We start from the raw sequence: 285,496 nt of genomic DNA, 5'->3' as shown, positions 1-285,496 counted from the left end.
TGTGTACTCCTGCAAGCCAATATTTTAACCAACTCCCCAGAATCTGCTGAGAATTGTAGAGAAATAATCTGCTTTTTTGCCTGATGAGTATTTTATCCTGTGACATTCTTATGATCAGCACATTAATATGATGACCAGTCCATTTCGTCTGATGTAGACAAACCACATTACAGACATGTCTAAAACCTCTTCCTCTTCCCTGTACAATTGCCTTGATACTCAATTACCCTTTAGTATTCGATTTATAGCTTGTCTGCCTTAACCCCTGATGTGATATGATCTTGAACATTTTTAACACAGAATATTTACAAAGCGTGACCGTTGGATTAAAAAAAATGAGTACAAGGATACTGTACTACTGTACTGTAGCCTGTTTGTCTAATTGTTGAATGAATCAGTTACCAATAATTAAAGTATTTTTTCTACTGCACCGAGTGTGATAATCCCACTCTTCACAAACATCGCTCCCATTTGATCTGCATGTTCAGAGAAAGCCATATCTCAACAGTAATTCAGTCTGCATTTTACCTGTGATGAAAATCAGGCCAAGTAGTGGGATTATGTTCTGGATCTTGTTCTGAAGGAGCAGTGTCTGATTAAGCCATCTGAACCTCATGCTGCTGTGTCTCTGAAACGTCTAAGCATAATTTACAACTGAATCTAGTCCCACCTCCCAGTTCCCATAGAGATCCATTCAAATGCAAAGTTTTTTAGTATCGCTTGTAGGACAACCTGAAAATAAGATGTCCAGACTCTGATGATGTTGATGGGTCACAGGACAAGCAACCAAATAGAGAACATGACTCTTTTATTTGACATTGTGTTAATTTGTCTCAAATATTGAAATGGGGCACTATATATAAAAGGTTTTTGCACAGGGACCTTTTCCTTTTTTAATTATTTGAAACTTTAAAAAAATAAAAATAAAAAGTGATCTTGCTTTAAAATGTTAAGAAATATGTGATGTTTGTACCATTTAGAGGTCAGGTTTGCTTTTGTTCACTTAGATATTAATTGTAAAAGGCTTTTTGACCAGGGGTGTTAGCACACCACTGTAAGTAACCCTTTGTTTATTCCCACCTATAAAAGTCAGGATTTTCAGCCTGGGGCAGGGCATATAAAAAGCAATGAGAAAAATTTGCCCAACAGGGAAGTTCTGTGGTATCTGGGAACCTGACTGGAAAGTGATCAGGCTTTTGTCTTGACTTAAATAGAAGTGGGGTTGCACTGCCAATGTCTAAGAAATACAGTATGGATTATGAAACAAAGTGATGGATGGTAATAAATGGTTGGCATTTATATAACGCCTTTATCCAAAGCGCTGTACAATTGATGCTTCTCATTCACCCATTCATACACACACTCACACACCAACGGCAATTGGCTGTCGTGCAAGGCACCGCCCAGCTCGTCAGGAGCATTTGGGGGTTGGGTGTCTTGCTGAGGGACACCTCGACACAGCGTAGGTGGGGGATCGAACCGGCAACCCTCTGACTGCAAGACGACTGCTCTTACTGCCTGAGCCATGTCGCCCCCATAATAATTGGTAATAGGTAATAATAGGAACTCATAACTGAGTGATTGCTAGCGATAACCTGGTGTGCTTGGGCCTTGGGAAACACAGTGTGAGCATCCTCCAATTGTCACAGCATCCCTGATCATCAGTGTCAAACAAAAATTTTCTTTTGCTAAAAGTAAAATTGTTGCAATGTTACGATTATGTTTTAGAAAATATGCCATTTTGAATATATGCCATTCTTAAGTATTCATATACCAAGGCACCAGCATATTTGATATCTTTATTGATCCAAAACCAATTTCAGTGAATAATGGTTATTTGGAAAGCTTTTATCTCAATATGCATTGCAATATGCACAGGTGGAGATACTGATGTGCACACCTTGCTGAATTTAATTAACAAAAAAAAACCAATCATACATGTAGTTCATGCAGTACAGGCATGTAGGCAATAAGCATTCTGTTATGACCAGTTTCTGTACAAAGTCTGTATGGCTTAAATAAAACTCATGAAACTAGTTAAGTTTGTGAAAATTAGAACATGTGTTCTCTCCTGATATTCAACATTTTTAAAAACTGTACAAATCATCAATATGCCACCAAAAATGTTTGTACTGAAAATGATCAAATGCAGCTCTGCTCACATTTAACACTAGAAGGGTGCTATGTTTAATGAGTGGTAGCTCATCTAAGCTCCGATCACAGCATACAGTCATCTGCAATGGCAGGGTTGAGAATGTGGCATAGACGTTTTTTGTATGCAAACACAGGAGTGAGAAATCTTGCATAGTATGCCTTCAAAGAGACACAAGGGCAGTATTTTGCCAAAACTCAACTGGATAATATCTCAAATATACACATGATCACATTTACATCAACAGAGTTAATAATAATATATTATTTACATGACACTTTTATCCAAAGCAACTTACAGTTGATAAGCAGGGGCCAATCCCCCCTGAAGCAATGCGGGGTAAGGTTATGTTCCACTGAAAAGGCATCTTTGGTCAACCAGATCATTACAGAGGCACATACTTGAATTATCATGAGGAATGGACTTGAAAAGATAAATTCTGAGAAAATGTTTCTAGAAATGTCACATTTTTCATGAAGAAAAATTATGAAATTGCAGGATCTAACAATGAGATTTCTGATGCCCCTCTTATAACAAGAAAACAATTAGCTCAAAACACTCTCTTGGATATGGACTAAAGGTTTTCCAAGTTTTATGACAGGATGACTATGCATTGAGAAAAATGGTTCTGTGGAGTCCTGTAATATTATTCAGAATCAGGTTTTGAGAACACTGACTCCAAGGATAGAAATAGTAAATAATTATACTAATTTCACCATACACATGGCATAATCATTCAAAATGTGGTATTATCCTGAAAGTTGAATAGTTTTTTCAGAGGAACAGAACTTGGGGACTTGCTCAATGGCCAAATAAATGCACAGATCTTATCATGGGTTATCATGGTCATAAGGTTGCTGGTTCAGTCCCAAGTTATGTACCTTAGTCACGAGGCCACAGGCTAGTTCATCTGCATGTGGCCTAGTGATACCATACTGGCATCCAGCAATGTACAGTAGTAAAGCCAGGAAGCTAACCACAACTCACTACAAAAGAGAACTGAATACGTGCTGACAGGAGGTGAAGTCAAGTGCACGTGTACCGAGATCACAGCATTGAACTTCACTACCAAACAGCACCATGGCAAAATATATTTTGCTTCTGCATCAACTCCAGGTCTTTGAAATAAGAGAAACAGGGCTCTACACAAGGTCATGAAGCCGAAAGGAGGGGGTATCAGTGGAAGAATTCATGGTCAGGAACTCAGTCCAGTTGCTGAGAAAACCATGAGAGTAGGTCCCGGTATCGATAATAAGGCCCCAGTGTCTTCGCCCCTGATTATGACGTAGGGCTAGTCGCACCTCACGCTCTGTCACATTGTAGCTGACATTGAAGAGCTGTACTATGAGCAGGTACAGCAACCCTCCTGTCACAATGCTGCAGTACCAGGAACAGGTGAAACACAATGCCCTGCTGTAAACACAAACACACACAATGTCACAACTCAACACAGTATCGAGTTTTCTCTGTGTTGTGCTGGATGGTAAATGGTTAGCATTTATATACCGTAGCACCTTTATCCAAAGCGCTGTACAACACACTCACACACCAACGGCGATTGGCTGCCATGCAAGGTGCCAACCAGCTCGTCAGGAGCATTTGGGGGTTAGGTGTCCTGCTCAGGGACACTTCGACACAGCCCGGGCAGGGGATCGAACCGGCAACCCTCCGACTGCCAGACGACTGCTCTTACTGCCTGAGCCATGTCGCCCCTTAGGGCTACCCCTTAGGACTACCAAGCACAGAATATCTGTGCTTGGTAGACCCCAATAGGCTACCAGTACTGATCAGAGTCCAAGACTATGTGACTGTGTCTGTGTTGTGTGTAGCCTTAGGTTACCTGTACTGGGTATAGACCCCAGGGCAGTAGAATAGGGAAAACAGCACGTTCTGCTTGGGACACACACTGTGCAGAACCAGGCTTATCCCTTGCACTGATGTTAACAGGAAGAGGAGGAGCGTCAGCAGGAAGCAGCGGTGATTGGCCCGTCCCACGCAGCTGTTTATCCTGGTCCACATTATAGTGACAGACAAACGACAAATGTACTAAGATCCTGGGTTGATCTCTCTCTCTCTCTCTCTCTCTCTCTCATAATCTTAGTGCGTCTGTGAAAATCACAGATCATTCTTCTTATCATTCTTGAGTGGTAGGGGTATTATCCTTTTCCCTTCATGCAGCATCATGCAGCGGTAAATGCCCTGTTTCAAAATCACATTTATTTCCTTTATTATTTTTGAACTCTGATTTTTTAATTAATAAATTAGGACATCAAATTGTATTCACAGGCCTAATTGATCACTACAAAATTGCTCCATCAATGTAAGTGCAGGCAACATTGTGCTTTCCCACTGAAGTGCCTTTAGCTGCAATCTCTTTTCACTGCAGTTGGAGGGGTACATTTCATAAAGACTGCCATCAGGCATTCTGCAAGCATCTGAAAGACGACATTGACAAAAAGTCACTGCTGCATGATGGCACAAGGACAATCCCACTGAATCAGACTATCCATTTATCTATCATTAGCATTAGCAATCAATGAAATGAACCATCCAGCTGCCCCATCACGGTTTTGCCTCTCTGTTTTTTGTGGGAACAGATGACATAGACCATTTCAGACAGACAACGGTGTTTAATGAAACCCACCAGACACAGTGGTGGTCCAGGCGGCGGACACAGAAACCACAGATTCGGCAGTGCCCGGCCCGAGGAGGCTGCAGAATCCTGCAGGTGCTGCACCATTGACTCTTCGCCCTCCCACTCTGCATCATACACAACTGCTCCGCTGGATTCACACCATTGCGGGGGGAGCAGGCAAGCTCAGGAGGATCGCCATGATTGGTCACAGTGTTTTTAGTGTCGGCTGGGCGGGGCCGCAAATACCCTGGGTCCCTCTTGGTCAGGGTGAGAAAGAACAAGGTCAACACCACCCCCATTGTCACAGTGCAGAGCTGCAGAAGGCCCACATCACCCCGTGGCACCACCTCTGTGAGGAAGAGGTAGTACATGTAGCCCAGGGAGAAAAGGGCGAGGCTTAGGAAGAAGAGGGTTTGGCTCTTTCTCCGGTGTGTGGCATAGTAGTACCACAGCACCAGCACTGGCAGCCCAATCATCACCAACACACCCAGGAGCAAGTGCAATGCTGCCAGGTGCAGGAAAACAGGAAGCAGCACCAGTGGCGGAATGACAGACAGGTCCACCCGCCTTGCCCCACGGGGCCAGGGCACCCGCAGTCTGTCCCGCACTACTGCAGCCACCTGCGAGAGGGTGCTCTCCTTTTGGGCCTCCCCCTTGAACCACCTGAGAGAGACAGAAGTGGTGAGAAGAAGAGAAAATGAGAGAGAATGTGAGAAAGAATGGAGGGAAGAGGAAAAAGCGAGAGTGTATTAAGGAGAGCAAGACAGAAAGACGATTGTGACAACCTCTAACATCTCCTTAAACCTATATATGTTATATTATATTATCGCCATTTGGCAGACGCTCTTATCCAGAGCGACATACAGTTGATTAGATTAAGCAGGAGACAGTCCTCCCCTGGAGCAATGCAGGGTTAAGGGCCTTGCTCAAGGGCCCCAACGGCTGTGCGGATATTATTGTGGCTACACCCGGATTAGAACCACCGACCTTGCGTGTCCCAGTCATTTACCTTAACCACTATGCTACAGGCCGCCCTGCAGGTAAGTCCCCCACTGTTCCTCACCTATCACAGGCCTCATCCAGGTGCTCACAGTCACAAAAGCAAGCTGCCATATGGGTCCGTTCTCCTTCATGGCTCACAAACTCACAGCAGCATAGAGACTCTTCTGGCTCTGTTGGCCGTCTTGCTTTCTTTGTCATAATGGCTGGGCTTTCAGCCTATTGTACACTGACAAGCCTGCAGAGAGAAATTGTAGAGGAATTCAAAGACCCTTAACCCTGGCCCTACTGCTATCCCTGTTGCTTTGACACATTGGAATCTGGTCTAAATGACCGAGCCAATTTATTTAGGGAGAACAGAGAAACCCCCAGTTTTTATTGTGCCATGCTAACTAGGTCAGATGTCCTCAGTGTTCCTTTTTTTATTTTTAGTTAACCTAATTCCTGTCCAATGCCTTTTATGCATGTCCTTCATTGGAAAGATATCCGAGTGCACAGCATGAAACGTGCTGCATAAAATTATTATTAGTTGTAGCCACAGCAAGGTGTACACAATAATATTAACACCAGCATAAACAGATGATAATAATAATTGGGTACTGGTGTGCATGTAAAATTTGCCAGTGTTCGCCATGCACTGACTACTGATCTTCTGATGTAGAAACAAAACAAAAAAATTCCCCACAACATAAATAACATTTAACATATTGCTGAGCCTGTTGCAAATGGTAGGCTACTGTGTTTGTGTCACAACTGACATTTGTTACCAAAATAGCCAGTGACTACAATAACAACGAATTAAAACTACTACTTATAAAATGCATTCATATATCTCCTTGTACACTGCTGAAAAGCTCTTAGCAAATTATTTCATTTTGAAAGAGACATTGCAAGGCACTGTAGATGTGAAAGATAGGAAAAGACAAGTTCATGCCTCACCTTGTTTTACTACAGCTTACTCTGTGTAGACTTTGTAGCAGAGGCAGCTTTGACCTGAAGGCTACCTGTGCCAAGAGGAAACCATCATTTTACACAAATGCAATTCCTTTTTACCATCGGGGCGACATGGCTCAGGCAGTAAGAGCAGTCGTCTGGCAGTCGGACGATTGCCGGTTCGATCCCCTGCCTGAGCTGTGTCGAAGTGTCCCTGAGCAAGACACCTAACCCCCCAAATGCTCCTGACGAGCTGGTTGGCGCCTTGCATGGGAGCCAATCGCCGTCGGTGTCTGAGTGTGTGTATGAATGGGTGAATGAGAAGCATCAATTGCACAGCTCTTTGGATAAAGGCGCTATATAAATGCCTGCCATTTACCCTTTACCATTGAGACTACTTCAGTTTTGCAGGTTGTACTGTAGGTGCGGAAGATAACAAAAGACAAGCAGCCTGCATGCCTTCCCTCCTTCAGTAAAATGTGCCTTTCAGGAGCAACAACCCACCCTTCTAAGACCTAGGCTACATTTGCAATTTGCCTTGACACTATTCATGGTCTGATTCTAGCAGTGGCCCAGTAGTCTCATGATTAGTCTTAAATACTGAATACATCTATTATTTGTAATTGCTTAAACAGACACAGATTAAGTTTAGTCCTGGGCTAAACTGAGGCTTGTACGGAGAAATTCAATTTAGTCTAGGAGTATGCTTAATCCATATCTGTGAATCTGGCCCTTAATGTTTGAATATATGAGATAAGTAATTTTAATCTTTAAATCATTAATAGCCCTGGAGCATTTCCGCTCAGAATAACAGACAGGGTCAGATGACGGTTGAAAAAAGAAGTTGGCACGAACTAGACTACCAGTAAGGGTAAAATATTCAGGAGGTGGTGAATGAGCTTTTCCAGACCTCGCAATATGTTTGTTTATTTGAACAAGATACGATACGTTTTCATTTCCTATTTGCCTTTACACTAAGAATTCAATTCTCTTTCAATGCACTCTTTTTAAAGTTCATAATTTAACATTAAAATTAACTCGATAAACTATTAATTATTAAGTATCTTGCACCGTATCTATAGACTACGTTGAAAAACAGAACCGAAACAAACTGAATTAACAAGAAGTTTTTTTTTTTTTCATGTGACCGGTAATATCATGCGGAAGCTGTGAATGACTTACCAACTCGCAGAGAAGATCCAGGATCAGTTGGGGTGAAAGCTGCGTGCATGGGGAATTTAACGTTGCTTAGGACAATCGACAGTTTTAAGGTGTATTCTGGTGTAATCTAAGAACAGATATTTCCTTTTATTTTATGTTAGCCGTACTGGACACGCATCAAGGCGTTTCGCCATTATTCAACATAGAAACAGCGTGGACGACACTACACTTTTCTGTTTCTGTTGATGGGAGGTGCCACGAATGCGTCTAACGTGCGGGTTCACGAAGATCTTTCAGACGCGTTCAGCTTTGTGTTTGGAAAGCTATCTGTTATGTCATATGAGGTACACAGGGGGCGCACACGGACCGTCAGAAAGATTAGTGTCATATAGGCTACTGAAAGCACAGTATTTTGGTGTCTAAAAATATATTTTATAATAGTATATTGCTATTGTCCTATGTGTGGTGTTTCTGAGGTATAAGATCATAAGGTCAAATGCCCTGATTTGCTCATTATAATGTTGCTGTTAGTATACCAATAGGGGGTGTAGAGAAATTGATCCATGCTTTTGTTACATGTAGGCTAGATTACTATAATGCCCTGCTATCTTGCTGCCACGATACCTCACTAAAGAATCTCCAGTTTATATAGAATGTAGCATCTGCATCTTGACTGGAGCTAAGAAGTCATACCCCAGCTTTGCTCCATTGGCTACTGATTAAGTATAGGACAGATTTTAAGGTTTTGCTCCTGACTTTAAAAGCTCTGAATTAACTTGCACCAGTGTACATACATAACTAAGCTGCTTTTAACATATAAGCCCACACAGTCATTCTATTCTCAATATGCAGGCTACTTGGTTGTCCCAAGAATATCTGAAAACTTGATGAGTGGTAGAGCTTTGTCCTACAGTACAACCTTCAAAAATGTATATTTAAATTTTATGATAGGGTGGGAGAATATACCATTGACTATTGTGGGGTGGCATCCTTCCTTACTGTCACCTGTCAATATGCTGTGACCCCATTTTCCCTGGGCTGCCTCTTGATAAGTGGGTTCAGTTGTCACCCTCTCATGACTGCTTGGGTTCTCAATTCCTGTCCAAGTAGCTATGCCATAGATGACTCCTTTTGTAATCCCCAGTTGTATCCCGGTTTCTTCATTGCACTCCCCTAACAACATTTCTTAATTTTCCCTCTTCGTACTGCTGCCGAAACCTGAGAATGCTGTCATCTGGACCCCCCCCCCCCACCACTGCTGTCCAGCTTTCCAACCGTCTTCGCCTGCACCTGCCCCTCCCTTCCTGTTGCTCCCCACCATCGCTGCCTGGCCCCACCCACCATCTGAGCGGCCATCTCAGGACTGCCACTTAGCTGTGGCTAATTTCATTAATGTGATCTGATTGGCCGTGTTGGCCATTAAAACCTAAGCCAGCCAGAGGAAGATGGGCTCCCCCCCCCCAAGTCTGTTTCCTCTGAAGGTTTCTTCCTCTCAGTCACCAGGAAGCTTTTCCTTGCCACTATTGCCCTAGGCTTGCTCTTGTCACAGTTGCACTTTTAGGCCAGGTGTTGTGGCAATTATTTGTGAAATATGAGAAACAAATACATTTTGATTTGATATGTCTATATTATTCAAAATGGGTGTTAATTATGACAGCATCTTCACAATTTGGTACACAGTCCAACCAATTTACCCATGGTTCTCCATGCAGGTTGAGTCTGAGATGCTATGTGTGAATGCCTCGGGCCTCCAGTATACTACTTACACCTTTCCATTCTTTATAAAATCTCTTCCCGGTTGTCAGAAAGATGGACATATAAAAGATGCAAACTGCTTTATCTCCACCTCCACACTAGCCATTGCACACTGAATGCAACAGCTGAAAGCTGTGTTTTTTACTTCTCCTGTAGATTGTGTTTAACTGCTTTGCATGCCACTTGTGTCAACCTTGTGTCAACCATCTTACTCCAACTGCCTACCCGTCATGGCTCCTTTCTATATTTATATCTGTTTACCTTAGTGAGGAAACAGAGGGTTGAGTTATGTAGGTAACCTTGGTCCTGTGAATGAGGTCAACATGCCAGACGATATTGCTATTTGGCAACACGCCATGGGGTGCAGTTGGCAAAAGAGCATAGTGGTATTGTACGACTGTGTATGCAACAAAAATTATGCAACAGAGTTATATGATGTTGATGACTTCATACCAAGGGTGAGTTGTGATAAATGCAACACATTTACAAAATGTGATACAGCTTTATTTCTCTTTATATTTCCAAGTGAAAATCCACTCCAAAAACAACTCGACCACAGAGGGACGTGTAGGCCAGAAAAGGCAACATAGATAATAATTTATCTGTTATGTTCAAACATATGGGAAAACTATATACTTTTGTTTCAATACATTTACTCTCATGTTTAAATCTTTTCTGAAAAGGTGGGAAAAGCCAAATAACTGTCAATTCAGAAGAGACATGACAATTTTAAAGTTTGGTAACAGGTACAAAACAAATATATAAACACTTAAACATATGATTTAGCACTATACAGGCAATAATAAAAATGTGTAAAACATATGGAATGGTTGCAAATTTGTCAGGAAGAGGGCGCAAGTACATGTGGTCCCTACGGACAGTGAGGAAGATCGTGAGGGTGGCCATAAATAACTGAAGGATCACAGTTTATGAATTGCGGCAGGTTTCTTCTTGGCATCACCTAGTCTCAAAAAGAACCATAAAATGGCGCCTCCATACCAACAAACTCCTTGGAAGGGTGGCACGAAGGCAGTACTTAATGAGCACAGCAAACCAAACCAAGAATCTGGAATTTGCCAAACATTGGAATTATGACTACAAGAGAGTGCTATGGTCATATGTAACCTAAATTGAGTGTTTTGGCCATACACACCATCCACATGAGAAATGCATACAAGGAGAAGCACTGCATACACACTGTCAAATATGGAGGTGGGTCATTGATGTTTGGGAGATGTTTTTCTGCTTGTGGTCCAGGGGCACTATTTCAGATCAATGGCACAATATACATGAAAATCCAAAAAAGAAATCAACATCCGTGTTCTGCATTGGCCATATCAGTTTGCAGACTTAAATCCTATCAAAAACCTATTGTGGGGGTCCATAAACACAAACTCATCCATCCATCCATCCATTATCTTAACCCGCTTATCCTGAACAGGGTCGCAGGGGGGCTGGAGCCTATCCCAGCATACATTGGGCGAAAGGCAGGAATAAACCCTGGACAGGTCGCCAGTCCCTCGCAGGGCACACACACCATTCACTCACACACTCATACACTCATGCCTATGGGCAATTTAGACTCCTTAACCTTAACACAAATTATATCAAATAATCTTTGCCAGGGGTACCTGTTGTGGAACCTGTTTTTTGGGGAAATACATTATTTTATTTGAAAAATGTACGGCATGTGTTGATTTCAATTTACCATGAATAAAGCACACTACTTTACACATGTTGGAAAGGAATGCTTATATCAGTAACTATTATTTTTTAGTTTACGGTATTTTTTGATGCACATTTATCAAGGGTGCTAATAATTCTGGAGCCCACTGCTTATACATTCAATGACCACTTTATTAGGTAGACAAGATTGTTAACGCAAATATTTAAGCAGCCAATTATGTGGCAGCAACTGCTGATCAAAGCAAAGATTAAAATAATGAAAAGTAAATCCTTTTAAATATCTAAAAAACTATAAAGAGCGGTAAACAGTCAAATCGATTAACAACTAAATCAAATCAATATTGCAGAACTTGCTACAGTTCAGACTGTCACCATTAATTTGAAGCTATTTATGTCCATATTACATTGGGCAATCCATGTAGGAATTACATCCCACAAAGCTCCATTTTATGGGACCAAATGAAATTGGACACCCGTGAAGCCACTTTAAAACATTATTATGCCCTGAAGTGGGGTAACTATGTATGAACATACAGAGCCAAATCAAGATATATATGCTGTTTACAGCTTACTTACAATTACGGCAAAAAAGGTTGTTGTAAACAAATAATTTTCAAAAATGTAGAGGGAGAAATTTCATGTTTTCATTCTGCCACCGTGAGTGTGAAAGTTTATGAATGAAAGAAGGGTTCCAGGTTTTGGTATAGGTCTGGAATATTGTATATTCATGGAGTGCTGGATGGATATACAAAGAGGAAATTAAAGAGATGAAAGACAACTGGCCTGGTTTGCAGTCTGTGAGAGAGAGAGAGAGAGTATGGGAGAGAGAGAGAACGAGACAGAGAGCAAGAGTGTATGTTTGGTGATGTGAACTCTATTATCATGGGTATTTTCCTCCCCTGGTGTATGGGGGGGGGGGGGGTCGTGTGCCATGTAGGAGTGACACGCGCTGGAAATGTGATCGGGGGTTGGATTTAGTGTGCTTCCCCTCCCCCGCTTTCTCCAGTGCTTCCCAGATCGAGGACTGCCATGGGCCCCCTCTCTCTCTCTCAATCTGCACAGAGCCTCACTCACCTGCTGCTCGCCACAGTCATAGGTAAGAATGCTTTCTCACCTGCATGGCATGTGCATTGCTTAACTCTGAGGCAGAGTGCTGCAGAGTTGAATGAATCTGCTGCCAACTGGTGGGAAATACAGCCAAAAGAAGTGTTCTCAACTTAACAACACGTTATACTATATTCACACCACCGAATGTATTGAATAGTCATTATTTATGTTTCTCTCTGTCTCTCTGGCCCCTCTGGTCTGCTCTCCGTGTTTCCCTCACTTTCACATATCATCTTTCACTCCCGCATGGATCTGCAACAGTTGTCATTTTTCATTTTGTTTCTGTCAAAGCGCTTGCTACATTTAGACGCAGCAAATAATAATACAGACTTGCCATGCGGCAATGGCGAAAATATTCCATTGGAATATTTGTATCTTTACATCCATTCTCATCTATGCAGACCACACAGCGAATGCAGTGAGTATGTGTGTGTCTGCGTGCATCGGTATGTGTGTGTGTGTGTGTGTGTGTGTGTGTGTGTGTGTTTTCTCTCTGTGTGAAATGTTCTTTGTTATGGGACAAATGCAGTTAGACTTAACATTACTCATACCAGTATGAATAATTCCTCCTCTCATGAACAGTTTGTAAAGCTCTTCTATGTGTCAGAAGCACATTGATACTTTAATCCATGTGACTTTTGTATCTCTAATTTTAGACTGGGGATTTAGTGTCACTGCTCTGAAAGTCTGCCCGTCACTTATTTTTAGTTAACAGCCTTGTGAGTGTGTATGTGTGTATGTGTGTGAGTGTGTGTGTGTGTGTGTGTGTGTGTGCGTATGCTTGCATGTGTGTACATATGTATAATGCTAACTGCTCACATTAGGGGATTGAATATAGCAGATTACATTTGCTTGACATAGTGATCCCCAGTTACATTGTATTAAATAAATCCCATGTAGATATTGTGCTACTTCAGTTAATCCTGTCTCAAAGTTATGAAATGAGAAATTAAATCATAATCTTAACAGTAGAATTATACAAAATGTGCTTATTTCAAGAAGATTTAAGTTCTAATGCTTCATAAATAAAAGCAATGGTCTGAAAGTGTCACTGCATACAGCATTTGATCATTATTTATAGTTGGGAATTCTTCATGACTGTCATTGTTTGTTATTTATGACCTATGTGTAAGTATTGATCTGTGTGTATTTCTGAATTGTGTAATAATTATATCGTTTTTTGTTTATTAATTAGTTCTGATAAGTTTTTTCTTGTAACCACTGATTACTTAGTATTGGTGTGTATACCTTCTGCTTGTAATTACTGATATTTTCTTTATTTGTTATTAATTAATTTTGTAATAATTAATTGCACAATATTTTTTATGAATTATGTATATGGATTAAATATTAGGGATCAAAATAAAAAAAGGATAGTTTACTGCGAGTTCTGTACGTGGAGTGAATGTTCAAAGTGCTGTATTGACTTTTATGCTTTGTGATGGATCTCTGCTGAGAATGGAAGCCACTCTTTCCTTCTTGTGTCTCTCCCTGTATCCCCTGTTCCTTCACTCTTCTTTGGTTGACTTCATTAATGATAGTGACAGAATCTCTTTTTTTCTGCAGCAGGAGGACTGCTCTCTCTCTGTCTGGTCTGTGATGGAGCCACGGTGCAAAGTGTCGTTACTCCTGTTCAGGCGACCTCTGACCCCCTGACTGCTGGCCCCATGACAGATGGGCCCGAGATAGCACTGTCCACTCCAGAGCAAAGCAGCAATGACTCAACCCCGGCAGTCTCTGAGGAGGAGGTGGAGGAGGAGGCGACGGGTCCGATGGTGGAACAGCACCCTCCAAAGGAGAAGGCAGTGGAAGGGGAAGATGTGAAGTTCTCCTGCCTGCTGAAAGACGCTGATCCCGAGGGGGTGGTGATACACTGGATCCACCAGAGGTCTGAGAGTGTGCACACTGTGCTGGAAGGGAACCAGACGTCTGAGGACAGGTTTGCTGACCGGGCCTTCCTTTGCGGGGACTTAGGGCATGGAGACTTCTCCATGATGCTGCGCAACGTCTCTGTTGAGGACCGCGGGGTCTATCTGTGCGTCCTCACCGTCTCTGATGGCTCTACTCTGCAGGGTTCTGGCACCAAGCTTAGCATTCGTGAGGACCTGGGTGAGTGTTTGATGAGTTCATTTCCTTGTGAGGGTGACCAATCCAAGCTCCATGAGGTCTGCATCCGCTGTCCCACTGAACATAGAATAACACACACAAACAACACACATATATGGGGCAGTTCACATATCTGCACATAAGCTTTTACTCAGATTTGCATTATCGTGAGCTGACAATTAGAAGGTTATATCTACACTCTGTTAGCATTTTATTAGGTAATTATTGAAGACTTGTTAAGTCTTCTGCTGTAGCCTATCCAATAAAGAGGTTTTAGGCATTGTATGTTGATAGATGGTCTTCTACATACCACTATGGTAATGCATGGTTATTTGCGTTACTGTCACCTTCCTGTCAGCTTCGACCAGTCTGGCCCTTCTCCATTGACCTCTGTCTCTCATCAACAAGGCGTTTCTGTCCACAGAACTGCCGCTCATTGGATGTTTTTTGTTTTTCTGAGGAAACCAGTCTGTCTAGCACCAACAGTCATGCCATGGTCAAAATCAATGAGATCACATTTTTTTCCTATACTGACGGTTGATGTGAACAAACTGAAGCTCCTGACCCGTATCTGCGTGATTTTATGCATTTCACTGCCGCCACGATTGCCTGATTAGATAATCACATTAATAAGTAGGTATGCAGGTGTTCCAAATAAAGTGATGAGTGTATGTCTTGAGTAGTTTTGAGATATTGCACTTCAAAGATTCCAAAATATTTAGTGTCCGATAAACAACATATTTATAACACTAACTGATTTTTGTCATAAATGTCAGTTTGAATCTTATCATTCTCAGCTCAGGATATGCAAAAACACCAGCACAACTACCATAACTCAACCACGAAGGGACAGCCATTTATCTTGATCAATCACCACACCCAATTGTGAATGCCTGCCTTTGTGCCCATCAAGTTCCATGAATATTTCTAGCTACTTTGCTGCTTCAACTTAAGGGAACATACACATTCTAGTGAGCTTACAGGTTACATAGGTGACCTGTAAGCTCACTATGAATGCTCCTGCCTATGGCAAAATTGACCAACCCAATCTTGTAAAGAATATAGATGAGACTGAAGCTTGGGATGGAAAATGCTGCTCTGGGCTGACTCCCTCTCTCTCCTCAGGTTTGCAAGTGATGGAGGAGTCTGTGGGAACTATAATAGGCGTGACAGTGGCAGCAGTGGGTGTGGCCATCGGGCTTGTTGCCCTCCTTCTGACACAGTTTCGAGATAAGCTAAACTGTCTGCAGAAGTGATGGCAGTGAGGTCCTGATCAGGTGAGATTTCACTTAGGAGCCTGAAAGAAGTTTTGAGGGGGGGGGGGGGGGGGGGGTGAGGAGTGGGTCATGGTAATGTCAAGGGTCATCTGAAAGTCAGGGGTTAGAGTTTCCTTTCCCAGCAGGGTCTCACAGTCACTTTAGTTCCAATATAAGTTACTGTTCTGAGTGTGTGATTTGGCATGTACCCATGCAGTCGTCTGTCCCTTATCCCCCCACCCCACCCCTTCATATCTGGTGACAGTCTCCAGAACCCACCCCAGAATAAGATAGACAGGAGCAGGTGACCCGTGGGTGAGTGTGCTTGTGTGAATGTGACACCACAGAAAGAAGTATGACATCATGTGATCAATGCTTAATGTCCCTGCTACACTCCTGAAGGGTTAACAACTGTGAGTTTGACCGATGATGAAATTATTCTAATTCAAGAGACAATCAAATAATAATTTTTAAAAAAACAGGGAAATTAAAAACCATGTCAAGAACTCGGACAAACTCAGAAGTGGCTCAGTCAAGCTGTCGGTAGTACAATACAGTACAAGCCATGCCCTAAGACTGATAAATTCCCAATCTGAGTCTTATATGTATTGCTAGCCAACTGGGCCCAGGAGTATGATGTAGGAGACAATTATCTTCAGCCTACCAGAGGTAAGTTTAAGTCTGTGGGCTGCCCTCTGCATTAGATCACAATATTCCAGTCATCCAAGGACCTCTAGTTGTCATTGAGTGAGTTAAATTCCTCTTCCCCAGCTGGTGATCTCCTATAGTACTCTGTTGCATGTGGTGTGGAAGATAAAGAGGGAGCTGTGGGCAGGTGCATCAAAGAAGCTCTTTAACCTTTTTAATTGGCGCCCCAGAAATGGCAATGCCAATTCATATTTCTCATGCACATGCGCATATTAAAGAAGAGGTGGGGTTTCATCGTGCTTAGAACAGTTCTTAGAAGCTAGGAGCGTTTGTTGAATTCTTTGTGGCACACTCCCTTCATATGAAAAAAAGAAGATAAATTAATGATAAGAATACAAAAATGTTCTTGTATGAGGCCCATTGTGAGTATTTTTCATTTACAATGAATTACTGGAATCAACCAAATTACAAGAATTTGAGTTAATGTGAGTATTTCTTGATGTATTCTACAGCAAATGGTTTGCTTGACTGATGGATCATATGTACTGTGCTTTTGTTTGGTGTGTTTGTACAGGTTGGAGAACACACCTGCATGACGGAACTCAGCCAGTGACTCACCCCGTTTAACTGGAGGGGCTCGGTAGTGGCTCTGTTGTCTGAAACTCACACTGTAGGCATAGTCATGATGCAAAGTGGACTGGGTCAGATTGACACCTCTTCCAGTGCATAGTAAAACAAAAGGAACCGAAGATTCCCATTAACATAATGATCAATGTATGGACTGATATGATTACTGTTGACCTCTGGCTGTTTCTGGGTCCCAGTTCTGGATCCCTGCTTATTCCTTCCCCAATTTGATTACGACTGCCCACAACATTTTTCACATCCCTCTGAGGGACCAACTCCACACCCTGCTCTCCTGTCCCACCCATGAACACCCCCACCCGCTGTACCCATGCATACAGTATGAAGCATAAAGTCTAGGCGAGAGGATCATTGGCAAGACAAGCTTTGTGATCAATAGTGTTGTGAATATAATCTGCATGTACGGTTTTACCAATGTTGTGAATACTTGTTTTTAATTCTATGAATGCTCTATGTGTTCAACTCTGATTGGCCCAGATGCAGAGAGATCTGTTCCTAAAGAAAAATAAAACTGAAATAACATTGAAGCCTTCTGGGAATTATTGGAACGAAAAGGGAGGGGGGGGTTACAGAAGAGAGAATAAACTGATAATATGCAGCATCACCCAATACAATCTCAACACCATATAACCTGCTTTGAATCACGCCAAGTTATATTTTAGTGTGATCCTCAGTTACAAGTAATTTAAATAGCAATTAAATTAGCATGTGGCTGGATAAACACATCTTGCTATGTTTTAAAAGGACAATACACAGAAGACAACAACAGAAAAGGAGGCTGATAAGTCAATGAGAAAAGTCTCAGTAAACCAGTGCACACAAACTTTTGAAATTTTTATCAATGATACATTGCAGTATGTTGTGTAATTCTGGATAAGGCAGGAAGTGATGCGTGTATACACCTGCCGATATTCAGTCATGTCATGTGCGGTTTACACCAGTAAAATGATGTAGTTTCACTCATTTCATTAGCTACATAAACTCAGGAGCACTTTGGAATAGTGTGCAAGAGTGACCTCTTGGTTTTATTCTCTGGATTTCAAACACATCACAGGTTGGTACGAAACAGAGGACAAACATGATAATAAAGCAGAAAAACAATTCAAAATACAGCAGAACACATTCAAAATACAGTTATGCCTCATCTGTCTGGAATAAATATAGAATGGCTCTGTCCCATGATTCTAACTGCTGTCCCAGGTGTTTTTAAAGAAGGTTGAGAACCAACTTCTTGGGGTCTACAGCACAGGTTCTGGGAGGATCAATGTAGGGGGCTTTTTCCACTGTGCACTAGTCTTTCCCTTCATCCTCCGCTTTGGGAGATTGAGCAGGCACAAGTCCCCCCCCCCTCCAAAACTCAGCAAAACATACAGGAAGGGAGAGAGCCAGGGTCATACAAGTACCTCAATAATCACCATACACATCACAACAACAAACAAGAGTAGGAATGTGGTTCTGTGGTTCTGAAATACTGCAGAACACGGAAAGACAAATGAAGAGTTGGAGTGGAGAGGGAGGAGGGGGGAGGACTGCAACACCGCACTATACTACAGTAGGGCCAGAGGTCAAAGGTTAGGGCTTAGTCCTCCAGGCTACGGAAAGCATTCTGCATGTCCTCCAGGAGCTGGGAGTAGTCTGCTTTGATCTTGGCCTCTCCTTCCTTCACAGGGTCCTGAAACGGCAAGAGCTGTGTGAGTCCTGCACAGTACAACAATGGTCATCGAAACACAGATATTCTATTCAAAGCTCAGTGCAGGTTAAGGCACAGCACAAGCATACAGAAAGCCAGCACAAGCATACAGAAAGCGGCGCTGTACCTTGAACTTCATGGAGCTGATTTTGTAGAGGATCTCTCCCATGTGCTCGCGGATCATGGCCCAGGTGATCTTGTTGTCGCTCTGCGCCGTGGTCTCCACCGCGTGCCGTGCCATGTCATAGAAGCTGATCATGTTGGACAGGATGCCCACCGTCTTGTAAAAAGGACAGAACCTGGAGAAGGAGTGAGTGCCAATGGGATCAAAGTTCACCACTGCTCTGCTCCCCAGACTCGGAAGATGTGCTATAGACCGGTCACTGCCAGTAAGACAGGTGCGTAACAGTATACACAGCTCTGAGTATTAACCGAATATGCATTGAATACCAAAAAAAAGTTTCTCAACTGAATGGAGGTTTAAACAAGTTTTATAGGAGGTGCAGCTGCTGTGCTCACCTGTCATAAGGAGTGTAACCATTCTGCTGCAGGAAGTCATCCTTGATCAACTTGGCAACTTCCAAGGTGATCTTGTCCGTCTCAGCAAGTGACGCCTTTAACCGAAACGACAGAGAATGGGAGGGCATGTGAAATGCTAGGCTAGCTATTTTTGTGACAGAACAATGGAATAAAGACAACTCATCACACAAACTGTCCCAGCCTTAAACAGCAATGCCAGTTCCAGCCTCACCTTGCCGACAAGCTGCACGATCTCAGCCAGGTCTTCCTCCTCCTGTAGGATCTCCTTGGCTTTGGTGCGCAGAGGCACAAATTCGGGGAAGTGCTTGTCGTAGTACTCGTCCAGCGCACGCGTGTACTTGCTGTAGCTGATCAGCCAGTTAACCGAGGGGAAGTGCTTCCGCTGAGCCAGCTTCTTATCTAGACCCCAAAATACCTTAGAGAAGGGAATCGGCAGAGCTCAAATATCTACGCAATCTACACTTTGGTTGTTTACAAGCAACTCTGCAGAAAAATAAGAAATGTGTGTGTAATACCTGCACAATTCCGAGAGTGGCTGATGTCACAGGGTCTGAGAAGTCACCACCAGGGGGCGATACACTGAGTAGACAGAGACAGATGATATTGTACCCTGGTCTGACGAGGCTCTACTGTACAGATGAACTGGGTTATTTCAAAGATTACAATCAATTACAATTTCAATTAAAAATAAATAAATTAAATTAAATCAGTCCGACTAGGACAGTAAACTCTAGAAGAGTAAACTGGACATATAAAACAGAACCTCTATGCATAAAAGCGTGCAGCTTCAAGTGACTAGCGATTTATGCATTCACTTTTTGTATCCTCCACGGATTCATTCCCGCCCCACCTCTTGCTTTACTTAAAGTAACACAATGACTTGGAGCTCAGCTGGAAATCTTCTCTCTCTCCTGATGCCAAGCAATTTTCCTGAAAAGTTGAAAAGGTGAGGAAGAGAAGCGGGTGCCACCTGCTGGTGGAGCAGAGTACTCACGCCCCCACAATGCTGACGCTGCCCTCTCTCTCTGGGTTCCCCAGGCACTTGACTCGGCCTGCACGCTCATAGAAAGAAGCCAGGCGGGCGCCCAGGTAAGCAGGATACCCACTGTCTATGGACACAAACAAAACACAAAATGGAAGTCACTGCCCGATGGAATGACCAGAATGGTGTTGCTGCGCACTGCACTGAGTTAGTTAGAGCAAATAGTTGTAGGGGTGTATGGTCCTTTGTACACTAGATTGGAAGTATAATACACTCTTCAGCTTAGGTAAACTGGAAATACAACCAAACCTTTGTTTTTTTTACTCCCAAGTGAAACAAATATGTTTGTAACCGCCATGTGGAAATAAGATAGAAAATCTGAAGCAAGCTTTATGCAGATTTTTATGCAGTATTTGCCTTTCATTCAAATGTAATCTTCTACATTGCTCTGCTACTTCTGATGTTGTAAAGGTAGGTGTTGTAAAACACCGTTTTTCACATTTCCATTTCTTCTCACATAAGCACAATGCCAATTAGACATTTATAAGCTGTCTGTAGCACTGAGGAAAGGAGTCCCGGCTGCAGGCCAGGAATTTGTTTTACAGAGGCACCGGGACATGCTGTAATGGTTAAGTATATTCACCAGCTGGCATCTCCGCTAATCTTCCAGAGATCTCCCTGAGTGCCTCCGCCCATCGTGAGGTGGAGTCTGCCATCATGCTAACATTGTAGCCCATGTCCCTGAAGTACTCAGACAGGGTGATCCCTGCAGGAACACACACACATTAATGATAGCATGTAATATTATGTTTGGACGTATGGAATCCCATACTTTTGGCACAACTGAGCAAACACTACATTCATTCCCACAATAACTACCAGAACTATCACTAAGCAAATGAGTCCTTAACAAGCATTGCAAAAGCAAGTGACATGCTTTCACCTGTGTAATCTTTGACTAGCTGCTTGTATATTTACATTGTTATGTCAAGATGCGATTCCTGGGTAGTGAATGGATACCACCCTGCGGTTGGCTTAATGTGAATGCATACAGGCACGAGACTGGTTTCATTTAATTTTAAAAGGACCTGAGACTGTCTTCATCTAAATGCATACTTGCCTGTGATTGGCTTCATCTGAATGTATACTGCTCTGCAATTGGTTGTGTACTACACCTGTGTAGATGGAGGCCTCTCGGGCAGCCACAGGCATGTTTGAGGTGTTGGCCACCAGAGCTGTTCTCTTCATGATGCTCTCCACCTTGCCATCAACCTCCATCGTCAGCTGTGGGGTGATAACACCATCAATGTTGTCAACCGACCCATAACATCCAAACTGTCAATCATCCCAATTTATAATATCTAACTTATAATATCCATACTACCAATAACATTATGCCAAAAGATACATTCGGTTAACTGCCACAGAAAAACAGACAAACCACAAGTGATAGTCTTGCATGTTCATCTTAATTAATTTTAAATGGAACCTTAAAATACACGTACAGTGCTTTAAATAAAAGGTCCTGTAAATTCTTAATTTTGGTCCCATCACTGCTAACTTTGGGACAGAGTGAATACAGTGGGGGAATATTACTGACCTCAGGGAAATCTCGCAGGACTTCAGACATCTCATTCCCACGCTCTCCACAGCCTACATAGATGATGACATCACTGTTGGAGTATTTGGAAAGGGACTGCGAGATCACGGTCTTACCACATCCGAAAGCCCCTGGGATGGCAGTGGTGCCGCCCTGCACACACCTGTGTAGACAAACCATATATTCTAGAATCACACATGCATTTTATATGCCCAACTACAAACACAAACTAACGTTGACTTACAAAGCAAAAGCCAGTGGTACCCTTTTCAGGAGGGAGGACTAAGGTACAGTTTGAAAAGGTGTGTTTTTAGTCTGCGTCGAAATAGAGGGAGGGATTCTGATGTCCTGACATGGGTAGGCAAGTCTTTCCACCACTGAGGAACCAGAACGGAAAACAGGCGTGAACGTGCAGCTCGAGCCCCAGGTGCTCGTAGTGGGGGAACCATAAGGCGACCAGAGCTGGCAGACCGGAGTGGTCTAGCTGGGGAGTAGGGAGCGATTAAGGATTGTATGTAAGGTGGGCAGTCCCCTTAGCAGCCCGGAATGCCAACACTAGGGCCTTGAAGCGGATGCGTGGAGGCCAATGAGGAGTGGGGTGACATGAGCCAACCCAACATATTTGATCAGCCAATCATGTGGCAACATCTAAATGCATAAAAGCATGTAGACATGGTCAAGATGTTCAGCTGTTTTTCAGACCAAATGTCAGAATGGGAAAGAAATGGGATCAAAGTGACTTTGACCGCGGAATGATTGTTAGTACCAGACAGGATGGATTTAGAATATGCTAATTTCCTACACAACAGTCTCTAGAGTTTGCAGAGAATGGTGGGAAAAACAAAAAACATCTGTGGGCAGAAATGCTTTGTTAATGAGAGAGGTCAGAGGAGAAGGGCCAGACTGGTTGAAGCTGACAGTAATGCAAATAACCATGCATTACAACAGTGGTATGCAAAAGAGCATCTCTGAACACCCAATGCGGCAAACCTCTAAGTAGATTGGCTAATAATAAAAATAAGTCTACTAAATACCTAATAAAAGTGCTCACTGAGTGTACATAGATATGTGCAATAGCAGAATTATGACATTTGAGAAGTCAAGTAATTGAGTAACAATTCCACTTCTAGGACACATTACTAAATGTGAAATTGGAAGTGGAAGTGAAATTTTAAATATGATGATTAGGAAGACCAGCAAACAAGGAAAAACCATCTTAAGGCTGAAATGTCTGCAAAAAAGTATTCATACCATCTTGGAAAGGCAATAAACGCCATCCTTCTGAGTCAGAGTCTCGGGCACCATCGGGGTACCCCGGGTTTGCGAAATGACGAAAAACATGTGACAGCTAAACAAAGTGACAGACCTGAACATTGTGTTTTTTTATTGCCGTCATCCATTATTTTATGCACGAGCATGGTTTTGACGGAGTGATGCTAATTACGTTGTCCTTTTATCTGGGCCACGTTCAGCCCCGACAAAACGTAGCAAAATGTTTATTTAAACAGAAAGGTAGCGCGCTGAACATCCTGTTGCAAACCGTGGGCGGACTGAGAAGGTGTTCTCTGGCATAGGCGTACATGATTACTGATTCGGGCTACACCCCCGGCACACCCACCAAATGGGAGTAAACATACCCGAAAACCTGTTGTAAAACGTTGGGAGTAAACATATCGTTCAACACAGAAACCATAACAAAATGTAGTAAAATGTTTTCAGATTGAATATGCCCCTGAGTTCCGGCCTTGTGTCTGAGATGGGATGTCACAATAGTAAACATTTCCATTTGAGATAGTCTCCACCTTCTCCCCAAAAAGCTACCTTTTAATTTTAGAAAGAAGGAGAAAGGGAGGATAGGAACAGGAACAGAACGGGACTGGAAGGCATAGGGGGACAGAAAAAAAGTGAGACAAATCAATACTCACGGAAAAAGTGCATCCAGCACTCTCTGACCAGTCAGCAGGGGGTGATTGGCTGGAAGCTTCTCAGTGACTGGCCTCACTTGTCGCACTGGCCACACTTGGACCATGGTAAATTTCTCCTTCACCCCCTCAAATTCCAGCTCCAGCACTACATCCTGACAGCCACATGTCACATATCAGTGCGCGCACGCACACACATATTTATAATTTAAGTCCTATCATATGTTGTTGATTGGCCCAGGCATTTTATCTGTATAATGAAAATTATAGATTTATTTAAGTTTGTGACAACCTTTACAATCTAGGTACAGCGCATTGATCTAAAGCAAGAAAATACACAAGTAAATCCATTGCAGCTTGTACACCCTCGCTTTTCAGGTCAGGTATCCGGTAACTGAAAATATAAACTAATTAAACTGAAACATTATGCGTGAACAATCCCTTTAAGTAAACCCGGCTGGCAATTCATTCCGGATTTTACCGTGAGGATTCCAGCAACTCATAATGGTGGAAATAATTTCTAGAAACAACCATATCTCAAAGCAACTTCCGTTGAGCATAACTGAAAAGATTACAGAATGTACACTATACAGTTGGGGGGTGCTCACCGAAATGTCATAGCTCCCGGGTGGAGCCACATAGGTCACGGTTCCCCTGTTTCGTGGTGGCAGCATGAGCTTGTGTTTTATGAGAGAATTCTCATTAACCATGCCATAGATATCTCCCCCAGTAATGTGACTGCCAACCTAGAACAGAGGGCAAAAGGTTAAAAATGGTCTCAACCTAATATCATGTATTGTATCATTAATACTGGGCTGTGTGAATCTTGAATGTGTTCTTCACCCGCAGATTCTTGCAGGGGGAGAAATCCCACTTAAGGTCCCGGTTAAGGGCCCCGATGTTGACACCGCGTGGGATGTAGATGCTTTGTGTGAGATCGTTGATGTCCTTCAGTGGGCGCTGGATCCCATCAAAGATGGATCCCATGATGCCAGGCCCGAGCTCAACGGAGAGCGGCTTCCCTGTGCGCAGGACAGGATCCCCCACCGACACACCCGCTGCGAGGCACTCAGGAAAACACTCACATGGACAAGATGGAAGAACCTTACTTTGCGTGATCGGGGGACAGAGATGGGGGTTGAGCCAAGTAGTGGCAGGCTGCTACAGGTATTTCGGTATGAAGTCCGGCAGCAGGCAGATTATACGTTAGGTATGCAGCTGTATGCAGGTATGCAGGCTGGCAGGGGTTTAAGTGTGTACTGGCATATACAGAATTACAGGCAGGATACAGGTCTCCTCATACACTTGAATGGTGGCCATGTCCCCCTCCAGACGGATGATCTCTCCCACCAGCTCACAGTGCCCGACACGCACCAGCTCATACATAGCAGACCCAGCCATGCTGGATGCTGTCACCACTGGGAAAACAGACAAACATGGAAGATTGGGACACAGCGACTGAGGCAGGTCAGGGAATTCCACAGTGCAATGTGAAAGGCAATGGTCTGGAACGACTCCTCCCTCTTTTGCCATGTGAGCACATAGCTAAATAAACTGGCAACACTCTGCTAACAGTCAGCTGTTCTCTCCTTGACTGGAAAAACATGAATAATTACTTACTCCTAAATGTGTAAATTAACAAGCAGCAGACACAGGCTGAAAAGTTCTGCTTTTTAAAAATTCAGTTCCTCTTTCCTACCATGATTCATTATGTTGGAATTTTTGTTTCAGAGCTCTTCATATTTCAGTTAGTGTTTCTAACTTTCTGCTTGCTAGCATGGGTACTGACCAGGTCCAGAAACACCATGCACGTATCCAAACAGGCTCTCCCGTTCCTCATCACGAATTAGTGGTAGCTTGGACGGATCCATCCTGTATGTCTGCAGACACACAGAGAAAAGGTCATCTCAGAGAAGGTCGTCTGACTGCGCTCTGCATCTCCTACTCGCTCTCACACATACACGCACACGCACACACACACACACAAACAAACAAACAAACAAAACAGACACACGCACGCACGCTCGCTCGCTCACTAACTCACACACCTTTGATCTGAGCTGAAAAACGCAGCGCCTCTGAAAAGCGCATGCAGTATCAGAGGGCTGACGTCACATGATCGGTCTGATGTGCATCTTCAGCATGATCGTCACAGGTTACAATGTCCATGAACGGTTACTTAAAATAATGCTTATTATTTACTGCTACTCGTTATTGTTACTGCTTATTTACTGCTTATCTACAAATCGACCTCATTTGAGTACAACGTCCTGTTTTCAGGCTGCTAACATTAGCTATTTATTTAAAGAGAACAAATCCAAGAAGGATTTTGGTCACGCGCACCACAATGCAAAATGTAGCCCTTGCCAGTTTCGATTCATCCGGACCAGGCCTTTATTATAACCACATCCAATATTAATTGTGTACTCGGATTATTAAAATGATGACTTAATCAAAATATAAAACCAACGGAGTAACCATTGCTAGCAGTGGTTTAGTGGCCAAGACACTTCAGATGGCGCCCGCAGGTTAATCTTCAGCTGAAACGCAAGGCAGTTCAAAAAGCGTTTAAAGGTATGGTTATGTGTGCCAACAGTTCCAGTGTTAACTAACGTTTGCTAACGTTAAAAGAAAGACAGCGTTAGTGATGTAGATCGCTGTACTTTGACTATACTAATGTTACAGTCATTCAGACTTGAAATAGACAAGCGTTATTGACGACGATATTCAGCGTAGTCATTCTTGTGAAGCCATTCGACGCTAAATTCAATAATGTGATATATTCACAAATGCAAATAGCGCTAATTGCCAGGTTTACTGTAAATAAACGAATCATTACCTTTTCAATGAATGACGGAGAAATCGTTCAACTTCCTCAGCAAGCTAACGCCGAGACAGTACTGCAACCCGACAGCAAAATAGTCAGCTGATCTTGCTCATGCGCAGCAGGAATTTGTTTGGGTGAAAGATGACACCATTTTAGTTCCAAGCAAATGAAGGTATTGGGTTGGAAGAGCCAATATGTCGACTGATTTCAAATAAACTATGACACTAGCTTTCATTAAATGTATTTGACGTGGTGTTAAACTCCGGACCAGGTGCAGTCGAAATCTTCTTAAATGACGGTTAGGACTACTGACTGAATCAAGTCCCTCTTTGGTTCGAGATTTTACAATCAGACATTACCTAGCTTGGTTTTTCCAAGACCTCGTCATACAACCGCCATATTGGAGGGAACTGTAAAGTCAAAACATTGGCAATCTACTTCAAGAGTGTTCGTTAATTCAAGGTAAAGACAAAATTATTGATCGAAGGTCATATTTCACTTTATGATGTGGTTGAATAAAAAGTAGATTAAACTAAATAAAAAACGAAAACTGTTCGGGGGGGGGGGGGGGGTGTCGGGGGAAATGTCCTCCACAGTCAGGTTCACAGCACATGCGCATTAGACTATATAGTTGTACATGCGCACTGTTAATCAGTATTTCACAGTTTTGTAATGCTGTATATGGAAATGATGATTCGATCAAATTATACTTTTCTGTTGCAAATCGTTTGTTTATTTAATCAATCAGCAAAATACAAAATAAACCGAGGTGGATTAGCTTTATTTGCTCTTCCTCAAATGAAGACATTTTGTGGTGTGAAGGCCAGCCAAAAACTGAAGCAACATGTCCATGATTTCGATGGTTCGAGGTCACATGACTTAACAATTTTAATCGTGAAATAATAGCTATATAGAAGCTCAAAATATCAAGTATTTTGCAAGTAATTTGTCAGTTATCATAATTTTCATGTACAATTTCATGCCGGTTATTAGACGAAGGAAACACGTTTCGTGTTGGATAAATGATCCCATATAAGCCAAAGTTCACGGTCTTTTTTATTTTATTTTATTTTGAAACCAGAACATTAATCATTTAGGTAACTGTATACACAGCCATTCAATAACAATGTAAAAACGTTTCGCCGTTGTACAGGCTTTTTTCCCAGAGTAAAAGACAACGTTTTACTCGAAGCATGAGGTAGTGAGAGGTCAGAGTTGACGTCTCTTTCAGATCCGTGACGGAGTGCAGTGGTTGGTCCATGTGGAGTGTACAGGGGGAGGCAGTCTGCTCAACTCAATCCGAATTCCCCCGCAGCGGGCCGTAAACTACTCCGAACTTCACTCACACATCATCCGGGGAACAGCTTCTACTCAATATGAAAGGGTGAGCAGTGCCGTCGAGACACACATTTGTACTGAAGTATTGTTAAAGTTTTTAGTCCTTTCCCTAAAACTGTAGCCACTGGCTAGCTAATTAGCTAGCTACTTCTTTGAGGGGGCGGGGAGGTGATACCAGTGCAGCCCCTAGTCTAGCAAATCAGACTGGTGCTAGCGACCTAGCTAGCTATCTGGCTAACTACTAGCTATGTGCTTTGCTGTTGGAGAAAATAATTTGCTAACGACAGCACTTGCTAGCATGTTTTGCTGCCAATAGCAGTGTGTTTTCATGTCATCTGCAAGCAACTACGTGTCACTTGAAAGAAATGGCGTTGGCTAGTTTAGCTAACAGCGTTAGATAACTAATCAGCCAGAGCTTGCGTGTACGCTAGGAGCTACCTCTGTTCTGTTTTCCTTCACCTCCGACCACGTTTCCATAGTCGAATGGTTTAAGTTAGCGGTAGCATGTTAGCGTTAGCCAACTCGGACGAGGCAATACATGCTTTGTTAATCAAACGTTTGCTACTTCAATATATCAGACGGTATGTCGGAAATCTCGATTTTTTATTATAATTTACGGGTTGGTATTCAGATTCATTTTTGACTAACATTATTGTTAACACCCGTTTATTGTTAGAATACCGGCCTTTCTGTTTGGCTAGCTAACTAGTACCGAACGTAGCCTGTCGTTACAGTTGGCTACATTTAAGACTCGATGTGCTTTCGAACATTCACGTACGTTGCTACTTTCGTTTTGTGTGTCTAAGTTCTTTAGTATTTTATATTTTCGTCGGTCATGAACTTGAGACTTGAACAAAACATGGCTTGGTGGTAACTTATAAGTTGACCCGTTTTGGCTCAAGGAACTCAATTATCAAGCTTAACCTTATTGTGGTTAGTTCGACTAGCTAACGTTAACTTGTACGTGGCATTGTTGAAATATTGGTACCTTGTCGCTGAAGATATGGTCAGGCAGCTATGCTTAACAGGAACAAACGGGGGGACTTTATAGTGAGTGTGTGGGCGAGTCAAGTTACCTGATAACGGTACTGAAATAGACATTTTTCTCACCATAATGATCACTGTCGGGTGTTGTGTGGTGAACTCAAATCTAACTTTGCTGTACATTATATGTCTTGACGTCCGTAAGGCTGTTTAATTTGTCGTATGTTTCTACTCATAATTTTACCGCATCTACTGTTCTTACAATTGGCTCAATGTAATGTTACAATATGGAAACTAATCACGTGAGCCCATTTTTGGTAGGAATTTTGGCTGCTGGCTGCTGAATACCAGCTGGCAGTTTTTTTCGAACCCCCGAACGCGCTCCTTAGAGAACAGAAGACTGTGTGAACGTTGTCCTTAAGGCTGCAAATAACTCATACCCCTTGCCTGTGCTCGGACTATGGGTTTAAAACGTTTTGCTGTAAACTGCCGAGCAAACATAATCATAGAAATCATCGGATTCCACAAATTAAGATTTCACATGGTGTGGAGCTATAACCTTGAAAACATAAAATGGAAGAAACAATCGGTGCGGCTCAAATTACCGTGCTTTTAAAATAAGTGCCATCTTAGATACTGTTGCTGTTGTTCAGTTGGACTTACCCTGTTCTGATTAGGAGTGCTGATCTTACACTAGCACATTGTAGGATGTAAATTATTGCTGCCCTGTGTGTATGAGGCCCTGTGGCCGTATGGTTGCCAGCAGGCTTGACAGTCACTGGGTGTGGTGTCACTTTTACCTGAGAGTTTGAGGTCAGAAATGAAGGGCATTTATGACTTAAGGACAATCGAACATTCAAGGTAATTTGCTGAAGGAATGCTGTAGCTGTGTTGCTATGTTTGCATCGTCATGTTGTCAAGGTACAAGGAGGCAAGCCAATCCAAAGAGGAGTGTGGGAGATGGAGAAACTGATCTACTGTGAAGCTTCTTGGTGGTAGTATTATCTGTAAAACAAGCGATACTAAAACTCTTTGCATTTGGCTTCTTTGCAATGTCATCAAGGGTCCAAGGTATCAAATGAGCTTCAAATCACCTTGCTGCTGCCAGATATGTAGTAGATATGATACTAATTGTTAATTATTACAGGAACATTTTTCAGATGGTGGTTTTAGGCTCATTTGATACCTTGGACCCTTGCTGACTTAAAGCCATTTAGCCAACAAATTTGTTCTATACTGTAGCAGCATAATTTACAGCTGAATCTAGTCCCACCCCACAATTCCTGTAGAGATTCATTCAAATGCAAAGAGTTTTAGTATCACTTGTAGGACAACCTTACAATAAAATATCCAGGCGGTGGCTATGTATAAACACTGCTGTTATTTCTACGTTGTTGAAACCGAAATGTATAAAAATTGCCTTCATTAAAATCTAACAACAGGTGACCACAGGTGATTTATTTTATTACAAATTTCAAATTGTGGACTACAGAGGCAAATAAATAAATGATGGCTCCCTGTGCCAAGCATTATGAAGGGTGCTATATATATAATTTGATTCAAAAACTAAATGTAAAGGAATGTGGAATTTCACAGAAGATGGAATAAATCTCTCCCCAAAACCCAACATGAACAAGACTGTTTAGAGCTATGTGGGGTCCCTGATTCCATTATGTGGGAAAATAATCTAGTTAACGCTAACATGCTACCGCTAACTGAATTAATTTGTGTCTTTTCCTCCTCCACCTTTCTTTGCTTTACAGTAATTGATTTAGTGTACATTTAGAGAGAGAGAGAGCCCATTGGAGTAATGGTGAAGGCTGTGTCACAAATACATTATATTTGCTGACAAATTCCAGTGTCCACATGCACAGTCTGTAAACATTTGATGTGCCATCTTGAGACACTTATCCTCCTACTAAATAAAAACTTCTCTCAAACAACATTTCTGGGTTTCTGAAGTGAGAACTCCAACGGATGTACAGAACATGTTAATCTATGACGACTCCATTTTCAGTTTCAGTACTATTTCCTAACACATGTGAAACTTTACATTTTACCTCAGTTGTTAACTGTGAGTTGTGTTAACTGTCAATTGAGCCATATGCGCTCTGATTCAATGTGGAATAACAACCTGTCGCTGATTCAAGAAGGTCCGATAAGCTAGATTTCACGTGGACTTCCTGCGTTTAGCTTGAATTCAGGGGACAGATTTGGTCTGGAATTGTAGCATCGTGAATGTTGTCGAAATTGGCAGGGTGCCCCCTGACAGTCGAGATACACAGCCCTTTTCCAGCTGTTGTGTACTTGGTGGAGGCCCTGTTGCCCTATAAATACCCACCACCCTTCTTGATGCTGGCTTAAAAGGGGGTGGCTGGCTAAGCAGGGATTCGAATACAGAAGCTTCTATAACGAGCACGGATCCCTGGTTATTGACCCGGGGACTTTCAACTGTTGTTCACTCATGAGTATTTTTTTTTTTTTTTTTTTTTTTTTACACCAGTCCTATTAGAGAGTATTGGTATGCTGTACAGAGATTGTGACTTTTTACTTTTGCAGTGGAGTGAAATATTGTTGTGCGATTTGTGCGTACATGTTGCACAGTGTTTATGGAAAGCTAGGCATATATGTCTGATTAAAGAGTTTGGTTTTGTTCCAGTAGCCGGATTGAGCTGGGGGACGTCACGCCTCACAACATTAAGCAGCTGCAGCGGCTGAACCAGGTGATCTTCCCGGTCAGCTACAACCACAAGTTCTACAAGGATGTCCTGGAAGTCGGCGAGCTGGCCAAACTAGGTGAGGGAAGAGATTTTTAAACCCCCCCCCATGACTGCTCAGAGGCTGTGTTCACAAAAGCTTTTGGCGTAAGCAATGCAATTTCTAGGAATCTGCCAGAAGCCTTACAAAAACACCTTTGTGACCCTGTAAATAGGGAGCCAGCCACAGATTTTGAATGTTATTATCAAACTTTTCCTGTTTTCTTTGTGAGGCATAGACACTGAAACAAGTGGTTTCCCAATGAGAAATTAAAATATTACCAATATACTTCTACTAGTATAAAATACTGCTAATGAATACTTTGTGTGGAAATTCTGTTTTCTAAAGAATGACCACAGCAAACTCAAAGCCAGGAATAGCTCATCACTGGAAAGGATATATATCATTTGAAAGCCTAAATAGACAAATATAATGGTCCTGATGACCGCTGGTATGATCATCAGTGAATTTAAAAGTTTTGTATTCATACAATGAAAGTAATGCGTTTGAAAATAGGTAATATTCATATGAGGATTTTAAATAAATAAAGGCGTCTTTAAATTGGTGTTTGCGCCACCAGTTTCAAAGTTCCAAACAAGCTCTCTATGGCAGTCTCCTTTGGTTTACTGCCTCATGCAAATTGTGACATCTGTATTGCAGCGTACTTCAATGACATCGCAGTGGGAGCAGTATGCTGTCGAGTAGACCACTCCCAGAATCAGAAACGGCTTTACATCATGACCCTTGGCTGCCTGGCTCCCTACCGTAGACTTGGTATAGGTATGTTGGAGTATGTGTGGCATGATTTGGCTGGTTTGCATTTAGTGGAAGGATCTCTGCTTTTGAAAAGAGTAGTAAGGAACCTCTTGGCCAGTCAAGCATACTAGGCACTGTTCCTCCTAATTAACGAAACAAATAAATACGCCGGGGGTTTCCTGGACTGATGCAATCTCTACCAGTGGCAGTCGGTGAGCTGAAAATTGGTGAGGATTTCCTTTGAACTGATCATTGATTTCAACCTGTTTTCATTAAGTTCTTTTGATTAACAAGTGTGCCAATCGTCATACGAATTAATTGCCGAGTAACACGCACCTTATTCACATCATGTTTAGGGAAATTCAATTTATCTGTTAATAATCTCTTTTAAGCACTATAAGTAATGTACACTAAGATCACCACTCTTGTCTACTGTGTTTGCTTTGAGCATAACCAGCAAGTGTGAGTGCAGAGTAGCAAGAGGTCCACATGTATTCGCAAATAATGTTGATAAAATTTACATAATTTTGCAATACAAATAAAAATAAATGTATTTGGCCTAGGTTACTTGTGAGACTGCCTAATTTGGGTATTGAGTATTTTTCGAAATAGTTTTTTATGATTTATTCTCTCTGACACGATATGATGAACCTGTGTATTACTTGGCAAATAATTAGTGTGATCGTCAGCATGCTTGTTAATCAAGGAAAATGAATTAAAACAGGTTGAGATCAATGATCAGTTCAAAGGAATGTTTTGTGCTTCCCCAATGTTCAGCTCACACACCACCGCTGTTGTATACGTTTTGTTTTTACACAGGGACAAAGATGCTGAACCATGTGTTGAACATCTGCGAAAAAGATGGCACCTTTGACAACATTTATCTGTAAGAGATCTGCTTGTTAATGGTGTTAGTGTTAATGAGAGAATTTCATTAAAGTGCAGGCCTTGGAACAGCCTGCCTACACGCCTCTGCACCTCACACCATGTCTCTTCTCCCTCTGTCCATAGCCACGTGCAGATCAGTAACGAGTCCGCTATCGATTTCTACCAGAAGTTTGGTTTTGAAATTATGGAGACGAAAAAGAACTACTACAAGAGGATAGAGCCAGCTGACGCCCACGTGCTTCAGAAGAACCTGCGTAGTCTATGTTTGCCCCCCAGCGGAGAGCTGCAAAAGGCCAACTAGGGGACATGCCAGGCCCTGACCTCCAGACACGGCACTGTCACGCCCCGCCCAAAATGGAGCTATGACGGACACCAGAGGTTTAATCCTGATGGTTTTGATGAGTTTACCTCCTTTAAGGGACGTGCGAAATAAAAATAATGCTGCATTTTTGTTGGAAAAAAAAATGTTTTCCTGTTACGGTTTCTTTACTTTTTTTTTTTCTTTTTTCATTTAGAGATGTGAAAATAAAGAAATGTGTGGCTTGCTACAGCAGGCAGGTCACAGCATGCTGAAAGGCTTATTTCTCTGAAAGGATTACAAACGGTCATTAAGGTTAGAGGGTATCTTTGATTATTAATGATATAATAATAATAAATGATGTCTGTTGACCTTAGTATTACGCTCTGAATTGCCATGGCAATATTCAGAGCTCCGTCCCTCACAGCCAAGGAGCTGAGTGGCAGACGGCCAATAGGAAGAGAATTGCACTGAATTTTGGAGACTTTTCTTCTTCTTGTTCTTCTTTATATTAGCATAAAGCAACGTGTGGGAGTAATGCTGGATGTTAAGATTTGTTGCCGATTTCAGCGTCACTGGTCAGGTCTAGGGCTGGTTCAGTGCCCTTTAGGGCTGGGAGGTTAAACGGTTTGTGTTGGAGGAGGCAATCAAAGTGGCCTGGAATGGATGTGGTGTGAGTTTGACGGCTTCCTTATATCAATACGCCACACAATGTTTTCATGTTGAGGTTAATTTTTTGTCTTTTCGGGGTTTGTCCAAATGCTGCAGTTATTAATGCAATTGGTAAATTAGGAGCAAGGTGGAAGGACTGAGTGATATGACGGGGCAGAGAGAATGGCAAACTATGAACAAAGGAGGTATGTGTGTGGCGCAGAGACAGAGTGAAAGCAAAACAAATGGTTTTAAATTATTTTTTAAAATGGTGACAATGATAAAAATGTAATGTCAATTTCCCCCCCTTACAGAAACAGAACTGTGAACAACTTCAAAGGTTAAAACAAATGTAACGTGGGTCACAGCTTACATTAGGCAATTTTTGAGTGACCCATTTATCTGTTGTTGAAATGTGCCATTTTTCATTTGAAGCCATTTTGAGACTGTGACACCTATCCTTGGTTTGTTTTGTTTGGCAGAAAGGTTAGGGCAGATTAGTTTGAGAAAGGGAGGGTCTGTGTGCATGCTGGATTTGCTTAGATACTTGTCAGAGATCATCAAAGGTCATACACTTCAAGTATACCACATCAGAAACCCTGGCCCTCTGTGTCAGGATGTCCCGCTTGCCCCATTGTAATAAAATCATGTTTTTGCTTGCTTGGAGGACTTTGATCTGTTCTGGAGCTCTGTTTTGACCTTTTAACTTTAAATAAAGACTCTATTTGCATTTGAGCTGTTGTTTTCTGAATGAAAATGTTTTTTTGATTTATTGTTTCTTTGTGTTGTAAAGTGGCTGGTCTGGACCGGATTAGAGGTCCATTTAAGTAAATTAGAGGAAAGTAATGGGAATCCTGCTCCAGGTGACAGCTTGGTTGCATTACCAACATGAAATGAGTTATGGTGGCATGAACTTTTGTATTTTAATGGAAATAAATAGTGGGCTATATGGTAAAAATGGTGGGTAAATGAGCAATAGAAGTGATTTGATAATACAAGTATGTTTGCTCTCTTGCGGAATGGGGATGCTGTAATAGGCTTTGGGAGGTACGTAATCCATAAATATCTGGAAATTGGCCATTCCATGCCAACTCCAGGAGGTTGCACCACAACACCTCTTGTATTTTTCTCTGTTTCTCTGTTTTTTCTCACATTGTGGCATGAAATGTGATATTTTGAGGTCCATAACTTTGTGAAGAAAAGCCATAAATCTTTGTGAATTTGTATGCAGGGATATTTTTGTATGAATTGGAAAACATGAATCTAATTTTATTTGGAGATAATTGGCCCTAAAAATGTTCTTTTTCTCACCAGGGACCACATTTGGGGGGGTCTATCTCCAAAAGTAGTTTTAGTGTCATTTAGAGTCATCTGAGAGCATTTTGTGTAAAGATAAACACGTTACTAAGAGCTGAGATATGACCCATGGACTATTGAAGTTAGGATGGTAGTTGGTAGTGTTGTATAAACAAGGATCTAAGGATCTAACTGCAACATATCTGAAGTAGAGGGCTGAGTGAAATTTCTGACATTGCTTTCTGTGCCAAAAATGGGGCATATCTCAGCTAATGTTATTAGTATCATGTTTATCTATATTTCTACTATATAGAAAGTGCTCCCAGATGACTCATTTATAAATAAAATGACACTGAAGATATGTTTACTTTTGGAGACACGAGGCCTCATAATTTGTCCCCAGTAAAAAAAAAAGTGCATTTCTAAGGCCAAATATCTCCTGAACGAAAGTAGATGCATGTTCTCTGAGGCATTTTAGGGCTTTTCCTTACTCAGTTATGGAACTCTAAGAATCACATCTTACCCAACACATTTTAAATGGCTCTACCAGGAAAACAAAAATGGAGTGCGCAGTTCAAGTTTTCAGGAATTTTATATCATAATTGTCTACCAACACACAGAAAAAGAAAAATCCAAGTGGTGCTGTGGTGCAGCCTCCTGAAATTGGCATGGAATGGGCCAAATATTTAGGCTTGTAATTGGGGTTTGGCAAGGTCATTTGAACCCTGTCTTTGTCATCCATTTGTTAGGGTAAATGAGTCATTTGAGTGTTCAATGGTAAGCTACAGTATGGAGGACCACAATATATACTGCACCTCTTGGCCTTTCCTCTGTATATGCTATGCCTTGGGAACAAGCAGATACACTCATTAGGCTCAGTAAGAGGTACACATGCTTGTTCACACAAATACAGTGGCTTCAGAAAGTATTCAGACCCCTTCACTTGTTGTACACTTCATTGTGTTGTAGATTTAATAAAAATAGCCAAAACTAAAGTAAGTATTCAGACCCGTTGCTGTGGAACTCCAAATTGTGGTCAGGTGCATCATGTTTGCTTTAATTATCCTTGAGATGTGTCTAGAACTTGGGATTCCATCTGTGGCAAATTGAATTGGTTGGACATAGTTTAGATATATACACATGTGTGTGTCTAAGGTCCCACAATTCACACTGCTTGTCAGGACAAAAAAAACCAAGCCATGAAGTCCAAGGAACTCTTGACTCAGGAAAAGGGTATAAAACAATTTCTAAACCTTTCAGTGATCCCAGGAGCACAGTGGCCTCAATAATTGTGAAATGGAAGACATTTGGAACCACCAGGACTCTTCCTAGAGTAGGCTGTCTGGCCAAAGTGAGTAACCAGGCAAGATGGGAGAACTTACCAGAAGGACGACCATCTAAGCAGTACTCCATCAATCAGGCCTTTATAGTAGAGTGGCTAGACTGAAGCCACTCTTGTGTAAAACGCATAAGATAGCCCACTTACAGTTTGCCAAACGGCATTTAAAGGATCGAGAGCATGAGGAAAAAGATTATCTGGTCTGATAAGACAAAAATTTTACTCTTTGGGCAGAACTCCAAGCACTGCCTCGCAAACACCAGGCACTGCCCATAAGCAGCAGAGACAGGGAAACTGGTCGGAATTGACAGGATAAATGCAGCCACATACAGAGAGGTGATTGAAGAAAACCTACTCCAAACAGCACACAACCTCAGACGATGGTGAACCTATCAGCATGACAATGACCCGAAGCATACAGCCAAGACAATGCTGGAGTGGCCCAACCAAATCCCATTGAACCTCTTTGGAAAGACCTGAAGATGGCAGCTTTGCACCCAATCTGAAGGAGCTTCAGAGGATCTGCCAGGAAGGATGGGATAAACTGGGTGGGATAAAATCCAGGTGTGCAAAGCTTATAGAGACTTACCCAAGAAGTCTCAAAGTTGCTGCCAAAGGGGCTTTTTCAAAGTACTAAATTAAGGGTCTGAATACTAACAGTATGTAAATGAAATGAGATTTCAGTTTTTGATTTGCAAATATTTCTAAAAACATATTTTCATTGTCATTATGGGTTATTGAGTGTAATTTTTTATCCATTTAATATTAAATCCACTACACAACAAAGTGGTGAAAAAGAGGTCAATGTTTTCTGAAGCCACTGTTGCTTTCTCCCCCACACTGGGTTCCACCCCCGTCAGTTATGAGGCTACAGTGGGCACATGATCACCAAAAATGGAATGAATCCATTGATCCACATTTGGCCCATAAATACCAAATGAGCATCATTTGAATACCACAGCATGCTCAAACATCATTGCTGCTTCTCTTTGGCCACAGCATTCAAATGGATATTTCCAGCAGGATACCAAACCATGTCATAAAGCATGCTTCCAGCATCTTGTTGAATCCATGCCTTGAAGAATTCAGGCTGTTCCGGAGGCAAAAGTGGGTCCTAACCAGTACTAGATTGATGTAGCAATAAAGTGGGCACTGAGTGTATATGATAACCACTTCAATATCCCAACCAATGTGGTTGTTAAAGGAGTAACATGGTGGTTAGTCACACTTTGTAGGTTTTTACATGCAATTTGCACAAGGGGCCATCGAAGAAACATGATAAAAGTATTATATGTCCTTTCTTTAATTTTGGAGAAGTAAGCATTTTAAAGATGTTCTCTGAGAATGTTCTCCTCGTATGCGTCAAACGAGGACAACTCCCCTTATCCCTCCCCAAACTCGTGACCCGTTTGCTCCGCTGACCTCCAGGAAAGTCAATTAAAATATTTGACTAACATTAGGTTCACTTAAATTAGAGTGCCTTTTAATTAAGGACTATTAGACTATTTCTGGTTATATTCATTTAGCTAGCTAGCGAGTTTGCTTTAATAAGGTGACGTTATTGATAACGTTAGCTAGCTATTTTGCTTTCATAAGGACGTTATAGTTGTGCTTTTATCTTAACTTGGCTAGCTAGCTAGCAAACATTATCATTGAATAAGTCTGCGTCTTTACCTTAGCTATCGACAGTTGATATACTAAGTTAGCTAGCTTGTGAAATTGACAAGATTATGCACATTTGTTTTTGGGTTTTTTTGCCTTAAGACAACTGTCAAGTGTCACATTCAACTACCATGTTACTCCTATAAAGATCTTGGTGTGACTAGACTCAGACTATTCCTTTCAGATCCACATTAATAACTGAAGAATGACCTTTTCCAGTTTTTGACTGTTTATGAAGCAAAAAAACAAAAAAACCAATCAAACTGCTTTACTATCCAGCTGAACTAATTTAACATTAAAGTGTAACTGGTACAGGATGTGGCTGCTTTAATTCAAATTGGTTGGTTTTTGAGCAAAAACCGCTTGTTTCAGGTCCTGCTACAGCATCTCTATTCGATTCAATTAGACTTTGACTAGGACACTCCAAAGCCATTTCCAAATCTGTGAGAGCCACTATCTTCAAATGGAACACTTGTGGAAATGTTGTGGTGAATACTTCCCAGCAGTGCTCTGCCTGCCATATTTTATCTACAGAACTACATGCCACTTTAGCATCAGCTAAGGCCAGTGTTCATGACACCAAAATAAGAGACCGGGTAAAAATGGGACTCGTGGAATAGTTGCAAGGTGGGAAAACCAATGCTAATCAAGAAAAACATCTCATTATAAATTTGAATTTGAACCTGGATGTTCCCCCAAGCCCTTTGCAATAATGTTCAAAAATGGAAGTTTTTGGATGACACGGATCCTGTGTCTGGCGCCAAGCAAAGACAGCATTTCACAGTAAACGCATCATACATCATACCACATGGTGGTCCTCATACGATGGTGTGGGGATGCTTTGCTGCCTTGGGACGGGGACGACTTCTGCTCTGTACCAGAAAATTCTAAAAGAGAATGTCCGGCCATCTATCCATGAGCTGAATCTGAAGTATAACTGAGTTACGCAGCCAGACAATAATCCAAAACACAAAGGCAAGTCCACATCTGAACAGCTAAACAGGAACAAAATTAAAGTTGGGGGAGCCCAGTCAAAGTCCTGACATGAACCCAATAGAGATGATGTGACCTGAAATGAGCAGTTCATGCTGGAATACTCACCAATTTTTATTAATTATTTATTAATTAATGCAGAGTAGGTTAAAGTCCCTTCACTGTAATGTGAAAGACTTATACTCCAGGACTGTTGCATTTGTACTCATCTTGATACTGTAGTTCCTGACCTTATTACTTATGGACTGGTCCTATTTACCATGTGTACTACACTTCATGTTCATGGCTGTTCAACTGTTACTATGCAAATTGTACCTAATCTGACCTGTTCTGTAGTTTGTTCTAATGACCTTGGTATGATGGGTACATGACTGGGACCTGGAAGGTTGGTGGTTCAAGCCCCGGTGTAGTCAAGACACGCTGTTGGGCCCTTAACCTCACATTGCTCCAAGGGCGATTGTCCTCTGCTTTGTCTAATCAACTGTAAGTCACTTTAGATATACGTGTCATCTAAATACATTGCATGTACATTCACATTACCTTTAAAGGCCAGGACATTTTGGAAATGTGATGAAGAACAAACAACCTATACGTATTCAAGGTACATGAACCAATCTTATCCATTCTCAACAAACTGCTGCATTGATGTTTTGGATGGTTCATTTGAAGCTGACTGACTGTTTTACATGTGGGATTAAAACTTTGTTCTGCTCAACTGACAAACTCGGCTCGAGCCACATGACTGGTTAAACCCAATTTCATACAGTTTAACATGTCACTTCGTTAGCACCAGTCAGACAGGAACATCCTGGGCACGGTTCCCACTTTTACCATAGAATATTCCCAATAGTTTGCCATTGCAAGACACGCAAGTGGGATAAACAAGTACACCCCTATTATACCTTGCAATTTGTAGCATATTAGACTAAACCATCTGATCACAGTTCATGTTAACCCACAGAGCAATCAATCAGATGAGGTGACCATTTTAGCTTCAGACACACTGAAGGCACATTTTGAAAATACACAACTGATTCTTAGAAATGGGATTCAGAATCACACAAATTACAATGTGGCACTTTCAAGTCTTACTCATTTTTTCCATTTACTATTCACTCACAACAATATATAATTTGAGTGTGGACTCTATGAGCCATTAAATAAAATCCATTTGTTACAGAAAAATTAATTTCAGTTAATATGAGACTAATTGTGTTTATAAGACTGAATATTGATTACTCTGAAGCAATACTGAAATGGAGAGATTTCGTACATGGAGGCCTCAAAACAGAAAAAGCCGAACGCAGAAAGAGAAACAGAAGTCTAAAAAAATATAGCTTTGCTACTTCTCTGCGCTTTTTATGTTTTTGTTACTTGTTTTTGGTTCTACCCACAGCCCAATACAATGGAATTGACTAACCAATTAAAATACAGAGACAGCATTTACATAGTCCAGCCCACAGGGCTTGGTCTGTCATAATGGTAAAAGCAGACTCCCCCCTAATGAGACGAGCCAGTCTGAATGGACAGAGAATGGGACGAGTCAGACTCCCGCCGGGTGGAGAATGAGGAAGGTCAGTATCGGTGGGCAGGCTGGGGGGGGTCACTCCTGGTGAGGGGACAGTATGGGCTGCCTGCAGATGGGGCAGGTGTTGTTTTCGGAGAGCCAGCGGTCGATGCAGTGGATGTGGAACTCGTGAGTGCAGGGCAGACGCCGCAGCTTGTTGCCCTGGGCGTACTCGTTGATGCAGACGCTGCAGGCGCGGCCCAGCTCGCCCTCCAGGCTGGCCTGGCCGTAGGTGCGCGTGGACAGATTGTCGATCTGCTCTTTGGTCAGGCCCCGCTGGTGCTCCTCGTCCTCGTCATCGTTTAAGAGGAAGAAGTGAGCGAGGCGGAGGATGGGCAGGGTGCCGTTCTCCACCAGGTTGTTGGTGTCCCTGCTGGCGGCCCGTCCCTCGTTCGGGAGCCCCCCGGCCCGCTCGTCGTCCCCCGCCGGCTGCTGCTCGGTGCCCGCCGCCCGTCGTTCGGCCGGCTCCTGCGCCGGCGCCTCCTCGTTGCCGTGGGCGGCGTGCGCCTGCGCGTCGGGGCCCGTCTCCGGGCCGGGAGCGGTGGCCTGGGCGTCCGCCTCCGTCTCCATGAGCGAGCTGAGCTCCCCGAAGCCCGTCATGATCTGCCGCAGGATGGAGCGCAGGGCGGTGGAGCTGGGCTCGCCCAGGCCGGTCTCGGAGATGCGGCGCAGCGGGATGCGGATGGTGCTGACGTAGGTGCGGATGCCGGCGCGCTCCGAGCGCGAGATGGTGCGGCGGAAGCCGCCGCTGTCGCTCTCGAAGGTGACCGTGTTCTCGGCCGTGCGCACCCGGGACCGCGTGCGGCTGGCGATGCTGTCGCGGTCCCGGTTCTCCCCCGGCCGGATCCGCCGCACCTGCAGGTCCAGCATGATGGTAGGGTGTCGCCGCACGCCTCCGCCCGCGCCGGCCCCCTGCGTCTCCGCCTCCTCTCCGGCAGCCTCGGGGGCCCCCGGGGGAGGAGGGGGCGCTGTGTCCGGGGCAGGCCCCGCTGGAGGCTGGGCGGGAGTCTCTGGGTCGGGCCCTGGTGGTGGAGCAGGAGGAGGAGGAGGAGGAGGGGTGGAGCTGCCATGAGCTGCCCCAGACGGAGGCAGCATGGGGGTACTGGAGCCTGGCTCGCTAAAAGTATCTCCTACATCCATGAGACCCTCAGGCTCACTGGGAGCTGGAGTCAGGGCAGCACTGAGCCCAATGGCCTGGACTGCGCTGACCTCTGTGGGTTCGGGGGTGTTGAGGGTGTTGGGGTGGGCAGAGCTGGGCTCAGCGGGTTGGGGGGTATCAGGAGGCCTATGCAGTGGTGAACGACTGCGGCGAGACGCCGACCCCCTCCCCCCCCTGCAGCCCCGGCGGCCGCGCGCTCGAGTCCTGCTGCCCCGCTGCTCCCAGGCCGGCGCCCCCTGGTGGCCGGCGTCGACCCCAGTGCGAGGGCACTCTGCTCCCACAGGACCCCGCTCGTGTTCAGCCCCCTGGGCCTGACTCGGCCTCCCTGCCATCGTGGGCGTCTGGTGCGAGGCAGGATCGGCGCTCCTCCGCACGCCCGCCACCCTGCCGGCGGGGGTTTCGGGCGGGGCTGTGCCGCTCCGTGTGCGCCGCACCGGCAGCCTCCTCCCCTGCGGCGGGTGGGTGTCCGGTGGGGGGTCCAGCAGGGCGGGGTCGGCGGGGTCGCTGGGCTCGGGCTGCTCGTGGTTGATGTTGATCTCCAGGCTGAAGCGGAACTCGCCGCTGTTGGGGTTGGTGCGGCTGACGGCACGCCAGGTCTGGTTGCCGCTCTGGCCACTGCGCGTGGCGTTGCCCGTGCGCCGGAAAGTGTTCAGCCACTCCAGGAGGGAATCTCCGTTAGAGGCTTCGCTGCCCGTCTCCGCCCCGCCTGCAACACAGAGCCTCCGATAACTCTGATACCTCCACACACACACCAGCCCTATCCACTCCATCAGTGCAGGAACAGAGCACAATACCGTCCAGCACAATTATGCAGGACAAGCTCCATCCACAAGCTCCAATTCCACTACGAGGTAAAGCTCCTCCTCCCTCACACAGCCCTCCTCTATCATATGTTGAGGAGCGACATGGCTCAGGCAGTAAGAGCATCGTCTGGCAGTCGGAGGGTTGCCGGTTCGATCCCCTGCCCGGGCTGTGTCGAAGTGTCCCTGAGCAAGACACCTAACCCCACTCACCGTCGGTGTGTGAGTGTGTGTATGAATGGGTGAATGAGAAGCATCAATTGTACAGCGCTTTGGATAAAGGCGCTATATAAATGCCAACCATTTACCATTTACCATATGTCCCAGGCCGACCGATACTCCTCTATACCCTCACATACAAGTACTAGGCTGATTCTTCATCCCAAAACACACACCTGCTCTACCATCCCATAAATAACCCCCCTCACCTCTGCCACCATTGTCTTCACGTGGCTCGCTGCTCTCCGGGCGGGGCTCAAGGTCGGGCTGAGCCAACAGCCGCTCCTTCGCTCCATCCAGACGCTGACGCAACTCTTCTGCAGTGACTTCGCCTGAAACGGAGCAGAGTGTGCTTCAGTGTTCATGTTTAAAACCGAGCAGAGGAAGAAGGGACGTATGTAGGACGGTGTAACACAAAACACGCATCCTCACCAGGTGTTCCCAGCAGGTTGCTGTCCCTCATGAGACGGTACTCCTCCTCGTTCAGCCCATTTATGAAGTGATAGTAGGCCTCCTCCCTCTGCAGCCGCTCCTGCTGCTGCACATGCTCATCTCTCCCACCGGGAGTGTCCATCACCACGGAAACCGTTTTTGCTGCCCACATCACACATAAAGGGGACAAGGATTCACATACACCATTTCCACTCCACCCCCACCTGTCCTCCCCCTTCTTTTACACAAGCTTCAATGCCAACTGGGGCTTCAGAGCCCTTCAAACAGCTGAGCAGAACTCTCATACAGCGACTTGTCTGTTGACTTAACCAAGTGGACTCTGAGATATGAGTGTAACCTACTAATAATTTGAGTTTGAATGCACTGGTACTGAAACTAAGATAGGTGATTTAAAGAGAACAGCTTTACAACAGACTATGTTAATAGATGTAGTAAACTTTTAACTGACTTTGTTATGGGTTGGCTAAAACATTAATTACAAGTGAAAGACACTCTTAGTTGCGACCATGAAAAAATGACAACACGATTCGAAGTAAATATATTTTGCTCTAGTCAGCTGGCCAATTATGGCGATTTTACAATGTGTTCGATTAGCCTATCGCGATTCACAGGTGACAATTTTGTAAACTACATGTCTGTATTTACAAGGGCACAGCTAAAAAAGCAAACGAGCAAAAAAAACAAAAAGCTACACTTTACAACTGCATTACTGTAACGTTATGCGCCAGCGAGCCAACAAGCTAGTTAACGTTACTTACCATGTGTTGACAAAAGGAAACGCCAAATAGCCAGGCTACAGAATAAGTGCTCTCCCAATCGCAATTCCTGTGTTTATTGACACACGAAATATTCACACATTTAAGACCCACTGTGGGACATGACAAAACGATTGGGCCCATATGTTGTTAATGGCGGACAGAATGATGAAGACCGCTTAATTGCTGAACAAACGTGCGACATACTCTTAAATAAATTAAGAACGTCCCTGACGTTATTATGTATCTATTCCTCAAACGAAAAGCGCAATTCCGCTTCGTTATGTTTAAAGCTACCTTACTGCTGAACTGGTTGGCAAGCTACACAGGGGAAATGTTTCCATCTTTTCGACACATCGCTTGTGATTTGACAGTGAACTAGCCAGGTTGCTTAAACGGATCGAACTGTTTCTACGGCCTAAACGCGGACTATTTAGGGTGTATTGGTGTTTTAACAAAGAATTCTTAATAAGTTTGATACCTGACAGAGCAGCTGGGGTATAGGTACGGATGGTTTCGCTCTCTTTCCCCTTGTTGTCTGGTTTCAGTGTAAAATGGAAATATTCGTGCTGCTTCCAATAAGGTCCGGCTTACCACGAGTTACATGAGACATAGTTCCACATGACGCGTGTATTACATCTACGGAATAACAGGAGTACAGCTGGCCATTTTGTTGTGACGTCACTATCATGTCCCAGCCCAGACTGTACAAAAAAAGGTCCTAACAATTAAACAGGCGATAGTTCATATATTCAAATCAGAATACGCGTTCAGGTTGTTCATACATTTGCATGTCAAATTCTCACAAACGAATTAACCTTATGCTGCAATGTTATCCAGGATAGTTGCTTGTCTCGGGCAATTGCCTCTTCTTTCACCCTTCTTTCACACTCAAATTTTCTGTCTCATTGTAATTTCTCATACAATTTGAATTATCATCAACATTTTACCACTGTATTTTAGTTAAAATAGGATGGCCTCTTCTTTTATTTAAACTTTCACCTTTTTCTTTGTACTTGGAAGGGTTTTTGTTTGAAACTAATATGTTCAATAGTCAATCCATTTTTATCAGTCCTGAAATAAAGAACTGATTGTGCTTAAATGATGAGTTTGTTGCCCTTAGCTTGTCTGATAGGCAAATGTTACGAAAATTTAGCTGAATTAAGATGACTATTTTTTATCAGAAGTCTAACTAAACATTTATTTTAAAGAGCAAATATTGGATTAATGGTAAATATAGATATTACACTACAGTACCTTTATGGCAGGTTTATTCCACTAGTGGTCAAGGGCCAAATGCTGCCTGCTGTAGATGTATTGTTAGTCCCCTTACATACAAACAAACATGAACATATGATTACAACACCTTTAACAAATATGGTATCAAAGATTCTTCATATGTGAGTGTGACTAAAAAGCCAAAGCAGATTTCAAGACTGCCTATTTTTCATACACATACATGTCTACAATAGGGCAGCAGTGTTAGTATAATGGTTGCTGGTTGGATTTCCAGATGTGTAAATGGATTGCATGTACAAATATAATCTGTAAATTGCTCTGTGAGAGCTTCTGCTGCCGAAATGTAAATGTACAAAGGAGGAAATGTTTGGCTTACCTGCATTTGATTTTTTATTGATTAACCCTAAATCATGCATTAACAAATGAAACTGTTTTCCCTTACATTCAACACAAAAAAAATATTCCTTTGCACAGACATTAGATGAAATATGGAAGTTCAGGACTGAACAGAACTGGAACTGCCCTCCTTTTGTGAAACAAATATGTAACGTTCAGGAACAGGGTTTTGAAGGATAAAAGCATAGCTTGTTCAAGGAGCAATGGGTGCAAACACATTACTGTTCACTGAAGGCACCAAGATTGCTCTGAACTTCTTTCTACTGATTAGCAGCTGGGGAAACTATGCTCTATCTTAAAGTGTTAGCTGTTGAATTGACCAGCGATTCTTATTGCCATGAGCCACATGCAGTACTGGCACAGATTATGGAAACCTGTATTTGCAAATAGAGTTTGATGATTAATGCAATATTTTGCAAGATCTCTTTTTGGCATACTAAATGTGTAATAAATGAATAATTAAGATGTGTATTTTCAGGTAAGAATCATTACACCTTCCTATATGTATTCCTATATGTATTCATTCATACATAATCCAGTTCCAGCTCTAAAATCCCTAGTCTACTGTTGGAAATTTTATAATCCTCTTGAAAATTGTTTTCTTTGTCCATTATTAGTCTACAAAGAATTAGAATATTATATGAATCCAAAGAAATTAAATAATTTAATTTAAATTAATGATGGTCACATGATGTTATTACCACTCATGGTCAAGAAGATACATTATACAAATGAAACTAGGTCTAAAAACAAACAGAAGGGCACAGAAAAGTTTTAAAAGTACTGTATGTCAACAAAAACGTATTTGTACAAGACTTCTAGGAATGCTCTGCTCGGCTGAGAAGGCATAACAAATAAGACAATGGAAGATGGCAGATATAAAAGTGTTTAATTCAGTTCTGAGGGCTACTTTTCTGCCTGGGATAGTTGAAGATAAGAGTCCTAATAACAAAAAATACTGTATACAAAGGCATGTGACAGAAACGAACAGGTTGCAGTAATAAGGAAAATCATTTTTCTATAGGTTAATCAGTAAGATTTGATTTAGTGATCTTTTCTTGCATCGACCAAAACCAGCCTTGCCATCTGGACACAGAGATGGGACCCCTGTTGGCCAAAGGTGGTGTACGCAAATACCGTCGTCCGGCTGTCTCTGGACTCTTAATCCAGGGGAAAGTCCTGTCACTCAGGTTCTATTGGGAATACGATTGGATGAGACAACTGTATCTGTTTATCAAATCTTTATTCAGGATTGTTCATTGGAGGAGCTGAGCTGTCAGGCGCCGAATCCCGCCCTATAGCGGATTGTAGCTATGTCAAGCGGCCGGGGGCAGCCCTAATGACAACCCGAACCGGAGACTCCTGCTGAAATCTCCTAAAGGGACTCTATTGGTGAGAATTCGATGTTTCTTTTCTGTGGATATAAAGTGTGCAAATATATTATATTTTCTAAATGTAACCTCCTCTCATTTTCTGATACGGTGCATTAAACAACCAAAAACGCTTTGGAAATCAAGTTATGGGATAGCGGTCCCCAAGCCTATAATTAGCCAACTTGTCCGATTAAATTTTTATTTGGAGATGTAGTGAGAATTTCGACGGTTTCGGTGTTGTTGTTAATTGAACACCAGAATAAACGTTTACAGTCGACCGATTTGTGTAGCTATTCGTGTAGTCCAGCGTTACTTTTTATCATGGTTTTTACGGTTGGATTGACTTCGATTTCTCTAATCTCTACAGAAGGCTAGGTTAATGAATGGCATGTTACCGAGAATATACATTTTTAATGCATATTTATTAACTCTCATAAAATAGCCAAAACTTCCGATGTGATGCAAAATCTAATTGCTTATACCCATGTTCTCAATATAAAAAATAGGTTACAATTTATTTAGCAATTTGAGGTTTTAAAATCACGTGGCACTTCTTAAAATCAGTGTTTGTTTATCTGTTCGTCCCGTGTAGCTTTGCTCTGAACCGCTTTGCTTTTGTGAATGAACGACCCGACTAAAGTAGTGAACATTAAGCTCCTCTATGTCATCGGCCCATCAATTGTAAATTTATAATGATGTCTATTTTTAGAGTTCCCTTGGTCTCGCGACAAAGCCAGTGCGGGCTCTCCATTTTTTACCCGCTTTTAACTTTTAACACGGTTTCAGTGTGATTGTTAAAACTGGACCGTGCTGAATTGCCTCAGGAAGTAGGCTCCACCACAGCTTACTATCGTGATGTCATTTTCCAGTAAGTGTAGTGGATGCATCACTGTAGCATTCTGCTTTCTCGAATGCAACCTGTCTCCTGTAGGGGCTGTTTAGTGCAAACGGAATGTATGACATCAGATTACATATTTCGCAAGAAATCAATGTCAAATTTGTAGTAATATCAGAACAAATATTTTGCTTTTTCAGAAATTTTTTTTTTCTCAAACAAATTTCCTCCTTAGTGCACAATGAACTTTTTAAATTTATTTATTTTTTAACTCGAATCAGGAATAGGTGTTGAACTGCTAATCTGAAAAATGTTAGTGTTACATAGATGTGAAACATGAGTTTGCACAACGGATTATGGACTCTTGCCCTTTCAGTAGGCCAAGTAGATTTTGAAATTGGGCCTCACATTATTTTCACCAATTTAAAGTTTTTATTTTCTTTTTCTATTCAGGTTCTGCCTGAGCAGTGTTACTAATCAGCAATGTTACCCTGCTAATAAATCAGTTTGTGAGTGGTATTCAGTCGGGCCTCTTGGCTCACATTGGACGTAGCTGTGTGGTCAAAGTAAAGAGTAATACTAGTTACAAATTCACTGAGATGACACTGATAGTAATATCCAATAAAAAGAAAATGCCCAATGTGTTACAAGCGAAAAAGTTAGTTTTGGTAGACTCTGCAAAATGAGTGTGCTAACTTATTCACCAGCTAAAATTGTACCTATAGGGGTACAATGGCTTCTCATTGGGGCAGTATCCTGAAATCTACATCCATTGTACCCCTTACCCTGTTATATTTGCAGGAAATGTGCCTTAGAGGCTGAAAACTACCATACCCCTTTTTCTGACAATGCATATACTCAGGCGAGCTGCACTATATAGATGTGGGGCTGATTGTAGTGCACTTGATGCCGATGCTCCTAGAGGCTCTTCCTCTGTTTTCAAAATGAATCCCGCCTTAAGATTTGTATTACAGTAAATGGGTTTTTAGTCCATTTTCACATTTCATTTTCACAAAAGCCAGCAACCTGAGTTTCTCTTGGAATGTTTGTCCAGTTTGGTGAAATGGAGTTGTGTCATGTAGTAAAAATTGCTCTCTGCTGTGTCAGGCACAGATAATATTCTGAGTGAAGCTCGCTCTGGCCCCCTCTGTTTTGTTTTGTGAGGACCCGAACAGTGGGTGTCTGAGAGAAGGTTAGGGGGTCAGTGGTTTGGGGGAGGGGAGACTACCAAATAGTTGCCATTGTTACTCCAAACCTCATTATTCCCCAGCCACTCTCTATAGTGACAGCAATAATAGTGACAGTAATTACCAACAACCCTTTTAATTCAACACAACACCGAATTGCACATTTGAACTTCTGGAAATATATTAAATATCATCCATGGAAATATCCTCCATACTATCATCTTAAGGTGTTGCTTGATTTAAACAATATGACCACCTGGCAGCCATTGATGTACAGTACAGTGCACAAGTCAGAGTTCACCCATTTCAATGAAAACAGTCATTAAGTACAAAGTAATTAATTTTTTTAGTGTCAGAAAATAATGCAGCAAATATACTGCATATAAATATGTACAATATCAAATATTTCAGTATTTTGTGAGTCCACCCTTTGCCTTTATTACAGCTCCCATTCTTTTCAGGAGACTTGATTTAATATATTTCAAAGAAATCTGCAGGGATATTTTTCCATGCTTCTTGTAAATTTGTTGTTGTAATTGTCCTCCAAAGTTGGTTGTGATAACACCAGCAGTGCGGCTGTCTTAGCAGTGTGCTTGGTGTCATTATCTTGCTGGAAAATTCATTTGTATTTGTAATCTGAGTCTTTCATTGCTTGGGCTGCATGCATACACCTTACTTATGAAAATCGACCATTTTGACTCATCATTCCATAAATGCTTACTCCACTTCTCAGGTGTCCAGTTTTGGTGCACTATTGCATTTTTTCTTCTCGTTATTTTATTTTCTTTGTCTCTGTATCTTGCAATAATGTTTTGAACACTAGCTTTGAAAACGAGATGTTTTTTATCTTATTTTTCTATAACCTTCACCACCTTTATGCCATTGAATCTATCTAATATCTGATCAGAAATATCTTGTCATTGACACCTTTGGTTTGTTGGGAGGACAAAGCTGTAACTTGCTTGTTGATTAGAAGAATGGAAGACTTAAAGTGGTAGTAGGATGCCCAGAAGAAAGAGTGGACAAATACTGCTAGATTTGATATTGAATGTAGTGATGGATGCTTTTCTGTGATTTTATGTTAAATATGTATGTCCTGCATTATTGTCTGACATTGCAAAAATGCACTGAATGGCTGATTTGCCTTGAAATTTAAAAAATGAATGCCTGGTCTTTTGCAAAACACTGTAGTTTCTCGTTCCCTTTGTAGTATACATGGTTGATTAACCATATAGCTGTATTTTTTCATTTGAGTTTGGGAGGGCTACATTACCCATAATGCTTTGTAAACCTGATAGTAAGGCATGGAAAAAAAGCTGTGGGAAGAGGAAGGTGGAGATTTGGAAGATTACAGGAAACACCGGAGTAAAGTGACTGTGAGTGGGAAAGGAAACAGAAAGTCAAATACCCATCTATCTTTGGCTCAGGGTTGGGAGTGGGAGAGGAAACAGGAAGTGGAAGCTCAATGATCTACTCTGGCTGCAGTGGGGATCGAAAAAGGAAGGAATATGAGTCCTTTTTTGCAATATGTCTTTAAAAGTGTTCAAGTGAGAGTGTTCTTCTTATGGCTTATGGTTACAGCATGTTGTTCTTTGATGAGTTACAGTCCATTATTTCTTATATTTGTAGAAGGAAGAATTTGCAATGCTAGGCACTCTGACATTACATGACATTACATGACAAAGTATTGAAGTGATGTTCACAGTGAAGTTGAGCTCGTCATCAGATGTGACAGCAAGCTTCTTGGTGGATCTGAAAGGGACTTGATTGGAAGGTTTATGGTCTTGGAAAGAGCTTAACCATGAGCCAGAGCTTATTTGTAAGTACTTTGAGTTTACACAGCAGGTATTGTGTGCAACAGAGCCAGACGTCATCATGCCGCTTGTTAAGAGGAACATCGAGCCGCGTCACCTCTGCAGAGGGCCACTGCCAGAGGGGATTGGCAGTGAGCTGGACTGTGTCACCAACAACAACCTCTCAGCCATCATCCGCCAGCTCAGCAGTTTGAGTAAGCAGCACCTTCCCCAACCCTTCACCCCGTCTGGCACACTACTGCCTTTAATAAGATATGAGAGAATATTAGTAATACAGACAGGGTACAGCATCAAAACTGTGAATATAAAGTGACTTTGTCAAATGTGCCTGTCAATTCATTACTTTCTTGTATCATTCCATTGATACTCAGATTGTCTCTCAGACAGTCACCGAATATAAAAGTAATAATAATATAAACATGCATTGGAAAAATGGGAAAATAAGCTCCAGACTCCCAGTAGTGGGATATTAAAGAAAGCAAGAAAAATAGCATGAATACATAAATACCTAAGTGAAATGAATTAATAAAGTCTCCCAAGACACCAGATACACAGAAAAGGTCTCTCCCTCCTCTAGGCAAACATGCTGAGGACATCTTCGGAGAACTTTTCAATGAGGCCAACACCTTTCACTTGCGGGCCAACTCGTTGCAGGACCGTATTGACAGGCTGGCTGTCAAGGTCACCCAGCTGGACTCTACAGTAGAGGAGGGTGAGTCGGGTTGAGAGCTAGAACAGATGATGATGAAAATGAAACAAACATGACTAATTAATTTATTTGTGTCAAAGATTTGTGTACTATAATTCTCTCTATTATACAGTTTCATTGCAGGACATAAACATGCGAAAAGCATTTAAAAGCGCTACTGTTCAAGACCAGCAGGTTGTATCCAAGGGCTCCATACCTAACCCAGTACAGGAGATCTACAACGTCAGTGACAAACCACCACCCCTAAACATCCTCTCACCCTACAGGTGCATTCTTTCTCCATAGTCACCTTCCAGTTAGGCTACCTTTGCTCTTATCTGTATTTGGGTTTAGGCACAGAGTGTCTCTTATCAGCTACTACACAACTTCCTTCTTCTGTACTAAACGTACTCTCTCAGTGTCCAGCAGTTTCTGATGCTACAGTCTATCCAAGGACAGAACATTCATGGCTGCTGATACTCTTCTTGGCTATGCACCATGAATATTCATACAGTGCACCAAATTGGAAAGTTGCTGATTTGACACTAAAGGGGACTTCACATTCAATAATATGGAGCTGACCATCTGATTGCCAGACGGAATGGCAAAGGATTTTGGTTTCAGAAGGTACCTGTGACTTACCTTTTCTCTGGATTTGCTTTGCTGTTCTCACAGGGATGACCACAGGGAAGGGATGGAGTTTTACACTGACCCTTCATACTTCTTCCAACTGTGGAAGGAAAAAATGTTGCAGGATACTGAGGACAAGAGGAAGGAGAAGAGGAGACAGAAGGTATGAGGGCCTGGGCTTTTCTTCCTCCTTTCACTCTTTTACTTCTTCCCTTTTCTTCCTCTCTAGCATGGGAGACATTTACAATTTCTACTCACTGCATAGGAACTCTATAATAAAACACAGCTGCTCAACTGAGGAGTCTGCTAAACTGAGGCGTCTGCATGTTCTTTCTGCTAAACTCAGTCTGTGTGTTCTTTCAGCTAAACTCAGTCTGTGTGTTCTTTCTGCTAAACTCAGTCTGTGTGTTCTTTCTGCTAAACTCAGTCTGTGTGTTCTTTCAGCTAAACTCAGTCTGTGTGTTATTTCTGCTAAACTCAGTCTGCGTGTTCTTTCTGCTAAACTCAGTCTGCGTGTTCTTTCTGCTAAACTCAGTCTGCGTGTTCTTTCTGCTAAACTCAGTCTGTGTGCTCTTTCTGCTAAACTTAGTCTGTGTTCTTTCTGCTAAACTCAGTCTGCGTGTTCTTTCTGCTAAACTCAGTCTGTGTGTTCTTTCTGCTAAACTCAGTCTGTGTGTTCTTTCTGCTAAACTCAGTCTGTGTGTTCTTTCAGCTAAACTCAGTCTGTGTGCTCTTTCTGCTAAACTCAGTCTGTGTGCTCTTTCTGCTAAACTCAGTCTGTGTTCTTTCTGCTAAACTCAGTCTGTGTTCTTTCTGCTAAACTCAGTCTGCATGTTCTTTCTGCTAAACTCAGTCTGCATGTTCTTTCTGCTAAACTCAGTCTGCGTGTTCTTTCTGCGAAACTCAAGTCTGTGTTCTTTCTGCTAAACTCAGTCTGTGTTCTTTCTGCTAAACTCAGTCTGCGTGTTCTTTCAGCTAAACTCAGTCTGCGTGTTCTTTCTGCTAAACTCAGTCTGCGTGTTCTTTCTGCTAAACTCAGTCTGTGTTCTTTCTCTCTCAGGAGCAGAGGCGGAGCACGGACGGCACACTCCAGCGCGAGGTGAGGAAAGTGAGGAAGGCTCGGAACCGTCGGCAGGAGTGGAACATGATGGCGTTTGACAAGGAGCTGCGCCCAGATAATCGGCACGCTCATACCCTCCACCGGGGGATGTCATCTGAGGGGTCCCTGTCTCCAGAAAACAGGTCTTTACAAATGCCACAACCTGTATCCCAGCAAGCATACACACACAAAATACCAGTAGCCCTTCAGAGTGATGCACAGCTGCCTCCTGCACCATCCTAGGGTGGGATGGTTTCAGTCGTCCATGATAACATCATCTCATCTGCACTAGTGACCCCTGGGAGTTGACCCATGAAGGGTCCTCCTCTGAGTCATGTCTGTGCAGGCTGACTTGCGAACTGCGGTGTACTATGAACATATTGCACACATTTATAATATACAGTGTACATGCACTTGGGAATACAGGACAGTCCTCAACGTGTGACCACCCATTAGCAGGTGTTTCTATTTGAGACCTAGAAATGAAATATATTTTCCTGCAAGCTAATAAATGATGAATTATTGAAGTACAAAATGTACAGTAATGATGATTATAGGAGCAATTTGCTCAGTTTAGAAGTAACTTTAAAAGTGTCTCACATCAGGAGTTCATTTATTTCCATGGCCTTAAGCTGCTGAGAGAAATGTGACCTCACTGTACAAATGTATGAAAATATAATTTCTCTCCATTTATCTTTCTGTTCATTTTTCTGTATTTCTGTCCTCTATCCCTGTCCATCTGCTGTGTCTCTACAGATCGCATGGGGTGGACAAGCCAAACTATTCCCAAACACTCCCACGCAATCCCCACGCACGTTCAGCCTCTCACTCTTACATGCCGGCGGATGGTCACTCCAGGGTCCAGGAGCATGAGTACCACAGCATTGCCATTGGACACAGGGGACGCACGTCTAGCCGTCACAATCAGCCTCTGCCCTTGCCCCCTTCAGCCGAGGGAATGAATGGCATCATGCCACTCCCTCCAGCAGACTATAGGTACTACAGGACTGAATTACAGTTGGCTCCAGAATTATTGGCACCCTTAACACAAATGGAGGTTAAAAAGGCTGCCTATAATAGACAACATAGATAATGATCTATATTTTATGTTCAAATACTCAGGAAAGCTACACTGAGTCAGCAATTTATTAGATATACCTGTACACCAAATATACCTGTAATACAAATATTTAACCAGCCAAGCATGTGGCAGCAACTAAATGCATAAAAGCCTGCAGACGTGGTCAAGAAGTTCAGCTGTTGTTACATTACATTAATGGCATTTGGCAGACGCTCTTATCCAGAGCGACGTACAACAAAGTGCATACCCATAACCAGGGATAAGTGCGCTGAAAGACCCTAGAGGGAAGTACAATTTCAACTGCTATCTGCACAACAAAGATAAGGACCAGGGCCTATTTGTTTTTTTTGTTTTTTTTGTTCAGATGAAATTTCAGAATGGGGAAGAAATGTGATCGAAGTGACTTTGACCATGGAATGATTGTTGGTTCCAGACAGGGTGGTTTGAGTATCTCCTATGTCAATAACTATTATTGTTTCGTTTTCAGAACTTTTTGTGCATATTTATCATAGGGTGCCAATAATTCTGGAGTCTCACAAACCAGCTCAGAAATGTGAGATGCGTAGTGTCAGTGAAAATGTATCTGGGCAGAGTGTGTAATTCAGTTCTTCCCTCCTGATTCTTTAGTGTGTCAGCAGCTCAGATGATGGAGTGCTCCGGTCGCTCCAAGCCGCTGCCACCTCCCCCTGCCCCAATCATTCCATCTGCGCAGACCGCCTTTGCCACACCCCTGGGAGGCCCTACTCCAGCCACACCCTACACAGAGCCAATGGCTATGGGCGGTGACTGCCCCCTCCCTCCCCCACCACCTCCTGAATTTCTGGGAGGTCCAGCTCCCCCAGGACCCCCACCGCTCCCCCCTGCCCCCTCTGCTCGGCCCAATGAGGACAAGAGGCAGGAGGCCCAGCCTGTGAGTGACGCGCGCAGCGACCTGCTCTCTGCCATCCGCATGGGTAAGTGTGCGCCAGTAACAATCCAGTTCATTCAAAGCCACACTATACACAATAATGCTCATTTGGGGAATTGTGATAAGTTTATTCTTAAGACACATTTTAAACTCTTGGTTCATAAAGGGTAAAAATCCTTGTCAACAGAGCTACAGAAGTGAACTAATAAACACAAAATACTTATTTACTTTATGTTTATGACAACAGTGTGTGTTGGTATTTATAAACATATTTGTTTTCTATCCTTAAAAGTAAATATGAATTAGTAATAAGAAGGCACTTCTTTATAGCCTTTTTTTTATTAACATCTTACCTTGTCTGCAGGTAACTACCTTTATTTTAACTTCCTTTATAATTTATTTTGGATCCTGATATGAAGATACAAGAGCATGCAAGTTTGTTTCTAAGGTGTGTTTACATGTTCCTTTCAGGGATTCAGCTAAAGAAAGTTCAGGAACAGCAGGAGCTGCAGGCAAAACGGGAGCCCATGGGGAACGATGTGGCCACCATCCTGTCTCGCCGAATTGCAGTCGAGTATAGCGATTCTGGTGATGACTCTGAACTGGATTACAATGACTGGTCTGACTGAATCTTCTCTATAATAGATGGATGGTATAAGACACCTTCCCCCATTACGCACATACTGGCCCCAGTAACTCCCAGATACACCTTTCCTTCACAATGTGACCTGCACATTATTTCACATTTTTTCAGTTAGACAGTAGTGAATTGTGAACACTGTGACCAGTAGGGAGAAAGGGGCTTAACTTGAACCACGACTGTAAATATTTTGCTGTACAACTGGAAAATGTGTAAAATCACCCTGGTTAAATGCATCCAACACAAAAAGAAATGTCATGTTCATGTTGAAGATAGGAAATTAGATGTAAACACAGTATGAATATAATGTTGACGACTGGCAGAAGTAAATGTTGAAGAAAGGGACAGCAATACTAACTACGAGGCAGTAGTATTAATGATACGAGTAGAGGGAAATAATTTGAATAGTTTTTAGCTGGCTGTCATGTCAGCCATTATGCCTTTTTTGATTGGCTGTGGGACCTTAGTGGAGATCAGGGTTAGGATTCAGGCTGCTGCTCTGTCAGAATAAGGATCAGGGGGTCAGTTACCTTGACGTTGTTGATAAGGGATGTTGGTCTGGGTGAACACTGAATAAACCAAGACTACCCTTTCACATTAGTGTGGTTATACAAAGACAATGGTCATACTTATACCCAATGAGATAAATTGTTCATTTATTCATGCTTAGTTTTGTTTTATTTTACGTTTATGTTACTGTATGGTGTAGTGGTAACTGGGCTTGAATTCCCAGGTGGGGTAGTGTTGTTGCCCCTTTGAATAAAGTAGCCTGAATGACTTCAGTGAATATCCAATTGTATGAATGGATTTGTAACACCTGCCCTGGATAAAGAAATAAAGCATACTAACACACCCAGTCACAGACTTGTTGTTGTGGAATAGCTGATGTAGAGATCTACAGCCAATACTGAAATTCCACTTGAAATGGTGTAAGCAGAACAGAATAGAACTGTATTTAACTATGCACTGAAGTCCACAAATGTATATACTACTGTGGAAAACCGTAACATTAAGACTACACAATGTAAAGGGATACTTGAGTAGTTATGAAATTCACGATGAACTGTGCATTAATCTTAACAACAGCATTTCTACTGCATTGCTCATTCCTATTCTAAACCTTCCATCTCATTGCTTCTCACAGCTTGGGATTATTGCAGATAGCAGTTCCTGACATAGGCTCTAGATTAACCCTAGAGACTGTGACATACTTGTCAGTGCTCTGATATAGGTCAGTGCTTGTCATCCCCATTATTATTTCCCCGTTTGGCTTCAGATGTCCCCATTCCATTAACATTGTCACGCAGTCAATGGAAATTGCCCCAAGGGGTGTGCATCTCTTGCTGGTCAGTAAAATCTTCTAAAAACGTTCATATAATGCAAATCAATAAAATCATCCTGTAATATAACTGCACATATTTATTGCAGACTACAGCGTGTAAAAATAAAATAGTTTTTATGATTTTTTTCAAGATACAAAATAAATTCTGATGGAAGGCTATACAGCTGCCATGGCAGAATGGCAGGGACAATGGAACAAGGCTAAATGTGGCAAATGGCTACATCAACTACAGTGCTCTGTCAGAGCAAAGCGCGTTAAGGAGAGAAATGGGAAAGAGCAGGTATTGTTTGCTAGGACTGTGGTTCTCAACCTCAGTCCTGGGGACCCCCTGTGTATGCTGGTTTTCATTCCAACCGCAACTGCAATCCAATAATTTTACCAAGCAGTTAAAAGTACCATGTTTGCATTGTGTTTATTTCACTATATTGTAAATAACTACATAAGAGGTAACAAAATTGCTGAACTGATCAAATTAAAGACAATTAATATACTGCAGGTCAGAGTACGTGTGGGGCTTTTCTTTAAAAGAGCATGTATGCTCAGTCAGCTTAGCCTCTATAAATAAAGGTTAATAATAAAATGGTGAAAGTGTGCACACATGGCCACTAAAACTACCCATTTGATGGATAATGAATTCAAAGACAAAACAAATAACAAAAGAATCTGAAATTGTCAAATTTCAGGGAGAAGAATTTATGAAAGAACTTTATCATGTGTTCAACAACCAAATTAGGTTGGTAAATGTCGGCGTTCATAAAACAATTGATGCTTCTTATTCACCCATTCACCCATCCACAGACCATCAGTGATTGGCTGCTATGCAAGGCACCAACCAGCTCGTCATGAGCTATTGGGGGTTAGGTGTCCTGCTCAGGGACACTTGGACACACCCAAGAGGGATCAAACTGGCAACCCTCCGACTGCCAGACAACTGCTCTTACCTCCTGCACCCTATTTATTTCCCTTGTTACCTCTTTTTTATGGCATGTTTAAAGATAGCATAATAAACATAATGTGAACATGAAACTTTCATTATTTAACAGGATATTTGTGGGCGGTGGAAGGATAGGAGATATTATGGATACCTTGGGTGAAGGGGAAGGTTTAAGAGCCGTTGACAGGGTTGTGATACAGTTCCTACCTTAGAGTATGTAATACTCCAGAAGGAACCAATGGAGTTTCACTCATTCATGCATGCTCATTTGTGTCCTTGGTCACATGCACAAGGAAGAAAAGAGTAGAGTATATAATATCTAGAGACCTATGAATTTGTGAGGAAATACAGCATTCCAGTGGATATAAGAGAATTTGCGATTGTCATTGAGGCCTTTTGAGATTATTACAAGGATACAGCATAGACGCTCTGATTTGAATTTAAATCTAACGATAAATGGAGTAAATATTGTGGATTATAGTGTGCCAACAAATTATTTAGGAAAATGTGTCAATTGGGCAAAATTCCTCAAGCAAAACAAAAATGGAACACTGGATTTGGAAATATTAAATGGTAAATGGTAAATCTGGCATTTATATAGCGCCTTTAGCCAAATCCCTGTACAATTGATGCTTCTCATTCACCCATTCATACACACACTCACACACCGACGGCGATTGGCTGCCATGCAAGGCGCCGACCTGCTCGTCAGGAGCATTTGGGGGTTAGGTGTCTTGCTCAGGGACACTTCGACACAGCCCGGGCGGGGGATCGAACCGGCAACCCTCCGATAATTCCCATATATTAATATACAGTTCAATGGTTCCGACTCGGAGAATAGGGTCTGGACTAATCTGCTCCGCACTCCATCACAGTAGGTGGCGGTAATGCAGCATTAGTACAATTCACCAATAAACACCATTGAAGAAGACGGAAGGCTAGAATTTCGGTCAGGCAACATTATGGAGTACCTTATAAAGCAGTGTTGGGTCCTTGCCGTTCTCTTTTTCCGGACCCGTCATCCGCTAAACAGGGGAAGGTAAGATTATTTCACGGTTTTCTGCCTAAAAAGGCATGAAAAGTTTCCTTAAGCACATTTGAATGGAATACTTTATAGTGATTCTCACATATAACAGTAGATCACTGAACCACGACGGTATAAGGATCACAGATGACTGATAAATAATAACGTGTTCGTAGCGTGGTGTTCATGTGCTGGGCCCTCGTGCTTTCGGTAACGATAATAAGCCGATGACCCACGGCATTAACGTTAGTTGACGAAATATCCGAAATAAAGCTAAGGCACAAGACGCATGTAAATATTGAGTCTTCAGAAAAATTTAACGCTCATTAAAGCAGAGCTTTATTGCGCCCATCTATACTGACGTAGCGAATATAAAGGTTACTCTCCACACTACAAATATAACCCAGTGGTAGCGATCAGTGGGTCTTGATAGTATGAATACCTAGTAGTTGTCATTCGGTTGTTTCTACATTCCAGACCGGGCAAGGATGTGTTGCTGGTGCTTTCATATTAGCCTGCCAGTTGCTCGTTTTGTATGTTAACCAGCGTACCTTTGCTCTTGAAGAAGCCGACATCATGACTAACACCAGAGGCAAGAGGAGGGGGACGCGATACATGTTCGCCCGACCCTTCCGTAAGCATGGTGAGTACAGAGCGTTTTCATTCTCCAGCAGGCATGTAAAATGACAGTGGGCACAGGTCTGTAGCCCAGTACTAAGACCGCTGATTCTACTTCTCAATGTCTTTATTGAAGAACGTGATTAGTTCATTAGTTTCATCGGGTGTTGTGCTGGGCTAAAGCAAAAACCTGCACCGCTTCGGCCCTTTTAGGATAAGATTAACGAATGATAACGAACCAAACATAACCCGGTCACATAGCCTCGAGAGCTGTGTGTTCAGGTATTTGTTTCCACCAATTACCATGGCTCAATGAGCTAATTTACTGTATTCAACACTATTTATCTCGTAAATTACATCACTGTAAAACGCCTCCTAAAGAGACTCGATTCACCCTGTCATTCATGTGCTTGTCAAGAAATGCAGGCAAAATATCAGAGCGTAAATGTTAGCGCTAATTACGGCTTATTGATGCCAGAAGTTGGCAGAAAACCAGAAAAGGATGAGGAATTGTTTACAGTATAGCACTGTGAATATAAGGACTTGCATGCATAGCCATTTCTGACCTAATGTTGCCTGTGGGTAGGAAAATAATCCCTCAAAACATGAAACCTGAACCACCAACCTTCCGGGTCTCAGTCTAGCCACTGTAGCCTTAGGCCACAGGTGTCAAACTTCAGTCCAGGAGGGCCGTAGTGTCTGCTGGTTTTTGGGGTGTTCTGGGTTCATTCAAGTCGTTGATTGGTTAAAGTATCCACACGCCTTGTTCTCAAGGCCTTAATTGGCCTTAATTGAAACTGATTGAAAGGAAACCACTAAAACCCGCAGACACTGATATATATATATATATATATATATATATATATATATATATATATATATATATATATATATAGTGATAGAGATAGATATATATAGATATATATATATAGAGATATAGGTTTATTGCAGCAACTGCCTGTCCTTTCTTTTGTAGTCTTTGAATGACCCATGTCTGCCCTATCATTCCTCGTCTACTGTTTTGGTAACAGATTAGTTGACATGTGAAATGCTTTTTATTTTCAGGCCCTATCCCTCTGTCCACGTACATGCGCATCTTCAAGAAAGGAGACATTGTTGACATAAAGGTAAGGAAGTGATTATTGTTTTTGTGTTCCAATGTAGAGGAGTGCTGAGTGAAATTGTCTTGTAAAAGTATTGAGCTGGTGTCAGTGGTTCTTCAGCTCCTGCTTACAACAAGTTAAATCTGATTGCGTTGGAGAGGTACTGAAAGTCTTGATTGATAATTCTGCATTTCTGTTTGTCTCTTTCTCCATCCAGGGAACCGGAACCATCCAGAAAGGAATGCCTCACAAGTGCTACCATGGCAAGACTGGCCGTGTGTACAATGTCACGCAGCACGCTGTGGGTATCATTGTAAACAAGCAGGTCAAGTAAGTGAAAATCCAGCATTCTGAGGACTTGCTGGGGAACTTGAGCGGACATGGGAGAGTAGTAGGGAAGATGGGGTCGGTGGTGTTTGAAATGACTGCCTGCCTGGTGGTACTGGATCACCTGCTGCTCTATTCATAGAAGCTCCTGGCCTTGGTTATAGCAGTTAAGGATGGAACAAATTTCCTCTGAAGCGTAAGGACTTACTGGAATAGATTAATAAATGCTTTTTATCACAAGTTTATTCTTAAAACGGGAAATAATGTATTTATTGATTGATTTTAAGTAATTGTATTTTTATGGAAGGTTTCCAGCTGTGGTCAACTCTGGCATTGTGAGGATTTGATTAGACAAAGGAGTACATCGCTACTCTTAAGAAATGTGGCAGAATGTTTAGCGGTATGGCAGTGAAGAGGATCACCTCGGATGTTGCTGTTTTAATGGGACCCAGCTCCCTCTGAAAACTGCAAAGGAATGCAGGTTTTTGTTGTCACCAGTTACAGTAAATAGCCTGAATAGTTGTATAAGTAATGAGAGCTGAAGTATAAAATACGTTCACCCCACAGCAGCTGAAGTGGATCAGTTGTGTTTCTGCAAGAGAGATTCCAAAGTCACTGTAGATTGGTTGGTTTTGTATTTTTATTTTCTCTGACCATATGAATTTATGTCTCATGCACAAGCTTTACTCTGCTGTGCATAAGATTTGTGTTTTATCGTAAAGTGCTGTTTTAGTGAATATGCAGGCCGGTTGAACACGTGCCCTCTCTCTGCAGAGGCAAGATCCTGGCCAAGAGAATCAATGTGCGCATTGAGCACATCAAGCACTCTAAGAGCCGGGACAGTTTCCTGCAGCGTGTGCAGGAGAACGAGAAGCAGAAACTGGAGGCCAAGGTGTCCGGCATCTGGACGGAGCTGAAACGACAGGTAGGCCACACAAAGCACTCCGCTGTGCCTGCGATCAAGCCTTTACATTTCCGCTTGTAATCGAATGTCTTCAGCCGTTCCACTTAAATTAAGTTAATTTGTGAAATGAACTGAAATTGAATTAATGAATTGGAGAAAAGTTCTATTGAATTAAATTTATTTTTCTGATTTTAATTCACAACCCTGAGCTACAATTTAATGATCCAGTATATTTTCTTCAACATACAAACGGGCAGTGGCCCCATTACATCGAATATAGATGTAATTGGAACATTGCTACTGGTTTCTGGTTCATTGCTCACTGTCATGTCATGTACTGTTGGTAAATATAGATTTTTTGATGTGGTTATTCTTGATTGTCTTCAATTTGCTTTTTCAGCCGGCAGCCCCACGGTCTGCACACTTTGTCAGCACCAAGAACAACGAGCCCCAGCTCCTGGAGCCCATCCCCTATGAGTTCATGGCATAGTGCTAAAATAATAAACACGTTTTACACACAGTCCATGGTCTCTGTCTCTTATTCCCATAAGTGCCCTATGTGGGGTTTGAAACTTTGACTCAGTAGTTTTGGACAGCATTTAGTTTGAGTCACTACGTTTTGTTCTTGCGCAGCAACATACATTTGGTCACTAGGTGGCAGTGTGCACTTTAACTTTGTTTTCTGCTCCACATCCACTGCATTATACAAGAATGTACTCGGGCTCAGGCATGCTCACCAATACTAATGACTTGTGTTTCATCAATTTGGCTTGCTTACATGATGTATCTGCACATTTTGTACTCAAGCTGATGTCCATTACCAAAAAAACTGGCAGTTCTTTACTTTGTTGGTCACGAGACACCTTCATGAATCGTGTGTATCCATTCTGTGAAGAGAGAACCAACTCCGACTATTTTGGTGCCTCGCTTTGGTCTTCCTCTTAATGCTTGATTTTCGTGAAGTTTTTGCATTTCTGTATTCTCATTCCAATCATCATTTGTGCTTGTACTTGAGGTATGCATTTGAATATTCAGGCCATGATGTGCTTCATGTGACTTGGGAATGCAGATGCATATTCTCTTCGTTCCTAAATCCTGCATATTTCTCCATATTTCCTGTATATTCATAATTCACAATGCTGTTGCAGCTTCTTTGAGACTCTTTCTGGGCTGTTCATGACAAATAGATACTCTTTACTGATTGCCATTGTGGTTTTCTTTAGTATCTGAAAATTATCACCATACTACCTTGCTTAAAAAATAATTAATTTGATTTCTAGACTCTTGAAGCGGCGGCACGGATGGTGCAGTGGGTAGCACTGCCGCCTCACAGCAAGGAGGTCCTGGGTTCGAATCCCCGTCGGCCGGGGCCTCTCTGTGCGGAGTTTGCATGTTCTCCCCGTGTCTGCGTGGGTTTCCGCCGGGTACTCCGGTTTCCTCCCACAGTCCAAAGACATGCAGGTTAGGCTGATTGGAGAGTCTAAATTGCCCATAGGTATGAGTGTGTGAGTGAATGGTGTGTGTGCCCTGCGATGGACTGGCGACCTGTCCAGGGTGTATTCCTGCCTTTCGCCCAATGTATGCTGGGATAGGCTCCAGCCCCCCTGCGACCCTGTTCAGGATAAGCGGGTTAAGATAATGGCTGGATGGATGGATGGACTCTTGAAGCAAAATTTGGGGTTTTCAATGCAAATATGTCTCAGGTAGTAAGCGCAACCAACAATGCACCCACACTATCATATGGTAAATGGTTGGCATTTATATTGCGCCTTTATCCAAAGTGCTGTACAATTGATGCTTCTCATTCACCCATTCATGCTCTCCAACAGCGACCATGCACGGCACTGCCATGCAAGGCACTGACCAGCTCATCAGGAGCATTTGGAGGTTAGGTGTCTTGCTCAGGGATACTTCGACACACTCAGGGCGGGATCGAACTGGCGACTCTCCAACTGCAACGACTGTTGCACCTGTCATATGACCTGCCTCCATAAATCATTATCTGGCAGGCCAACTTTCAGATAAAAGATTTTACACTATGAAAGGATGACTTATGCTAAAGAGTACATCGGTTTCATATGCATACTAGTGACCAGTGTGGCTGATCTCAGAAAAATGCTGTTTTGATTGGTTTTCAGTTATTTTCCTTTATCGACATCGTAATACTCGTAATACGTTATACTCTACCATCAGATATAGGCAGCGTTCCTCAAATAGGTCATTTACCAAGTAATTGAGTTTATTTATTTACACTGCAAAACTGCACATTTTATCAACATTGTTTTTGGATAGCCTACATGCATGTAGCCCTCTCCACACACATTCGGAGAATGTTCTTGGAAAGAAGTGCACAAATTTTAAACAATCTTGAAGCTCAGCAACTGCTGCTGGCCCATAACTATTGGGTCGCAGTAAGAAAATGAAACTCATCAGCCTTAAGCTGTAGACTGCAAAAATAGTAATGTAAGTAAACCTTTTCTACCCCTGACTGCAAAAATAATAAAACAACTACATACAATTTCATGATAAAGCCAAACATAGAAATACATAACCCTGTCCCCTGATCCTAAAATACATAGAACATCAATAAAATTATTTTCATATAGAGTACTGGAGCAAGTTTGGAATAAATAAAAAGCAATCATGGATTTAAATAGCTACTTATATGAGGTGCCATTCTGCTGGATTTATGATTCCTCCATTTCCAGTCGTTTTTTTCATAATCCATATTATGCCTTCATTTACAGTGTCTGTTCATATGGTGTGGTGCAAAGAGCACCAATGGCATCTCTCACTCCCGAATTTTGATTGCTACCTGCCTCTGCTATCAGCACCACGTACAGTACCCGCAAGGCAAGGGGGAAACATGGAATTACAGAACAATTGTTCAATAATGACCTGCCAACTGCCAGCAATAATTGTTCTCAGCTGCTGCTCATTGTATCCCAATCAACTCCCTATAACGGGTGTACAACTACAGTCCTGGAGGGCTTGTCTGCATTCTGGTTTTTGTTCTAAACAATTTGTTTAAGTGATGGAGAATTGAACGCTCAAGGAAATTAAGTAGTTATATGTTTTAGCTTTCAGAGATGCTTGACTTACGTGGCCACTGGGACAGTGGAAGGTTGTAGTGCGGTTGGTGTGGGATCTCCCAGTTCCCCTACCCCAGCCAAAATGGCACAAGCTGCTGGCAAACTGGCAAATCTTGTACTGGCACTGGCCCATTCCCACCTTAATCTAAGCCAGAAGAACACCCTTGCCCTAATCATGGACCAGTTCCATTGGCCGGGGGACCAAGGAGATGTCAAATGATTCTGCGTCTCTGGTGTGGTCTGCCAGCGGATGTCACTGGCAAGGCCTGTCCCTGGGCTTCTAATTTCTCTAATCTCATTCCCTATCATAGAAACACCATGCAAACCAATCAGGATGGACATATTCTGGTACCCAGAAGCTGTCGCCTGTGGCCTGCCCCCTCCAAAGCTTATCGCCCAGGAACACCTACTACTGGTGAATTGGGTAGGCCTTCCAAAAGTTATCCTAACTGACCAGGGTACCCCTTTTGCCGCTAGTATCATGAACGGTATGGATCACCTGCTGCACATTAAGCACCACTGCACTTCTATTTACCATTCCAGGTGGATGGGCTAGTCAAACCATTGAACCAACCCCTAAAATGGATTCTGAAGAAGGTGATCACAGCCTATGTCTGCTTCCACATATGCTTTTTATCATTTGGGAGATTTGTCACACATCCACTAGCTTTAGGCTCCTCTGAGTTTCTGAATGACTGGTCTGTGAGATGTGGGAAGAGCAAACACTGCTGCACCACAGTGTCATTGAACACGTCGCTGCCATGCAGGAGAGAATAGATACCACCATACCCCTAGTGAGGGAACATATGGAGGATGTGCAGCTGTCCCTGCAGTGCGTAACCTGCCCATTCGACGGTTGCAGCCAGGTGAGCGGGTTTCTTGTGCTTGCGTCTAATTCTCAGAATATTTTTTTCCCTACCTGGCAGGGGCCCTATACCATCCAGGAATGCATTGGACCCATGAGCTATTGTCTCAGGCTGCCCAGAGTGAGGATGGAAAGCAGAGCAGGTGTGCTGTGTCAACCTGCTGACGAAGTGGGTAGAGAGGACCAAGGTTGCCCTGGCCGCCCTCCACTGCCAACAGCAGGAACAATGTGTGTAACATGTGGCCTTATCAGGTGCCTGTGGTGCAGCAAGTTTCCATCATTGAGAAGATTAATTTGTTGGGAGTCATCAAGGAAGCCTGCTGCCCATTCTCCAGCCCCATCATTATGGTCTTAAAGCCTGAGGGATCTATGACTTTAAGCAAATTCGGTTGTGGACTTCAATGCTAACTCTATGATGCATGCCAACAGACCAATAGAACGTTTGGGTAAGTCGTTCTACGGTAAGGTTTTTTGAATACCTTTGTGGCTTTCCTAATTTTCAGTATGTATGTACAGGTCCTTTCCAAAAACACCTTGTAGACCTTTAAAACTGACTGCAAATTGAATATGTACAATCATGAACAGTAGATAATACCAGTGAAGGCTTTGAAATTGGTGGCTTTTAAATTGGTGACCCACAGGTTCAATTTGCTAACTACTCTTGTGCTGGCTTACTAATTCTACTGTGTCTCCTTATTGATGCCTCATTGCCTGTTTCACAGAATGGCCATGCTAGCATAGCTAACTGGGCAGATACAACTTAATTTTGCTGGCTTATCCCCTGCCTAAGACAGCTCTGGTATACTAGAAAGTTACATTCTGCCAGATCAAGTAGAGGTGGGGGGTGGTTGCCTTTCCTCCAAAAGGAAGGAAAACCAAATTAAGTAGACAATGCCCCTCATATGCTCACTACCACCTTCTTGTGACACAGCAGAGGTAGGATTGACATGGGGTGCAGGTTCATGCTGGCTCTCAGTCACTGGAGGCCCATTCTGGTCCTTCATCTGAAGTTGAGTCTGAATGGACAGACTGAAGAGTCCCTGTGGCCTCATGCTTTGTAACTCTGAATGCACTGCCTGGTAATTGCTATTATGTTCTGCCATGTTCGTTTGCTGCCATTCGTCTTGTGCGGACTGGGAGCAGCTTTTGTTATCAGAAGTTATATAAAAACATATTAAGGTGCAACCCCGGGCTAAAACAATAGTTAGGTAACAACAGCATAGAACCTAATAGGGTCCATTCTTGTTCGTTTCAGTTTAAATTCAAGTAAACCATTTTGAGATGCCTCATTCTATACAGAGAAAACAATACACTATGCTAACCTAGGAGTCTGAGAATATGGATATTTCTCACGAGAAGGAGAGGAACCAACTATCTGTACATTGGCTTTTCAATGTGATGTACATTTCAACTTCTTAAGAAATTAACCAATTAATTCAATTATTCTTGATACAGTGAGTTTGTGACGATGTGGAATGCAGAGGGGCGCAGCCGCTGTGCAGTGGGGTGTGGGGGGTCGGGGTGGGGGGGTGACGTGTGCTTCACGGCTCCAGGCAGACAGAGAGGGGGGAGTGGGTGTGTATAAATTACTTAGCTTGGCAGAGTAGGGGCCAGTCCAGTCGTTCACTGTACAATAAGGCTTAAGCCTCCCTCATATGGAAGGTCAGTAATCCGTAGGCAGCTGTTGCATCCCCCCCACAGGGGAGTCAGGTACCATTGGGACAAGGGTCAGTGGAATGCGGGGCAGACGTGTTTTTTAGATGGTGGGTGGCTGTGTGTGCATTATTAAATTACTGCAGGTGGAGCCCCAAATGCAGACCTCTGTTACATGACGCCAGAGGATTACAACCTTTAATGACAGAAATCCACAACAAGCCCCCATTGTCATGATAATGCCTTTGCAAAAGTTAACTATGCACAAATGAATAAGACTCAGCAGCAGAAAGGAAGCTCTGATCAATTAAATAAACCAACGGGAGATGAAGACGGACCCTGATTGCCATGTTATCGCTATGAAGAATTACAACCACGAACAATCCAAGAAAATAAAAGTGGAATTATGGCTTGCTCAAAGGGAAGTGAAGTTAATATAATGTTGAGCAATGTATGTTTAAAGCCATTCACTGTATCTAAATGTTACATACTGACAGAACAGATGTTCCTTACTAGTTACCTGCTTGTATCCTGAATTATTCTATGATTCACTAAGGAATGTGCATGGAAGTTAAAGGCTGGGACCTGACAGAGAAGGGACCGTGTAACAAGTTGTTGTTTAAACATTCATAGATATCTCAGTAGTTGAACATTTGTAATGCTTTACACTACAATAGTCTTTGGTCTGAGTTATTTCAGATTAATGTGAATGAATGAAAGCATGCAGTTTACAGAGACAGATGAACACAAACCATTTGGGCTGTTGACTCTTTAATTTGTGTGGGCATAAAAAAACCAAACAGACCCAGGGTCTGGGGACTCGCAGGTAATGCAGTTTCACACATTCATCTGCCATTCATTGAACCGTTGAATGATATACCTACAGTGCATCCGGAAAGTGTTCACAGCGCTTCACTTTTTCCACATTTTGTTATGTTACAGCCTTATTCCAAAATTGATTAAATTCATTTTTTTCCTCCAAATTCTACACACAATACCCCATAATGACAACGTGAAAAAGGTTTTTTTGAGATTATAATAAAAAACAAACAAAAATAAAAAACTAAGAAATCACATGTACATAAGTATTCACAGCCTTTGCCATGAAGCTCAAAATTGAGCTCAGGTGCATCCTGTTTCCACTGATCAACCTTGAGATGTTTCTACAGCTTCATTGGAGTCCACCTGTGGTGAATTCAGTTGATTGGACATGATTTGGAAAGGCACACACCTGTCTATATAAGGTCCCACAGTTGACAGTGCATGTCGGAGCACAAACCAAGCATGAAGTCAAAGGAATTGTCTGTAGACCTCCGAGACAGGATTGTCTTGAGGCACAAATCTGGGGAAGGGTACAGAAAAAATGATGCTGCTTTGAAGGTCCCAATGAGCACAGTGGCCTCCATCATCTGTAAATGGAAGAAGTTCGGAACCACCAGGACTCTTCCTAGAGCTGGCCGCCCGTCTAAACTGAGCAATCGGGGGAGAAGGGCCTTAGTCAGGGAGGTGACCAAGAACCCGATAGTCACTCTGTCAGAGCTCCAGCGTTCCTCTGTGGAAAGAGGAGAACCTTCCAGAAGGACAACCATCTCTGCAGCAATCCACCAATCCGGCCTGTATGGTAGAGTGGCCAGACGGAAGCCACTGCTTAGTAAAAGGCACATGGCAGCCGGCCTGGAGTTTGCCAAAAGGCACCTGAAGGACTCTCAGACCATGAGAAACAAAATTCTCTGGTCTGATGAGACAAAGATTGAACTCTTTGGCGTGAATGCCAGGCGTCATGTTTGGAGGAAACCAGGCACCGCTCATCACCTGGCCAATACCATCCCTACAGTGAAGCATGGTGGTGGCAGCATCATGCTGTGGGGATGTTTTTCAGCGGCAGGAACTGGGAGACTAGTCAGGATTGAGGGAAAGATGAATGCAGCAATGTACAGAGACATCCTGGATGAAAACCTGCTCCAGAGCGCTCTTGACCTCAGAGTGGGGCAACGGTTCATCTTTCAGCAGGACAACGACCCTAAGCACACAGCCAAGATATCAAAGGAGTGGCTTCAGGACAACTCTATGAATGTCCTTGAGTGGCCCAGCCAGAGCCCAGACTTGAATCCGATTGAACATCTCTAGAGAGATCTGAAAATGGCTGTGCACCGACGCTCCTCATCCAACCTGATGGAGCTTGAGAGGTGCTGCAAAGAGGAATGGGCGAAACTGCCCAAAGATAGGTGTGCCAAGCTTGTGGCATCATATTCAAAAAGACTTGAGGCTGTAATTGCTGCATCAACAAAGTATTGAGCAAAGGCTGTGAATACTTATGTACATGTGATTTCTTAGTTTTTTATTTTGAATAAATTTGCAAAAATATCAAAAAACCTTATTTCATGTTGTCATTATGGGGTGTTGTGTGTAGAATTTTGAGGAAAAAAATGAATTTATTCCATTTTGGAATAAGGCTGTAACATAACAAAATGTGGGAAAAGTGAAGCGTTGTGAATACTTTCCGGATGCACCGTATATGCCACTAGCTTTTAATTATTCTTTCATAATTTCATAAAAACCTATTGGGGAATTCATACCCTTTAGTGAGCACATTTTAAAACATGGATATATAGTATAGCAATTTGAATAGGCAAGTCACAACTGTAGGCCAGTCCCAACAGTGAAAGTTCTCCATGGTGCGGTCATATCATGTGCATCCATGTAAAATGTGCAGAAGTCAGTAGGATGCTTCTTAAGCTAGCTATGCCACAGCACATGTGCTGTGTAGGTGATGCAGGCAGGGACAAGTGGGCAATGAGGTGGGAGATCCCCATGGAGACTGAAGCCCTCCCTCCTAGGATGATGCTACAACCACTAAAGTGACAACCTGCTAGCCTAACAGCCACAGTCTGAAACCCAGTGCAGCATTAATGGGATGAGCAGACCCCCCCCCCCCCCCCCCCCCCCTACATTTTCCAGGCTTTAGGGGCACAGTAAAACTATCCCTTAATGAGGTAAGAAAATTTAAAATGGAATTCCAGCAAATTTACATGAGTATTTCTCCAAGTCTTCAGACTGATCTCTCTCGTTGAATGCCTTTGATTGAGCAAATCTTACTCCCAGAATGCTCTGGGCTCAGCATGGTCTATTCACACTGTTTGTTTCAGTGGTTTAAGTTCTGGGGTTCACATATTTGTGGAGCCATGGAAAGATCATTAAACACTGTTTTACCACTATGTTTAATCCCCCCCTCAGAAAGGGAGAGAAAAGAAAAAGAAAAAAGGGGTGCGAGATTAAGTGGAGACTTGACGAATCTAAACTGACAGGTCATTTTCCCACCGTTGCTAAGGAGTATCAGGAATCTGATCCCGAACCTCCTAGCTCAAGAGCCAGCAGTCAGACTCTCCCTTTCCCGTGTCAGCCATCGACTCCTGAGTTGTCCTCCCAGAACCATCTGCCTGGATTACCCAGCAGGATATGGTCTTATAGAGAGCATCCCATTCTTCTCATGGCTGCTGAGGTTTACATTAAGGTTGAACTCGGGTGCACTTACAATTAAAAATAGAGTAAGCTTTATCCATCTTAAAGCACCCCCCCCCCCCCTCCCCCCCCCACCCCAAATTACTGCCTCTGTTAAAAAGCCTTGTACAGAAGCATTTAAAAGGAATGTTTTGCTCTGGCATGAAAGTGGATCTCATCGAATGCACTGTCTGTCGCTGTTTTTTTCAAACGCAACAATAAGTGGTGCCCTGAAAAAGCCCATTGGTACGTGCCAAGTGTGATTGTCTGCTTTAATAAGCATCAAAAGGGCAACTTTCTGTGTTACCATACAGGTGAACTCATTCCTGGGAAAATGAGCGTTTTCTCAGCCGCTGTGGAGAAGTAGCGTCCCCCTTTTCCCTGCCCTAACGAGATTAGTCGTGGCTTGCTCCCTCGCTTTCACAGCTCTGTCTACTTCCCATCTCTTTACTCTGATGCTAATGTGATTAGCCCAGTGCCTGTGGTCCAGGGAGGGGCCAAGCCCCCCCGCTCGGCCTGTACCTCTCTCTTCAGTCTGAGGCACAGTCCCTGGCACCTTTGTCACACAGGGGGGGTTGGGGGGGGGGGCAGGGGGGTAGGGGGGTATAGCACCAAAACTGAAAGAAAATGACTCCTCTGACAGATCTGAGTCCAGAATGAGTCCACTGTGGGCAGCACAGGGTTCTTTTTTAATTTATTTACTCTCTGAACCTTCTGAAGCTCTGAGACCTCCCTTGCTATGTCAGACATACTGTTCATTCAGTTGCACTGGCCAGCAGAATAGCATTAAGGGCACCAGTGAGCGTCCTCTTCACAGGCTGCTGTTAGCACGTGAGTCTCCCTGTCATTAGCATGCATGAAAGACAGATGAGCCATGATGTCCTAATTATCAATGAACCTTTGAGCCATCAAACAAACCATTTGATTCTATGCTCTCAGTCTTGTATTATACTTTAAGTAGTCAGGCAGGGCGTGTTGCAGGTGGATGGAAATCAGCTAGCAAATAGCTTGCAAACCATTTATTGTCAATACACTAATTACCGTGTCTGATCAGCAACTTTCAATCTTTCATCATCATCATCATCATCATCATCACTTTTGATCATCCTGTGATTATAATATCTATGTCCAGAAACCTAGTAATTACAACAATTTCCAGTTAAAAATCCGCTTTACCACGAAGTGAACTGCTTAGCACTATCATGGTAACATGGCTGAACACACAATATTTCTTAATAATGTACTATGAAAGAGGATGGATGACATGGCTGATTGTTGAAATCCTAATTTCTTGACTTGATGTCTTGGACATATGTTCACAGGACAAGATAAAGTGTGGTAATCCCTTAGTTTTGTTTGAGAATTACTGAAGAAACCAAGGGGGCCAACTCAGGTGATCTTAGCAGGCGATGGAATAGCTTGGAATAGGGTCCAGAGCCAGACTCCAAAATGGAATCAAAAGACTACTTTCAATTATCTTTGAAACTTTGACATTTCTCATGGTATTGTCCCCTTCACACTGTGAATTCCATTCTGCCTGTATAGAGCTTCTGTTTTCCAGCAAGTAATTGTCATAATAATGCAGCTATGACTTATAAACCTCTTCCAGTGGGGAATACAACTGTTCTACAATGGTGCTCAGGTAGCCGTGTCATTTCGGCCGATAAGCATTTATCACTATCAGTAATAGAACATAGTAGGAGGCTTATCTGTATCGCATCTATGTATTCACTGAAATGGAATTCTCTTGAATAACAATACGGTGAATAGAGGTGCTTTATTATTTTGCAACAGACTTGTGAACCAGCTTGTACTAAATGTAGTCATTACTCTGTACACAGACTGCGCTGCATTAATCCACCCTGGAGTTGCAGATCCATCCTCTTCCCTGGCTGTGTGTGTGTGTCTCCGCAGAGAGAATGTTGGGTCAGTTCCAAAATAATTATCGAAAAATAATTTAGAAGTGTTTTCTTTTTTCCTCGCTCACGCAGTCTGTGTGGTATGTTCCCCGGGTGTCTGCGCGCAGATCACTGCAGCGCATGCAGCCAGTTGGGTCCGTTCCCTGTTCCCTTTCTCACAGCCTCCTGCACTGCGCTGCCACGTTCACGTGAGCTCACATTCCCGTCCAGCCGAGACCACTGCGGCAGGGAGGATTACGGCCCCTAATTGAGATTTTGTTGCATCTCAGCGTGTGCTGTCTTTGTGGAAGACAACAGCTGCCTCGCTGGGTCCCCAATAGAGTTTCCCAAAGTACGTTTACACTTCAGCCAGTAAACACCTGTTTGTCCGACGAGGCTGGGGGTGGAGCCGTGGTCCTGTGAGTGCATGCGATGGGCCAGGGGGGGTCCTACGCAGAGGTGGCTATACTGCAAGATAGGGGCTAGGGGCCAGGCACCATGTAATTGGACCTGACACTGATTGTATTAATATGGTCTAATGAGTGGCTAAATGCGCCTGACTGTGTCCTATGAGGATCCTCATCATGTAAGAATGCTGATAAGGGTAGGGGTGTATGTGGGGAGAGAGAATGATGGAAGGATAGACCCAAAATCCCAACTCAAGCTGGACAACTGCTCTCTGCCATACATAAAATAAAAAATACATGTTTATGTGACAGCATTATCACCTCTTCTCCTGGCTGTGATTTGAATTGGTCATGGTGGGCAAGGTTCTTTTGACCTCTGACATGTTATGAATAGAGAATGGACTTACACTGACATGGTCAGTCTCAGTCACAAATGCTACACAGCAGGGAGGACAAGACCAGCTCAGGAGACTCAATCTAAACACAACTATCGCTGCTTACATGCCACCTCTCCAACCTCTGCACTAATACCTGCTATGAGCATTGCAGCGACCACTGGACCCCCCAATGCTATGTTCACATCTTTGACCACTGCCATGACCCCTAAACAGAACCATCTTCAAATGTGTGTGTGTGTGTGTGTGTGTGTACAAGTGTAAAAAAAGTTTACATTGAAAAAGAAAAGTATAAAGAAAAGGTATTCAACTAATTCCATGTAAAATCAGATCAAATTTAGTATGACATCCAGGTGCATGGTTAACTGACTTGACCGAACAATGATAACAAATAAAATTGTGTTTTCCGGATAATTCCTTTCTAACATGTTGACATATCAATTCAATGAAGTCTGCTGAATATTATGATCTATGGTCATCTAACTTCTCTCAGCTGTAATCACTCCTAGTTGATATCATTGAAATATTAGAATGAGTCATATTAACTTTGAAAAGACAATACAGATTGCCTAATTAGGAGTCATTACAATGTTCACGCTAAAGCCTGGGGTCAGTCAAAATTTGTCCTCAAATTTGACTTATTAAGTGCAAGTGTTCGCTGTTTTCCTTCACAAACATCCAGTAGTCACCAAAATTAGCTCACCAAGCTGTATTTACAAAGAACCACAAAAGCTTTCACATTCACTCCTAAAAGTTAAAGGACAATTGTTGATTGAATTCAGGTCAAATGTTCTACACATTTAGATTTCATTGATGACTGTAAATCTGTAAGGTGTTCTTTATTCAGAAATTAAATTGTCACTTCAACCCTTGTGCTTCATATTATGTAAATAAATGACCCACCATTGCCAGACCCCCTGTGATCATGCATCTTCATTGAATTCCAACCTGAAATTAATATATTTCAAGTAGAAACAACCTGTAACCTTTCCTACAGTCGAGAGAGACTTATTTTTTTCCACAAATCATAATTGTTTTATTTTTGCTGTCATGGGTGTGTGGTGCATTACTTGTGATTTCATAACTTCAGAGTTAAAAAGACTTTTAGATATTTGTGCCATGATGGTTTTCTGCTTTTATAAAAATATAAAAAAGGCAATGTTTGGTAACCTAAGGAAAAGTAATCAAATTGCATTGTAAATTGTAAATTCACTGCTGTTAGGGTCGTTTTTGTCCCTGGGGTCAACAAAATTGATACATTGTCCCGAAATGTGACAAATTAAGGTAAATAGCTTTTACAGAAAGTGTTGTCTGACCAAGGGTAGTTTTAATTGGTCCTACTTTGCAATTACTGTTTGCAGATCCCCCAGGTAAACTAGTACCTGTAAAGGTTCTGACTGTCTCGTATATGCAAGATCTGTTTGGGCTGAAAGAAGAATGAAAGTGGATTTTAGAAGCCTCTTGAGTGTGTGGTAGGCTCAAGGAAATGTGTTAGAATAGGATTGTGCAGAGTGCATTTTTTAAAATGTGTTATTGAACTTTGGTTAACCCCATCTGATTCTGTCTGTTTTGCGATTGTTTGGAGCTTTGAGTCAGTTACTTTGCTTAAAACTGATGTCTGGGTTTTTAATTAATGTCTGGCTTCTGGGGTTTCAGTTATGTTTTTTATTGGCCGACACTACAGATACAGAGCCAGCAGGCAAGTTCACAGGTGAAAGTTCGAGAATTTGGAGATGGGAGAATCAGTTGTATTTTCTACAGAACCAGTGGGCGAGTTTGCAGCTGATGCTGGTTTTTAATGTTTCCTGAATGGGAAGGGTTTGCGAGACTGTACAGCAAGTGCACAGCTGACTGTCTACCATTTTTCTTTCAGTTTGTACATTTTATTTTTATGTAAAGTAAAAAGTTTTCTTAATTTAACCAACTGTATTTTGTATTGCGATTGTATGTAGCTATATGGGGGCTCAGCTATTGTTATCACCATACTAAAGCATAGCAGCATACCAGCTTATTTCACCATCTACATTTCTGGCTCAGGTCCCTCGATTTGAGTCGTGAATGAAGTGCAGTTTGGATGTGGCTGTCTCAGTTCGTTATCTGGACAATAATTCAATTTAATACCAGTTCAAATGCCTTATTTCCTCTGCAATATGAATGGATTGGATAGGCAAGTCTATAAGCGCTGTAAGAGGGCCTGAATATGGCTGCCAAGGAATGCAAATGAAAATGGCTTTGTATATGAGAGACTCTTTACTGAATATTTAGCACATGCCTCATTTTGCCTCTTGGTGGCAGTGTTGAGTCATATTTTCCATAGATGTGGTTGTTGAATGCACTTAAGTCTGGGGTTTCTTAGTTACTGCTGTCAGTGATGAAAACTGATGGAACTTTAACTTATCTTTAAAAAAGGGGCACTCTGACCCTGGACAGGTTGTTGGAATGACACTGATCCATACATGTTTCTTCAATGTAAGCTGCTCATTCATATTTCCTCTACTTCATATTTCACATTTTCTATCCTCAGTTTCATATTCACTGTTCTCTAATCTGCAGGCTTTATTTGCTGTTTGCTGTACTGCAAGCTGCTTGGTATTGACAGTTGCTCCAGATAAAAGTTCTCAATGGATATAACATAATGTAATGTAATTGTGCTGGTCCTCAGTAGGGTCTCTGTTATAAATTAATCACAGTTCAAGATAATGACAGCAAAAAAAAAGTAAAGAAACTAGAATGGGCTGGTACTGAAAGAGACTTGTGCCTTTGGAGACTTGTGCAGTGCACACTGCCATGTGGCAATGATCTAAGAGTAAGTTGTGTGCTTGGGAAAGGGAAGGTTGTGTTGAATCCCTGCTACTGAGAGATCTTGCTGGAAAGTCCTTTATTTGTGAGAGGACACTGTGACATAGTTAATGTGGGGGCATTATAGCTGAATCCCCTCTGAATAACAAATTCAGACTGTGTAGCCAATTCTGGCATTGAGCCAACACCCTAATGCCCTTAATTCAAATCAGCTTCATTAGCAAGAGACACAAAATATTCAATTTCCAAAACATACAATGGGCAACGCCTCTACCAATAATGGAAATTAACACATAGAAGTCATTCATAATATTGATTGATACTATAAATAACACTGTTAAGGGTCGTTTATTCACTAAGAAGGGCTCCACTTCTTCCCCAAACACATACACACAATGCAAAAAAAAAAGAAAAAAAAGAAAAGAAAAAAAAGAAAAGAAAAAAGAAAAGAAAAATATTTTCTGTCAAGTTTTCGAATACTACAAAGCTCAGCGAGGCCAAACGATCAAACAAGGGGGACGGCATCGGCGCCCAAGTTTAACGTCAGTTCTCTCGCGTTGGCTTTCCTTCCAACGAATTCTTCCCCTACGAGTTAAACCAAACCTAACGTAGAGCGGGGGTGCATATGATGGCTAAAACATAACTGCACATACTGCCATAGAGAGGTAATATATTAATTTATCCTGTACCCCTCTAAATAATATGAACAGAATAATGATCGGCACGATAAACACTACGAACAATTAAGTCTATTTCTGTTATATAATTAGTGTTGCAATACCCCCACACGGCTTGAGGTAGTACTTTCGCGACATGATATACCGGAACACGTGCTTTAACATGGAGCCCGACAGTAGTGATTGTCACACTTTGGGTGTACAAAATACTTTTGTAATTCCACTATCTTTGTTTACGATGGGTGAAAGGAAGCAGAATACTAACAAAATCTACATTTGCTCGTTCCCTGAATGTGGGGCATCGTACAATAAACTATGGAAACTCGATGCGCATCTTTGCAAACATACGGGACTGGTAAGTTCCATTTCGTAATTTTAGTCCATGTCCTAATAATATCATGTACTTTGATGTAGCTCGTAACTTCACTGACTAACTTTACCCCTGACACAGTAGGCTACAGTAACAGTTAATAACAGGACAGATATTTTTTGGTTCATAGGTAGTTGGTTGGCTTGGTAAGGTTAGCTTGCTATCGTTCCGTTTTTTCAATTTGTTAAGTTACCCCGTTTCGTTCCGTTTTTGATATTTGTAATTATTCTCTTCCCCTGCAGAAGCCGTTCCAATGTGAGCGCGACGGTTGCGACAAGAGTTTCTGCACCAAATACCACCTGGCAAGACACGAATTGAGCCACAGCGGCGAGAAGCCGTATCTGTGAGTACGACACAAGGGGCAAATCTGAAGCATCTCAGAAACGACACCTGCGTGAAGTGCTGACAATTCTTCTCCTGTTCTTCCAATATTCCAGATGTACAGCAGAAGGATGTTTAGAGGCCTTTACTACAAACTCCAACATGAAGAAGCACTTTGCTCGCAAACATCAAAACCAGGAAAAACTGTACACTGTGAGTCATGGGCCTGTGGTATTCCTGATTGTTTCCACTAGAATATCAATGTACTTATTTCATGGATTAATTGCTGCTTGGAATTAACTTCCCCATTTGCTTGGTTCTTATTTGGCCTGGTCTTGTTCAGTAATTGGTGTGTTGTAAATATTCATGCATTTTATTACTGGATCCTCAGTGTGAACACGAGGGCTGTGGAAAAGTGTTCAAGAAGAATAACCTGCTCCGATCTCATGAATATGAACACACGAACCAACTTCCATTCAAGTGAGTATCCATACCAGCACCTATAGTATGTTTCTGTACGCAAGCTGTCTGTATAGCCTTCCTGTTGGGAGTGAGGGATCACAGCACTGATTAAGTGGATCACATTTAACATGCAAGCTTTTGTGAATAAATTAATGTTGTCAAATGACGAAATTATGGTTATGGAAACCCAGGCTGTAGCCTAGTGGCTAAGGTACATGACTGGCACCCCGGAGGTTGGTGGTTCAAGCCCCGGTGTTGCCATGATAAGATCTGCACAGCTGGTGGGCCCTTGAGCAAGGCCCTTAACTGCACATTGCTCCTGGGGGCTATTGTCCCCTGCTTGGTCTAATCAGCTGTAAGTTGCTTTGTATAAATGCGTCGGCTATATATTTTATTATTTATGTTCTCTGAAATCTTGTGAAACAGAATAATGTATGTGATGTAATGTAAATGTAAGCTGATTTTCAGGGCAACTAGGTAACTATCAGACTAGACATGTTTAAATGCAATGTTTGAGGAAAATTATTCCTGAAATGTGGACTTTTTGCAGCCATTTCCTTTAGCTTCCCACACATGTACACATTTGTTTCTCTGATCAGGTGTCCCTTTGAAGGCTGTGAACGAAGCTTCTCTGTTGCCAGTAAACTGAAGCGCCATGAAAAAGTGCACGAAGGTCAGTGTAAACTGTTTTTGCAGCACTGTTCATCTGTATAATTTGACCCAGTCTTTGGTAAATACAACAAGTTAGTGTTTAAGTTGGTCTTGTTTTCTGCTGGCTGTAATTTTCTGTGAAAGGTCTTTACATAATTCCAGTCGTACTGTTGTACAGTTATCAAACCCCAAAAGAAAAATGATCTGGAGAAGTCTGGGACGGAGTTCCTTTGGCTGAGGTGTTTGACTCTCTTCTGCAGGTTATCCCTGTAAAGAGGAGGGCTGCTCCTTCCTTGGAAAAACCTGGACAGAATATCAGAAGCACAGAAGGGAGTTGCACAGAGGTACCCTTCACCCCCACCTTGAATGTGCAGTTTAAATCAGTGATCAGTTGTCTGTTTCAAGTCTTTACTTTAAATATTTTAATTGTATTTTTCTACAGAAACCTGAACCTTTATTTTAAAATAAAATGCTCTAGATGGTTTCAATGGCTTTAATTCAGAGGTGGGAAGTGCTGTATCGGTTTCTGGTTTTCACGCCAATTTCTGGCCTTAATTACATTCAGTTACACCATCAGACGCTTTAGCTACATTTCTTGATGAGCATGAATGGCAGCCAAAGACGTGTCATGTTGTGTCATTTAGCCAGGGCAATTTAGGGAAATGTATACCTTTGATTTAAATGACTTCATGTTACACAGTCAAGTGTAACTTGTGAATCATATGCCTAGGCTGATCTACGACTGTGAAGAGAAGCCGCTTCACTGAGAGGCATCGGTTAGCATGTGCAAAGTCATATTGTCAACTATTTTATTGAAATTATTATTTTTTGTCTCATGTGATTCCAGTTCATTTAACTCAGTAATTGCTTTGTGTGTATGAAATCCCTGGTTCTTAGAATGTGATCTCTCTCTCTAGTCAAGCTGCAGTGTGATCACTGTAGCAAAACGTTCCGGGACTCCTGGTTCCTGAAGCAGCACCAGAGGGTGCACGAGGGGGAGCGGCGGGTGTTCAAGTGTCCGAGAGAGGGGTGTCGGCGCACTTACACCACGCCCTTCAACCTGCAGAACCACATCATTTCTTTTCACGAAGAGCAGAGGACCTTCACCTGCCCGCATGCCAGCTGTGGCAAGGCCTTCGCCATGAAGGTGAGCACACGTTGCCACTGACCATGCCCCTCCCATTCCTTTTCTCAGTCGTGCTGTATTTGATAATGTGGTATTTCAAACTGAATGGGACCCTGATTGTGTATAGTCTGTCAATTATGTGCTGAATTTGAACACTTTCCATCCATTAGAAGGCCATTTTGTGTTAAGACCATGACCGCAGGTTGTTTCAACATTAAGTTTTTCCTTCTACCTTATGTCAACAGCAAAGCTTACAGAGGCACAGTGTGGTCCATGACCCAGAGAGAAAGAAGATGCAGGTAAAGTATGACTTCACTACAAGAGGTCTGATATAACTGTGTTGAGGCACTTCTATAACTGCATTGTTTACTTATGCCAATTACTAACCATGAATCACTATCCTTTATGCATAAGTATTCCATACTGGTTATCAAGATGTTTATAGTTCTGGTAGCACCAGTCTTAGTAGTAGTCTGTTGTAAGACCAGCTCCAATAATGTACCCTCATTGAAGTTCATAAGCACTACATGAATAATAATGTTTAGTTATACTGATCTGCCGTTTCGCCTCTACAGAAGAAGGCGCGCCCCAGACGCAGCCTGGCCTCCCGTCTCAGCGGCTACCGGCCCAAGAAGGCCAGCTCGTCCGAGTCCAACGGCCTGGCTGCCCTGCTGAAGGACGCGACCCTGTCCGAGACCACGAGCACAGCCTCTCACTAACCGCCCTACAACTGCTCTGTGTGCCCTGGGCACGGCACCTGTTTTTGTTCTGTTAAAGTACTCAGGAAGTTGAGCTTTCAGTTCTGTACAAAACACTTTATTGAATAAACATCACTGCTGCAGTGGACTGCTATCTGTGCCGTCAGGGGCGGGTTTGGCATCTGCCACAGCACTGGATGGGGATTGGATTGGTTCTTTTGACGGCGCCCCCTGTTGGTGCATCTCCTTCTTGGAGGGGCCACGGAGAATACACATGGCAGCTTTCCCGTCCTGGATTAATCTTGGTTCGGAGACAAAGCCCACAGTGGTCGGAATGCGCTGTATAATCTCTTTCAATTCAGAGTCCTATGGAAAATGCATACTTATGTTGAACCTTGCAGTGGTATCTATTTTCACCTTTTTAAAAAAACATTTCTGCTACTTTTCACCTGGTATCCCTTGCTTTACAGTGCATAAAGATTTGATGTCTTTATCTTCAAGAAAGCAGGAAGGGTCTGTTTAAATACAAATTTCACACTGCTTTATGTTATGGGAATATTTTAGATGACAACTTTTAAGTGCAGCTGCATTTCAGCTAGTGTCACAAACTAGACTTCAGCACATTTTACAACCCATTACTCTCCGATTGGTTTTTATTGCTGTAAAATCAGTTTACAAACTATTTTGCTTAAAGTGATGCCAGAATAGTTCAGTTACAAAGGGGCTTTGCAAAATATTTCTTCAGTTTTCTTGGCTTTATTTAAAAGGCACTGGTGCTGGTGCTATTCATCTCTGAAGAGGTACACCAATTCCCAAATAAGTATCACTGATTTTATGAAATGGCATGTGGGATATCATTGTGTTATTCATATAAACCAAAAGGATTTGCATTAGCTTTTCGAGGGGTTACGGTTTGCAGCAGTGTTTAACAATTTGTTTCTTTAATTCCTACACACTCCCAGGACAGTTTAATTAGTATTAAATAATAGTTGCAACAAAGCGCATGTTCCATCCCAGTACTTTCATTTGTGTTGGTATGGGCAGCCTGTAGTGTAGTGGTTAAGGTGAATGACTGGGACACGCAAGGTCGGTGGTCCCGGTTTAGCCACAATAAGATCCGCACAGCCGTTGGGCCCTTAACCCAGAATTGCTCCAGGGGAGGATTGTCTCCTGCTTAGTCTAATCAACTGTACGTCGCTCTGGATAAGAGCGTCTGCCAAATGCCAATAATGTAATGTAATTTAATGTAGAGGGGACCTCAGGGTTGTGTGTCCAGACGGGCAGTTCTCACCAGTGGCTGTGTGTTGTTGACGTCTTTGCGTTTCTTCAGTGTAACCCTCACATGGCACTTCTTACTCAGCCAGCTCTGTATCTGCCGCAGCTTGGTATCCAAATCATGAGACGCAATCGCAGTTTTCAGGGTAACCTCTTTCACCCGTGCAGGACCTACCGAGGACAACATGGAACTGAGGTTTGGCTGTACGCATTACATAGTAATCTTGTGTGCATGTACAGTGTACACGCCCTCTTTACATGGCAGACACACCCACTCTCTTCCTTTTTTTATGGTGAGCCTTCCTCACCATAAAACAAACCCTCTTCTTACCCCCAGAAAATGGCCAACCATCCATACTGCACACACACTACACATACCTGCTTGGTTCTTCTGTTTCTCTCTCAGTTTGAGCTGCACCTCCTGGATCTGCTTCCCTGTCATCAGCTGGTAGACTGGGGGGTCCTTCTTCTCATCCAGGATGACAAGTTTCAAGCCTTGCTGGTCCATAAGTTGCAGAGCAGCTACACGGTGCATGGTGCCCAGGTCTGCTCCATCATGTCCTATCACCTGCAGAATACGGTGGTCTATCATCCTTCCCACACTGCCAATAGTGCTGTGTGTGTGGGCAGAGTACTGCTTCTTCCTGGGTGCATCTTCTCCATCTGCTGTAGTGGACAGAGCTGCTGTCATGCTGCAAGGAGCAGCTCTTTGGGTCGAGAACAGGGCAGGTGGTCTCCAGGGGCCGAGGCGGAAATGACACCTTCCTGTCACTACCTGGCTCATTGCCCACCTCAGGCATGTTGTTGACATACTGCTGTAAACATCAGAGACGGGTGTTATCACGAGACTACAAACTACAAATGTGTGACAATTACGCATAGAACCCCCATGTTTTAACTGGTCGAGTTTCAAAACGAATCCCATACAGAACTCAATCGTCTCAGCTTTGTTATATAACGATTATCGTTTTGTACATAGCGAATATTGTATCCAGTGCAAAACTGAGTCAGCCAATATGCGTAAAATGGAATAAATTATTAGATGTAGGCTACGGTAATTGGGTTTTCTCAAAGAGATGCAGCATCGTACGCGAAACAATTCGTGTTTTCAGTATTCACGGTAAACGTTAGCTCACCAATGTTTAGTCAGGAAACCTTAAGCAGACAAAACGTGCTGTCACTCGCTTCAAATAAAAGCAGAGAGCCTGATATTAATATATTTGAAAAATACAACAAAAGCAGTAGACTAATGCAAACTACGAAAATGCAATAAAGAAACTAATGATATAGAGCCCATGCACATTAACATCGTTAGTTGCTAACATAACCTCCAGCTACTGACACTTCTGATACTCCAAACGGGTCCTTTCTCGGTTGTACAAACGGCGCACAATGATGACATACATGCCTCATGCCTTTGGAACTCCATATTTGTGGTTTCTCGGCCACGATAGTCTTCAACACAGGACAGCTCCCAGATTCACGCTGGCACACAAAAAAATACGGTATCTACTCACCTATGATAAAAAAAGAGAATGAACGTAATATAAGTGAACCGAAGATAGATTCAGCTGAATATTATTGCCGTATTTGTACATCTGTCATAAAAGAGGCTAAGGTTTTGCACACAACAATCACTGAATTTCCATCTGTCGACAACATGACGTGAATCGTTATTGTCGCTGTTAATATTTATTTCGGTGTCACAATATACAATGTACTCTCAGAAATAAAGGTACAAAAATTGGGCACATAAAAGTCTACCCCTAGCCAGCAATATAGCATTAATTTATACCTTTTTCCCCCAAAACAACTATACTTGCAGGGTACATTTCGGAAATATTATATTTGAAGAACAAAAATGTACCTTCATCCTCACTTTTTTTTTATTTCTGAGTGGATAGGCCTGTATTGGATAAAGCGCATATTTAATGAGTGCATTCAAGTTCAACAGCTGGTAAAAAGAACAACTATTTCTGTTATTTTAAACACGTCAATTATTACATTTAAATATCTTATTCACAGCATTTCTAACAGAAAATTTGCAGATTAACAAAGTACAAATGAATGCAGAACTAATTATTTCCATTTAGAGGCTGGTGTGCGCACGCTGAACTCTGCTTCCGTGCGCTCATCTGTACTTAATGCGAGTTGACACTGTTTGACCCTACAACACCTCGGCTTGCCTGGCTTTGTTTTCCTTTTTTGTTTACATACTTTATATTTTATCAATCCAGTATATTACATAAATGCTTACACTCACTATTACCATCTTATCGGTTCTACTTAAACTACTTTTGCTGCATTACACAAGTCATAAGAGATCCGTTGTGGAATTGTAGGCTAAAACAGGTTCAAAAGGGAAACAAGGGGTTTGTACTGAAAGAGGTCTTTTATCTGTTTAGTGTATTTTGCAGGAGCTTAGTGAAGGGGAAAAAAGCTGACTGAGAGACAAAAGTGGATTTCTTTAGCCATCAGAGAAGAACAGTTTGAAAAGAGTAGGCGGGAATGTTGTTTTTTATTTGTTTGTATGCTTGCTTTGGATGATTGCCAGTAGAACTGAACTGATATTGCTCAAAGCAACTGACATTACATATATTCTATGAGACCTTTTCTAACAGTTTTGCTGGAAAACAAAACCTGAGAGATATATTTTAGTATTTTATGGCCTTGAAGGCATGATGTGGCCCCCCAGTCCAAACCCAGTTCCTTTAGAAACAGTAAATCTAGAGATTTTACAGTCAGATGAACAGCAATAGATTAATTTGTTTAACGCTCCTGGGTACAAAAGGGGTCTAATCTTCACTTTCTTCAATGGCTTTAACCCTAGTGTCAGGGTGGGGAGGGACGCCTTGGAGACGAAGTACGCTCAGACGTACTGTCACCTGCCCTGGCACAGGTGCATCAGCCCCCCTCAATAGCACCCATGCTTTGTGCTCCCCCTTCACAATGTCAGCCTCTTCTCAGGGTCCCAGCTACAGGAAGTGCAGAAAAGAGAAGGGTCAAGGGTCATGGGGGAAGGCGGGTTTCATGTGAAGGTCATATCGGGTTTGAGGTTGAGCTTAAATCAACAGAGAGCAAGCGTATGCGGCTGCTATAGTGCACATAGAATAGGAAGGCAAAGAAAAGGGGCTTAATTTGCGTCAAAGTAAAGACAGAAGAAACAGAAACATAAAGGGACCAATGACACAAGGAGGATGACGTGTCTCTGTCAGTCACATATCGGGCAGTGCAGTTTGGATTTGATGAAATATAGCCTTTCAAAAATAATTATTCCTGAAACAATGTAGGATGTTTCAAAGGTAAAAGTGTTGTTAATGTGTTGTTTAAATGACATTTAGCCAGCAACTGTGGGTTATTTATATATGATATGATATTTGATGTGGCAGAATAATGTTGATGTTTTCCTTCATTGTCATAACCAGAATGATGACTGTTCACTCAAGACTATTCTGTTTCTTAGTCATTCCTTATGTAAATTAAATTGTCTGTTTTGAGCTTTCTTAACATTTTACATTTCATGCTAAGAGAAATAATGAGACCCTGTCGCGTGGGTCGGTTTCATAATATTGTCATTTAGGACAGCCAAACGACTTAATGATGAAGCCATGCCATTCAGCGCTAGCAGCCTCGGTCAGAATGCGCAGGGTTGAGGGGCATGAACTGCGAATGTGTAAGAACCCCATTTAAACAACTTTCTTTAAAAGGAAATCTGAACAAAAAGTGCATCGTTTGCGAGCAGCAGGTGGATGATTGTATATGGTTGACTGACTCGGAAGAAAGATGCGCTCCCAGAAAGAGCATTCACGACAGAGATCGCGAGCTTCCTCATTTCCTAATTAGCCCACGGAAGCCGCTTCCTCGTGCTGGCACCCCGCACAGCAACCCCATCCCAACAAAAAGGTAACTTACCACACGACAGCTATTCTCTTTCCTCTCAAAAGAGACTGTGAAACACGCCGTTTCTTTCTGAGACAATGTTTCTTTCTTTCTCTCCTTTTTCTTTCATTCATTCATTCTTTATTTTTTTCGTAATTTTGATTTCTTTATCCCGTACTGTGTGTGGCTGATTTTCCCAAGGGCGCATCTTAACATACGCTCTTTCTCGTACGTGCAGGCGTTTCATTAAATCTCTCTCTCTCTCTCTCTCTCTCTCTCTCTCTCTCTCTCTCTCTCTCTCTCTCTCTCTCTCTCTCTCTCTCTCTCTCTCTCAAACATTGCTTATATCACAGTAATATTTAATAGGCAACATCTCTACTATACTGTAGGCTTACCATAGCAAGTGCCTTTCTCAAGATTGAGTGATTGCATATTCATTAAGGCATAGTCATTATTTGTGAATTACTTGAACTCAAAATATTACCTATAGTTTGACAGGTCCTCTCCACCATCTTTATCAGAATTGTTTAATAATAATAATAATTGCATGGTCCATAAAGCAACCTATTTAAGACTGAATTAGGGTATGAATTAGGCAGGTTTCTTACCATGATTTACCTGGACATTTACCTGGATTTGCATTGCAACATGGGTCAGAGTTTATCTTGTGCATAACGAACACTAGTATGTAATGTGTGTATATAAAATGCTGAAGTGAATGCTGAAATTAATATGTTTTTGTTGATAATTATGTCTGAGGCAAGAAATAAATATGTTTCTAATACACATAAGCCTTAGTAAGATCACATATTAATGTCATTAAAGTTGCTTTCTGTATAATTACATTAGATACTTACTATAATATAATTATAGAACAAAATATATGCATATATAACTAAATCACTCCTGTGGAACATCAAAGGAATGTAACCACATTAACAATTCCCCGCAAGAATTGTTTTCTTCTGGGGAAATTAACGGAAGAATTCGCCAAATAAAATTGCTGATATTTTGGCTGATAATTTAATGAAGCAATACATGACAATGGACATAGAAAAATATCTCATAATAAATATAATTTGAAATCCAAAATGTTATGGCATAGTATTTGTTTTTCATCATTTTTCATTGAAACATATGGGAAAACAATATACTTTATTTCAATACATTTACTCTCATATTTCTTTATTAAGTAATCTTTATAATCTGAAATCCACTGGTGTCAAAATGATTGGCAATTATTGTAAATAAAATCAAAGTTAAATTGGCAGTAACATTGTACTTAATTTAGTTAATCTCAGTCTAGAAGAACTATATTGTGTCACTCAATCACTTCCAAAAAAAGCATCATCCATCAGCATGGGAAAAGCCAAATTCATTTCAGAATAAACGGAGGGCAATTGACCTTCACAAGTCAGGGAATGGGTGAAAGAAATACATAAATGGTTAAACATACCACTTAACACTCTAAGGGCAATAATAATAATAATAATAATAATAATAATAATAATAATAATAATAATAATAATAAAACAGAATGGTTGCTAACTTGCCAGGAAGAGAACACAAATGCACATTGTCCCCACAAATTGTGAAGAAGATGGTAAGGGAGGCCATGAAAAAACCACAGAGATAGAAAATGACTGAGATTGGTTGCATTTTGGGGTCACCAAGTCTCAAAAAGAACCATAAATCACTGCATCTATACCAGCAAACCATTTGAAAGGGTGGCAAGAAAAAAGCCCTAACAATAATAATAAAAAAAAAAGTATCTGGAGTTTGCCAGATGTCATGGAATTATGGCGAGAAGAGAGTGCTATGGTCAGATGAACAAAATTGTGTTTGGCCAAACACACCATTGATATATTTGGCGGCAAAAGCGGAATGCATACAAGGACAAGCACCTCATAACTTCTGTCAAATACGGAGTTGATGTTTTGATCCAGGGGTATTATTTAAGATCAGTGTCATAATTAATTCAACAAAGTACCAGGATCTGGTTGTTTCTGTTAGGCAGCAGAGACTTGGTGAATTTTTAAAACTTACATTCAAATTTTTTTAAACATATATTAAAATCCACACAGAATTTGTTAAGTGAAAACAACATCCATGTTCGGCAATTAAGGATGGATTAAGGATATCAATGATCTTGAAAAGTTCTGCATGGAGGAATGGACAAAAATCCTAATGTGTTCTCTAACCTTACAAGACGTTATAGGAAAAAACTCATGGCTGTTATCTTTCCCAGTGGTAGTTGCACTAAGTATTAAATCAGGGATGCCAATAACTGTGAAACCTATTTTTTATTAGAAAAATATAAGACTTTGGTTGATGTCAATAGCAGTATTATTTATTTATGATTTATTTCAGTATTCAGTATGTTTTGTGCATATTTATCAAGGGTGCCAATAATTCTGGACCTGACTGCATATATAACAATAGACAAATAAAGAATAGACAGGGAAATGAATTATATGAAAATAAATAAATCATCTGAACAGAATGAAAATGAGAAGCAACAAAATGATTGCGATCCAAATGGATAATAGATGTTTCATGTATATTTGCAGTATAAAATAGTCATAACAAGGATGACAAGAAATAACAAAACAACTACAGAATAAAAAAGTATCATTGAAGTTCAATTAACAAAATGTTATGTGACTTTCATTTGAAATGTAATATAAAATGCGTACTCTTAATAATCAAGAACCCCACCCCCACACCACAAGAACACCTCGACCATCCTTTGCCATTGCCTCCTTAATACATGAACGCCCACCCAAAGAGGCTGACTTTGCCCCAACCACCCTAAAACACTTGAGAAATCTGCAGTGCGTGGGACACAAACCCCAAAAGTTTCTCTCTCAGCCTTGCACTCTGCTACTCTATAAAGCCAATCTCTTACTTGAACATGTTTATAACTGTTTTTAATCCGAATGGAATCAGGGCTAATGCTTCATTAGCAAGTATTTTTACATAATGATCCTTGTGCTTCGGCCGTTCAGTTTTTTATTAAGGTAATTATGGGGCTCTCGAGAGATGGGGTTTGGAAGGTATAATTACCCCACTGCATGCTGGGAAATAGTTTCAGGTGGCTTTCAGCAGGTGGCCCATGAGGTTAGTGGCAGGCGCAGGGCACACTGAGGCGGGTGATTACTGGATGAATTTCACTTTAATAAATGTTGAGCTACATTTGGAAATGCAGATAGCGGGGCTTTCTTTCTAATGGTGCCGCGCTAAAACCACTTGAGTGAGGGAATGATCTGAAAGAGGATTTAATTAACACATATGAGAGGGAGGGTGGGAGAGAGAGAGAGAGAGATACTGTAGAAGGGGAGGGGAGGGAAGGAAAGAGGAAAAGAGGGAGTCAGGAAGGGGAGGTAGAGAAAGAAAGAGTGAGGGACACATGAAAGTGATGGAGGGGAGAGAAAGCAGATGAAAAAAGAGAGGGATGGGGAAGAAGAAAGAGAAAGAGTGCTATCAGTAAGCTGGTGGACAGTTTGCCCATGCAGCTGTTTTACAGTGATTAAAAACTACTGCACTCTCACACAAACCCACGCACATTATCACACATTATTCCCTCTCTCGCACGGATTCATTGAATTTTCTTTGTGCTAGTTAAGCAATGTTCTAGACCTCCACACACAACCTGCCACACACAGCACTGCTCTGAAATCCCCCACACCAAATCACACACACACACACACCCACACACACGCATGCACACACACACACACACCCACACACTCACGCACACACACGCACGCACACACACACAGACACATGCATGCACACCTACACACCCACACACACACACACACACACATGCACACCTACACACTCACACACACACACACACACACACATGCACACCTACACACTCACACACTCACACACACACACACACACAGACACATGCATGCACACCTACACACCCACACACACACACACACACACACACATGCACACCTACACACTCACACACACACACACACACACATGTACACCTACACACTCACACACACACACACATGCACACCTACACACACACACTCACACAGGCACGCACACACTCACACCTACACACACTCACTCACCCTCACACGCACACGCACACACACACACACACGCACACGCACACACACACACACACACACACACACACACACACACACACACAGCACTTTTCTGAACACCCCTTAAGAGCTCTCAGAGCCACATGCCACAAGACTCACAGGTCTTATTTACATATCTTGTTATTGTTGTCATTAAGTGACAGAAATAAGCAAAGTCGATTGCATTCTGATGTGTTCTCTATAGTCTTTCAATCTGTCTTCTCTCGCCTGCTGGCATTGTGTTCCTCTACACTAAAACAATCCTGCCATGAGTAGGGCCCTTCTAGCTTCGCACAGGCATGTTTACTTCAACTCCCTGGGAGCTAAAAGCCTAGAAACGGGACGGTAATTGCCCAATTAGGCCCCTTGCCACGCGGGACGCAGCGCACCACGAGCCTCCACGCGCTCCCAGCCTGGATAATTGTGCTGAAAGCAAATGAACGGACGGCAGACAAACAAGCTACTAGAAAATAATTACTTGGAGTGTTTCTTTTCAGTACCTGTACAGCAGATTTCATTATAGTCAATAGCCTCTAAAGCTGCTAGAAACGCTGGTAGTTGTCATTTTCATAGAGACTTGATAATGACATTAATTTGTCTTAATGGCCAGTTCTATTGTTATAAATAGTAGAATGAGCTGAAATTGTCTTGCCTGGGCAGGCGGAGAGGGCTCCACCGTGCTCCCGGCAGACATGAGGAGATAATTTGGTGTGCTTGTCAAATTTCCAATAATTTGTTATATGGAACATGAGTAATGCCAGTACCATTAATGTTCATTTTCCTGTAAATTCATTACTGCCCCTTTTCCCTTTTATGTTTTAATGTCTCTGCCATTTTTCTGTGCTTCAAGTGGTTATACAAGGGCTGGCTGAAAACACACACTCGTACATATGCGCTCTCTCTCTCTCTCTCTCTCTCTCTCTCTCTCTCTCTCTCTCTCTCTCTCTCTCTCTCTCTCTCTCTCTCTCTCTCTCTCTGTATCTCTGTCTGTTTCTCTCTCTTTCTGCCTCTCTGACACACACACACACACAAACATGCGGAAACACATACTCTCTGTCTCTCTCTCTCTCTCTCTCTCTCTCGCTCTGTCTGTCTGTCTGTCTGTCTGTCCTATACATGTACCTGATTATATTATACATATTCATATACAGTCAGTAGTCACTTTATTTGATACACCTTTCTAGCACTGGGCTGGACTACAGAACAGCCTGAATTAGTTGTGGCATGGATTCAACAAGGTGCTGGGAATATTCCTTTGAGATTCGGGTCCACGTTGACATGATAGCATCACACAGTTGCTGCAGATTTGTTAGCTGCACATTCCTGCAACTAACCTCCCATTCCTCCATGTCCTCCATGAGTGCTGAAGACTGTAGAGGCCATTGGAGACTGAACTCATTGCCATGTTTGTGGAACCATCCTGAGATAATGTGTGTTTTGTAACATGGCGCATTATCCTGCTGGAAGTACTTATCCGAAGGTACTGTAGATAGACTGTGGAGATGAAGGGATGCATAAGGTAAGCAACAAAGTAGGCTGTGGCATTTAAACAATGCTCAATTTGCATTAAGTTGCTAACATTCCCCACACCAGCCTGAGCTGTTGTCAAAAAGCAGGATGGATCCATGGTTGTTTATGCCAAATTGTCGAGGCAAAGTTTTTTCCGACTTCAACATTTGGTGAGCCAATGCCCACTGTAGCCTCAGTTTCCTATTCTTAGCTGACACGATTAGAACCCGATGTGGTCTTCTGCTGCTGTAACCCATCGCCTCCAACACATTTGATGCTAGAAAGATAAGATAAAATACACCCAGTGACGACTTCAGTAAGGAACTTATTAGACTTATTTTTAGACTTATTTGTCTTCCTACTGCTGTAGCCCATCCACTTCAAGGTTCAAGATTTTGATGTGCTGTGTGTTCACAGTTGCTCTTCTGTATACCATTGTTGTAATGCATGTTTATTTGAGTTACCGTCACCTTCCAGTCAGCTTGAACCAGTCTGGCCCCTCTCCTCTGACCTCTTCCCTCTTTCATCAACAAGGTGTTTTTGCCCACAGAACTGCCACTCACTGGATGATTTTAGTTTTTCGCACAATTCTCTGTAAAATCTACCGACTGTTGTGTATGTTGTGTGTGTAAGTCCCATGAGATCAGCAGCAGAAATACTCAAACTACCCCATCTGTCACTAACAATAATGCCATGGTTAAAGTCACTTCTATCACATTTCTTCCCCATTCTGATGTTTGGTCTGAACAATAACTGAACCTCTTGACCATGTTAGCATGTTTTTATGCACTGACTTCAACCCATATGATTGGCTGATTAGCTATTTGCATTAATGAGCTACAGGAGTACCTAAAAAAGTGATCACTGAATATATAATTATGTGTTTCCATTCACACTGATTGTAGTGAAATATGTGAAATCACTGACATGATCTACCAAACATGATCTACCAAATGAACAAGTTGCAGAGCTTGGACAAGTTTTCTGCCGCAATATGGAGCATAGTGAACAAAACAAGATTTGCAGAGGTGTATCTACTGATGATAATCACTTTTTCAGAAATTTCTATTTGTTTTTTACCAAGCGTTTCATAGTAACTTTATATTTTTGGTATGGTATATATGGCTTCTATAGCTATGGTTCATCACAAAATACACATTTCTCAATACTTTAGAAGACAGCGGCACAATAATGTTTTAACTCAAACATTTTCACTGTTCTTAAAACATTAACCTGAGGATTGTAGACTTCAAACGTAAGATTTGTTTAGGAATAATGCATTTCTCTGTGTGAAATCTTAGTTCAAAGCATCTGTTTTTGCGTGTTTGCATACCCCCCACCCATTCACAACTCATCAAGCTTTCTCCTGGAAGTTCACCATATCTCACCATTCACCACCTTCACAATAGTAGACTTCCCCGCCCCCAGAATCCTGTTTCCACCCATGAGCTGTGTGTTATTATTACTTTTCCCTTAGAGTACTTTGTTTCTGCACTAACCTGACCTGTTTGGACAAACATGCTGTTTAAAAGAAACAGATTTTATGTTGATGTTGAAAGGATGATTAGTACTCGCACTGTGGGAGGACTGAGTCAGTGCAGTTGTGTAACTGAATATTATACGCAAATAAAATGGACCTGCCAGTGTGATGCAGAACCAGACACTAAAATAGCTTTTAAAAGGCCTCATCTAACCTTTCAATGTGACTCTTATTTGCTAAAAGAAAAGAAAAAACACAGGCTAGTAAAACTTAATTGCATTCGTGCTAGTCTATGAGGAAAGGAACATTTGAACTTATAGGGCTCCAGCCAAAGTTTCCTTCTTGTCTGAGTTTGCATCAGTATAATGACTGACACAAGCTTGGAGAGGCTTCAAATTATAACATATTATATTATTCTATAGAATATGCTGGGTCTGATAATGACAGTTGATTCCATTCCAAATTCTGATATCGTAGGAGTTTCTGCTTTGACCAATTATTTTCCCTCCACTACAAATTCAGAACATTCAAAACGATTTTTGAAGCTCTTCTGTCTGCCATGAACATTTTGAAGAGGGCACACCTGCCTTGTGAGTGGATTTGCTGTTTTAATGGTGTGGTGTAACAGATATGTAAGTATTGTGATTAATTTCAATTTCACATTTGCTATTAACTTTTCATTTTGTGATTCACCTGCTTTAAACAGTCATAAAGTACTGAATAAACTGTAGGTGTCCAGAGTGGCTTACAATTCCATCCAGATACATACAATAAATAAGTTAAGCAATGTATCATGTCCTCACAAATAATACATCTGAATTAAGACAATAATTATTAAAAATAACAAACAACTTTTTGATTTTGATTTTTTATTCTATTATCATCTTGCGAAGGTTTTAATGTGACATGGGTTGCATTTATCATCAGGGTTCCATTTTCTAAAAGGCACATGAAAACTAGCATCATAATGGCGTTGCCAGCCAGCTTTTAAGTTTTGGTGTATTTGGTGTATTTGGTGTAACAATATAGCTACTGAAGAGACTTTATATACAATGCCATGAAAAAGTATTTGCCCTCTTCCTGATTTCCTCTGTTATTGTATATTTGTCATATTATACATGGAAAACACTTGGAACAGTTGTGAATCTTCTTAGGAATAGCTAACCTGCCAAAACCTTTCCAAGGGCACAGAGGCATCTCATATCACAATCTCATGTCACAAAATATCCCCAAAGAGCATCCAAAGAACTGCAGGCCTCTCTAGGCTCAGCTATGGCCAGGATCATGACTCCACAATTGGAAAGAAAATGGGATTCATGGGAAAGTAGCTAGGTGGAAACCACCGTTAACTAATCAAGAGAAACATCTTACATTTGTAAGAAAGCACCTGGATGATTTCCAAGCCTTTCTACTTTGAGGCTTTATAACTCCAGAGATGAGCATCACAGAAACTTAAATGAAGCAAGACACTTGTACCATTTACAATACCAACTTCATTTAGTTTATTTTCGTAATTTAGATAGACATAAAGTGCTAGAAATGCTTAAGTAAAATGCATCACAAACAGGTAGGAGGTAAACCTATATGTTTTTAAACCTTTACAAATACAACTATAAACCCCTTGCCCACAAGTGTGCACAATCTGAGGATGGTAGATAGAACTACCAAAGATCTATGAAGCAAAATGTAAGCAGTGTAACCTTGCTTTGTGTCTCCAAATCTATCCAAATGGATAAATTGTGCATTGCGTTAATTCATAAATTAAACACATTTTACAGTGAAAGGTGAAAAGAAAATATTCTAAAATGGTGAAAACTACTCACATAAGACTGGGCTGCATGCTCAGTCCTTCACAGTGTCTGTCTCCTCTGAAGGTCATGCCACTTTGTGAAGCAGATGCAGTCTGCCACTTTAAAAAAGTCTGCAAAAAACTTTGATGGTTCCTCTCATCGTGTGGTTGCAGGAGCACTGAATGTCTGAGTCAAGCAGTCACATGATGCAGGCATCGTGAAACTAGCCACCTTTTGCGAAGGAGCTAACAAATGCAAGCCTGGCCGAGACCACAGGCACAGAAACTGTTATTTGCATTGCTGAAATAACTATCAGTATCTTAAGAGATTAAAATGAAAGAATGGTGCTCCTGAGTGATCCATTTACATTTTCCATTTTAGTCTTTTAGCAGATGCTTTTAATCCAAAGTGACTTACAAGTGCATACGTTCCTCAATAAGTGAAAAGCATCAAATTGATAAATAGGAAAACACTCATTGAGAGCAGTTATAACCAAAAGTTATATTCAGTCTGCATTGAAATATGGGGAGGGATTCTGCTGTTCTGACAGTGACAGGCAGATCCACCATTGAAGAACCAGAACAGAGAACAAACATGTATGTGTAGCCTGACCACCTGGTGCTCGTAATGAGGGGACCACAAGGTGATCAGATTTGGCAGCCCGGAGTGATCTTGCTTGGGTGTAGGGAGAAATGTACAGTTTAGATGTACAGTGGGGTGGTTCCCTTAGCAGCCTGGAATGCCAACACTAGCGCCTTGAAACTGATGCGTGCGGCAATAGACATTGAGTGGGCGATGAAAAGTGGGGTGATAGTAAGGGGCTTGAAAGCACAAGCTGGGAGATCAGCCAGGAGGGAAATCCAGCTAGAATATGACAAGCGCCTGGACTAGGAGCTGGCTGGCTTTCTCCATCAGTAGATGGCAGGTTCTGGCAATGGATGATATGTGTGGGGCTAGGCTGAGATGGTCATTAAGGGTCACCCCAAGATTCTTGGCTGTGCGGAAGGAGGATACTACAAAGTCCTTGACAGTCAGCAGAGGTTGAATGTCTGAGAGGACAGCAGGGATGTAGAGAAGCTCTGTTTTGCTAAGGTTAACGCAGAGATGTCAGCCAAGCAGGCAGAGAACTGCAAGGTGACCTGAGTATCAGGAGGGAAGGAAAGAAAGAGTTGGGTGGTATTGGCATAAGACTGATAAGAAAAGCATCAGTCTTATGGCAAAGAAATAAAATAAATCATATATGAGCATACACCCTGAAAAGACACTTATTTTCCAGAATCAACTTTGCATGACGCATTGGCGCAGTAAACTTGCGAGGTGCATTGTGTACTGGGTGTGGGTACTGAATCTTGCCATTTTCCAAAGTCAAGCGAGGGGTGCAGCCAGTACGCCTGGGTTGAGCAGGTCGGTGGCAAAAAGGTGTCTGACTAGAAACTACACCAAAATGGCAATGAGCTGCTCACTCTTGACTGACACACACTGAGCAGCAGCTCTCCTCCCACTTCGGCGTGCTGCGAGTCCTGAAATTACCAGAGGCATCTGGATCATCTGGAAAATGTGAAATCAACAGCAAATCAAAGCACAACATGGCAGACACTGGCCAGAAAATATGACCCTTTGTGTCAAAATCTAGATTTTTCCAATAAATTACTATTAAAGCATGCAACTTTCTCTTTTTAAAATGAGAAATTTTCAAATAAAAGCCTATAATAAAAGCATATATCATTAAAACAGTGAAATCATATTTTTTGATATAAAATTTATCATATTAAAAACAAAACTAGTTGAATGCATGATGAAAAGTAATAATAAAGAAGGGTCCTGGAAGCAGCGATACGAGGTGGCAAGGGACAAGCACGCCTGGTGATGTCATCCTGTGGTGCTAGAGATGCTAGAGGGGGTTCCAGAGTGTTTATATGCCGGCCTTTAAATTGCATATTTAGATTTTCAAAAAGCATTAAAGAACCACATGATAAACTCATTATCAAAATGAGGAAGGTAGGAATTACAGGAGTGGGTTCAGACCTGGTTACGGGATAGAACACAAAGGGTAGTAGTAGAAGGGACCTTATCTGAGCAGGGTATTGTGGGAAGTGGAGTCCCACAGGGTTCGGTGATCGGGCCACTATGGTAAATGGTTGGCATTTATATAGCGCCTTTATCCAAAGCGCTGTACAATTGATGCTTTTCATTCACCCATTCATACACACACTCACGGCGATTGGCCGCCATGCAAGGCGCTGACCAGCTCGTCAGGAGCATTTGGGGGTTAGCTGTCTTGCTCAGGGACACTTCGACACAGCCCGGGCAGGGGATCGAACCGGCAACCCTCCGACTGCCAGACGACTGCTCTTACTGCCTGAGCCATGTCGCCCCCCTACTCTTCCTCATTTACATAAATGACCTTGACAGAGGCATTGAAAGTATTTTACTTAAATTTGCAGATGATACAAAACTAGGAGGTTTAGCTAACAGTTGGGAATCTACTTAAGTAATCCAGGAAGATTGAAATAGAATCCAGAAGTGGGTGGAAACATGGAAACCCGGCAAATTAAATTCAATATGTAAGTTCTACATGTGGGAAATAAAAATATAAGGCAGGATTACTTTATGGGTGGTTCAAAATTGGAAAGTGCTCAAGTTGAAAAAGACTTGGGGGTAATAGTTGATTAAAGCCTTTCAGGTTCTAGTCATTGTGCTGTAGCAGTAAAAGCCAACAGGATGCTAGGATCCATAGTGAACAGTATTGAGTATAAATCCAAGGAAGTTATACTCACCTTATAGAATACCCTTGTTAGACCACACTTGAGTACAGTGTGCATTCCTAGGGGCTGCATTATAGGGAAAATAGGGTTCAGAGAAGGGCAACCAGATTGATTCCATGTATAAAAGATAAGAGTTATGAGGATAGACTTAAGATGCTTAATCTCTTTAAGTTTAGTAAAAGGAGACCTGGGGGGATTTGATTGAGGCTTTTAAATTAATTAAAGGAATTAGCAAAGTGGACTACAGGCGATTCTTCAGGATGAGTTTGGTTAGCAGAACAAGAGGGCATAAATGGAAATTGGCAAAGATTAAATTCCGCACAGATATTAGGAAGTATTTTTTCACACAGAGAGTGGTCACTGTGTGGAAAAGCTTGCCAAGACATGGAGTGGAGGCAAAACACTGGGGGTTTTCATGACACGATAAGGTGCTAGAAACTATTTAGCTTTTAGGCAAACTAAGCAGTAAGTACACTCAGTGGTAGGAGAAGGTGAGTATTGCGGGGCTGAATGGCCTATTATCGCCATTATCTTATGTTATGTTATTCATCCATTAAACAAGTGACCATTTTCTAGTGTAGCGCCCCTTAATGGCATATTATGCCAAAGTTTGGCCTCAGAATTGGACAGAATTGGAGAGATGTGGTTACACTGCCTTTAGCATTCAGTCTTCACAGAATCGAACAAAGCAAGTTTGGTTGACTCATTGCTCAGCATGCTCATAATAGATTAGAAAATTACAGAATAAAATGAAAACAGTAAAACCAAAATTAAATTGCAAGCAGGGTTGAAGTAGGCCAAGCAGTACAGCAGGGCAGGGTTGGAAACTTGGCAACCTGATCAGATCATGTCATCCGTGTGGCTGTAAGCACTGATAGCAAGTTTTATGTCAAATGACCAAAGATTGGGTGTAATATCCTGTTTAGGTTGTTTGCCTTTGATTTGGCTGTAATAGATGAATGTTTTAGAAAAAACTGTTTTTTTTTAGGGTTGGTCTGAACATGATCTGTGCCAAGTTTGGTAAAGACTGGACAAAATTTATTGCCAGAGACACATTTTTGCTTATTGCAGTGCCTCCTGGACATCAAAAGTTAGATCACGTGTCCACAGACTTTTGGCCATGTAGTGTATCAACCAAGTTTAGTGTCAACACATCAAAGCTTTGCTGAAATATGACCGGAAATATGATCTGATTTGCAGCCGATTTTTGATGGACTGCAACTGACGAATGCTTGAGAAAATCAAAAATCAATCTGATAACCTTTGTGAAGCTTTGGGATCTCCCGAGGTATCACCTGACACAAGAATCACTTTTGTTAAGGGAAACCCATCAACACTTTTGAAAGAGGTCTCTAATTAAAAATTCCAGCATAATTCCAGCCCTTAAATCCAACATCTAGATAGGATGGTTTGGGTTCACCACTGGTTCAAGGCAAGATAAAGTTATTTCTACTCCAAAGTGTCTCCTTATTCTCTTCCATTTCTTAAGAGTGTTGACAAGAATATAATTATTTTACTATTAGATAATGCATTTAGCTTACTACTAAAGGGAAATCTGAAAGTAAAGCATGTTTACATCCCATACCTTGAGAAGCCCAATAAAAGTAAGCATATTAAAGTAAGAATTGCTAGGCCACCCTCTTTCAATGGGAAACAGAAGTTTTTGAAGCTTAAGACTTGCGCACTTATTTTTCTGCATGGAAAATGTGGAAAAATGTGATTTTTAGGAAACTCTGGTCTCCTCCTCCATTTGTCAGTGGCAGTTGATTGCATGCACATGTTTTATATAGTATTCAGATTAATGTTATGTAAAATAATGATAATGGATTTATATATATATAATTTTTTAAGAAAAAGTGAACTGAATGATTGGCTCAGTTGTTAACATATCTCCACTACTGGTTCACAGGTAATTTGTCAGAAAGAGAGGGTCAATGGATGAATTTTCCCTGGCTCCCAGTGTTAGATGCTAATTACAAATTATATATATTCAGGAGTTTTCTGAAAGAACTGTGTGGCAGAACTGTTCTCACCAATGCACGTCAAAGCTGGCTATCACACTCAGCCACTAGGCAACAGGACAAGGAGTATGGGTAGGAGCGTGTGAATGCAAAATATGTGTGCATGTGTGTATGTGTGTGTCTAAAAATACAGCCTGGAATAGAACAAAATACAATAGTCAGAATCTTATCAGTTAAACAACCACAGATCAACCAATTATAGAATGTTTGGGTACTGTGGTTAATTCTTTAACCAGTCACAGAAAGGCAGGACATTGTCATGTGATTTTTTAACCAATCACAAAGCTGTTTGGAGGCTGAAGACAAGTCCTCACAGACAATCACAACGGCTGTAGAATGTGTGACTTTTATTGGTGGAAAATGAAAGGATGAGATGAAAGCATCAAAGTGCGATGAAGAGAAAGGGGCATATATAGGGAGGGGCAGAGGAGTGCAGTACAAGCCTCCATCCATCAGAGCTACAGAGAAGGCGCATTCCTGCAGTCTGTGCTGGAGGACACACTATGTGAAGGCCACAATGGAGGGGCTGACTGGGAGGAGCGGTCATGAATAAACAACCTAACTGATGAGCCTGGACCTTTCTCCTGCTGCCAGTCTCCATCACACCCTTCTTTCTCTCTCCAGCTTTCTTCTCCCAATCAGACAAAGGGGGGGGCTGAAGTGGGACGGCCACCATTGGGGAGGGAGGGGGGAAGCAGGTGATGGCTCTCAGAGTGCACCCCTCTCGCAACCCTTCTCGCAGCCCACTCTTTCTCTGGCTGAGCAGCGTGAAGAGGTAGGAGAGGCGAGGGACGCCCCCTCACGCCCCCGGGAAGTGCACCTGCCAGAGGGGGCGGGGGGCGGGAGAGTGGAGGGGGGGGCGACAACCGTGAACTCTGACCCTGTGATGTTTTCCCAACCGATTCTCTCATCACGGGACCTAAGACAGGTAACACACACAACCCATTCACACACGGCTATGATGAATAAAAAGAGTTAAGTAACGCTCCAGCTCCAAGCATTCATGTGTATTAAATGGGTACTCAGCTCAAGTCTTAAGAGTTCTTCATCTCTAACTTCCAGTGGGTTTGAAGCTTGAACTGCACTGGTGCGTTGGTGTAGGTTGGAATGGTTTCAGGGGTTTGTGTGTAATGGGACAGAGGCTCTCACGGTAGATGATGTTTGGCCCTGACTATAATGAGCTTGCAGCTCTGATTGTAATGGGTTCGAGGCTCTAGCTGCTTGAGCACGGACGTCGGGTCCGTGGTTTTGGTTTGGCAGTGGCGATATGGGAGAGAAAGGCCAGGGGACAGACTCTCATTAATAAAAGTCATCTACTCCGACAGGCTGTCATGACGACCACAGCAGCTCTTGTTGAGTTTGACAAACTGGGTACAAATGGGTATTATTCAGAGAGAGGGGTTCCGTTTGGGTTCTGTCGGGCCTTGGTGCTGCGTGAGGGTCGGTGTCAGCGGACCCCCGACCCAGCCCAGCTGAAAGCCAGTGTTTGGGTTTCTATGGCAATGGGCGAATAGCCGCCCCTCCTGCTAGCGTCTCGCCGCGTGTCGCCTCATGAATAGAACGCATCTGCAGAAAATGGGGGACCCCCCTAAATGGGCAGTGACCCATCTCCAACACCCACAAAAACACTAACACATTTTATACTCCAGAACTGGGGAACCGGGTCTTTTCTCATCATTTACGTCATAATGCAGAGACAAAGAGCAGAGGAAAGCGGGCCTCTGCTGTCAGATACGGCAGAAATGGGAGAGAGAGAGAGATATAGAGGGAGAGAAAGAGAGAGAGAGAGAGATGTGCCCCCCCCCCCCCACTCCCCGGTCAGTGTAGTGGGGGAGAAGTCAGATGCCAAAGTGAAAGAGAGAAAAATCTAACAAAAAACTTTAACAAAAGCTGCCCCCAAAAGACAAAGCCATCCACAGAAATTTGGGATGAAAAGAAGATATTGGGTTATGAAAATATTCAGAAACCTTCTTGCTCATGCAAATGCCCTCACCAGCTTTCTCATTTATCACCCTCGACCTGTCACCCTCAATGTGACGACGTTCTATGCACTTCCCCCGCAAAACTCTCTTATAACAGTTTTACAGTGTTAGAGAAGTGTCACACCTATAAGAACACTGAGGACGCTGAGTGTCCCAGACAGCCCTCCGGAACCCAGGGAACCACCCAACTGTGACATGCATTGCAAAGCTGCCTGATCGCCCTTGACAACCATGATGGGTTAACCAATCATTTCAAACTAAAATTCACAACAGCATACAATTATGGTATCGTTGATTACAAGTTTAAATATGTCAAATTTTGGATGAACTTTTTATGGAAAATGCAAAACAAAGAAATCTAAAACAGATGCACCAAATACAGAACCCTCTCTCCTATATATGAATAATTGCTTTTGTATTCATACATTTTTTAGTGTTAAGTGTATGGGGGGATAGTTTTTTTTGAGGATCATACCTTCTTTCATCTACATTAGTAAGCTATGTGATTTCTTGATTTTAAAAGAGAAATAAATCAGTCACTCCTCATTAAGTTTTACTGGAATGAAACAGGCCTGTGAATGGTGCATTTCCCATGCCATAGCCTGTCTGCAGCTGCAAAGCTAAAGCGCATTTAATTGAAATATATACATTTTGTCTTGTCTTTTTGGCAGTTAAAACTAGAATTTACTTTCATTTCTGTTCTTGAGCACAAAATGTTCTAAGAATTACAACCCACCACACTCACACAAGCACTATGAAAGCAGTGATTTCCAGCTGTGCAGCGCTGGAGACATCTGTAAATTATGCTAAGGCCCATAGCACAGAATAAAATATCCATTCTAAATGCAGAACAGTACTCATTCAAAATTGCTCCCACATACATATAAACCAAGGTATCATTGGCTATATCTTATTGGCAAAATACTAAAAGCGCAAGTTCAGAACAAGCATGTCTAGGGTAAGAGGGTAAGAATTTGGTAAAGAAGGATTCAATGATAGGCATGGAAGGATACTAATTGAGATGTTATTCAAAGTGGTTATTTAAGTGCGTACTGGATCAGAAGAGGTCCAGGAAAATGTAAATAAAGGGACAGTGGAAGGAATAGAGGGGGGACAGTTACCTATGGTAAGAAAGAGGGCGAGAGGGCATATGTGTGTGCCTATGCTTGAAAGAGTGTAGGAAAGAGAGATCACATAGTTTGTCTGTTGTATGTACATTACCACAAGCTTTTTTAAGAATCTCTTGTGACTTTTGTAAGGACAGAAATGAGAATGGGGTAAAATGTGATTCACACTCTTTGACTTTTTGTGCAGTTGGAGAGTGTCTGGGTGTGAATGAGGATCTTCCACAGAAAGGGGGACAAAAGTGCACCTTAACTGAGGTCACCATCACTGACACTTTGAACAGCCTGTCAATGGGGATACTGAAGTGGTCACATTCTAAGCATTCTGTCACATTTGTGTACAAACCCTTGAAAGACTTTGGTGACCTGGCTGAAGTCCTTTATTGGGGCTCAAATGGCAAGACTCACCCATTGTGTCCAAGGGAGTTCATTAAATTCATTGGTTTGACCTGTGATTTTAAAGCCTTAAAGTCCACTGAATTGGCAAAAGTGAGTCACCCATACAAAATGTGACACATTACACAGCCTCTCGGCCTCTTCAGACCATGAAGCTTGGGGAAATCAAGTGCTTTCAAAACCTTTTCTTTGCTTTTCTTTGAAAACAGAGAAAAAAGGGCAAGATTTTGAACATATCAGTTCCATAACAAATGCATTCATAGCCTACTCTTAATAAGAAAAGCACAAACATACAATTGGTGCAGAGGACATCTAAAAGAAGTACAGAATGTGTAGTGATACGTATGTTTCCTGTCCAGTGCCATTTAGGCTACTGCAATCTAGTCTAAAGAAGCGTATACTGGACTTTCTAAGCTTTTTTGGATACATCTGGGGTCACATCAGTGAATCCATTTGAGCCGGATCACATCCATTCCTGCATATTCCAAAATGCAATTGAACGCATCACTCTTAACTCGGATTGGTGGGTCCATCTCAGTTCATGTCAGTTGGTCCATCAATGCTCATTTCAACAGATCATTTTGAACTCAGATAAACTGATCAATCTGAGATCACATCAGGGCATCTATGAAAAGTCCAAGCAGAAAATCCGGACATTCATTCCATGGCAGTATCCAGGTGGTTGTGCTTCAGTATTCCTCTGCATCTGTACTGTAAGTTAACCAATATAACCTGCAATTAATAACTCATCCCATTTAGAAAGGTCGCAGGTCACTATTACACTGGGGAATAGTGGAGACTAATACCAGTATTATCCAGATGCAGAAACTGGATGCACACACACAAGCACACACAAACACATGCACACAGACACACAGACGCAGACACACGCACGCACACACACTTACACTTTACGCATTAGCGATGCATGTATGCGGATTGGTGTGGCTCATCCCAAGATTATCATGACCCGTGACCCTTTCCGTGGCTGCCTGGGCTATGGTGGGACAATGCCACTCCGTGGCTCTGAGTGCCCCTCTCTCTGGCCGCGGCAGCAGAGACGTTTTGAAGAGGATGGGTGGTCTCTCCGCACAGCCTCCTCCGCGCTCCTCAAACAGCCCGCTGATGGAGAAAGTCCTGAAACACAGACAGTAAGAAGACATAGAGAACGCCGCCACCGCAGAGACACAAACTGGGTAGTTCTGCTACCCCCCTGGGGTGTCACACGAAGTGGGGGAGGCGGGCACAAAGTGCACAGAGAGACAATTCTTGTTGATGCATCTTTGCAATGACTGATCTTTAAAAAGGAGGAATTTCTTATCCACCAGCAGCATGAGTCTTGGGAAGAGTTTACACTGCTGGGATTAACTCAGGCAAACAAAAGAACACAAAATAATGTCTGCACGTGACTGTGCCTGTGGGTGTGTGAGAGAGCGAGAGATTTTGGTTATCTGTTCCAGGGTTAGAGGTGAGAAAAGGGAGAAGCAGGATAGTGTGTGGTCATAGAGGAGGAGTGTTATATGCCGTTTTCATGAGAACCTCAGTATGTATTTTGATTTAACATATTATAAATTCAATTCTGTACAGAGACTGAAAGTGACCATTGGGACACTGAGGCAAGAAATACACATTTTCAGGACCTCCTAGTCCTTTGTGAAATACTGTTTGACATCACAGATTTTCCTGATTTTTGTTCCATCTTGATCTATAACTTCATAAGTAGTTTATTAGGCTTAATAAATGGCTTAACAAATGACCATGGTACTGAGCATTTGAACATTCAGACTGAATATTCAGGCTCAGAAAGAAAAAGTTTTTAATTATTAAATTAAGTCTTGCAATTACGCACAGTGTGCTTTATGAGGGATTCAATGGAATCAACCAAATAAAATCAATAAAATAAAAAATGCACTTCCTCCAAATTATTGACATCCCTGGTTTAATACCTTGTGCAACGACACCTGGCAAGGATAACAGCTGTCAATCTTTTCCAAAATTTCTGATAAGGTTAGAGAACACATTTGGGGGGATGTTCTGCATGGGAAAGTTCTGTTTCCTGTGCAGAACTTTGCACGATCATTGATATTCTTGGGTTTGTGCTTATTGACTGTCCTCTTCAGTTCCGACAACAGGTTTGTGATGGGAACATGGATGCAATTTTCACTTAACCATTTCTCTGTGGATTTTGATGCATGCCACTGTCCTGCTGGAAAATCCACCTACGACCAAATCTCATCTTCCTGACAGGGGAAACCAGATTTTCTGCCAAAATTTCATGGTGCTTTGTTGAATTCATTATGCCAGTTCCCATGGACCACAAGCAGGAAATCATCCCCAAAACATCAGTGACCCACCTCAATATTTTACAGTAGGTCTGAGGCGCATCTCATTGTATACAGGAGTTCACAAAAGTTCAATTTTGGTCCCATCTGACCACAGCACTCTTCCAGTCATGATTCCAATGACGACAAACTCCAGACACCTTTTTTTTTATGGTACTCAGTAAGGACTTGCTTCATGCCACCCTTCAAAAGAATTTGTTGGTATGGAGATGCCTAAATATTCAATTCTTTATGACCTCCCACACCATCTTCCTCATCGTCCTTGCACTTGCATCCTCTTCCTGACAGGTCTGCAACCATACCTTATGTTTTACATTTTTAAAAATTATTGCCTTTGGTATGTTTAACCGTTGATTACTTATTTTGTACCCTTTTTATACCAGACTTGTGAAGGTCAATTACCATCTTTCTCTTTTGAATTGACAGTTCTTTGGCTTTTCCCATGATAAAGCTTTGCACGCTTGTTTCTTAATTTTAATATTTTAGTGAAACAGGAAGTAATAGAATGACACAATAGAGTTCCTTAGATTGAGATTAACTATATTAAGTAAAATTGAATTGCCAATTTAGTTCATTTTATTTTATTTACACAAATTGTTATTTACACTAATTATTGCACAACTAATTGTTTTTACAGACACAAATTTTAACATTGAAAGATGAGCATTAATGTATTGAAATAAAAGTATGTAGTTTTCTAAAATGTCTGAACATAACATACAGTATAGATTATTGCATATGTTGTTTATTATATGCAGTCTTTTTTTTTCAAGGGTGCCAAGGAAGCCCCATGGGTGTGAACACATTTTTTTTCTGATGGCGTTGCCCAAAAATGGGTGGGTTCAACCTGTGTTGATTGGGTGACCAGGATCTGCTTACCAAAGTCACACGTGAAGTATCATCCACCACCTTCCATTGGTCTCCCAAATTGGCTGTGGAGTTAAATGCAAAGGTTTTGGGATATTGACACACTTTTAGCTCTGTATAATCGACTCTGAAATTATGTACAGTACCCTCCATATTGTATGGGACTAACACATATTTTGTCTTGATTTAGCTCTGTAGACCACATTTTTTAGATTAAATACAGTGGGCTCCAGAATTATTGGCACCCGTGATGGTAATATATATATATACTTCATAAACACATTTAGAGGGAATAGGGAATGCAGATTCTAGCAAGATCCTTCTCATTCTTGGGTTTGCTATTATAAACTGTCCTCTTCAGTTCAACCCAAAGGGTTTCAATTTGAGGTCCATCGCATGAGATTGCCATTGCAGAACATCAATTTTGTTGTCGTAGAACCATTTCTGTGTGAATTCTGAATTTATTTCAATAAATATTTTTCTGTTTTGCCAGTCAGGGGTGCCAATAATTATGTAACCTTGATTTTGGTGCAATCTACAGTGGAGTCCGTAAGTATTTGGACAGTGGTACAATTTCTGTTCTTTTGGCTCTGGACTCCAGCACATTGAATTTGAAATGGGGACCAAAATAATTGGACAGCTGGCTTCTCAGCTGTTTCTGATTAGTCAGGTGTATTCAATTGCTTCCTTTGTATGGGTATAAGAAAGCTTTCAGTATCGAGTTTCAGATTCTATGCTTTAGATTGGTGTTATTGCCATTTGTCAACATGAGGACAAGAATTGTGTCAATGAAAGTTAAGGAAGCCATTGAGGCTGAGAAATAATGACAACTACATCAAAAAAGTCAGAGACATAGGCCAAACAACAGGCTTATGAAAAAAACAATTGGGAACATTATTGAGAAGAAAGATAGCATTGTTTGGGGTCATTGCCTTGCTGTGGGATGAAGCAGAATCCAATGGCATTTGAGTGAACTTGAGCAGATAAGACGTTTCTGTACATTTCAGCATTCATTCTGTGCTGCTCTCAACAGTTACATTATCAATGAAGACAAGTTAGCCAGCACCTGTGGTAACCATACACGCCCAAACTATATCACCCCCCACCACGTTCAACACTTTCTTCTTAATGATGTTCCAAACTGGTGATTTTGGTAAGCCTATTTGCCCCGTGTCTCTGTCTGTTTTTATATTATTTCTCAGGCTCATAATTGCGTCTTTGACTGCCATTGGCACAAATCTGGCCCTCAGAAACAGTTGAGGAAACTTACAGACTGCACTGTATTTTTTATTGAATGCATGTTTGATTTTTGTTGGTTCAGTACAATATTTTTCATGTTGTCATTTTGCGTTTATGTCAATAATGATATATTTATTTTGTAAGAATTCCAATAATTCCTTGATTCCTTAATTATAATAATTCCCTGCATATCTATAGTGCTTTTCTCATATTCAAATCACTTTACAGTGATGAGGAGGAACCTAGCCGCAACCCCCCACCCATGTGTAGCATACAAAAAGTGATGCAATGGCTGCCATTTTGTGCCAGAATGCTCACCATACATCAGCTGAGGTGGAGAGGGAGAGAACCGTTATTTATCCAATTAAATAATGGGATGATTAGGTATCAGGTCCAGAGAACCAGGTATGGAATTTAGTCTGGGCAACCCCCTACTCTTTATGATGAGTGTCAAGGGATCTTTACAGTCAGGACCTACTGACCTACTGGCCCACCAACAGAACTTCCACCAGCAACTTCGTTTTCCCAGGAGGTCTCACATCCAAGTACGAACCAAGCCCACACCTGCTTAACCTCCAACCTCCTGAAGCCATTCAGCCGTATGGTAGTATGACTCCTGGAAACTTCAGCTGGATTTGGGAACCAATTTTTTTGGACTGTTTTTTGAACTAACCACATCAACTTGTCGTTTCGCTTCACTGTACTTATTCACATTGCAGTAGCTAGCAAGCTACAAATGTTCTGCTGAAACCTGATCCCACCTGGCAGGCTTTTCAACCACACCTACCTCTCCCCACACAGAAAATAGGGACATGCCCAGAAACAGAACATCTTAGAATACAATATACAGGCAAAGGAGCATGGTTTTGGAAAGAGATTATCAGTATATCACCAGTACATCACAGATACTATGACTGAGCATGGTTATTTATTATATTTTAAAGTTAAATACCCTGAATAGTATGCCTTTGATATTATCAGGAAAAATCACTATATGAATGGCAAATGTATTGATTTGTTCTTACATCATTTGTGCTATGTGAATTTTAGGCTAAAAGGTACAAATAGTAAAATCTTTTATATATTTACAATATATTCAGGGACGTTTCAATGTATTTGTGTTCTGAGAATTTTATATACAGAACTGTACAGAAGTCTTAGGCACCATAGACTTCATTATATATATTATATATATATTAACGCCAAAGGGTGGTCACAAAAAATATTGATTTGATTCAGTTTTTAACTATTCTGCCAAATTACTAAAATGTAATGTCAAATGTATAGTACATTTATTTAGGACCTTTCATTGAATTATTTTTGAAAGAATCTTATCTGTACCGAATGTTATACAGGTGCCTAAGACTTTTGCACAGTACTGTATATTACCCTCATTATCATTCAAGTTTGAATTGTACAATTAGCTATGTTGTTAATGTTTTTAGTGGGTTCCTTTATAAACAATTTAAAAAATCAGTTTTGGTATTCATCTGATATCTAGGCAATATATTGGTTCATTTGTGTTTGGATGCCTATGTGATATGGAAAATAAAGCAGCTGTGAGGCTATTTAAACACACTGATTTTCATATTCTGAAATGAAATTGTAATCTGAAATTAAATTTTGTAGTTGTAATTTCATAGTAAATTTTGTAGTTCAGGTAAGCCAGTATATTTCAGTGCATCAAATATATTGTACAGTTTTTACACTTTTACACTGTTCACTTCCCTCAATTGATCAGTATGGTCATGGATGTCATTTTATGTACCAAATAATGAATTGTTCCATGGCTTGCATAATATGTATAGAGAAAAGAGATGATGAGAGTTATTCGATCAATCCCATCTAAAAGGTACTAATTCCATAAAAACATCTAGACCAGGAATAATTAATTGGCCTTATTCTCACCACCTTACATATATTTGTGAGGCTGTTACAGTGTACACATGGCAGCATAAGAATAAAAAGAACTTAAACAGAGTAAATAAACTACAAATTACTTTCGCAATGGTGGACTCAGAGATCATGCAACTGGTGCAAAAGACACATTAATTTCAGATGGTGGGCTTGTACTACTTGTCTGGAAAAGTCTGGGGGAAAAACTGACTTGCTGATAGAAAACATCACACTCAATTTCACAAGGCCTCATGACAATCCTTTTTCATTTTATTGCTAACATGTCGCTCTTAGAACTTTTCTGCTGGGTCAGCTGTGTTGCCTCTGTGGCTGAAAGCAGTTTTGATGAGCATATGAATGATAATCTGCTCTTTGTATAATTGTCTCAGTGCAGAGAGGCCTGCAGGCCATGATGTCCCCCAAGGGCAAGATTAGGGGGGTAAAACAGGCCCTCAGTGTCACGTTGACAGTCACAGCACCCGTCCAGCCGGGACAAAATTTAATCCACTTTAGCACCCCCCAGAGAGGACCCAAATCCTGTTACATATCCAAGTCTAACGGCCAGATATGTAAGGAACATATGTGAATGTGTGTATATATACTTATGCATATATGGGTGTGGGTGTTAATCTCTCTCCCTCTCTCCCTCTCTCTCTCTCTCTCTCTCTCTCTTTAGAATCAGTTCTTATATTATACACAAATATATTAAAATCATAATATATTTTTGCACAGCTCTTTTACTGTAGTTTGTTATCAACAAATGTTTGGCAGTTTACCCAAACAAATTCTAACCACAATCATTTATAAGAGGGGGAACACTGGCCTGGTATCAGCATTCTGGGTCACCCTGTTTGTCTCAGCTAAGGAAACAAAAGGGTGTGCAGCATTATGTGTTACGTGATGTATAGTACTTGAAGGAGGTATCAATAGGAGGTGAGGTGTAGACATGTATCTGTACTTAATGGTGAAAAAAATTTTTTGGAAACTAAAATAAAATATCAATAAAAATGTTAAACCTCTGAAGGTGCTTAACTCCTCCCAAAGCCAGTTTTCCTTATAAATGGTATTTGGTTTTGTGAATGAAGATGGGCTCAAGAACAGTGCACGTATTTCCTCCTAAAATACACTCACAGTATCTTTAGGATTTGGGAGAGGATTTGATACAAGCTCCTTGTCAACTGGAGCTCAACCCCACATATAAACGCAAAATGGAAATGCTGCACACCCCCGACACCCAACCGCCTCTAGTCCTTCACGGTTGTCTCCAGCATTAGAATCAATCACACAAAGTTCAGATCCAGATTATTAGGTTATATGATTATATCGTTTATCAGATTACCATTCCCATATTAAAAGGAAGGTCCCACCAGTGCCAGCTGCCCTAGTTTCAGAACTGAGTGGTGATGGTGGAATAAAGAGCAACTGATAGTCCAGACTAAGTTCTAATGAATGGCCCCACATGACTGACAGTCAGAAATATTTACTGTGTACCTGGATCAGGAAAAATAATGTTCTAATGAACACATAGGGCTTTGCAATGGTAAATGGTAAATGGCAGGCATTTATATAGCGCCTTTATCCAAGGAGTCTATATTTGTAATATTCATCCTGTAGTCATTCTGAAGTCATAGAGTAAAAAGATTATTTGTGTATTTGTATTGTTAGCTGACACAGCATTAAGTTGTCCCCTGTCGAAGTGCAGTGAATGACTGCAAATGGAAGTGCTGTAAATGAATGCAGATATGGCCTTTATGTACATTGCTATTAAACCTGCTGAGGATGCCAAAGATATACATAGATAGTTGACAGACAACTGGCATGTAAAGAAGTTGCAAAAATCTCTACATTTCAATGCTAAATTTCAAACATATATACATACATACATACATACATACAGTAGAATCTTTGAGTGACAGTATATGAATGCATAAGGAATGGAGGTTGTTTGTAACTTTGAAATATTTCTAACTTTGAAAGGGACAGGGAAATGGGAATAATAAAGTTACACCAGGGTAGCCTTCTTTAATTAACATCTGTATTTTGGAAGGAGTTTGGAATCACCAGGACGCACCGAACTGAGTAAATGGGCAAGAAGGGCCTTGGTCAGGCAGGTGACCAAGAACCCATTGGTCACTCTAACAGAGCTTCAGAAGTCCTCTGCAGAGACAGGGGAACCTGCCGGAAGGATGGCCATATCAGCAGCACTCCATCAGTCTGCTTTGTATGGTAGAGAGGCTAGATGGAAGCCACTCTTGGGTAAAAGGCACATGACAGCCTGCTTGGAATTTGCCAAATGGCATTTAAAGGATTTTGATCTCTTTTGGCAGAAGTCCATACACTATGTCTGGCGAACACCAGGTACTGCTCATCACCTGGCTAACACCATCCCTATGGTGAAGCATGCTATGGGGGTGCTTCTCAGTGGCAGGGACAGGGAGACTTGAGGGAAGGACAAATGCAGCCAAATACAGAGAGGTCCTTGAAGAAAACCTTCTCCAGAGTGCACACAACTTCAGACTGGGGTGACGGTTCACCTTTCAGCACAACAAGAACCCTTCAGGACAAGTCTCTGACTGTCCCTCAGTGGCTCCGCCAAAACCCAGACTTAGACCCCATACAACATCTGTGGGGAGGCGGCAGTTCACAGATGCTTCCTATCCAATCTGAAGGAGCTTGAGAGGATGTGCCAGGAAGGATGGGATAAACTGATCAAATCCAGGTGTACAAAGTTTGTAGAGACTTACCCAAGAAGACTCAAATTTGTAATTGCTGCCAAAGGGGTTTCTGCATTCGGGGGTCTGAATACTTAAATAAATTAGAGATTTCAGTTTTTGAAATTTTTTTTGATAAAAACAAAACAAAACAATATGTGTTTTCACTTTGTCGTTATGTCTTATTGAGTGTAGAATGATGGGCAGTTTTATCCGTTTAAAATTAACACTACAAAAAGTGAAGGGGTCTGAATACTTTCTGAAGCCACTGTATTTGCAATTGCATGTTCACAGCTGACCCTGTAGAGTGTGAAGGAAGAGCAGTAGTAACTGGCAGTCTTCACACATAATCTTACATTTCAATACAACATTAGCAATCTTGTAATTTTAAGAGATCAATGTGGCCACTGGGACACACAGTTTACTCAACCACCTATACAGATATTGAGAGAATTTAATTTCATAAATAGAATCAACTGCCACTATCCCCAGCCCAAAGGAAATCAGACAAAATATTTCATATCTCACGGAAAACAATTCTTAAGATTTGTAAGGTGTATTAGGCCTATCTCTGTATATATCTGTCTGTCTGTTGTTAGATATAGAGATAAATATACGCTATGTAGTATGGTCCAGTCTGCATGCGCTTCCTGCCCTCACCCCAAGAGGGCCGTTTCATATCGTTTCCAGAGGTCAAAGCTATTTGTCGAGCTCCAGTTGGGATTACAAATGAGGCTGAGCTTCCCTGAACCGCGGAGCTTGCTGCGTCTCCCTCCATCTACATGCACTGAATTAACCGCACCTGTGGCGACAACCAAGGAATATGAAGTGCGTTGAATTCACTGGTGAACCAAAAGAAACCAATGTACTGCATATCCCACTACGTCAGTCATTTGGGAAGCTCATTCCCTTTGTTTATTTACGCTCTGAATGAAGCAGACAAGCTGCTCTCAATGCTGGAAAGTTTTTTAGGCCTGCGACCAGCCATTAACATCAAGTAAATATTGGACTTAATTGGATAAAATTGTCTTGAAACAGTACCAAATTGTCTTCTGTGCCGTTATGGGATCATACCTTAACACGTCTATTAAATGAATCTAGTTTAAATTGGTGCTATGTAAATAGAGAAAGAATGCCCCAAATGAACTCTTTGTTAGATTATAACAACATCATTAGGCCATTTTGTAATTAACGTTTAGAATGAAACGAAAATTAAGAAGCTACAGCGGGATCCTCCATTAGTTAATGGACGACGCCTGGCACGCGGCAGCCCAGATAGTGAAAAGACTAATCCCACTCACGGGCAGATAACAGGCTCTTGCCCGCGTGACTCTGTACCTGCGATTATTTAAGGGTTTAATTGGTCCTAATTTGACCAGTAAATAACGGCTATTATAGTACTGCGAAGTTAGGGCCAAATTATACCCTTTATACCAGTTGAGTGGTATTTCCCATGGAGCAGAGTTTCCTGTCATTTTACAAAATAAAACAAATAGCCACTGGCCATTACACGGATAGGCTCGGTTCTGAACAGAGAAAAAACTGTATCACAGGGCGGTCTAGTAATTGTTACGCACAAGGGCCGGTAGAGAGATGTTTTTTTATTTAGCCTAACTGTCGGGAAACACGGGGAAAGAATGTCAGAATTAACCAAAATAGCAGGAATACACAAGAGTGTATTATATGAGTGAAGTCAGACAGCAAGATCACTAGGTTATAATAAAACAAAATATCACAAAACAACAAGATTAGTTACAGAAATAACACAGCTTAATTTATTTCAGTTTTAATATTTCATTATAACTAGGGAGTAGAACCAACCGAAAACTGTGTGTTCATGCAGATAATGACAGTGAACACCATACCTGGTGAATTCCCTGTTGGTTTCTTGACTCCGTAAACGGAGCGATGCAAATCGAATTTGCATTAAGATATTATCGTAATTTGACATGTTTTTATTATTATTATTATTTTTTAATAGTGTAGGCTTAGTAGTAGGCTTAATTTATATTTAAAGTACAAGTACAACTTTAATACAAAACGTAGGCCTATAACAATGACAATATGATTTTCCAATCCAACGTTTCCACCCCGCATAGCCTGCGTCCGAAATGAATCGTAATATACAATTTCGGAGACATCCAGGCCTGCACAAACACAAAATAGAAAGAGTAGGCTAATTTGTGCGGAAAATGTGGACCATGTGCAGAGACAACGAACACGAATAAAAGAGATACAATAATAATAGGCTAATAATAATAATAATAATAATAATAATAATAATAATAAGAAACACATAGCAAAGTTTTAGAGCTAGTCGTGAAAAGCACTGATTCTAAATGGCAGAACCCCAAACAAGAAGAAAATTCTGGAGCTAAATCGTCTGTAAAGTAAAAAAAAAAAAATCTTTTGAAATTATTCAGAAACTAGATAAAAGCATCGGAGTAAGGGAGGGGGTGGGGGTATCAAAACCGCATTCCAGTGTTTACTCGCACATTAATGGTCCCAGTCGCTTTGAAGGTGTTGTTTAGCGGTCCTAAAGTGAAAGAAAATGTTTTCCTATTACTTAATTCAATCATAGCGAGGAGGGGGCTTTCAAACGCCACGCATTCGGCCTCTCTGTGACAGAGTCTCCTTTGTGTGCGCCTATCCGCCGCTGTCACACACTTTAATTCGAGCCTCTTTCTCTCGCATTGAAAACTCTCTACAATGACATTCAATAAGGTCCTGCGAGTGAAAACCTGGTTATTTTTATATATGCTTCCCCGGACCCCGCGGGGGCCCGCGCTCAGGAATTAATCACTGGTTTTAACCGCATTGCCTGGAGGCTGTGACTTGTCTTTTCAGTGACTAAAAGTGATACATTGGCAACACAAAATAGGCACAAAAAACACATTCACACGTTAGACACACACACACACACGAAATAAAGCTATGTAAAGTTATTATTATTTACAAAAAATGCAAGTGGAGTTTCACAGAAAATTCTATTATAAATCACTAACAAACAAAAACATTACGTGCTTCTTTGAATAAGAGTTCTGCGAAGAATCGTATTACGATCTATTAATTACCATTTGTGGTATCTATATTTGAAGTGAATCTATATTTGAGTTGAATCTATATTTGAGGTTAATAATATATAATAATGTATAATATAATATGATAATATTTTAGATAGCCTACAATGAATCGAATATTTCAGTAAATAAATGTGAAAATACTGGATAATGTAAAAGGGAACAGTAAAGGGGGGCAGGGGACGGAGTCTGCACAAGCACCGTGATACCATAACTTATGTAATCTAATGAAGGCTGTACTTGTGGATGTGTATGTACAATTAGTACATATAGCGTAGTGATATGCGATATGTGTAGGCTATTCATTGTAATTACAAAATTAAACATAACTAATTGCCTCTATGAGACCATGATTATTTTTCTTCTTCTTTTAGTAGTAGCAGCAGCAGACGCAGTTAGTCGAAGCAGTATTAATTGTAGTTAGCAATAGTAGTAGTAGTAGCAGCAGAAGCTATGGTATTAGCAGAAATGAAGGTTTCTGTTATTATTATTATTATTATTATTATTATTATTATTATCATTTATTTATTTTATTATCCTTAAGCTAAATGGGAGGGGACAGTGCCGCCTTTTTCAGCGTGGGTGGGGTTGACAAGAATAGACTACATTATGCAGTTCATTTAGTTAACAAGTGAAATAATAGGGAAGCGTGCAGTGTGAATACCGAGAGAAAAGGCACAAAACCCTATTGAGGGCTCTCAGGCGCTCCCAACGTAACTGTCACATGGAGGAACCGGGTCCACACTATTTAAACTGCAACACTCTCCTTCAGCACCACTCCGCTGTCCAGCCACGCGAACTACACATCAGGAAAAGAGAGCGAGAGACAGAGAGACACAGAGAGAGACAGAGAGAGAGAGAGAGAGCACAAACACAAAACAACTAAGTTTGTGAAGAGAGAAGCTTTTGCACACAAAAATGCCGAGGTCATTTCTTGTGGATTCGTTGATTTTGAGGGAGGCAAGTGATAAAGGAAATGAAAACAATCCACCTTTATTTCCGTATGCCGTACATCCATCGCACCCGCTCCACGGGCTTTCTCCGGGGTCCTGCCATTCCAGGAAGTCGGGCTTGCTGTGCTTCTGCCCGCTTTGCGTGACCGCATCACAACTACACCCATCACCCCCGACGATTCCGCTCCTCAAGGCGTCCTTCCCTGCCTTTGGTTCCCAGTACTGTCATTCTGCACTGGCGAGGCAGCACACGTCCTCAACTAGTGTCAACCTCAACCACGGCCCTGGGATATACCAAGCTACATACCCAGTGCCGGATCCACGCCAGTTCCACTGCATCTCCATTGGTAAGTAACTCTCATATTCAACTAACTTTTGACTTCAGGAAGTATGCATTTACTCCGCAGTGTCCCTGTTGGGATCTACTTGTTTAGCATGGCCATGGCAATATTATTGAGAGGATTTTGGATATTTCTAACATTTAATTAAACTAGAATGCCTTTTTTGAATAGCGATATAATTAATTTAGCTTTTCATTCATGTGACATGATTACTTATTGGTGTGCACTTTTCATTTTCAGAGAGCAACAGCAGTCAACTCCAGAGCAGTAAGCGCATGCGTACAGCCTTCACCAGCACTCAGCTCCTGGAACTAGAGAGGGAGTTCACTTCCAACATGTACCTCTCCAGACTGAGGCGCATAGAGATTGCCACGTATCTGAACCTCTCCGAAAAGCAGGTCAAGATCTGGTTCCAGAATCGCAGAGTCAAGCACAAGAAAGAGGGGAAGAATGGCTCGCACCGGACGGGTTCTCACAGTTGTAAGTGTTCCTCTCTGTCATCCGCGAGGTGTTCCGAGGAAGAAGACGACCTACCTATGTCTCCTTCATCGTCAGGGAAAGAAGACGCAGAGCTGTCTGTCACCCCGTAAACTTTCAAATACCCCAGAGACTGTCGTGCCACCTGTTGGATTCTGAACGCAGCCAAAAAGTTAACTGTACATACTTCGTACTCTGTCATCTGTAAATACAGAAAAATATATATTCACTGGGAGTTTGTAAACCCCTGTATTATTGCATAATTGAGTACATGCTGTAAGTTTGTAGTTTTTCTGAAAACGATCAATCTCAACCAAGAGTTGCCTATCCAAATTCAATATAATCGCTGAAAGCGGTTTGATATTTGTATAATAAATATCAGAAATTACTCATATAAATAGCACATTTGTTAGTGATATCTATTTTTGGAAAATAAATAATAGTTAAGTATTTTGTATCAATGGTGAATACTGTTTAGCTTTATTACCGTCGACTTGGATGGGAACGGAACTGAACTACGAAATGTGTTTGGAAACGTCTAACAATGTTTTCTTACGATGTTACGTACATGGAACGGTTCTCTTATTGTATTGTCAGTGTAATTGCATATATTTATTTATTTAAAAAGCAATGATACTTAAATAAATCATTTCTTAGTTACGAAGACTATTTCCATGTCAAATGGGTAACCATTTTGCGCATCACAAATACACAAGCGCACGCGCAAACAACACCACCCGCGCGCATACGCACACCTCAAACATCGAACAGAAAAAAGCATTTACAACAGAATTTCGACAGCCACATGTAGAACAGATTCTACTTTCCATATAGCCCACTCCAAATACGTTTGCATTTTGAATAGCCTATGGCCTTTTAGAGTAATTAGAGTAAAAATGTTAAAGATTATTTTCATATTTCTTTTTATAGACTTAAAATGGGATAGACCGTAGCAACACAAGTAATTACTTAGGAGGAATATACAAAACAACGGCAAACAAAGTAAAATAACAGAGAAAGCAGACTGGGTTGACTTTTCCATTTTATCTAGAAATCATGAGTTGAAATGATCAGAGAACATGCACATATATTTCCATATAATGAAATTATACGTTGTTGGTGAGTTTTATATAGGCTATAAGCGCATTCTGATTTAATGTACCCAATTTATAGGTTGATTTCTTTCTTGAGTAAAAGCATTTGTTTTTGCACGTTCTCATTAATGTATGGAGCTGAATACTGTCTGGTGACATGTGTTCTCTTATTTAGTTTGCTAAGGGATACCATATCACCTGTATTTTTCATTTCACTGAAGATCAATCTTGGGCCCAAACACTAGAAGAGGTTTCAAGACCACTAGCGATATTCAAGTCTTTGGTTTAGTGGTGTATTCGGCAATTGCGCCGTGGATAGTAAATATCACAACATTTATTTAAAATGAATCAATTTTATTTTTTCTCAAACACAGAATACATATTAAAAAAATCCACACTACAATCAGCTTACAAACAGAAAACACTCAAATTGCGTTCTGTACCAAACTGATATTGTTTATAAGAGCGTTTCACAGTTTCATGCAACCTCTAGTTACTTACCAATATAGGAATATATCTGTGTTGAAGAATGAGATAGACATGCAGCTGCACTTTGTTTCTACTTTACAGTTTGCACGCATACTGAAAATATGGTTAGTCACTAATACAACACTCTAACCGTGATACCTAAGCCTGTATTAATCAACCAACTTTCTTTAAATTACACATATAAAGTATTATACTTTTAAAAGCCCATAGTCTAAATTGGGAATCTTCCGGTCTGTAACCTAGTCTAACTGTAGTCGACACCTTGACTATTAGGATTATCTGGAGGGTGTGCCACAGCGACAGGATCTTTAAGGAAGTAAACATAGTTTTGGTTCTAACACAAATGGCACGAACTCGTGAATCTCTTTCAAGAAGTCCACCGAGTGGCATTCACGCGGGTCAACTGAGCCTTCTCCCTTGGGAAGTTTCATAAAGCCAGAGCTTTCCCCTGGCGCAGGACCCCTCGGAGCTCCAAAGACCTGTATGGGCTTCACTTTTCACGCATTCGTGCCACGGCAGCAGTCTCGTGCTTGGGAGTTAATAAAACCTGTCGAGTGTATTAGTGAGTGAAAGAAGGAGTTAATCAATGAATAAATAGGTTTTCGAATCAGTTAATGCGTTCTTTCATCAAACATCTTAAGCGGTTGCGCACCTGGATTGAGCCACAATTCTTTCGTTATTGAGAAAGATGAGACGGGCATACACTGGTATAAATACAACTGCATTGCGTAAAAAAGTCAATAACTCAGTTATTCAGTTGATTAAAGCAACACACTGCTTGGAACCTAGAATAAAAATAGGCTATAAATGTTGTAAAAAATATTTGGGCAAATATATCCCGTTTGAACAATATTAGAATGAAAGAAAACAAATTCCCAAATGGCACGCCTGGCTGAGGCTGTCTCTAACCTACTGTAAACAAGTTCTGCTCCATCACTAAACGGCGCGCGACACACTGCTCCTTTTGCTCATAATGCGTTCTCAAACTACATTTAATTTATTGAAATAGGATTTAAATGGCATTTACTTCTCTGCCAACTTATACTCAGCCTTCCGTCGTAACAAAGGGTCCTTAGAGGATTGGACATTTACTAAATTATTCCAGATACTGTGCCGTCGGGCTGAGAAGTTGGCCTTGTAAACTTTCATTTAATTGTTCACTTAAACATTTTAACAAAACTCAAATATTTGCATTTGTTAAGATATAGGATTAGACCATTTTGTTAATTGCACCATAGAGCCCCATTTTGCTCTGTGCGTCCTCTGCAAAGCGTCCTTTATCCATTCAATAGCTTGGGGTTTGCGCCCTGGGGGAGCTTATAAGCCTGGTGCTCAAAATGCTCAATTTATTTATTCTTAATTTTGTGCCGATCAATTCATTGAAGTAAAAAAGGCTACAGTGTCTTTTTAAGAGAAGAAAAGCGGATTGTTGATGTGACCTTGACGGGCTGCTGAGAGGGCTTCCCGGGCGCTCGAGGGCCGCTTGAGTCAACAGGCGCCCATCTAGCAGACTCGCCGTTGTCTTTATTCCAACTAATTTTTCATTTAAGGCTTTTCTTAGACATGTCTCTTATCTATCAGATTAAAAGAGCAGCTTGTAACAAATCAGTCTGCCCGATTTACAAGAGCATTAAAAGCAGACAAAAGGAGCAGGCCGTCAGTACCTGAGTCTGGTAGACGGTGCGGCGTTGCAGCTGATTCGATGGGTTGAAAATGCGCACGAAACAAAATACTTGAATCCTGAAAAAGAGCCTTTGTAAGTTTCTTTAGAAATCAAGCAATTCTGCATGACAAAGGACAATTAATAAGCCGTCTTTTCACGACCAGCAGCTGGTTTCCCCGTCAAGGAAAGTTGGAAAAAATTCAGACTGAATGCGCGCAAAAGCCCTTTGCGCGCAGACAGCTACCCAAGGTGACCCATTTGGCACAGCTAAAATAACCAGGCCGAAGCAAAAGCGAGGGAACTGTCAAAAACATTTAAGCTGGAATATCTTGAAATTGCAAATCCCTTTATGTGGGGGACGCTGTCGATGTGGGTTGGACGTACAATGGAGGTGGTTAAGTTGGAGAGGGCTTTGGAAACGGACACGTGGCTTCTCAATGAAGACTCCTTAGGACTCGCGTGGATCGCGGCTGCACTGCACGCTTGGAGGGAGTTTAAACTACATATTTCAACAAAGTAAATTATAAAATACTCCTGACAAATAGTTCAGCTTATAAAGTTTAAGGAAATTTTTTAAACATCTTTAAACAACATGGTATTTAAATGCAAATGTGGGAGAATGTATTAGAAGGTGCTGCGGGCAGTTTTTTCTTCCGTTTTCCTGTGACGAATCAAACGTATTTGTTATGCTTTATACAATTTAAATTCATATAAGTACATTGACATGTACTCAAATATGAAATTGTGAACATAAAAGTGAACAGCTTTACACATGTTTAGTGCTGTTGACGGAAAACAACTTGTTGATTTCTTGTTCCTCTACCTCCCCCTCTGAATAATTAAACGCACAAAACAGGAAAAAAAGAAAGAAAAAATATCTCCTGTATGTAGTTGACTTTCCAAAACCTTAGAATCTGTATAGCTACATGTAACCAAAATGGCTCTAAAAAACGTAAAAATAGTGCATAGTCAATGTGAACACCCTCCCTTATTATGTAATTGCTAACGATCACATACAAATATAAATATTCACAAAAACAGGTATTTTTAATCAGTCTATTTTAACTCATCCAACATTTTGCCCTCTTCAAAATTACATGGCTGGATTTTTCTCACTGAAATAAACATTTGAATCGTATAGCTTGTTTCTGGTTAGAAATGTAATCTGGACACCAGATAAGATAACCAGAAGTTTACGGAAGCAAATTAAATCCAGTTTTGAAATGGTTAATGACGTACTTAACATTTCACAGATTTTTTTAAATGCAGCCTTAAGAGACAGGACCCTTCGCTCGGTGTCTCACGGGGACAAGGTTTTAGGGGAGCACGCGGACACACCGGGGTCAACGACTATAGATACAGCCTCGATTGTGGCGACGCATCCAGTCAGGAAATCTATCCCGACAGCACAGTCATCGATCATGACCTTGTAAGCATCAACTCTCCTCAGCCGCCAAACCGCCGTATAAGTCCATTTAACTTGAGTTTTGCTATAGAAAGACAACGTATCCTTTTTAAATTTTACATTTAACTAAAAACCCATGCTCCAACTCACTGTCGTCCAATAGGCATATATAACATATAACATATATAATATGAGTACAACACTGTCATCATGTAGCTACTCATCAACGGAGACATTTACATTTTATATTGAAACATGCAGTGACTACAGAGAATTCAACAAATTTCTTTATTAATCATGTGCTCATGTGTTTTATCCATAACAGCTATTGCTGAATTTTTTTATTTAGCAATAAAGAAACAGTGAAAGGAGAAGCAATTTCCAGCTATGTGAGTCTGCACCTGCAGTGTCAAGGGTCAATAAATAATGAACTGCGCTGACTTGAAACTGCTCTTTCAAGTGTTAACCTTTGTAAGTGATATAATGACAGAGGGTGGAATAATATGGCCAAGCCGTAAAGAAAAGTTACACTTGCAAACAGTCTGTAAGTCTTTCGCAGAATAAGCCGAACTTCGGCGGTTTTAAAAAATTCTCGTTTGATTAAATTTTGCACAGTTAAACAATTCTAACCACCTCCTACCCTCGCACTATTGAAAGCTTTCTGACCTGATAAAGCGCGCTTGGCTGCAGTCAAATAGCCCAGCTTTGCCCGTTCACATTTAAATATGGGAATTAGTCATGAAGCATGACACAAGCTGCAGAAATTGCTAAATTGTTGGCCTCCTTTCACCGTGGAGAGGGGGGAGAAAATCGCATTCATTATTTTGAATTTAGCGGCGAGGTGAGAGACCTTTTTGGCAGTCTTTTACCAAAATGTCATAACAAGAAACTGATCTGGAAATGAGAAGGGGTGAGCAGCAGGGGATGGTAGTAGCTTCGAGAAGAGCGCGCGCGTCTGGGCTTGTGCAGTGTAGCCCCATACAGACCCCACAGCCATGTAAAGTTAAAGCGTTCAGAGATAAAATGCAGTTCCAGGTAACCTGTTTATAGGAATTAAATAATACACAAAATAAGTAAATAAATAAATTGTGACAGCCAGGTACAAACATGCGTGACTACTGGTACTTCTCTTTAAGGAGATGACCACATCTACTAAAATCAGTGCTATTACTACTAGAATTTAGCAGGTGTTTTACTGACATTTAGCAGACACTCTTACTTACAGCGACTTGTAATCCAAAAGGTGCAAAGATCAGTACTACTACCAGATATTTATTTTAGTACTACTTATCTGTAGTTGGCTATTACTTGTGTAACAATAATATTGGAAATAGTAAATAGTAAAATGTCCAGTGTTGATTTAACTCTCACAGAGTACAGATCAGTCAAATATAGGGATCATATGTACTCTGTAAAAGTTGATTTAACATTGAACATTTTACTGTGTGCTACTATTAATATTATTGTTACATATGAAGTACTATTTACTGATGAATAGTAATAAATCTATTTATCTCATAAATGTAAAACGAATCAAATTCTCTTATCAAATATCTACCTTTTGCCCAATGAGGGCACAAAGGGCATTTTACCAGGTAATACCATTGACCTTTAATGAAGATTGATTGGCAGTGGCCTCGTGGATGGACCTCTTTACATGGCCATTTCATTTAAAGCAAATGACAATAGTTGGGAACATGCAGTTGCTTATAATTTAGAGTAGATGCTGCACAGCCTTGATTGATCTGCTTGTTAGGGCTGCAGCAGGGTTTGGACCAGCTCTGTCATTTAATATAAGACAGCAAGTAAGGTAATTATCTTAGTGAGCTAAAACACTGACCCAGCAGTGACCCAGAATTTTACAATTCCCAGATGCAAAAGTGGGTATATACAGTGGGGTGCAAATATTTGGGCACGCCAGGTTGAAATGTCTGTTCCAATGAATCTGTATGTGATCAAAAGCAAACCTGAACTCTAAATGGTACAGACTTAAACATGAGACCTTTCTTCACATTTAAAAACAAGATTGCTTTTACTGTTTAGAAATTACTTAAAAAAGGAAAAGGGCCCTCTGAAAAAATCCCTTTTGGATTATTCTTTGTTACTTTTAAAAAGATGATTACCAAGGCCCAGACCCAGGTGATTTACTTGTTAGGGCTTCAATGAGTCAGGTGAGTATAATTCCAGGGCTAAACTCTGAAGTAAATCCAAGCCTTCTAAATGATCAAACTGTAGTGGCTGTTCTGCCTGGTGTTAACAACCATGGATTCCTCTAAACAGTTGTCCAAGGATGTCAGAATGAAGATGGTTCATTTCCACCAAGAAGGAGAATGCTATAAAAACTCTCTCAAACTCTCTCAACTCTCACTCTTTCAAACTACCTATTTCCACAGTCAGAAACATTATTAGAAAATGGAAGATAAATGGAACAGCTGAAGTCAAGGCAAGGTCTGGAGAAAAAGATTTCAGATATAATGGCCCGAGACCTGGTTAGAAATGCCCTCCAAACATACCATCAAAAGTATGTTTGGAAAAAAAAGGGTGAAGCCTTTATAGAGAAGAACACCTTGCCAACTGTGAAGCATGGAGGTGGATCCATTATGCTTTGGGTTTGTGTGGCAGCTGGGGGCACAGGAAATATTGTGCGAGTGGAGGGAAGAATGGATTCCACCAAATATCCAGAGGCTAAGGTCAGTACAGACATTGAAGTTGAAGAGAGGTTGAGTTTTCCAGCAAGACAATTATCCAAAGCATACCTCAAAATCAACCATGAAGTACCTCCAGGAAAGACAAATAAAGGTTTTGGAATGACCACCACAGTCCCCTGACTTGAATATTATTGAAAATCTGAGGAGAGATCTCAAACATGCTGTACATGCAAGGCTGAAGAATATCTCTGAGCTAGAAGTGTCCTACCAGGAATAATGGGGAAAAATTCCAAAAGCAAGAATTGAAAGACTCTTAGCTTGCGACAGGAAGCATTTACAAGTTGTAATAGTTGAGTTACAAAGTACCAAACCTTTGCACAAGGCTTTTTTTTTCTTTTTTTAAGCAATCTTGCCTAAATTCTCACTACTGTACAGTGCACTCCATAAGTGTTAGGACAAAAACATATTTTTTCTTGATTTGACTCTGTACTCCACAATTTTAGATTGGCAATCAAACAATACACATGGTTAATGTGTAGAATTTCATCTTCTATTCAAGAGTATACATTTTATTAATTTTGGTTTCACCCTGTAGAAATGATAGAACTTTTCATACATGGTACCCCCATTTCAGAGTGCCATAACATTCGGAACAAATGGCTTCACAGGTATGTTCAATCGCTTCCTTAGTGCAGGTATAAGAGAGCAATCAGTACCTAGTCTTGATCATCAGTCTTGACTGATTGCCTTTGGAGTCTGATATTGGTGTTTGTAAACATGAGGACCAGAGTTGTGCCAATGAAAGTCAAGGAAGCTATTATGAGACTGAAAAATAAGAAAAAGAAAACAGTTGGAGACGAAGGCCAAACAATAGGCATATCAAAATAAACTGTTGAACATCACTAAGAAGAAAGAGAGCACTGGGGAACTCAGCAATCAGAAGGGACTGGTAGGCTAAGGAAGACTTCTACAGTTGATGACCGCAGAATTATCACTATAATTAAGAAAAAACCCCATATACCGGTGAAAACTACCAACAGAACTGAAACATTCTTCAGGAGGTAGGCGCGGATGTGTCAGTGACTATTCTCCACAGAAGTTTTCACAAACAGATCTATTCTGACGTGTACAGAAGCATCTTAAGTGCTCAAGTTCAACCAAATGGCTCCAAACTCACTGAACAGTACATCATCCCACAGCAAGACAATGGGCCTCATGCAAGAACATTTGCATATTCTTCCCAGAAATTTCTCTGAAAAAGTCCTTCATTCTTTTCGAATGAAGGACTCATACAAGTGTGCCACGTCGGATTCAATGATCACACCTAACTTCAACTGTCCTAAATGAAGATGTCCATTATAATACATTACATTACATTAATGGCATTTGGCAGACGCTCTTATCCAGAGCGACGTACAAGAAAGTGATATACAGTATATAGGGTACTGTTTAACCCACATGTTTCCCTCAGAGAGATGGCCAATGGAATTAACAAGAACAAGGGGTGACTGATAACTGATTGGGTAGACTTCAGTTCCTTTGTTTTTGATGAAACATAGGGCTTATTCCATTCGCTTTTATCTTTTACTTGCTCCTGACCCAGAAATCAATCGAGGTCTGCCTCCTTTAAGAACATCCCAACCCATTAAATGTTCCTTCTAGGAGCTAGAAGAAGAAGTTAAGAACTTGCCAAACTTTCCTTTCTTGTGAGGAAATATGAGCGCATCCTTGTTAACAAATGGCAATGAAGGACTCAACATGAGACACTGAATAAAATTTCTGTAATTTCTATATGGCCGAACAAAAATGATCTTTAATAAAAGCTGAAAGTCTGCAATTTTACAAGATATTTTGATTACTATTCTAAAATTGTGTAGCTAGTACAGACCCAAATCAAGATTTTTTTTTTTTTTTAATTTGTAGGCCAACCCAAGAGCTTGGTGGGCTAAGTTGGGCCCCCAGGACATAGTTTCAGTGTCCCTGCCTTAGACGAACAAGAGCTGTTATGTAAAGTGCAAAAACACATAACTGCTGAAATTCATAAATTATAATGAAAAGATTGGAAATAATATAAATGTACTGTATAGCACGAATTAAAATGATTTAGTAGCCAAAACAATGTAACACAATAAATAAATTAATCTACTGTAAGCAGTTGGTCTTTGAGTTAAGCGTTCTCTTACTAAACATCCCCACTTACACTGGTTAAGTGATGAAGTAGCTACATGGAAAATAATTAGCAAGACAAAATACCGTTCTTTGGGAACTGCAGACCAGCCCAGATCAGTCAGTTGGAGGATACATAGCGCCCCCTGCATGCACATCATAACAGCAACCTGTAACAGACTCACAATAGAATTTACCCAAGTACACGTTCCCCTCATCCCTACACACAGTCATAAATACTCATGTAGCCTACAGAAAGTGGGGGTTGACATGCATTATACTGTATTAGAAAATTGCAGACAATTAGTTATGTCGATATCTACAAAATAGACAAATATGAATTAGATTTAAATCAAATTAAAATACGGCAATTCATGCTCGTTGAGGGGCGCGACTTACATCTTCATTTGTGTGTACTTGTATTGTCATATTAGATGGTCATACCCGAATGCAAAGATTTGCCACGCCTACATGCCAACGTAGCCTACATACTAACAAGCCTCGATACTGTAAATCCAATAGAAAAATCAAGTTGGCTATGCAAAAGTTTCGTTTTAGAGGTCCATACATTTACATCTACAAAAAGACATTTCCCTCCGTTACCCGAGCAACGACGGTAGCTTAACCAAGTCAATCAGGAAACCGCATTGTATGTAGGTATCTCTACATATCTCTACGTATCTCTACGTATCTCTACGTATCTCTAAATATCGTTGACTGTACTTTCCGTAATACAAAATACGCACGAATAGACCATCAGAAAAAAGAAACTATGCAATAGGCCTAAACACTGCCGAGATAAAAAATACAAGCCTTGTAGTAGGCTATAGGCTATTGCCTATTCAATGATGTAGGCTAAATACAGGAACACGTCTCAGTCATGAAAGTGAAGGAATTTCGTCCGGCTGCCGAACATTTTTGGAATCACTAATCTCATTTTAACTAACATACATCACACGTATACTCGAATAGTGAATATTGGAAATTACGTCTCCTTGACAGCTAAAACACAAAGAAAAGCTAAGTATTTACCGTCGAGCGTTCCAGTCTCTCCCTTTGCCCGCTGTCACCGGGCATTTCCGCTGGCAAGGCGCTTTCACCCACAAATCCAGAACGACCATCGCCTACGTGCATGTACTGAAAATTGGAACTTGCACGCCCTCTGGTGGTTACATATAGTCGCTCGCTTTCTTTAGAATCCTGATGCATCCGTCGAAAACGGCAAATAAAACGTTGTTTGCATTTAATGTTGTGGCTTTGACAACTGCTACAACCTGTTTATTGATGCGGTTGCCATTCTTTGTTATTCCTTTATCAGTACCATTTATTTCTTTTTAAAAGATTATCTTTGTATTTGATCTTGTTTTTATTGTGTTGGTGTTTTCTGTTTTATCCTGTATGTTGCAGCGTTGTGTTTTTAGTATTTTAGTGGGAAGCACTTTGTGACCATTGGTTTAGAAAGGTGAAATATAAATAAAGTATTACTTACTTATTTACTAGCCCTGTATATGCCTGCATTTCAAAATCTACTCACCACAGGACAGATTTCTAACCGCCCAGCCCAATTCATACCCTTCAGAGTAGTTGGCTCTGTACAGCATAATTTGGCAATAGATTTATAGATTTTGTACTTCCATGAACCATGCTTCATCTCCAACATGCCCTATTTGGGACAAACTACCTTGTATCACCATTTCAGCACAACTTGTCCACAAACTGTGCTCAAATGTAGCTATGTTTATACTAGTGCACTTAATTGATAGCCTTGATCCTACATTATTGTGGTGTGTAGAGTGTATACTGCTACGATCTCTGCAGGATATTTTCTACATTTTCAAGTCATAACTCCACATGCTTAGTGCTGATACACCTTGATGGAGAGCAGACTGATGAGCAGACTGAAGTTAGGGCTGATTAATTAATTTCCTGTCTGTCAACAACTGAAACTTTAGAACATGTCTGCATGCTTTTATGCATTGCTGTCACATGATTGGTTGATAATGCTACATTAGAATCAGCTAGAATCCTGAGAAACACCAAGTCATGATGAAGCAGCAGTATACCATCTCCTTTGAGAGGAACTGGAGTGTGTAAAGGAAAATAATTACCAATATGTCCAGGTAAGATGTCTATATGTCTGACCTTATCATTGGACAAACCGCTACATGGATGTTCCTGACCAGAGGGGAGCGATATCCTTCGATTGCTGTTACACATACCTGTAATTGGCCCATACAATACGGAGAGCCTCATCTAATTTCTGAGTGACCTCTATGGAAGGCTTGTCCCAGGTCAGGAAGTGAGGCAATATGTGCAAACATTTGTAATCAAATGGGACAATGTGGCATTTCACCAAGCCCGTGCTCTCACAGAGAGGTTTGAAGCCTGTCCAAGGATGATGTCACTTTTCCTCCCACCTTACTCGCCATTCCTCAACCCCATAGAGGAATTATTTTCCTCATGGAGGCAGAAGGTATATGACCTCTGTCCACAAGATCAGATGTCCCTCCTGAATGCAATGAATGCTGCATGCCAGGACATATCTGTAGAAAATTGCTAGGGATGGATCAAGCATTCAAAGAGATTTTCCCAGGTGGATGGCAAGAGAGCATATAAGGTGTGACATGAATACCTGTGGCCAAATCCAGAGGACCAGGTTGACTAGCATTGATGTACATATTTATCAATGTGTACATATTCTATACGTACATATATACAGTATGTGTATGTTTTTTGTAAACTATGATACTGGAATTGCTGTTTCATTGAGTGTATAGTTTCCATTTTGTGTTGGCATTTTGGAATTAGAGTACATATGCAAAAACCATATTTTGTCATGTTCTGTGGTCAAGTTTTGCCTAAGTGGTTAGTGTTTTCATGTATTGTTACCCTCTGTGCACACTGTAGTCTGTTCATTCACTCCCTGTCATTTGTTTCACCTGTCACCCACTTCTTGATTGTTTCCCCACACCTGATTGTCATTTCCCTCTTGTTACCTGTGTATATAAACCCTGTTGTTAGTCTAGTTCTTTGCCAGATTGTTATGTGTCCTGACCATACCCGGCAGCGGTTATTTCTGATTGGTTCCTGTTTATCGACGTTCGTTTCCGGATTGTTTTTGTTTGGTTCGCCTACTTGATATCGACCCTTTGCTAGTTAGTTCGACCTCATTTTGGATTATCCCTGCTATCTCCCTTTGCTGGTGTATTGACCCTGTGCCTGGATTCTTGCTTACGAACTGCCAATTTCCTGCTGCCAATGTCCAGTTTTGATCACTGAGATATTGAGGAATATTGATGCATTATAGATTCATTCCTTTAAAAAAAAATTCATTACATTGCATACAAAGTATCTAAAAATGTATTATTTTGTACTGGAATCTTGGGTTTATGTATGATGCCATTGCTTTAGCAACAAGAGTTCCTTATTTTGTAACGTGGGGTGGAAAAAAAAGCGAAAGGGGCCTCACCTTCCCTCGTTTTTTGGGAATCCACAAGCTACACAAATTAGGGTAATGTTGGTGTCCTTTTCACCACAGGGATCCAGTGAAGCAAGTCCATAATAGTTCATAATTACTAAAACGTGCTAACTCAGTAAAACATGGGTTTACTTAAATTTCTCTGGAGGAATTAGCATTTTTGTCCACTTCTGCTCATCATACAGCCAGTTAGGAGTATGGTATTAGAGTAGTGACTGAGTAGGATTTTAGCTAATTAAATACATTTCCAACCATGTATCATTTGTCGGGCTTGCATACTGTAATACAACACAACATACAACAAAGATTTTTTTGCCAGTGTAAACATTTTCCTTTCATTTTCATTACACAGGCTAAACAACAAGAAATGTATTTTGTGATAACTAAGTCTAAATAGAAGACTCAAAGAAATCACTAACCAGAGTGAATAGGAGGACAGTGAAAATGCATTTCACTCCACACTAAAGGGCATTTTCAGTGACATGACTTTAAAAAAAAAAGGGTTTTATCATTTAGTATGCAATCTATAGTATTTTACACCTCATACACATAATGTAATTTAGTTTACATGTGTTCCTTTGGAGTCTCCAAATGAAAGCTGCCTTAGAAAAAGTAATGCAGAATGCTGCATTTTTATTTATTTTTGCAGTGGTTCCATTTGCGTCTCTAAACCCACCAAACACAGTCATGAGCGTCTGTATCCACTCAAATAACCAAAGTTGCATAAAATAGTATGTAAAAAATACCCGGATGTCCTAATACATTTGGTGAAATATTATAGTATGCAAACACAGGACACAACACTAACATACATATCCCATAATGCATTGCAATATGTCATAACCCAAGCAACTAGCAGGCCAGTTCAATCCAAAGAGTTGAACAACTACTGTATATTACCTATCACTGTACTTAGCAAGAAGTAGAATTGATGGTTTTTATTTACATTTGAAATCTTTTTTTTCTGTTTTTCTTACACAAAGTCACATCAACTAGCTGCCATCATCAATGCGCACTGTGCTTACAGTGACACTTATCTATGACATTGTAGTATGTCCAAAAATCCATCTTACATTTTATAATGGTACTGTATACATAGGCTGTGTTCAAAACTGCATGCCAGCATACTACTCAAACAAAATTTCAGGCTGATTTTAGTTTAAATGTAGTGCGAGTAGTATGCTAAATATGCTGCTTTGAACACAGCCAAAGTGAGCAGGGCTCGTGTAAGGAGACCCTGTAGCAGCTGAAGGCCCTGCACTGCCGGTAGTTACACCCCTGCAACAGGCACTGTACACACCTAATAAGGCTCCTTCCCATAGATTCTCTGGCTGATGAGACTGTATACTATATACTATAGCGGGACAGAGCACCCCATTGCTTTGTTTGAGATGAGCTACCCCACATCACACACTGTTTTGTGTCACTCATTCCTATACCTGCCCTATCCTCTCCTGTCTGTCTCAATTGGTTTAATGGTCACAGATTAAAATCTGTGTAGCATATAATTCTGTTTGCATTTCGTGACACTGTGGTGATTATACCTACAGAATATCAGAGCCTTAGGGATTGAGAGGATCGAGTATAGTTGGTGCTGTGACTCGATTTCACCAACACCCTGTATTAACTTCCAGAGCCAATTGTTACAGAATATAAAGGCTTTAGAATTTATGATTTCCCTTCATTCTTTTTCAGCCTGAAAAGAGAGGCTCTTCTAACATTAAGAAACTCTATCCCGTTGCATCATTGGACTTTACTTCAAGAAATAAGGCATCCCATCACGACAACAATACAATACAAGATAAAATACAAGATAAATACTAAACACCCCAAAGTCATATAATTATTTTCCATATATGTCATTTCCCATGCAATTATAAAATATAAATACGACTAAATTTGTAATAATTAATAAGTCTTTATTTGATTTTTCAATGTTTGGAACTGAGAATGACACTGGCAGGGATGGACAAAACTACAAGTTCATGTATCTTGTTATAGAACAAATCCCAGATGAGTGTATTGAAATGCACTACAAAATATTGATGCCAAATTTGCATTTAATTTAAAAAAGTAATCAAATGAATGCAGACAGTGGGACAATAAAGAATGGTAAAGATATTATGGAATTGTGCATGCTTCTCTCTGAGTAGGATAAAGGACTGGCTTACTAGAATAAAATAAAATACATAGAAAAGTTTGACTCGCTGCATCAAACTGAATATTTAAAGTTGAACTGCATTTGCCCTGTGCAACCTTGTAGATGGTCAGCCTGAATTTTCCATATTGAAAGTCATTGGATGCCCCCTCCCCACTACTGAGGCACTCCATTAGACTCACAAGTAAGCCCAAAAGATCATGGCCCCTCCCACCCTCTGCTTACTTTCCTTTCCTCTGTCAGGAGACTTGGGTCCATCAAGATCGGGACTGTCAGGTAAGTCTTTTTAAAACTTTCTAACCTGCATTTCACATGGTTTGTTGTGTTTTTAATGTTTGAGCTGACAAAATTCAATTCCATGCCCTTGTGGCAATGGCAATAAAGCACTGAATCTTGTCCATTACTGTACCTGCAGCTCTGTTAGTACAAATGTGCAATTGAATGGACTGAAATCTTGAAATATAATGGTTGGACCTGGTCCTATTTATTTGATCATGTTTACACGACAGTGACATTGAAAGTACATTAGCTACATTTACAGTTTACATAAAATATATTTAGCTAACGTGGAATCTACCAATGCAACCCAAGAAGATTTAAACAGAATGCGGAAGTGGCAGAAACCAGGCAAATGTAATTCAAAATACATTCATTAATTCTCCTAACCCGCTTATCCTGAACAGGGTCGCAGGGGGGGCTGGAGCCTATCCCAGCATACATTGGGCGAAAGGCAGGAATACACCCTGGACAGGTCACCAGTCCATCGCAGGGCACACACACCATTCACTCACACACTCATACCTATGGGCAATGCCTAACCTGCATGTCTTTGTACTGTGGGAGGAAACCCACGCAAACATGGGGAGAACATGCAAGCTCTGCACAGAGAGGCCCCGGACGACAGGGATTCGAACCCAGGACCTCCTTGCTGTGAGGCAGCAGTGCTACCCACTGCACCATCCGTGCCGCCATAATTCAAAATAGCTAAATGTAGAGTTCTTCATATAGGAAATAAAGGCAAAACTACTTTGTGGGAATAATAATTTCAAGTTGTAGGAATTGTGCTGTAGCAGTAAAAATAAGGCCAACAGGATCCTGGGATATATAGCCAAAAGTATTGAGTCTAAATCGAAGGAAGTTATTTATGTTATAGTTATGTTACATAATATCCTTGTACCACATGACAAGAAAGTTATAGAGGCTCTGGAAAAGGTTCAAAGGAAGGCAATTCAATTGGTTCCTGGTATGAAAGTTATGAGGAAACACCTAATATACTTCATTTCTTCAGGCTTAGTAAAAGAGGACTAGGGTAGATTTGACTTGAGGCTTTTAAATTCATGAAAGAGATAAACAAAGTGAATTGCAAAAGATGTTCCAATTGAGTTCTGTCAGTAGCACAAGGGGCATAAATGGCAGTTAGTAAAAGGTAAATCCCCCAGACATCAGGAAGTATATCTTCACACAGAGCAGTCGCTGTGTTAAACAGCTTGCAGGGTGATGTAGTAGAAGCAGAGACTCAAGACCAGGCTTGATACAGTGCTGGATACTATCTAGTTTGTAGGTAAAAAGTGAGCACTAGGTACCCTTTAGTGGAAGGAAAATGGGCTGAATGGGCTATTCTTTTAATTGACATTAAAAGTATGTACATATGCAAAGCCAAGTGTTGTACTCAGTCTGCAACAGAAAGGTTGTATTGAGTTGGCCAAACACGCTCTACATGCCACATGCCATACTTCTAATTACCATTGAATTACTTACCATTTGTCATAGATTCTTCAATATTCCACATGAATTGGCTTACAGCAGCATAAGCCAATGTGAAATTATATATAAATCATAACGAACACATTTAAGTCAAACACCATTGCACATTGCTCGAGGTACTGTGTGGATGCACATTACTACACGTCAGTGAACAATGAAACTTTGAACTACTAATACAAACTAGCATGAATGGTCAAGTCAAAACTGTGTCTTGAAGAACGCAGGTAATTCCTTCAAAACAAAGCAAACGTTAACATCACGTCAACATTTCAGGAATACACAGTTATATAAATATGACATAATCGTTAAAAACCGATTCGCTCAACTACTTCAACCAATCTAAATAAAAGATATAATGCAGGATCAAAACTGAGAACGCACGAGTTCAGGACAACGAGGTAGCTATCTTATTACTGAACTGTGTGTGCAATTTTGTGGCTGGCGTACCCATAATGCAATGGTGTGGGCTCGTGCTTAATGAAGTGGCTCGAAAGGATGAGGACAGACAACACAGTGAGAGAAGGAAACTTGGCTAGGGCGCCTAGTGTTTATGGATATTGCAGAGAATATATCGTTCTAATATAGCGCAAGTGGCATTGGATTCGATAGCCAATGTGAATTATATTAATTGTAGTTAGCTCTCTGGATACTCTTTGCAGTTTTAAAGAACCCGCTCTGTGTCTGCTACGCTTCTCTCTATGTTTGAGTGTCTTCCGGCGGCAGCGGTGGCAGCAGCAGTAGCAGCGGCAGTGCCATGAATAGTGGGCTCCCAGCTTCAGCTGCTCCACTCGGGGGGGTCGGGATTCCCAGCATCAAGGTGAAGTTCTGCCGATATTACGCCAAGGACAAGACTTGCTTTTATGGAGACGAGTGTCAGTTTTTGCACGAAGACCCGTCCGTGGCGAGCCTACCTCTGCATGGTGGCGGAGGCAGTCCTGTCCCTCTCTCCATGGCTGGGGGAGCTGTGGCGGCAGCTGGATACCCTATCGGTGGAACGGCGGTAGCCTGTCCGGGCGGCGGGGGAGCAAGTGGCCCAAAAAAGAACGAGTCTGTGGGGCCTGCAGGCACGGGTCTGGATGGACAACTGTTAACCAGTGAGCATGTTTATTTAATCGTTCTCGGCAGCGTCAGAGGCCTAGCATATGGACACCCTATCTTTGCGGCTATTTCCCGGGCTTCTTAGTGGCTAGTTGGCACGTTAGCCAGTGAGGTTTTTCAAAATTGAGACCGAGGCTTCTCTTAGGCCTTATTTCCTAGTATAATGCGGACTCAAAATATTTACCAACGTTTGTTACCCTTACCTAAAAATAATGAAAAAATAAAAAGGGAAAGAAGATACTCAGCGAAAGTACATGTTGCAATGGCACTTAAACTTGTACTTGATTTCACTTGCTTCTTTGGTTTGCTGGAGTTAGCTTGTTAGCTGAGCAGGACGCAAAAGCCATCTAACTAGTTGTAACGTTAACTGTTAGCTATATACTACCGTATGATTTTAAATGGATATTTTGTATTTTTAGCTAAACGTTTGTGTTTTAAGACGTGAAGTGAGTTATTGCATTTGTTATACTGTTTATTTTGTTTGTTACTTGGCCCGATGCTAGTTAGCCAACAACATTATAGCATTGACTTGCTAGCTGATACTTCCGAATGGCGAGCTACACAGAGTTTGCGAGCAAGCTAGCTATCTGTTTATTGAGATAGACTGCTGGCTGTATAGATAGGTAGTGAAGCATGGAGTTTGTGAATTTGAAATATTTGTCTTACGAGATGCTTAGTTTGGTTGGATTTGCCATCAGTGCCAGTGTTTTAATTTTTGGACACAAAAGTTCAATACGTCTGTCCCGAGTCGCTCTGTGATTGGCTGAGTGTCGTTGGACGGCTTTGACAGAAGAATCCACAGCCCGAGACGCTAGCTTTGCTTGCCAGCTGGCTAACAGCACAGACTAGGAAGGTCGGAATTTATATTAATTATACGGTTTTTATTTTACTTGTAAAGACTGTTTCTTTCTAAGCAACAGGAGGAGTCATTATGTCTGCTACGCTTTCAAGTAGAACAAGTGTTGAAGTACAAGTTGGTTAAAAAAGTTTTAACTATCAGTACCATGGACAGAGCGAAACATAAAGGCTGAATAAGTTCCTTGTGGTCACTATCCCGTTAAAACAGTACAATTCTATTGTTATATGACTCATTCTGTCATAATTGCAGGATTTTGCAAGGGAACTGTTAATTCTGTGCCATCATGTGTTTTTGAATCAAGTGTGGCTGAAGAAAAAGAACATGTGATATAAGGTAATGCAATTATGGCTCTGATGTCTATTGGCGTTAACACATCAGATAGAGCTAACATATAGGTTACTGTCGCTCTGTCACAGTCCACTATAGATTCATCTAGGTTGCCAGGTTTCGTTAGTCTTGATGAGAGGTCCTCCGTTACTTTGTGAAGACTGGGTATGGGCCTGGATTCATTGCATGAAGTTTGTGCGGTCTGTTTGTTAGTGGTGTGGACATATAGTTAGCTCGGAAATTGCCAGCACGTTGGCTAGCTTTGGTCACTGTTGTGGTCCAGTGGTATCTGTAGTGGTCAGCAGTGTGTAACGACTCTGTAAACCTGCTTTGTTTCTCTGTAGTCCCTGGAATGGATGGTGGAGCCCTGACTGACACCAGTCTCACCAACTCCTACTTCAGCAGCAGCTTCATTGGGGTGAACGGGTTTGGGAGCCCCACTGAACCCAAGTACTCCATGATGCAGGTAACTGTTATTGTTGTAGCCCTAACCAAAGTCCTCCATGATGTGGTTGCTTATCAAGCTTGAAGTCAAGCCCAAATACTTTGCTATTCTTTTTAACATCATAACATATGGGGCGACATGGCTCAGGCAGTAAGAGCAGTCATCTGGCAGTCGAGGGTTGTCAGTTCGATCCCCGCCCGGGATGTGTCGAAGTGTCCCTGAGCAAGACACCTAACCCCTAAATGCTCCTGACGAGCTGGTCGGCACCTTGCATGGCAGCCAATCGCTGTTGGTGTGTGAGTGTGTGTATGAATGGGTGAATGAGAAGCATTAATTGTACAGCGCTTTGGATAAAGGCGCTATATACCATTTACCATTTACCATAACCTAAATACAATATTGTAAATGTAAAATGTATACCATCATTTTGTTACTTAAAGTCCTATGCTATTCTTTTGCCTACATCTGTGCTTCTTTTTAAAGAATTTCAAGAAAGAACTGGCTATACAAGCTGGAAGGCAAGGGTACATTTACATAACTGGAAATTTAGTTTGGCTGTGGGGATCTCTTTTATTGTTATGGAGGCTGGAAAGCTAAAGGTCTTTTTGTTGCTGGCTATATTAAATGTGGTAGCATGTCAGGCTTGCTACATGTGTTGGAGTTTCTGTGTACACTCTCGGCAGGGATCTGTCCCTGGTGTTTACACAACTATGTGTAAAATGCATATTTTGTATTACCCTGCAGCTGATTGGTACAGATTGTTTGCGACAACACAAGCACCGTCATGACTCTCTTCCATATCGTGGTTTTGTCAGAACACCAATAGCCAGTGCCTTGGCTGGATATCACACCCGAGAACCTCTGAGGTCCCCCTTGAAGTTGATAATAATATGATTGCAATGCACAAATGTAAAAGTTGTTCTGCTTCAGATGACAAGCAAGTACTTTTATGGTCTTTTAAAACTACATTTGATTTGGTAATCATGTTCATTCTGAGTGAAGACTTTTAATATTTCTTCTTTTTTAACTTTCAGCTGTTGGCATCACTGGGCTTGCAGGGCTCTACAGTGCTCCCATTTTAGGAGCATTTGCTTGTGAAAATTATTGTGTGCTACCTAGAAAGATAATTAGAATAATAATGCTAATTGGGATGCATTCGTGTGCTCCTAAATGCTTCAACATGTGCTGCTTGGGAAAAAAAAAAGTTTGCATAGAGCACTGGCTTATGTTTCTCTGTGTTGTGATTTAATTTAATCAGGTAAGGGCTGTTTTGCACGTGCTGTAGTAAGCCGGTGTTATCTGTTGAAAAGCAGTGCGATAGCCTTTTTTGGAAAGGATGCTGTGCTGTGGTGGTGTGTTCACGGTTTCCTTGTTGCTTTGTAGCGAATGGCCAGCAGCAGCAGTTCTCCCAGCCTCCTGAATGACAGTGCCAAGAGCTACGCCTCACACGGTAAGGCACACTCCACACATCGGGTCAGAAGGGCTTGGCACGAACCCTGAGAGAAGGGCACAGCGTGCACGGCTGCAACGAGTTGAGGCCTATGGCAGCTCTGTACCCCCAGTAGGACCGCTCCATCAAGCGAGACCGGCAGTCACCATCTCTTCAGCCAGTGAAAGTGTTCTTCTTCCAAAACGGTAGCTGTGCTAACCCTGAGCTCTGTTCACTCTGCCCTTCTGCAGATGCCGTGAGCTCGCCTGCGTCGACCCTCTTCAGCGACTTCACAGCACTGAGCCTAGCGCAGAGGAGAAAGGTGAGTGCGCTGTGTGGATGTGAGGAGTTGGGTACAGTCCAGCACAGTTGGACACAGTCCAGCATGCTTGCGTCCCTGCCCCCAACCTTGAACATGCCCTCAGGGGAGCCTGAAAGAACCCCGGTAATGCAAGACGCACTGTGGTCCACTGTAACCCCTTAAGCTCTTAAGCCTAAAGTGAGGGCTCTTGTTTTCGTCACGTACCATGATGTCACCAGTCAATTCGGGACCTGTGAGATCGAGGAACTGATAAGTTGCACTCTGGAAAGCACCTTAAAAGTGGTAATCGCTTTGGGCCGCTACTTGTTTACAGACACGGCTTGCCAACAGCCTATTTCTCAAAGGCCTGGGAATTGTAGTTTGCCAGATGGTAATCTAGGCACGTATGAATTATAGCATCTGTCTCATAAAGAATTGGTGGCCCAATATAGGTGCCTTGCATATGTGGTTAGCAGGAAATGGCCACTTGATTAAAACACATGAAAATGCCCCACTTGTGCGTCTGATTGTTATTCATTTGCTTATGGAGGAGAACCTGAGCTTTTTTGTGATAGTAATAATACATTTCTACTCCAAATGTGCAGTGTGCTCATTAAAATAGCCAAGAACCAAATTGTATTTTTGAGAGCAAAGCCTCCATGGTAAGGGAGATGTACATGCGGGTCACATCCGTCTGTTAAGGGAGATGTACATGCGGGTCACATCCGTCTGTTAAGGGAGATGTACATGCGGGTCACATCCGTCTGTTAAGGGAGATGTACATGCGGGTCACATCCGTCTGTTAAGGGAGATGTACATGCGGGTCACATCCGTCTGTTAAGGGAGATGTACATGCGGGTCACATCCGTCTGTTAAGGGAGATGTACATGCAGGTCACATCTGTCTGTTAAGGGAGATGTAACATGCGGGTCACATCTGTCTGTTAAGGCACATGAAACGTGCCGGTTGCATCCGCCTATAAGGGGTTAAGAGCATGACGGGATTTTGTCTGCCTTTGTTTTCTCCCTGCACATACCTTCAGCTGTAATTAGTGGGTGGCACACTCTCGCTCTCTCTCGCTCATTATCAGATGGCTGCATTGTGCTACCCCGCCCCCAACGAAGGAGATATTCTAACTGTATTCTCTCCCCCCCCCCCTTTTAACACTTGCAAATTTTGCGTTAACTGTCATAAAATAATTATCTGCAGGGAAAACCCCTTAGATTACATTACATTACAGTTGCAGGTTGTATTGCTTTTGTATTAATTTATGTAAATGTCTGCTATGTCTATAGTATTTCCCCAGCCCACATGTTGCACTGTGGGTAATGGAAATGCAGTAGCATTTGCCAAGGCATGGTACATTTTGCTGTTTGTTTTGCACATTTTTGGCAGCAGCTGTTATATTCCGTAAAAGATTTGTTAAATCATTCATGTTATGCTTAATTATATCACATAAAGCATTTGTCATATGCAAACAAAGCTTCTGAAGTGAAAGAACATTTTGTAGTCAAATGAGTATGCTGGCTTGCTTTAGTGAGCTGACTGACATTAAACGGTGTATGGACTGATGTCTCAGTTTCTGTGCATTGAGTATCTGCTGACTTCAGAAGTGTCCTCTGGATACCAATGTTCTGCTATTCAGGCTCACTGTATTTTAATCATCATTAGCCCACTGTCCGTGCATCACCTTTAGTTCTTCCCCAATGGGGAATTTCACAACATCGCTGCCGGGGAAAAAATAAATATAAATCTGATTCGTGGAGTTTGTCTCTTAGGTAAAATGGACTCTGCTGTTTATTCAAGACGGGGCCATATAATTAACATTTGTAATAAGATGTGTACTTGTACAGAAGACTTATTGTTCCATCAATATGTGAGGTAGTGAGGAGGCCGTCTCTGAAGAGCCTGTATCCAGCTCCATACCCAGAGTTAACTGCAATGGATAATGGCACTCCATTTGGGTAAAATTGTATCGTTTCATTGGCTAGACGTCCTAGTTCACGGAGGCTTCAGCTGCAAATGTGTGAAATAATATAAATATTATCGATAAATATTTGGCTAGGGAGTCGTGGATTTGACGGCAGTTTCATTGAAGAGGTTTGCAGTCCATTTCTCTGTCGCTTCTCCTTCAGGCTCCGAACCCAACGGCGACCGAGTTTGTTCCGAAGGGAACGACGGGGCCCCGCGTGGCGTCCATTTCCCAGCCCAGCATGCCTGCCTTCTCCTCCCCGCTCTTCTCCCACCCTGCCTTGGGCAGCTCCACTGTGGCTGCCCTCGCCCCAGGTGAGTCTCCAGCTCCGGTCCCCAGAGAGGTGACCTCGATCGGATACATACTCTCTCTCGCCCATATATCACCCACAGTTGTCGTTTATTCTGGCTTAGGCAAAACCCAGCAGAATTATTGACACCAGAAATTATTTAGCTGACATTCAATTGATACATTTATTAGCCGTAATCCTTAACTTGCACCTCACCGCTAACGTTGACTGGGTTGGGGTGCTGCCTGGTGGTGCCATCTGTGTTGGTTCTGTTGTGGGGAGGTGATTTCATTTTAGAAATCACTTGCCTGACACAAATTATGGCAAGCCTAAGAGAACCTTTAGCCTCGTTCGGTTGGCTTTAGCTGTGCACAGTTGTCCAGGGATAGCGGGATATTATTCAGAGATGCAGGGAGGTGGTGTACACTGATTAGCCCTGTAAGCAGGTGGCACACACAGGTTAGCTCTATGCTGGTTGTGTAAGGGATGTAAGGGATGACTTCTTATTGGGTTTCCCCTCCAGGAATGTCCCTCTCGGCTGGGTCTTCACCTCTCCATTCCCCCAAAATCACCCCCCACACCTCTCCTGCCCCACGCCGACGCAGCCATACCCCAAACCCCAACCCAAACCCTGCCAGCTACCTGGTGCCTACCAGTGCCTCCACCCCACTGACTGACCCCGGAGCGGCTGCCCATATCATCCAGAAGGAGACCGTGGGTGGGACCACCTACTTCTACACCGACAACACCCCCGCGCCTATGGCTGGGATGGTATGTTCCTTGCCGGGAGCCATGAGAAATGTTTGACGCCGGGGTCTCATTTGAATCTTAATGACCCGATGCACGTTGAATTCAGATGTAGTGTATAGTTCAAGTTGTTCATGACATTACGTGTTTCATACAGTGTGTGCCAGGTCATTAAAAAACCTTTTTGAGTATATAATGTCTTACGGGAAATGCATAGTAAGATATGCAGGCCAGAATATATCACAGAATTGCATTGGAAGAGCATAATAATCCAAAAATCTATCAAAGAAATGTAATATCTATTTCATATCTCTTTACATTTTGATTTTAGCAGCATGGTGTGTTTTGAGTTCTCGCAAATGGCAGCATTTCATGTGGGAGTCTTAACACATCTCTCAGGGTGTCATATGGAAATGAATGGCAGCTGAAGCACATTATATACTCGGTATAATAAGACTGACTGGACTAAAATCATAACACAGAACAGGTAAAATAAGTGTTGCAGTGAACGTCTATGTCCAGAGACATTTCATCCAAATAAAGTTTTCAAGGTGTATTTTCTTTTCACAATATGGGTAGAAGTATTTTTGACAGCATTCGCAATCATAATGCATTTATTGTGTTTTCTTAATTTACATCCTTCCCTCATGTTGGTCTCAAAAACTGCTCGAGCTCCAACTATGAGCGAATGTGGCTGTGGTGGGTGCTCTTTGGGAAGGGAACTTCTTTCCAAAATGGTATGTTTTATTTTGAGGCCCAAAAATATGAATGACTCCTGCTGATATTTTTATCTTTGGTAAAATACCATGGTTTAAGCTAAATAATCCACTCTGAGGTGGTCATTAGACAGTTTTAACGCGCTCCGCGGAGGCAACCCCGCATCGTGCGTTAAAACCGTGTAATGACCACCTCCGCGTGGATTATTCCTTACATATCTTGTGATTATACGATTACTTTTAAATCAATATGTAACTGTCAAGTATATAGAAGACTGCTGGTCTCTTCTGTTCAGCCATTTGTGAACTGGTGCTGAAAGCCAATATGTTAGTGCCTCCATCTGGGGTGTCAAAACCGCTTCAACTGCCAGTGCCGTTCATCCTGCTGCACTGAGTCATTCTGCAGTCGGTTAATGTCACCACTCCTTTGGGAGTGCCACCATACTCCTGGGGTCTCTGTAATGCTCTCTGGCTCTGCCTATGCAGTAAAGGAGGATATTAATTTATTTCTCTATCCGTATGGAAGACCGTATTCTCCCCTTCACTCTGATCACCTGCTGACTGACGTGGGGCCTGTTTTGGGTCTGGCTGTTGAAGTGGTAGGATGGGATGAATCACTGATGGTAAATCTCCCTGCAGGTCTTTCCCCCTTACCACATCTACCCCCCCACGGCTCCTCATGTGGCGTACATGCAGCCCAAAGCAAACGCCCCGTCCTTCTTCATGGCCGACGAGCTCCGACAGGTACTCTTATTCCTTTCTTTTAGACGGATAAATTGGGATATTTATTGCCTGTTGTACACAGAAACTTGTTGTGCATCACATCCAGCATCTCCATAATCATCACAATCAGAGAAAAAAAAGAAATGCACAATATTATACAGAACAAGGTGGTATGATTATAATCAAACCTGTTTTGTTGTGTCTCATACTGCTCTATCCTAATCAAGTCTGGGCTGTGTGAGCAAAGTCTGCTTGATTACAATTTCACCGCATAACGTGTGTAATATGGTTAATGAATACCCGTAGAGATAGTATACTGGGGAGAGGGGAGAGTGAGTTTGATATGAGTAGCCAGCAATGCCCTGGCAGTTTTCCAGCGTGACTTATGGTGCTTAATTAAACTTTGTTTATCATTCAGTATTTTTTATTTATTTTTTATTGAAGCAGTTGGGTTAAGTTGTTTGCTCAAGGGTACAAGGCCAGTGCTCCACCTGAGAACGAGTGCTGCCACTTCAGTGTTACAAGCCCAGATCCTTCACCAGACAACAGTGCTGGCCCTCTCTCTGTCTCCCATCTTCGCTTTTTACTCCCGCATCTGAATTTAGTCTAGAAGGAAATGCTGTCTGAGCCCCTGGTTTCCATTGTTTTATTATTATTATTATTATTATTATTATTATTATTATTATTATTATTATTATTAATTAAATAAATGGCTTTCTTTGGTTTTAAGTATTATGCCTTTTCATGTTAATACAAAAAGTTAATAAATTGTCTGAAAAAAGGATCAATTATATAGGGAAATAAATCGTTTTGATTTATTTGTCACTTATTTTTGTTGGGTTGTTCCTGGTGCGACAGGTCTTTGTCTGGGAAGAGCTTACTCCATAGTGGCTTTGGATTCGCTCTACTAGAAGCTGGAAGGGTTTTTGGAACCTGAATCCGTGCTGAATGTTGAATGTGGCTGCCGATGACTGTGAATTGTGGCAGTATTTCTCATGGCGTCAGATTTTTAATGGTTAAGGAGTACATTGATGCCAATAGGGACTCATTTATGTCTTGCCTCTTCCCCACCTTCCCCTCTAATCTTTCTTTTAACCTTCCTTTCTCTGTTGAACTGTAACTCTCCACAAAGTGTTCAGTAGTGTCTGTAGTTACGTTTCAAAGATCACCATCCCCTGTCCTCCTCTTGTGGGTGATGCCTGCTGCTGATTGGCTGAATGGCAGTAATGTCGTTCTCATCCCTTTCACAGGAGCTGATCAACAGGCACCTAATAACAATGGCACAAATTGACCAATCAGAAAACCCCGGTAAATAATATTTCTGTTATTTTTCAGTTTTTATTGGTTTGAACTTGGGAGGCGCACCAGAAATGAGCACTGGATGGAACGAGTCACTGCGACACCAGTGAACAGCATGACCGCAGCTTTTATGTACAGTTGTTTGGGCAAAGAGATGTGCATCAGTCCACAAAGCTTTCATTCAAGCATTCAGACAGCGCTTACGTGTGTTTACTGGCAATTCTGTAAATATTGGATAATTTGGAATTGGACTTACTTGTTGTAATATGACATTTTGATATTGGGAATGAGTTGTTTACATGGTGGTGTTTTCACGTTTCGTCATTCAGATTAAGTTACAATGTAACCACGTGTTGTCCTGATTTAGGAAGTAGCATAAAACAAAAGGGGAATTTACAGAAGATTCATTAAAAGTAGGGTTGTGGTTTTGCTTTGTAATGACACAAGCGAGTTAGCCGTTTCCTTAGTATGAACATACACCATGCAGGTTATCAATGTGCAAACTGCCAGATGTAAACCTAGAAAGCGTTGTAACATTTCTGTGTATGCCTGGTCCTTTTTGATGCCACTTACTTTAGCTCTCTCTGCCCTTACAGTTTAAATGTTGATTTACTATATGATTTGGAAATGGTGTTTTAACAATTTATGTTCTTCCAAAGTAAATAAATATTGCAGGTTCTATTTTGCCTATAAAATTGCTCCAGTAGGTAATATTGATGTCATTTAGTCCAAGGTTTGAAACCTTTGTGCAAGTGTGAACTCTCTTGAAGTTGTCCTGGAAAGTGAAAGTCATTGGATGAACCGTTGGGTCAGAAGTGTTTATGGTTTAATCATTTAGCGGTGGGGTCACTAACCCACAATAAACCTCCTTCTGAACTGAAAAGCACTTATCATTGCAGCTGATATACACGTGGCATTTCTTGCCTTAAATGCAGTTTAAACTTTAAGCCATATAGCGAATGACTGCATGGCCATTTCAGTTTTCATACACTGTTGGCATGAATACCACAAATTCAGAGTTGTTTGGCCAACACTTAAGTATAGATATTAACTCTGATATTTGGGCTCAGAGATCACTGTTTGGATAGTGTGAAGGATCTATTTGCATACTCTTATTTGTATTGTGGTTTTTGGTCACACTACAATAACAGTGCGTGAATTGCCATTAACTAATGTAATTGTTTACCTGAACTAATTGATGTGCAAATGACATTAATCATGAAAAAAACTTTTCACTAGTTAATGCATTTGTTAACTAGTAACTAGTATATTAGTTGCATGAATATTTATACATTTTCAAACCATAGGATAAACTTATAATCAGTTAAACTGTTTAAATGTATTTGTTAATGGTTTTCTCATTCCAATATGAATTGGCATTAACTAATGTAGTTGCTAACATGAATTAATGATGGACAAATGCATAAACCAAGCAAACAACTTTTCAATACTTAGTTGGTTAACAACTACGTTAGTTCATTGTAACCTTATTGTCAAGTGTCCCATGTTGTCTAGGACATCTGGGGTACCTGGTCTCCTAAGGAGTTGACTGCATGTCCACGTGTTTGTTCAGCCTTTTTAAAACCCTTTAGAAATAAGTTACGGTGTTATTTATATTGTAGAACAGATAATGGACTGAATCACAAAATTGCAATTCAATCTAAAATGCTTGCAAAGAAAACTGAAGTCCAGCTGCAGGAAAATTTTAATTGTGGAATTGTCAGCATGAAATCCACTGAGGGAGGTGATTGCTAGCCTGCCCCTTGCGGTTTTTAAGGACATGCCAAAGTAAAGGTGAAAATACAGTCCACAAAGAGACCAATTAAATATAATTCAGCCAAATGTGTAGATGTGCTGTATAGCAGTAGAAATGCATGATTGAAGTGTACTGAAGCCCGTGTGTGAAGGTAAATATAACAGTGGGCTGGAGCAGTGCTGGGTGTGTGCTTGCGGATACTGTGAGTGTCTTGTTGTCTTACAGGGGTTCCAACAGAAGTGGACAGTTATCACAGCCTCTTTCCCTTGGAGCCCCTCCCCCCACCTAACCGCCTGCAGAAAACTAGCAACTTCAGTTACATCACTTCCTGTTACAAAGCCGTCAACAGCAAAGATGACTTGCCCTACTGTCTGAGACGGATACATGGTGAGACACACACCCATGCATTCTCATATGTACATGCACATACACATGGCTGCTGTAAAATACTGTAATTATTTACTACAGTTAAGGGTGCGAGTGTAACATGCATATATTAAATACAGTGGCCTTTGGCCTACAGTCGATTAATGTCACCCCTCCTTTGGGGTTCATGCTCCTAGGGTCTCTAATGTGTATGCATGCATTTGCATGTATGTAAACGCACACAGACATTGAAGGTGTCCTTTTTATTATGTTTGCACTACGTATTATGATAATATTGGCTGATACATTTGAGACTAATATCCTGTCCTCCTTAAATGAAAAATGAATATGAGTTGTGCTTTTAGGATTGATTGTCTCTGTGATCAGCATGTGAGGCTCCTCTCTGTTCAGGTTTCAGACTGCTGAACACCAAGTGTATGATGCTCGTGGACATGTGGAAAAAGATCCAGCATTCCAACTCTGTGACCCTGAGAGAGGTCTTCACCACCAAGGCTTTTGGAGACCACTGTGAGTGAGAGAGACCGGGTTTAATACCCTATTCTGTTTGGTCTGTACGGCTGGAGGTTTTGAAAACAAGCTTTCTGAGCTTCAGCACAAAATTATCACAAAGAAGCGAACTGAGAGAACTGGTGAGACATGATCTGAAATTGTGTCATTAATCCTCCCCAGCTTTGGTATTCTCCTACGACTTCCACGCGGGGGCAGAAACCATGTTCACCCGCCATTTCAACGACCCGACTGCTGACTCCTACTTCACCAAGAGGAAATGGGGTGAGTAGGACTGAGAGCGTTTTTGTAAGCACTTGCAGATGTTGCACTGGATAAGACCATCTACAAAATGTCTAAATGTAAATTAAATGTAGCTGCTTGTAAAAATTCTGACGAGTAGACCTAAAGGGCTGTCGAACAGAAGGGGTGCTGCTCTATCGTTTCAACACAACTGAACGGGTACGTGTCAAAAATACAGATGCTTTCCCATTGGTATCGCCTGTGTGCACTGGAGGACTGTTTTGTTAATTCACAAAAAGTTTAGCGTGTGTGTGTGTTGATACAGTGTGACAGAATGAGTGTTGCAGCCCGGTGACGGTGCTTCCTGTGTCCCCAGCAGGCCAGCCCGATCCCCCCCCTCCCCGCCAGCACGCCGGCCTGCTGCCCGAGTCTCTGATCTGGGCCTACATCGTCCAGCTGAGCTCTGCCCTGCGCACCGTCCACACCGCCGGCCTGGCCTGCAGAGTGATGGACCCCAGCAAGATCCTCATCACTGGCAAGACCAGGTATGCTTGCACACACGAACGCACGAACGCACGAACGCACGAACGCACGAACGCACGAACGCACGAACGCACGAACGCACGAACGCACGCACACACGCACACACGCATTAGTTTCAGCGTGTATTCATTTTGAACATGGTCAGTGCGTTTGGAATATTGCGCATACACAATGTGTTGCCTTTGCTCAGGCTGTCCGTATTTGGGGCGTGTTTGAGGATGGGGCCCAACCTGTGTTGAGGGTGTGCTCTCCCACCATCGTAGGTTACGGGTGAACTGCGTCGGAGTCTTCGACGTGTTAACGTTTGACAGCAGTCAGGCCAACCCTCTGGCTCTCATGGCTCAGTACCAGGTAAAGAACTGCTTTGACCTGGTGTACGGCTGTTTCTGTATCATGCCTGTTTTACTGTATGGCTGTTTCTCTGCTGGACTGTCAGTTTCTGTATGAGAGTGCCTGTTTATTTAGTGTATGACTGTTTCAATATAATATTGCCTGTTTTATTTACTGTATGGCTGTTTCAATATAATAGTGTATGTTTTATTTAGTGTACCCCTGTTTCAGTATAATGTTGTCTGTTTATTTAAAATAATTGCTGTTTCTCAGAGACTGTCCATTTATTGTATCACTGTTTCTCTGTGAGACTGGCTGTTTATTTAGAAGTTGCAGCATATCTGAGGTGTCCTTCCTTCTGTGACAGCAAGCAGATCTCATCTCATTGGGCAAGGTGGTGCTGGCCTTGGCTTGTAACTCACTGGCCGGGATTCAGAGAGAGAATCTCCAGAAAGCTATGGAGCTTGTGTCAATCAACTACTCCTCTGACCTCAAGAACCTCATCCTGTAAGATTGTGTTCCTCTCTCCTCCTGTAAGGCTGTTCAGCTTCTCTCTCTCACACCCTATAAAGCTCTTGTTTTTGGCTCCAACAAGACTGCATACTTGTCCTATCTGGGTTAATTTAGTATAGGAAAACCATAAGAAAAGGGGCATAGTAATTAGCTGTGCCCCCTGCAGACACACGCATATGCACGCACACACACCTGACGGATATCCTCCCATAGGTACCTGCTGACGGAGCAGAGTCGCCTGCGCAGTGTCAATGACATCATGCCCATGATCGGGGCTCGCTTCTACACCCAGCTGGACGCTTCACAGATGAGAAACGATGTCATTGAGGAGGACTTGGCCAAGGTACAGAGGGCCTGTGTTTAAGGGAACAATTAATATTTTATTTTCCAATATGTCTGTGCTGAGTATGAACAACTCACATTTATGATTGAGCATTCCAAACCTCTCTTTAAAGGGGACCCACTTTAAGGAGAAAAGTACAGATATCTGTGGACCAACAAAAGGGCTTATGAATTCCAGTTTATCACTTTAAGTTCTATGAAATCAACACCACACCGTAGGCAGAAATTGATAAGCGCATGCTGTTTTTCTATGGCTTACTATTGTGTGAGTGGCAGTGATATATCTCAGTTCAATGTCATGACTGTTTACGCCCATGAAGAGCTCTGGCTGCTCGTGTGGCTGCTCTGCAGCATTGACAGGAGGAGGAAGGTGATCTCCCAGGCTTACAGGACAAGCTGGTTTGGAATCCTCCACCATGGAAATACTTGAGGCAAATTAGAGAACTGAAAGTGGATTTTTATTATTTTTTCACCTTCAGAGGAAGTTGTAGTTCAGATGTTATTGTCATCTGCCTGTTGTGCCATTGCTCTGTTTTTTTCCAGGAGGTGCAAAATGGACGCCTCTTCCGGCTACTGGCAAAGCTGGGAACCATCAACGAGAGGCCAGAGTAAGACCGGGAGCCTTTTCTCCGTTGTGGCCCCATAGAACCGTGTTTGTCATATTTTTTTTTAAAGAGTCTAGTTGCTATCAGTTAGTAGTTTCAGCAACAAAATACTTTTGACCTTGTTGAAGTGACACAATTAAATTCTCTGGCAGAGTCGGAGATCACAGGTATGCATATAGTAACTCAAGCATTCTTAGGGAGAGGATTGCATTCAACTTGATGCTTCATTAAAAGACATGCTTTTTAATTGAAGGTTCTTTCTTAATTTCGGTTTTTTTTATTATTATTACAATTTATCGGTTTACATATTATAATTATGTGAAGGCCAGCATTCAGCTGATTGCTTATAATTAAAATCAGTTTTGCAAAGTGAAAACCTTTCCATACCTTGTTGGTGAATGTGGTTAAGGACCTCGTTCTGACGAATCCACTGGGTGTGCAGTTTCCTTTCAGCCTGTGTCTCAGTCTAGGCTATCGAGAGCTTGCATTTAACCATCTCCCCGTGTGTCTCTTTAAATGGATTTAACCTAATGCAGGTGTGGCCCATTCTGAAGGAAACTGTTCATTTACACCAGCTTTTGGCCTGTCTATCAATGAAACCAGTCTAAAGAAAGAGTTGTGCATGCCCTGAACCTTCTTTTCTTAAGCACATGGTGGAAAAAAAAGTGTGAGAACACAGTTGACAGTTCAGTCGCACTAATTTCGGGAGCTCACAGTATGTTCACTGTTACACAGCTGTACTGAGGAACGGAGGGCAGTTGAGGTGTGTGCTGTACGAGGGCGATGTGGGTTGCGAGTACCGGCGCGTTAAATGCGGTGTGCGTACCTGGCAGGTTCCAGAAGGATCCCACCTGGTCAGAGACGGGAGACCGCTACCTGCTGAAGCTCTTCAGAGATCACCTGTTCCACCAGGTGACTGATGCAGGAACCCCGTGGATTGACCTCAGCCACATCGTTTCCTGCCTCAACAAGGTGAGCTCTCGCGGCCTGTCAATGCGCTGTGTTGTGCCAGGTAAACATTCACCCGCTACAGTGCAGTCCGTAAGCATTTGGACAGTGGAACGACTTCTGTTCCATTGGCTCCGTCTTCCTGCACATATCCCTTTTTGTACATAGTCCACCCCCCACCCATTTTATGGGACCAAAAGTAATTGGACAGTTGGCTTCTCACTTGTTACAGTTCAAATGCTTACGGACTGCAGTGTATATACAGTGTAATACTGTGGCGGACTGTGTAACATGTTTAAAATGGTAAAACGTTGTTCTTAAAAATTATTTACAAATTTAAACTTATACTTTTCTTTTAAACTGTTCATTTAAAATCCATGCATCCTGCAAAATAGTTCTACCTTTTGCGGTGCTTTGTACTTGCTGCATTATGAACATCCCTAAAACCAGCTACTAGATCACATGGATCAAATATTTTAACGTTTTGCCAGTCTGTTTTAAGCCCGTTTGGTTTCCTCGATTAATAGTGTCTCTGAATCGTAACCTGCTCCTTGCTAACTAACTCCCTTGTCTGCTCCTTTGCTGACTAACCTCCAGTCTATCTTTGTTTCCGTTTCTGTATGTGTGTGCGTGTGCGTGTATGCATGCCTGTCTGCGTGTACCTTTGCATATGTAGCTGGATGCAGGTGTGCCAGAGAAGATCAGCTTGGTGTCTCGGGATGAGAAAAGCATCCTGGTGGTGACCTACTCCGATTTGAAGCGCTGCTTCGACAGCACCTTCCAGGAGCTGATGGCTGCGGCCAACGGTCAGCTGTAGCTGCGGCCAGCGGTCACCTGTGGATGCAGGTGGACGCTTTTGGCCAGGATGCACTGAGGAGTAAAACTGGAGCTACGCTGCAGCTGACAGACTGAGGTCCAGAGACCGGGAAACCAGAAGGGGAAACTCTACGCCTCCGCCTGGTACACTTCTGTCTGGAGGGCTCTTTTCTCCAGGCTTGTTTTTTAAGTTTCGAAAATTTGACCCTAGAGCATCAGTACTGGACACAACAAGGGGCTGTGATGATTTTTCGGATTCGGGGAACAAAACCAGATGTTTCACTTTTCCTGCTTTTTATTTTTTTATTTGGGGTTTTATATTCCTGTGGTTGATGCACTGAATTTTATTTTATTTTTAAAAGTCTTTTTGTGTGTGGTCTTCGGAGTGCAGGGGAAAGCTGGCTCTTTCATAGTCCTTCCTATTGGAGAGCAGAGACATAGTCTTTCTTCCTATTGGAGAGCATAGACCTGGTCTTCCTATTGCAGTTGGAAGGCACTGTTTTTCAACCTATTTGGGAGTTGAGAGACTTGTTCTTCTTTCCTAATTAAGTGGAGGCCCGTGATCTTTCTTCCTATTGGAGAGGAGAGGCATGGTCTTTTTTTCCTATTGGTGAGGAAAGGCATCATCTTTCTTCCTGTCAGAGAGGAGAAGCCTATTTCTTCCTGTTGGACAGGATGTGGTCGCTTCACGGCCATTCTGTTTTGTGTCTCCAAGGGTTTGACCAAAACTAAACTGAAAGCCCTCTGCTGCATCGACAACAGAATCAAGGTTGGACCATCAAGGGGGATTAGCCCTGTGGGTAAGAAGGTTCACTTCCTGCACCCACACACCCATCTTCACTCCCACTCAGTCAATGATTGTTCTCTTCTCTTTGTCTCGCCACCTCTTCAGTTTCACAACTGGTCTGATGTAGGGTGGAAGTATTGATCCAGCAAGGGGTAAGAACATTGGTCTGACAGGGTCTTGGATAACACAAGGCATTTCCCCTCAGTATGCAAGTGATGCTTCTGCCTTTGATCTGGTTGTATTTTGCAGGCACTGGTGACAGCCTGGGGACAATTCTCTTGAACTGCTGTGGATTTTTTCTCTCTGGACAGAAATCCCTTTCTGGTCCAGGACCGATTCCAAACTCCTTTTGAAACCTGAATAAGCCAAGCTCTGGCTAAGGTTATCTGATTATGTCTTTTTGTATGTTTTTGAGAATTCACACCTTACGTGATTTTATAGGAAAAGGAACATTGAGATTTCCTCACAGCGGCCATGCACAGAGGCATGATGGGATGCAGATGGCCTCCTCCCTGCTATATCCTGTGGACTATTTATTTTGTGTCTAAAAATGCTCACTGTTGCGGATTATGTGCTTTTTAAGTATCTCTTTAATGACCCAGGCTTGGAGGCAAGCGGGGCTTCTCCAAACAACACGGACAGTTTCACTGACCTATTGAATAGAGCTTAATCTTCAACAAAAGTCGTAATCGGAATGTGACTGGCCCCTTATTTTGCTGGAAAGGGAAGGGGTGAGGCTGCGGTAGCTGAGAGGATATCCTGTGACTTTGATTGCTGGCGGGCCAGGCCAGCCCAGGTTCGATTCTGATCCCAGGAAGAGGAGGAGCAGTGGAACAGGGGGTTTGAATCATGCATTTTGTCTCTTTTTTCTGATAAATGGCCAGACCTTGTCTCGCACACACTCGGACGCACGCAGACACACGCACATACACACATACACATACACATACACACACATTTGCACGCACACACACCACACACGCCACACACGCCACCCACACACACACACACACACACACACACACACACATACACATACACACCACACAGACACACCATATTTGTGCCACCTCCCCAATAAATTGTTTGTATCATGACCCTATTGTGTTTGTCTCAAATTTTGCAATATTTGTGTGTACAGCAGTATTTTAATAAAGAATACCAACACTTCACCAGATTTACAGTAATGTGTGTGTATTTTGTCCTCTGCATCCACACAACAAAGATGGCTGCCTATAACCATGGACCACAGGGGTGTTATGGTTTAGGAACTTCATCTCTAAAACAAAGGTTGATTATTTTTTTTTTTGCATGAGTGCCATTTCTAACCTGAAGTGCTTGAGTAAAATGTTCAAGCTGTATAAATGGATAAATAAATCCAGGTTCACTATAGTGACGGCACAACTGTTCTCTGAAGCCATCCCCTCACATGCCCATTCTTGATACTGGTGCTTATTTGGCAGATGCTCAAACCCATAGCAACTTGCAGAACAGAAGAAGATACAAGCTTATTTCCCATAAATCACTGGGCAAACACTGGGGAATAAAACATTTTACCTTGTTCATTTTGGTGCGTAAAGGGGAATTCCACCACTAAACAAACATTTAGCTCTTAACAGGTCAAGGTTTAACTGATTAATTCTCTCTGTGGCTGGCCAAAGCAATTTGTACAGTTACCGGCAGGGAAAGTGCAGATTTTGGTTGAGTAACCTTTTGAAGAACGCCATGCCTTGGAAGTTTGAAGTGCACACAGAAAAATATTTGCCATATTTGGACTTCCGAATCGAATGACAATTTATCTGCAGAAAATTAAAGGGACTATCGCAAAATTATCCCTGTGACCTGTTTTTAAAACATGGATTAAAACATTATTTGCATTTTACTTTTTTTACCATTTTTTGTGAAAACCACTGAACTTTGAGTAGGGTTTTATATTCACTGTAATAACTAAATTGTTCCACAGGGTGGAGCTGTTGGGGAAAAAAGTTATGAGTCAATATTTTCCAGTAAAGAAGGGCTTGTACGGGCATTTTTGACAGAACAGTCTCCATATTTAAGTTAAAAAACAAATGGAGTCATAAAACTAACAACAAAGCGGGTCTATAGCTGATATCGGTATTGCATTTACTAATACACGTTATTATGAACAAAGAATAGTTATGTAACATGTTGTAGTGGCGGAAATATGCACTCTATGCTTGTGAAGAAAACCGGAAGTAAAAGGTGAACTTCACTGACTCCAGAGAATTGTGTGCACTACACTACACCGAGCTGGCTAGCAGGCAACGCAGCGCTAGTATTGTCCTTTCCGAGGAACAGTATGGCGGCAGCTGTGCTGAGGAGCTGGGGGAGAGTTGTTCTGAAAATAGGACCGAGAGGAGCCGCTTGTCTTACGCCTAGTTGCTCAGGAGGTCAGAATCTTTTTTTTGAAGCAGTGCGCTCCACAAAGTCCTCAAGGTGGTTGTAGTTAGCAGGAAACTAGCTAATATGCTATGTGGTATAGAGAATGATAAGCAGGGCCTTGGCGCCACTGCTACAAATCCATATACGGTCGTGAGAATACCGTTTGCGAATGAAGCGGTTCGCCTCCTCTGAAATAACGTTATCTAGTTAGTGTTGCTAGCTACCTCTTTGTCTGTCGGTTCAGATTCGTATTTTGCTAGCTAACGTAATGCTTTTATGGACGCTAACAAGTCGAGCTATGCAAGTTAGCCAACGTTGGTGTGGCAGCAAATGACAGGCGGTGTCGTGATTTAGGCTAGCTAGCGTTAGTTAATTGACTAACATTAGGCGGCTAACGATAGCTACACGTTAACATTTTCTTAAACTGACTTAGCTAGATAGCTAAGAACTTACATTATCGTACTGGACCATGGCCATATAGTATTTAATAACAGTAAGTTACGCAAAGGCTATAGCTACCTGATCTGGATAAAATGTTCAACCTTGAACCTGCTCCAGTTGGTTGGTAGCTATGACGTTAGTGGCTAATAACGTTAGCTAGCTACAAGTCAACACTAATTAGCTGTCGTTCGTGCACCAACTAGCCAGCTCTAACTTCACCAAGTTAGCTAACTTGGTTAGCTATAGCTAGGTAATTAACAACAAGAGTGCCATTAAAATAACGAACTGTTATAGCTAACTTACACTAACTGGTCTTAACAGGGAATGTCATGTTAGCCTATCTACGATAACCATTTTGCTCTAGCTAGTTAATATAGATGGTGAATATTTTGAAATTAGCTAATATTTCGAGACCCTTCCCCAACAAAAGAAGAAATCTCAAATTGGTCCACTCCAATTTGTTTTTGGGTGGCACCCAAGCAAACTTCTAACACTAGTATAGATATATATCTTGGTTAAGAATAGTCACAAGCAAAATTAAATCAAAAAATGGTTAAAATTATTCAATGCCAAGAATGGTCTGGCCAGAAAATGTCCAGAAAATGTTAGATTTTCAACAAAGTAAATAGTAAACTACAAAATTTCCATAGATAATTAATCTATGTTCTTCAAAAGGTACATATAATGGGCCTACTTATGCACAAAACATTGTGTTGATACTACAGTGACTTGGCATGTTTTGATCAGTTCAAACAGGGCCTCAATTTACGTGAACATTTACATATTTTGCAAAATGGCAAAATTGGAGTGGCTGCCCCCCACACCTCCGGTTGATTTTTCTTGGAATTGCCTTTCAATGTACTGACAAGTATTTGCTGAATGTTTTTGTCTTTTTCAGCCTATGCATGCACCAATAGGGAGCCCCCCAAAACACTCAGATGCAGCTTATACTGTATTTCTGTGGTCAATATTTGAATAATTTTAAAGCTTATTATAACTGGACTTTTAGCAACTGGTGCCTACATTTTTTACTTTCTCTCTTCAGTTAAAATGAGCAAGTATATTTACTGTTCTAATAATGTCTTTGTTTTTATTAGTTTATATAAGTTTATATTAAAAACTTCCCAGTACAGATTCAAAGGTATTCAATTTCCTTGATTGTCTGGTTTAGTTAGTTGTGCTTTGGCATACTGGTTATCCCTGATGACTCACTACAATATTTTGCATGCGATACACGTTGATTTGTAATTCACTGACAGGGTGCATTTTCAGTATGTTTGAAAGTGTGTTATGCACCTGACTCAAATCCAGTGTTTTTTTGTTGTTGTCTTAAGGGGTCAGGCAGAAGTCTACCGTGCAGTTTGCGACGCGCCCGGACCTGCCAAAGCTAGCGTATCGGAAAGTGAAGGGAAAGGGCCCCGGCGTGGTCTTCCTCCCCGGCTACGCCTCCAACATGGGTGGGCAGAAAGCCGAGGCACTGGAGGACTTCTGCAAGTCTTTAGGCCACTCATACCTGAGGTAAAGTACCTTGGAGTAGTTTGGGGCGTCTTCATTAAGGCTGGGTACTTGTCACAGAATATATTGGCTGAAGTCACTGAACAGTCCTGGCAAAGTTGTTGAAAGTCGTGAAACACCATAAAAAACAGAAGAAATCATAGGGTACAATTTAAATTAATTAAATGAATTGATCCAATTGGAAACAATTGAAATAATGTGCAGCAATAAGAAATGATTGTGGTTTAAAAAAAAAAAATCAGTGGACAGTGACCAGCTGCTAACAAATAGCCTAGGAGCGAAATTCATTCATGGGCTGGTTCATTGCTTAATTCTGTCTATCTCAGGAAGAGCATGCCTATAGTATAACAGAACATTCTTAGTAATCTTGCAAGCTGAAACGATATGGTTACCAAAATATGGTGTGTTTGTTTATTTGCCTTTGGATCGACTCCTGTCACTGAATGTTACCACAATGTGGGAAGCAGCACTGGGCATCAACATTCAACAGAATCTGTATACATTGTTGTGTCTCCCAGCTTTTGGCAATATTGTTCAAATGTGTATGCCTATACAAATAATGCTGTAAGCTATATGAAGGTTGGCTTGTCATTCAAAATATTACAACAATTAAAAAGGATTTTGTCAAAATGGCAAAAAATGAGGAAAGTCATGAAACCGCCCAACTTCTGTGACAAACACCGGGCAGCAGTTATCATTTACATCAGCAGTGCCTGAGCTATGTGTAGGAGCAAATAAATGTTGATTGTACCCTTAATGATTAAATTATAGCAGTTTATTTGTAATTCATTGTGTTTGGTGTCTATTGTCAAGATGATATTTTGAATCAGGTGATTGTGCATGCTGGTTTGTTCTTAGCACGGTTTATGTTTTATTATTCAGATTTGATTACACAGGCTGCGGGGCGTCGGAAGGGGTTTTGACAGAAGGCACTGTCGGTAGCTGGAAGAGAGATGTTCTGTTTGTGTTGGATGAACTTGTAGATGGTCCACAGGTGAGTTTCCCATGGCTAGTATGTCCTCTGTAGATATGGCCCAATGTGCATTTTCTGCAGAATACTTTTGTTTATTATTGAAATATCAACAGGGTTGGTAAGTAACTGTGTACTACTTATGGGATGGTGCTAGTTTTAAAGTGATTGCCTGCAGAACTGCTGCTCACTGGATGTTTTTTGTTTTTCGCACCATTCTCTGCAAACTCTGAGATACTCCAATACTCAAACTGCCCAGTCTGGCACCAACATTCATTCCATGGTCCAAGTCACTTAGATAACATTTCTTTCCCATTCTGACATTTGGTCTGAAAAACGGCTGAACCCTCTTAACCACGTCTGCATGCTTTTAGGCATTTAGTTGCTGCCACATGATTGGCTGATCAAATATTTTCATTTACAAACTGGTGTCCAGGTCTACTTAAAGTGATCAGTGAGTGTATGTTAAAATATAAAAGTCAGCATCTGTTAAAATATAAAGTGTTGTTTATATAAAAATTATCTTTAAATATCTACATAAAATAATAAATAAAAAGGACAGGCTGCTCTGCTCTCTCAAGAATAACCCTCACTGTGTTGATTTAATTGTACCTAAAGATGTTTTGATTGAAACTGAAGGTTTTATGTAACATAAGAGGACGACCTGACTATGATAATGAATACAATTGGATTAGAGGCTTTCCAACCTCAGAATCTTCTCAGGATCCACTCTGAAGAGGTGGTGTTTGATGGTACAGATCTTACAGTAGCTGGCCCTGGCTGTGCAGTTACAGCTGACACAGACTCCCATTTGGACCTGCAAATGTTGTTTCCTCCAAAGTAGAGGCACTCTTAAGAGGGGAAACGGTTATATTTCGGTAGAATTACAATAGGGAAGACACCCTTTAAATAACCAAAAAGCTGTTAGGCTTATTCTTTTCCGTTTGTCTCGGCGGAATGAAATATTTCGCACATTCTGAAGAGTTGTTATAAATGGTTTCAATATTTTGTGAACCTGTTACACATTGGCTGTATCGTAAATAATAATCGGTATTGTGGATAGCTGTAAACTTGGTCAGTATTTTTCAGATCCTGGTTGGCTCGAGTATGGGTGGCTGGCTCATGCTCCTGGCAGCCATTGCCCGTCCAGAGAAGATTGCAGCCCTGATTGGCATCTCCACTGCCGCTGATCATTTCGTTACAGCCTTCAAGTCGCTTCCTTTAGAGGTGAGCTTACTCTCTTCACCGCTACTGCATGTATACTGTGATTATGTTGATACCTTGTTTGTTCAAATCCATTTGATCAGAATTGAAGTTGTGCTTGACAATACGCACACATTCACAAGATCCTTCTTGCTTTTGATAGTGAAATATAATTTGATCTGTGTCAGCTTTCTTGAGTGCCTTCACACATGGCAGTCAAATTCTAGCCCAGAGGTGGGCAAAGAGGGCCGTATCCATTTGGCCTTAATTGCATAATTAGCCTTTTATGCCATCTGACATTTTGGCTACAGTAGATTTCTTGATGAGTGATAGCCGAAGACTGCGCTTGAGTCCCCCGTTTTACTGTGATCTAATCTCTGAGTGAACCAGTTCATGCAGCCAATTAGTTCATTTAGCCCGAGTAATCGGTGGGAACAAAAACCTGCATACACACCGGCCCTCCAGGACCGGAATTGCCCACCCCTTTTCTAGCCTATGACCAGTGGCGTCTTCCTCAATAAATGAATTATTACTCTGCAGCATAAATGGTTACAATTGTGAGTAGTAGATCCTTTTTGCATCCTCAACTGTAATATTTATTGCTCTAAAATATCGTCGCTCTAAAACTATATTTTCCAATATTACATCCACATTACATCTTCATGTGAATTATACCCAGGGACCAGCACACCAACCCACGAATTGAGAGAGGGCTACTAGTCGTGCATGCTGTCCACTTCAATCAATATTAATAATCATTTGTAAATTTGGCCGTGTACTGTTGTATATTTCTGAAATATCTCCGTGGATAGCCGTGAGCTCCGCGGACAGGCGTTCAGCGCGCGCCACTGACCCTGCCTTTGTGCCGAAGGTGAGGAAGGAGTTCGAGGAGAAAGGCGAGTGGAGCATCCCCACCAAACACAACGAGGAAGGCTGCTACAAGCTGAGCATGGACTTCCTGCAGGAGGCGGAGAACCACTGCGTCCTGCAGTGCCCCATCCCGGTGACCTGCCCGGTGCGCCTGATCCACGGGCTGCAGGACCAGGACACGCCCTGGCACATCTCCATGCAGGTGGCCGAGCGCGTGCTGAGCACGGACGTGGACGTGATCCTGCGCAAGCACGGGCAGCACCGCATGACCGAGAAGGACGACATCAAGCTCATCGTCTACACCATCGACGACCTCATAGACAAACTCACCACCTTGGTGTGAGGGACCACGCCGCCCCTCCCTCGGGCCGGGTTTGGGCCCCCGTCGACCGCCGGCGCGGGGACAGAGGAGCGGGACGAGGCTGTGGACTGAGGAGAGAAGCTTGTCTGTGATGCGCGCCTTATGAGTGGATTTTAATAGTTTTTTTTTTTTTGTTTTGTTTTTTTCCTTTTTATTCAGTGTTGTCTTTGTAAGAACTTACGGTAATGCTGCTATTTTCGGTCGACAGAGTTACACCTCCACACAGGTGGTCTGTTCTACTCACACGCCAGGTTGCATAATTCTCTGCCTGTGCCTTTTTTTTTTATTTTTTTTTTTAACACTTTTCGCACTCTTTCCCATTGTTAATTCACCTAATAAACCATATGTTTCCCAGAGCTTGGGTGTCTCATGAAGTGTTCTCATAGCAGCCCTCTGCAGCGCAGGTTTCTTAGGGATCTTGGAGGGAGCGGCCCGCTGCAGTGAAACGTTCTCATTCGCGGCTCACAGCTGCTCTCAAATAGTTTGTCACCAAAGTGAGAGAGGCGTCATTACAGCTCCAGAGAAGCCTTCACACAGCTCGATGAAGCATTCTCACAGCTGATTCTCACTTCTGTAAGGTTGTTTTCTCAATCTTCCCTCCCATGTAGCAGCTCTGTTGTTAAGCTTTTACACTTTTGCTTAAAGCAGTGGACTGCAATGATGCGTCTCACAGCAACTCTAATGAAGCATTCTAATGGCTGATTTCTATAATGAAGCATTCTAAAGGCTTGTCTCTGTGAAGAAGCATTTTTGCCGCTTATCTGTAAAGAAGCGTTCTCAACGAAACTGTGATGGCACCTTCTACTGTAACAGCAGCTGTGTAAGGAACTGTTCTTACAGCTGCTCTTTGTATTGCCTCTACATATGTATAGAAGCATGCTCTTGGCTGCTTTTTGTAGTGAAGCAATGTCACATTCAACCTGATAGGATGCCTGGGTGCAGTGGGAAGAGTTTTTAGAATGTGTTGTTACTCTAGCTTTGATTGCATGCAAGCATGGATTGTCACAAATATAGGCTGCCTTAGAAAGTGTTGTCATGGTAGTATCTCTGAGAGGAAACATTGTAACAGCAGTTATCATTGTTGGAAAGCCTTGTTGCAGTAGCTGTGTTTTAGGGAACGTTGTAACCGCAGGAATCATTGTTATGAAGCCTTGTTGCAGAAGCTGTGTTTTAGGAACGTTTGTGAACACAGTAAGCATTGTTTAAAAAACATACAGTACTTTTCCCTGATTTTATTTTATTTGCCCCAAATGTTCAGTCTCATTTGTTAGCATGTCCCATCGCTGCAGCCTTTTTGACTTTGGGAGAAGGCAGACGAGTGCGTTTCCTCAAGTGCTGCCATTCACCTGCCCTAATGCCTCTGCCCCCCAGCTGAGCTGAGCATCGGTCGCGTTGGAGGAGTGCTCCTGGACGGACCGCAGGGTGGGGGAAACCCTGCAGACGCTCTCTCTCCGGTGACGCAGATCAGACATTTTGTGCCACGCCTCACTACTCTCCTGGCCACAGCTGACACTGCCAAGAGCAGGATTTCAAGACCATCTCCACTTCCCCACCAGAGTATTTATATAAAATTGGATTGAGAAAATATGCATTATAGAAACGTGTTCAAACTAATTCTGTTATGCACATTACTCATTTAGCAAGCTGGTGTAGAGGTGTACCTAATAAAGTGGTCTGAGTATATTTGTATTATAATTGCGCACTGAGCATGTCATTTGTTTTGCTGAAATGGCTTTTCTTGATTTTTCTCTCAATTTCCAATCTGTGGTTCTTGAACTTTTTCTGCTTTGACCTTTCTTTCATCTAACAGTGAAACAGTCTTTCTGTTGTCCTGGTGTCTCAACGTGTGTGTACAAATTGCACTCCAGTCAGGGTAACTCCCATATTTTAGATACATATTTCAATAGATATGTAAGTAAATATTTTGTGTCCCATGACTGAACTTGCTCTGCACATTCCTTGTGCGTCATTCATAGATAGTGGATTGTTACAGTCTTCAATAGGGTGTAGGCAGTCAGAACAGACTCGAGACAAAGTTTTTGTTGAGTGCAAATTATTCATAATGGCCATTTTGTGTTGTTAGTGTGGTTTCTGGACATTTGTAAATCATATGTTTGTAGTGTTGTTCCTCCAGAAATGTCATGAAAATGAACGAAATTCAAGATGGTTTGTTTGCAACTCGAGCTTGATTGAATTGAGCGTTAAGCAAACTTAACTCATTGAACCTTGAGGTGATTTTGATGTTGTTTTCCACTATCCTCAGTTTTTTACAGGTTAAACAGGTTTATGTAATAGACAACCCCTCATGGCACCTCATTTTATTATGGGAACTTGTTAGGCATTGGTTTGGACATGATGTTGATGAGTTAAGGAAAAAATAACTTCAGCTTACAAAAATGGGGTTCACTTGAGTATATCTCCTAAACTAAAAGTGTCAGTTTAGGTATATCGTCTTACATTACAGGAATAGGTTGTATGGAGTACCAATAACTCATGTCAATATAGTTGTTTTATAATGTAGGCTAAACAAATATCAGCAGAGTACCAGATCGAAATTGGTTGTATTGGTTATATTCTAATAGCCTAGTTGTGACGGCAAATATAGTGGTAGAATATGTGAATAACAAATAATATTCGTTTTTTATTAAACAAACCATAAGGCTAATGTTTTTGGAGGCATATTTCTTCATAGGCCTACTCCCAACACGAGCGTAATACTTCAATGATCTGTTTTCAGGACTTCTGGTGACGAAATACAATATGGTTTGAAACGCAACTCTGTTTTTTCATAAGTATCTGCTGCATTACATAAAAATGAGGACCCAACGTTAAGAAATAAGAGGTATGCCAATTTGACGGAGATGAAAGGGCGTGTTATGACGCTAATTGACGTCATTCGGGATCAGGAGGTTAAATTTGAAAGTGTGTTTAAAACTGCAACATGGTACAAATTAACGGTGTGAAAATGCCCAAAGTACATAGATTATTCTCCTTATCAGACCAGCCTCCCCTTCGTATGAGAAACCCTTTATATAAACCTAACCTCCAGTAGATGGCAGCAGTTCTTAGTACCTGGGTCCTGCCTCTTGCACACAGGAGTGAAACGTGAGGACTCCCGCTTGATCACTGTTTACGTTCTAGAGGATGCACTGAAAATGGAAAACTCATCCTTATCACTGGCTGCAGTTTGGAGGACTCGGCCTGATCTTTGGCTGCAGTTTAGATGACCCTTCGCCTCTTTCTACAGTATCTGTCTCAAGGTGACAAAAAGGGAAGCTCAGGTTTGCAAATGCCTGGTCGTGTGTGATGCATTACGTCTCTCCTAATAAGATGTTAAGGATTTCTTTTTAAAAATTTGACCAAAATATGAATGATTATGACGGTAATAAAAAACGAATGTGAAATAATTATTCTATACTTAGCTTAAACTAAATTCAATGGATGTACTGTGGTATGACCTATATCATACAGTTTCACGTGCAAAACACTGTCACATTATATGATACGGTCGCACCATGTTTCACACAGGGAAATATGGGGCCTAGTGGTGGTTAGCTAGCATTCTAGGAGCAAATCCACTGCAATTTGGCAACAAAATTGAAATTACTCACATGGTTTATTAATGCATTTTCATGTAAAGTTTCACAACATATACATATTTAGAAGTTTCAGTATCATGTGAAAAATGTGTGACCAATGCATCTTATCAACAATATAAAAAATATTTTTTGATAAAACACTGTTTTGATATCTGACCCTTATTTATTATTGTTCGGTGTCTGGGGAAAAAGCTTGTGTTCACTCTCTGGTAAAATCCTATACTCTTTGAGTTTCAAAGAAAGACTTCTTTCTCTGTTTTCTGGCATGGAAACATGTCAGTATTTGACCAGTGTGTTTGGGTTTAGTTTGGTGTGCTAGAGAAATTTCTTCCAGTGAAAGGAGGCTCTTTTACCTGTGACAGCTAACTGTGAGGTTCTGTGGGACTCAGGCAAGCAGAGGTGAGGCACACATTTCTTCACATTCCCATCTGCGGCTAATTCAGACTGCTAAATATTTCTGCATAAATTATCTAGTTATCTGTTTTATCTGACCACTTTGTTATACATTTATGTGATCTTGGTTTTGTAGTTTAAACACAATATCTGTCTTAGTTAAGAACAGTTGTATTGGTGTCCAACAGTTCCAGCATTTTCATGTTTTTGGAATTCACCATCACTAGCAGGATTTCTCATTGCTCTATGGTTATGCTGTAAAATATTTAGATATTTGTGCTGTGGGTATAATTCTGCATAGCATTTGTGTGTCATGAGGAATTATAGTGGGCAGTGTTTCAACTATGGTGAGATGTCTTACATCTATGCACTGTAAAAACAAATATCCCATAAAAAACAGCAGCAATGTTGTCAGTGAAAAAACATTTACTGAAAGGAGAAAATAAACTGTTTATATCCATTTGTCTTGTGGGATGGCTGTTAAATAATGAGATATTGCCATTCTACATGACCTTGACTGAGTTTTCCGTCCTGTATTTAAAAAACAACATTTTACCATAAGAAATACAATTTTTATAGTGTCCTAGTGCTACTACAAACAAATTTGAAAATCTGTGTGGTATGTCCGTCCGGAATCTGAAGATTTGTCCGTAGCCAACTGTCCATGGCGTTAGCGTATTGTTTATTAGCATGTCTGATTGTCCATTGGACTGGACTCATTGGGGTGAACATCAGTAACCAGGTCTGATTCAAAGGTCATTCCGATCTGTTAATTGCAGCACTGACCTTTCAGAGTCTTATGCTGGTAATAAGTCAGCTTCTCTCCAACGCACAAACAAAGGGCAAATCAGCAATAATATCAGGACACACATACGCCCGCACATTACTGTAAAATGAAGGATTCTGAAATGCACATACTTGTACCAGGTTTTCAGAACTTCCCATTTTTACAGGTTTGAGAAATGAGGACAGTTATACTTCTGCTGACTCTTTTGAATGGTAAGGTATGTTTTACAGAACTAATAATTGAACCTATTGGATTACAGTGAAACTAAACAATTACAGTGTACCCAATGAAAAATAAATTCAATTGGAGGTAGCCTTGCATTTCATGTGACACTGTGAAATGTATTCACACAATTCTTATTGAAGAATGATTTGCCTTTTTAAGGTCATATTATTTTAGAAATGCAGTGTATGCCATTAATACACGTAACATGCTAATATCCTAAGACCTCTAATCAAGCCAATTAACTAACGTTTCACTTGCATTTCCACTATATGGAAAGAGCCAGAATTTCAATATTTCAAGCTAGTGCATTTGAATAAGAATTTCTGTTCTGATGTTTTATTTACTTATTGTTTCTTTACGCTTTAGTAAAGCCTCAATATATTTGAAAAATGGGGGCCAAACCATGACTGGTATTTCATAGTTTACATTTTAAATATTAACAAAATGGAGATCATTTAATTTATGTGAACAAAAATGAGGAACACAATTGGAAGACAGCATTTGAGAGTTATGACATGATTGGAATAAATGTAAAAAAAAAAAAAAGCCAATGTTTGTGTACTGTATTAAATAGCACATTTAGTCTTAAATGTTTTCTACAACAGGGATTTATACAGCCCCGGTAATGAAAGAGGAAGAAGCAAAGCAATTCATCCGTCTGAAAAGACAGGCCCAGTATCCAGGCACAGGGTACTGGGACCCTTACCACTCACAAAACCAATGGGGATACACTATACAAGAGCAGGTAGGGTACTAATAACCAATGGGGATACACTATACAATAGCAGGTAGGGTACTAATAACCAATGGGGTTCCACCTCCACATTTATACAGCTAAAGAACACGCTGAAAGCTCTTCTGATTGGTCCATCAGTCAATCCACCCTTCCTTCAGCGGCACATATCTTTGATCAGTATCCAGATACTGTTGCTGCTTCAGACTAGTTTTGGAGTTATCAGTGTGACACTGAGATGTAGTGTTTGATGGAGTGGTTTGGAATGCTGCCAATGCAAAACATATACGTATCTTCAGCATTTCATTTATGGTAGAAGAAAGGAACTGATGCCTAATCTAGGGAATGGAATTGATTCCGGGGTTTTATGACCTTATTTGCTCAGTCTGTGTTTATTCTACTCTCCAAGTGTGCATTTTCTTCATATACACAAACTATTAGACTTTGTTTAGATATGAATATGAAAACCATGGTGGTTTTTCAGTAGTAAAACATACTGAAATATGAACTGTGGAATTGCAGTATATCATAGATTAACTTGTGTGATCCTTTTTCTATGTGCGCATGTCTGTATGTTTGCATTTATGGAAAATTTTGCATGAAAGTGTCATCAATGTGCATAGTATGCATGTCTTTGTATAATTACATATGTTTTTATGTGATGTTCTATGGCATGCATATACTGTATACATACTGCATAGCTGTGTCATGTGTGCCTATGCTTGTTTGTGTGTAACGCTGCAGTCTGTGTGCGGCAGGCAAATGAGTACTGGACGATGCTTCGAGCAGATGCTCAGTATTACATGGACATGGGCAACCTGATGTTTGACCGTGCCGTTGCCACGTGAGTGCTGGAGCCTATACAGTTTCTATTTCTAAAACAAATTCTTCTAATTATTGTTATTGTTATCTGTATTATTACTATTACCCATGTTCATAGGCTATCAAACAAAGAGACTCATTCTCACTTTGCTAAGTACCCCCTTCCCCCTTCCCCCTCTCCCTGTTAAACCTTCCTCTCTCTTATTCCTTTGTACCTCTGCCCTGTTTACTTTTCATGAAAATGAGAATCTTTAGCCTTCACTATTGGGCCAAGCCTGCATTTTCTACATCCAGAGATTCTGGTTCTCTGTTCCAGCTCTGTCCACAGAAGTCTTGGAGTGGTGGCACCGACAGCTTGCTTGACACTTACTATAGCACTGAAGCAGCTCTAATGAGTTGCTAATAATTTTCTTTCTGGCTTCACTTCCTGCTCGCAGCAGCCGTTGAAACATTTATCAGTACATGCATTTGGCATGTCTGTAAAAATATTTTTCTACAGCTAACAATGGCCTTGTATTGTTTCATTATACCGCTTCGCTCACCATTTTAAATTTAATTGAATGTTGTAATATACGCATCACACCTGTCAAACCAGGGGTCCCATTGGGTCATGGTCTTAACCTATTAGCTTTAAACACTTTCTATATGCCTCCCACCATGCCTTTATGTGGATGACAGTGACATATCTTATCCTCATGCCCCTTGAATGAACCCTTCATTTTATCAGCTGAGTGCATGACCAGCACTGAGACCTGGAGCAATCACTCAGTTATTTCATTAAATGAACACTGTCGGTAATGCGCTTCCATCCGTGACAGCCGCTGAGCTGGAAAATCTGGATTTTACAAAAAGAAATGACCATGACATTGAGACCCTGGATCATCATAGATCCCAATTGGAAATTTTAGATTTCAAACATCATCAAAGCTGTACCACCTCAGTGATATATAGTGAGCTCCATAAGTCTTGGGACAAAGACATTTCTTTCATTGATGTGGCTCTGTACTCCACAATTTTGGAAAGGGACCCCATCATCTGTGAAACATAATTGTGGAAGTGTATGATGTAACTGCAGCAGAATTAATTATGAAGTGTACAGATCTTGTCTGTTCAAGTTCACTTAAATGCCTCCAATCACATTGGATGGTGCTAAAGCAACAAAGTCAGACATCTCATCTCTCCCGGAAGGTCCGTGGAATTCTCCTGCAGTTTAGAAGTTGCTCATTACCCTGTTGCGAATTGATGGACAATAGCGAATTAAGGAACCGATAAGTGAACAGGTGCACTGTGCACGTCATCCAGGTTGCATACAGAGCATCACCCCCTCCCAACACCCCCCCCCCCCCCTTTCATACAGAGCGGCACCCCCTCCCAACACTCCCCCCCCCCCCTTTCATACAGAGCAGCATCCCTGCCCCCCCTGTTGCATACTGAAAATTACTCCGGGAGACTGACTGAACGGGGTGGAGTGGATTGGGTGCTGCTCTGTGTGCATTGTGCGGGGGCTGACATGCACAGTTTCCACTATGGCAGCCACACACGCCATACACTCCCACCATGTTTCACAAATGAGGGGGTGCTTTAGATCTGGGGTACTTCCTTTCTAAAATTGTGGAGTACAGAGCCAAATCAATAAAAAATACTATGTCTTTGTCCCAAGACTTGGTGTTTGAAATCTCAAATTTTCATTTGGGATTTTTGAGATGCATGGTCCTTCATTGAATTTTCACAAGGGTGCCCAAAACTGGAAGGTTCTTGACTGGTCATATTCTGAGGAGAGAGCTTAAAACAAGCAGGAGCTGAAGATGGCTGCAGTGCAGGCCTAGCAGAGCATCACTAGAGATACTTAAGTGTGTTAAATTATTTCCTTTGTGCCAGCAGTAGAATGCTTACCGTATAGCTAGTCTGATTCTAGGAGTTTTTATTGCCTTTGGAGTCTGTTATTTGCATTTGTCAACATGAGGACCAGAGCTGTGCCAATGAAAGTCAAAGAAGCCATTATGAGGCTGAGAAATAAGAGAAGAAAACTGACAAAAACATTGGCCAAAGGTTAGACTTACCAAAACAAACTGTTTGGAATATCATTAAGCTGCTGTATGTTTGGTATCATTGGCTTGCTGTAGGATGAATCACCATCCAATGAGTTTGGAGGCATTTGATTGAACTTGAGCACATCTGTACACTTCAGAATGCATTCTGCTGCTGCTGTCAGCAGTTACATTATCAATGAAGGGAAGTGAGCCAGCACCTGTGGCAGCTATACATGCCCAAACTATAACACCCCCACTAAAAAGGGATGTCATTCATACACGGATCACCCCATATGGTTGCAAATATCCTTAAATTCAAGGTAACAATCTGCAATCTACAATCTTATGTTCATTGTTTCATTTCAAATCCAATGTGCTGGAGTACAGAGCCAAAAGAAAAAATGTTTTAGCACTGTGCAAATACTTATGGACTGCTCTATATATTTTCTTGTCTTCCAGTGAAAATAACAGGCTTTACATGGAAATGCTACGGAATGCTCGAGCTCATCTTGATGGACAAACAGAAAGACACTGAGCGCTACAGAAGGACGTGCTGGCTAACAATGGATAACACCTTCAATTATTCACTTCTGCTGAACAAGACAATAGAAGTTAAGCCCTTGATACAGATGTAGGGCTAGAATAGCTGGTTCTTGGTGGGGAGTCAATCTGTGTCATATGTCATAGATATGTCATTTATTTTACTTTTACGCAAAGCAGATTCTTATGTAACCAAAAATAAATGTGCATTTGTAAACAATTATTGATGTCATTACTGAATTTCACATATAACATGATCATTGTGTCGTGGATTGCTGACTTTCCAAAATCAACATTCAGTGAACAACTTAACAAAACCCCAGAACCACTTCAAATTCACACTTAAAGTGGGCTCCAGAATTATTGGTAAATATGCAAAGTTCAGACAGACTGGATACAGGTTTCTGATGGTATTTAAGTCTGGAGACTGAGATGACCATTGCAGAGCATGGATTTTGTTTCACTTAACCATTTCTGTGTGGATTCTGATGTATGTTTGGAGATAATGTCCTGCTGCACAATTTACCTTTGACCAGCTTCCTAGCAGAGACAGCCAGATTTTCTGCCAAGATTTCCCAGTACTTTATTGAATTTGTTGTGTTATTGATCTTAAATAGTGCCCCTGGACCACTGGCAACAAAACTTTTCCAAAACATCAATGATCCACCACAATATTTGACAATAGATATGACACACTTCTCCATGTACTATGTATGCATTCCTCTTTTGCCGCCAAACATGTTGATGGTGTGTATGGCCAAAACCTTCAATTTTGGTATCATGTGACCATAGCACTCTCTTCCAGTCATAATTACAATGATGTTTGGCAAACTCCAGATGCTTGGTTTTGTTTATCGTGCTCAGGAAAGCCTATCTTCCTGCCACTCTTCCAAATACTTTGGTACTTGGTATGCAGGTGCCATTTTATGGTTCTTCTTGAGACTTGGTGACCCTAAGATGCAAGCAATCTCTGCAATTCTTAAACTGTGATGCTTGGGTTCCTCCCCATCTTCCTCACTGTTCATGGGGTCGATGTGCACTTGCATCCTCTTCCAAGTTTGCAACCATTCCATATGTTTTGCATTTTTGTATTATTGCCCTTACAGTGCTTGGTGGTATGTTTAACCGTTTATTTATTTTTTTGTAACCATTACCAGACTTGTGATGGTCAATTACCTTCCGTCTCTTCTGAATTTAGTTATTTGGCTTTTCCCATGCTGACGGGTGACAAAGGGATTTTGCATGCTTTTTTATACTCCAGTGAAATGTTAAGTGATGATAAGACACATTACAGTTCCTTTAGATTTCGATTATCTAAATTCAGCAATATCGTACTGCCAATTTCACTTTGATTTTATTTACATAAAATTTAATTAAAACATTTAATTGTTAGGGGTGCCAATAATTTTTACAGCTATGGTTTTGAGATTACTCAATAAAGAACATTGAAACATGAGAATAAATGTATTGAAATAAAAGTATCTAGTTTTCCTATATGTTTGAACATAACATAGTTCCCTCCATAATGTTTGGGACAAAGACCCATCATTTAATTATTTGTCTCTGTACTCCACAATTTGAAATCACAGCTGGCAATTTGGGACATTTGAGTTTCTGAGTTTGCCAGTGGTGTGGGCAGTGTCTTAAATTGCCTGAATACACCTATAAAAATACCCTTTAATAAAATCTGACAATGTGCACTTTAACCACATGTTAATTGTGTGATTCCAAATCTAAAATTGTGGCAAATCAAGACAATGGATCTTTGTCCCAAACATTATGGAGAGCACTGTATGTTGTTTACAAAATACAGCCTTTTTTGATCAAGGGTGCTAATAATTTTGGAGCCCACTGTATCCGTAGGCCTATTCATAACAATCCAAATAATTTAAACTCAACCCGAAACAGAACGTCATTTAGAGGCAGAAAGTAGCATTAACTTCCATGCGTTAGGCTACCCAAGGCACTGCAATTAATTGTCTAGGGGGGAAAACCCATCTTTTGAAAGCGCAACGCTGCTTATCGATCGCTGGGAACGCTTTCTCGCTTGCTAAATTTAGTCTAGGGCTAGAATACGTTTCCGTTTCCGTTCACAAGTGGATCTAATATCACTCAATGGATTTTGATTGACGGTACTCGTTTGCGTGTAGGCCTATGACAAAGAACAAATTGAAAAATACACGAATGCATATGAATAAAATAAGCAGCAAAGTAAATGAAGACGTTAAAATGAATAGCTGAAGTAAATAGCCAACATTCATTCGTTCATCCATTCATTATCGTCAAGCTTATTTCCTCAGTGTAAGAACCTAGGACCTAGGATGCATGAATTTACTCAACATCAGGAGATGTCAAGTAAGCGTGCGGAAACGGGCAGGCCGATGAGAGCTCCACACATCTTGTGTGGGCTGTTAAATGCATAATTTGAAATTATTTTTTCATGAAGATTATATTGAGTTGCGTAGTCTATGAGATTATAGTGAAAAAATGTTTTATCTTAAAACCTGTCCCCCAAGGTATAGCGCACGCAATCTTGCCTTCACCTTTATTAAGTGTTGTGGATGTATTTGTAAGCTACGTTATAATTGTGGAATGCAGGTTAGGAACTAGTAATAAGAACGTCGGAGGTGGTCGAATCCTAGCACTGATGCACACTGGTGATATTTGACCTGAATTGCTTCCTGTAATATAAAAGGATGATGCCGTCTATTAAATAAATAATGTCGACTATTTCAGAGCTGCATCCTGCATATAAAACGTGGAACTGTCCGCCTCCGGACAGTGAGCTCATAGCCTCGCCCACGTACGCGCCCCTGTCCAGCCTCTTCAGCAACTGACTGCAGAGTTGAACGAACGGAAAGCACCGACTCTACACAGGCCCAGTCTCCAAGATCTTATCGTAAGTGCTATAATGAAAACGGGTTTTTAATGTATGCCTTAATATTAAAATGTGAACATATTTTTAGCACTGTGTTTTATTTTGCTACATTGTAAAAAATAATTTTGTGAAATCAACGCATTGATGTCATGCTAGAGAATTAGGATATTTGACGCTAAGATTGAAGTAGCCTAGTAGTTGTGCCATTATAATGTTGCATTTTAAAATAATGTTGCATTTCCTTACTCTTATTTTGAAGAAAATATACAGTCTTGCGCGTACTTATGTCATAAATTTGAAAAGTACATTCAAAAGCGTGTACTTTTGAATTGGATTTTAAAGATAAAATTGGATTAAATGGATTGTACATCTACAAAAAAACGTTGGATCTTACATTGCAGCGACAGAAGGCGTTTTTATTCCTGACTAGAATTGACGCCCAGAGCCACACCCCACTCTGCATGAGGGCTGGTCCCAGAAGACCAAAGGATGCTTGTTTACGCAATAAGTTCTGGCTTCGGGTGGCTGGAGAGATTTTGTTAATACATTTTATATAGGAAGTTCTCCTAGCTTCTCTAAATTCCAGGTAGGGTTGGTTTGTCGACGTGAAATGCACGGACAAAAACGCTTTGGATGAAATGGGTTTTCTTCAAAGACACTGGTCTACAGCCAAGCCCTTTTTAATACACCTCACAGATGACGTTTGACGTTTTTTTCCAAAACATGTCAAGATGTTAACTGAAGTTGTGCATAAATACAATGTTCAGCAGTTCCACACAGGATTCGCCACGTTTTACATTGATTAATCTTATTTCAACCATTTCTCCTCACTGTCATGTAGTAACCCAACACCAAAGACAATATGCAGTATGCTAAAATAATGTATAGCAAGCCTGTTAAATGGATATGCAACTATTCTCACACTGATAACTAGTTATGGGGATATATGGAATGATTATTACAAATAAACCAAATATTGAATTGCATTTAAAATCTGTATTTTTTCTCTTTCTTAAAACTATGTGTCTAAGCATATTAACAAGGAGTACTAATTGTCAGACACAGATTGACCTAAATAATACAGATCTGAATGTAATTTATTTCAATTCTGTATTGAGCTCATGGTTAATCTAAAGATAGAAAGGCACTGTGTTGAGGAAATCATGCTATGACTGTCTAAATGTGTTGTGCATTCTTCAGGGTGCTCCATATTTGGAGGGCAGTAGTGGCAAGCAGACAGTTTGTACTGAGCAGTGATGGCCAACAGAGGACCCAGCTATGGACTAAGTCGGGAGGTGCAGGAGAAGATAGAACAAAAGTATGACCCTGAGCTGGAAGCCAGGCTGGTGGACTGGATCATTGCGCAGTGTGGGGGCAACGTGGAGAGGCCGCAGCCAGGGAAACACAACTTCCAGGGCTGGCTGATGGACGGAACAGTGAGTTTATTCATGTCCCTGGCTACAGCCCATCATGGATGACTATGAGTCTATAGCGCAGACTACAGGCCCTCATTGATGAATATGTGGGAGAAATGGGAGACCTTGTGCATTACAGACATACTTTGGGCAAAAGCCTGATATGCCAGGTCCTGAAGTTGAATGAAAACAATTAGCTGGCAGTTGACAGGGACTTACTATAGGAGAGGAGCAGGAATGGAAAAGGCTGGGTACATTGAAGCAGCATATTCAATTGTTTGTGAGGAAAGAGGATTATTAAGTCTATGTAGCTACCTTGTATTAATGAAAATGAAAAGTCAGCAGTGTTCTCTCATATCCTTCTGAGATATAAAAAAGGTTTACTTTTTTGACATTTCATAATAAGTATCTTGGATGACAAAAACATGTTGCTCAAAAAATAACAATTCATTTTACTTGTATTGTAGGTTTCAGCACAGTAGAATCTCAGATTCGTGAGATTAAGACCATGTGCCCAACAGAAGAAAAATGAATTTGTAGTATGTAGGAGGATATGCTTGACATTTATACAGTAGATCCATACATTATATGTAGCTGGAACACTGTATAAATTTCACTCCCTTTCCAATCCCACAGAAACATGGTGTGTTTTGTGTTTTCTTTCAGGTGTGTGCTAAAAAGTATACATGAGGTGCAAGAAACCGAGAATGCAATTTCAATGAACGGTTTTAAGATTTATTTTGGTTTGCAATAGGTTCAAGGACAGTTGCTTTCCCCTGTTTTGAAATGTGCTAATCAGTTGTTAGCTGGCACATTGGCATGGTCCTCTCCTGCACAGAACAATTTACAGTAAGCAAACAAATTGCATTGCATGACTGTAAATTCATTCAGGTTTCATTGGACTTTGTCGTACTGAAGAATCCGGTAATGATACTCTGTCACAAAGATAGATGTGAGGCCAGGAAAAATGTAACCATTTTGCAAGACCCTGTTATTTGTTGTCCACATGCATGTCTTACAGAGATTGTTGTTCTTATTTTTTATTATTTTTTAAAAATATAAATGCGGTGTTGATGAACTGTCTTCAGATTGGATGAATAATCTCATTGCGTCAGTGCAGTGAGGGCGGCACTCTGCTGGAAGAGAGGCCATCAGATGGGGTATTACATCATGGTTCTGATTCTGTATGATTGCTGATCGCATGGCAGGAGTCTTAACGCTTGTACCCTGGCCAAAGTTCTCCATCTGGTCACCTAATTATATCCTCTACAGGAAATTGGCTAAGTTATTATTCATATTCCTTATCCACATGGAGCTGGTGCCTTGAAATACATTGTGGAGAAATCAATCGAGAATGACTCAGCATATCTTCCCACTCATACCACATGATTCAGCACATAATACAGTGGATGGCTTAACAAGAGGCATGCTATAGATGAGTCCTCTAGTAGTACCAGTATTTCACATTAAGTTTACCATTGTAACATTATATATATAATTTCCAAAACATAAAACATTGTCACACATAATTTTCAATGGTCTTGCACTCAGGTTTCCCTTTGTCAGGGAATAACTCAATTATAGCCTTGAATCATAAGCTCTGAGAAGATTAAGTGAAATGGAATACACCATTATCTTAAGTTAGAATGGAAAATACAAAAATAACCAAAGGCAAATATCCAGACTATCCAGAATTAGCCTAGCTATTGGAGGGTCATTTCTCTGTGCAACTGCATTTTTCAACCAGTTGTGCAGTCGGCCATCTTTGCTGCTGGTAGGTCAGAATTCCTCTCTTTCTGTGCAGCTTCTCTGTAGACTCATTAATAGCCTGTACCCACGTGGCAAGGAGCCAATCAAGAAGATCCCAGAGACACAGATGGCTTTCAGGCAGATGGAGAAGATCTCCCAGTTCCTGAAGGCAGCAGAGGCCTACGGGGTGATCACCACTGACATCTTTCAGACTGTCGACTTGTGGGAAGGTTGGCAAATAGGGCTTCTTTATAATCCTATAGCTCACATACACAACTGCACTGTAGTTCCTGATTTCCACTGACTTATTTTCAATCAGTTTTCAAAAACATGCTTACATGTTTGTTTCTGCATCTGAAATATAATTCCTTATGGAATATTTCATATTTACTTGTTATTATGCTGTTTGCAATATGAACAAACTATGGTTCAAAGATCCAACCAAAAGCCAAAAAATTGAGATCATTGAGCTCAAGCATTCTGTCTTTCTTGCGTGAACAGCTTGGATATATTTGAGTGAATTACTCTGCTTTACTCACCTTCAGTTTTCTGTTTAGTTTAAGGCAATATTTGAGCCTACATTATGACACAAAACACGTTTGTTTCATGAGACTTAATTAACTTAAAGTTAACTTAATTAACTTAAAGTTAACTTAATTAACTTAAAGTTAACTTAATTAATTAAAGTATAATTTATGCTTGTCTGTGTCATGTCAAAATGATCTGTTTCATCCGGTCCATGGTTGTAGGAAAGGATATGGCTGCTGTGCAGAGAACCTTGATGGCTCTTGGGAGTTTTGCCATCACAAAGGATGATGGGTACTACCGTGGTGACCGTGATTGGTTCCACAGGTGAGAGTTAAGCTATTACACGACATACATTACCGCCATTTGTCAGCAAGCACATGGGGCTTGCCTGGTGTTTGCTGCAGTGATGCACCCCACCGCCTGGTAGTCAATCTTGATTGTGCTAGTGCCTCACTGTGCAGCTTTGGCTGACTGCCATGCAGGCGGGTGCATAATTTCCCGTTACGTCAGGAGGAATGCAGGGTTTCAGCTTGCTCTGGCTGATCAGGTGGTCGCAGTCTGCCAACTGAGCTTCAAGTTTCCTCCTGAAATGCTGTGCAAGTCGGAGGTGGACTGGAGAGAATATATTTTGGAGCAGTGCTTTTACAGAACCTAGGTGTGCATGCCTAAGCTGGTGCAGAATGCTGCAGTGATATGACAAGCCTCCAAATCTAATTGGACATTAAGTAGTGGAAGACATTTATCATGGGTGACTCCTATATATATACTTGTATAACTAATAGAGTTAAACTAAATAACGGATGATGAAACTAATCTTCACTACCTAACCAAGGAGGAAAGGCGTTCATAACAAAAAAATGGATACATTTGTTCCAAAAACAAAATCTTGGGTGACTGCCATTGGCCTGTGTGACTGTCTATCCTATCTCACCGTGGTTGCCTGTTCTGTTGGACTTGTGCCCTCAGGAAAGCCCAAGGGCATCGGCGCGAGTTTTCCGAGGAGCAGCTCCGTCAGGGCCAGAGCCTGATCAGCCTGCAGATGGGCAGCAACCGTGGGGCGTCTCAGTCGGGCATGACAGGCTACGGCATGCCCCGCCAAATCATGTAAAACTGTTCCCCAACACATCTTAGGCTCATTCCTAAACATACCTGTGTTCCCCCCGAGCCCTCCAGCTCCATATACCACTGGTACCCCCACTGTATACCCCTGTGTCCCCTCAGTATTACTGTCACAACATAGGGGCCATTCCGTCACACAGTGTTACAGCACTGTCACAAATTGGCGACAGGCTTGGCAGGAATGTGGCCAAGCACACACACTAGTGAGTATGACACATTGGAAAGTATTTATTAATTTATTACTTATGATAAAGTATTTATTAATGTATTACTTATGATTGAAGTATTTATTCATTATGAAGGATTATGCATATATTTATTAAATAGTTGTTCATGTGTATATTTATTTGTTTAGATTTAAACATTTTTATCTGTTTATCATGTTCAGAAATATGGCTCAGAGCGATGACAGGTTTGTGGCATATGTGGTACAAATGCAGAACAATTCTAACTTTTATTTGGAATCTATAATGCAGTGGCAATACTGTATTTCTTGATTCCATAAAATTATGTTTTATGTTTTTCCTGTATTTTAGTTCTCTTTTTTAAAGTGACTGTAAAGTGGTTGGAACTAACCGTTCATTATCACAGAGAGATTAATCCACTACACATCCAGCAAATACAGTGCCATCCATAACGTTTGGGAGAAAGACCCATTATTTATTTATTTGCCTCTGTACTCCACAATTTGAGATTTGTCGTTAAAAAAACACGTGGTTAAAGTGCACATAGATTTTAATAAAGCAGATTTTATACATACATAGTAAAATAACACATATTTCAAGTCAGTCGTACATTCTGCATTGAAAACAATGTCTGGATTGCATGGGTGTGGTCTGGACTGCCTCACCACCCCACCTTGTAGAAGGAGAGAGACTGGGAGAGGGTATGGTCGGTAGAGGGATTGAGAGCGGAGCAGTACAAAGATGCACTCCACAAGGAAAGGACGAACCCAGGACATTGTTGCTATGAGACGATGGTGTTATTCATTGCACTACAAGACTGCTACATTGCTCATGCTCATGCTACATTGCCCAACATCTCAACATCATTTCATGAATCTATGGGATGAGATATGCAATGAGGTAAAACATTATTGGCCATTAGGTCAGGGAATTATTGATGTCATCAAGGACCCTGACCCAATAGCTCAGAATCTCGTAATACATAGAACCCCACCATTCAATCCCCACATAGGAATAGATGGAAATGTTTAGACGGATGTAAGTTGATATTGCAATGCATTTGATTTCTCTAATTTTTCTGATGCTTAATACATACCATAATAATGCCATTAAATGTAGTTTGCAGCCATTCACAGATTTACCTTTACAGTCACTTGCATTATATTCCTTAAAACATGTATATTTGCATGTTAATGTATTGCATGTTTAAAAGAGGGATATTGGTTATGATGTGGCAGTTTTACTTTTGTATATACACAGTATTTTTGTTTCAATATATTTTACTCTGTCTGAAGGTTAAATGTCACGTTAAATGGGACCAGTATGTTTACATAGGTCTGGCAGTTTGTGGAGACAAGTTGACATTCACTTCATCTGCTCAAAGTTCCCCATCCTCTCCTCATGAGGCAATGCTTAAATGCTGGGATAGCATTTTCAATACTCTCAACCCTTTAAAAATCAGGGCTATGGTGAACAAATGATGCCTTTACATTCATTTCAGTGTCACAGCTGTATTATCTTCTGTTATCAAAGTGGAGATGGGAGGTGGTGTACTCTAAAGGGAGATCACTGGCATTATATTAATATATGATTTTCAGCTTGATGCTGTGTTCTCAACTGTACCAAGAAAGAAGGTGGTGGATAGGATTATCTGTGGGTTTATTTGTGCCATTAATGTTATAATGTGTAATAGAATATGTCAAATGTTAAAAAACCATGCCAAAAGTCTGTATATTATATTTTACTATATTCAGTTGACAACTGTTAGTTTTGATCATGTGTTTATGGATTTCCTATTTTCTGCTTTTTTTAATGTGTAAAACATGACTTAATACGTTGTGCCTTCTTTTATTGGATGCAATTTGTGAATACAAACAAAAATACAATAATCCTGAAAAATATTTATTTTAGCAATTATGTCTCCTTCATCACTCACTTACCAGTATGACTGAAAGATATCTGAGTGAATGAAATAGACACCATCAGGTCTATATTGTAGCCTTTCTTTCAACATCATGGCATTTAAACAATGTATATATTCGGAAGCTGTATATTTCATTTGGAGTAACGTGTTATATGAAAGGCATAATGATGATTATACCACTATGTTGAACCTATGACCGATAATTCATTATTTTCTGTGGTTTATTTCAAATTTGTGTTTCGTTATAGTAGTGAATGTATGCTCTCATCCTCTATTAAATGGTATGTGAAATTAGGTAAATTATGGTTTCGGATCAAATGTATATGAATTTGATGATGTCAGTAGTATTCAAGTTTCACATCTTGACCTTCCAGTCTCTTAATCCATTGTAATTATTGAACATACTATTGCTATATCTTTCAAAGAGATTTAGTTAATTATTTTGCGGTGATCTTTTGTTATAACATAAGAAAACTCCCAGTTACCCTCCCAGTCAGCTTGCCAGTGGCATTCAGTCCTGGAATCTGCTTTTATTCCAAGTTGTGGAAGCTATTCTTTTCATTTTCTTTTCATTTTAAGCCAATGTGGAATATCCCAATGAACTAAATTCTTTTTCAGAGACTCAAAGATGATAATTCTTTGTATTTTTCTTTATCCAATGCAATACAAAATGTTTTGATTTAATTCAATGACTTGGTGTGTTGAGGGGGCGGCATTAAACATGTGGAAAAGGCCAGCCTGGATGAGTTGTTTGCATGTAAATGCTTTACTAATTTATGGGGTCAAAGCATTGGTTCACTCAAGTGTAAAAATGAACAAGCTAAAGATGCATGCATTAGAATTTATTATGTGAAGAATCTATTCCCTGTTTACTTTATTTAAATGATCTTGGCAACAGTCACTGTGATTGCAGGGTTCTTGCCAATTCTACCAGGGCAAATAGAATAACTTTTTACTCACAAAGTAAATAAATAGAAATAAATAATACATCTAATAATAAATGATAAATACTATTTGATGATAAAATTGTTACAAAATGGTTAAACTAAATCAGTCCCGGCTCGGTTCATGTGATGTGGATTTAGGCACAATTGCAAATTGTCCACATTTTCAACATTGAAATATAGGGACACAACATTTCTCAATTCTAACGATCATAACTTTCATGTACTAACACGATATTGCACAAATAATCTATAGATGTCTAGGGAACATATGGAGAGAATATTAAACCTAAAACCATTACCTAAAATGGTTTGGCCACCAGGTTCTAATACCTTCATTTACAGTGCAATACTCCACAAAGTTAACGACTTAACTGCTCCTAAAGGCTAGTGCAGAGACTGGATTAGGCACCAGATGTCACATCGAACCATGGACTAGTTAATTATTAACCCTAAAGAAATTACATTCTCTGACAAAAATGAGCTGAAAATGTGCACAATATCAGCCAGGATTAACCTATCTGAGGGTTCATAAAGTTTGACACACGTATTGAAGTATTAGTTTTACCTGTATTCATTATCTTATGTAAATTTTAGTCCCACCCGGGGAGTGGGGAGGCCTGGAGTAGGGGAGATCATTTTAATTTGTGTTTGCCCCTTGAGCTGAACCACAAATGTGTGTTTTGTTCCGAGTTGCAGACTGATGGCCATCTGCTCTAACAGAAGCAGAGCGGTTCCATGTATTAAATCTGGGCTTGAATCCAGCTGCAGTTCAAAGGTAACATGTTCAGATCCAGATTTCCCAGCGCAAAACCGTGTGCACAATTACTGTGGGTGAGCACACTGTAGTAAGTGTTTTGATTAAGTCACCCAGTGTGTGTGCAGAATTAAGGATTCAGACTGTGGGCTGATCATTACCCACATGCCTGCGAACTCTAATGGGAGAAAAAGAAGCGCAACAAACACATTAGCCAGCAGTAGATGTGCAACTTATCATGGACCAATAAGTAACCAAGGAGAGCTGACCTCCTTGTATGACCAATAGGACAGCTTGTCTATGGCCTGGTGTTGTCAGCAGCCCCTTGAACTTTTAGTTCAGTTTCTTGAGCCAGGTTGCAGTTCCCTGACTGCACTGTGCTGCTCTGTCGACTGCATTTGTAGTCGAGTGCTACTGCGTGTATGTGGCAGTGCTACAGTGTGTATGTGTGTTGCAGTGTTTGGCTTGGGTGTGTTTAACCATGCTGCAGTTTAGGGGGCTCATCCTGCTGTGGTTGCTGGCAGTAGGGGGCACAGTGCCGGAAGTCCCACAGCGGCAGACCTGTGTGTGCGGACACCCCGGAATCCCAGGTGACCCTGGACACAACGGGGTGCCAGGCCGAGACGGGCGAGATGGAGCCAAGGGGGACAGGGGAGAGCAAGGTAACGCTAGGGCTGCACTACGCCATTGACTCTGTGCAATATGTTTTTCTATTAATATTTCATCTGGCTCTTTTCCTCAATAAAAGAGGTGGCGAAGAAAAACACTATAAAACACTATAAAAAATGTTGTGTGAGAACTTGTTAGAACAAGAGCAAGTGTTGCTCTTGCCTAGGGTGTTTATATCAGAAAATAAAGTAGTGTAAGAATGTTGTTTTCGTGGTAGGACCTGTTGGTACTGGTGGTGCAGCAGGGCATGATGGCTCCAAGGGAGACAAAGGAGAGTCAGGTGGGTCACAAAATAATACAGTGTGGTTAAATATTGATGGGTGACTGGTAAATATTGCAATATAGCTCAGGGCCGGATCTCTTCTTATCACTGTTACCATCCAAACACCATTATGCTGTTTAGCTCATTGGGCATCTATTGATAACAGTGAGGGCACTGCTGCTTGTTTCATATGCCACTTGTTTATACATTGTTTTGTATTACCTGTCACAAGGGAATGGCCAGGCTCCAAAAAGACAAATGCATTCAGAAAATAGGAAGTATAAATAATAATTTAATTCCTATTCCTATCTCTTGTGAGCAGTTTTGAATGTCTCATTTGCCACATGAAAACATTGACCCATCAGTCCTTTAATTAATGAACAGAGCTCCCTCCCTCCGCCATTGTTTGGCAGGTGCTGTAGGCGTGGCGGGCATGAAGGGGAAACGAGGAGAAAACGGGGAGCGAGGACTTCCCGGGAAGATGGGTCCGCAGGGTGTTCCAGGGCACTTAGGCCCTAAGGGACAAAAAGGAGAGCTGGGTCTGCCTGGCCCTCAGGGGACACAGGGTGATGCTGGTCCTCATGGCCCCAAGGGCCAGCGAGGTGACATCGGCCCTCAGGGAGAGAAGGGCTTTCCGGGACCTGTGGGCCCCACGGGGCGACAGGGCTCTAAGGGAGAGATCGGTCTGCAGGGTCAGAAGGGCAGCATCGGGTACAGGGGGGAAAAAGGGACGAAGGGAGAGGTGGGAGAGCAGGGGGTCCCTGGCGACATGCCCAATACGGGGAAGAGCGCCTTCTCTGTGGGCCTGACCGAACACAGCAAACTGCCGCCCGCGAACACGCCCATCCGCTTCGAGAAAATCATCTACAACAAGCAGAGCCACTACGACCCCCAGACCGGCCGCTTCACCTGCGCCTTCGCGGGGACGTACTACTTCAGCTACCACATCACCGTGTACTCCCGCAACGTGAAGGTGGCCCTGGTCAGGAACGGGGAGCGCATCGTCCACACCATGGACAACTACCAGAGCAGCGAGGACCAGGCGGCGGGGGGCGCCGTGCTGCACCTGCAGGCTGGAGACAAGGTGTGGCTGCAGGTGACTGGGGGAGCGCTCTTCAACGGGCTGTACGCTGATGAAGACGATGACACCATCTTTTCTGGGTTCCTGCTGTTCTTAGACTAAAAACGCAAAGCATGCGCACATACATACACAGGCACTCAAGGACATGCTCACACACACACAATCACACACATGTATAAGCACACACACACTTTGACGATGCTCAGAGAGAAGTGTTTGGATGAATTGATCTCCAGCAGGAACATGCAATGTATACTAGACCAGTGGTTCCCAAACTCTGGTCCGGGAGTACCCCCTGTGTATGCTGGTTTTCGTTCCAACCACAATTGCAATCCAATAATTTTAACAAGCTGTTAATTTTTCTTAATTCTTAATTAGGTGCTTTTCATGTTTACAGCGATTACTTACCCTCTGAAACCACATTTTGTCAGATAGCTATGCATATTGCATATTGGCTTATTGTGCAAAATTGCAACATTATATAGAGTATTAGCAGAAAAAGTGGTACATAATATAATTTTTAACAGATCAAATTAAAGACTAAAGTGAATCAGTAGGCTGATAAAAGGTGAAAGTGTTGACACCTGGCCACCAAAACTAACCATTTGGAAAATAACAAAGAATTTGGAGGCAATGCAAATTATATAACAAGGCAAACCTGCATTGTGTTGATACGTTTAAGGAATAAATTACAAATGAAATCTAAATGTGAGTCCATGAGCCTATTCTTTAACCTCAGTCTTTTATTTGTTACCTCTTCTTATGAAATTGCTTGCAAGATGGTGCAGTAAGCACAATATGAACATGGTAATTTTATTCTTCATTCCATTGCAAAGCTATTTCTGTCATAATGTGGTTTAAGCTAAATAATCAATTTTAAGATGTAAAGCACCTCATTAAGAAAGATTAACAGCTTGTTAAAATTATTCAATGGCAATTGGGGTTTGAACAATAACCAGCATACACAGGGGTACTCCAGGACTGAGTTTGGGAACCACTGATCTAGACTGTGCATGACAACTGGAAAAATTAGAATATTTTAAGCAGCTGTGTAAAATATAGTATAGTAAAAAAAAAAAAAAAGTGTCTTTATTCTGATTAATCATTTGATGTCTTCCAAGAATGGAATAACTGATAACTGCTTTTCTACTGAAACAGATTGTTATGCAATATAGAGGGCAAAGTTGTTCATCACAATTTTATGTATTGTTAATGCTTAGATTTATCAACAAAGAGCAAATCTAAAAGTGATTTAATAAAGTATTACTGAAATTTGTCTCTATTCGGTAAATTGTTATATTAAAAGCCAAGACTGCAGGTCTGAATAATATGCATTATGTGTTATCAAGAGCCTGATCAGTTCCATAGCTTTGTGCTCCTTCATATCTGTGCTGTACAGATTGTGTCAAATGAATCTTAATCCTAAAATTACACCAGAGCAATTAATTTCCACTCACAAAATAAAAAGACGCACAAACTTGAAATTTCAGTATTTGTTTATTGTTTCATTTCAACAGCTGCATCTGGCTCAAACATTTTATAATGCAGGCAGTTTGCAGTTCCTACACCACACTCCAGATGTAGGTCATGAAATGACGTGTAAAAATGTACAAACTTTAAACAAAGTGCTCAAAGAGAATTCAAGAAAATAAATACATTTCACTTTACTGAAGGTTTCTTACATTAGAGGTTAATTTTCTCATTTCACATTATATTTAATATCTGATTGAAGAAAGTGTTTAAGGAGAAAACCCCCAAAATAAAACAAAACTCATTTCCCATTCTGAATGAAGTAAAAAAAAAAAGAAAAGAAAAAGAAAAAAGGTTTTCAGCTACAGTTTAAAACGAATTGCTCCCAGAATAAAACTAATCTCTGCTGGTAATACAAGCATTTTATTCAAATATTTTAAATGTTCATAAGAGCAAGTTAGTACAAAAACATTATCAGAAGTAAACTATTATTATATATTTACTGTCCACTAAAAAGCCTGAAACCAGTGTAAAAGTATGCATCTCACTTGTCTCAGCAAACACTGTCATTTTAGGAAATGGTGTCTAATTGCAGCTTTTAAAAAAATGGTTTACCTATTTGATGTGTAAACAATGTATCAGAGTTATTTTAATGGACAGATCAGAAGTCCTCTTCTCTCTTCCTGTCTTATGTTTGTTTTATTTCAGAAAACAGTCACCATTTCTTCATCTGTCGCCCCTTCTCCCTGTGGAACAGCGAGTGAAACACATCTCACTTCAGTCTCACACAGTCACTCACTGTCTAGTCTGTGGAAGCAGGAATTCCCCATGTTACATTACAGATTCACCACAACTTAAACACAGAAGAGAGAAAGATAAAAATGATGCCATCAAAACGCACCTCTAGTATGGTTCACAGCTAGCAGAAAATCAAAGAAGACATAACAAAGGCCTTATTCCCCCAGCAGTAAACACAGGTACTATTACAAAGATATGCAATTTCAAGTACGTAGTCGAGGATCCTGATGGGGGAGTGTGTGTGGCAGAAACTATATGCGGATGGCCCATGCCTGTCAGCACAGAACTGGACCCTCTCTCGCGTTTTTGATAGCAGACGAACTTCCTTCATTGAAGCATTTCCATCTGAATAGGCTACTTGTATGACTACAGATGTAGGAACGTTTCTGAAATAAGAGCGATATCGAGATGATTGAATGGGAATTGGCAATGGGAATGAATTCATGAGTACTGCTAGGTGCGGGAAGAATGGAGGTTGGCAGAACACCGGTCTTTCCTTAGATGTGTCCGTGATTATTATTATTAGCTACATGCCACTTTGGTATGTCCCGTTGGGTCCAAACATTAACATTTCAGCTGTCGGTGTGCTTATAAAATATATTCGTTCTCAATGGAATGCACTGAACTGTATGAATAGATCCAAAAAATATGATTTTTTGCAGTCTCGTATGATTTAATCAAATCAGAACCTGCATCGCCGTTGTAGGATCCTGATTGTTCAACTGTAACATTCAAAATAAAATGCACATAATATTTATCGCTACAACAGCATTTTTGTTTTTTAGCTACAGGTAGCTTGGTAGCTATAGCCTAGGTGGTAGCTAACTAAAGGCAAGCTAACATTACCCCGTTTAACTGCGTAAACTATAGCTACCCAGGTAAAATGGGATCCAAACTGGCAAGGGAGCTAGGATTGCAACAGCAAACTCAATAGCTAACAAATTTTTCCATATTATCTGTTAACCGAGCTGCCTGTGGGCTACCGGGAAAACTGTCAGCTATTCATAAAGAGAAGCGTTGCATAGTACTTGTGGGGTTAAAATGAAAAGAACGCTATGTTTGACAAATAAACGGTAAATTAAAAGCATTATGCCGCAGTATATTTGTGCTGGCTACTGAAATACAGCATGCTTGTATTTTTCGTGGCAGGTTTGAAAAAGGAGAAAACGTAAACAGTCACTGTGCCGGAGTGAGCTATGAGACACGTATAGGAGAAGGAGACAGGGAGGCCTTGCCTGGAAGATGAGGGTGTAGTGGATGATGAGTTCGCGGGTGAGCCGGACCATGTTGGTGTTCATTGCCTGCTCCTGGAACAGCGTGGGCACGAAGACCAGGGCCAGGTTCTGAGCGGTCATCCGGTTCTCATGGCTGTACAGCTGAACCCTGTGTCAAGAGCAAACGGACGCACACGGCTGAGCTCTTCCGATACGCTTTCATTAAAACAGCAAAAGCACTGTTAAGTCCTACTTAAAGCACATACTCCCCTCAAGTGTTTTCAGCTGTACAGGCTGAAGCCGAGACAGCGAGTGTTTGTTAACAATATTTATGTTTTTGTGCCTCTTTGATACTCGCCAACTCTCAAAGCATTTTTTCTAGTAACGCAAATTTAAGTGTAATGATAAAATCACATAACTGCTATGTGTGCAATACGTGCTGTTGGGTCTTCGTTTGTGGCCAGGGGGGGTAACTTACAGTGCAACCTGTAAAGATTTGGACAGTGGTACAATTTCAAATGAAAAAGATGACACAATAAAAATTTACGGTGACAGTCTATATTTTAACCTTATTATTCATTGCTTCATTTCAAATCCAATGTGCTGGAGTACAGAGCCAAAAGAACAGAAACCGCACCACTGTCCAAATACTTACGGACTGCACTGTATACATGGCTGTGATAATGGCACACACTTATGGCATTAGAGCAGGCCTGTGCGAGCAGCCTGTTTGAGGTGTCGTGTTGCGGTTATGATAACTGCATCGGCTTACAGGTACAGGTGTCCACAGAGGGCGCTGAGAGTGGCTCTGTTGTCAAAGGGAAGGCTCTCCAGTATCCTGCGGTATGTGTGCAGTCTCTCTGCCTCGTCTGAGTGAGCTGTACGAACACAGGGCACCCGCAGGAGAGTGAGGGAAGAGGGAAGCACAGAAGTACAGGCAGCCAGACTTCAGTCAATCACACTGAACCACTAGAGTATCTGGAGAGTACTAGGGCTCGCAGTGCCTGATGAGCCAATGGCAGGGAATTCACAGCTGGAGAAATGGGCTTCTTTCAGTCATTCTCAAACTCCAGAACCAACTATAGCAGCGGCAGACCTGGCTCAAATGTGTAATTGTTCTGGATTTAAATACTTTTCTCAGCTCAATTGATCTCAGCTGGTGCTTAGAGGACCACAAGGTGAGGTGTTGCACTTGAGAGTATTGCATAGGTTTCCAATACACCAGACAAGCTCAGTAAAGTGTAGAAAAGTATTTAAATCCAAAGCAATTATGTATTCGCGCTAGGTCTGATCAGAGCTTCCACCAATCTGGCGTCATTTGACGTGTTTATCTGTCACGACCCGCCACCATTACAGAACTACATCCGTAGAGATACTCTTTGACAGATGTTTTGGATGGTCTTCGTCAGCACGGTGGAGGTGGGACGGTACCTGCCGCATCCACCCAGGCTCCCATGTGCGTTCCCGGGATGAGCACTTCCTGCGTGCGGAGGATCTGCTTGAGTGCCCCGGCGGTGTCCAGCACGCCCATCTCGTCCTTCTCCAGCTCCGCTGTGCCAGGAGAGCTGCCGAGCGCCGCCGCCAGCTGGCTGATCTTGGTGGCGACGCCACAGCGCCGGTAAATACCGTCCACTTTCAGACCTGATCGGGACAGACACACCATTTTCAGTACGCTGTCCGAGTCCGGTGTTGACGCTTCAGTCAAGACCGGGGTGTAAATAACATGGGCTGCCAGATTGTTCTCTACTTCTTGTGTTCAGAAATTAAATGAATGAAAAATGACTTTTCCAGCTGTGTATGCATATATTCCAGCAGGTATATAAAGTGCTCACCATACTGTGTGATGTGAGAGATGCATCTCTCTATAGCCGGGGGCACTTTCCCAGTGACTGCAGGGGGCAGCTGGTACAGAGACTCCTGCTTCCTGACTTCTACGGTTGGCCCTTGCAGTTCCCTCTTCAGTAGCGTGGCCCAGGAGCGGCAGGGATCATCTCGCTCAAACTGCATGGACACGGTCCTGAAGGAGGTGGAATGCACACACATACACACACACACAGACAGACACACACACACACACACACAGACGCACACAGACACACATTTACACACACACACACACACAATCTGAGCATTCTAAATCTGATCCCCTCTGCTTACAAGAACTGCTAACTAAGCAGAATGATAATGTATGGTACTGTATATTTCTGACAATATTATGTGAATTGTTTTGTGAATAGTTAAAATAAACAAATAATCAAAATACAAATTACATATAGAATACCTGGATTACATACAAAAATAAAATATAAAGCTCTAGTTTCCTGACCTCTCAGGAGTAATCAGCTCAATGGTGTTCTCACATAAGTCCAAGTCTGTGGATACAAATGAGGTTTATCAGTTTACAGAGAAGTGCAAGAAGGTTTCCTTGCAACATGGCATTCATTTCTGGCAGCAACATTATATAGCACACCCTGTTCCCACATCCTCTACTTCACCAAACACCCAAACTCAAGGCTTAAAGTTTTATCCACTGAGGTTCTGTAGTGGACCCCATTCCTTAACATATTTCCAGTCACTTGACCCTCTCCCAAATAGTGACGCTCATATCTATTTTGCTGAAAGTATAAACTATGAAAAGCTATTTTTTGATGTAGTAACCGCTGCTACATGAATTCTAAGCACAGGATGCTTTTAGAAGAATTGCGGTTAATCTTTCACTGCACAAGTATAATATTTCTACACCAAGAAATTCAAAGGAACTCTAATATCACACTATATCAAATATATCATATTTTGAAATTTTTTTGTGTTCTGTATTCTGTTTAGTTGTCTATTATTGTAGTGATACTCACTGCAGCTAGTGTCAGGGGTCAGTAGAAGCTTGTCTTTCTGTCGCTCCCCGGTGGGGTAGATGAGCATCTCATTGTGTTTGAGGGCCACCCAAACTTCAGTGTGCTGCAGGTCACCTCCCTCGCGCATGGCCACTCTGGACACTGTGAACACCCCCTCCAGCTCCTCGTCCAACACAGGACCTGGCAAAACCACCTGGCACAGGCGGACAAATGCAGGTGATTTGAGCAAGTATAGAAAACCCAAATTTGTTCCATTCAAGAATGAATAAGTTCACCACTGCTGTGCATGTTAAGAAGTTGTGCCACTCCTCCACTCAAACTTTCCTGACTTAAAATGTATTGTTAGTTCCCCTAGCATAGGATGCTCACACAATTATATCTTCAATGGAGATGCAGGATGACTGTGATTACTTCAAAACCATCATGGTTTTCCACAATGAAACAGCTAATTAAGGCTTCAAAAATGCAACGTTTTAGTCAGAAAACTAAAGGAACCAAACAAATACAGTGGCTAAACCATGTTATAGAGGGCAGCAGGTTAAGACACTAGGAAGCTGGCAAACTTGTTCTGTATCTTATTAATGGAGAAAACAGCACAACAGAGTGTTAGAAGGTCCAAATCTGTTGTCCTATCAGGCAAACATTTAGCTCAAGATAATTCAATGAATTCAGCAAAGCCAATGGTCTATGACAGATCACTAGGGTATCATGTTATTTTGGGAGGTTAGGAAGAGTAGCTATGGTACCTTCAGAATGTGTGTTAGGTGTGACATCAGTGTCTGACGATTGTCAGCTTGGCACACAAGCTGGTCTGTCAGTGTCAGCATCTCAAACTCATGGGTCTCTCTGTAAAGAGGGAAACACACAGGCGTCAACCCCTAATGGACTCATTGTGCACGTCATAAGGGTTATAATGACAGTTATAATGTAACATGCCTACCCAGTGCAGCGGTTGAGTATGGACACGACCTCCCTCAGATCCAACACATCACAGGCAGCCGAGTCGTTCTCCTGAGAGAAGAGGAAGCGGTCCTCCTCCAACTTCCCATGTAGCTCCTCCTGTCCTGCTCCTCACACACAAATACAATATATATACACACACACGCATACACGCACACAATATACATGCACACACGCACAAACACATGCACACAAACTATATACACACACACGCATACACGCACACAATATAATATACACACACACACACACAATATAATATACATGCCCACACGCACAAACACATGCACACAAACAATATAATATACATACACACACACACACGCACACAAACAATATAATATACATACACACACACACACACAAACATATGGACACAAACACAAACGCATGGATGCATACACACCCATTTTGGACCCATTTTGTGTGTCCCGACAGAGCGCTAGAACACCATGTACGCTGCACTTGCATCCATTCAGGACAATCCCTTGAAAAGCATGTCAGGCACAACATTGTGTTCCCTCTAATAATGCTACATCTGAAATACCTGCAGCCGTGGCAGCGTCCGGGACTATAGAGGGAGAGGACAGTGCTTTTCCCGATCGCTTCTTTGGGCCATATGCAGGGACCTCTGCAACATGGACACACATAACACGTGAGGATGTTTTGATGAGCCAAAGCACACTGCCTGTTTGAAGTCCTTGTGAGCCCTGTAGACGTTACAGCCCATACCTGTATACTCGTTATGTCTGAGCAGCTCTGTCTGCATGGCCTGGCCAGCCCGCTCCGCCAGGGAGATGGGCGAGGGGTACTGGGGGTCCCCGGAGTGGCACAGCACCCGCGCCCCTGAGCACAGCAGAGACATGGTCTCCGGGATGTCAGGACCACTCACCACCTCACACAGCCTCTGAGGGAAGAACGGAGCCAAGACAGGGATGAGTCATCTACGCTCTAAAGATGAACCAGGCAGGCCACCGTCTGGATCCAAACTGGTCCTGGAGAACCCCACTACACGCGGGCCAAACTACGCATGCACGATGATCACTGACAAGCAAGCAAGTCACGTGCGAAACTTGTTTCATCTCATAGCTAACACTCCCAACCCTCAGGCCAATGCGCTCATTAATCCTTCATCGCATTGGGCTGAGTTGACGCAGTGTTGACCATGGTGATGGGGGATGCTAGCTTCTGTGTGGTGAAAACCACTCTTTGGAGCACTACTGGCCTCTGCAGGTGGCAGATGGCAGTGCAGGAGCCTCACCTGGTTGAGCAGACTCTGGCTGGAGGCCAGAGGGTGCACTCGTCTGTACAGCCCTGTGCAGTATTTGGCCTTGATGAAAGCGTTGCGCTCATTCGGGGAGGTGTCTGGTAAGATCTGTTCGGCGGCAGGCACGTTGTGGCCCCATATGTCGTTGGCCATTTTGTTTCCGTACTGTACGAAGAGCTGAGGAAACGAGACCGGGCTGCTCAGTACTGCTACTGGAGAAGCAGGAGCTCAGGGAAACCATTCTGAATAAACTGGTCCCTGGTTATGGTTATACACTTTGTTGTACATCACTCAGGATAAGAGCATCTGCCAAATTCCTGTAATGTCATGTAATGTAACTGGGGAATAATACAATCTTCCCTCTTACCTGAATTAGTGGCTCTGTCCACACCTTACTGTCCATCTTCAGACTGCGAACTTTGGACACATTAATTCCCAGCGATCGGTGCTGACCTAAAAATAGCAGTCAGGTAATTAAGAACTGGAAAATCGAGTTAGTCGGCATCGAGCAGTTCCAGTAAATGAGCTGTAACGCGTGTGTTGAGCTCACCTGCACAGGCCTCGCAGATAACCACCAGCAGGTTGACCGAGGCCCACTCGGGGCTGGCGCTTCCGCAGTCTGCGCACACCTTGTTCCAGGGGCTGGCCCACATACGCAGCGCCACCTGGCTGCAGGACAGGGCGCTGCGGATCACCTGCATCAGGCAGCCCTGCCACACCGCCAGCTCCCGCGACGATTCTGCCGAGAAGCTGCGGGCGGAACCGTGCGTGAGCCGCTAACGCCCGGAGCGTCTGTAAATACACCGCTGTCCTCGCCCCGTGTTCCGCTGCACGGAACATCCTTCCCATCACAGCAGTCACGCAGCGCTGTGTTTGCACTGCATTGTTTACGCCCTGAGTCATCCCGTGGAAAATTCCATGGAACTAGGCTGTTGTATCTGTTAAACTGTGCGTGATACCATGTCTAAAATAATTTATTCATTTTAATACACAACAATTGCCGGGAGGAAGTCTCAAAGCCCACAGTATTTACACTAACCTTACAGTAAAATCCAGCTATGCCAGCTTTAAAATTGTGCTGATCAAGCTGCTTATATGCTGCTTTAGCTGGGTATGAGCTGATCAACCAGCATGGCCAAGCTGGTCTAGCTGGGTCTGAACTGGTCATCCAGCTAAACCATGTCGAACTGGCAGCTGCTCTGAACTGCTCAACCAGCTACCAGTTGTTTCAAAACCTAGCTTGAGCTGTTTTTTCAGCAGGGAATATCTCAGAACTTAATTCACAGTGCAGTCTTCACACTGTATATGCACAAGAGCTCACGTCTTGTTTTTAAACCATAATCTCACTGCACAGTTACATCACAACATTCTCACTGCATAGAACCTAATTTACAGTAAAAGAAAATGCATTTTGTTATGCCGTTATTCATACAGGGGGGCTCACCTGAAGGTCTTATACGGGGTGATGAGGCTGAAACTGTGCCGGCCCAATTGCTTCACCGATGCCACGTTCATGGAAACATAGGTCATCCCAAGCCCCAAACCATAGTCCTGTCACGGTTAACCAATAACCACAGAAAAATTACCCAAAACAATGGACATTCAGAAAATGCTCATGACAAAATTGCTACGGCAATGCACGGACATTGTGTAAATCAGGCACACGGTACTATGTTAACACTCAAACAATAACAATCAGATTGTAATCCCAATACAATCTTGAAGGGTCAACTCCAGTTCTTGAGGGGCATTTATTGCACCTCACCCAAGTCACTATACAGACAGGAAGTCATCTCATTCATTACAACAAGGTGTGTATTGTATGACTCCAAGGGCCTTCAAGAGCTGAATCTGCACAGCCTTGACCTAGAGAGGTCCCCTTAGTGGTAGGAAAATGGCGAGCATTATTGGGCTGAATGGCCTGTTCTCCTCATTATGTTACGTTACAACCACCACCCCTTTGGTCCTGGCTGCATGTCTGCATGGTCCTCTTTCCCTCTGCATACCTCTTTGTTGCGATAGATCCAAAGGTTGTGTCCCAGGATGGCCGCGTACACCTTAGTGCGGGGGTCCTTCATGACGAGGGGCCCGTGCTGCTCGGCTGGAGGCGGGGGCTTCTGGCCTCGGGAGGCGAGGAGGGAGCTCACCCAGCCCTCCTGCACCGCTGCGGGGGAGGGAGAGCACAGGACACGTCTCAAAACCGTGGCAGTCGGGAGAGGTCACCCGGTCCTTCCTCGTCCCTCAGGTTGGACTCACCCTTGTTGTGTGCCATGAATTCGATGTGCTTCTTGCTGAAGTAGATTGAGAAGCGTCCCCGTTCCAGAGCTCGGACGCTGGTGATGCTTGACATGTGGAAAACCACCTCTGTGAACTTGTCCTAAAATGTACAGGGACAAAAGGGGGCCAAGGTTTGGCTTGAAATACAACACGACAGACTGGAAGCCTTTAAAAGGGCTAAGTCTACAGGAGTATTAATAAACTACAATAATAAACAAGCAATGCAGTGTAAAATGTAATAGCACGAGTGGTCCTACTCACTGTCCGCTTCTTCCAAAGAGACATCAGCTGCCCGTCCAACGTGGCCCACAGCACGTGGTGCCTTAGGAGAGACCAGGCAAAAGCAGAAACCAGTCATGCAGATCAGAGAGAGGTTTGCCTTCACATGCTAAAAACATGGATGCCATATCCAATGGATGCCAGGTCCCATTGCACGATCGTACCTGCGGCCTTGCCACACGTCCAGCCAGCTGGAGCGCGACACTGCACCCTCCCTGACCGGCACCTCGCCAGTGGGACTGCCCCCATTCCACTCCACCAGGCCTTGCTTCTTCCTGCTCACTCGAATGGTAGCAGCACTGTTGGGAAAAAAATAGTAGATTCCTCTTATGGTGATAATACATGGGACAATGACATTTCAATAGTTGTGTGAGCTGGGTGTGATGTAATAAGGTCAGTGGTCATATGATCCCGACTCATCCCTTCCCCTGGGTCTCAGGAGTCACGCATACCGGGGAGCCTTCTGCTTCACTCTCTTGGTCAGAACAACTGGCTCATTCTCTGGCTGTGGGGGCTGTCCATTGCTGGGGACAGTGACTTGACTGTTGGAGGCCTGGGAACTAAGGTGAAGATAGCACAAGCAGGGGAAGAGTGAGATGAAGATGTAGTATTTATTTCTAAAAATTAGAGTCTGAGAAAACTTGGAAAAACTCTCGACTATGAAAACACGATGGGAGTACTTGGTCATTCATAATGTTCATATGACAAAGTGCATATCCACTGTGTGACAAAAGGAGCATTTCAACAAGAGTGGCTTTCTGCTTTGAGCCTGTTTGTGTGGCACTCACCCATCTGTATTTGGATTAGTGTGTGATTCAGGGCTTTGTCCAGTTCCAGTGCTGACAGTGGTCTCGTGTTCTAACTTTGGAGTTGGGGGAGTGACAAACTCCTCCTCTGTGGCCCATTCGGCAATCTCCCGGTGCCCGGTAGGACTGGGTGGAGGAGAGGCAGGCCAGTTAAAGTGGTTTTGAGCATGACCCGAATCACCAGCAATCTCACTGCCAGTGCTGGAATCTGAGTTCTGCAGGCTCTGATTCTGCCAAGGTGGTGGGTTGGGCAGAGTTTCAGGCAGTGTCTTTGACCTGTTTGCACACCAGGCTGCCCTTCTGGTTTGGGAAGTAGAGCTAGTTGGTTGGACTTTTGAGGGTCCTTTTAGGGGGACTTCAGGCTTGTCACCGTTTTCTGCATTGGCCATAGTACCATAAGTGCCAGGAGCTCCTGTCAACCCAAATCAAAATCAGCACAATAAAAACATAGCCAAGAAGAAGAACAATGGTTAAAAACCATATTATTGTGACATAGCAGTCATGAAACTCAATATTACAACAACAATTTCCTCATGCATTCACGTGTTTTGCAAGTAGTGGAGAAGTTTCCTTTTGTGTGACATAAAGGCTTTTAGTTTAGGAATGTTCTTTAGGAATGTGATAGCAAGTCAACCGAATCTATACAGATTTTAAGATACCAACTTCCTTGAGGGACTAGAACAAATGTTCTGTAAAATCTCTTCAGATAATTACACAAAAACACTCCTTAAATAACTGTGCAGATTACCTATAATGATGAATCAAATAAAACGCACGCATAGCTGAAAATTATATACAATTCTATGACTTAATTCTATGAATATCTATACACATGAAGTGTCACATATATAACGTGATGCAAGACACAAGTTACATAGCAAACACCTTCACATACAAAACGCCTTCAATTTACCTGTGGTGGGAAAATTATTTTTTTCCTGGAGATCATCTTGTATTCCAACTGCTTCGCCACCCGGTGAATCATTTAACAGATCCCTACAAAGATATATGCGTAATGCAAACCGCTTTGTCAGAAGGGAAAGTAACAACTACCTATATCCAAATGTTCTATCTTCATCCAGACATCACTAAGCGAATAAAAACTTGAATTTAGCTCACCTGTCCTGTTTCTGGACACTTGACTGAAGGTTGTAGCGGGCTCTGGGTTTTGGTATAGGTGCAGCCATGTCCGTGCTAACGGGAAACAGTATTTCAAAGAAAACCACAGCCAATGGAAAATAACTCTTAATGCCAACCAATTATCTCTGTAATAAGAATGTCATAGAGCTCTCACATAAATCTAGCATTACTGTACTTGACTGAGCATTTTACTTTCAAAGTTTATTGAAAAGTTATACTGGTGTTTGAGCTAACATAAAGGCTAATAGCCATTATTAGAGACATGCGAATTGAAGCTATCCTTAATATGCTCACAAAAAAATATTTATAATGTATTTACGTTGTATTCGGAGTCACCAAAATGATAAACAAAAAAGACTGAGCTAAAATAGAGGCCTACGTGGGCAACACCGAAGGCTACCAACTTCAATAACTCTATAGCAACAAAACTGTAATTTCCGCCAACCCACAGCACAACGCATATTGTTATTGTGTTCAAAGGTACAAACGTTATGTCCTTCGCCACATACTATCGAACGGGTGCCATAAAGTAAACGGTGAAAAACATCTTATCTACTCTAAACTTACATTATTATTAAAAAGGAATAACTGATAGTATTGATGTTATTTCAATTGCGTGCGCAATATGTACAGTGACATTTGTGGCAGCCAACTTCCACTTGAATAAACGACTTTGCTTAGTAATATGTTGCGCAATTTCCGCGTCGAAAATCACGACGCAACACATTTTTGGCCACCAAAACTCGGGTTCTTCTACAGAATTAATGTATTTTGTATCAAGCGAACTCTCAAGTTTTAAATAGCTATGGTAAGTCTGCTTACCTGGAATGTAGTTCACGAGGCGTTTCAACCAGTCTCGCGAAGCAAATTCAAGGCAGTAAAGGTTGTGGAAACGAGATTATCTCAGACGTGGTTTACCAGCAGCAGTTTCACCTGTATTACTTGTTCAGTGACTGTTCGTGTGGGTAGGGCTGACATTCTACGCGAGTTAGGGTGCATGAAGATATGAAACTAAAAACAAAGCTCAGATGGTTTCATCCACATAAAATCGCCTCGGACTAATCATGTTTCGGTAAAACGGAAGGGTAATTTCCCCTTCAGGCTATTCGTTCATTCTTCTGATGGAACAGGTTTTGTGCTAAATAATAAATAAACAGACATCCTGGCATATGTTATACATTACAAAAGTATAATTTATCCCTGCTTTCACAGATCGGCTGCATGTGTATCTGAATATGTATCATGTATACGGAATTCAGGGGTTAGTTGTTGAGCATAGTCGACATTGTTGGTCATACAGTTTTCGTTTATGTATTACTTATTAGGCAGACTTTACAAAGGCTCCTAAAGGATATATTCCGTGCGCTGATACTCACAGCTTTCCATTTATAAATATGTACAGTAATATGGTAAACCTATCAGCTGACAAGTTGATAGGTGAAAATAGGGGGACTTGACTCATTGCAAGTAGTTGCATAACGACTGCATTGTTGTAGTTAAATTATTTAAAAAAACGATTTAATTAAATAAATGTACATTACGAATTTTCCCTCACAGTCATTATTGATGTGAAATACAAAACAATTTCACACAACCCTTCCCAATATTTTTGCATTTAGCTAATCTAATCAAGTCAATTACATGAACTGGGAATTATTGTTATGTTTGTGTTTGTTTAAGTTAAATTACCTCATGAAGAACCCTAGGTAACAAAACTTTATCTGGCTTATTTCCAGGTGTAAATCAATCAGACCCACTTGGGAGCAAAGGAACAGCTCAGCCCTTTATTCCCCTTTCACTCCCCTATCAAACACAGCTTTAAGGATAAGCATGCAATACTTACTTCTGGCCAAAACAGTTAAGTCAACAATAGGTTACAAAATGGGAGCCGTGAGTCACGGCACTTTGGTTTGACATCATACTACTGCATACTGCTGTTTGTTCTCCAACCAGTTCTACTGCATCAAAAATATCACGTCACAATAACCCAGGAGTTCAACCATGGGGCCACAACACAGTCATTGTTTGCAGCTCATGTTGTCTAATACCCACCAGTACTGAACTATATATTTGACAATTATAAGTGGTAATTTTAAGGAAAAAGAAATTTAAAACAAGTACAGGTTGTCAGATTTTGATAGCTGAAAGGGGCGTGCTTTTAATACGATCCAGCAGCATCGTCTTGGGTGGAAACCACAGCATGTTTACATTCAGCAAATAGCTTAATGCTTCAGCAGAAGGCCCTTCATATGCATACAGCATACAGCCACTTGGCACTAGAACACTTCATCAGCACTTTTATGTTTTTATTTCATCCGTTATGTACAAGTTATGTCCTTTAGGGTGTTTTTGTTTTACCACCTATCAGTTTACTGGAAAAGTCACTTTTTTGTCTAATGCTCTTCTAAATCTGCTAAATTTTCATCTCAAAAATGGTCCCCAAACAAGGCAAGGAGAGGTGTTTGGCGAAATTTTACTTTTTATTTTGTGATACACTTCTGTTCTTATACAGCCAATAGCAATAGTACATTATTCACACACACTTTGCTAAAGACTAGTCGACAGCATGTTTCAAATGGACAGACACACTCCAGAATAGCACAGGAATGAGTATTCAGTGACAATAATAAGTGACCTATCCAGGTAGAGGGCTCTTTCATACAAGGTCGATCAATAGTTATGTACATTTTTTTTAATTACAAGTGAAACTCTAGCAAATGGGTGTGCATGTGTATGTTGGTGGGTTGTGTGTGCATGGTGAATGTGAGAAAAGGATTAAACAGAGTGGAGCCTCCTACCCACTGCAAACCCATTCACCTGAGGTCCCATTCGCTGACTCATTGCTTTGCATTGTGACAATGACTAGACAAATTGAGAGATTATAAACCAAGTATGCTTTGGTGATCAAAATAACCAGGTCAGGCTACCGTCATTGGTTGTGCGAAAGAACAAAGAAAATAATTACGAAAATATTTAATCTACATACAAAAGCAAAGTATTCAACTGATTTGGTGAAGCAAACAATGCTATTTTGATACCAATGAACCAAAATAAACCAGTAAACCAGAGTACTACTCTTCAGTGGTGCATTAAATACTCTGCATATGCATTTTTCTTCTCCAACCAGTTAGCACAATTACGAGCTGCATCCAAGAACTAATAGTAACAGCCTCTTCTACAACACGGAATAAACTGCCAAATAAAGTCTAAGGCTTCTTCCAAGTCTAATATTCCACATTGCAACTCCACCCTACACATATGCAGGGGGCAAGCCCTTCAGAATTCACTGTGAGATCTCTCGGATACTAAACTTGCAATCGTGTCATGCATCCCTGCATTAGTGTAATGAAGACACGCTGAAAAACGCTGATGTAACCATGACCGGAGAATATTCTAGTTATGCTTGTCGGACTTAAATGATACTCTTCTGAAGTATGCATCTCAATGCACTTTCCAATATACATTGCTTATAGCCTGCCCTTTTTAAGATCATGTCTCATATGACAAAACAAAATGGACATTAAATATTCTATTAATGTAATACACTATACTGTAATTTCATTTTAATACAGCCAATCTCAGTGAAATGGCCATAATTAGAACTGATGTTTAGCCCTCAATGACCTTCACAAACAGCAGTGATGACATTTTTCATTTTCCAGTGCTTCCTTTTATGTTTGACAGTAGAAAAGCAAATATTGGACCAAATAGTGACAGAAGCTTAGTTTAGTTTCAGTACAACTATTGCAAAAGCAGTTCTTTACACACTCCCCCAAAAAAGCAAAAACCACAAACTCAACAAAAAGCATGTCTTTTGGAAAAGCGGAGGCCTTCACTGATGTCACAATATGTGCATGTATATGTACTCTTAAACTATACAACAATGGTAAGTGAGACAACACGCATTTTGCTCCAAAATAGTGCAAGAACTCAAGTGTGGTGGGAGAAGCCATCTCAGTCTCAATCCTATATATGCCATGCAGTAGTAGATGAACGTTTTGAGCATATCTGCATTTAACTTATCCTGTAATTTAGCTAGTTTGTCTTTTTTTTTTTTTTTTTTTACTTTACTTTTTTGTCTTAAGTAACAGCACATCCACAAGGTTACTCCAAAAAGTCACTGAATCGAAAGGAAAGGGTCTTTAGCCAATGCCGTGGGTTACGCGGTTGGTGCGAGTGGCCACTGTGAGACGAGCTGCTGGAGATGAATAAAGGAGACGGGCACTAGCAGGAGCAGCTGCTCTCAGTGACCGGCTGTTCCGGAGGCTTCTCTAGCTTTATGTCAATCACTGTGGAGGGGTGTGGTTAAAGAAAGCAAGCAAGCAAACACAAGATGCATGACATACAAAAATGCCCATTTATATTTTATGTGATTTGTTTTGAGTTGGATCCCCACTCTAAATACAAACACAACTAAACCACATTCACTCTATAATGCTTGTATGAAAAACTAAGGATTGTATTCAATTCACATTTGTCCTTAACCGTGAATTAAGTAAAAACATGCTTGACATTTCTTCTTCAAAAACTTAACTTGGAGAATTTGTTTTAGCAAAAAACTGATTGCTTTTAAATTGCCAGTTAAAGAAATGTTGACTTAATCCCTGCCTAGGTTTCTGAAGTTTCACTTACATTTCAAAAGGATGTTTTAGCATTTGAGCAAGTCTACATGAGTGTAGTTCAATAGAGGAAGAGTGGGAAGATATATTTTGCCCAACCCCCTCCAATACCTTTCTTCCAACCAAATGAGATCTTTCTGAAGGATACTGTCCTCTTTGCTTTTCTCAGGTGTGCTGTCCATGCCAGGCAAGGCTGCAGCAACTCGGCGGAACAGCTACATTGTGAGACGGAGGAAGTAAAAAATGTTTTTTTACCGTCAGAACAGTAGATTTATTATTTTAACTGGACTTTTCTGGTGCTACAGTAACAACTCTTCGGTAAATCTTTTTCCAAAATGCATTTATCAGGCAACAACACATTTAGATTTAAAATGTTAATTCTCAAAGTATAAGGGTTTCTGTAACACCATTTTACGGAATATATATGAATAAACGGTCAACAAACGTATATGAATACTTGCACAAACCTGCTCAGATGTAAGTAAGGGAAAATGGTGCACATGCCAAACGCAGAGTAGTTCACATGTGAGTGTTTGTGAAGTACACAAGCCAAAGTGATGTAAGCAGCTTAGATCAAGGTTGGGTTGAGGAGCAAGAATGTGACACAAGCAGGGACATGTCGACACAAGGAGACTTGATGGAGTTTGTAATTTCAGGCAGAGAGAAGGGCACACCAAAAAAAAAAAAAACAGAAGGTTGAGGGGGCATCACAGCACAACGGGGGCAGAGCATCCTCGTCGCTACCTGTTTGACATTGTAGCCAGTCTTTGCGCTGGTCTCAATGAACATGACATTCAGTTCCTTAGCTCTCTGCTCGCCCTCTTCTGTGGTGATCTGTCTGCTCCGACCGGAGCAGAGGCCAAGGCGCAGAAAGATAGGTAGATGGACACAGAATCAAGAATGAAGGGAGGAAGAGAGCGAGAGAAAAAGGAAGAGGAAGAGGAAGACAGATGAGCTCACAACAGTCCGTAGGAATAAAAGGTTAGCACTTTTCCACCATCTGAAAAACAATAGCAATGCTCAAGGTACCAAGGAATTGAGCGCATCACCACAAGTATAACCAATTCACTCAGCCCAAGTCTACACCTTGAATGGTAAGCAGAGGGTAAGTGACAAGATTCATTGAAGGTCACGCACCAATCCACATTTCACATGCAGAATCCGAGACAGAAAGCTTGTCAGGAGAGGCACGCATTTATGTGGGAAGCCAGAGCCCCCGCTTATGTGACTGCATCTTTCACACAGACCCACCTGTTTGATGTTATGTCCTGACTTGGCACTGGTCTCAATGTGCATCACATTGAGTTCCCGAGATTTTTTCTCAGCAGCCTCAAGTGGGATCTGCCTATTTGCAGCCCGGGGGAGGGGGGAAGCAGCAGACAGCAAATCATAGGTGATGATGAAGGGGAGGAACACAATGGGGGAGGATGGAAAAGAAAAAAAAATGAACAAAATAAAATATAACCATATAACCATAGCGGTGAAACGTCTGCATGTCAGTCTAAGTGCAATTCATGTCTGGGTTTCACAACGGCAGTAGATGCCAAAAAATAGACTAATCAATTAATTTGACGAATTCGCTCAGCCATAGCTGAGGCATATAATGAGGAAAAGTATAAGACAGTACATAGTTTAAACTGTGTTTTAGTGAAATTGGATAATAAAATGTACCACAGTCGTGCTCGGATACACAAGAGTTCCACTGTTTCTGCCCAGCATGAATATGTGCATGCATTTGAAAAACCCCAGCAACTCAAACAGTTTATGAATACATATGAATAATAACTGTAATGGTGAACATAAATTAAACTGGATACCATGCTGAAAAAGATCATGAATTTATAACAAAAGACAGATGATGCTGCTGCACATTTACAGTTAGTGTGGGCGGGGGGAGGAAGCCAGACTGATTTTATATTATTATAAGTTTTTAATAATTGACAAGTGTCTTAATAGACCAGAGATCCAAGACAACCACCTTGGAGCTCAGTCAAAAATTTACATGGCTTACATCCCTGCCATTTACCTTTTATCGGCCAAGTCTGTTTTGTTCCCAACCAGCATGATTATGACATCACTTCCTCTCTCCGTTCTGACATCATCAATCCACTTTGAGGTTTGCTGGAAGGAGTTGAGGTCTAAGGGGGGAGAAGCATGTTTCTTTAAGAATTTCATAATGACTGCTTTCAATAGTGTAAACATTTCAGCATATCGCATAATACAAATACTTCAACAACGTCCCAAACAGTTGACCAAGCAGTACGGCCAGAAACCCAACATGGGACCCTTCATTGAAACTACTATAAAGAAAATCTTGTGTAGCCGTTGTGTTCACACATTAACATGTACGATAAGGCAAAGATAAGGCAGATAAAAATAAAGTGAAAAAGAAGAGATTGCAGAATTGAGCTTGGTTAAAGAAAGAAAGGGTAAGCAGGGACGTTCCCCTTGAAAAACAAAACAAAAACAGGACTGCCAAATTATTGTTAGCGCTAGTTCTGGAATTAAACCATGTTACACATTTATAAAGCAAGCGCATCCCTGTTGACACACGTCCCACAACAGCCTATGACATGTCGTGGCTCCAAGATCAAGATTGGATGCCATGACTCACTGGTGATATCATAGACCACCACAGCGATGGTGGAGTCGCGGATGTAGCTGGGAATGAGGCTACGGAAACGCTCCTGTCCTGCAGTGTCCCACAGCTGGAGCCGGACCTGAGGGGACGGAGGGGAAGGGGGAAGATGAAGAGGAGGAGGAGGAGGAGGTGGAGATGGTAGAAACAAGAAGACAGCAGAGTTGTAAGAGTGAATAAGATGGATAACAAGCTTTGCCAGTTTTATTAAGATTGCCACCTTCAAAGGAGACGGTCTAACAAAGGCAAAGTATTGACAGCTGTATTCAGAAAAAGTACAGAGAATTAGACCGATTAAACATACTGCATTTGACAAGATGACAGAGCGGTAGTTCTGGAGTATGTAATCGCTGCTGTACATGTTAAAGAATAATGCCAGAAGCCATTATTCAACAGCGAACCCATAGAAAGGCAGCACTTTGTCAGCACAGCCTATTCCACTCCAATTTCACCTCTATTATTATAAAGAAATGATTTCTTAAAAAGAAAAACAAACAAAGTTCATGCTCGACAGAGAATTTCCATTTGTGAACCGACAAAATTTAATCCAATTCCAAATCAATCTTAAAAAGACATTTTTAAAAATAGAAAATAAAGACCTGTAAAAATCATATTTCATGCATCTGTAACAAAATCAGCCCAAGTCCCACAATGTGTATTTATAAACCAGGTTCCTAAATTTTAACAATACAGCCCAGTGCACCCCAGAGCTAAGCAGCACAACCATCCCCAGCAGTGCACTCCTCTCTCCGCCACTGTGCTCATGAGACCACGGCAGGGGTGGTACCTACTAGGAATGCCACAGCTGAAGTTGAATCAGTAGCCATCCATGAGACATGTAGGACAATGGCACAGTGAGAAAAATGGCCAATGGAAGAGAACAGAGACAAAACCCAACTTAAAATAAAACGGAAATGGGAACTTACGATGGTTAAAGTAACATGACAGAAATTGAAACAAAACCTGACCACAAACTTGCTAGCTACACTGTGTGTGTGTGTGTGTGTGTGTGTGTGTGTGTGTCTGTGTCTGTGTCTGTGTCTGTGTGTGTGTGTGTGTGTGTCTGTGTGTGTGTGTGTCTGTGTGTGTGTGTGTAATGGAGCATTGAGGATAACAGACATACTTTTCTATGAAGCACAGTGGGCACTACCTTCGGTTATCTGAAACGCCAACCACTCCATACTGCTCCATCACTTCAGCCCCATTTGCAGGCACTACATGCAGGGGCACCACCAGGAATTTTGGGCCCCATGGAAGATCTCACATTGAGCCCCACCATCCCAGACAATCTATGTTCTTTAATCCCGTGTCAGACAGGCCCTTGGAATGGTCCTAACCCCACCCCTCCATATGGCACCAATGCTGAATTACACTAGTGTGCCACTGAGGGGTCTTAAAGAGATGTAGCTGCCCTGCTTTATGATGGAGTTTGGCCAATACTCTGACCAGAAATATAACTAACAATTCACAATGGATGATGGGAGATGAACAAGAGACATTGTAGCCAGTAAAATAGAAAAAAGGGTTATTTAGTTAGCTGATGGTTCATACAGTCTTGTTAAAAAAAATAGCATCAGTAACCTGATGAAACACTGTTATTAGTAGTGATATTTCTGCATGGCAAATAACTTGTAAATGTAGTAATGTAACAGAAAAACAACAGACCCAACTGTCATGACATGCACGCTACATGTTCTGAGTAATTGATTCATTCATTGAAAGGGGCGTTTTCAAAATAATAGCAGTGTGGAGTTAATTAGAGATTTCATTCAATCTGTGAAAAAACAGGTGTCATTAATTGTACTTTATTAAGAAAGAAGGGAAGCAAATGTTTCACACATTTCCTTCTGAATTGCTAAGTAAAATGGGCTGTTCCAAACATTGTTCAGAGGAACAACGTAATTTGATTAAAAACTTGATTGGAGAGGGGGAAATGTATAAAGAAGTGCAGCAAATTATAGGATGCTCAGCTAAAATAATCTCAAATGCTTTAAAACGGCAACAAAAACCAGAAACACATGGAAGAAAACGAGCAACTACCGTTAAAAGGGATCGAAGAATAGTCAGAATGGCAAAGATTCAGCCATTCATCAGCCCTAGAAAGATAAAAGATGATCTACAATTACCTGTAAGTGCTGTTACAGTCAGAAGACGTTTGATCGAAGCTAAGCTATCAGCAAGAAGCCCCCGTAAAGCACCATTGTTGAAAATGGTATGCGCAGAATCGGTTAAAATTTGCCAAAGCACACATCAATTGGCCCAAAGAGAAACAGCATAACATTCTGTGGACTAATGAGAGTAAAATTGTTATTTTCAGGTCTAGTGGTCGACGACCTCCGGGTACTGAATTCAAGCCATAGTACACTGTAAAGACAGTGAAGCATGGTGGCGCATAAATGATGGTATGGGGATGTTTTTTTCATACTACGGTGTTGGGTTCATATACCAGGGATCATGGATCAGTTTGAATACAACTGATCCAAAATACTTGAAGAGATTATGTTGCCTTACGTCAAAGAGGAAATGCCCCTGAAACCCAAAACACACGAGTAAGCGAGGAACATCTTGGTTCCAGACAAAAAGGATTGAGGTAATGGAGTGGCCAGCTCAGTCGCCCCACCTCAACCCCAATGAAAACTTGTGAGGTGACATTTGAAAATGCCGTTTCTGAAAATTCACAGGAACTGTGGAATGTTGTACATTCATACTGGTCTGAAATACCTGTTTCTAGGTGCCAGAAGTTGGTTGACTCGATGCAACAATGGTTATGCAACAAAATATTAGTTCAGTAATTTAAAGTGAAGTTAAATCTTGAAAAATTTATTCAGTTTATAGTGATGTTTGAGTTTGAAGAGAAAATTTTTGACACTGCCATTTTTTTGAACATATTCCTTTTCTTTGCTTCCTGTAAAAGAATAACGCAGACTTGATAACATTTAATGCTTTGATTTGCAATTGAATGGGTAATGTTTTCACTACATTTGAACACAACTGTATGTAGGGAGTGAATCGGAGTAAGAGCATGCTGGTGCCACATAAAACCCGGAGCGGAGTGACTTAAGGTGATGATGAAACAAGCTTTACAGCAATTAATGCCACTCATGCTTGTTTCGCTCAAATGCTCGGGCTGGAAGCATTGGATAGCACAATACAACCACATCAGCTCGAACATCATAAAAGAAAATGCACACTTGTTTCTCAATGACCAGAAAACACTAGTCTTATAAAAATGAATGAATACTGCTCTTACCGTACGATCCTCCAAATACATGGTTTTTGACAGAAAATCTATGCCAATAGTTGCCTGGAAAAAGAAGAAGTTATTTTAATGTCACAAATGAGTGCACATTAAGGCTGTGTTCATTTCAGTATCTAGGGCTATTTGATTTTGTGCTTCAATAATACATACCACAGTATCAAGATTAATTCATTTAATGACAGAGAACCAGACTACCTACTTACATTGAAGGCCCTGCACAATGAACTATGACTTCTCAAGCTTTGTTACAAAAGGCAAAAACCAAGCATTGAGTGAAAACATGAATTAGTGCAACAAAATGTACTAATCCCGACAGTATGCGTTTAGATTTGGGTACTGTACCTGATATGTATTATCAAAGCTGTCATACATAAACCTAGTGATGAGCGAGGTCTTCCCCACTGTAAAGACAAGAGAATCAAGTTACTGTATGCGTGTAACGTGTTTGGCGAAAAACTACTGAAAACACACTAGAACATATTTAGCAGCAGCTTCTTTGCAGATAGCCATCTATCGTTTTAAAACAGTGACGTCAACCATTATGGGGTGGATCTCCATGTGAGTAACAAAATGGTTCAGTAACCGCTCAGTTCAGTAACTGGAGCAAACATTAACTAGTTACGGTGAAAGTATTCGGCAAACCCAGACACATACGTCAGTAGACATGACATCTAAGTTTCACCAAAAAGCTATATAAACCAATACAATCTAGCAACAATAAAACAAATTAAAATAACGTTAGCCAGTAGGCGTATGCACTGCTACGTATGCAGTAGCAAGGCAGCTAAAAAAAAACCGATTAGCCTAGCTGAATCAATTTTGATTCCCCTTAGGACGTGCTTATCGCAATAATCTAGGAATCTTCAAAAATGATTAGCTAGTTATACCTAGACAAATTACCACAATGGGAGTCAGACCTGGCGACATGCAGTTGACAGCTAGGCATGAAACGTTATGGCTAAAATAATGAGTTATTTTGTAGCAGCTACTGTAGCTAACGTTATTAATCGAACCAGCAAGCCACACCACGTTCGCTACGTTCCATTAGCCAGACGTGTCTGGGTGCAGAGAGGCCTAGAGACAATATCCGACATACCATCTTTAAATGAAAACAGACTAATCGAACCGGTGCTAACGTTGACAGCCAGTACTGGCTAACGTGTTACTCATCGGTGATAGTGTTACCACATCATCTAGCTAGCTAGCCATCTTTCTTTTCAACCTTCTAGTCTGTATCATTCAGCCAACCCTTTTAAGCTATCCCCACCCGGGGTTTCCTCCTCTTTTCGTTGCTAGCTAGGCCTCGTATCCCCATAGTCACACCTGTTCCATTATGCTCAAATAATTGGTTTACCAAAGTGAGTCCAGCTACGGGACAGAACGATTAACTGGCTAACGTCGTCAGTCTTGCTTTCCAGTTTTTTTTGTTTGTTTTTTACTAACGTTAACTTGCATACAGCTATAAATAACGACCACTTACCGCTTTGCTCGCCCAGGAAAACAAGCTTGAATTTGCGCAGGGGATTACCAAACTCTCCGCCGGCAGTGGTTGTCATCTTTTTATATAGCCTGCTATATAGCTATCCAATAGCTAAATAGCTATAATGTTATCTGAGTGGTTAGCTAGCAAGCTAGCTAGTAAGAGTTCTGGAAACGCTGGACAAGGACAAGGCGTACCCGAGACAGCGCAGCACAGCGGGAATGGAAGCCAGGGGATACCAGGTATAGACCGAACCAAACCTGCAGTGGGTCAGGTTGGGTCCACGCAGACCAAAATGAATGAATATGTAATAGATATGAACGACTTTGCTGGCGAGTGACGGTATACAGCCCTGAATGTATCAGTCTTCAGTCTTCTTCAGAGGGTTTAAGTATTTGCGTTATAATGTAGTTCAGGACATTGCCGCCATCTACCGTACTGGAGTATGAGGCGTCCACCGTAGATCAGAAATGGACGTTCTGCACAATTTATCAACCTGTGATGACATAAACATATTTTTGGATACATTCTTTGAGTCGTAACAATTTTGCTCCTTCATTTTACTAAAATATTAAAGCCAGGAAAGCAAAATATTTTTTTCCAGTAAACTAACCCCTCTGACTCCTGAACGACAGGACATGCATTGCAAATAGGAATACATTTGAGGACACAGCACGTTTTCTATTTCTTTACCCCAAGTCTCCAGTCTGTTTAGAAGGGTAAAAGCTTTTGAGCCTTGTTAATTGGCCCGCAGTCCAATTGGACCAAATAGCCAGAGGCCTGCAGAGGATCTCCTCCCTGCACTGTCACTGGACCCTGGTGCAGCTGTGCCGTGATCCCGTATAGAGGTCTTACCCTGGCATGGTAATGAGAATTTTGTATCGTAAAAAGGGTGCCTTGTTTGTCAATATCTATACTGCAGTCTGTAAGTATTGGTACAATGGCACAATTTTGGTTGTTTTGGGTCTGTACTCCAGCATTTTAGATCTGATATAAAGCAATGAATAGGAGATTAAATGAGATGAGATTAGGCTTTATGGTAATCTTTGTCACATCTATGCCTACATCCCGAATGGTGTGATAGATTTGTTCACAATTTAAAGTATTCTACAGTCACCCACTAAAGTGGTCTTTTGTTGTCTTCCAGGTTATTTGCTATTCACCAGTGCATTCTTGCTTCTTAACAATGTATAAAACAGTTGATTTTGACAAGAAATGCTGTAAAATAAGAATGCTTTCAAAAATAGAAATGTTTATAGTTTGTTTTTATCAATTAACAAAATGCATGAACAGAAGAAGTGAATGAAAAGAAGAAAAATCTAAATCAAATCAATATTTGGTGTGACCACCCTTTGCCTTCAAAACAGCATAAATTCTTCTAGGTATACTTGCACACAGTTTTTGAAGGAACTCGGCAGGTAGGTTGTTCCAAACATCTTGGAGAACTAGCCACATCTGTGGATTTATGCAGCCTCAAATGCTTCTGTGTCTTCATGTAATCCCAGACAGACTCGAGGATGTTGAGATCAGGGCTCTGTGGGGGCCATACCATCACTTCCAGGACTCCTTGTTCTTCTTCACGCTGAAGATAGTTCTTAATGACATTGGCTGTATGTTTGGGGTCATTGTCTTGCTGCAGAATACATTTGGGGCCAATCAGATGCCTCCCTGATGGTATTGTATGATGGATAAGTATCTGCCTGTACTCTCCAGCCCTTTGGCGAACAAACTGCCTTTAGCTACAGCCAAATATTTCAATTTTTGACTCATCAGTCCAGAGAACCTGCTGCCATTTTTCTGTACCCCAGTTCCTGTGTTGTCGTGCATAGTTCAGTCGCTTGGCCTTGTTTCCACGTCGGAGGTATGGCTTTTTGGCTGCAATTCTTCCATGAAGACCACTTCTGACCAGACTTCTCTGCACACTAGATGTACCTGGGTCCCACTGGTTTCTGCCAATTCTGAGCTGATGGCACTGCTGGACGTCTTCCGATTGCAAAGGGAAGTAAACATGATGTGTCTTTCATCAGCTGCACTAAGTTTCCTTGGCCGACCAATGCGTCTACGGTCCTCAATTTTGCCCGTTTCTTTCTGCTTCTTCAACAAAGCTTGGACAGCACATCTGGAAACCCCTGTCTGCCTTGAAATTTCTGCCTGGGAGAGACCTTGCTGATGCAGTATAACTACCTTGTGTCTTGTTGCTGTCCTCAGTCTTGCCATGGTGTATGACTTCTGACATTAAACTGTCATCAGCAACCTCACCTAGGAAGCAGAGTTTGGCTGCTCCTCACCCAGTTTTAACCCTCCGACACAGATGTTCCTGTTTCAGTTAATGATTGTGTTTAAACCTACATATTAAATTGATGTTCCTGTTTGGTATATGTAGTTAATCACACACCTGACTATATGCCTACAATCCCTGACTTTGTGCAAGTGTACCTAGAAGGATTGATGCTGGTTTGAAGGCAAAGGGTGGTAACACCAAATATTGATTTGATTTAGGTTTTTCTTCTGTTCACTCACTTTGCATTTTGTTAATTGATAAAAATAAACTATTAACATTACATTACATTACATTATTGGCATTTGGCAGACACTCTTATCCAGAGCGACGTACAGTTGATTAGACTAAGCAGGAGACAATCCTCCCCTGGAGCAACGCAGGGTTAAGGGCCTTGCTCAAGGGCCCAACGGCTGTGCAGATCTTATTGTGGCTAGACCGGGATTAGAACCACTGACCTTGCGTGTCCCAGTCATTTACCTTAACCACTACACTACAGGCTACAGGCCACCCTGTATTAACATTTCTATTTTTGAAAGCATTCTTACTTTACAGCATTTTTTCACACCTGCCTAAAACTTTTGCACAGTAATGTATGTCTCAGATTTTTTTAGCCCAATGACCTGCTTTACTGGCATTGACAGTTCTTTGGTCCTCATGTTGGGAGACTGCACTGAATGTCTATTAAATAGGCTTCAAGTGAGAAATTAATTAATAAAAACAAGAAGGCAGTATGGTCACTGTTTTATTTTAACAGTGATTTCTTCCAACAAAAAATAAATAAAATAAATGAAATAGAAGTAAATTAAACCCTTTATTGACAATTAATCCCATTGTCATATAGGTTGATCAGTTACCTGGTCAAGACAAACAGTGACTAAAAGGCCAAACTGCCTTCCCCCTCACTCAGCACAATAAAAACGACATATCTGCATTTGTCAGTATTAAATTACTTCATACACGGTGACATCCAAAGTTCTTTGCTCTAACCACATCTACTATTTGATGCGATACACACGTACAACCTAATTAAATTATCTGTATGGGCTGTTTGATTTTGGGACGGCAGGTGAATGACGAACAGAGCTGAGGGTTCTTAAATAAGGACATGCCATTCTGTAAAGACACATATTTGTATCTTGAACATTAAAACACCATCCATGTGCTAATCTTTGCTAAATAATCCACAGGTGAACCACATATTAAACATATTACAAGTATTGAAAGCCCCCTCAGTTGATATTATATTAAGCAGTCTCTGTCCATTAGTATGTATCCTTGCTCTGCTGCTCCTTGATGTTGTTCAATTTCTGTCTTCTGTTGAATCTACTCAATGACAATATCTGTGCTGAAGTCGAAAACACAAAGACACATCACAAGAGTAATGTTAGTCAGTCACCATCATATTGCAATGTTACTGGCTGGGTTTTCTTCAGGTTTTTTTGCGTGTGAATGTATAAGCTAGATACAAAACATCAACAGTTATATGTATATACATTTACTGCTGCTTTGAAATTTCTCAAAATGTAAGCGACCTCACCTTCACTACTGAGGGGGATTATTGCTCCAGTACGCTGCAGTTCACAAAATGCATAAACAAACAATATGAGAAAAACATTAACCGTGTGTCATTGACATCACCAAAAACATTACCCTCAGGACTTTCTCAAATTATATGCATACTGCACCAAAACATGTTACTCAATTATACATTTTCAGGAACATTTAGTTACTTAAAAAATGACAGTCAAGGAACAGTCAAGGCAGAAGGCAGCTCTCGGCATTTCCAAGAAAATGTACTTATTTCAAAATAAGTATATTTACTCATGTAATCCGTGTAAGCTGCTTTCAATAAGAAATTCATCAAATGCCAAAATGTAATGAACTGTAAAATTATTTTAAAAAACTGTTTCACACCATTCACTGTCTGCTGACCATAAGCTTGCTGACTATTTTATGTTTAGACCCAGGGCTGACACAGCAGGGCCTCCCAGGATTCTAGCACTATGGGCACCTTATTATCATACACCTAATCATTCTCCTTCTATCCCAATTTAAAAGTTTTAAATACATTTAAAAGTCAGTCACTTTAGTCTCGTTTTGCCTCAGTATTATGTTGTACTTACACATCTTCTCATTGCAAAGTGTGGCAGAAGAGAAAGGAACAGGAAAGAAAAGATTTCATTAGAAATCAAGAATATCTATTTTCTCTCATGTAATTTGCTTTGCTGAAGCAGACTTTAAAAGTACCTTCACTTACATCACACCGAAACCTCAAACAATACTTGAGAAGGTTTACAAATGCTCAAATGTCATTGTGACCAATGATTTGGATATTTGGATATTTACCAGCAGGCTTAGGATGCATCAAAACCAGGGGGAGTTCCACTGAGATATCACTGTTAGAACAAAACAAACAGCCAATGTGCTATCATCAGAAATATTCAACACACTTCCATGCAATTAAGCATATGGCTCACTTTTTATGATGCTTCAATGTTTACTGGCATCATTGGTATCATAATATCACACTGCTCTATTACCTTTAAAATTAATTTGTTTGAAATTATGATTTTTACCTGGCTGTCAGGTCTCCCAAGAGCCTAAGGGAAAATGAAAATGACATATTATAACATATAAGAATATAAAAAATGACATGTTTTGCAACAATAAGAAAACATGTCTGTTTGGTTTCATTGCGTTGATTTGAGTGATTTAGAAATGCTTTTGTTAGCATTTACATTTAACGTCTGTTCTCTTGGGACGTATGTACAGTACTGAATCAGGAGTGTCTTACCCTCCTCGGGATGCCATAAGGCTGACCCTGATTTTGTAGGAGACTAAGATGCCTAACACTTCCTTCTCCAAGTCTGGTCGCAAGCTGCAAGAGAGAGGAACCAAAAACCAAAATATTGGATTTTCCATTATTTTCCATTTTTCCAAAATAAAAAAATCCTAGATCATTGACCATCTGCATGGAGTTCATTATATATATATATCTGGGCCGATCCCAGCACAAGATGAGTTTCATCTCAAGCATCATGAGATGTTTTCCTCCTTGACAGCTATGTTATAGTAAGACTCTAGTCCTGTAGAATTGGCCAAATAAAAACACACAGTAGTTCTATTGAGCTCCAATTATGAAAAGTGAAAAAAATAAAATAAATAGAAGTGCCCACTTACATGGTAGTGGATGCAAGGCAAGTGTCCTCATATTTGAGTTTACCATCCAGGGCCAGACCGCTCTTCTCTTTGTTGTTAGCCAATGAGGGGATGATGTTAAGGACTTTCTCCAATGTTCCATTAGGCTCCACGGTCTCTCTGTCATAAACATTTAGGTGAACAATGAATAGAAATCAATTTATATTTACAAGAACAGTGCTGAGCCTGAGATATCTCATGTGTGACAATACCAAACACGCCCTGAATGTTGATGTTTGTATATTGCAAACAACAACCTTATATGAACTTTGAATGAAATTTTGTAATGATTGTAATGAAGCAAACCATGTTGTACACAAAATAATAACAACAATGTACCGTATTTGGACCACTTACGAAAACTCCTCGGTCAGGACCGTCTTGTTGTATTTATCAGCAGAGTAGAGCACCACATCTGCGGTCTGGTCAACTGATGATAGAGAAAAACAACGGTTACAAAAATAACTTTTAGAGTATATGAATAAGAGAGTCAAACAGAATAAATGTGTAATGTGTTCATTTTTGTCTGACTTTTGATCAGTTGTGAATATGTTTTAACCTATTATTTAAAGGTACAATAGGTAAGATTTGTGTGTTAAAGCATTGTTACAAGACCATTGCAAATCCCTTCCTATCATCGAAAAAGGCTCACTGGCATGTTGACTCACCATCTGCTTGTGTTTATAGTTCTTAAATTTGGGTTTCAAAATATAATGTTGATGGACCGACACGGACTTCACAGAGAAGGGATAAACAGTGTTGAGGTTTAAGGGTGTTTGTTGCTGCAATTCCTCTCTTGGCCGTTAAAAGTCCGAAATTACCTATTGTACCTTTAAAAGCTAACATACAGCTGTTCCTTATATTTCTACCTTCTTTCTGTCCTCCCCTTTCCATACTTACCGCACACTTTGATTTGCTTCACCACTTTGTTGGATTCATTTTGGATTTTTACTTTGACTGGGATTGGGTCACCATGGTAATATAACTAGAAATGAAAGAAAGATGACAACAGTGAGGATCTGGATGGAAATCAGACCATTTTCCCGTACAAAGAGGATGGTTGGTGGCACTGAAGAGCCAGCAGAGTTGGAGGACTGGAGGCTGAGGCTATAACAGGAATGAAGGAACCTCCCTGTCATTTGCGACCCAACTGGACAACATACGTACCTCCTTCTCAATGGATGCCTCCAGGTGGACTGGCTTGTCTGACATCATGAACTGCTTGCATATATCGGCCTTGGGCCCGGAGCCTGTGTTATCAGGGGCAAACTGAATCTTGCGAATGATCAGACGACACGCGTCCCTGTGGGGGCATATCCAACAGCTCTTAAAACACACAGGCAAATGTCCATTCTATTTCTTGATATTTATAGAAATACTTTATACAGTAAGTGTAAGATTTTTACAAGTGAGGATTCTATTTCCCATATTCCATAAATATGTATTCCTGTGTTCTTATTTAGCATTTTCCATGCAATAACAGGGATGGAGATAACATGCATAGTGAACTACTATTCGGTCTTTGTTTATACGATTTCCAATCAGTGGTTGACCATTACACAATACACTGGGCATGTTGCCCTTATTTTGCCTATAAGCAGTTGTGAGGTATTGCTTTTTGAGGGGCTGAACGTACTTCTTACTGATTTTCTCATCAGCGTTATCTGCTTCATTGGCGATGTATGCCTTCACTTCAAAGTCCACACCACAGGCCTGCAGTGAGAGAGAGCAGGAGCGATTACTTTCCCCTGAGCTTTACTGGTCTCTCCTTTTATTTCAAACACATCCAGAGAGAGAGAGAACCAGATCGTACCTTGCCTTTATCTCCCGTGCCAGGCTGCAGAGTCACAGAGCAGGGCAGGTTGTTTGGCATCTGGAACATAGAGGGTAGAAATATTCAACCTCCCTAGCCTCAATGCTCATCTGACTTTGCATCTATGTACATGGATCTATGCATTAACAGGAAAAGGAACAGGCTTGAGAATCGTATCTGTGTCAAAGGTCTGTGCCAACATTCGTTACTGGAATACACGGTTAGTGTCAAAAATTAGGAGTGTGTCAGGAGCGTTGACAATAATTGGGACCTACTTTGAAAGTCACGGGATATGAATGTTCACCAGCTTTCTTCATCAGTGTCTCCTGTGTAGGGGTGGGGGTTGGTTGGTCTCCAAGGGGAGGGTATATCTGTTTTCGCTGTGTCCAGATGTCTTTCCTGAATGAGAGCCCAATCACATCCATGTCTTCCCGACCATAACGGAAAGCACAGCACAGGTAGACCCACGCTGTGGAGGGAAAGTGGGTTATCATCCCGTTGTCCAACACTATACCAGTGGATTACTCTCGTACCTATTTGCCTTATGTGCTGAAGCTTGTGCTATCTGTGCTATTTCCACAAGAACACTTAGTAGTGGTTTAAAACAAAGGAGGGAAAGTTCTTGAATGTGTTTATGTATGTTCCATTCTGGATGTACCCTTCACAATACAAGTACAGAGAGGCTGACAGCAGAGATCATGAGTTATTTAACAACCAACCCCATAAAACATTACTGTGCTTATTCAGTCATACTCATAAAACATTATCAATCTCATTCAGTCATTACAGAACAAAACCTACCTTTCTTGCCACCAAGAGATGATGGGTCAATCTTTAGCACACAGTCTGTCAGAGAGAACAGAACATGTTAAACAGAAATTAGTCCAGCTTCAGTGCAGTTCATCCTGAGCAGGCGACCTAAATGATTTTAGTCACAAGTGAAGAACAGGATTGACTCACCAACAGGCTCCACATGGTCCACATGGTCCACAAAGTCTCTCCTCCCCATGTAGAGGGTCATCTGAAGAAAACAGGTGTTTAATGAAGGCAATATTATTGGCGTAGACCATTGTAGGTCTATTGCCAGAGGTTATAGTATGCGTTTAGAAGGATCTGAACACAGACCCTTGTATTACTTCTTAACATTCAGATTTATTTAGTATCAAGTTTTGCTTTGTGTCTAGATATTTACTATATTATTGAAAAGCATCATATGGTCACTATGACGGTGCATGGAAGCCATAGTTTGTGTAGCCCATGTGACATATAGTTTCCTCTCACCTGCCCATTCCCACTGGTTTTCTTGAAGACTCTGTAAAAAGAGCAAAGAACAAGAGACCATTTCTTTAGATGAACTGTACAGTATTCTCTTTTTTATTTCCAGTCAGATAATGAATGCCAAATATCTATGATGTTAGCATCATGTCAAACATCTGGCAAATATTGAGCATAGCTAGCTACACACAAATGAAGAAGTCAGCACCCACAAAGGGTCTTGTCCATGAAAGTCACCATCATGAATCTGCCTGTCAGGTATTAGCCTGCCGTGTCAGCTAACTGCCTGATCCAACCCTGCACCTGTCGTCAGCCAGCGGGAAAGCTCCTTAATCTCCTTGACCTCCACAATCCCACCCCTTGTTCAATATGTCAGCTTATCTGTGCATGCCAGCATGCACTCTCTAAGTCATCTGAAGTCTATATTGTAAAGCACCCACTGCTGTTGGGAATAGTAGTTTAGTAGTAGTAGTAATTTTGGAAATTATGATTATTACCAATTCAAATGCCATTACAGATTCTGAATTGACTGTGCCCCAACATTTAGTAAGATTCCCATCTTTAAAATATTGTAATGCTGAGGCTTTCCTGACCTGGGCCTTAACAATCTGTCAGATTTGCCCATGGCAGCTTATGTGCATCTGATGTTGGTATGTTTTCCTGAGTTGTGAAACATTTCAAGCGCTATCTTGCCTAGATGGCAAAAGCAGGGGTTATGCAATAACTGAAATCTAACTAATGCAGTAGCACAAAACAGCATTTTGTTTGGTTGTTTCAAATAACATTTTATAATAGAGAGAGAGAAATGTTCAATTTAAATGAGCAGTTCATTCATGTAATTTATGCATATTGCCTCTATTCCATTCTATTCTATTCCAAGTTTTTTTTCATTACAGTTTTCATGGAGACTGTAGAAAAAGCGATATGTGTCATTTCATGTCATTTATCATTCATCTTTTATGAAATATAAGTCAACAAGAGTATTTATCAATACACATAATTTACTTGTCGTGGCTGTAATGCATGTCATATCTCATACAGTGACATACACAGCCGCACTCATGTTGCTATCTACGCAGCCGATATGTACTGAGTAGAGGAGCGTGCGCTCTCTTCTGAAGCACGTAAGGTCACCAGCTGCTTCTTTTCACAGCGCAGCCGACAAGCAAAGCTTGTCCAGGCATGACGGGAAGACGCTTCCCTTGCAGCTTCAGCACGCAGGCCACGGGTAACCGGGTAAATGACCACTAGGGGTCGCCAAAGTGCAATGACAGGGGATCCAGTCTGAATTAACCCTCAATATCTCTGGGAGACACTCCCACCATTTCCTTGTGAGGCTACTGGCCACAGTTGGGATTCAATCCTGAACCAAGGAGTCTATCTAATCACTACAGCTGTAGGGGAAGCCACCCAACTGCCCCTATAACGCATTTGATTTCACATAAATTCAGACCAAGAGAAAGATACTTACTTTGACATGTTTATCTGGTTTTATGCTGGGTTATTTCTGTGAATATAACAGAACTGTTGTTAGAACCAGTAGCCTGTGAATACTAAACAATCATTTAAGTGATGGGGGTGTAATTTATAAAACCAAAACAGACAGACAATATTGAAGGACACAAACTGGCATTCAGTAAGAAGAGGAAAATGGCATGAATCTATCTCTTCACTGTGCATTGAAAGGTTACACTCAGGGAATTGCAAGGCTGGTTCCATCCCAGCCAGTAATGAAAAAGGATAAACCTGGAGAGGTTAATCTCTACAAATGTGATTAGGGTCCCAAACAAATTTAATCTAAACATAGCCGATGGCCTTACTGGGAATTAACTTCTCTAATCTTTTTTTCTCGGATACCTATTTCTTCTGCGGTAGAAACAATCTAGGCAGGGGGATGCGTGCTGCAACTTTGTAAACATTTCTATTTTTATAGAGCCAAATTAACTCTGCCCAATCTGCTCAGAGATAGAGAGATCCTGAGTGAGGATGTATGGCACAGATATTCCTCAAGCATGTGTATTTCATTTGTATGCAGAGGATGTGTCAGTATTCCAGTTTAATGGACACATGGGTAATTTGAATGGTCATTTTGCTGAATGTATTATGACAACAAGTACATGCAATAATTATTGGGGTTTTTGAGTTAAAATGCATATTTATAGTACTGTGCAAAAGGCACATGTAAATGTAACAAGCAAAAAAATGTACTAGATAGAGCAGCAAATAGTTAAAAACAACGTCAAATTATTATTTGTTGTGGCAACCTTTTAAAACTGCATCTCATCAATTCTTATAAAATTGGCTGGTAGGTTGAGATCTTTTACAGAAGGAATCACCTAAAGTTATAATTTGTTTAACAATATTGCTAAATAAATTACAAAATAAATAATAAATAAAAATATAAGATTTTTATATTTGTAAAATCTCACATTAATTAAACATGGCATTAATTTCAATAGTAGAAGCAGTACATTGTTATGCTGATAGACATGGAAATTCCTAACTTTTTTGTTCACTTTTAGAAGTATTCCCATTAAATTACAATAAATGTTTTTTTAGCAGAGCCCCAGGTTGCAGCACATCTCTGCCATAAGCTAAAATCACCTTGATGACAAGTAATTAAATTGGTACACGCAATAACGCTGCTGCTAAACACAATAATGCTCCTCCAAAATGTGACTCAAATAGCATAATTCATCATTCAGTCAGCATTCATAAAATGCTGACACACTGATCACATTGGCATGCGCTTACTGCATACTAAAATGATCAATTCTATGCTTGAACTGATTGCTTTCAAACTTCACCCTTTTCATTTTCCTTCTGCACATCCACTTCACAGGTATTTAAATTCAACTGCCTTAAAAATATGTGTAAACATCTTTACCAAATATGTTATGACATGTTGTTTTCAAACTGTCTACCCAAAAACCAATAACCCTCCTTCCCAACTTTGACAACAGTCAAACTGAGATTAAAAATGGGCAAAGAAGAAAGATAATGTTACCTGTTCAGAGTAAGTATACACGCGATTGTTCTTGTAATTCCAGTGTAGCGTGAGGCTTTTTTGGTTTGTGTGAGTGGCTGAGACTTGCTTTCTCTACTGTCTTTATACCATGATCTCTGCCCCCTCCCCTAGGCTTATCTGACCCAATATAGTCTGTTGTTTCCAATCTTAATCCTATTTCACAATTACGTGACTGCTTTTTACAGAAACCAAGTGTCTAAAAATATGTTCAGTTTCTTATGTTTAATATTTATACAAGGGATTACAACAATGTTTTGTTGCAGTAGGGCCAAAAAATACACTAGGTGTATTTTCTTGTCTGGGGCCTTCTTCCTGAACTAGTTACATATTGGTAGATCCTTTGGGATTTTTCAAGTTTTTTATTTTGTCTTGAACTGGTAGCAATGGAATTCCCAACTATCAAGGGACAATCAATATGCCTGTCATGTCAGCAGAGAGAAATATTCACTGATGGAAAAGAACACATGTAATGCCAAGGAGCATTTAAGGCCAAGAACTCAAGTCCAGGGTGTGTGTCTTAAGTTAAGACTTAAGGGCAAATGCCCTTGAACTCTTTTGTGCTTTTATTGTTTTTATCACTTTCCGTGTCCCTGCCTATGCAAATTGAAATGTAGTAATGAAATGTAGTAAAGTTGTAGTAATAAAATGCCAGGATTATGATAATATTTGGATACATGAACAGGATTTAAAAAAATTAATTATATATCTTACTGAGGCTTTCCCACATATACAGCTATACAATGACAGAAGGTGAATTATACCCATTTTAAGCTTTTAAGGAAGCACACATGAGTTCTGGTAAGATTACTGTTCCATCAGAGAATTGATCTCCTTAATCCACACTGCAGGATATCCTAGATGCAGTGTATGTTGCAGGTGTTTAAGATTCAGGTAGGCAAGCACAGTGCCTTCCAGAATAAAGTATTTGAACTGTGGTACAATTTCTGTTTTGCTCTGTACTCCAGCACATTGGATTTTAAATGAAATAATGAATATGACATTAAAGTGCCCCCTTTAATAGTATGGCATTTACATCCATATCAGGTGGTCCTTGTTGGAAGTACAGCCTGTAATTGAAGTAATTGAGTACAACTGTCTAGTCAGAAACAGCTGAGAAGTCAACTGTCCAATTACTTTTGGTCCCCTAAAATTGTGTGTGTGTGTGTGTGTGTGTGTGGGGGGGGGGGGGGGGGGGGGTAAAAAGGGATGTAATTCCTACATGGATCATCTGATATGGATGTAAATATCCTGAAATTAGTGACTTTAACATCATATTCATTGTAAAATCCAATGTGCTGCCGTGCTAAAAGAAAATATTAATTGTATAACTTTCCAAAAACCTACGGACCACACTTGTATATAATACATGTAATTAGCATTGTATGCTCAAAAAAACTTATTGTATAGTAATGAATTGCTCAAAAAAAGTAATATTACTTAATATTACTAACTTAATATTTTTTTTTACAATATTACAAGTAGTATTTCAAAACAATTATTCTTGGATGCTTGAGGTATGCTAAGGATAATTGTCTTGCTGATAGATCCATATGTGACTAGGTTTGTGCTTCTTGATGAGGGAATACCAGGTTTTGACCAAAATGTCTCAGTACCTGCTGGAGTTCATGACTCCATTGCCCTGGATAAGCGGCCCTGGTGTAAAATAATGCAGTAACATAAAATATCCACTGCCATAATCCCCTGTAGGTATGACATCCTTTGAACGATCTATATTTTATGTGGGAGGACTATATACCTTTATTTCAATACATTTACTCTCATGTTTCAATGTTTTTCATTTAGTAATTAATTTTTCTGAAAAACACAGGTACCAAAATTATTGGCATCTCTTACAATTATTGTAAATAATTGATAATCCATGCATAATTTCATGATCCCTGCAGTAGAGTATAAAAATAATAAAAGTAACAAGCATGCAAAAGCCCTTTGTCAACCATCAGTACGGGGAAACCCAAAGAACCCAAAGAACAGACACAGATGGTCATTGACCATCACAAGTTGGGTACTGGGTACAATACAATACTAAACAATAATAGTTGTAGTACAATAATAAAAAGGCACACAAAACCTATGGAATGGTTGCAAACTTGCCAGGAACAGGACGCATATTATTCCCATGGACAGCAAGGAAGATGGTGAGGGAAACCAAAAGTAACCCAAGGATGGCAGTTTAAGAATGAAAGAGATTGGTTGTGTCTTGGGGTCAACAAGTCTAAAAAAACCCCATAAAATGGCACCTCCATACCAGCATACTCTTTGGAACAGTAGAACAAATTCAGCCCTTACTCAGCACAATAAACAAAAAACCAAGCATCTTGCATTTGCCAAAACTCATTGGAATTATGACTGGAAGAGAGTGGTCAGATGAGACTAAAATGGAACATTTTGGCCATACACACTTTAGGGAACATCATTGACATGTTTGGTGGAACAATTGAATGCATACAAGGAGAAACACTTCAAACCTATAACCAAATATAGCAGTGATGTTTTGGAGAATTTTTTGCAGCCAGGGGCACTATTTAAGGTCAATGGCAGAATTAATTCAACAATGTTCTGCAATGGTCTGAATTCTGTTTTGAATTCAACAACCATGTTCTGCAATGCCCATCTCTGTCTCAAATATTGGAATACACCAATATTTCACAGTTGAAATCTGTATTTTTAGAAGCAATTCCAGCTTTGAGCGGAAACCATAGTGGTGTGATTTGGTTTTGTTTCATGGAACACATGTTTCCTGAAGGTACAGGTTGCATCTGACTTTATTTAGCAATTATTTGTCTACAAGTATCACCTCTATTGTTAGAAGCAGAAGGAAACTCTTTCTTTAGAGGCATATAATAACCAAGCTTGAGCACCACTTAGGATATTCATGTTTGGCCTCCTTAGAAAGACACTAAAATAATGAAAGTTTTGATGACAATATCATACTGCTCAGTCCTGCTAAAGGGAACTTTAATATGTAGATGCTAGTTTAGCTAAATCAGTTCTGCCTCCCCCAGTTTCCAGCTGTGCCCCTCTTAGATTTAAAATGGACAATATTTCACCTTAAACTTCACTTCCCCAACAGAATATTAATATTATTGAAGCACGTGTTAATCCAGCTCAATGCTACAGAGTACTGACCATCACAGGCTGTAAGAATGCTAGTTTGTGAAGGCATAGAAAGAATTCTACTGTCTGAATGAGCCTTTTCCTGACAGAAGCTCTAGAGAAAAAAAAACATTTACTTAGTGTAAAGACAGACTTACATTCTTTATCTTCTTAACCGTATGAGTTCAGCAGACCTGTCTGTTCACAATCCTGCCAATTATGCAGGAAAGGTTAAAGGGTCATTCATGGGGTCACATGCTAACTGTAATTATTGCGAACTCCCCGTTGAGGTCAGAACTGTAGAATCTCTCCCCACCTTCAAGCGCAAACTGAAGACGCACCTCTTCAAGCAGCAACTCTCCCCATCCCTCCCTACCTCCCTGTGAACCTTAATTGTTGTCTTTGTGATTTACGTAGTGTTTCGGTATTTTTTCAGTTGGCTAGGTAAGCAGTATTTGGATAGTTAAGTTTGGTCACTTTTACTTTGTTGTTTTTTTATTTGTTGATTTAAAAAAAAAAAGAAAAAAAAAAAAGGCCCTGGTCCTTTGTTGTACGGGTAGCAATTAAGGCCCTGGTTATGGGTATGCACTTTGTTGTACGTTGGTCTGGATAAGAGCTAGGACTCGGAACCGTACTTTCCTCTAGGGTCCTGAGGGCCCAGCTCTCATGAACCATTATGCTATACGGCCACCCTTAAATTGCATTACTGTACATGAAGCATTCCACATGAGACATTTACATTTACATTTGCACTTTAGCATTTAGCAGTCACTTTTATCCAGATACATTTACAATGATGACATTTTAACATACAATTCATTTATACAGTCGGATACTTACTCCTTGACATGTTGCGAAGGGGATTATGCATTTAAAGACCTTTCCCTGCTTATTCTAATCACCTTACTGCTAAGCTCTCACTAAAATAGCTGTAGTTAAGTCAAAATAGAAGTTACTACACAAGAATGAATTATGGGCAGCTTTCACATACTATGCTTATTTACAAATATGCCTCCTCAAGTCCTCTTTTGAAAAATCTGTAATCTCCCTTGTCACAACAGATTATACCCATATGACATGATTGTTTAAAAGATGATTGAGACTGACACTGTGATGCTCTTATTGCCTGGAACAATGCCCAGACAATGTTCATTCATGTCCTCACCTATAGGCTGAGAGGGGAGGCCAGCATCAGTGTGAAGCTATGTTTGGATTAGACCTCATCCAATAATTCCTCAATTCCAAGAAGCCTTTCTGCTTAACTTCAGAGAAATGTGTTATATGAAGAGGACGGTCTACACTGCAGGTCTTGATGCCAAATTGCGATTCTGTGCCTATATTTGTTATATTTCACTGCCTCTTTTAAAAGTTACCCATATCCACCCATATATACTTGAAACAACCCACATGCATACCCCAGGGTTTAGTTACCAATACTGAAGTAAAAACCAGGCCGGCACAGCCATATTGCTATCTATTATGGATGCAAAAACAGAACTGGTCACTTGGTTCCATTCACTCCACCATGGATTAGCCTCCCAAAGTTCACATTATGGTAATTAATAGAAGGAGCCAATAGCATTTGACATTTTGCATGAAAAAAAATCACTAAACTGATTGCATTGACTAGGCACACTGATCTCTGATTGGTTAAGAGCAAACTCGAGATGTGTCACAGGGTAATGTGATGTTCATTGTAGCATCACAGCTTCATCATATAATGAGGCCAACTCCCACTGTACATTCAGTTTTGTCTCCAAATAAAGCTTACAAAAAACCTGTGACTAGCTAGCTTGCTAGGTACTTAAGGTTAGTGACAGTTTAGTTCCCTAGATTAGCTAGCTAGAGGCAATTGCCATTATGCGTGTTGTATCCAGTGCATAATAAAATGGTTTGGCATGCATAATATTTATGAGGACTGACTTAAAATCTCAAGTTAAGAATTAGAATGATAAAAAGTATTGTAGTGATACCAACCTATTTACTTTATGGGGTAGCTAGCTTATTGGGTAAATATGTTTAAGCTGTTTTGCGCACACAGATTTGAACCAACAGCAAACAATGTAGGTACAATGGGCTCTAGAATTATTGGCACCCTTAATAAGAACAAGAAAAAAGGCTGCATATAATAAACAACACAGATAATAATCTATGTTATGTTCAAACATATGGGGAAACTACATACTTTTATTTCTTTTACATTACTTTTATAAATTTCCTTTCATGTCTCAATGTTTTTTTTATTAAGTACTTTTTTATTTTATTATTGGCACCCCTAACAATTATTGTAAATAAAATCAAACAAAGTGAAATTGTCAATAAAAATTTTACTTATTTTGTTAATCTCAGTCTATGCGGTATAGTATATATTACTGTATATATATAAATATAAATAAATATATATACAAGGAACCTCGGCGTGATGATGGGCAACAGACTGTCCCTCTCCGAGAACATTGCAGTGGTGAGCTGGTCATGCAGCTTCTCCTATACAACATCCAGACAATCCGCCCCTTTCTCACTCCCTACTCGACCCAGCTCCTGGTCCAAGCGATGGTTTTGTCCCACCCGGACTACTGCAACTCTCTCCTGACTGGCCTCCCAGCATCCGCCATCAGACCCCTCAAACTTATCCAGAATGCAGCAGCTCGTCTGGTCTTCAACCTTGCCAAACACTTGCATGTCACCCCCCTGCTTACTTCCCTCCACTGGCTGCCTGTCATGACTCGCATCAAATTCAAAACATTGGTGCTAGCCATCCAAGCAGTCCCAGCTTACCTCCAAAAGATCATCATTACATTATTACATTACATTATTGGCATTTGGCAGACGCTCTTATCCAGAGCGACGTACAACAAAGTGACTGTACATGCCTGCCAGATGGCCATCACAGGCCGCCTGGCGCCTCCCCCTCTCCAAACCTCCACCTCACGCTCACGACTACTGTCTGTTCTGGTACCACGGTGGTGGAACGAACTCCCCGTGGAGGTCAGAACAGTAGAATCTCTTTACCTGTGTTATTTACTTGTGTATTAGGATGATACCTTTGCTAGTTTTATTTGACTAGGTAAGCAGTTTATTCATATATTTGCGTGTTGCAGTATTACGATCAAACAGGTCTTGGTCCTCATCTTTGTTGAACAGGTAGCAGTTGAAATTGTACTTCCCTCTAGGGTCTTTCAGTGCACTTATCCCTGGTTATGGGTTAAGTTGTATTTGCTTGGAGCTCATTCACTTCAATCAATCAATCAATCAATCAATCAATGGAATAAATCCAATTGGGATTTAGATGTTAATGCAAGTTGAAATCCTTCTGGGTCTTATGCCCCAATCATCACCCTCTCCCTAGTATCTTACAGCAATATTAAACCCCATCCGCATTGCACTCTGTCTCCACCATGAGGACATTGTGAAAAGTGTTCCAGTAGAAGCTCAATGAGACAATAGAAGTGTGTTCCAGAAGAAGCGTTCCAGTAGAAGCTCAAGGGCGACATGGCTCAGGCAGTAAGAGCAGTCGTCTGGCAGTCGGAGGGGTTGCTGGTTCGATCCCCCGCCCAGGCTGTGTCGAAGTGTCCAAGACACCCAGTGAGCAAGACACCCAACCCCCAAATGCTCCAAATCCTGATGAGCTGCTTGGCACCTTGCATGGCAGCCAATCGCTGTTGGTGTGTGAGTGTGTGAGTGTGTGTATGAATGGGTGAATGAGAAGCATCAATTGTACAGCACTTTGGATAAAGGCGCTATATAAATGCCTACCATTTACAATGCATGCTCAAAATGGACTTGGATGAAACAGGTGAAGGTTTTCGGTCAGTTTGCTATCAGTTACTCTGTTTAGCATCACAAGGAAACACAGGTCAGAGCAAACCACCTACAGATCAGGGACAACCCAACAAAGGAAAGCAGAAGGCACATGAAACCATAAATACATTTCCTTACATAATGGCATTACTTTCTTGTTACCTTCTCTGTTGCCACCTGCGTCTCCTTCATTCACTCTTAAAAAACTGAACTCATCCCTCAACCTATTTTTAAAGTGTAATTCTATCCATTTCACTACGGTCATTAAGACTCTTACTTTAAAGGGCAGCTGTCACAACTTCTAAAAATAATACGAGAAATGGGCTCACATTCAAATACTGTATATCACTAAAGTTTTCTCCTTTCTCACAACAATGAATGATATTTGGGCTCTGGTTGCTAAACACATGAATGCAAATAATTTTATAATTCACTAATTAATTCATATTAATAAGTGTCATGTGTCATTTTCATTGAGAAGGCCAAATGTATATCTTATCCCATTACTCACATGCCCCCTTTCTAACTCCAACTAACAATGGTGTTATCATGGAGTGATTCTGATTGAAGATGGAGGTTAGTATCAAGCCATGTATAGGAGAAATCAGTCCCCCTGTGAAGAAATACAAGGGGCACTAAAATATTAATTTGATTATTAGGATGCACACATACAATAAATACACATTATGGTCACCCTTCCAGCTGATACCTGTAGCTTAAGCTTGATCAATTACGTGGTGGTTCTGCTCTATATTTTAAAATACAATTCCATTTATGCTGTGCTTGAGTTTCCTTTATTGAAGCAATTCGGGTTAAGTACAGTACCTTGCTCAAGGGTGCGATGGCAGCTACCCCGATGGGAATCAAACCAACACAGTTTCAGTGATAAACCCAGGTGTCTAACCAGTACACTACACTGCCTCTCTGAATTGAAAATATATTTCAAATTATATTTTTCACCGTCAGTACATAAGCATTATCAATGCCACACATGCTAATGAGTGAGTATCACATGCTTATAGCTGCATCACACTGCAGCTAGACCATTTGACCTGATTTGGGTGATCTAACTTAATACAGCTTTACTGACTGTGAATGAGATTGGGGCAGACTAACCAGACTTCATGTCGAGGGGCTTTTAAGAAAACCTGCTCAACTGTGGCATCAGACCTGGAAGAAAGGGAGATTCAGGAGATGGAGTCCACACTTATCTCTTACCCACTGGTATAAGGAGGTCTCTCCTTGTGACCTTTATTCTCAATAAGTTGTTTTTATAATGGTTTAGTGTGAATTATAATCCACGTTTTTCCTTTCTGGACTAATGTACAGTAAACACCTTGTTAAAATGACAAAGGTCTGCCAAGTATGTGCAAAGGTCATAAGTCAAAGGCTAAAAGCTAAAAGTAAGTTGTGGTACACATTCAGCCTCACTGTTCTGTTCTTACAGCTCAACCTATAAATGTATCACACAGTATATATGTAAATAAAATAGACTGTTTGGGGAAATCTTTACTTGCATCTGTATTAAGTGTTTGCTAAACAATCTATTGGAAACAATGTTTTGACATGCAATGGTTTATACAGGCATAAGAAGTTGACAAAATAATTTGTTGTTTTATTGGCTGGGTGGCATATTTAGCTGTCGAACAAAAATACAGTGATGTAATAGAGTAATAAAGCAATGCCAGCATTTCAATTACTAAGGTACAAGGAATGTATGCTGTTCTTTGAATTTTACATTACATTTAATCAATGCTGTAAATGTGATCTAATCGACTTGATTAAATGTGAATATGTGCACTGAATATTTAGAGGAAGTGCTTGTTGAAGATCATGTAATGTATGTAATATCCAAGACCACATTTTACTAGTTCTGTGCATTTCTCATCTTTATGGCAGAAGCCTCTTTGGTACTTGAAGTTGGGAGTTAACAATAGTTGAATATTCTACCTTGCACTTCACTTTTTATCTTTATGGGGCTGGTTGCACCAGCTTGTCTTAAAAATACTCTGTCGGCTGGTTGTACTTGTTAGATGAAGCCTCCCCTAATCCTCAATTCTATATCTACTGTAGAACATGCAGTGTCTTTTTTTTAAATGTGAACTGGAGCTACACTGGTTGTACCACTTGGGTGACTATAATAATGATAATGTGATACCATTCAATTAAGCTCTAAAATATTTAAGTCTCTGAAAATATAGTAGGCTACTGATCTGAAAATTCGACAATTGTCTATTTATAAGGAAATTGGAACAGGGAAATGCTCAGATGATTTTACATACCTTTTGAAAACGTATTGGCGTTTAAAACGCGTAACGTGTAAACGGTTTACACAATTCAACCAATAACACGCCGTGAACAAAACAATTGGCAAAACGTGAAGAAATACAAGATTCAGGATTTGAGGAGGATGTCGGCAAGGGAGGGTGCATTGCCTGGCAGACAGCCAACCAAGACAGTCATCTCTTTTTCAAACGTGAATGCTGACCATCCTCGCTGTACGCGTAACGTCAGTTTCGTCTTCTTCGGTTCTTCGCGTTTCTTTATTAGTGTGACAACAAGGTAAGTTCGAATTTTAATGTCAATGTTTTTTTCTTCGTGAAATTAAACGTAGAAGGCGGCTTCTAGTTTTCTACGGGAGTGAATATGTGCGCGCGCCGGTCTAATATGAAGTTGCACTTGTTCACCCTGTACTTGGAAAGACCATGGTTTTTTGTCTGGCATACAATTTTGTCGAAAATATTGATAATATGGACAAACATGGTGTTGCCAACCAATGTAGTGATTATGAGTGTTATAAAAATGGTTATAATTAGATTAAGCAGATTGTTCATAAATAATATCGTCATTACCCACATTATTGCTTGGTACGTGTTGATTACTCTTCCCTCAGCATCCCTCACAATGATTGCATAAACCGTGTATTGTTATGGTCCACTGTATTCCAGACAGGTGATTTTCTTACTCTGAGCATAAGCAAGCAGTGGATAAAATGTCTACACTTCCAAGAAGGTGGATTACGCACTGGCCTTTGCTCTCTTAATGATTGAAAAGTGTACTCATGTTGAATTCTCACTGTGTCTTGGGGCGGGACATTGAAATCTACAGTAACCATATGTCTGAGCAGAGCATTCCTTTTGCTCACTTGCTATCTGTCAAAGGTATAAAATATGATGAGATGCTTACTATATCTAACCAATATGGTCACATTACATATGGAATGCGGGGCCAGAATAGTCTGTCATATACATGGCATTGAAGCAATGTACTTTTTTCAAAGATTCAGCCCTGCACAGTGGTGGCTTTGCAACTTTACATCGAGGAGAATTTGCTTTACTGGAAATTATATTCATATGGTTTATATTGTCTCCTACATGTCATTATCCAGTGATAAATTAGAATAATTTTAATAATTTTTTACTTTTCCTTTCTAGAACATTTATGAAAGTCAGATCCTGATGCGTCTGATTGGAGATAGAGAATGACTTCCGCATTGTCATACGTGGACAATCAGACAGACGTGTCAGCACTGTTCACCACCCGGGCTTCAGAGGGAGCTGGTGAATCAAATGCAAGCTGCCGCTTTGATGAGGAATTCAAGTACATCTTGCTGCCTGTGTCGTACACCCTGGTGTGTGTCCTGGGGCTGGTCCTAAACTCCATGGCTCTGTGGATGTTTGCATTCAAAATGCGGCCCTGGAAGGCTGGGACCGTGTTCATGTTCCACTTGGCCGTGTCCGATATGCTGTATGTGCTCTCCCTGCCCACGCTTATCTACTACTACGGCAACCGCAGCCACTGGCCCTTCGGTGTGGCTCTTTGCAAGATGGTCCGCTTCCTGTTCTACGCCAACCTGTACTCCAGCATCCTGTTCCTTACCTGTATCAGCGTGCACCGCTACCTTGGCATCTGCCACCCCATTCGTTCCCTCAGCACGGTGAAGCCGCGCACCGCCCAGGCGGTGTGCGGCCTGGTTTGGGCAGCAGTCACCGCCTGCCTGGTGCCCAACCTCATGTTCGTTACCACCAGCCAGCGGGACAGGGACACGCTCTGCCATGACACCACGAGGCCCCAGGACTTCGAAAGGTACGTGAACTACAGCTTGGCCGTGATGACCATGCTGTTCGGCGTTCCCTTCCTGGTCATCGCGGTGTGCTACTGCCTGATGGCCCGGGCCCTGTGCTGCTCCAGACGCGCTCTCCCCCCCGGCCGGCACCGAGGCTCTTCCCGCAGGAAGTCCGTCATGCTAATCGTGGTGGTGCTGGTGGTGTTCGCGGTGTGCTTTGTGCCCTTCCACGTAACACGTACCCTGTACTACACGTACCGGGTGCTGGATGCTGACTGCTCCGTGCTGAACATCGTTAACTTTGCCTACAAGATCACGCGGCCGCTGGCTAGCGTCAACAGCTGCATCGACCCCATCCTATTCTTCCTGGCCGGGGACCACTACCGCTCCAAACTCATCCGGGCCCTCACCCGACAGACACCCGCCCGCTCCGTTGCCTCCACACCACTGCCCCCCTCCCTCAGCTGTGACCCTCCTCAGATATATACAATCCCAGACCATAATCCCCACTACCAGCCACATTTCTAGTCAGGAGATATCCCTTAAAACTGAGCGCTGCCATGCGCTGCACTGGGATGAGGTATGTGGTGAAACACAAGCCATTGGTATCCATTGCCCAGTTAATCTGGAATGCAACAGCTTCTAGTGCCTGTCTCTTCCTCCTTCTGCCTAAGGAACGAGAAAGGCTGGCCAAGATTTGCGATTGGGCATGCAGCACCTGAAAGACTTGCCAAACCAAGCAATGATAGTCATATCTAATGATTTCATTTTTAGTCATAGTCCTTATTATATCTGAGCCATGGGGATGGTGGAGGTTGCTCTTTCAGTTAAATTTCTCTATCTCAGTTTTGTTGTTGCTTGCTGACATTCAAGAAAATCCACCACCTAACAGTTTATTCCACATTAGTCGTGGTATAAACAGAGAATTAATATTTGGAATGCTGATATGTGATCACATTTCAAAAACGGGTGAGGACACAAAAGTACACACAGTGAGCCATTTTTCCTATTAGCGTTTTGTTTGGATGCCTCGCTGAAGCTTCCTGGCTGTATACAGAAAGGACTTTAGATGCATGAAGCCATTCATTAAGAATGAATGAAAAATGACTGGCTGGGTCTGGGACCCTCACTGTCATATCAGTGTTCGCAGGGAGGCCAGTGATCCACTGTAAACACTGATACTGAAAAGACAGTCCCCGTAGGCAAGGACATAACAGAGCCACTGTGTGCCTCTAAACTACAGCCAGTTCACCCCTCCCCAACCCAGGTGACACAGAGAAATTTACAACACAATACATGCTCTAAATATCACCCAACAATATACACAAACCCTCGATCAAAGAGTTGCTTCAACTGGCTAAAACTGGACTTAATGTCGTTAAGCACGGTATATTTTCATTGCAACCTGGACCAGGCTTCTGTACAGTACAGAATAGGTTATGGATGACTATAAAAAACAGCATAGAATAAAGGGACTATTGAAAGGAGCTCTCCATGTCAGCACAGGTAGAATTACACATTCCCTCCAGCTCCCCTTATGCGGATTCTACCCCACACTCATTTGGGATTCCGACAAAGGCTCTGCTGGCATTAGCCTTTTCTCTGTGATGGAGAAGTTTGCTCATCAGATTTCCTCATCAAGTGTGTTTCCTGGAACCTTCCTTGACTGTTTGTCTTGCAAAGGTCAGTGATACTTGTTTCCCATCTCTGTTGTATAGCTGGTGGGAAAGGGCTGTCGTAGAGGCAATCCTCAGTTTACAAAATGAGAGAATAGACTGAACTTAACTTATGCTAATTCACATCTGGCACATCTTGCTCACGTGGAGAATACAATTAGATCAAATTTCTATAATCTGTATGGTTTTCATCAGTCTTTGATATTATGACATAAATTGATTTTGTGACATGAATCCCTGACACTCAAGCAACAGAGATAGCATTTAGAAATATATGAAAATAAACATACTACTTTCTAGAATATTCCTTTAAAATAAGGAAAATAAAGACTACCTTCATTTTGTAATATGTTCATATGTTTGGGAAGCTGTTTTGTTATGAATTTATAATTCTATTAGATTTTTATACATCTTAATAAATGGTCTTGATGATATAAATTGATGAGTCTATTCATTCCTTAAAGCAACAAGGTCTCAGCCAAGGTTGAAAAGATTTGCAAAAGTTGTGAATGTCAAGTACTCATTAGTGTTCTTTCCCTTCCGTTAAGTCTTGAATTACCTTGGCACCAAAGGAAAGCACTCTTTGGTGCCACCATTTACATTTCATGGTCATTCGACAATGTAATATGACATTACGCACCTTCAGCTGACAATCAAAAATGTTTTTCCATTACACAAAAGCAATTTTGAGGGGTCTATGAGCAGCAGCAATGGCAGAGGCAGTTCTTGAGAATTGGGCTGATGGCTGAAAGAAGCAGAATCGGAATTTTACAGGGTTTCCTTTAGAAAATGTCCTACCCTTTTAAAGACAATGTACTCAGGTAGAATAGGACACAACATTGTTCAGGCAAGGATATTTCCCGTTTCCTATAATGCACAAAGCTATAATAACGTACTATAAATTCCTAAATCAGGCAACACATGTATGCTGTTATAGAACATTCCAGTGAGCTGCCCTCATAATAGTAACTATGGGAATGCTTCCACTATTATCCCTCTCAATCAAGATAAGCTGTGTAAATCTGCCATTCCTGTCACTTGGAGGAAATATGCCTATACTAGATTCAGGGATAGTCATTCTATCAACACGGATAATGTTATTTATATTAAGCCTCTTGCAGTTTGTTTATGTTCTGCTGATCTGTCTCATCAAAATATGGTCCATTTTGGGCTTCTTAAACTGGGTCACTAAATAAAAAAATCTTTGATTTGTAGTGATTTTATACTGTCTCATAACCTTGATTTTCTTCTGCTGGCAGAAACCTGGTTTAGACCTGATGAGTCTTACCCATTAAACCAGGCCTCCCCTGTTAATTGGTCCTACCGTAAATCCTCAAATTGTGTCCGGGGTCTTTTATTTATGTAGGCTGCACAAAGCACAGGCCTTTATTTGGGGCAGGCTTGTATTCGAGGCAGGCCTTTATTTCTTATTAGGCTTCTGGTGAAGAATTTTATTCTTAGAAATAAAGTAAAAGCCTACACTTCAAGTGGGCCAACACTGTTCAACACTTCCTGTAACCGTTCAGAAATCAGTTAGTGTAGGCTAATCAGGAAACACCGTTTGGTAAGTCATAGTGTCAGTCTTAACAGACTTAGTTTATTGCAAATATTCTCAAACACAATAAATCACATGCAAGTCCAGAATCCATAAAATAACAACTTGCCAGACACGCCTTCATGAACAATAACAAATTAGCGTAGATAACAGCAAGTTAAGGATCTGTTTTTCCTAAAGTGCGTTTTATTGTGAGGCATGCGTTTCGTTTGGAGCAGCATACCGGTAGGCTATCAAAAGATTTTTGCTTTGGTTTGGGATTTAATTTACTTTTGGACTGTTTGATTCTATTGCTAAGTGTTGGGATTGATGGGCACTGAAATCTGGGCGGTATTTGATGGTTCACTGTAAAGTTTTATGAAGTTGAAAGAGTGTTGGGATTTCCACCCGTCTGTTTATTGCGAGCCAAGGCAGCCGCTTCATTGAACGTGCGCTGTGCTGTAAATACACGGAAACCTTATTGCGTAGCCAAGTAGCCTAAATTGAGTTAATTTTTAATTTTGCCTGATTTACATTTTATTAAATTCGTAGGCTGGAATGCCTCGCGGCAACAATTGTGTTTAAATGTATACTGCTTCAGCCTTTGGCAAGCTACTTAGAAGGGGGCGGCAAGCGACTGGTAACTTGAGAGCTAGGTGTTGGAGACCCATAGTGTAGGACAACGACTTTTCATTGGCAACAGTATTAAACCAACCAACAATATAAAATATTAAGAAGAGCTCTTTTATTTCATTGAGTTAAATCGAAACAATGTCTTCTAATGCTCAAGGACTGATAGCCCTACTGGTAGGCAATATTACCCCGGCTTGTATTTGGGGGCCGGCCTTTATTTGTCCGAATTATTCGAGGCCCGGCTTCAAATAGAATCCCGGACACAATTTGAGGATTTACTGTATCTCCAGAAACCTAGAACTGTGAAGGTTGCATAGCTTCCATTTACATAACCAGTTTTCCTCATTCTTCTACCTTGGTATATTTAACTAATTTGAGGCTATGAGCTTTATCATAAGAGACTGTACACCCATTCTTTGCATTTCATTTATAGGCCCCCAAAACCAACCACTGGTTTTATTTCTGAATTCGCTGAGTGTCTTGCACTGATTGTGCACAGTCATGACAGAATATTACGACTGTAGGTCCTTAATATCCTGTCTGCTGTCCTGACTCTGCTTTAGTCTCTGAATTTGTTTTGGATACTTTTCACAATCTGTTATTACAGAGCCCACTCATAATAAAGACCATACTCTTGATCTGGTCCCTATATATTGGTTCACCATTTCAGGTCTATCTCGGTATTTCCTGTCCTCCATCAATTACTGATCATTCCCTCATTCAGTTTTGTGTAGAATTAGAATGCACTCGCATCAATTATCATAGTACCTAATGCGGTAGACCCTGCAGTAGGCTCGGCTATTCCTATTTACTAGACAGGACTCAAAGTATGAACTTTAACAATCTGATCTCTAATTCTGCTCAACTAAAATTTGGTGTGTCTCAGGGCTCAGTTTTAGGTCCCTTGTTATTTTACATTTCTACAGTATGGCAGGCCTCTGACATCTTATCTGTAAGTACAGCTTTAACTTTTATATCTATACTGATGATACTCAGCTATATAGTTCAATTAACCTTAATTACTCATCCCAATTTAAAACTAGAAAACTCCCTGACCAAAATTAAAACATAGTTATCTTGTGAACTTTCTGCTGTTAAAAACTGAGCTGTTAATTGTTTGATCTAGCAAACAGAAAAACCTCTTTGAAAATTTGACCATCACCTTTGATGGCTGTAAAATATCTCAGAGCCCTACAGTCAAATATCTCAGTGTAAGCCCTGATCCCTCGGTCTCTTTTCAGACTCACGCTAAGTCCATAACTAAGAGAATATTTTTAAATCTCTGCAACATTGCCAGAATCTTAACATTGACTGATGCCAAAATCTTGAGTCGTGCATTTGTATATTCCAGGTTAGATTTCTGCAATGTCCCTTTCTCTGGTTTACCTAAAACAACCATAAAAAGTCTCCAACTTGTTAAAAATGCTGCAGCCAGAATTGTTACGAAAACAAGAAAATATGACCATATAACTCCCATCGTGTCTTCTCTCCACTGGCTGCCAGTTCATGCTAGATCAGATTTCAAACTGCTGCTGTTAACATATAAAGCACTGCATGGATTGGCACCATTTTACCTCACTAACCTCATTACACCACATATGCCAGCACGCACCTTACACTCCCTAGATTCCAGACTCCTTGCACTCCCTAGATTAAAAAAAACAGCTGGAGGCAGAGCATTCCAATACCATGCTCTCTACCTTCGAATCAATTCCACATACAAGTTCTCTAAATATTAAATTAAAGGCAATTACATTTTTAAAATTAAATTCATTATTATCACCCTTGACTTGTGATACTGTTATGGTTTTACTGTTGTTGTTGTTTTGTTATTGCCCAATCATTATGTAATACCTTTTATGTTTGAGTTTGAAACTCAAACATAAATGTACACAAATGTACACAAATGTCTACACAAGACCAGTATATTTTGTACATTACCACATTTGCCCGCTCTCACACTTCTTCAAAATGTAACATACATGCATTTTATTTTGTTGAAAAAAAATTCCAACACAATTGGACTGAATTAAATATTTCATATGGATCTAGATGTCTGGACATTCTGTCAGAAGGCAAACAGCATCTTAAAATTCAGATTTAAATGAATTGTACTGCTAGCGAAGCAAATTGTACAGAGATAATTTATTTCCAGTGTTAGTTTCCACAAACAGTGAGTGTACGAAAATCTGCCCTCAAGTGATCAGTGGTGGGATTACATTATAAGACCCTAGGGTAGCCAGAGAACAGAAGGGTTCATAGTTGCAATTGACTTGTTAGGAATAAACATGTGCAAAGCCGAGAAACATGTGAAATGAAAGTAATCTAATTACAAACACATAAATTATTTTACTGCACATCCCTCATCACTCATAAATGAACACTCACTCAGTGTGGCAATGAAAAGGCATGAAACGGCATATAAACAGCATCCATTTCATCAACCCATGTCTAAAAAACTAATTCCATATTAATGTTTTCACACACACTGAACAAACGTAAAGAAATATAATTGAATCCATATCTTCTATCAACTTTATTTTTTGGGAAGAATGTCTTCTTGGGAGAATGTTTTCCAGGGAGCCTGTGCCCTAGCTTGTAAAAGCAATGGACTCGTCAAATGATTGATGTAAAAATGTTTGTAGCAAACTCATTTTCAGCTTTAAATAATGTATTTATATTCAGTGTAAAAGTAATATTTCTATAGAATGCAGCATAATAGGCTAACAGCATCTCTGTGAAAATTCTTAGCAAAAAAGTGGTACCATTTTAACCACAGTGGTACCATTCCCAGAACAAACATATAATAAACTGTAAGTTGAAATATCAATACCATTTGTCACCTAAATTCAATGGTAAGAAATCCAAGTTCCCAGGGCTGAAGCTCTCTGCTAAGCTGCACCAGAACAGTAAGTAATGCGCCAATACACTACACTGCTTTCATTTATCAGGTCCTCTTATCCAGAGTGAATTACAATGTAGAACATGAGTCCATTCACCTGATTAATGTGAGCAATACTGCCAGACCTGGAATTCCAAAAACAGCAAGATGCTAAAGAACTATTGGAATTAATGTTATGCTAACCAAGACCATACTGTAAATACAAGCTCTGAATTATGTGCAGATTACATTCTTAACAGGTATTGAGAAGAGAAACATCAAACCATTCAAATGTAAATTAATACCATAAAAATACTGATGATCGCCTGAATTTGTCAAAAATAATAATAATACAGTTGTTCATTAATATAAATGTGTAGTAGCCAGCAAGCAATATATGTAATAATCTGTTTGCACATAGTTATCCATTTAATATTGTACAGTCATATTTCTTCATCCGTGTTTATTACTGCAGTTATTTTAGTGTTGTTGTTTCACAAATGACTATAGGTAATTATCTTGCAGGAATTCAGTTTGACCAGTGGATGTCCCCATTGCTTTCTAGTTATTGACTGTCACTACTGCAATACAATATTGCCTTCGTATAGTTTTTGGATTCACATGCCCATGAAAAATTCAATTTATATATAATTTACAGTATATCATATTTAAGTTATCATTTCAAAAATTATCAGTCTGTACCAATCAGAGATATATCAAAAGCTTGCTTTAGTTACTTTTTTCTTACATATGCGTAACCAAAGTGCATTATATCAGTGGTGTATACTTTAATATTTTATCATAAAAATGCAATTATTAATTGACTCTGATGCATTTAACACAGCCATTTCAATATGGCAATGTGCCATGAGTTGGTTAGTCAAAAAGTTGGAGAAGTCAAACTATATCCCCAAAAAGTCATTAAGAATTTGAGCCTTTCAAATAGCAAGCATTATAAAAAAATATATCTCATTTGCTCATTAAAACATTTCGTTTTTTGTTCAGTTTCTGTTTTGAACCTACAGTAGGACTATTCTGCAGAATGACATTATGAGAGGTGATGGAGTGAGGGCTTGTTTTTAGGTTCAGAGTGTTCACAAAACATTGGTTTTACAGCCTAGAACTGTGAACAGAGAGCAGGGTTTTAGTTAGCTAAATAAACATCTTCCTATTAACCCTATAGCTGGTGTGTGCGAATCTTGGAACAAATGGCTATAATGGATCACCCAGGTTATTGCTACGCACTGAATTTGGTGTGATGAGTCTCTCACTAGTATGTGCTTGATTAAGTCCTCTCTTCAAATTCATGTAAGCTTGAGCACAGCCATATAAAATATAAACACAATCTCAGCATACTATAAAGATGTTTTGCTCTGTTTGTTGCATAATTTTAAAGCACCTCATGGTCATGTCAACAGTGTCATTAAATGCGGATGCTGTAGTGCATACATGCTACTTGCTGACAACCACTCCTTTTACTTAGGGTAACAGATAGAGAATGGGGGGGGGTTCTTGGCATATGGGTCCGGAGTCACAGTCCACCCAACAGGCTGCAACACACATCTGTGAGGTGCATCTATGATGGTGCATCTGTGATTTTCTGAATTTTACAGCAATGTGCCAAAGAAACTAATGGGACATACCGTCCTGTCCTTCTTTTAACAGCATGCAACATAAAAATTAAGGAAAAGGCGGCATATGATAAACAACAAAGATAATAGTCTATATGTTATGTTCAAACATATGGGATAACTATATACTTTGATTTAAAAACATTTAATCTCATATTTCATATTATATATCTATTTTCCTCTGAAAAGTATGTCGAAATGATTGACATCCCTAACAATTATTTTAAATAAAATAAAATGAACTGAAATTGGCTAAATTTGGTTAATTTCAGGAAAATAAAGTGTGTCATTCATTTACTTCCTATTTAACTAAAAATAAAAATGAGTTAACAAGCAAGCAAAATCCCTTTGTTGCCCATCAGAATGTATTGGTAAGGCTCATTATTTATTTTCATTTTAAAAAACGGGTGAACATTGGATTTAAAAAAAAGAGATTTTTTCTAAACTTCGAATTATAATTATCTTTTATAAAAAATTTTAACATTGTCCTTTTAATGGTACTGCACATTTAATGACGTTCGCACAGTAACATATACAAGAAATAGGCCTAACATTCTCATACAAAATACTTAGGAATCCTAAAGCACGGCCAGAGTGTTTATTTCCATTCAATATTTTTTAACAGTGAAAACAATAAAACTAAAGCATAGGAGGAACTCAAATGAGAACTTCACAGATGACATTTAATCAGGCTAAAATTGGTATTCTTTTGGTGTTTCTTTTTCCTGTTACTGTCTAAGAACCGCAGTTGGAAGACTCAGGGGATCCAAACCACTATTCAGGGCTGAAGCTGCAAATTATATAACACCCACAAACACACATGGACCAATCGGAACACTCAAAACAGAAACAATCCCCATGATTCCCACTCTTAAAGCTGCATACCCTCATTTATAAACAATGGCAATGGTCCAGAGAACAAAATCCATAACGGATTTTAATTCCAAAAAACATTTAAAAGGCAGAGAAACATCAATAAGTAAATAAAAATTCAGGTGGAAGTCTGTTTAATCCCAACTGTCTGGGAAAATCTGGGAATTTATTGGGGGAAAATTGTTTAAAGCCGACAGCGATGAGCCTTGCGAATTGGTTACGGTGTAACCATGGTTCTCTGAGTGAAGAGACTCTCTCCACCCTGCTCTATATTCCATATGTGCCGGCCATGCCCTGATTAGTGCTCTATGAAACACGTCGTATCACTTAACAGTTGATAGTATCAAGATCTCTCCACCCTGTTACATATTCCATATGTACCAGGATACTCTATAAGACACACCTCAAGGATATGAAGCAGTACAACACAACACATACAACAGGGGACCCTGGCGTCTACTGGCATATAACCAACCAGGGCCTAGCTGCCCCACTAATTAATGCCCTGAGCCGGTTTCAATTACCTAACCGGACAGAGACCATTGCAGGTCTGGATGAAGCACTATCCCTGCCCCTACTGGGAGGAATCTACAGTAGTCTCATGGACTGATAGAGCCTGTGATTCCCCTGGCAGATGTAACGCCAATAGGAAGGCAGTCTCAAAGGAAACCCATTTCAAGTCACCTGACGCCAGTGGCTCAAAGGGAACCAGTTGCAGTGCTCCTAGCTTGGAGTCTGAGAGGACCTATAAAAAGCATGCAATCAGAAAAGCTTTCTTAGAAAGCTTGCGGTGCCTGACCTGGCCAGCTTTATTAGTTGCAACCATGCCCTTAAACAGGGGATTACCTGCATCAAGCTGTTCCTGAAGGAACACCAACGCCTCCTGGGCTAAGACGATTAGAGGAACCCAGTGTTTCTCACCATGAGGCAAACATTTGCCACCTATAGAAGTAGACCATCCTAGTTGATGGTGCTTGAACAGTTTTAACCACAGATTCTGGTAACCCCTAGCTGAAAGCCCAGTCCTCTCAGGGCCCAGACCTAGAGTCTGAGCCCCGGGAGAAACAGGAGGAACAGGGTGAGCATGAGACAACAGGTCTCTCTGGACTGGAATTCCCCATGGGATCCCATCTAGGAGGGGTTGAATCATCAAGAACCACACCGTGTGAGGCCACTACCAGGATCACTCTAATGTCCTCTACCCATAATCCCTAGGAAAAGGTAGGTGAAGGCCAAATGGAGGGAAGGCATAAAGCAGGACAGGAGGCCACTGATGTGCCAGGGTCTGTTGATGTGGTGGCCTGTAGTGTAGTGGTTCAGGTACATGACTGGGACACGCAAGGTCAGTGGTAGCCACAATAAGATCCGCACAGCTGTTGGGCCCTTGAGCAAGGCCCCAGGGGTGGATTGTCTCCTGCTTAGTCTAATCAACTGTATGTCGCTCTGGATAAAAGCTTCTATCAAATGCCAGTAATGTAATTTAACATATACGGCAGACACCATGCTGTCTGTCTTGACCAGCCCAAACATGGCAGAAAGTGATGGAGAGCAAGTAGGACTACATCTCTAAAGACATTTGTGTGCTGAGATGCCCAGGTTCCTGTCCAATGGCTGGACACCCCCAACCCTTGAGCACTACACCCCAGACTTCTGCATCCATAGATATCATCTAGCAGAGGATCACTTTGGAGTGTTCCCTCTTTCCACATTGCTGGACTCCCCACAGTGGAGGGCCCTCTGCAGTACGGTCTGCAGCCCTAGGAGGCACCTCTGGAATAAAAGAGGCAGCCTGAAAGCCAAAATCATCATCCTCTACCATCGGCAGGAACCATGTGTCCAATACACGCAGCTCGCTGACTATTCTGCGAACCCCAGAAGCGATATGTGCAACTACCCCTACAAGTGTTAGTTACACAGCCTAGATCCATATACGGTTGGGAACCAATTCTCTAGCAAGCACAAAACTTGAGGATGGCTAGGTTACTGTATCACATGCAATACATCCAATCACTATAGCTCACTTCCAGTAGGCTGCACATGACCCCGGCCTGACCGCTCGCAGATTACTGGTTCTAATGTTATACTTCTGCTTATTAACCGGATATCTCTGCATCCTAGTAGTTCACAGTGGCAATCCTGGAGACTGTCAATGTCCAGGGGGTGAAAATATATGCTGTGCCCCCTGAGATCTGGGGTAGGACAGAGTTTAGGGATGACAAAATTGTGGGACGGAGCCTCATCTCACAGTTCCAGTCCTCTAGCCGCAGGCAGGACTGGGACACATTGTCCAGAATGTAGCTATAGCCTTACCCACAGCCTCCACCTGCTCCTTCAGGACAGTAGGAAGGAAGGCTGAGACCTACTGGATGTCCCCCCAATACAAACATGTCCTGCTCATCCTGAACTGACATCCGAGGCGACATGGCTCAGGCAGTAAGAGCAGTCATCTGGCAGTCGGAGGGTTGCCGGTTCGATCCCCCGCCCGGGGCAAGACACCCAACCCCCAAATGCTCCTGACGAGCTGGTCAGTGCCTTGCATGGCAGCCAATCGCTGTTGGTGTGTGAGTGTGAGTGTGTGTATGAATGGGTGAATGAGAAGCATCAATTGTACAGTGCTTTGGATAAAGGCGCTATATAAATGCCAACCATTTACCATTTAGGTGACACAGTGCTATCTGTAAGTATTTGGACAGCGGTACAATTTATTTTCTTTTGGCTCAGTACACCAGGACATTGCACTTGAAATTAAAAAAACTAAAATGGATATGAGGTTAAAGTGCAGACTTTTGATTTTAGAGTATTTACATCCATATTGGGTGATCCGTGTAGGAATTACATCCCTTTTTATACTTAGTCCCTCCATTTTAGAGGACCAAAAGTAATTGGACAGTTTGCTACACAGATGTTTCTGATTAGTAAAGTGTATTCAATTGCTTCCTCAGTGCAGGTATAAGGAAGCTTTTAGTATCTAGTCTTGATTCTAGGCTTTTGATTGCCATTGGAGTCTGTTACTGCCGTTTGACACTATACGATACACAGAAGATACTGATTCTGCTCACAACTACTTTGAAAATGTGATCCAAGGTTCTGGAAATTAAAGCTGCACTTCAAAGTGGAGTTTGAATTTTTTTTTTTTTTCCAATCAATTGGATTTTTTTAACTGAAGCTTTATGTTCAGCAAATTGCATTATGTGGTCAGAAATCATTTAGTCAAACACAGTTGAGTGCAGTGAGTGTTGGGCATGTTGTTTACTAACCACTCCACTTCAGATATCTCCAGTTCCATCTGAGGTGACCGTGAAGAAAGAAAAAGGGAACAAAGAGAAAAAAGAGAGTTACTGTACATTATGGGCAGGAGAGAGCAGAGAAACGAAGAGTTGAAAAATATTCCACGAGAATACTTCAATGGTCTTGACTCATAAGATGCTGTCTGAATGGTTATGTGTATGGTATATGCTGTATATGAACACATTTGGGTACTATGCATCTCTGGAAAGCATTTATATTGTGTGCACGTATGAAAAGGATTGCACTGATTTTCAATGGGCTCTGTTTTCTCCATTTTTTTATCGAACTGGGCCTTCTATCCATCCTCAATCCCCTTATACTTTGACCTTGGTCCCCCTGAGCTGAAATCCCAGTCATGTGGCAACCCTTTCAGTCACCAAGGACATTAGTGTTGAGCAGGAGAAAGAACAAGATTGGCTGAATGTACAGGGTCACAGTTTGATACAAACCACAACAATGAGCAAAAATAATGAGCTGCCTGCTATAGATTTCAACCAAGATTTCAGCTAAATTTGTGGCATGATTTAAAAGGAAATGCATGTCAATAAAAAACAGTATCAATGACATCATTTTCTCCATTTTGAAGCAGTGATTAGAAATAGTTTCAGTTTAGCCTGTTAATTACCCCCTTCCCAAACAACCTGCCATTGGATTGCTGTGAGCCGCCTGAAAAACCGATGGCTTTTTCGCACTAAAAGCTGTGTGCTATCTTTACCTGTATGTGGCTCCCAACATACCCTATATTGTCTTTAATTATACATAAAGAGGGGTATATCACTGCCCACTGCTGGTCGAGTTGCCTCCCATTAATCTTGATCACTTTGTCAGCGACTCGACTCAGCGTTTCATCCCGAGACTGCTCAAGGGTAAAGTCAGTAACTCGATAGAGGAGGGCCTATAGCCTCTGTCCCTGAAACCATATCAGACGGAACCAGGTAGTGTCCACCAGACGGCCCGTCCCATGGATCTCTGGACCCTAGTAAATACTTATAATACAAATGTATCTTATATATTGATGGGGGAGAAAATTCTCCTGGAAGTTGTATGACGCTGTTGTATAGCTGGGCAGCACAATCAAGGGGGTTTCATGGACCCAAGGGTATTCCTGGAAGTACCAATGCTAAGCATAGTTCATTGCAAGAATAGATATTTATAAGAATACAGCATTGCAGTGCTACGATGCTGCACTGATTTTTTTATTCAGGGGGCATAGGCTATTCATTGTCTGGCCTCTATGTGTATTTATCGCAAGTCATATCGTCATCGCAATACTCAACAATGTTATTGCATATCGCATATTTTCTTAATATATTCTAGCCATAGTGTGACCACTGTACGCCAGTGTTTAGTGATTAATTTTTTTGCCTGTAGATACAACATAAGGAAAAGCAAGGGTGTCACTTTCTTCTAAACATTGGGAGAGGGGGGCAGTGCAGAACAAAACACCCGGAGATATGTATTTACATGCAATGACATTGTAGTGATTTCTTAGAGGTAAATGAGGCAATAACTTAATCGTATGGAAAAATGATTTATTAGGTTTACAGCTAGCCTACAGTACACATAATTTACAGATTTCCCGACTTGATCACTGGCCTACAAGTTTGCTAGCCAGCGAAGGATGTAACAAGTAACATATTGCTGCAGCCAAAAAAATGCTGCATCAAAACAAGTTTAATCAAACTAACTTAGCTAGCACAATAAAAACCACCACCTTGACATTGTTGTTCTCAAACACTCTAAAGCTACAGGGGGCTTTGCACGGATAATATGCCTGTGACTTCTCTGAGTTGAAGTGACGGGTCTTCAGCCACCCAGCCACCAGAAGGGAGGCACCGACGCACCTACTCTGGCTCCATCAGGGGCGGCCTGTAGCGTAGTGGTTAAGGTGAATGACTGGGACACACAAGGTTGGTGGTTCTAATCCCGGTGTGGCCACAATAAGATCCGCACAGCCATTGGGCCCTTGAGCAAGGCCTTAACCCTGCATTGCTCCAGGGGAGGATTGTCTCCTGCTTAGTACAATCAACTGTACGTCGCTCTGGATAAGAGCGTCTGCCAAATGCCAATAATGTAATGGGATACAAAGTATTCTGTCTCAAGCTCCAGTCCCGTCCCAGGCCCCTGTCCCAGGCCCCCATCTCAAGCTCCAAAGCCCCTGTGCCTCCAGCTTCCCCACCTCAGTGTTTCCAGTCCCTTGATTGCAGATTCTTGTTTTTCCTTTTTTCACACCAGTCTTGATTCTGCCTGGTTCTCTGCTCTCGGGTCCACACCAGAGCTCGTCATCCCTTACAACCTTTGGTGATAATGGAACTGCTGATAGGAATTTTGATGTCTACAGAAGCATGTTATCTGCTCAAGTTCAATCAAATGCCTCCAAACTCATTAAACAGTGCTTCATCCCACAGCAAGGCAATGATACCAAACATACACCAGTGCTTTCTTTTCAGTTTATATCGGTAAGCATATGTGAAGGAAAGCCTTATTTCAGTTTGGTCTATGTCTCTGACAGTTTTTTACCTTATTCACAGCTTCATCATGACTTCATTGACTGTTATTCACTAAGGAAGTTATTGAATACACCTGACCTGACTATTCAGAAGCAGCTGAAAAGCCAATTACTTTTGGACCCACTTTAACGCCACATTTATTGTTTCATTTCAAATCCAATATGAGGACGATAGAGCCAAAATAGAACCAACATTCCAAATGCATATAGACTGTACTGTATATCACATACACACACACAGGTAGGCAGAATCTGTGGGGTGCCAACAGGCAGTTCCTGGGCCAATAGTCATTCTGAGCACCTCCCTAGCCAATCAGGAGCCAACCTTAGGACACCCACAAGGAATTTGCATGAAAATCAGCACCATTTTTAGGTGGCCAGGATGGAGCAGGTGAAACATTGAGGTTGTGGTTCTACATTCATCTCCCTGCCAATCAATACCTAACATTTATTAGCATTGAAAAGTAATATTTTCTTTTTTACCTCCCAACAATTGTTGTCAGCTCTGTGAAGTACCTTATCACAGGTTCGACTGCAAGAGAAAGGCCTGTTACCATGGTGACCGTGAAAGCCATCGGTTTCCTTTTTCAATGGAATAATGGACTTCTTTCCTCTTTGTGTCACTCCTCCACTTCGCTCTCAGGCTCTCTGATTAAATTCTAATCCACATGTCCTTGAAATCCTTCATTTCTGTTTTCTTTTTTTTTCTTTTTTTATCAAACTGTAGAATGTAGGGAAACCATATGAATAAGCCATAAAGATATTAATGATGACTTTTACCTATTCCTTCAATGTTGAAGACTCAGCTGAAAAGTTTGTGGATGATATTTGTACTCCTAAGTGTTAACATTTTAGGTGATTCATGTTTTTTATTTTATTAAACTGAATGTCCAATTGATAAACGGGTTAATATAATTTCAATGAAATGAAAATAAAAATAATTTCTGCATGATATATGTAATTGTATTTGCATAGTGTTCTATGTTTGTGCATATTACCTCTGGTTGTAATTGTCATTACACCTTCAATATATAAGAAAGATATGAACTGAAACTGAACACTATGGTGAGCATCAGCTCAGCTCAAAAGAGATTCAGGCGATGATTGACCTGAGGGACAATACATAGGTATTTATCTTTTTTATTTGGGTCTTCAAAAGCAAAGTTATACTGTTGAATAAACATACAATATATTCATATACATATTTAACATGAATACAAACAAAATATTTACCCATCCCTACTCAGGTGATTACACAATTAATCTTGATTATTTATCAATTCCGGGAGCAGCATTTTTCACCACTGTATTGGAATACCTTTAGGCTTTTTTTTTTTCTCTTATTGCTGTGATGGAATTGAAAAAAAAGAAAAAAAAGGTTTCTGAGTTTTTCCGTTTTTGTCTCCAAATTCAGAAGCCAATTGCACCCTATTGTTAGGTAGGGATATACTGCCTCCATTCTGTCCCTCGCCGGTCCGGGTGGATCAGGTGATCCTGAGAAGGACACGCTTTCTCCAACGGACAGGTCGGGTCCATTGTCTCTGTTGGTCAGTTTGCGTTCCAGCCGTGCCAATATCCACGATATAAGCACGGCTAAATGGAATGTTCACACATCTTTTCATATGACTCCGCGTTTCTAGATGTATGTTTTTTACCAAAGTAAAGCACAACAGTGATTTTAAAATGTCCTTTGACCTTCTCGGGGATTTGGAAAGGAGTAGGATTGGAACTACTATTGCGATGCAATCGTGCAAAACATGGAACACAATCTCAATGGAATGTTTTCAACAATTTGTGTAATCCATGCCACAGATAATTAAAGCTGCTTTGAGAGCAAAGGCAGGCCCTACCCAGTATTAGTATAGTGTATAGTATAGTTATATTTAGTATAGTAAAGTGCTCAGTGAGTGTATATACAGTATAGTGGGCTCCAGAATTGTTTAACTTGGCACCCTTGATAGATATAAAAATTCACACTATAAATGCAGTATTTTACTGAAGTGTGTGTATGTGTATGTGCAGCTAGTAACGACACATATAAAGCCAGTTTGCTATCTATTAAAAAGCAATGAACATTCAGTTCTGTGTGTCTGATGAAGGACTAACTGTGCCAAAATGTAAATGTGATGACCTGAGTGTTTTTTTTTTTGTCATTGAATAAATAAATAAAATCAGAAATATTATTCATAATTGGCAAGCCTACCCTTGTCTGTTGTTTAGTGAAGTGCCACTTTTTGGACTTATAGGCGTCAGAAACACCTAACCCGTAAATGTTTCAATGAAATCACGCTGGAAGCTTTCTAAGCCTTGTTCTGATTGGCCATGTGTTTAGCTGCCCAGATGATTGTGTGTAGACACAGGAAGCTGCAGGGTCAGATAGGGGTCCAGAAGGAGGATGGGAATAAATGCATGTGTGTCTCTGTGGCAGCTAGTGCCAGGGAGGCAGCATGTGGTGAGGAGGACAGGATGCGGTGCTGCCAGCAGCAGTTTTAACCCTTATTGCAGGACCAACATCAGACTCCTCTTATCTATGCCCCAACAGCCACTCATTAATATTCAAGGCATATGGTAGCACCTTCTATATCATTGTCCATTAATGAGAGGGGTAATCGCTCATTCAATTATCTGGCAGTCAGCAAAAGACCATCCAGCACCCCGCCCCCAGCACTCCCAGTCCCCGTGTCTTGCCATCACTACTGGCAACACATAGACAACTATTTAAAGGGATAGTGGGGATTACACCATATTAGGGGATTTAATTAGACAGGGCACTAGTATGGGGGAGGCTAAAAGAAAAGGAGCTGTCATCTGTGCTGCTAAGAATACTATCTTTAAAAAACAGTTTCCTAGTGTGGAATGTTCCTCGTGGTTTTAGTATTTATACAGTGACCTGGTAAACACTGTTCTGTAGTTTTGATGAAATGCTGCGGTTGTGTGAGGGCATTTTGTGGAATGACCGCACAGTGCCCTCCCCATGTTATTCACAGCGTCAAAAGACGGACAACTCTTATATTTTCAGCATAGTCATGGCACCATGCAGGCTCTGGGGAAGGTTTTGTATTGCGGTGTTGCAGTGGCCAACTGGGCAAACTGGAGGATACCATGGGCACTGTTCATTAAGAGACCTGACCAGTTTGTGCATGAACAGACTAGTGATCCCATGTTGTGGTCTCAGAAGCTCCTCTCCTGTCTTGCCTGGTGCCTTGTCCTGAACGTAAGGGCCCGCAGCAGTGCTGCTCAGTCTGGGCCTGGGAAAGTGCTGACTTACTGGAACACCTCTGCTTGCGATTAGCACTGTGCTCTGCACGCTTTGGGCACAGAAACAGATGCAGTAACCTATTATAATGGGACGAAACCCACACATCCAATCTCTCGCGGTGGCATATGCTGAGCTGAAAACAGAACCTGCAAAGAGATTGGAGGTGAAATGTTAACAGAAATCAGATTAAAGGCGGAGTTAGATAAATTCCGGTCGTTAAAACGGACGCAGAGGAGCAGGCTGCTGGAACTCCTTTGTGGGAGCCACATTCTCCCCCAGTAAAGCTGCGTGTAGGGTCAAGGAAGTTCAGAAAGTAATTACAGCTCTGTAATTCACAGCCTGCTGCAGAGAAAAGAAAGCAAGCTGTCAGTTTGATTTGGAAAAATAAATTACAATTTTAATAATGGGGTGTAGGGGGTGGGTGGGGACTTTGTGTGGGTGCAAGTGGGTCTGCAGCATTGGTTGGTTAATGGGGGAATATGAGGTGCCTACTTATCAATAGTTGCTATTTTTTAAACATCATTGGTTGTACATTGCGAGAGCACAAGTGTCCTTAAAAAGAAAACGCCAGAACATTAACATACTGATTTCATGCGCGTGGCAAAGGGCCTGTGCCAATAACAGAGAGGACTCAGCACTCCCATTGTCTGTGGGACTCTGCTCCCCTCTGATATGAAAATTCAATTATTTTATAACTAGATCTCATGCTACGTTTTGACAGTCGACGGAAGCGTCTTGCCAGCAGCATCAGCACCAGGACCAGAGGCTCCTGATAGCGCGAGGCCAGCCTTTCAGACTCTGACATGTTTTTGGTGGACAAGATTACCCGAATGTGTTGCATTTAGGGAATGAAAGTTAATCTAATGCAATGCCATTATCTCACCCAAGTAGTTCTAATGCCATTCCTCAAATCTGTATATTTACACACACGGGCACACATACAGACACACACAAACACACACACGTGCGCACGCACGCACGCACACACACACACACACACACAGTTACTGCTTTACATCTGATTCTCCACCATAGGCATCCTACACTATGTAAAGGAAAGAGTTTAAAAAATATATATATTCATAGTCAAGGAAAGAGAGTCAAACTGTACATGTGTTACTAACTCAATAACACTTCATTGTCAAAAATATTAACTCCCCGTCTTTTGTAAATGGAGTCACCTTGTGAAGACTACACTGGCAATTAACTGAATGATTATATTGTATATTCTTTACTCCATTTTATCACTCTGAAGCCCTCTACACTTCTAGCATACCAAAGAGCAAAGAGCTATGACTGCCAAACCTTTGAAACAAAGTACTATTTTATTTTCTTACTCTGACTGGCACTACCTGTCCTTCACTGAATCCACTCAGTCAGTATGAGGAGCACAAAATAAACACTCCAGAATGCCGGGAAGCAGCTTTCCAGCTCTTCACATTCAAGCAAAATTAGAATGTTATTGCCAAGGTCTGTTCAACAATTCACTAGATATAGGCCTATTTGCAATAGAACAGAGGAAAAGCGCTTTGCTGGAATTGAATGGTATCAGTAGAAGTTTATGAAAAATAATGAAACTACTTATTATTCAAGGGCTAAACATCTGCTCATGTTATTTGTTTGAACGTCATTGTGTAAGCCTGATAAATGTGATCATTTTGCTTTGCACAATAATTGACATTTTCTGTTATTCCTTTTTTCAGGAACAGTGAAAGCAGTGGCTATTGCTCGTCGGCCGAGTTTGTTTACTTCATGCAGAAACACAAATGTTCTTTATGGTATAGTCTCATGTTCTCTCTCAGTGTTGAAAGATTCTGGGAATCACGGAAAATAGCTGCATAGTACAGTATGTCCACCCTGACAAAATGGCCATAACACACCTGGGGATATTATGAGCTGACCACTATGTTGCCTATACTGCTTCGATAAAAATATTAGATCTCTTAAATAATCCAGCCTTACTCATAAATAAGATTAATCGAATTTTCCTCCATCAGAATCTTAATAAAACCTTAGCTAAAGGATAATTATTTCTTAGATTTTTCTGTTGATATAACATTTATTACATATTACATGTATTATACCAAAAGAGAAATTGTTGCAAAAATGTTGCATTAATCATCAAACACTGTTTATAACTTTAGTATATCCATAATTTGGGCCAATACTGTAGCAATCCTTTTCACTACAGTCACTTAATTAAAAGACTAGACTGGGAAATTCCAATAAGGGGCAACAAAATTGTAACATGCAGTTTGATCTTGATTGACACACCACAAGCAGTGACTGTTCTCCCAAAAGCATGGCGAGCCACAAAATGACCATGACAAAATACCATTTTGCCAGTGCGACAGTTCATAACACGTGCTGGCCGGAAAATAGAGACCTATAAATATGAATAGTGATTACTTTTTGTGATTACTAGGTTTGTGGAATATTCACAACGTCCATTAATGTAAATTGGTAATCAAATTCATTATTTACAATATTTACATTTAGGAGTTACGGCTGGTCCCTGCATCATTTCTGATGCATTCATATCAATGATGGTCACGGTACACAGATTTGATAGATTTTATAGTGTATGTGAAAGGCCTTTCCTTGTGCGGTTTGTGCTTTGCTCTTCAGGATCCTAAGGGATATGCCTGAGCCTTGTTGAAACACACTGTCCTTGAAAGAACTTCACTGTATTGCCTATGGAACTTGGAACTTTGCCTTCTGGAAAATGAAAGCAGGTTAATTAAATTGCCTGCTAAGATGAGAGGAAAAATATGACATTCAAGACATTTGTCAGCCACATAATTCATTCTAATAATGCATTGTTGGTAAGACTGGAGTGAATAGGATGGATGTAATTGTGAGGGCGAGTAATAACACCCATAATTATTGTAATTATTGTTACCTCATGAAAATATAATTGAATTATTTTTGAATAAGTAGGGAGTTAGTGTGAGTCATTTCATATCCAGCATTGCGAATAACAATATTTGATAACATGGCACAATGGTGGCTGTAAGTTTCTCTTCTTAAATATTCTCTTTTGTAGAGAACAGACTGTCCTGCTCTGAAGCACAATGAAGGGCAAAGACATTGGCCTTGTTGAAATAAACTCAACATAACACCTTCTAAATTAACAAGGTACAAAACGAACATGGTACAAAAGGAATATAAGATAGTCTTAAGAATTGAGGACCATAAGTTCTCTTGCAGTTTGCCCTTTTTTAAATGAGTGTCTGTGCATGCTAGCATTCATCATTCCCAGTCTTGCATTACTTTAAACCGGCATAGTATATTTTTATTACATTGCTGAAATAGATGGATGCTGACAACTGTCCTAAAATGAGTTTAACCCCTTAAGTATCACCCCTTTTGACACAAGCTTAAAAATGACATACCTAAAATAAAATAGTTTTTAAAATACTTATCTTGAACCCACGACTACAGGCATAATCATAATCTTCTGAAAGGTAACCCTTTGGGGTTTGTTTTCCAAGAGTCAGGATTACTCCAAATATTACTGAAACAAAGTTGGAACACAGTAAAAGTTTTTTGTCACTGAAAAGATTTTCTGTTTGACTGGATACAGATTATTGTAGCTGTGGCTTGTGCACTTAGAAACACAATGGAGCCAAGTCACAACACTTGGAGAGCAATATCACCATAAACAAGCATTCTGCATTGTTCTTTTATGCAGGCCTGACAAATTATACATTGTTGTATGTAATATCATTACCTAACCTACTGTTCAGTTGTCACTTCAACAACATGCCCGTAGTCGGTTCTTTGATGTGCTGAGGTTATACTGAATTCTTCCACCCAGATGGGGGTAATGCATTTTCGGCAACTACATTACCAATATTGGTCAGAGACAGTTGTACTTTCATCGTGTTCAAGAGAGCCTATACAAAACATAGATAATAGCAAATTATAAAGTACTCTTGTAGAAGTATACAACGGCAAAAAGGACAACAATAATTCCTCCAGATAAATTCTGGGTAAACAATGGACATTCTATCGACGTTTCTCTGAGTTAGCACATTTTTAGAATGAGAAACCATTATGCATTCAGTCCACTGTACACTTGTCATGAAAAGGACACTGACATTACCTTTTTTTTTTGTATGTGGATTTCCAAAATGCAGAGAAGGTGAGGTCCCACCATACTTGTTTTACCACCAATGTTAGCAATAAGGAACTGTTGTCGCTAAAGCAATGGCATGTTAAAATAAGTTATACAGATTGAAAGCATTAAATTCACAGTTCTAATGGTATATTGCAGGCTGAAAAACGAAAAGAATGCAAAACCCTCACCGGCCCAGCCCTGGCAATCAAGTTCGTAATTGGGGTCACAGGCAAAAGTCCAAGCACAGGGAAAACGGGTAAAAGGATAATTCCAATTCTTGCTCGAGGTCACAGGTGAAAGTCCAAACACAGGAAGGCAGGCAAAACAAGCAAATGTACAGAACGTGATCCAAGAATCGATATCCAAAAAACAAAGCAAAGTTTGGTAGCGATTGATCAAAGACAGAACAGAAGAGAAGAATCCAAAAAGCGGGTACACAAAGGAGGTTGATACACAGGACAGGCAGGCAGAAAACCGCTAGAGAGAATGGAGTGAACCCATTACAATCTGGCAAAAGACTAAGACAAACAGGCAAGTTTAAATACACAGAATGATTGAACTGAAATGACAAACAAGTGTGAGTGAAGGGGAACAGGTAATGAGACACAGGTGAACTGTATACTACGGAAAGCAACTGTGGACAAGAGACAAAAAAAAGGCAGGAAACACAAAAATGCTAAGGCTGGGGAGCACAGAGTGTGACAGAACTGTTAGGGACATTGATATCCCTGAAGAAGACTGTAAGGCCTTTCAATTGTCAGGGTTGTGAATTGTTACAGAGGTTCATATCCCTGAACTGTAGACTGTAAAGCATGAGAACGGTCAAAGATTTGAATTGCCAGGTAGGTTGATATTTGTAAGAGAGAAGACTGTAAGCAGTGCACTGCATAAAAGGACACCCTCAGTAAATTATTACCAATGAATGAAAGTTTCAAAAGTCAAAGAATATATCTAACTGCAGCACAACATGAGATAAGAGGAGAGCAGTTTCATTGTACGGGAAAAAAAACAAATATAAATAATAGATATAAAAAGCATACACTGTTGAGCCAAAACATTATGACCACTCACAGATGAAGTGAATATGTTGCCACCTACACCTAAACATTTTTGCGGACTAGGAAAACCCCTTCATGGCAACAGTATTCCCCAATGGCAGTGGCTCTTTCAGCAGGATGATGCAACCTGCAACACTGCACAAATTGTTCAGCAATGGTTTGAGGAATATGACGAAGTGTTCAAAGTGTTATCCTGGCCTCCAAATTCCCCAGACCTCAAACCGATTGAGCATCTGTGGGATGTGCTGGAACAACAAGATCCATGACGGCTCCACCTCACAACGTACAGGACTTAAAGGATCTGCTGCTAATGTCTTGGTGCTAGATACCACAGGGGACCTACAGAGGTCCATGCCTCGGCGGGTTAGAGCTGTTTTGACGGCACACAGAAAACCTACTGCAAATTAGCCAGTTGATCGTAATGTTTTGGTTCTTCATTTTGAGATACCTGGAGAAGACCCAACATTTGCACACATTATTTTTCATTTTGTAATTTACCAGATGTAGACATTACTTTCTACATTACTTTCTTTCTGTCTGAGTAGTACTAAAAATAACAAATTTGATAGTATCTGTAGTTTTTGTATCGCAATTATTTAACTAAAGACTCATATGCAAGTCTTTTAAACTCTGCTATCAACAATTGTGTTTACTTATTTAATTCTGAACTGATTTTGAAGAAGTGGAAGAAGAAGTTAATGACTCTGTATACACTGTATTGTTGAGTCTGGCTTAATCATGCTTGATGTTCATCTTTTTAATCTCAGCTGAAATACAATTTCAGTGGGGCTTTGTATGAAGAGAATAATATATGGAACCCAGATGGAGCCCAAAGAGGGCTCATCTCTAAATAACAATTGGGGGATACATTCTTTAGAAAATCTGCTGTTTTTCCCCCTTATTAGTTTGGATTGTGAGACCTAATAGAGGTCACAGTGAGGTATTTAAATGCCCCAGTCTAATGCTGTCTAATAAAGAGATAATTGTCTAGGATATTATTCACTGCTTCAAATTGCTCTTCAATGCATATTTGTTTATGTACTTATGTTCAAATTGAGGTGTTCATGGAACTGGAGAAAATTAGATGATTGTTATTCTGTATTGAAACAACATGATAAAAAGAATCATCACAGGATTTGAAGCATTACAGGGAACACCACATGACTGTGGTGTTCACTGTAAGCTGTTTTATTTATTTATTTCTTTCTTTCTAGAAAAAAAAGAGAGCAGGAAAACCTGCAGTGGAAATTCTTATTTGTTAAGGGTTCTGGAAAAACGTGTTGCATGATTATTTTGTTTATAGAAGGAAACTGCTTTCTTTCATTGCTGTCACAGGATGAAACCTTTTTTTACCATTCTTCAGAATATGTTTAATGAGTTGTCTTTTGTATTTTCTTAAACTTTAGATTTTTGGTATGCAGTACTCCAAGGCACGTAAGCGTACACTCACTTAACACTTTATTAGGAACACCTGCACACCTACTTGTTCATGAAATCATCTAATCAGCCAATCATGTGGCAGTAGTGCAATTTCAACATCTTGTGGAATCCATACCACAAAGGATTGAGGCTGTTATGAGAGCAAAGGGAGGCCCTTCCCAGTATTAGTATAGTCTTCCTAATAAAATACTCTGTGAGTGTATATACACGCTTACAAACGTTCTTCTAGGTTAGGCAAACCTGGATATTTATGTCACACAAAGATTATATGTCACAAAAGGCACAGTGTGATGTGTTGCAATGTTCAGAGACTTAGTTAGTGCCACAGTAGCCTTGCAGTTTATATAGGCTATTATAAAGTAACACATGATCTATCTATCTATCTATCTATCTATCTATCTATCTATCTATAGTGTATAGTATAGTATAGTATAGTATAGTATGTGTCTCGCAGGTAGCATTGTGTGTGTTCTGTGTGGGGTCTGTCTACCCCCATCTCGGTGGCCACACAGTGGACAGGAACCACTCGAATGTGGGGGATGTCTCCCCAGGACGACCATACACACCCCACATTAACCAGGGTCAGCGGGAGGACATACAATGAGCCGACGCTAAAGAGGAAAAGACCTTTAAATTATATTCAGTGTGGGGGGTTGGACCATTAGTGCTCAATTAGCAGCGAGTGCACAATTCACACTAAGGGGGAAGGGGGTTCAGGTCTTGCACTGTATGCTTTGGGTCTTCCCCAAGACTGCACACAATGAACAGGAAACATAAACGTCTTTCAGGTCTGTGTGCAAATGTGTTTTCTTACAAAATGTAAGTGTAACCGTAAATGTAAAAACACTAAATGTCCATATTTAAATGAATTAAATACACAATAAAATGTGCTATTATAATGTACAGTTTCTCCATGAAATACATACATTTGTCAGTGAAACAGGCATAATCTCTCATATTAGCCATCTGTCCAACCGACGAACAACAACAACAAAAAACTTAAATACGGGAAGATCTCATTGGTTGCAATAAAGAAATAAATACATTTAAATTAGGCTATGACTTTTAACCAACAGCTCTGTCGTTTTCTATTTAGCCTCTATTTATTTATCTTTTTTTGTTTTGAATAATATAATTTACTCTAGGCGAGACAGTGTCATGCCACCAGTCCGCAGATCCAGTTGTTAATAAGCAGCCGAGGACTTGATCCCAGTCTTTTTCTGCAAGAAATCTGTTCCATTCTTAGCTATTGACTTGTGTGAAAAGGGTTTGTGAAAGGCTTGGAGTCATGCCCCATTTAGAAAGAACACAGGCCCGATTTTCTGCTGCTGTTGAACTAGAGTTCAAATGTTTTCTCCGGGCTCTCTGTATTATTGTCTGAATTGAAGATACACTTATCCTGGGTGACTTACATGGCTCACGTTTCACATATTGTCCATGCATACAGCTAGATATTTTTACAGAAGCAATTCAAGTTAAGTGCTTCGCTCAAAGGTACAACTGCAGTGTCCCGCTAGGGGGTTTTCAAACTGCCACCTTTTGATCCACAGGGTCGGTCCATGAAGTACATTCCATTTATATGGCGGCTGTGATACTGGACATATGTTTACATTGTGGATGAAGAGACGCAAAGAGATAAACGCTTTATTTAAAATAACATATTTAATATACAGGCATATCCACCGTGCATAGTGAATCGATATCGGCGTTCGGGGAGAAGTGAGGGGTCTAGATTCAGCATCCACCCCACCTATGTATTAGGTGTGCAGTACTGATGTCTTTGACTTCCAGACACCTGATACCTGTCATTTGCACTCTATGGCATGGTTAGCGTGTTGAATGTCATTTTCCCACCAGGTTGAGCAATCTAGACCAGCAGGGGAGCAGGGCTGGAAATCTACTGTTGGGAGAGACATGGGTGTAACGCTAGAGTAAAATGTATCCTGTGTTAGGTTACCATATTTAGCTTTCAGAAGAAAAGGTAGTGTGTGGGTAGGTTCTAGGAAAGACACTGGAGGATTTATCTCTCTCTCTCTCTCTCTCTCTCTCTCTCTCTAAACTTGTAAGATTATACCTGACTTCCTGCTGCTCTGAAAGGCTTAATTTCATCTGATTGATATTATTATTCTCCTCTGAATAGGTATGGCTGGGTGTTGTTCTTCCCACTCATTAACCCTCCTATCATGTTAAGATTTTATGACCACTTTTATGTCTGGGCTCTAATTCAGTCCAACAGTTTAAATAAACACAATAATTGTTAAATAAATATTTAACACTTTGGTTGTTGCCTTCTTATTGTTTCCAAAATGACTAGCCTTTAATCCATAAATATGAAAGAGTTTACTGTTTAATCCCATCGAATTAGAAAATTAGAAAACTCATACAGTATCAATATGAAACAAGGTTAACTGATTTTCAAGAGATGTCAAACACTAAATGGGGTCAAATTGACCGCAAACATAATAGGAAGGTTAAATATCACAGGGTGCGGCAACCCTCTTTGTTCTGTTATGCACTTGGAGTGACAATGTTAGTGAAGAGCTGAACTTTATTTCATAAAAATGTTTGTGCCCAAGTGAAGGGAATACTTTCTGCATGCCAATTTCCTTGTCATGTGTGTGATTTTGAATGTATTTTGAATTGTATGTTCGTGTGGGTCTTAGACTATTGCTTTAAAGAGTCCTGAAATCTTGGTTCAGGAAAGATGTTTTTGTTTCCTGTAAGTGCTAATAAATGAGCAGATGAAGCATAACTTCAGTACACAAATGCAAGCAGTTCTGCCAATATGAGGCAAAATTAGTTTTCCATTATTGGCAGTGTACAAACATTATGCTACTTGACTCTTCATGTTTCTTTACCGCCTAGGACAATTTAATTGATAACTTGAATATAAATGAGCACACTATGTTTTCAGAAATAGTAAAGCATGAAGGTCAGTTGGCATGAATTCCTCAAGTGAAACAATTTCATAGTTTTCAGACTGTTATAGCATTGACAGTATAGTTCTGAAACACATCAACAAGGACATTCTTTGACCTTCTACGTTTCCATTATAAGCAGTTGAGTGTACCATAGAATCATAGTCTGTGATTAGACCTAATTAGACCATATTTTTGACACTAGAGATATGTGAGCCCAGAGTTATGAATTGTGCTTGGTTGGAGTGTGGTATGGACACCTTCAAGCAAGAAGTTCTGTCCCTTTCAGGGTCTAAGGGAAGTCTTAATCTATTCCCTATTATTTTCCTACTGCTGCATAGTGGTGACTATACTGTACTAAGCAGACCAAGACACAGACTACCACACATCTATCAAGCATACCCTGGTTTCCAGTCTTGACCATTTCACATCCAACATCGAACAGCATCCAACAACAAGCTGGGAATTAATAGCTGCTGTGAAGTAACAGCTTCACCTCCTACCGAGTCCAATGCACTCAGTGCTTGTGACTGATGGGAGTTTAAAGCCTTGTTAGGCATTTGGATTAATGTGCGGTTGTGACTGCCACTAAAGAGACAGGACACCATTAACTGTCAGAACCCATCAAAGACTCATCAGAACAACAATTAGGTCAAGAAATGAATGTCCCTCATCAAGATTATCATAATGATGGGTACTCAAAACTCATATGAAATCTTTAAGGGAGGAAATATGCAGGCATTAGTTTATCTATTATTAATGACATTATTTGACATGTATCCATATGTTCAATGATTTGCGCTCTAATTGGGTTATGACTCTTCGGAAATGCTTCCGATTGGACAGTGTGGAGCCCTCTGCAATCACTTGAGTGCAGTGCATGTGACTGAGATTTGACAACCATATTTCTGGGTAATTTAACATTTTTTGCAGCCCTTATGAGCAGAATGGGAAAAGTTTTGCAGTACTGACTCTGACTACAGTATCCCTTGCTTGCAGGTTGACTCTTTGAAGTCAGACTCATGTTTAACAGATGTCAGCGGTTTTCTCAGTGCCATTAATTTGACTGGCAGTACATTTGTAATTCTGCAGTCCTTTTTTGTATGTGTATGCTATTTGCTGTTTATGTTGGAGTAACACACTAGCATCTGCTACTGTGAACCTTTGAACCACCTTTTGATTGCCCACCGGTCCGAAGGCATTTCGCTGAGTGTGTTTGTGCTCATTTGGTGCCCACACGTACGTACACGCATGCACAAATAGACGCAGTGCTACACAGCCACCATGGTGCCATCTGTGAAAAATAAAAACCTCTTTCACAGAGCCTTGTTTTAAAAACCTCTTTCACAGAACCCCCCCAACCCACCCCTCTCCCCAAGCCAGTCTTTCAGATTGGAGCTCCAGGTCAGTTCCCCCTGCCAAGTTTTGTGGCCTGCCATATTGTCTGTTCTGCTCAGCTATTCGAAAAATGTCGAATATCAACAATGGCCTTCAGTGGCGCATTGTCAACGTTTGTATGAAGCAATCTTGGCTGAATGAGATGGTCCCAGAGCTGGCGTAGCCCGGCTGCGAGGCGTTCTGAGGGGCGCCCGCCGCCTCTCTGTGCCTCGTGCGCACGGCCGGAGGCTCCCAGCGCTCCCCTCTCCCACGTAAAAAACCCCCGTGTGTTTGTTGCTTTTGTGCGAGACGACAGGGTGTTCGGCTCCGCAATGTGGAGGGCAAGACGCGGGATCGCGAGCCGGGCTGTTCCAGGAGCGGTTAGCGACGCCGCGCAGAGGAGGTGAGTCTCCCCCAGGGAGTGCGCCGGGGACAGAGGGACATGGGAGAACTCCGCTGCAACGCGACAACATCATCTGCATACCGCTGAGGGAATGTTAACTCTGTGGGGCCAGGGGATAGAACCAGACTTCTGGTGGCACTGGGGCTGGTAGCTTAATAAGAGTTTGGGGAGTCTGGGGGATCGTGCAGCTCTGCGTGTGTATGTGTATGCGCGCACGTGTGTGTGTGGGCGAGTGGGTTGGGGGTGGGGGTATTCAGTTGTTGCAAAATCTTTGTTCATTGACAGGCAGAAACAATATGTATGTGTCAAATTATTTAGACTGTGATTGATAATGAGATTTTATATATTAAATGGCACAGTGCACAAATCAGTAATCCTGCATTTCTTTCTTGTACTTTGTGTTGTAACATAGCTTTTAAAAAGGGTTTGCAAATTAGTAAAAAATCTATTTATTTCAGAACACTGGGAGCAATTCAGGTTTCAATTTCAGGTTTTATGGTACACGCTCTGGCATGTTATTTCAGATATTTACATTTTAAACATTTAGCAGTAACACACAAACTATGGAACTAGTATCCCACAAGCAGTCACTGGTATAATATTAACATTGTATCTACTTTTATGTCTAGGTATTTTAGGACAGTAAATAATAATAATAATAATATCATTATTATTATCATTATTATCATTATTATAATAATTAGTAGTAGTAGTAGTAGTAGTAGTAGTAGTCTTAGAATTGTTATTAACAACAACAACAGCAATAATAATAATAATAATAATAATAATAATAATAATAACAATAACAATACATTTAAGAAAGCCCTCTGTTGCATGTGTAATATTACTCTATTCAGGACAATGTGAATAAAACATAAAACATGTAACCTTGAGAGTAGGTATCTGTGAGGAATCCTAGACAGAATCATTTTTGCCCAAAATAAAAACAACAAAAAATGTTTTTTAGAATAGACACCTGATAACAACTAGGTGAATGATGAACCCACGTGTCTTCAAGCTCCAAGAGCCTGGTGATCAAAATTGGGGCAGAATAAATAAATCATGGCACTTTGTTTCGCGCTCATTTTCCTAATACAATAACATTGTTTTATGAGGTAATGAGCCGATACATCATGGTGTTTTAACACAGAACATTACCCCCAGCGGCCTTCAATCATGTCCCTATCTGGGGCACACGAGCATGCAAAACCTCTCACTGTCATCTACCACCACCCCCCATCCATCCCTCCATCCACCCACTCACCCACATGCCCCCAGACTGGGGCAAAGCCAGCACTGTGCCAACGGGCTAATGATCCAGCACAAAACACTCACCTACCATGATGCTGTCATTTACTTTACAGACAGGTCAGCAGACCTACATATATCAGTGGAACATAATGGTTAATTAGAAGTTCCAACTATCCAATTAAGAATTATATAGATTTTATCTGCTTCTTTTGCATTACTTAGCTACTCATACCGATGATGTAAGATGGCAACAACATAATCATATTTAAATTATACAATTAAAACAATAGCTTATGATATTAAAGTCCTTAGGCTACAGTATATAAAAATACAGCATTATTTCTTATATGACTAAAGGTTCCTAACCTATGTAAAACTGGAGATATTAAAAAAATATGCATAATGATATTTAAAAAGATTCTGGAAATCAAGATATACTGTACATGCTTGGAGCATTAAAAGAGTTTCTTCTTTTAATTGTTTCACTGAAATATTTCCAAATGCTGTAATGTTTTAATTTAGTAGAGCTAAAGTATGTTTGGATTTCCAATTAATGACTTTCAATGTACAACACCGTGAATAGTTCCATAATTTAATAAGCTAATGTAGGCCAGTTATAATTATACCGAGTACAAGAATGAGCGTGTGAGGAAACGTACGCATCTAAAGTAAATAAAGAAATAATTGTGTCACCACAAACACAAATCAGCCAGTGAAAAAAAAAACCTTTATGATTTGAAACGAAGAGACAAAACTAGAAAACAGCTAAAAGAAAATAAGATATGCTAAGCACTGACAGATGTTTTTTTCCCTGGAAGAGGGTTATTAAAATGCATGAAAAGAAAAATAATTTGAAGAGAACTGTCTCAGTGCCTCCATTTGAATTAACAAGGAACCTGTATGAAGGTTAATTTGTATGTGTGTGTGTGTGTGTGTGTGTGTGTGTGTGTGTGTGTGTGTGTGCGTACGCGTGCATTTATAGCACTCATAACACATCACTTATGCTGCTCTCCAAATAAAGTTAGAAGTGAGAGAGCTTGGGCACAACTCTCAGCAGTCCAACCCCCTCCCACCTAATCCACAGTGGTAGTTATTGCATTAGTTAATATGAGAAATATATATATAGTGCGATCCATATGTCTTTGAGACAAACACCGATTTTTTCTTGATTTGGCTCTGTACACCACAATTTTAGATTTTGAATCAAACAATTAACGTATGGTTAAAGGGCACATATACAGCATTTACTTTATTTACTTTATAGAAATGACAGAACCTTTTATATATAATCCCCCAATTTTAGGGCACCATAATATTTGGGACACATTAATGTTATGTGAATGAAAGTAGTCATGTTTAGTACTTTGTTGCATATCCTTTCAATGCAGTGATTGCAAGAAGACAGTGGTGGTCTGTCAAGCATGTACTGCAGCCATCTTAAGCTCCTGTTTCCTGTTTCCTGTTCTGTATTTCAGGGCCAGTTGACTTAAGAAAGTGCACAACCTTACACATGTTGGAAAATAAAGCTTATGTCAATAACCATTATTTATTCATTTAAAACACTTTTTGTGCATGTTTATAGAGGGTGCCAATAATTCTGGAGCCCACTGTAGCTGCTGCAAAAAACAGGATGGCCAGGTTATAGCTTGTTAAGAAGTCCCCAAAAGAGCCTGGAAAAGGGTGTGAACAGATACGATTGACTTGCATCAGAGTGATGACAAGAGCAAAGTCTAGAAGTCAAAAGGAACTGCCCATGATCCAAAGCATCCCCCCTCATCCTTGAAACATGGTGGTGGAGGTCTTATGGTTTTGGCATGTATAGCTGCCACAGACATTGGCTCAAATGTCTTCATTGATGATATAACTGTTGATAGCAAGCAGAGTGTATTCTGAAGTGTACAGAAAGCTTATTGGCTGAAGTTCAAGCAAACACCCTCAAACTCATTGGGTGGTGCTTCAACGAACAGCAATGCAATGATCCCAAACATACTACTGAAGCAATGCATTTTTCAAAGCCAAAAACCAGAAAATTGTTCACTGGCCATGTCATTAACTTGTTCTGAATCCAATTGTACATGCTTTTCATATGATGAAGAGACGTCTTTATGATTCAATGGAATCAACCAAGTCTAAAATATAGACTTCTACTGCTGTAGCCTATCCACTTAAAGCTATGATGTGTTGTGTGTTCAGAAATGCTCTTCTGCATACCACTGTTGTAATGTGTCCAGTCTGGCCAGTCTCCTCTGACATCTGTCATTAACAAGGCGTTTCTGTCTGCAGAACTGCTCCTCACTGGATTTTTTTTTGCACCATTCTTTGCAAACTCTAGAAACTAGTGTGCGTGAATATCCCAGGAGATCAGCAGTTTCTGAGATACTTAACCAACAATCATTTCATGGTCAAAGTCACATTTTTTTCCCATTCTGATGGTTGAACTTTTACTGAAGCTCCTGACCCATATCTACATGATTGTATGCATTGCACTGTTGCCACACGATTGGCTGATTAGATAATGAATAAGTAGGTGTAATAAAGTTAAAATGTTCCTAATACAGTGCTCGGTGAGTGTATATATATATACTACTTAGTGCAAATACCCCTGGCAAAGATGGCAGCTATGAGTCTTTAATAAGATTAGATAACACATCTGGAGGGATTTTTGACCATTCCTCCATGCAGAACTGTTCAGAATCATTGGTATCCTTAGGATACCCCCCTCTTCAGTTCAGATGTTTTTCATGGGATCTAAATCTGGAGGCTGAGATGGCCATTGCAGAACATCATCTCATCAATTTCTGTGTGGATTTTTATGTATGCTTGGACTCATTGTCTTGCAGGACAATCTACCTATGATCAAGACTCAGCTTCCTAGCAGAGGCAAGCAGACTTTCTGCCAAGATTTACTGGTACTTTGTTGAATTCAATGTGCCATTGATCTTAAATAGTCTCCCTTGACCACTGGCAGCAAAACATCTCCAAAACATCAATGGCCCACCGCAATATTTGACAGTACGTATGAGGTGCTTCTCCTTGTATGCATGTTTGCCAAATGTTTGTTGATGGTGTGTATGGCCAAAATTCCAATGAGCTTTGGCAAACTCAAGATGCTTGGTTTTGTTTACTGTGCTCAGTTAGGGCTGTCTTCATGTCATCATTCCAAAGCTGGTATGGAGGGGTCATTTTATATATATTTTAGACAAGACACAACCAATCTCTGCAATTCTTAAACTAAGAACCTTGGGTTACTTATGACTTCCCTCACCGTCTTCCTTACCGTCTGTGGGGATAATACGCACTCTGAATGGTTTAATTCACATTAGCATAGCTTTGGATAGGTTTGCATAGCTTGGTTAGCACTCATGCTACCCTTTATGAAACCTTATATAACGTAATATTGCTCTTTTGGATTACTGTGAGGCACTGTGAGTAGATTAGTATGATGCAAGGTGATGTTAGCCTTTTCCCTCCTGGGGAGAAGAAACACTTGAAGAGCTAGATAATGTATATATTTTATTGCATTAAGAAGACGCGCCTCACACATACAGAAGCTTCATCCACATACACGTCACTGATTGTTCCACACAGTATGCCATTATCAGGTTTATTTCTTTAATGATGATGATAATGATTATGATGATGATGATGATGATGATTATTATTATTAAAAGTAGTATTATTATTATTATTATTGCCACATAACCTGAATCAAAGCCTAAATGAAAGTAGAGGGTAGATGTGACTTTTATAAATGTAAGCGTATGGTAGATCTCTGTATGGTGTGTGTACACATAATGAAGTGAGGGTCACTTCCTTGTGAGCCTCTGCCAAGTCCTCCTTGTCTCTCCCATCAGCATGGTGTAAAAATCACCCCTTTCCTTCCTGAAGGTGACCATCCCCAACTCTGGCCATCCATTATCCTGTCAACACACATAGTTCCCTACCATAGTTTCCACTGGACTGAGAACACTGTATTTAATTAAATCATCAGTAATCCCTAAACTCATCTCTTCTCAGGGAAAGTAATTAATGCTTTTGGAGGGCGATGGCTAACTCTTAATTAACTTTTGCTTTTTTTAAATAAGACCTTTATTGGCACTAAATTTATGGCTAGTATCTTCAGTATCAGGTGCTCGGCGTGTGATAGGAATTTGTCATTTCCACCTGAATCACAGAGATTAGACACAATAGAGCTCATAATTAATCCATCAATTTATACTTGTTTGTTTCTTTTAAAAAGGCTTAATAAGCTACCTCTGCTAATTAGCACTGCAAGCATTGGCTGTGGTAAAACCCTCCATTGCCACCATTAGTGTGCATAGTATTTCTATTATGTATTCATTTTGGAGACAAATACCGATAAAAACTTAATGGTATTAATCATATTACAAAATTAGCTGGGTTTAATTAATTAAAGATATGCGGTGCAAATTAATTATGCATTTGCACAATATTATCTTTAACTAATGAAGGCGTAACAAAGCAGCAGTGTGGATTTTTAAAAGGGGTAGATTAGTGAGATCTCAATTATGCCTAAAACAAAAGCCCGCTGCTTGCTTGGGCATAGTGTTGAGCAAAAAGTGTCTTTTCAGCACTTTCCATCCAACAAAAAAAGAGAGAAATTCTCCATTGTTTTGTATAAACTGCAGTACATGGCAATGATTAAAAAGATACATGGGGAATAATGAGGGCTGTGATTGGCAGAAGAAGCAATTATGACCTTGTTGGGGCTCATTTACCTGGAAGTTATTCTACACAGGTGTTTTTAAGGATGACATAAAAGAGAAAGTATAAACCAAGGCTTTGAGCGTCTGCAGTTACTTCCAAGATTGTTCAAAAGATGTTTTTGTAAACACTTGGTAGTTTGCAGCGCTTTATCATATTGCAGGCAATTTAAAACTAATTTTTACAAATAGTCCATTGGACTGAAAAGTCAATTTGACTGTATAACAGAGTATTGGGAATAAAAAAAATCAAGTGGTCAGCTTTAGTCTTATATTTTAGCCCAGATAGATTCTGAATAGTCAAAGGCAGATGTATCATCCCATTCATTCTTAAATAATCTTCAATCTTTCCAAGACTTATCCGTTTTGAATAACTTTCCTTTGAATTTATATCATATGTGCTCTATATTAGGCTGAGAATGAGAATTCTACAAATAATACTACTTTTAACAAGAGATTAAATCAGATCAACCAATTGATCTGATTCAAATCCCTTATATTCTGTTGAAATATTTTTTATTTTTTATAGAACAAATAGACTGGAAAGTAAACTTGATCAAGAAGTTCCTTCTTATTTTAGTTAGAAGGAATTATTACCTGTTGTATAGGTAAATCCTTCCAAATTCAATTTGAATTTGTTCCCCTGTGATAGCGGGACTAAATGCCTATTGTCTTCTTTCTCAGAAATGAAGTTGTAATACCCAGCTCAACTCAATGAGTCAGAAAGAAACTCAAATTTATACGAATGGTCTGCTTAATTAAGACAGTAATCTACCAGAAATTGATTTTGAAACGAGAAATTATTAGTCTTGTTTTTTTCCCTTAATTTATTGCATGAATGTATAATTGTGGATTACTTTATCCTACTATGAAAGTACTTACAGAGGTATTTTTTAAATGAGTTCTTATGTTTTGTTTTGCCCATTAGCTGTGTGTTTCATGGGCTCGTGCATTCGCCAACGTTCCTAGGCATGGATATCAAAACAAATAAAAACAAATTATACAGTAAACTGAATAAGTGCACATGATATCCTCCCAACGCTGGATGTTGCGTAATTGCAAGTGGCCAAACATTTCGAGGGTGACAAGTGTGTGAGCGAAGATATGTGTTAAAAGGCAGAGAGAGGAGGAGAGAGCCGGTGGTTGCGTAGACTGAGGCTCGTGCAGCTATGTGAGATGGAATGTTGCGAGTGTTCTCTGGTCACGCCTTGTCTGTTCCTGACAGTCCCGGGTTAAAGAGATTACACCAGGGTCTGTGTCAGCAGCCTCGGACTGGATCCACTCTCAGCGTAACATAATGAAGAAGGATATGCTTGGTCTACTGCTTTTCTTCACTCGAAGCCACGGGAAGTAAACAACAGCATACTGCTTGTTGCATGCTCTAAAAGAGAAAGATACCGCGGGGAGAAACCCCCTAAACACATTCTGGTGTTGCTTTTAGTGAGCGAATGAGGTTACTATTCCGGAGAACCGACGCAATGAAAACACAACTGCTCCTGCAATAACAGCGGCAAGAATGGACTTTCCATCCGCCCTGACAGAGATGTGAAACTCTCGTGTAGCTTTGTTGCCCCACATGAAAAAGGCTGTGCACTAAATGATGCTAATGACAGCAGAAATGGAGTTGGGCTGTGTGAGTGTTTGCTTCGATTCTGAACGCTTGAATGGCTGCGTTTCCATCAAAACGACTGAAGTGCTTTCAGTGACACAGATGTGCCTATAGTGGTAATTTATTCATCTCCTAGCCTGCTAAGGGTGGGCTGAATAAACTTCCTGTCTCCCTCATTAGGACCAAATTCATTAGACCTGCACAGCACCGCCAATGTCTACATGCGTGAATCAGACTGAAAGTGCATGGAAATGGAGTGTGTTTCAGAGGTGGAGAAGAACATCTCTTTCATCTGCCAGGGTTTTACTCTTATCCTGTTTCGTAATGAAAGCCTCTCTGATTCAGTGCAAGGTTTTACGCAGCTAGTGGCAAAGAACATTATTTTATCAACCATCTGCCCTGTCAAGGCCCTGTTAGCGTAGGCTACTTTTTCCATATTATTTATTTATTCATGTTTTTGAATATTTATTTATTTCGCTATCACGATGTGCTTCCCCTCAAGTGAGGCTCTATCAGCCTTCAATAATTCATAATAATGTCAGCACAGGAGTCTAGAATTTATTCCAAATTCTGAAAATAACTGAATGCTGAATGATGCTGGCAGTAGAATGTTTCTAGTAATGTGATGTGCAATGAAGAAACAGATAGCAGCTGAGAATTCTCACAGCCACTAGAAAAACAGCACAACCTACTTGGGAGCATCAGAAGTGTAAAGCCACTTAAAACTGAATAGATCGCCCGTGTAGTTTCGTAGTCACATCGTGCGTTATCACACATGCATTAGTCTAATGCAGACTAAATGATATTAGCGCATGCATGGGGTTCTGTTCTGGGAGACGAATCTTGTCATAGATCACGTGCGCATATGAAATCATACGTTTTACCGCGTATAGGTGGAGAAGAGAAGTTACGGTATATGAAGCTTAGGCCATTTTAAGGTGTGCTTTTATTATTATTATTATTATTATTATTATTATTATTATTATTATTATTATTATTAGTTAGGTTGTTGTTGTTCTTCTGCTTCTTAAAACCAAATTACATTGTTCACAACAAGCCTAAAATTTCCCCTGAAAACCTGTTTCAACTTTGTCGCTCTTGGGGTTGCAGACTATTAATTTGCCTAAAGTGTATCAGGATGACTTTATTGAGAGAAATGGAAATGGTTGATTCTTCCTTGTCTAGCAGAAACAGTTCAATTATACACAATGACGCCACACAGAATGGGACAGGCCCTTTATCTCACGACGCTCTATTTCAATCTCCTTCAATTAGTTGCCCGGGCGTTTGTGAGCAAAGGCATTTGGCGAACGAAGCTTTTTAAATTGCAGCGAGATAAATATTACTCCACTTCTACTCCTCTAATGAAACGAACTAAAGGACACAGCGATTGCTTTCATTATAATCCCACAACAATTAGCCTTAACGAAATAATCTTTTCAGTCTATTTTTAAATTCGGTTTCTTTGGCCTTACAAGAGCAGTTGATGATTATTTGAAATGCAGTTTTGTCATAACCTCCCTCTTGTTATACCTACAACGATGTCTAATCATTTAGTAATACGGCTAATTGGCTGAAGGTGTTTGCCTGAAGTTTAGATTGAATTGTGACGACGATTTATTGCCTAATTGGGCCACTCTGAAAAATGTTTCATAGAATAAACCTGAAAGTTTACTTCAATTTTCAGTTTTCCTCAATGAAAAAAATGTTGGTACATGAACAATTAACCAACATTGAAAAAACGTATATAAAATATAGATGCAATACACTGAAGTCAAAATGTTGGGTTCATCCAGTGAAGCATCTTTTTTCTGTAATAAATTAGTTGTAATGTCATATAGGCTACCAAATATTGAGGGGTTTAAATAGTTTTGGTGAAAATGTATAACTGTGAAATAAGTTGTATAACGTTCAAATCATGTAAATCAACGGCCTTTGAATACGTTGTAAAGTTTCTGAGACTCAAAGCCAAGTTTAGGCTGGATCTATGCTACATCGTTCCTTGCTGAGACGCTACAATAAATCACAAATTAAAAGACCTCTGCAAACATTATAATTGGGTAGGCCTAGTTCTGCGTTATGCTATTTGCGTTTTATTAGTTGATATGGTTTAAATACAATTATGTAATATGTTAATCATTTTAATAACTGCCCTTTCATGTCTTGACCGACTGTCCTGACTTTTACTGACATCAGCGTATGTTATGGTGATGTCCTTCCTTTTTAATGACCCGTGAATATTACTTTACCTGCGTTGAAACGAGCGGGCACGCAACTATTCAAGTAGATACAATGGGAATAGCAGACCGTGTTTAAATCGCATCTTCATTTGCATTACGGGTCCAAAAATCATGCAAATCTTAATGAGACTGTCTCCATTGTCGACGTAATTGAAAAACCATTCTGTGTTAATTACTGTTACTCAGTGGTCTTGTCCGTGGTCACTGGATTGACACAAAGTTATTGATTCTACAGACTTGCCCAGAGTGTAAATGAACATTTAATGTAATGGATAATAGTTAATAGTTGCGAATGGCTTTTGTGGGAATATTTATATGTTAATGAATAATTAATTAAATAAATACAACTGGTTTCGAATGGTCAATCCCATAGGTACATTTTGTTTATTTATGAGGCACATGGTAGGGGAAAATAACAAATAAAGGAAACGGTCGTTAAAACACTGTATTTTCTGTTTTACACTTTGCCAGAGCTACCCTGTGTATTGACTTTTAACCTTTCTTATCGTCTTGACTCCATAGTCCCGTCTTCTTGGAGAGTCTTTTTGGAGAAAGTATTTAAAAGTATTGATTTTGTGTGTTACATATATGTAGCCGATTATCCATATTCTGGCTTCGCTCACATAAAATTAATTCGATTAATTAATTCACATGAAATTAATTTCTGTGACCCGATTTGTGGGGGCCGCAATGCAGTTTTATTTCAACGAGGGGAACTAATTCAAATGTATGGCGCCAAATGAAATAAACGTTCTTAAATCTGGATTGGCAATGCACACCATTGTCATGTCTTGGAGCGAACTAGCATTACCATATCAACAGATGCCTTCCTCGCTCTTAGATTACACACCTTTTTGAACGGTTATTCCCAGGCCCAGCTCATTAACAAATCGGATTATGAAATTATACCCCTCGTCCACGAATAATGGCCGTGAACAGTTTTTCGTGGAGTGTTTTGTCATGTTAACCAGAATAGCATTTCCCCCCACAGGTCCCATATTATATTATCATTCAGTAACAACCTCAATATGGTACGCACGCTGTATACGTGAATTATTTGATGATGATAATGATGATGATGATGGTTATGAGGACCATCTCTTTTTTTCAAATTTACATAAATCTTGTAATAGCCTACGCGATATTATTACACGTGAATACAGAGATGTATACGGTTTTATTTGTTTCCATAGTCTAAATCGTATATTTTAACCCGTGCATGTATAGCACACATTTTAATTAGGGTCCATATGATAGGCAACATGTCACAGCTGTCAGACGTGAAGTCCACTTAAATGTCTCATCATTATTTTTTTGTAATTAAAATATTTTTATTAGTTTATGTGAACGGTCAAAAGTGTATTTTACCCTACGCGAGTGTAACCATGACACCTTGCTTTTATGTATTTACAATCATCATGGTACCGTACAGGACTAATTATTTACTGTTTTAGTCGAAATAAATATTTTTTTACAGTTGTGAAAGAGAAAGATAGTAGCGCATATCGAGAATCGCTGCCGCGTTTTCGTGCTTTTGGCCGCGGGGCTTTGAGTTCAGGTAGCCTACTGAGCAGGAACATTGCCGGGCAACGCTGGTGGTCTTCGCCCTGTGTTCGCGTTAATTAGGAAACTTACTGCGCAAAATACCGAGTCTTGAATTCAGCAGCTTTTCTTTCCCCGCCGTTGGGTCTATTTCCATAAAGAGATTACAAGGGGATCAGTTCCTCCGATCTTCCGTGATAAACAAATCACCGGTCTCTCAGAATGAGTAAGACTGCAACAACCACTAATTAGAAGTTTAGCTTTTGCCTGGACCGGTTGATATCAGCCTGGGGACCTGCACACTCTGGCACCCAAGGGGGTTAGCGTGTCTTACAAACAATTGCTAATTTAGCAATGAGTCTATTTTGTATTCTGGTCTGCTCTGGGGATTGGGCGATTTGCGCTTTTGCAAATGTCCTGCCACAGTTCCATATTAACAGAATAAATAAATTAAACCGATATCAAACTATCGTCCAGTTAATGATTCAAGCAGGTTTATATAGATTATAAAAACGAATTACGTTTGCTTATTATTTTATCTTGACTATGCTATAGCCTATACCGCTTCTTTTTTTTTGGGCAATAGGCCTATACACATATAGTGCATAGACTACACATACACACAATTAGAATTATTTTTTTTACTGTACTGCAATTTGATAATGCAAAGGATAAGTGATGCTTGAATTAATTAGGCCTATCTGACGATTACATTAGTCTACATTACAATTAGACCGCGGAAGTGGCCCTACATTTTCCCTTGCCTAAATGTTGCCAATTGCAAATGTCAATAATGTGCATGCCACTAGGCGTAGGCGGAAGCTACTATTACATGCTCCTGGGTGATCACATGCTCGCGTTGAAGCTTATGTTACCTCCTACCATCTTTTGATTAATTTCATTCAGTAGACACATTTAGCTGACAATTTTCTATCCATGTTGACACTTGACATGAATTCCCTTGCAGTGTAGTGCAGATGTCTTTTGCGAATGTCTTGTTGCTTTTTCTTTTTTGTATTGTTTTGGACTTACTTGTGCGCTGTCGATATTATCTGTAGGCCAAAACGGGTGTAATATCTTTACATGCGGAAGTTAGCCTAGGAAGGCATTTAATGTGATGTGCCTGTAGGCAAAGTATAAAGTTCTAATGTCATTACATCGCCTATATTTTAGGAAAGAAAAGGCATACATACCTACATTCGTGTTGACAGTTTTTCTTTAGAACATAACTGCAATTATACATTCTCCAGGGCTATTAACCTTACTCGCCCAGTAAGCATTAACATTAGGGCAATATAAATACAATAAATCATGCTATAAATAATACAAACGCATAGGTGTCAGCAGTGTCAGCACATCGGACGGGGCTGGCAACTAGCCTTTTTCCTTGAATTTCTTAACTTCTGTGCATTCTTAGTAGTTGGTAAATATTCATGAACTTAAATTGTTCGCACTCCGGGCTTAAGCGGTCTAACTATAAACAGACAACGATATACTTAATGGTCACAGAGCGCTGTAAACAGCAGGAGAGAAGTTAGCCTGAGGTTGTGTTGAGAATCCCACTCAAACTATTAAACTGCTGAACAGAAGCCGTCACTGACATGTTTATTTAGTAAAATGTTCTGAACAACTTACTTCATTAATCCATTCAAAATTATTATGGCTAAAATAAAGGTTTACGGTTGGCCTATTATATGTATTATTCAGAGCATGTTCTTTAAATGATGTACTTATGTATACGATCTTGTTCCAAAACCTTTAAAACAACACCTAAAAGGCAGATATTTTAGACAGTTGGTCTGAACCTTGTTAAACACGATTCTGTAGTTTGTAGAATTCGTGTTTAATTATTGGTCACCATAAGTAGGCTATCACAAATTAAAATAGGCTTATATTTTCAGTTGTCTGTTTAGTGTAGGATGTATAGAGGAAACGAACTAAAAATATATGTAACGCAAACATTTTTCAAGGTCTACCATATAATGTCAATAAGATTTAATCGTTTCTTAAATTAATGAACTCTTGTTACCAGAAATAGCCGTAGTCATTAAAAGAGCAGACTAACACACGGACAATAAACATAATGCGCTTCCTTTGGCAGTAACCTACTCACTCATGTCCTTCAATAAGATAATTCAAGAAGCCTATTTTATTCAGTGAATATATACTTCACCGAACCGAACAACATTTCCAAGTGCAAGATTTACCACAAGAGGGCAGTAATGTACTATCGCAGTCTTCTCCATTTCTCTTGCAAACACCAAAGTTCTTTGAAAACTTGGTTTCACGTCACTGAAAACACAGATATTAGCAAAATGCGACAGGCTGAGAATTAGGTAGTATTTCGTTGGTAATAATTATATTTTAGATAATGTGTATATTATGGAGCAAATATACAGGTGTCATTTTTTAAATGTATATTTAATTATATATTTAGATTAATGAAACATCAAAAAAGAAATACACAAACATTTTCAGCGGTGGCCTGACAAGTGGAACAGTCTTAATGAACCAGCGAGAGAAAGAGCTGGACTAAATACGGTGTGCTTCCTCCTGTGTAGCCCAAACATTAATATTATGAATATTATGAAGCGGGGTTTTCTGAACTGAACGTGCAAATCGTTACCAATTTTGTAGGCTGCTTTAACCAAACTGTAACTGACACGACTAATGTATTACTGTCAATGTATGAACAATGTGTATATTTTTTGTCTCAATGTGAAAATTAAATACAAATGCCAAGCCCCAGATTCTCAATTTTGTGTTTGGAAAGTTACAAACTCCCATGACTTCGCGTCGTACGAAGACAGGGAATAATGCTTCTGCTTCGGGACAAGCACATTACGCTGCTCTCGATTCTTTTGACTTTACTTAAATAGTCTACAGTGTTTTTCTGTGGTTAGTAGACCATCACTTAGCGAATGTAGTTATTTATCCAAGTTTTTATTTTATGGCACACAGCTCAAGTGACTTCGCTAAACTACGACAGTCAGCAATGAGCCGTTTACCTGTTTTTGCACAGGCAAATCAATGAAAGGACCATTTTGCAAAGATAGTTAGCCTGTCAACTTCATTTATACGCGTGAATATATGCGCAAAAATACAGGGACGAGTGCTGATAGGCTGTTAACTAATTGAAGTTAATGAGTATACCCTAAACACGTAGTGAATTAGATTAGGATTGATTATAAAACTATTAATTTCGTTTAGGCGGGATTTGTATTAAACGATTTAAGAATAACCGTGTCTTGTTTTCGAATTATTAAGGTATCCAATGCATTACTGTGATTTATATAGAAAATAGGAAATACAATTGATTTTATAATATTTTTGCAAAGCTTCGAGTGATATTTGAATATCTTTAAAGGTTTTTATATCGAACTAATTTGCTGTAACATTCATTTTGTGCTGTAAATTAAGGTTTCACGTATTATACTTCACTTGTGTTGTAAATGTCACTTAACATTACATTTAAATTTTATTTTGGCGAGTTCTAACCAGAGGTCATGCTGTCCAGCTCATCTATTTGGATAGAGGGTTGAAATGCCCTGCTGTGATTGGTCAGGATGGAGCTCATTGTTATGCTGTCAATCCAAATCACATGGCAATCCACTATTAACAGCTGAGGTTGGCGGATAAGTTTTCAGAGTTCACTCAAGACCCGTGTGAGGTGGAGCAAGCAAGTGAACAGAAAAGAGTGGCGAGAACAGGCGGACGGTAGCAAGTGCAAGCTTTGGCTTAAACTGCAACTTTGAACATTTTAGTTTCGGTTGTTTACGAACACTACCTCTCCCTTATTTTATTTTCATCCTGTCTTTTTTCGTGGTAGAACTGAGCACTCTAAAGGCAGTTGAATGTATAGCATGATGGAAACCGAGATTAAAAGTCCGCTTCCGCAGTCCAATACGGGCTCGGGCGGCAACAATGGTAAGAACAACAGTGCCAACGACCAGGACCGCGTGAAGCGGCCCATGAACGCCTTCATGGTATGGTCCAGGGGCCAGCGAAGGAAGATGGCTCAGGAGAATCCTAAAATGCACAACTCGGAGATCAGCAAGCGTCTTGGGGCTGATTGGAAACTGTTGACCGACGCAGAGAAGCGACCCTTCATTGACGAAGCAAAGCGCCTGCGAGCCATGCACATGAAGGAGCATCCGGATTATAAATACCGACCCCGCAGGAAGACTAAGACCTTGCTCAAGAAGGACAAGTACTCCTTGCCTGGGGGACTACTGGCGCCTGGAACCAATGCTGTCAACAACACGGTCTCCGTCGGACAGAGGATGGACAGCTACGCACACATGAACGGATGGACCAACAGCGCCTATTCCCTCATGCAGGATCAGTTGGGATACCCTCAGCATCCCAGCATGAACAGTCCACAAATTCAGCAAATGCACCGGTACGAGATGGCCGGGCTCCAGTACCCCATGATGTCAACCGCCCAGACCTACATGAATGCCGCATCCACTTACAGCATGTCTCCGGCGTATACACAGCAGACCACCAGCGCGATGGGCTTGGGTTCTATGGCGTCCGTGTGCAAGACCGAAACCAGCTCGCCTCCTCCGGCCATCACTTCGCACTCCCAAAGAGCGTGTTTGGGGGACCTGAGGGATATGATAAGCATGTACCTTCCTCCCGGGGGAGACGGAGCGGATCACTCCACTCTGCAGGCCAGTAGGTTACACAGTGTTCATCAGCACTATCAAAGCGCCGGGACTGGAGTGAACGGAACGCTACCCCTCACCCACATTTGAAAAGACTTGAGTGTTAAGTACTTCGGATACTTGAACATTGAGCTCTGAAATTTTAACAATATTCGGAGGTTTACGCATTGCTTTTTAAGAAATGCATTTTTTTTTTCATCTCATACTGAGTTGTCCATTTTAAGAGTTTTTAAAATGACATATCTTGGACTAAGACTCATTTGCATTTGAAGAGCCTTTTATCATGAGCGTTTATAAGAAATCTACTTGTGTAGAAGAATTGGGACACTTCATTTTAATTCCTCACACGAGAAAAGTGTTGCTCCAGAAAGACTTGTCAACGGAGAGGGAAATTACACTATCACAAGTCAATGTTTACACTTAAATTGTAGTGTCAAGGTTTGTGCTGGCTGTCCAATTTGTGTACAGGTTTTTCTTTTTCTTTTTTTTCATGAGCTTAATAGGTTGTAATGAGACTGTGCGGGTCGCAAGCGCAAGTTTATTTATAGTAAGTTGTATTTTACTTTTCTTCATGAAGCTTGTGAACCTCTGTACGTTTGACATGTTCTTTCTTGGTTTGTGAGTTTTTCTGTAATATGTTTTGACAGTATCAGGTTAACTAATACCACTGGCAGAGAGTACTATTTAAACTGTTTCTACAGATTAAGGTCATTCTCTATTCCAAAAGGACGAATAAATTTGTACAAAACGCAATGAACGACTCAAGTTTCATGTTTTCTTTTTCCTCAGATCTTACCTTCGATGCTACCGAAGCTCCGTAAACGTATAAATCTTCCTTGGCGAAAACACTCAAAATGCATGTTTTCGGCCCGTCCTAGCGTTAAATGTTATTTTTAAGAGCAGCGTTTCTTCGGTTTGCCATAGGCCTATGTTCTAAACTCTGCAAACAGGTTATTCACCGTTACAGCTTTAATTTAACCAGTATTAATTGAACCAGTATTATAAATTTAAACCGCGATTCGGCAGTTTTGAATATTAGTTCAGTTATAGTTTCTTAAACCGCAAAATGTAATCAAAAGGTTTATAGGATGACACGATGTGTAGAAGCCATTGCTGACGTTCTAGCACATTTGCAGTGTTTACAAAACTCACAGGTGTAGGCCTACACGTTTTCGGTGTAGGAACGAAGCGGAACCATGTGGTTATCGCCTGCTTAATACAAATATTTTTGAAGCGACAAAATGTCAAACATACTTTTGCCTCAACGTTTTAATGAAACTCTTTCGACCCCTCCGGCTTAATGTTGCCTTTGTCGGTTTTCTTTAGATTTCACTCTTAAAGAAGGCGCCTTCAGCCAAATTCCCGATACATCAGTCTAATGGCGCGGTGTGTGTCTACAGTGAGTTAAGTGATTTCCCGTATTTTCAAGTAGACTACTCGAAACTACATACTTGATCGCCTTTTTTTAAATGTAGGTTTTATGTAGCCTATGTAGTCCCATTGTCCACATGGGCCATCAAAATTGCTCGGTTATTTACTAGGTTCTCTGTTATAAACATGGGGGTAACTATTAACCAAAAAATGTTATAGGCCTACTGGTCAGGTTATTTACCCAAGGATAACTTTGGATGTTTTCAGCTAATTAATTTAGGCTACAAAATGGTGTTTCGTCTAACTGGGCCTGTGTGGGATGAAGTTTTCGTAAAGTAAACATTTATTCGTAAGCCTATTTCAAGTTATCAATATGTTAATTTTGTCGCTCCTTCATCAATATTCTCATGGAACGTCCAGTACTAGTTGCTCTCATCGGTCGCCGTAGGATATATCCTTAGTTCTTATGAAACCAAAATTTTACATAACTGTTTATTGATGAGTTGACTGATGCTGATTTGTTTGTCACTTCCGTTATTAAAAGCACCGAGCTCAATGGGGAAAGGTATGGACAGTAAGAAAGATGGTTGTGGAGGTGATTACCAGGTGTACGCGTTTGTTTTTAAATGCATGCAAATTTGCGCGGCGTAGCGGTATATGTCTTTTGGAAGGCTTTTTTCCCTTCTGTCCTCCATGCATTTCCCAGTTCTAAAACACAATTCAGTTATAATTACACTTCTTGTCTATGGAGATTTTCATGTTAAAACATTACTTCCGAATCTTGTTTTTTTATTGTAAGCAATTCAAAGACCTCATTCAGGCCAATGACCCTTCTTTATATTTGGAAAACATAATCCCATCACCTGTACACCCTGATTAATGTGAACGAGGACGTTTCCGGCGAAAGTCTAATTTTGAGAAAGTACGGTATAGACTACATTTAGCTTCATCTGAATGAGGCCTTTTTCAGAAAATCGGTACATGTTTACAAACATAGGCTATTATTAGGCAACTGTGTGATTAAAATTATGTATCGCACATTACTGCTTTACATTTCTGTTTGAACAATTTGGCTAATGAGGCGAGACGAAGCAATATGAAGTTTTCGCTAAGTTAAAAATATTAGGCCTACACCAAGAAAGTAGAACACATATACCATATAGTGAATCTACTCAATGTATGTCAAAGGAGAAGCTGTGAACCAATCCACAACCCTGACGGAAACCTTCGCCTCACTAGGCTACTGATTATTTATGATGCCACCGATAATAAAACACAACTACGAACATTCTACCAGTTTCATCTACAAATTACTTTTAGGCAGAAGTGGACTTAACCTTTGAAGAGCAAGTTTTTGGTTAGGTTCTGGAACTCCATTGCATTCAATTACCAGTTGTGATAGTTACATCAGCATTAGGAAGTTCAGTGAAGACCATTCTAATCACATATTTTTTATTTCTAAGATCGTCCACTTATAAACTTATTTTTGTCTTTTCTGGCATAGACATGACATAGACAATCAAGGTCTTAAATGGTGAAGCGATGCACAATCATAATGATTCATTCCACAGATCAGTTCATTTGAAGTTGATTGTTGCACCAATCATTATGTTGTGTCACTTTTTATTTTATCTTGCACAGAACAAGTGATTTGTGAATCTTGATACCATTTTTATTGTACCAGAAGAAGTTGCTATGAAGTGTGTGTGTGTGTGTGTGTACATATGTACATATTATCAGTCGAAATCTGAGATATAGGTACCTTTCTCACAAATAACTACACCCACAGCCCCCAACACAAGATTTAAGCTAATACAATTCTGCGTAAACATAGAAATTTATATTTACATTCATGAAAAATATGAATTTGTGTTTGGTAAACAGAAATCACATTTGGTCTGTATGATGGAATCACTTCCTCTGGAAAAAGATGCTGCTGGACTATTTCTAATACTGTAATACTTGGTCAGGATATTAATAGTTATGATTTTCTCCAATACTTCTGAAGTCCATCAATAGAAATACGTCCTGGTCCACACAGCAATGGTAGGCCAGAATCTGTTCCTCCGCGTATTCGAGCGAAACCGCGCAGGACCCCACGAGTGTCACGCCTGGCGGCAATGGCCCGGACAGCCCCCTTTACCTAATACCTTCACAGCAGGGCTCCGCCACAGGGCACCCTGGGATAGATTGCCCTGGCCATGAGAGGGCCAGAGTGGTGTCAGGCCTGCTGGCCTTCCCACACTCACAATTAGTATTTAATGTGCCGCTCAGGGCAGCGGCCGGGATTAGCTCCATGCACCTTTGTGGAAGAAAAAGATTAGCCCAACCTCCTCACATTCACTGACAGTCATCTTAAGTCGTTCCAGAGCCCCAGCGGCAGTCTGCCTCCCAGTTACTCTTTCCAGGGCTTTTTTTTAACAGCTAAGCAGCTTTTCTTGGCTGACCACACCATGTTATGCATATAGGTGGTATGCTGGGAAATAGCATGTTCGGTCCATTTGATTGAACTGTGTGGTGGTAAAAAGGGGGCCTTGACTCAGCACTGGGTGACTTACCGTGGACGGTGATTTTGACTGTGATTTTTAACTAAGTATGGTGCAGACTGGGATGCTGAACACAACAAAGTTTAGCTGGTGGAAATTCTTCACCTTAAAAAATGTGTTCCTACTAGCACAAAAAATTTTCAGGAACATCGCTGAAAAATGTTCAGGGCATTCTGCGACCTTGTAAAATAAATCACGGGGAATTCAACTTTCTCCCATAGCAGGTTTTTTTGTAAGGTAGTCTGGTTCCTGTCTGTATTTGAATATTCAGACTGAAAGCCCAGCAGCAGTCTGTGTGCACACAGGCCTCTTGCTGCTGTCATACGAGCCCCGATGCCCACTCAGCAAGCATGGACACATCCCACTGAAATGAGTCTCTGTCCACACTGCCTGTTTGTGAAACCCGCTCTCCAAAACCGTCCGAATGAACTAGTGTTGAAGGTGCTGCAGATTCAGTGGTTTCTGTTTTCATGTGTGAGTGGCCTTGTGTGTGTGTGTTTGTTTGCATGTTTGAGCATGCATGTACACGTGCTTATGCAAACCGAGCACATGGTTTAAATGTATGGCAACGCCATTACTGTTAATCTGCGCAAATCGCTGAGCAATGACATCAGCCCTTCGCTGTCCAACCTGTTCAGTCACAAACAGGGGACACACCTCTTTCTGTGAGCGAGCGTTTTTGCTCCAACTTCAACGTGTTTGCAGTGCAGGCTGATAGGTGTGTTACTCTCTCACAGTTATCTCTCTGATTGGACACCTTTTCAGTCTAACAAGATTTAAAAGAGCATCAGGTGTTCCTTAAAGTCTACTTGTTGAATAATTACAAAATATTACAATGAAATTACATTACAGTTAAATGAATAATTTAGTCATTTAACCTGACTTTTTTTGCATTTCATCCCGTTCTTATAACTTTTGAATTCACTTTCATTAAGAGCTGTACAAGGATAGTTCAGTTTTTATATATATATATATGTATATAAATATATATATATATATATATATATATATATATATATATATATATTATTGTAGTTTTAATGTATTTATCTATAAAAAAATGTTTTATTGGCCTAGACCAGCTCGGTGTGCAATGGCTGCTCTAGGGGAATTTGAGGGTTTGCGGTCTGATGAAAAATAATTTGTACAATGATGTTATGTTTCCTGATGTTCTATGTTGGATATTACTTAATTATTCTTTAAAAAATCTGTAAATATTCAGTTGGTAATATGTCCTATGGCTCATACTCATGGAAAGAAGTACTGATTCATATTAATGTTTATAATTTTGAATAAAAAATTGTTATGTTCAAGTCTCTGGATTCTAATGTCATGAAATATTGGGGAAAAAAATAGAAAGTGAGCTTCGAAGTGCCAATTCGCTACCATGCAATTTTCATTGATAATCTTTATGGCCCAATACAGTTTGTTACATTGAAAATGTCAGCCTTACAAATAAAAATTTTATGTGCAGTGCAGACCATAAGTATTTTGACAGTGGTGCAATTTCTGTTTCTTTGGCTCTGTACTCTTGGATTTGAAATTAAACAATGAATATGAGGTTATCTTGCAGACTGTCACTTTAAATTTGAGGATATTTTCATCCGTATCGGCTGATCTATGTAGGAATTATATCCCTTCTTATACATAATTCCCCCATTATAGAGGACCAAAATTTGGCTTCTCAGCTGTTAGTGATCAGCCATGTGTATTTAGTCACTTCCTTATTGCAGATATAAGAAAGCTTTGAGTGTCTAGTCTTGATTCTAACCTTTTGATTGCATTTGGAATCTGTTTTTGGCAATATTATCAAAATAAGGACCAGCGTTGTGCCAATGAATGTTAAGGAACCATTATGAGGCTGAGAAATAAGAAATGAAAACAGTCAGAGGTTAAATAATAGGCTTACCAAGACAAACAATTTGGATTGTTTGTCTTAGTAAGCCTATCTGTGGGATGAAGCACTGTCTAATGAGTTTGGAGGCATTTTATTGGACATGAGCTGATAAGATGTTTCTGAATTCATTCTGCTGCTTCTATCAGCAGTTACATTGTTAATGATGGCAAGTGAGCCAGCACCTGTGGCCATGCCTTGGACATGCCCAAACTATAGCATGCTTCACAGATGATGGGGGTGATTTGGTTCTTAGGACGTTTCTTTTAGCCTCAACACTTTTATCTTGCCATCGCTCTGTCAATCTTGGCCTCATCTGTCCACAAGACCTTTTTTACAGAACTCTGCAGGCTCTTTTATGTACTACTTAGCAATCTGTAACCTGGCCATCTTTTTTTTTTTTGGCTAGTGGTTTGCACTTTGCAGTGTAGCCTCTGTAGATCTGGTTGTGAAGTCTCCTGCAGAGAGTAGTCACTGACACATCCATGCTTGCCTCCCAAAGAGTGTTTATGATCTGTCAGACATGGGACAGCTATGAAGCCAACAGTCCAATTACTTTTGGATATCTATGTACAAATTGGGATGTAATTCCTACACCCAATATGGATGTAAATACCCTCAAATTAGAGATGAGTGTCTGCACTTTAATTTTACTTTCATTGTTTGACTTCAAACCAAATGTGTTGGAGTATAGGGCCAAAAGAACTGAAATTGTACCACTGTACAAATACTTACGGACTGCACTGTATTTTTTTCCGCTAGCTAAACTCTTTTGTTGGGGTTTTATTTTCTCATTGAGCACCCTGGGCTGCCTTTTAACTGAGCCAGCAGAAAGCAGGTGCCATGCCTGGTGTGATCTGATTCTGACACAGGGTCCTTCCTCAGATTGGGAAGACAGTACAAGGGGTGGGCAATTGCCCTGAACTGGGGCAGATGTTGTCAGCCAGCTTCACTTAGATCCTCTCTCCATTGGTGAGAAAATGGGAGCGCAGTCCCCACAGGGTCAGGGTTTTGTATTTACGCACAGAGGGCAATTGCCCCAATAAACATTTTATGGCAACTACATCCTACATTTATGACAACCAACATCCAAGATTTTGAGTTGCTCTTCTCAGTTTGTTGTTCACATAGTTGAAAGTGGGCAGATATCAGTGTTTCCTAAATTATTTTGACACTTCTTGTTTGAATAGGAAAGAGTTGACGGATGACATTTTACTCAGATGAGCATTAATTGTGAGTCAACTATGACAGCACAAGAACAGCACGAAAGCCACTGTACTGATGGATTGTAAAGTCAAGCTACTGATCATAAAAACAATCCTTTTTTTCAAATCTAGCAAAACAAATTATTAAACAGGGTTTTCACCATGCATACAAGTAAATATCTCAGATATGGTGCCTATATGTGTTCACAGATCTACAGCTTGATGGATGAATGGTGGCACGATGAATGGTTCAACTGTGGATTCTCAAAGGAAATTGGATCAGGCCTGAATTTGTTGCTTTGGGCCCAGGTGTTTCTCTTAAGGCACAGATTCAGACAGCATGCAAAACAAAGAACTGAGAAGCCGCAAAGTTTTGCAGAGCTGTACTGTTGTCATCTCCGCTGCTCTCATACGGGCCTTCCCTTATCATCAATGCACACTTTAAAAAAATGCTTTATTTTTTCTACCCAATTTGGTACGCCCAATTATATTCATCAGAGCTCACTGCTGCTATGTCTATTATGGAGTCAGAAGAGTGCAGATAGGCTCTCCTCTCAAGTAAGTGATGTCAACTGCTGCTTCTTATCACCCACAATGGGAGTCCGTGGTAGAAACTTCACATGCGACTTCACATGCAGGCTTGCGGGGGTGCCCCATCGACCAGTGGTGGTTGCTGCCAGGTGAGATGCGGTCATCCCGGCCCACTGAAACCCACCCATCCCTGGGCAATGCTAGAGCCGGCTGTGTGTTGCCCTGTGATGCTGGAGCCATAGTTAGCCTGTGAGGCCCATCCATGCACTAAAATGGTGCTTTATCAGGTTGAGCCACCCAGCAGCCTCATCAATGTGGTCTTAGGCTGACCTGTGGCAGGATTTTAGTGGGAACACATTAGAACCACAGAAGGGTACTGACACAACTGTAGTCACTGCCCAATGCCAAACCCAATGCCATTTTGCTGTGCACGAGGAAACACAATGTTCACAGTTATCCAGTGATTTTTTGAGAACTTGTCTGCAGTGTGTGGCCGTCTATTATAATGCCTTAAAGCAAAATTATGTTTATTTGACTACTATTCATAAATACACTCAGCGAGCACTTTATTAGGTATTTATTTGACTTTTAGAATTATTTTTTTGAATTATTGGTCTTCTGCTGCTGTATCCTGTCCACTTAGAGGTTTGATGTGTTGTGTGTTCGGAGATGCTCCTCTGAATATCACTGTATATGTGGTTATTTGCATTACTGTCGCCTTCCTGTCAGCTTCGACCAGTCTGGGCCTTCTCCTCTGACCTCTCTCATTAACTACGCAGAACTGTTGCTCACGGGATGTTTTTTGTTTTTCGCACTATTCTCTGCAAACTCTAGAGACTGTTGTTTATGAAAATCACAGGAGATTGGCTTTGAGATGGTTCTCAAGACCACCCTGTCTGGCACAAACAATCATTCTATGGTCAAAGTCACTCAGATCACATTTCTTCCCCATTCTGAAAGACTGCTGAACTGCTGACCATGCTTGCATGCTTTTATGTATTTAGTTGCTTCCACATGATTGGCCGATTAAATATTTGCATTAACAAGCTGGTATACAGGTCTATCTAATAAAGTGCTCAGTGATTATAAATATATGGCTTGTGAATTTATATACATAAAGGATGAAAATAGGCTGTATTGTAAATGTCTAAATTAGGAGTCTTATAGTTTGATCAGTTTAAGGGTTGTTTTATGACAAAGCATTTAATCACAGTATTTCAGAAGATTTCTGAAACCCCTTGACACACAGAGAGCAACAGGAACAGATTTTATGGTGTTAGTTTTCAGACCTGTGTGGGGAGGTTGTAAGTATTTGTGTCTTCAGTCTTAAATTATAAAGCGCAATGTAGTGGGAAGAGATGTGCTGGGATTTTCTGTCACCCCACATTGTAGCGCAGTGCATTTTTCACTGATCAGATATGAAAAATTCCTATTGACATATGTATATTGTGTCACTGATTTACTGTAATGTTGAACTTAAGCCTCTAAAGGCTCTTCCTGAAGACACAAAAGAAGTGGGCCAGGTTTGACAAAACTGGGTCTGGGCAGCATGTGCACAGTGACAGAGATATTGTGGGGATATTGTTCTG

At 41.0% G+C, this 285,496-nt stretch overlaps 20 protein-coding genes and 2 long non-coding RNA genes across 40 annotated transcripts; 13 read left to right on the top strand and 9 right to left on the bottom strand.

Annotated features, from left to right (window-relative positions):
* Positions 1–1,785: 1,785 nt before the first annotated feature.
* On the bottom strand, positions 1,786–8,169 carry zdhhc23b (zinc finger DHHC-type palmitoyltransferase 23b). 2 transcript variants are annotated; one of them, XM_061249001.1, is made up of 6 exons: positions 7,902–8,169; positions 6,726–6,790; positions 5,851–6,024; positions 4,797–5,450; positions 3,993–4,160; positions 1,786–3,565 (listed from the first exon to the last, which is right to left on the bottom strand). In XM_061249001.1, exons 3-6 carry the CDS (start codon positions 5,985–5,987, stop codon positions 3,295–3,297), a joined length of 1,230 nt encoding a protein of 409 aa, XP_061104985.1. In that variant the 5' UTR covers positions 5,988–6,024; positions 6,726–6,790; positions 7,902–8,169; the 3' UTR covers positions 1,786–3,294. The 2 variants fall into 2 exon arrangements, with proteins under 2 accessions (XP_061104985.1, XP_061104986.1); XM_061249002.1 differs by having other exon boundaries at positions 6,726–6,786.
* A 4,094-nt stretch (positions 8,170–12,263) lies between these two features.
* On the top strand, positions 12,264–17,605 carry si:ch211-137i24.12 (Immunoglobulin superfamily member). The gene is made up of 4 exons (XM_061249838.1): positions 12,264–12,417; positions 13,995–14,537; positions 15,660–15,811; positions 17,013–17,605. The coding sequence occupies exons 1-3, from the start codon at positions 12,351–12,353 to the stop codon at positions 15,788–15,790; spliced, it is 741 nt and encodes a 246-aa protein (XP_061105822.1). The 5' UTR covers positions 12,264–12,350; the 3' UTR covers positions 15,791–15,811; positions 17,013–17,605.
* A 477-nt stretch (positions 17,606–18,082) lies between these two features.
* Positions 18,083–26,947, bottom strand: LOC133133155 (V-type proton ATPase catalytic subunit A). Its single transcript, XM_061249204.1, has 15 exons — positions 26,657–26,947; positions 25,607–25,697; positions 25,107–25,235; positions 24,661–24,875; positions 24,426–24,563; positions 23,821–23,972; positions 21,896–22,058; positions 21,471–21,579; positions 20,939–21,061; positions 20,308–20,422; positions 19,829–19,892; positions 19,525–19,728; positions 19,293–19,387; positions 18,901–19,072; positions 18,083–18,755 (listed from the first exon to the last, which is right to left on the bottom strand). Exons 2-15 carry the CDS (start codon positions 25,686–25,688, stop codon positions 18,663–18,665), a joined length of 1,854 nt encoding a protein of 617 aa, XP_061105188.1. The 5' UTR covers positions 25,689–25,697; positions 26,657–26,947; the 3' UTR covers positions 18,083–18,662.
* Positions 26,792–35,051, top strand: naa50 (N-alpha-acetyltransferase 50, NatE catalytic subunit). Of its 4 annotated transcripts, none has more exons than XM_061249209.1 (6): positions 26,792–27,106; positions 27,876–28,028; positions 31,629–31,762; positions 32,384–32,503; positions 33,299–33,365; positions 33,491–35,051. In XM_061249209.1, exons 2-6 carry the CDS (start codon positions 28,021–28,023, stop codon positions 33,666–33,668), a joined length of 507 nt encoding a protein of 168 aa, XP_061105193.1. In that variant the 5' UTR covers positions 26,792–27,106; positions 27,876–28,020; the 3' UTR covers positions 33,669–35,051. The 4 variants fall into 4 exon arrangements, with proteins under 4 accessions (XP_061105193.1, XP_061105190.1, XP_061105191.1 ...); XM_061249206.1 differs by having other exon boundaries at positions 26,794–27,106; positions 31,626–31,762; XM_061249207.1 differs by lacking the exon at positions 26,792–27,106 and having other exon boundaries at positions 27,866–28,028; positions 31,626–31,762.
* Positions 35,052–39,707: 4,656 nt separating this feature from the next.
* On the bottom strand, positions 39,708–45,180 carry LOC133133153 (E3 ubiquitin-protein ligase RNF6-like). Of its 2 annotated transcripts, XM_061249203.1 has the most exons (5): positions 45,041–45,101; positions 44,563–44,629; positions 43,784–43,945; positions 43,561–43,683; positions 39,708–43,038 (listed from the first exon to the last, which is right to left on the bottom strand). In XM_061249203.1, exons 3-5 carry the CDS (start codon positions 43,923–43,925, stop codon positions 41,210–41,212), a joined length of 2,094 nt encoding a protein of 697 aa, XP_061105187.1. In that variant the 5' UTR covers positions 43,926–43,945; positions 44,563–44,629; positions 45,041–45,101; the 3' UTR covers positions 39,708–41,209. The 2 variants fall into 2 exon arrangements, with proteins under 2 accessions (XP_061105187.1, XP_061105186.1); XM_061249202.1 differs by lacking the exon at positions 44,563–44,629 and having other exon boundaries at positions 45,041–45,180.
* Positions 45,181–47,523: 2,343 nt separating this feature from the next.
* LOC133133718 (actin-binding protein WASF3-like) lies at positions 47,524–57,304 on the top strand. 2 transcript variants are annotated; one of them, XM_061249884.1, is made up of 9 exons: positions 47,524–47,586; positions 51,451–51,597; positions 51,981–52,115; positions 52,225–52,378; positions 52,767–52,884; positions 53,782–53,963; positions 54,577–54,816; positions 55,529–55,854; positions 56,280–57,304. In XM_061249884.1, the coding sequence occupies exons 2-9, from the start codon at positions 51,465–51,467 to the stop codon at positions 56,435–56,437; spliced, it is 1,446 nt and encodes a 481-aa protein (XP_061105868.1). In that variant the 5' UTR covers positions 47,524–47,586; positions 51,451–51,464; the 3' UTR covers positions 56,438–57,304. The 2 variants fall into 2 exon arrangements, with proteins under 2 accessions (XP_061105868.1, XP_061105867.1); XM_061249883.1 differs by having other exon boundaries at positions 47,555–47,586; positions 51,432–51,597.
* On the bottom strand, positions 51,831–59,752 carry LOC133133721 (uncharacterized). Its single transcript, XR_009709206.1, has 3 exons — positions 59,696–59,752; positions 52,734–52,821; positions 51,831–52,132 (listed from the first exon to the last, which is right to left on the bottom strand). It is a non-coding gene; the product is annotated as an uncharacterized LOC133133721 (long non-coding RNA).
* Positions 59,683–63,220, top strand: LOC133133719 (large ribosomal subunit protein eL21-like). Its single transcript, XM_061249885.1, has 6 exons — positions 59,683–59,763; positions 60,314–60,391; positions 61,432–61,493; positions 61,687–61,799; positions 62,571–62,721; positions 63,101–63,220. The coding sequence occupies exons 2-6, from the start codon at positions 60,325–60,327 to the stop codon at positions 63,188–63,190; spliced, it is 483 nt and encodes a 160-aa protein (XP_061105869.1). The 5' UTR covers positions 59,683–59,763; positions 60,314–60,324; the 3' UTR covers positions 63,191–63,220.
* Positions 63,221–78,121: 14,901 nt separating this feature from the next.
* Positions 78,122–81,755, top strand: gtf3aa (general transcription factor IIIAa). Its single transcript, XM_061250427.1, has 9 exons — positions 78,122–78,339; positions 78,597–78,697; positions 78,792–78,888; positions 79,067–79,155; positions 79,737–79,810; positions 80,049–80,132; positions 80,706–80,935; positions 81,160–81,213; positions 81,490–81,755. The coding sequence occupies exons 1-9, from the start codon at positions 78,148–78,150 to the stop codon at positions 81,631–81,633; spliced, it is 1,065 nt and encodes a 354-aa protein (XP_061106411.1). The 5' UTR covers positions 78,122–78,147; the 3' UTR covers positions 81,634–81,755.
* On the bottom strand, positions 81,715–84,278 carry mtif3 (mitochondrial translational initiation factor 3). Of its 5 annotated transcripts, none has more exons than XM_061250428.1 (5): positions 84,230–84,278; positions 84,024–84,071; positions 83,266–83,702; positions 82,904–83,058; positions 81,715–81,978 (listed from the first exon to the last, which is right to left on the bottom strand). In XM_061250428.1, the coding sequence occupies exons 3-5, from the start codon at positions 83,696–83,698 to the stop codon at positions 81,745–81,747; spliced, it is 822 nt and encodes a 273-aa protein (XP_061106412.1). In that variant the 5' UTR covers positions 83,699–83,702; positions 84,024–84,071; positions 84,230–84,278; the 3' UTR covers positions 81,715–81,744. The 5 variants fall into 5 exon arrangements, with proteins under 5 accessions (XP_061106412.1, XP_061106415.1, XP_061106414.1 ...); XM_061250431.1 differs by having other exon boundaries at positions 83,266–83,699; positions 84,230–84,258; XM_061250430.1 differs by having other exon boundaries at positions 84,216–84,234.
* Positions 84,279–104,012: 19,734 nt separating this feature from the next.
* LOC133132189 (uncharacterized) lies at positions 104,013–128,405 on the bottom strand. Its single transcript, XR_009709088.1, has 3 exons — positions 128,355–128,405; positions 104,860–105,088; positions 104,013–104,662 (listed from the first exon to the last, which is right to left on the bottom strand). It is a non-coding gene; the product is annotated as an uncharacterized LOC133132189 (long non-coding RNA).
* Positions 116,882–118,390, top strand: gsx1 (GS homeobox 1). The gene is made up of 2 exons (XM_061250345.1): positions 116,882–117,386; positions 117,621–118,390. Exons 1-2 carry the CDS (start codon positions 117,005–117,007, stop codon positions 117,968–117,970), a joined length of 732 nt encoding a protein of 243 aa, XP_061106329.1. The 5' UTR covers positions 116,882–117,004; the 3' UTR covers positions 117,971–118,390.
* A 6,793-nt stretch (positions 128,406–135,198) lies between the features above and the next one.
* pan3 (poly(A) specific ribonuclease subunit PAN3) lies at positions 135,199–153,860 on the top strand. Of its 5 annotated transcripts, none has more exons than XM_061247466.1 (19): positions 135,199–135,816; positions 137,351–137,472; positions 138,835–138,901; positions 139,132–139,202; positions 141,317–141,467; positions 141,966–142,215; positions 142,845–142,926; positions 143,545–143,649; positions 144,879–144,936; positions 146,909–147,070; positions 147,461–147,577; positions 147,740–147,841; positions 148,179–148,344; positions 148,606–148,693; positions 149,040–149,179; positions 149,399–149,528; positions 150,071–150,135; positions 150,966–151,104; positions 151,757–153,860. In XM_061247466.1, the coding sequence occupies exons 1-19, from the start codon at positions 135,477–135,479 to the stop codon at positions 151,895–151,897; spliced, it is 2,496 nt and encodes an 831-aa protein (XP_061103450.1). In that variant the 5' UTR covers positions 135,199–135,476; the 3' UTR covers positions 151,898–153,860. The 5 variants fall into 5 exon arrangements, with proteins under 5 accessions (XP_061103450.1, XP_061103449.1, XP_061103452.1 ...); XM_061247465.1 differs by having other exon boundaries at positions 148,176–148,344; XM_061247468.1 differs by lacking the exon at positions 142,845–142,926 and having other exon boundaries at positions 141,966–142,213.
* A 1,058-nt stretch (positions 153,861–154,918) lies between these two features.
* Positions 154,919–162,141, top strand: abhd10a (abhydrolase domain containing 10, depalmitoylase a). The gene is made up of 5 exons (XM_061247470.1): positions 154,919–155,094; positions 156,862–157,045; positions 157,925–158,036; positions 159,102–159,239; positions 160,087–162,141. Exons 1-5 carry the CDS (start codon positions 155,004–155,006, stop codon positions 160,426–160,428), a joined length of 867 nt encoding a protein of 288 aa, XP_061103454.1. The 5' UTR covers positions 154,919–155,003; the 3' UTR covers positions 160,429–162,141.
* A 3,259-nt stretch (positions 162,142–165,400) lies between these two features.
* On the top strand, positions 165,401–169,593 carry LOC133132411 (uncharacterized protein C3orf85-like). Its single transcript, XM_061247851.1, has 4 exons — positions 165,401–165,437; positions 166,056–166,195; positions 166,942–167,027; positions 169,495–169,593. The coding sequence occupies exons 1-4, from the start codon at positions 165,401–165,403 to the stop codon at positions 169,568–169,570; spliced, it is 339 nt and encodes a 112-aa protein (XP_061103835.1). The 3' UTR covers positions 169,571–169,593.
* Positions 169,594–172,322: 2,729 nt separating this feature from the next.
* On the top strand, positions 172,323–180,109 carry LOC133132843 (transgelin-3-like). The gene is made up of 5 exons (XM_061248604.1): positions 172,323–172,474; positions 173,654–173,889; positions 175,673–175,847; positions 176,367–176,469; positions 177,112–180,109. Exons 2-5 carry the CDS (start codon positions 173,710–173,712, stop codon positions 177,251–177,253), a joined length of 600 nt encoding a protein of 199 aa, XP_061104588.1. The 5' UTR covers positions 172,323–172,474; positions 173,654–173,709; the 3' UTR covers positions 177,254–180,109.
* A 1,382-nt stretch (positions 180,110–181,491) lies between these two features.
* c1qtnf9 (C1q and TNF related 9) lies at positions 181,492–183,972 on the top strand. The gene is made up of 3 exons (XM_061249909.1): positions 181,492–181,736; positions 181,961–182,023; positions 182,419–183,972. Exons 1-3 carry the CDS (start codon positions 181,556–181,558, stop codon positions 183,186–183,188), a joined length of 1,014 nt encoding a protein of 337 aa, XP_061105893.1. The 5' UTR covers positions 181,492–181,555; the 3' UTR covers positions 183,189–183,972.
* Positions 183,973–184,595: 623 nt separating this feature from the next.
* LOC133133924 (arf-GAP with Rho-GAP domain, ANK repeat and PH domain-containing protein 1) lies at positions 184,596–197,171 on the bottom strand. 3 transcript variants are annotated; one of them, XM_061250223.1, is made up of 24 exons: positions 196,972–197,171; positions 196,129–196,203; positions 195,923–196,005; positions 194,992–195,421; positions 194,656–194,763; positions 194,368–194,502; positions 194,186–194,246; positions 193,904–194,024; positions 193,654–193,811; positions 193,092–193,198; positions 192,198–192,397; positions 192,015–192,100; positions 191,642–191,824; positions 191,113–191,287; positions 190,928–191,011; positions 190,361–190,490; positions 190,167–190,266; positions 189,421–189,613; positions 188,895–188,940; positions 188,401–188,585; positions 188,000–188,209; positions 187,341–187,446; positions 186,590–186,737; positions 184,596–185,302 (listed from the first exon to the last, which is right to left on the bottom strand). In XM_061250223.1, exons 2-24 carry the CDS (start codon positions 196,194–196,196, stop codon positions 185,261–185,263), a joined length of 3,159 nt encoding a protein of 1,052 aa, XP_061106207.1. In that variant the 5' UTR covers positions 196,197–196,203; positions 196,972–197,171; the 3' UTR covers positions 184,596–185,260. The 3 variants fall into 3 exon arrangements, with proteins under 3 accessions (XP_061106207.1, XP_061106209.1, XP_061106208.1); XM_061250225.1 differs by having other exon boundaries at positions 190,361–190,484; positions 196,972–197,170; XM_061250224.1 differs by lacking the exon at positions 196,972–197,171 and adding an exon at positions 196,717–196,809.
* A 1,439-nt stretch (positions 197,172–198,610) lies between these two features.
* On the bottom strand, positions 198,611–208,529 carry LOC133132669 (ras-related protein Rab-6A-like). Of its 3 annotated transcripts, XR_009709160.1 has the most exons (9): positions 208,146–208,529; positions 207,008–207,066; positions 206,657–206,710; positions 203,383–203,488; positions 202,795–202,906; positions 202,020–202,113; positions 201,513–201,606; positions 200,917–200,983; positions 200,368–200,438 (listed from the first exon to the last, which is right to left on the bottom strand). XR_009709160.1 is itself a non-coding variant. In XM_061248302.1 (8 exons), exons 1-8 carry the CDS (start codon positions 208,219–208,221, stop codon positions 200,374–200,376), a joined length of 633 nt encoding a protein of 210 aa, XP_061104286.1. In that variant the 5' UTR covers positions 208,222–208,529; the 3' UTR covers positions 198,611–200,373. The 3 variants fall into 3 exon arrangements, 2 of the variants coding, with proteins under 2 accessions (XP_061104286.1, XP_061104285.1); XM_061248302.1 differs by lacking the exon at positions 201,513–201,606 and having other exon boundaries at positions 198,611–200,438; XM_061248301.1 differs by lacking the exon at positions 202,020–202,113 and having other exon boundaries at positions 198,611–200,438.
* Positions 208,530–212,728: 4,199 nt separating this feature from the next.
* Positions 212,729–218,191, bottom strand: LOC133133236 (arrestin-C-like). The gene is made up of 14 exons (XM_061249335.1): positions 218,184–218,191; positions 216,719–216,749; positions 216,398–216,458; positions 216,239–216,283; positions 215,713–215,906; positions 215,438–215,497; positions 215,261–215,337; positions 214,792–214,927; positions 214,525–214,609; positions 213,982–214,054; positions 213,607–213,744; positions 213,221–213,304; positions 213,003–213,026; positions 212,729–212,822 (listed from the first exon to the last, which is right to left on the bottom strand). Exons 1-14 carry the CDS (start codon positions 218,189–218,191, stop codon positions 212,729–212,731), a joined length of 1,110 nt encoding a protein of 369 aa, XP_061105319.1.
* Positions 218,192–230,136: 11,945 nt separating this feature from the next.
* On the top strand, positions 230,137–231,249 carry LOC133133233 (P2Y purinoceptor 4-like). Its single transcript, XM_061249334.1, has one exon. It carries the CDS (start codon positions 230,137–230,139, stop codon positions 231,247–231,249), a length of 1,113 nt encoding a protein of 370 aa, XP_061105318.1.
* Positions 231,250–275,224: 43,975 nt separating this feature from the next.
* Positions 275,225–277,113, top strand: LOC133132570 (transcription factor Sox-3). Its single transcript, XM_061248064.1, has one exon. The coding sequence runs from the start codon at positions 275,545–275,547 to the stop codon at positions 276,448–276,450; it is 906 nt and encodes a 301-aa protein (XP_061104048.1). The 5' UTR covers positions 275,225–275,544; the 3' UTR covers positions 276,451–277,113.
* Positions 277,114–285,496: the final 8,383 nt, after the last annotated feature.

This window comes from Conger conger, chromosome 7, assembly GCF_963514075.1.
Source record: "Conger conger chromosome 7, fConCon1.1, whole genome shotgun sequence".
Taxonomy (NCBI): Eukaryota; Metazoa; Chordata; class Actinopteri; order Anguilliformes; family Congridae; genus Conger; species Conger conger.
The sequence above is the reverse complement of the archived record's forward strand: the minus strand, read 5'-3'. Positions and strand labels throughout refer to the sequence as shown.

What these genes read in the sequence shown, in the direction of transcription:
- gtf3aa (XM_061250427.1), top strand. Translation starts at nt 78,148, where the DNA reads ATGGAGCCCGACAGTAGTGATTGTCACACTTTGGGTGTACAAAATACT. An exon ending in AGCGGCGAGAAGCCGTATCT is followed by an intron (nt 78,698 to 78,791) that starts GTGAGTACGACA and finishes CCAATATTCCAG; the next exon opens with ATGTACAGCAGAAGGATGTT. An exon ending in GCAAGGCCTTCGCCATGAAG is followed by an intron (nt 80,936 to 81,159) that starts GTGAGCACACGT and finishes TTATGTCAACAG; the next exon opens with CAAAGCTTACAGAGGCACAG.
- mtif3 (XM_061250428.1), bottom strand. Translation starts at nt 83,698, where the DNA reads ATGTCAACAACATGCCTGAGGTGGGCAATGAGCCAGGTAGTGACAGGA. An exon ending in GAAACAGAAGAACCAAGCAG is followed by an intron (nt 83,059 to 83,265) that starts GTATGTGTAGTG and finishes TGTCCTCGGTAG; the next exon opens with GTCCTGCACGGGTGAAAGAG. An exon ending in TCAACAACACACAGCCACTG is followed by an intron (nt 81,979 to 82,903) that starts GTGAGAACTGCC and finishes CATTTTCCATAG; the next exon opens with GACTCTGAATTGAAAGAGAT.
- LOC133132570 (XM_061248064.1), top strand. Translation starts at nt 275,545, where the DNA reads ATGTATAGCATGATGGAAACCGAGATTAAAAGTCCGCTTCCGCAGTCC.
- LOC133133718 (XM_061249884.1), top strand. Translation starts at nt 51,465, where the DNA reads ATGCCGCTTGTTAAGAGGAACATCGAGCCGCGTCACCTCTGCAGAGGG. An exon ending in AGGAGAAGAGGAGACAGAAG is followed by an intron (nt 52,885 to 53,781) that starts GTATGAGGGCCT and finishes TTTCTCTCTCAG; the next exon opens with GAGCAGAGGCGGAGCACGGA. An exon ending in GCTCTCTGCCATCCGCATGG is followed by an intron (nt 55,855 to 56,279) that starts GTAAGTGTGCGC and finishes TGTTCCTTTCAG; the next exon opens with GGATTCAGCTAAAGAAAGTT.
- LOC133133236 (XM_061249335.1), bottom strand. An exon ending in ATCTCTTGGTGGCAAGAAAG is followed by an intron (nt 215,907 to 216,238) that starts GTAGGTTTTGTT and finishes TTCCCTCCACAG; the next exon opens with CGTGGGTCTACCTGTGCTGT. An exon ending in CTTATGGCATCCCGAGGAGG is followed by an intron (nt 213,027 to 213,220) that starts GTAAGACACTCC and finishes ATTTTCCCTTAG; the next exon opens with GCTCTTGGGAGACCTGACAG.
- LOC133133233 (XM_061249334.1), top strand. Translation starts at nt 230,137, where the DNA reads ATGACTTCCGCATTGTCATACGTGGACAATCAGACAGACGTGTCAGCA.
- gsx1 (XM_061250345.1), top strand. Translation starts at nt 117,005, where the DNA reads ATGCCGAGGTCATTTCTTGTGGATTCGTTGATTTTGAGGGAGGCAAGT. An exon ending in GTTCCACTGCATCTCCATTG is followed by an intron (nt 117,387 to 117,620) that starts GTAAGTAACTCT and finishes TTTCATTTTCAG; the next exon opens with AGAGCAACAGCAGTCAACTC.
- abhd10a (XM_061247470.1), top strand. Translation starts at nt 155,004, where the DNA reads ATGGCGGCAGCTGTGCTGAGGAGCTGGGGGAGAGTTGTTCTGAAAATA. An exon ending in TACGCCTAGTTGCTCAGGAG is followed by an intron (nt 155,095 to 156,861) that starts GTCAGAATCTTT and finishes TGTTGTCTTAAG; the next exon opens with GGGTCAGGCAGAAGTCTACC. An exon ending in AACTTGTAGATGGTCCACAG is followed by an intron (nt 158,037 to 159,101) that starts GTGAGTTTCCCA and finishes AGTATTTTTCAG; the next exon opens with ATCCTGGTTGGCTCGAGTAT.
- LOC133132669 (XM_061248302.1), bottom strand. Translation starts at nt 208,221, where the DNA reads ATGACAACCACTGCCGGCGGAGAGTTTGGTAATCCCCTGCGCAAATTC. An exon ending in TTTCCTGGGCGAGCAAAGCG is followed by an intron (nt 207,067 to 208,145) that starts GTAAGTGGTCGT and finishes TTGTCTTTACAG; the next exon opens with TGGGGAAGACCTCGCTCATC. An exon ending in ACAGACTTGGCCGATAAAAG is followed by an intron (nt 202,114 to 202,794) that starts GTAAATGGCAGG and finishes GGCTGCAAATAG; the next exon opens with GCAGATCCCACTTGAGGCTG.
- LOC133133153 (XM_061249202.1), bottom strand. Translation starts at nt 43,925, where the DNA reads ATGGACACTCCCGGTGGGAGAGATGAGCATGTGCAGCAGCAGGAGCGG. An exon ending in CAACCTGCTGGGAACACCTG is followed by an intron (nt 43,684 to 43,783) that starts GTGAGGATGCGT and finishes GCTCCGTTTCAG; the next exon opens with GCGAAGTCACTGCAGAAGAG. An exon ending in TGAAGACAATGGTGGCAGAG is followed by an intron (nt 43,039 to 43,560) that starts GTGAGGGGGGTT and finishes TCTGTGTTGCAG; the next exon opens with GCGGGGCGGAGACGGGCAGC.
- pan3 (XM_061247465.1), top strand. Translation starts at nt 135,477, where the DNA reads ATGAATAGTGGGCTCCCAGCTTCAGCTGCTCCACTCGGGGGGGTCGGG. An exon ending in CCAAGTACTCCATGATGCAG is followed by an intron (nt 137,473 to 138,834) that starts GTAACTGTTATT and finishes GTTGCTTTGTAG; the next exon opens with CGAATGGCCAGCAGCAGCAG. An exon ending in CAAGGCTTTTGGAGACCACT is followed by an intron (nt 147,578 to 147,739) that starts GTGAGTGAGAGA and finishes AATCCTCCCCAG; the next exon opens with CTTTGGTATTCTCCTACGAC.
- LOC133133719 (XM_061249885.1), top strand. Translation starts at nt 60,325, where the DNA reads ATGACTAACACCAGAGGCAAGAGGAGGGGGACGCGATACATGTTCGCC. An exon ending in ATTGTAAACAAGCAGGTCAA is followed by an intron (nt 61,800 to 62,570) that starts GTAAGTGAAAAT and finishes CTCTCTCTGCAG; the next exon opens with AGGCAAGATCCTGGCCAAGA. An exon ending in GGACGGAGCTGAAACGACAG is followed by an intron (nt 62,722 to 63,100) that starts GTAGGCCACACA and finishes TTGCTTTTTCAG; the next exon opens with CCGGCAGCCCCACGGTCTGC.
- zdhhc23b (XM_061249001.1), bottom strand. Translation starts at nt 5,987, where the DNA reads ATGACAAAGAAAGCAAGACGGCCAACAGAGCCAGAAGAGTCTCTATGC. An exon ending in CTGGACCACCACTGTGTCTG is followed by an intron (nt 4,161 to 4,796) that starts GTGGGTTTCATT and finishes AATGTGGACCAG; the next exon opens with GATAAACAGCTGCGTGGGAC. An exon ending in GGGGTCTATACCCAGTACAG is followed by an intron (nt 3,566 to 3,992) that starts GTAACCTAAGGC and finishes TTGTGTTTACAG; the next exon opens with CAGGGCATTGTGTTTCACCT.
- LOC133132843 (XM_061248604.1), top strand. Translation starts at nt 173,710, where the DNA reads ATGGCCAACAGAGGACCCAGCTATGGACTAAGTCGGGAGGTGCAGGAG. An exon ending in GACTGTCGACTTGTGGGAAG is followed by an intron (nt 175,848 to 176,366) that starts GTTGGCAAATAG and finishes CCATGGTTGTAG; the next exon opens with GAAAGGATATGGCTGCTGTG. An exon ending in GACCGTGATTGGTTCCACAG is followed by an intron (nt 176,470 to 177,111) that starts GTGAGAGTTAAG and finishes TTGTGCCCTCAG; the next exon opens with GAAAGCCCAAGGGCATCGGC.
- LOC133132411 (XM_061247851.1), top strand. Translation starts at nt 165,401, where the DNA reads ATGAGGACAGTTATACTTCTGCTGACTCTTTTGAATG. An exon ending in TCTGCTGACTCTTTTGAATG is followed by an intron (nt 165,438 to 166,055) that starts GTAAGGTATGTT and finishes TTTCTACAACAG; the next exon opens with GGATTTATACAGCCCCGGTA. An exon ending in TTTGACCGTGCCGTTGCCAC is followed by an intron (nt 167,028 to 169,494) that starts GTGAGTGCTGGA and finishes CTTGTCTTCCAG; the next exon opens with TGAAAATAACAGGCTTTACA.
- si:ch211-137i24.12 (XM_061249838.1), top strand. Translation starts at nt 12,351, where the DNA reads ATGGGCCCCCTCTCTCTCTCTCAATCTGCACAGAGCCTCACTCACCTG. An exon ending in GCTGCTCGCCACAGTCATAG is followed by an intron (nt 12,418 to 13,994) that starts GTAAGAATGCTT and finishes TTTTTTCTGCAG; the next exon opens with CAGGAGGACTGCTCTCTCTC. An exon ending in TAGCATTCGTGAGGACCTGG is followed by an intron (nt 14,538 to 15,659) that starts GTGAGTGTTTGA and finishes CTCTCTCCTCAG; the next exon opens with GTTTGCAAGTGATGGAGGAG.
- c1qtnf9 (XM_061249909.1), top strand. Translation starts at nt 181,556, where the DNA reads ATGCTGCAGTTTAGGGGGCTCATCCTGCTGTGGTTGCTGGCAGTAGGG. An exon ending in GGGGGACAGGGGAGAGCAAG is followed by an intron (nt 181,737 to 181,960) that starts GTAACGCTAGGG and finishes TTTTCGTGGTAG; the next exon opens with GACCTGTTGGTACTGGTGGT. An exon ending in GGGAGACAAAGGAGAGTCAG is followed by an intron (nt 182,024 to 182,418) that starts GTGGGTCACAAA and finishes ATTGTTTGGCAG; the next exon opens with GTGCTGTAGGCGTGGCGGGC.
- LOC133133924 (XM_061250223.1), bottom strand. Translation starts at nt 196,196, where the DNA reads ATGGCTGCACCTATACCAAAACCCAGAGCCCGCTACAACCTTCAGTCA. An exon ending in GACCCCTGACACTAGCTGCA is followed by an intron (nt 188,941 to 189,420) that starts GTGAGTATCACT and finishes TTGTATCCACAG; the next exon opens with ACTTGGACTTATGTGAGAAC. An exon ending in CTCTCACATCACACAGTATG is followed by an intron (nt 188,210 to 188,400) that starts GTGAGCACTTTA and finishes TGTCCCGATCAG; the next exon opens with GTCTGAAAGTGGACGGTATT.
- LOC133133155 (XM_061249204.1), bottom strand. Translation starts at nt 25,688, where the DNA reads ATGGATCCGTCCAAGCTACCACTAATTCGTGATGAGGAACGGGAGAGC. An exon ending in CCGGGAGCTATGACATTTCG is followed by an intron (nt 23,973 to 24,425) that starts GTGAGCACCCCC and finishes TGTGGCTGTCAG; the next exon opens with GATGTAGTGCTGGAGCTGGA. An exon ending in AGAGGCCTCCATCTACACAG is followed by an intron (nt 21,062 to 21,470) that starts GTGTAGTACACA and finishes GTGTTCCTGCAG; the next exon opens with GGATCACCCTGTCTGAGTAC.
- naa50 (XM_061249205.1), top strand. Translation starts at nt 28,487, where the DNA reads ATGTTAGCGTTAGCCAACTCGGACGAGGCAATACATGCTTTGTTAATC. An exon ending in CTACCGTAGACTTGGTATAG is followed by an intron (nt 32,504 to 33,298) that starts GTATGTTGGAGT and finishes GTTTTTACACAG; the next exon opens with GGACAAAGATGCTGAACCAT. An exon ending in ACCTTTGACAACATTTATCT is followed by an intron (nt 33,366 to 33,490) that starts GTAAGAGATCTG and finishes CTCTGTCCATAG; the next exon opens with CCACGTGCAGATCAGTAACG.